We start from the raw sequence: 223215 nt of genomic DNA, 5'->3' as shown, positions 1-223215 counted from the left end.
TAATATCTATCTATCTATCTATCTCATATCTTTCTATCTATCTTTCTCATATCTATCTCATATCAATCTTCTATCTATCTCATATCTATCTTCTATCTATCTATCTATCTCATATCAATCTTTTATCTATCTCATATCTATCTAATATCTATGTATCTCATATCTATCTCATATCAATCTTCTATCTATATCATATCTATCTATCTATCTAATATCTATCTTCTAACTATCTTCTATCGATCTAGCTCATATCTATCTATCTAATATCTATCTATCTCATATCTTTCTGTCTATACCATATCTATCTATCTATCTATCTATCTATCTATCTATCTATCTATCTCATCAATCTCCTATCTCATGTCTATCTTCTATCTATCTGTCTAGCTCATATCTATCTAATATCTATCTATATCATATATTTCTGTCTATACCATATCTATCTATCTATCTATCTCATATCTAGCTTCTATCTATTTGTCTAGCTCATATCTATCACCTATCTTCTATCTGTCTTATATCTATCCATCATATATATCTATCTCATATGTATCTAATATCTTTCTATCTCATATCTATCTATTTATCTATCTAATGTCTATCTATCTATCTATCTCATAATCTATCTAGCTATCTCATATCTGTGTCACATCTTTCTATCTCATATCTATGTCATATCTATATATCTATCAAACTATTTTCTAATCATCTTAATATTGTATAACTATTGATCCAATGTTGTTGTTTTTTTTTTCAGGCTAGAACTTTTTAAATTCAGATGGGGCTATATTATAGTCTTCGGTCATCCTGTGTTGTTAACAACTTCAGAACATTGAATGGAAGTGTTTAAGCCTATTTATTTTGGAGTTTTCGCTTTGGGATAAAGATATTAAACTATATTTCAGATATATGATTAATGTGAAATCTAACTTATTTGTCATGTAACATTTAGGATAAAATAAGCTTACCTTACACTGTGAGATGTGCTGCCAGCAGAAATACCTGACAACAGAATGTTCTAGCCCAAGTTGAGTGACATCACAATGTCTTTTTGTGATGTAAGCGAGTCACATGACCAGCTCCGCCAGCTGCTGTTTCATCTTAGCCTTCCACATAAGTGGTTTCAACTGACTTAAGGGGCACATATCTGCCTTGTATCAGAGCAATTCCCCATACTGACAAAGCCAGGGGATCCGAGAAATCCAACATGTTGGGCAATCCTGATTGGGATGTAGTTAGAATCCTGATGCACGGGAAGCCGTCTGACGGAATCCCGGCGTCGAAATCCGGGCTTAGTACGAATGATAGGCATCTAAATACCGACGCCTATCTTCAGCTCGACGATGAAATCCCAACAGACGGCTTCCCGAACGAAGGTAAGTGAGAAGGGTTAGCTGTTAGCCGTGGCGGTGGTGGGGAGGGTTAGGTTCAGGCATCCCCTGGGGACTTAGGGTTTGGCTAGGGAAAGGGGGAGGTTAGGGTTAGGAACCCTGATGAGACTTAGGATTAGGCACCACCCCGAGAGTTTTAGGATTGGGCACCCCATAAGGTAGGGTTAGGGGCGGAGAAGGGTAGGGTTAGCATACTTACCTGCCCAGTCGGGATTCTGCTGTTTCAGGCTTCAGGAGTCTAAATTTCACCCGGCAGCTATTCTGCCGCCAAGATTTAATACCCAACCCATCTTGATTCCCTAATTCCAATCCAAAAGTGGTCAGAATTGTCGAGTCAGGGATTTTTGTGTTGTATTTACTCGATTCCCTGATGGATCGCTGATAATCGATGTTTGCCGATCAACGTTTTTAAATGTAGATGATCAGATTAGCAGCGGCAGAAGGGGAAATCGGCCTTTAGATGTTTGGCCCGCATTACTGAGCGAGCTCAGAGACCATTGACAGCGCACAAACTATACACCAGGGTGCGGTGACATCGGAATGAATATAACATATACCACATATTGTATTAAACACTAACCTTGTATTTGTACAGTGATATTAATCTACTTTACACATTAAGATTGCAATCACACATAATCATCAAAAAAGGAGCGTCATGGTAGACTTCACACAAATAAATAGACCAGTAGGCGCTGATTACTCACAGGAGAGTCAACTTAATTCATTAAGATCGGTCCAGCAGCTGTTCAAAAGGAACTCTGCAGTTCCACAACAAACCAATATACAAAAATTAAAATAACTGCGCTATCCCAATCATAATAAAAAATACAATTTATTAAAACATACAACTTTAGCAGCTGGACGTCTGGTGGCCCTGGCCTGCTTGGTCCTGTTCTTGGAGGCCTTTGTCGATGCCGACTGCCGAGGAAAGGACTGACCTTTAGCTTTTCCCTGGGGACGAAAGGACCTAAGGATGACATTCAAGGCCCCGGTGTAGATGCTGAGGGCAGAAAAGCCGACTTAGAAGCCGCTAAGTTAGCAACAACCTTGTCCAACTCTAGGCCAAACAGGATTTCCCCAGTGATTCAAAGGCCTTCTTAGAGTCCGTGTCGACCTTCCGTGAACAAAGCCAAATGATACGGCGGGCTACCACCGAAGTAGCAGATGCCTTGGAATCCAGGAGACCAGTATCCAAAGCTGCTTCTCCCAAACAGGAGGCTGCATCCCTGATGTGCGAGATGTAGGACAGCTGTTCACAGCAGGCATCAGAGGGAAATTAGTTCTCTAGAGCATCTGCCCAGCTCTCAATGGGTTTAGCCACCCAGGCAGTAGCCATTGCTGGACGAGTAATAGCTCCTGTAAGAGAATACACAGATTTGAGGCAAGCTTCAATCTTCCTATCCGTCGTGTCCTTTAGGGAGAATGTTGTAGAGATAGGTAAAGTAGAGCTTTTAACTAGACGGATCACATGATAATCTACCGTTGGGGGAACTTCCCATTTAGCGCAAACAGCTGCTGGAATAGGATAAAAAGAAACCAGGTGTTTTGGGGGCTGAAACCTTTTATTTGGCGTATTCCATGCCTCGCTCATGAGCTCAGAAAGCTGATTAGAGTGAGGAAATTCTGCTACAACCACTCTGCCTCTTAAAAAGTAGCCAGTTTGTTTTAGGAGTGGGCTCAGCATCTTCTAGCTGAAGAATTGATTTGACAGCCCGCACTAGTGCAGGTATATTCACTTTAGACTGAGGGCCTGATTCATACCCGCTCGTAGCAAGCGATGTTTTTCAATATGCGCATGCGTACGCTTCGTATTGCACGTGCGCAAACTAGAACAAGAGATGGGGAAACGCTCACTCGCCAAGCATAGACAGCCCAGCTGAATGAGTGACAGGTCAAGCCGTTTGTGGGTGGTAACAGAGGCAGGCCACTGAAAACAGGGGAGCGGAGGTGGGAACACAGGTGTGCCTGAGATTTTAAATGCCATTTCAGAGGCGTGGATAATTACCAGGTATGACTGCGCTAGATGTGGATTCCCGCGAGCAGGAACCCGCCTTACCTGTCCTCGCTGCAGTCTGGGGTCTCCTGTGGAGCCACACTAGCCAGCTCCTGCCGGGCACCAAGACAAACTGATTGCCTCAAGCTGTGGGTGGGGTATAGTGAGAGGGGGGAGGGGGGGGGGCGGAGTACCGTAGCATCCTGGGATAGCAAAAGCTTAACTGTTGTGTCCCATTCTCTCCCTGTGACGCCATATGGACTGATGAAGAAATTAACTATTAAACAAGAAACATCTAAAAAAATGTAAAAATTAAATAAAACAACCCAATGTCCCCAGAAGGTTGCACAGGATAAGGGTGTTATTGGGAGGTGCAGCTACACAGTGACATGATACATGTGAGGAAGGGACCTGTGTGTTATTCCTCATGAACTATCAGCAGAAACAGTCCATCTGTAAAACGCAGAATAAGGATCATTTACTAAGGGCAAAAGATATTTATTGGTGTCATTTTTTTTTTATCAAGCTCCAGCTTGTGTATTTAATAAAAAAAAAAAAAATGGGGGTTGCAAATAGCTTTAGCTTAGACCAGCTAGTGTAAACCATGCGGCCCATGTTACCCATTAGCGCTGACTATGACACCTTAGCGTGATCTGCAGCAACTAATAAGCCGCCTTCTGATTTGTGACCTGGCTGATCCGTCCCTCCCCTGCTCAGCTCCCAGCCACCAGAGGTGCATACACCATGTGATCGGAGAGAGGTGCTGCATAATGCCAGATGGGCACCTCAGTGGTGTAACTGGGGCTCTACATGTACCACACCCCCTGGCACTCACACTGTCTGTGTGTGCCATTGTCATCCAATCCATGCTCAACACACAATGCTCCAATACCATGAGAGAGGAAGGTAACAGAGGAGGAGACGATGGAAATACAGAAAGATCCAGGAAGGCAAAGAGCTAGAATAGAGCAGGATAACAAGAGATATGGTAAGAACTTACCTTTGTTATCTCTGTTTCTACGAAGTCCATAGGGTCCACAGGGTTGACCTTGGGGTATAGCTGGATCTGGATCCACGGGCACCACGCAGTTAAAGCTTTGCTGCTCCCAGGATGCACTTGGGTCCGTCCTCCTCTATACCCCGCCCCGGCCACAGGCACCTCAGTTGGTAAGCAGCTAAGGCCGGAGGAGGAGACTAAACAGAGAGAAGGAAGACTGGAACACACAAGAAACCATACTCACAGAAATGGGAGACGGAAAACCGGTGACCAGCCACACAGCCCATTTGAAGCCAGGTGCGTCAGGGCGGGCGCCCTGTGGACCCTATGGACTTCGTAGAAACAGAGATAACAAAGGTAAGTTCTTACCATATCTCTTGTTTTCTACTTCAGGGTCCATAGGGGGTCCACAGGGTTGACCTTGGGGATGTCCCAAAGCAGTTCAACTAAGGGCGGGGACGCTCCTGTGCTGAAAGGAGTACCCGGCGCCCAAAGGATGCATCCTGAGAGGCGAAGGTGTCAAACGCATAAAACCTCAAAAACGTCTGAATTGAAGACCAAGTAGCCGCCTTACACAGCTGAACAGCGGAGGCGCCACGTCTAGCAGCCCAAGAGGGACCCACAGAACGAGTGGAATGAGCCTTAACAGAGGCTGGCACAGGTAAACCCTCCTGCGCATAAGCCTCACAAATAACTGAACGAAGCCAACGGGCTAACGTTTGCTTGTTAGCAGGCCAACCCCTCTTGTGAAAACCGAAGAGGACAAACAAAGAATCCGACTTCCTAACCGAAGCAGTCCGGTCCACATAGATTCTAAGTGCCCGCAAGTGACCACATCCAAGGAAGCCTCACCAGCAGAAAGATCAGGTGACTGAAAAGCTGGCACAACAAGTTCCTGATTAATGTGGAACTTTGAAACCACTTTGGGCAAAAACTCAGGACGCGTGCGGAGCACTGCCGTCCTGGTGAAAAATCAGAAAAGGAGGGCGACAGGAAAGCGCCCCCAATTCTGAAACCCTCCTGGCCGAAGCAATTGCCAGGAGAAAAATGGTCTTAAACGTCAGCCACTTGAGCTCCACCGACTCAAGCGGCTCAAAAGGAGGACCCTGCAAGACCCTCAGTACCACCGTCAAGTCCCACGGAGCCACCGGAGGCACGAAGGGAGGCTGGATCCTGAGAACACCTTGGAAAAAGGTGTAAACATCTGGCAGTGTAGCAATCCGTCGCTGAAACCACACGGACAAAGCAGACACATGAACCTTCAGAGAGGCCAGGCGTAAGCCGAGGTCCAAACCCGATTGAAGAAATTCCAAGATTCTGGAAACCCGGAACACCTGCGGATCATAGTTTCTGGATTCACACCACTGAAAATAAGTGCGCCACACCCTGTGGTAAATCCGCGCGGAGGCAGGCTTGCGTGCCCTAAGCATGGTACCAATCACTGAACTGGAGAAACCCCTAGACCTCAAGACGGCTGTCTCAAGAGCCACGCCGTCAAAGACAGCCGACCCAGATCCGGGTAAAGGCAGGGCCCCTGAGACAACAGGTCCCGACGCTGAGGAAGAAGGTACGGAGCGTCGATGGAGAGGCACCTCAGATCGGAGTACCAAGGACGTCTGGGCCACGCCGGAGCCACCAGCACGAGCGTGCCGCCGTCCTGCTTGAATTTCCGCAGAACCCGAGGAAGTAAGGATATCGGAGGAAACAGATACGCCATGTGAAACGTCCATTTCACCGACAGAGCGTCTACCAGACAGGCGCCTGCGTCTCTTGTCCTTGACCCGTAAACGGGCAACTTGTGATTGTGACGGGAGGCCATCAAGTCCAGCTCCGGCAGCCCCCACCTGTCCACGAGTAGCTGAAACACCTCTGGGTGAAGCGACCATTCCCCGGGATGCACATCGTGACGGCTGAGGAAGTCCGCCTCCCAATTGAGGACTCCGGGAATGAAGACTGCCGAGATCGCTGGAACGTGACACTCCGCCCAAGCAAGAATGCGAGACACCTCCGACATTGCTGCCCGACTGCGAGTTCCCCCTTGGTGGTTGATGTACGCCACCGTGGTGGCGTTGTCGGACTGCACCTGAACCGCCCTTCCGTGAAGAGCAGGGCCGGACGACTGCAGGGCCCTGTACACAGCCCGCAGTTCCAGGATGTTGATGGGGAGAAGTGCTTCTTCCGCAGACCAACGACCCTGAAGCGATAATGAGCCGGTCACTGCCCCCCAACCCCGAAGACTGGCATCCGTCGTGAGCAGGACCCAGTCCGGGATCCAAAAGGGGCGCCCCTCGACCAGATGCACCGTCTGAAGCCACCAAGCCAAAGACTGCCGAACCTCCGCGGACAACACCAGCATCTGAGAGCGGATCCGGTGAGGTAACCCGTTCCATTCCGATAGAATCAGCCCCTGCAGGGGCCGGGAATGGAACTGTGCAAATTCCACCATGTCGAATGTCGACACCATGGACCCCAGAACTCTCATAGCTGAATGGACCGACAGGCGGCAACTGCTCAGGCAACTGTGTATCCGCAGCTGCAGGGAGGAGACCTTCTCTGGAGTCAGGAAAATCCGCTGCTGACGAGAATCCAGCAGGGCTCCCAAATGAACCATCCGCTGTGATGGAATCAGGGAGGACTTCTTCCAGTTTATCAACCACCCGTGTGCTTGAAGACAAGCAATGGTCAGGTGGAGATGTCGAAGAAGCACCTCCGGGGAGCTCGCCAGCAGCAGATCGTCCAGGTACGGCAACAGACGTAGACCCTGACCCCGAAGGTGGGCAGCCATAACCGCCATCACCTTGGTGAACACCCTCGGAGCCGTGGAAAGGCCAAAAGGCAACGCCCGAAATTGGTAGTGATGGTTCAGGATAGCAAACCTCAGATACCGCTGATGTGCCGGTGCTATGGGCACATGGAGATAGGCGTCCTGGATATCGAGGGAGACCATATAATCCCCGGGTTCCATCGCCAGAATGATGGAACGTAACGTTTCCATCCTGAACCTGGGAACTCTGAGGTATCTGTTCAGAGACTTCAAATTCAGGATAGGGCGATGAGAACCATTGGGTTTCTGTACCAGAAACAGAGTAGAATAGTACCCTGTCCCGCGCTGAGACTGCGGAACGGGAACAATGACCCCTGCTTGTAGCAAGGATTCTATAGCTACCTGAATCTGACCAGCTTTGGTCTTGTCCAGAGAAGGACTCGTACAGAAAAACTGGTGGGGCGGCCTGAACCGAAAAGACAGGGCGTACCCCTGAGAGACTACTTCTCGAACCCAGGCATCCGTGGTGGTATTGTGCCAACACTGGGCGAATTGGAGAAGTCGGCCTCCCACTCTGGGGTCCCCCAGAGAGAGGCCCGTCCCATCAGGCAGCAGGCTTATCCTCCTGCTTGGAAGAAGGGCGCCGAGCACTCCATGCCTGCTTCTTGGGCTTGGGTGCGGCCTTGGTCGCCGAATGTCTCGGGAAGGACTGGCCCTGGGCCTTACCCTGAACCCGAAAGGACCGAAAGGCAGAGCTCCTCACTTTAGCCGGCGCAGAGGCCGAAGGGAGAAAAGCCGACTTGGACTTAGCCAAAGTATCCACTATTCTGTCCAAATCCGGACCAAATAGTAAATCACCATTAAAAGGCAAGGTCTCCAGACCCTTTTTTGAATCTGCATCAGCCCTCCAGGACCTCAGCCACAGGGAGCGCCGAGCAGATACCGCTGCAGCCGACACCCTAGAAGTGAGCAGGCTGGCATCCAAAGACGCTTCCCCAATATAGGAAGCTGCATCCCGCATCTGTCCCACTAACGCTCTCTGGATATCCGGAGCCTCATCAGGAAAGGTATCCTCCAAGGCATTGGCCCATGCCTCAATGGCTTTAGCCACCCAGGAGATAGCCATGGACGGGCGAGCCACCGCCCCGGAAAGAGAATAAATGGACTTTAAACAAGTCTCCACCTTCCTGTCCGTGGGATCCTTCAAAGAGGAGATAGACGGCAATGGCAACGTCGCGCTTTTGATCAAGCGGGTAACGTGGGAATCCACCGCCGGCGGAGTTTCCCATTTCCTGCAATGAGCTTCAGGAAAAGGATAGTTCGCCGCCAACCTCTTCTGTGGATGGAACCTCTTACTAGGTAACTGCCAGGCCGCCGCCATATGATCCGATAATTGATCAGACAGGGGGAACACAGTTGAGGTCACCTTGGCCTTTTTAAAATTAGGAAACTTCGACCTAGGAGCCGGCGACATCATCCTCAACATGTAGGATAGCCCGCACCGCCCTAACTAAGGCTGGAACATTAATGGAAGACTTAGCTTCCACATCCTGCCCCATGACATCAGAGTCAGAGTCCTCATGGATTTCTCCATCATCTGAGGACACTTCCGAGTCCGACAACTGCACAGCTAGTGAACTCACAACCGGACGTTTAGACACCCTTGGTGGCACATCACCTTGCAGCATGGACTGAAACGCCGAGGATGAAGCCGCCAGACTCTGTACGGAGCTGGATAGAACATCCACCCAAGGCGGAGGAGCCGTCGGAGCAAAACTCTGCAAAGGCACTACAGACTGACGCGTCCCTGGGGAAGACTGCACATACACAGGCAGTCCCGAGTAAAGACCCACAGTCTGGGCCCCGGGGGAAGACCGCAACATTTGTGGAACCCTCGGGGAATGGGGGATGGTGGGCTGCGGTAACGCCCTAGAAGGGACCGCTGATGGGACCGATAACCGGTCCGCAATAGACGCCAGCACCTGTGAAAACATCGCCCAAGGAGGGTCCTGTGATACAGGGGGGTTGGAGGGGTCCGGTACCAGCTGGCACCGCCCGCACAGACCATCCTGAGATAAGTCCTCCCCATCAACTCCAGCAGCACAACGTCTGCAGGAAAATAGCACAGGAGCCACAGAGCGCTCAGTCTCCTCATCAGACATGATACCGTAAATCACAAGAAATAGGTATCACCAGAGGAATTACGGTTTTAACACCCGCGCACTCACCAGTATGCGACACAACAGCCCAGATATGGTACTGTGTAGCACACAACAGTATGTGACTGACCCCACAAATACGTGTTTTATATAAGTGAGGGTCTCAGAAAAACGCCCTTCCCCCACACACCTGCCGGGCCGTAGGAGAAGGAAAGGGATAGTTATAAGCTGACAGTAAGGAGAATAAGTCACAGACAGGCAGCACTAGCAATAGTCACATACAATGCAGAAAAGTTATACTCACTGCACCTTCCGCTACAATCAACCGCCCAGATTCAGTGTCTGGGAGGGCTATAGCGCTGTGTACACTGTCCTTTAGCAGGGGAGAGGTACACAGGGGGACCGGTCCACTTGATACCGCCTGGGAGTCTGCGATGTGCCAGTAAAGATGGCCGCCGGAGACCTCAGAGGAGGAGTGGCCGAGAGATAAGAGCAGCTCAGCGACGCCAGACTCCTAGTTGAAAGGCGCGCTGAGCTGAGGGGAGGAGCCGCTAGACAGGGAAGGCTGCCTCCCCTGGCTAGCAATTAACCCCCGGGTTGCCGGTCCCGCTACCAGCCTGATACCCTGGTGGTCTAGCGGACACGCGGGGTATTCCTCAATTGAGGGGGAGCCCGCCGCCGCCGCTAGCGCCTCCGGTCTGTCCCCAGAGACCGGAGGCTCCTGACTGCATTGAAGTATCCGCGGGCCGCCGCACGCGGCGACCCGCGGCTTACCTGATCCCCGTCGCGTCCGGCAGCAGTCAAGGGAGTCCCCAGAGCCCGGCTAGTACAGGCTCTGGGGTCCCGCCGCGATCCCCAGAGCTGTACTGGCGTCGCGGCGCCAGCGGGGAGGAGCGGCAGCGTGGACGTCCTAAAGGACAGTCTGATGCTGCCGCTCTAAAGTGTAAAAAAAAGTAGAAAAAAATAAAAAATTTCTCTTAAAATAAAGCTTAGGGGCTGCTCCTGCAGCCCCACTGCGACAGGGTGACCCGACTCCGGCCGGGCACCAACTAAAACTGAGGTGCCTGTGGCCGGGGCGGGGTATAGAGGAGGACGGACCCAAGTGCATCCTGGGAGCAGCAAAGCTTTAACTGCGTGGTGCCCGTGGATCCAGATCCAGCTATACCCCAAGGTCAACCCTGTGGACCCCCTATGGACCCTGAAGTAGAAAGAGAAGTATGAAGTGTGGGGAAGGATGGAGCAAGGACTTAACTTTACCCCCAGCTTTCAGTACCCACCCATCAAATGGGACAGGTGGTGACATGTGGTTAAAGCAAAGAGAGTAGTCTCTGCTTCAAACCTCAGCAGGTAAGTAGCTGTGTGGAAATATAACTAGAATGCTCTCTGTATTGTATGTCAGTCTGTATAATGCTTGCTGTATTGCAGGGTTGTATATAGGTCTGTATGATGATCTCTGTATTGTATGGCTCTATCTAGGATAAACTCTGTATTGTACAGCAGTCACTGGGATACCCTCTAGGAGACCCCTATATTTTCCCAGGGAGTGGAGTTGGACAAAGGCTGATTTACACTATAGAACACCCAGCAATGGAGATTTTCAGACGTTCATAACACCAGTGATGTTCAGACAATACACAAGTGAGGCCTATTCCTGAGAACAGATCTGAATTAATCTCCGTTCCTGTTCTTAGAACGCAAATGGAGCCTGGTGTGATCCAGTCTCAATGACAAATACTGCAACATTGTCCATTAAATCATCTTTCACCAATCATAAACAAGCAGCAGCATCATCATCATCATCCAGGCCCACCTCAAAACCTTCACACTACATCAGGGCCTGGCAATTTCTAACCAGTCTGTAGAAACTGTAGCCTGTAAGGTCTGTGCTGTGGCCCTTAATGCTCTGGAACACCTTAAGCCAGAGGCTCCCAAACACCGCCATTACAGTCCAGCTTTTATGGATATACCTGCTAAAGCCAAGATGGATAGATCATTGACTGAGGTGCTAATAAGTCACCTGTGCTCAAGCATGGATAGCTTTAAAACCTTGACTGTAATGGTGGAGCTTGGGCACCTCTGCCTTAAACCTCAAGCAATCCAGGTGCAGCAAGTCAGATACAGACGTGAGCTGGGACTTGTAGTCATCCAACAGCAGGAGAGCTATAAATGTGCCTGTCATACAAACTAGAGGTTGCTCAGATCAGCTTAATCGATTTTCACAGGCGCTTGCAAAGGGAGGGAAGGGGGAGCTTAAGGCTCAAACACTTAACAATAATGCTCATGTGGCATCTTAAGCGTTTCCCCCGCATTGCTGTGCTCAATGTCATTAACAATATCATTCAGTGTGTATGCTCAATATCGTTAATATTGTTCAGTGACGGCACCCTCCCTCACCCCCGTACTTGCAGAACCTGCCAATATAGTCAGGTTGCCCTGCAAGTACGGGCGATGGAAGACAATTAACGAGCCGCGGGAGCGATCATGTACTATTCAGATCTTTTTGCTGTTTTTTTTCCTAGTGTGTTGGAGGGAGCAATTTTTTTTCTTGCCTGTGCCATAAGAGGTAAATTGAAGTCATATTTTAGAAGGAAAACGTGGCCTGGGCGACGACCCTAACATACCGACAATGACAATATTAAAATGTAATGCAACTACAATATATTCGACCATGAACATCCAATTTTATAGAAAATATTTTTTATTAAATAGAAAAACGGATATTAATCCACACAATGGAGCAATACGCAGCCAGCTAGTGACTACCTTCACCGGCTTACTCTGCTGGGTAGTTGTGGATTAAAACTCACTTTTGGAGACCTGTGAGACTGTATATGTAGCTGGTACAGATTTCCTATAATGTTCAGGTTACCAGTTACTTGAATGGAGCCATGCTCAGGAACCTAGCATAAACCTGGCCCATACAGACAACCATAAACGATCACATTAGGCAATGACGCCCTGGTGTAACGTGCTATATGGCCACAATTCCAGACAGGGACCACTTCAGAAACAGATGGCACAATGATTGGACAGTGTGCACTGTCCTATACAGTAACTCGCAGATGTGCTTCATTTGCTCTTGTACATGTTGCAATAGAATATTAGAGCCAAAATCAGTCCATATATTACAAGAGCATTTGAGAGACACCGATGACTCCCACAGGGAGCTTTAGTAAAGTCCTCTTCATGTTTCCAGATCAATTCCATTTTCACCTATACATTTATACCATACACCCGGGTATAAAGAGAATATAACAGTACTGCCAATGAGCAAAGGAGAACTATATTTTATTCACTTTACAAAGGTGGCGATATTAACTTGCCATTAACAGATTTATAGACAAATATACTGTACATTATACTGGAGGTTATTTAAAGCACTGCAGCCTGCGCTCAAAGTTCAAATTCAGCCTTGAAATATGAAAAAAAAAATTATAGCAGAATTTCACCATTAAAAAAAACAAACAAAAAAATTTGTCCGGGGGAAAAATATATATATATAATTCACTTTTTCTTGAAGTGTTTTTTTTTTTTTTTTTTATACAGAGACCGGATCCAAACTCTACAGACTCAAATAGAAAGAGCGTAAAGTTGAAGTCTGTTCACAGACCGGATGTTAAAAATATAAAATAAAAAAATTAAGTTGTGTAAATATCAGCGTTAGACGACAAATTAAATTGTTCCGCAGTGGGATAGAATTGACTATATAGTCACTGACGTCTGACCCCCCTACATATACACTGGGAGGCAGCGTATCCGCACAGGATGGGGAAAATGCGGAGCGGGACTCACGGATTAACATTGATCAGCTCGCTTGTGTCAATCGGGTCAGAGCGGCCGCAGCGGACATGAAATGTTTGGAAAACTGTTCTTCATTTTCAGATGATTTGCGTTAATTTGCCGACTGCATAGTGGTAAGTACAAATCTCACGTCATACGTTTCTCCTGCTAATCAACTTTGTAAAAACCAGAGGGGGGGGGGGGGGGGAAGTAAAAAAAAAATAAAACTTAAATGACCACACAACGGCCGGTGGCAATATATTCCAGATTATAACAAACGTCCTTAGACGTTTCCGACTAGTTGTTGAGAAGACCTGGAGAACAGGGAGCGCGATCGGGGTTCTCACAAAAGGCAGGCACGGTTATTCACACATTCTGTTTGGTTGGACGATGGCCCCATCCGAATGAAGCCGCCATCTTTCAGACTGGCAAGGTTGGGCACCTTGGAGCCATCTTGCACTATACAGGAAAAAAGTTCTTATTCTTCTTCACTCTCATTCCCAAGATCCGCATCAGAATCCCCATTTACTTTATCTACATTCATGTCTCCCTCCGATTCCTCAGAGTCCTCCTCACTCTCTGCCTCCTCTTCACCTTCTTCCCAGTTCTCCTGAAAGATGGAAAGTTCAGTCGGTTATAAATCATGGAGAGGTTGCACCCTAGTATCTGCCGATACCACAGAGCAGAACAGCGCCGCCCGGTGGGCCAATTAGGCACAACATTTGAGTATTTTTAAACAGAGTCCCCACTAAATTCATTAAATTCTATTTTTATTTCTGTAAATATTCTGCATAATAGTTATCTCTCTAGGATACAGACACTGCATGGGGTAAACTCACACACAAGGTGCTGGGGATGTGGTCACCACCTGCAATATGTTGACAAGTGTAACGCTAACATTTTGCAAAACATTATGTTTAGGCCGGGATAGGGACAAATACCTGTGACTAAAGCTGCAAACACCAGAACATTTGCTGCAGCCTCCAGGTTAGGCTTTAGGGTATTTACCGCATTGCCGATTGTAGACACTTAGAGCAGTATTCAATTTGAGCGGACCCGCGATACTTTTCCGCCTCCCAAACTTTTGACCTACATCACGTGTTTTGTAGGCGGAATCCAAATTGAAAAGTAGGCGAAAACGGGACCTGGCGAAACTTAAACAAGTGGAAAGTACTGTCAGATTTGGGGAAATCAGCCTGACACCCCCCAAAAGATGCTCTGACATGGGGGTTCCCTATGGTACCCCCCCGATTTGGCTTGCTGAAGGTATTTGGTGTTTTTAAACGGGCTCAATAGCTGCTAAATAGCGTTTTTCTATACGTGGTGCAGAATAGTATTCAGGAGAATTTTTTGCAGAAAGTAGCTTATCCCAGCAAATTTGGGGTACATGAAAATGGGGGTCAGCATATTTTAAAGTTGCTAAAGTGAAGTTGAAAAAATTGTGAAAAATCCACCTGCCGCAAGCCTATGCAATGAAAAAAAACACTTGGGCCATACTTGGGGACCCCCCCTAGAGTGTAGTTAGCTAGTTTTTAACTTTGTCCCCCAACATTTTTTTTTCCACCCCCAAATACAAAGTGATTTTTAGGGGTAAGTGTTTTCTTTTTTTTTTTTTTTTAATTTGACGCAGTTTACCTTTGGGGGGCTGTCTGAAGGCTGCACGGGGGTTCCCGCAACGTTGTACCCCAAAACCCCAATTCTGCACTTTTTTCCGCCTCCCATTCATAGGCGAAACTTTTCCGCCTATTACATTGCATTGACTTTCCGCCCGGGCGGAATGTCTTTCAAATTGAATACGGCGATACTTTTCTGCCTGGCAAATTACGTCATCGGCGAAACTTTTTTGCCAATTCCAGCTTGTCGCCTCAAATTGAATACGATTCTTAGTATGTCGACATTTCATCAGTGTTGACATATGTTCATATCTATATGATGAACGGTGACAAATATAATAAACCCGTGGTTTTGTTGGAATGTAATGGATCATACACAAGGTCAGATCTGAACTAACAATTTAAAAAATCATTCATATCTGAAAGAAAATCTGACATGTGACTGCAACAATGATCGATGCGCGTTCCCGCTCGTCAGATAACGATATCTGACATCTGATGTGTTTGCAGTCAGATTTGGTTGATTTGATTAATTTTAATACTGTCTGAAATCGTTCATCTGACAGATCTGACCGTGTGTATGCACCATAATACACTGCATCTGTCGTTCGCAAAGGGACATCGATGGAAGTAAAACAGGACGGCTGACAGCCGGCTACAAATGGGCTAGGCGCTGCCTTATCAGAAACCACTGCGGCGCAGAAGTTGGTCCTTAAAGAAAGAATCCGCCCCCCTTCAAATGGAAAAATCTTGTTTCTGGAGCTCACTGGTGTAGCCTGTATCCTGGCCTGCCCAAATACTTCATTTCCCAAACAAGAAGGCGACACTTGTGCACAACAACCTACCACTTGTATGAGGAATAGTAAAAGATAACTCACATCAGAGTCTGTGTTCTGCTCCTCCTCCCCGGACTCCTCCTCGGAAGACTCTGTAAGACAAAGATGTACAATGGCTTTATTTCATTATCAGAAAGACCCATTCCCCATCCTAACAAACGATGGCGGAGAATAAATCTAGAAAGACACTTAGGGGGGGGTATTCAAATAGAACGTCCGATTTCGCCAACGACGGCGAAAAATTCCCATTTTTCGCCTAAAACTGGAGAAAACTTTTCTTCAGCCTAGGGCAGGCGAAAAAAATTACCAAAATCTCTATTTTTGGGTAAAAATGTGGGGATTTCTTACAGAACACTTTGGACAGCCCCCCTAATGATACTTTAGCGGAAAAAAAAAATCGTAAGTTGCGCACTTTGGCGAAAAACCACTGCTGAAATTTGTCAAATTTTATTTTTTCTACGAAAATGTTTACCATATTGGGGCTGGTATTTTAGAGGACCATAAGGATGCGCCAATTGTTTTAAACATCGTACTGGGCTGGCGCAGGCGTTTTTTTAATAACCACTAAAAACGCCTGCGCCAGCCCCGTGCAATGTTTAGAACACTTGACGCATCCTTATGGCGCTCCAAAATACCAGCCCCAATACGTTAAACTGATTTTTCACAGAAGATAAAAAAAAAATGTACAGAAATTTCAGCGGTCGTTTTTCGCCAAAGTGCGCAAGTTACAATTTTTTTTTCCATTAAAGTATTATTAGGGGGGTGTCGAAAGGGTTCTGAAAGAAATCCCCACATTTTTACCCAAAAATAGGAATTTAGCATTTTTTTTCGCCTTATCTGGAATGGAGAATACTTTTCTCCAATTGCGGTTTCGCCTGTTATTTGGCGAAAATATCGCCGTTTGGCAAAAGCGTCCGTTTTCGCCGCTAATTGAATACGGCCTTAAGTAGGCTCTCAGGCTAAACAAACATTACATTCCATTGGGTAGTCCATAGTGACGCACAGTACTGGCCGTCTGCATAACTAAGTGTAACGTCCCGCTGGTGTACTGATCTGGATGACTCTGCGTTTAGATTCAAGTTTCAAAACCTAAGCAATACCTGCAGCCCCACACTGTTATATAGACCCTGAGAATGCCCTGATCCATCATTGGTCCAGACACGAAAATATATTGTGGACTAAATAGATGCATCCTAAACTTTAAGGGTTTTGGTCAAGTTTTATCTGCTGGTGGCAAAGGGACACTGGAATAAAAATCTCAATAAAACGGGCTCCACATTTTTACCTTCTTCATAGACGAGTTTGGCCTCCTGATTGCCTTGTACCCTCTGTGCGATCTCAGATGCTGCCACCTAGTGGAGAACAAGAAATAGAGAAATGGAACTGCGGCTTTGTAGACACAGTGTGCCTATCCAATTACACTAGTCCCAGGTGAAAACTCATTTAGCCTCCAAGGTATGAAGGAAACAGATAGGCTAAGTCACCCGCACTATACTTGAAAAGTCAGACAGACCATAAGAAGCTGTACCCCACTTCCACTGTTCCCCAATACTCACTTGGGTGATGACCAGATAAAGCTTTCCGTTTAGGCGTGACATCTTCTGCAGGGTCTTTACTCGGCTCTCCATGAGCTGATAGAGAGACCCCAGCTGGGGAACCAAGTCTGGTAACTGCAAGAAAACAACCCGGGGTAAGGACGGACCCAGTTACACATAGGGGAGTGAGGCTCCCAGGGGAAAACGCAGCAATCTGCTCTTATTCAACAATAGAACATTACTTACAGTGGAGAGGTACGAGGCATGATTAACGAGGACCGCCTTTATCCAACGCACCATCAATATCGCACTGGAGAAGACACAATAAGGGATTAGAGGAGAATTTGTGCAAGTCACCAGTTAATTAGGTCACCTACATGTGCATAAATGCAGTGTTCTTCAAATCCCGTCCTACAGTGTCACTAACAGTGCATGTTTTCCACATCTCTTTGCAGTAACCTGGTGCAGTCATTACTGACTGAGATTTAAAGATTCACAGGTGGTACCAATTATATTGCTGGCGATTCTGTAAGGAGACCTGGAAACCATGCACTGTAAGGGTGGTCTGGGCACAACACTGACAAATTAAAATGAAATCATTCTAGACCAAGCGGCCTGTGAGCAGTTCCCTTTAATCCAGGGATGGGGAACCTCAGGCCCGGGGGCCGTATAAGGCCCTCGGAATCATTTGGTCTGGCCCTAGAACCTTTTTTCTGCTAGCCTCATCTGGCTAGCAGGGTGCCTAGAATGGCACCCTGCAGCCAGAATCTATGCAGCAGTGCCGCCTGGAGATTCCTTAGGATGCTTCAGACGGTCACACCACTGCCCTTACAGCTCCCCGGAGCATCCTCAGGATGCTCCAGGCATTGCTGTAATCACTGGCGATCGTGGTGACATCACACAGAGGGGGCGTGGCCTGCACTGTACCCGCGAATAATATTATCTGTATCAACATGACCCTCGGCAGAAAAAAAAAGTTTCCCCACCCCTGCTTTAATTTAATGGTTTATCTCAGCATGCAATAATTCAATTTTATGAAGATTCCGTGTGTGTCTAGATTCCACCACTGAACACCCGACTTCTGCGATGTTGGGCACCCAAATGTAATCCATCCGATGGCCCCATCTCGCAAGAGACTGCACTATGACAGAGGTTCCCAAACGCCACCATTACAGTCCAGGTTTTAGGGATATACATGCTTGAGCAGAGGTGACTAAATTGGCGTCTCAGGCAATTTGATTTAACTATATAGGCTCAAGCATGGATATCCTTAAAACCTGGACTGTAATGGCAGAGTTTGGGAACCTCTGCATCATGATCTTGCTTCTGAATGCCGACCTACAAAGCTCCAGCTAGGACTGAGACTCAACGCTATTCAAGTCATGGCCATAGCCGGCCCAGGTAGCACGATACCCAAAAGGCGTCCAATGTCCTGCTCAGACAGCCAAGAGAAGTGTCTTCACAAAGTGTCTGACACAAGCGAAACCAGACTGAAGTCATCACAGCAGGAACTGGGGGATCAACCAGGAGACGGCGGCACCAAAAACACACCTGCCGCTACTGGCGTTAGGGCTCTGAATGACTGGTGCTTCGGGGTTACACAGGAGGCGATGCAAATACACTTAAACCTGGATCCTTATTTCATAAGGGAGCGCACAAAGTAATGAAAAATGGGGTAAGGGGCGTGGGTAACTGACAAGCAAAATAAGGTAATGAAAGCACAAGTGGATTTAGTTATTGTCAATATAATCTCACCTGGAGGGATGTCCTTGTAACCTTTTCGTTAACTAGAAAAAAAAACAAAAACAAACCATGATCGGAAGAGAGTTACTGGATTATTTCATGTTCACATTCAAATACATAGCAAACATTCTAGAAGTAAAAGTTTTTCAGCTTTACTAAAGTAACCTGTAAGCAGCGCTACACTGCCCCTTTATGGTGAATGATGGTGCAGCCTTTAAAAAAAAGAAAATAGGCGAGTCGACATTTTCTTTATTATCAGGAACCTTTAAAACTACTTTTACAGCAGCCTCCACCCCCTCTGATCTGCTGGAAGTTTGTCCCATCATCTTTATTTCTGACAATACCTGGCCGCAATCCATCCTGGTACCTGCAGCCATACTGATCAGATCCCTAGCCCTGTCGTACATTAACGTATAATTAATCAGCTCACCTCATGCACCAGCGGTATGACCGAATACACCGGTATCCTCGCCACGGTCTTCTTGATTAAAGAGTCGTTTTTGGTCTGGAATACTTTCTGTGAAGACAGTAACGATCGGGCGTTAGAGGCAGTAAAGAGTTACACCACCCGGTACAGGACAAGGCGGTAAGAGGACGGCCCGTCTCCAACACCACACTTACGTTTAAGATACTCGCATCGTTACTTTCCAAACCCTGCACGAGGAGCACCGAGAAGTTGTCGGTCTGCGGCAGGGAACCTTTAGTCGGCACTTTCGGGAGGTCAATGTCCATAGCACCGAGTCTTTCCTCAATGCTGACCTGGAACAGCGAAGGTGGATTACTACAAAGCCCCATTGCACAAGCTAAACCCTTCTAAATATAAACAGCAGCATAACATGGGATCCAAGCAGGCAGGGTGCATATAATGCAGCAACCCCTCACACACATGGATGGAATGACATCAGAAGATTTTGCCCCATCTTCCTTCTTACACGTTTAATTAAGTGAACGGGAGGAACTGTAGCCTAGACTAGGGTGGCCAATCCCGGGTCGTGGGTTTGGAATAAAAACGACTCAATCCCAGGTTAGGTTGGTAAAAAAAAAGCAAAAAAACGAAAACCCTGTGCCCAGCCCTGCCGCCCTCTCGTCGTAGGCAGCAGGGCTCTTACTGCGGGCAGTAGAAGAGGGGGGCAGCCCAGCTGGCGGAGCGGCTAGCATCGGGCTTCACAGCGTTGACATCCGTCATCACGGCACGCTGCGCAGTGCGTTCAGCCGGGGCCAGGGGGAGCTGTACAGCATCTGAGCACTCTGAAGGTGCTGAACACTGCCCGTCATTTAAAAAAAAAAAAGCATTTATGGGCAATCTCGAAATCCCTTGATTGGAAGCTTCTCCCAGGAATCAATCCTGGCCAATTTTGGGCCAAAATCCCAGGATCGGCCATCCCGGCTGCAAAGTCTAATAGCTTAGGCCGCAAGGTGACTTAAAATAATGAGGTTTTAGTGGCAAACACTAGCTCGGATTCCCGCTCAGACAGCCAAGAGAAGTGTCTTCACAAAGTATCTGACACAAGCGAAACCAGACTGAAGTCATCACAGCAGGAGCTAAAGGTTACGACGATCAGGAACGACACATATCCCAGGATTATCCAAATGACAGCCGGCACGAGCTTCATCAGGAATTAAGGGGAAAAAAAAACGTAATTGTTCTCAGAAGCAGAGACAGGATAACTAACATGTAAGGAGTGTACGTAGGGAAGACAGGACGATCAACTCCCGGCACCAATGTATTCTGAAGTAACAAATAAAAATGAACTTACCTCTTGGCCTCCAGGTTTCCGCTTCCCGTCCTGCTTCCGTGATCTGGAAGAACCCGCTGCGACTGCGGCGCTGTGACCTGGGATTCCTGGGACTAGGACCTTGGCGTCTGCCTTCACGACTGGCGTTTTTACCTATTGGGAATAAAGAAGTCTCTCTGCATTACTGACTTTCGCCATAGTAATTGTAAATACTGTGGTGAGGGAGGTCAGAGGGGGGAGAGGCATGACACCACCGCACCGTGTACGAGTGTAAGCTCAGACAGCCAAGAGAGATCATCACTGGATTTCAGGAATATGCAAAACCGTTCTCTTGATATCATCACAGCCCTCTCTGCAATTCCCTGTTTGTAGGGGTCCCCTGTGCTGCACCTCCCCCACTGTAGTATCCATACTATAATATCTATACACAATTTACTAACCAAGCTCCAGATCAGCACAAGCTTAAATAGCAATTCTGGACCAGACAATGGGGATACTTATAGGATCTATTATCTTCTGCATAGGACACATCCAGGTCCTGCGGAAGTCACTCACCTTCGTTACCGCAACCTCTCTCCTGAGGGTCACTGTCTTCTGGATGTCTCGCACTAAACATATGTGAGGTTCTTCTGTCTTCAGCACCTGCACAATGAAAAACCAAAGACAGGCGGTTATCTAGAGGCCTCTGTCCCACCCCTAGAGATCAGCATATTGCTAAGTGCTGCCCAGTACAGCGATTGTTTCCCCCACATTCGGAGATATTAGGATGGCCAATAGGTGGCGCTCTGCTCAGATACAGTCAAGGAAAGGGGTCTTCATTTCTGAAGCTTTGGGGCATTAAACCACAACAAACAGTCATCAATGCAGAGCTGAGAAGGGACAAGTGTCGTATAACAGCCTTAAGGTGAGACCAGTAACAACGTAAAGAGAACCTGTAAGTGTATTTTATATCTCGGGAAGGGAGAAAGGTCCTTTATTATGGGAGATGCTCTAGTTATTCTAAAGGCTCCTCACTGTGTGGTCCTGCTTATATTCAAGTACCCACCATGGCCAATTCATTGGACCCATATGACAAACGCTCATTGTCGCCTGAATGCATGACAGCTGTTCATCAAAAAGATCAATGAACCCTACAAAAGTCTTTTTCTGTATACAGGGGGTTTAACAGTCCTGAAAATCAGATCAACATTTGTAGATACTTAGCCGGGCTTGTCTTCTAACACAGTATGGCAACAGCATGTAGAACAGTCCCAATATCATACACTGCTGTTCCCAATCTATACAAATCACAGAAACGGTCAGATGGCGATTACTAGCTCGCTACCAATATAAATCAAATTCTAGGAAAGCTCCCAGATCACGGTAATGTGACCACGGGAAAGTGTAAATTACTGTCGTCAGCTGGAAACGTGAGATATAGATTAGCACAAACAAAAAGGTCCTGATAACAGTTTGTAAAAAAGGGAGCAGTGTGTGTAAGAAATTGTAATACAGCTGTGCTACAACGAAATGCAAGTCATTAAATCGCCTTAGGCCATGCAACGTTAGTGTCAGTAAACACAAGTAGGTCCTATCATGTTGAGTCCTTCAAAGACTTCGCTCATGCAGAAAGCATATTCATTCTTCCCTTTGGTAATAATTCCATGCAACCAGCATTACAATACATCAGTGACAACGCAGTGCTGTTACAATCACTATTACCGCTGCATATTGGTGAATGCGATAAAAAGCAGTTTAGCCGATGGAACATGTGGAGGACATACCACTTTCTCGATGGCAGGGAATGTGGTGCTGCCATAGCAGAGTACAACAGTCTGTCGGTCCGGGCACAATCCGGCAGAGAGGATGGGAATAGGCTTTGGTGTGGAGCTTTCGTCATTGCCAGACGTTGCCATCTGTACGGTACAAGTGGGCGCAAGAGGCTTCTTATAGTTCCTAGAGAAACAGATGAATGTTACGTTGCACAGAATCACTACTTTGGGTTGAAATAAAATGCTTTGATATTTATATATCGTCACTATATTACACAGCACTGTATTGTACAGATAACAGTCATTTAAAGTGAACGCCTGCATCAGTGGAGCTTATGGTATAAAATATCCCAACATACATGGCTAGGGACCATTTAGTAAGAAGCTGCCATCTACCAGCGCTAACTAGGCTACACTGACAGGAACTATGCTCCTCCTACTCAGGCCCAGGACTAACTATGCTCCTCCTACTCAGGCCCAGGACTAACTATGCTCCTCCTACTCAGGCCCAGGACTGACTAGGCTACACGGACAGGAACTATGCTTCTACTCAGGCCCAGCGCTGACTAGGCTACACTGACAGGAACTATGCTTCTCCTACTCAGGCCCAGGACTGACTAGGCTACACTGACAGGAACTATGCTCCTCCTACTCAGGCCCAGGACTGACTAGGCTACACTGACAGGAACTATGCTCCTCCTACTCAGGCCCAACGCTGACTAGGCTACACTGACAGGAACTATGCTCCTCCTACTCAGGCCCAGGACTAACTATGCTCCTCCTACTCAGGCCCAGGACTAACTATGCTCCTCCTACTCAGGCCCAGGACTAACTAGGCTACACGGACAGGAACTATGCTCCTACTCAGGCCCAGCGCTGACTAGGCTACACTGACAGGAACTATGCTCCTCCTACTCAGGCCCAGGACTGACTAGGCTACACTGACAGGAACTATGCTCCTCCTACTCAGGCCCAGGACTGACTAGGCTACACTGACAGGAACTATGCTCCTCCTACTCAGGCCCAACGCTGACTAGGCTACACTGACAGGAACTATGCTCCTCCTACTCAGGCCCAGGACTAACTATGCTCCTCCTACTCAGGCCCAGGACTAACTATGACCCTCCTACTCAGGCCCAGGACTGACTAGGCTACACTGACAGGAACTATGCACCACCTCCTCAGCTACAGCTCTTCAATTGACGACTCCCTGTCAGTGCCTAGTGAGGGAGCTGATTGAAGTCACCCCTCATCTGAACCCATTCTCCAGCATTGGATGCTGCTTGCAAACCCAAGTGACTGGCAGAGACTGTTGCTCATGACTTTCAGTGTGGGCAGAGGAGGAGGACAGATTAATGTGTCGCCTCTGGATTAGAGCCTTTTGCAGAAAGGCCGTCGCCTTCATGGGGACGATGTCGAGACAGAAGGGGTGAATGGGGCCGGCAGTATGAGTTGCAATGTAAGGGGATTTTACGCAGCTTTATTTGTACGCTGCAATTTAGATTTGGGTTTGGACCCGCTCCTCAAATCTAAAGCTCTGCACATTTCACATCTGTCCCCCTTGCAGTGCAACATGGTTGTGCCAACGTGCATGTCATTCCTTTTTTATTTTGGCTTTGCTCCAAACCCAGAACCAGCCCACGTGTGCCCAGATAGCAGACAACAATATGCATCAGTTGCACGGAAAAATCAAATGAAGACAAAATAATAATTTGAATGCTGCCATAGGCACCACAATACAGATAAACACCCTGCTCCTATGGGCAGTTAGAAAAGCCTGGGGCTTCCCTGCTGTGGGGCTAGAGAGGGGTAGGAGCTCGGATTTAATACAGTTTTTTTTTTTTTTTTTTGTAGATGTGCACCTCTATTTATCACTGTTACAGTATCCTCCAATGTACGCATGAAATACTAATACTGCGCCTCATTTAAATCATTTTCTTAAGTAAAACACTTAAATGTTCCGCCAGTTACCTCCAAAACACGTAGACATGGAGTTCTGCAACGCCATGAAAAGACAGGTGGTGCAATGGACAGGCCAGTTACGGTACGGACTACCGGTGTAAGACTGTGAGCTCAGACAGCCAAGAGATGACATCACCGGAATTCAGGAATATGCGAAACCATTCTCTTGATATCATCACAGCCCACATCTCTGTACTCCAAGTATGATGCTATAATGATTTTACGTACAAGCACATTAACAAGAACCAGTATAACACAAAGCAGCTGCTTGGGAACACAGGGGTGAGGGACCGGTCATGCCAATTCACAGATCAGTGAGAGTTTACTCTATGGGTGGAACCAGCCTCGTTCCAGGGGCGGGCACTTCTAATACCGACTGATGGTGTAACTCAACTTACCCATTCAAAACATGTTCAAATAAGTGCAACTGCCCATCCCGACACACAACGGCCATTTTCAGGGGCTGTAACAGAGAGTAACAAGATCAGCATACACTGTACTACACACCAGTCTGGGGAAAGGATAAATATGCTATGTGCTGAGGCCTATATAGTTTTAGGAGACACCTGTATAAAACCCACACTCAGACAAAACATGCAACATAAGACGCTAAGGGCTGGGGGTGGGCTTTCCAAAACAATTCATTGGCATCGACATGGCATTCTGGCATCACAGTTTTCTCCTGACCTCACAGACGCAATGTCGGCGCTACCGCCGAGTGGCCGATTAGTGCACTGCCGGACATCGCCGCGGCACAGCCTGGAATTAACTCCCCCCTCACTGGGGTCCCAGCACTACTATAAATGAAAATAAGCCAAAATTATATTTAATGTAGGAGTCGGGGAAACTGTCCAAATATGTGTGAAAATAAGAGCACTGTGCCCACAACATATGCAGGGTACAGAAAGCTGGAGGGGTAAAGGGAGACTAGGGCAGCTACAGGGAGTGATCCACTGTCAATCCACACTATGCACATTCTAGAGGCCGTCACACTGACACATGGCCAAATATACACTACAAATATTAAAAAGGTTTAAATCACGTGTAAAAGAAACAGGTTTCGGAAAAAAAATAAACAAAACTCCCCAGCCCAGTGCAAGCATGGCAGTGGGATATATATATATATATATATATATATTTTTAATACTGGCATAACCTTGCCAATACATGCCATCTCAGTGGGGCAATACCAAGTAATCTAGCCATAAAAGGAACAGGCTGCATGGCCTGGAGCAGCTCGAGTAAGGCCGAAAGCAGAGGACACTAAAGCTGGCCACACACATGGCGATGTGCACACGATCAGCCGATGTGTACGATTTCCCTTTAAACTCTCCCCGGCAGCTCTGCACACAATCTGGTGTCCAATCTTCATACGATCTCTCCTGCAATCAGACTGTCACAGTGCATCGTGTCCTAGATTGTCAGATCTGCCCTACTGCACGGAAGATATGACGATGCGATGTGCAACCAGCGGGGACGCGCATCACATAGTGATCGTGAGTGGGGACTCACGATTCACTCAGGATTTGCCCATATTTTACTCAATCTGTCGTTCCAATGTGTCGGAATCGGCCAGATCGGGTAAAATATCGCAATGTGTGTGGCCAGCATTACTCAGTGGTATTTAGGGTGAGACAGCCATTAACCCTGTAGTTACCTCATCTTTACTGTCAGATGGTGCCAGGTCCACAGAGACGGGAGCGTCGGAGAGAGTAAAGGACAGGAGGGCGCTCTTCTCTCTCTTCTCAGACCGGACCTGCCTAAAAACACACACGCGCACATTTTATTCACAGGCACTACACGACCATGCAAGAGATTTTCATATGCAACTGTGACATGCGAACAGAGATCCATAATAAAGGACAGAGTCCTGGACACACAAGTGGGTCACTGGGAGAGCTCAGACACAGCCAAGGAAATGTCGTCTTCACAGAACTCAGTGAGTTGAAACCACATCTTTTGGTATCATCACAGCAGTCACCATGTATAAGCCCACTGTGTCCTTCTAACTGAACAGGGGTGCAAGATATCTTCCCAAGAGGAATCAAGAACCCTGTACTGAAGTGTTTCATATATATGAGGCTTTTAAAGTAAAACATATGGTTGCAGATGTTAAGTTTGTGTCACAGCCCCCCCCCCCCCCCCCCCCCACCCCGAACGCGCAAATGGCAATAGTTAAGCAGGTCAGTAATTCTGGTTGGGGTATCACTGGACAAGCCTCATTCTGTCCAGTTATACTCTAGGGACAGCTGTGGCGTGGGTGGAACACACCAGGTTATTACTTTGGGATCAGCAGTAAAGCTATCTAGCAGAACCCCTTGGCAACAATTACTATGGAGGAAGAAAATATCCCTTCGGTAAGTCCCCAGCCAGCACTTACCACACACTGATAAACCGTTCGTTTACCGCGGCAGACAAGAAATATAAGCCTGTCGGGTCATCTGATGTCGGAGAATCCCCTGATGGCCGACCTGTGATGAACACGAGGGACGTGACAGCTGACGAATGGCCTGTGAATTGCTAAAATGACAAAATACCATATTAGACATAACTAGAGGAGCACTCCATAACCGATCAACACAGCACTCAATGCATGGTCCGGTAAAAAAAAGACAATTTTTATTATAAATATATATATATAAAAATATAAAATCCTACAACGTCTCCTGGTACGGTCAGCAGTATTTAGCATCTAGACCAATGCAGAAATTATGGGTGGGTTCTCAGAGAGTAACTAAGATCAGTTTTGGTTAGAATATCCCAAGTGAGACCCTGTCACTGAACGTTATTTACCTGGGGTTCGGCATACATGCTCCCATGGACTTGCCTGGAGGAGAGCACCAATTTCCCAATGCACCAAGCCTCCAAGTATTTCACAGTATATTATGTGTTCATATCTCAATACGTCTAGATGATACGGCTGTCAATGGCCCTCCGATACATGCTGCACTGTGACCTGAAGAAAATACATACCCTGGTGACTACTTTGGTGTCCAGGTTCCACAGTTTGATCGTCCGCCCCGCAGACAGCAACATTTTCCCATCTGGACTTATACATAAACTGCTGACGCTGCTCTGGTCTCCTTTCCATCTGCTGTGAGGATAAAAGGTAAAGTCAGAGAACAGTCTGTATAGGAGAGGACCACACACACCCACAGGCTGGGGAACACTCGCTCATGCAGCCAAGAGAGGACCACACACCCCCAGGCTGGGGAACACTCGCTCAGATAGCCAAGAGAGGACCACACACACCCCCACAGGCTGTGGAACACTCGCTCAGATAGCCAAGAGAGGACCACACACCCCCAGGCTGGGGAACACTCGCTCAGATAGCCAAGAGAGGACCACACACACCCCCACAGGCTGGGGAACACTCGCTCAGATAGCCAAGAGAGGACCACACACACCCACAGGCTGGGGAACACTCGCTCAGACAGCCAAGAGATGACCACACACACCCACAGGCTGGGGAACACTCGCTCAGACAGCCAAGAGAGGACCACACACACCCACAGGCTGGGGAACACTCGCTCAGCCAAGAGAGGATGACATCACATGCACTCAGACATAAGCCAAACCAAGTCATGTATCGTCACAGCAAGCTCTGACCCACCACGGGTACACATGCACTAACTTACATCAGGTCAATAAAGCATTTAAATAAATGGACAAAAATGACTGAAGTTCTACCGATCTGTCAGTTAGACACAAGGTATATTTTTAATGTTACATTACCCCAGCAGCGCTTAGTAAGCATGCGTGATCCAGTCTAACATCGTGGGGTTACAGACTGCTTTCCGCAGTCATACATGGGAGGGGTTGGTTACGGGACGCTGGCGCTCGTGTCCCCGGCAGACAGAATCTCGACGCCGGCATCCTGACAGGGTTAGGATAACGACACCTGTCAGTCAGTATCCTCCCCAGCCCCCTCTCTCCCCCCACTTCCTAAACCTAACATCCCCCCCATCTGCACCCTAAACCAAACCCTTCCCCTTGTGCCTACCCCTCCCCCTAGTACTTACCGTCGGTAATCTGCCAGGCTTCTGGCGCCGGAATCCCGACTGTCGGTATTATGACCACATCCCGATGGGAGACAGACTAACCTGTGAGGCACTCACCATTTTACTTTGTATGTCTGTGTGTTCCATTCCACAATATATTTGTCTTCTGCACAACTGTACAAACAACCGTTGTCCTGATGCCACCGGATGCAGTTTACTCTGTTGTCATGGCCGCCAACCTATCAATATATTGAGCAACGAATTAATCCTTACACATACTATGAAATTATTGTGCAGCTCAGACAGGACTTTTCAATCAAAGGATAAGTATAAACTGCGTTAGCATTAGACGCATTCCTCCACCCTGCCAGCTGTGCCAAAAGCGAGGCCTCAGAAGCTGGCATGTGATTAGGTTTAAGCCACTCCCAAACAGACGGCAGCTTCGGCAGGACCATACCCTCCTCTTTTCACCTCTGCATGGGGAGAGAAAAGGGTTTTTGGTATAAGAGTTCGACATTCAGCATGTCGACATGGTCAGAATGTCGACACCATCTTTAAGGTAAGTATCTCTAACGTCAGCATTTTGGCAATGCCGACATTTCATAGGTCAACATTTTCAAGGTGCCAACAACCTCACCACCGCAGACCAAGAAAAGCTCTAAGCCTCTTTCAAAATGTCTAAAACTTTGCCCATCAGATACCAGGCTGTTGAATGTTATAAAACAGGGCTTTCCAAACACTGTCCTTAAGGCATTTTAACAGTACAGATTTTAAGGATATCCATGCTTAAGCAGAGTTGGTTAAAAAACAAGAGATATGGTAAGAACTTACCTTTGTTATCTCTGTTTCTACGAAGTCCATAGGGTCCACAGGGTTGACCTTTGGGTATAGCTGGATCTGGATCCATGGGCACCACGCAGTTAAAGCTCTGCTGCTCCCAGGATGCACTTGGGTCCGTCCTCCTCTATACCCCGCCCCGGCCACAGGCACCTCAGTTGGTAAGCAGCTAAGGCCGGAGGAGGAGACTAAACAGAGAGAAGGAAGACTGGAACACACAAGAAACCATACTCACAGAAATGGGAGACGGAAAACCGGTGACCAGCCACACAGCCCATTTGAAGCCAGGTGCGTCAGGGCGGGCGCCCTGTGGACCCTATGGACTTCGTAGAAACAGAGATAACAAAGGTAAGTTCTTACCATATCTCTTGTTTTCTACTTCAGGGTCCATAGGGGGTCCACAGGGTTGACCTTGGGGATGTCCCAAAGCAGTTCAACTAAGGGCGGGGACGCTCCTGTGCTGAAAGGAGTACCCGGCGCCCGAAGGATGCATCCTGAGAGGCGAAGGTGTCAAACGCATAGAACCTCAAAAACGTTTGAATTGAAGACCAAGTAGCCGCCTTACACAGCTGAACAGCGGAGGCGCCACGTCTAGCAGCCCAAGAGGGACCCACAGAACGAGTGGAATGAGCCTTAACAGAGGCTGGCACAGGTAAACCCTCCTGTGCATAAGCCTCACAAATAACGGAACGACGCCAAACGGGCTAACGTTTGCTTGTTGGCAGGCCAACCCCTCTTGTGAAAACCGAAGAGGACAAACAAAGAATCCGACTTCCTAACCGAAGCAGTCCGATCCACATAGATTCTAAGTGCCCGGACTACATCTAAGGAAGCCTCACCAGCTGAAAGATCAGGCGACTGAAAAGCTGGCACAACAAGTTCCTGATTAATGTGGAACTTCGAGACCACTTTGGGCAAAAATTCAGGACGAGTGCGGAGCACCGCTCTGTCCTGATGAAAAATCAGAAAAGGAGGGCGACAGGAAAGCGCCCCCAACTCTAACACCCTCCTGGCAGAAGCAATTGCTAGGAGAAAAACGGTCTTGAACGTCAGCCACTTGAGGTCCACCACCTCAAGAGGCTCAAAAGGATGACCCTGCAAGACCCGTAGCACCACCGCCAAGTCCCAAGGAGCCACAGGAGGCACGAAGGGAGGCTGTATCCTGAGAACACCCTGGAAAAAGGTGTGAACATCCGGTAGTGTAGCAATCCGTCGCTGAAACCACACGGACAATGCAGACACATGAACCTTCAGAGAGGCCAGGCGTAAGCCGAGGTCCAAACCTGATTGAAGGAACTCCAAGATTCTGGAAACCCGGAACACCTGAGGATCATAGTTTCTGGATTCACACCACTGAAAGTAAGTGCGCCACACCCTGTGATAAATCCGTGCGGAGGCAGGCTTGCGTGCCCTGAGCATGGTACCAATAACCGAACTGGAGAAACCCCTAGACCTCAAGACGGCTGTCTCAAGAGCCACGCCGTCAAAGACAGCCAACCCAGATCCGGGTAAAGGCAGGGCCCTTGAGACAACAGGTCCCGACGCTGAGGAAGAAGTTACGGAGCGTCGATGGAGAGACACCTCAGATCGGAGTACCAAGGACGTCTGGGCCACGCCGGAGCAACCAGCACGAGCGTGCCGCCGTCCTGCTTGAATTTCCGCAGAACCCGAGGAAGTAAGGATATCGGAGGAAACAGATTCGCCAGGTGAAACGTCCATTTCACCGACAGCGCGTCTACCAGACTGGCGCCTGCGTCTCTTGTCCTTGACCCGTAAACGGGCAACTTGTGATTGTGACCTGTCCACGAGTAGCTGAAACACCTCTGGGTGAAGCGACCATTCCCCGGGATGCACGTCGTGACGGCTGAGGAAGTCCGCCTCCCAATTGAGGACTCCGGGAATGAAGACTGCCGAGATCGCTGGAATGTGACACTCCGCCCAAGCAAGGATGCGAGACACCTCCGACATTGCTGCCCGACTTCGAGTTCCTCCTTGGTGGTTGATATACGCCACCGTGGTGGCGTTGTCGGACTGCACCTGAACCGCCCATCCGTAAAGAGCGGGACCGAACGACTGCAGGGCCCGATAAACCGCCCGCAGTTCCAGAATGTTGATGGGAAGAAGAGCTTCTTCCGCAGACCAACGACCCTGAAGTGACAACGAGCCGGTCACTGCCCCCCAACCCCGAAGACTGGCATCCGTCGTGAGCAGGACCCAGTCCGGGATCCAAAAGGGACGCCCCTCGACCAGATGAGCTGTCTGAAGCCACCAAGCCAAAGACTGCCGAACCTCCGGGGACAACACCAGCAACTGAGAGCGGATCCGGTGAGGTAACCCGTTCCATTCCGATAGGATCAGCCCCTGCAGAGGCCGGGAAAGGAACTGGGCAAATTCCACCATGTCGAATGTTGACACCATGGAGCCCAAAACCCTCATAGCCGAATGGACCGACAGGCGGCAACTGCTCAGGCAACTGTGTATCCTCAGCTGCAGGGAGGAGACCTTCTCCGGGGTCAGGAAGATCCTTTGCTGCCGAGAATCCAGCAGGGCTCCCAAATGAACCATCCGCTGAGATGGAATCAGGGAGGACTTTTTCCAATTTATCAGCCACCCGTGCGCTTGCAGGCAAGCGACCGTCAAGTGGAGATGATGAAGCAGTACCTCCGGGGAACTCGCCAGCAACAGGAGGTCGTCCAGATACGGTAGTAGCCGTACATTCTGGTTCCGAAGATGTGCGGCCATGACCGCCATAATCTTCGTGAACACCCTCGGTGCCGTGGAGAGACCAAAGGGTAGCGCCCGGAACTGGTAATGGTGTTGAAGGATAGCGAACCTCAGATACCGCTGGTGCGAAGGTGCTATCGGAACATGGAGGTAGACGTCCTGGATATCCAGGGACACCATGTAATCCCCCGGTGCCATCTCCAGAATGATGGAACGTAACGTTTCCATCCTGAACTTGGGAACTCTGAGGAATTTGTTCAGAGACTTCAAGTTGAGGATAGGGCGATGAGAACCATTGGGTTTCCGCACCAGAAACAGAGAAGAATAGAACCCCGTCCCTCGTTGTAATTGAGGAACGGGAACAATGACCCCTGCTGTCAGCAAGGATTCTATAGCTTCCTGAATCTGTAAAGACTTGGTCGTATCCTGAGAAGGACTCGTGCAGAAAAACTGGTGGGGCGGTCTGTGCCGAAAAGACAGGGCGTACCCCTGGGAGACCACTTCTCGAACCCAGGCATCCGTGGTAGTATTGTGCCAGCACTGGGCAAATAGACGAAGTCGGCCTCCCACTCTGGGGTCCCCCAGAGGGAGGCCCGTCCCATCAGGCAGAAGGTTTATCTTCCTGCTTGGAAGAAGGGCGCCTGGCACTCCAGGGTTGCTTCTTGGGCTTAGAAGCGGCCTTGGTCGTCGACTGCCTCGGGAAGGACTGACCTTTTGCCTTGCCCTGTACCCGAAAGGACCGAAAAGCAGAGCTCCGTACCTTGGTAGGAGCAGAAGCCGAAGGGAGGAAGGCTGATTTAGACTTAGCCAGAGTGTCCACAATTTTGTCCAAGTCTGGACCAAAAAGCAACTCCCCATTAAAAAGTAAGGCCTCCAGTCCCTTTTTAGAGTCAGCGTCAGCTCTCCAAGACCTCAGCCACAAGGACCGACGCGCCGACACAGCTGCAGCCGACACCCGAGAGGTTAGCAGGCTTGCGTCTAACGATGCTTCCCCAATGTAGGAAGCCGCATCCCTCATATGACCTATCAACGCTCTCTGGATCTCCGGAGCATCTTCCGGAAAGGTATCCTCCAAAGCATTGGCCCAGCTCTCGATGGCCTTAGCCACCCAAGAGATGGCCATGGACGGACGGGCCACCGCCCCCGAGAGAGAGTAGATAGACTTCAAACAAGTCTCCACCTTCCTGTCCGTGGGATCCTTCAGGGAGGAGATCGACGGCAAAGGCAGCGTAGCGCTTTTAATTAAGCGGGTAACGTGGGAATCCACCGCTGGAGGAGTTTCCCACTTCCTGCAATGAGCCTCCGGAAACGGATAGTTCGAAGCCAACCGCTTCTGCGGTTGGAACCTCTTGCTGGGCAACTGCCAGGCCCCTGCCATATGATCCGTCAATTGATCGGACAGGGGAAAAACAGTCGAAGCTACCTTGGCCTTTTTAAAATTTGGGTATTTTGACCTGGGGGCGGGCACATCCTCCTCAATGTGAAGGATGGCCCGCACCGCCCTAACCAATGCCGGCACATTAATGGAAGACTTAGCCTCCATCTCCTGGGCCCCGGCATCCGAGTCAGAGTCTTCATGGATCTCCCCGTCATCCGAAGACACGTCCGTGTCCGTGAACTGAGCCGCCAGTGAAGCCGGAACGGAACGCTTGGACGCCCGTGGGGGCAAATCACTGTGCAACATATGTTGAAAAGCCGATGACGAAGCCGCCAGACTCTGAACAGAGCTGGAGAGGACGTCCACCCAAGGCGGGGGTACTGCCTGAGGATACCCCTGAAAAGGTACCATCGACTGCTGCGGCACCGTGGGGGTTTGCACGTAAACCGGCAAACCCGAATGAGGACCCACAGTCTGAGACCCGGGAGGAGACTGCACCAGACGAGTCACACCCGGGGAACGGGGCATGGTAGGCTGGGGCAACGCCCTAGAAGGGGCCGCAGTCGGGACCGCAAGTCGGTCCGCGATTGACGCCAGCACTTACGTAAACATTGCCCACGGAGGATCCTGCACCACCGGGGGTTTAGAGGGTCCAGGTACCAACTGGCACCGCCCGCACAGACCGTCCTGAGACAAATCTGCCCCATCAACCCCTGCCGAACAGCGTCGGCAGGAAAACAGCACAGGAGCCTCGGAGCGCTCATTCCTCTCATCAGACATGACACAAACTTTTTTGCAAAAAAAGTGTCTCACCGAAACGAGGTAAGGCGTATAACACCCACGCACTCCCAAGTATGCAACCCAAACAGCTCACAATATGGTACTGAGGAGCACACCGCAGTATGTGACGGACCTCACAAATACGTAGATTTATATAAGTGCGGTACACAGAAAGAACACCCCTCCCCCACGCACCTGCGGGCCGTAGGAGAAGGAAAGGGATAGGTAAAAAGCTGACAGTAAGTAGAAAATAAGCACAGACAGCAGCACTAGCAAAAAGTCACATACCATGCAGAGAAGTTATACTCACTGCACCTTTCGCTACAATCAACCTCCCAGATTCAGTGTCTGGGAGGGCTATAGCGCTGCGAACACTGTCCTGATCAGGGGAGAGGTACGCAGGGGGACTGGTCCACTGGAAGCCTGCCTGGGAGCTCTGCGATGCTGCCTGAGGAAGATGGCCGCCGGAGAGCTCTGAGGAGGAGTGGCCGAGTGAGAACAGCCCAGCGACGCCAGCACACATGAGAGAAGGCGCGCTGGGTTGAGGGGAGGAGCGCTGAAGCAGGGAAGGCTGCCTCCCCTGCTAGTACTAAACCCCCGGGGAAGCCGGTTCCCCGCCGGTACTTACACCCCGGGGGCCAGCGGACAGAGGGGGAGCCCGCCGCCGCTACTAGCGCCGCCGGTCTGTCCCCAGAGACCGGCGGCGTGAAGACTGCATTTTCCCCGCATGCAGCGCTGACAGCGCTGCACGCGGCTTACCTGGCCCCTTCAGTCCGGCAGCAGTCCTTAGGAGGTCCCGGAGCCACGCTAGTACTGATGTTGGAGCGGCAGCGTAGACGTCCAGATGGACAGTCTGATGCTGCCGCTCTGAAGACAGTAAAAATAAAATAAAATCTTTTTTTTTTTTTTTTTTTTTAAAGAATAAAGCTTAGGGGCTGCTTATGCAGCCCCACTGCGCAGGGTGACCCGACTCCGGCCGGGCACCAACTAAAACTGAGGTGCCTGTGGCCGGGGCGGGGTATAGAGGAGGACGGACCCAAGTGCATGCTGGGAGCAGCAAAGCTTTAACTGCGTGGTGCCCATGGATCCAGATTCAGCTATACCCCAAGTTCAACCCTGTGGACCCCCTATGGACCCTGAAGTAGAAAGTGACAGGTACTAATTAAGTCACCTATGCTTAAGCAGTATAACCATAAACCCTGGACTGTTCGGGTGCCTTGAGGACAGAGTTTGGGAGATGCTGTTATAGAACATTCTATTTTCTTGGCATAACATTTCCTAAAACCACATCTCCATATAAAATAGCTCAAATGTCTCTATTGTTGCAAATCTTGTAAAGGGAAATTGTTAATTGGGGAAAAGGAAAAAAAAAACACAAAAAAACCCCTAGTTTTTAGTCAAAGTGAATGAATTGCCGATTTCTAAACATCATTCAATGAAGGTCATCCTGGAAGGGGCAATATACCAAGTGCCCATAAATCACACTAATGGTGCATACACACGGTCAGATTTAAACGATATAGTTTAAATTTTCCTTTTTTTTTTTCCCATCAAACAACCAAACTATGCGCGGGAACGGATAGTCATATTGATATCGACCATTGCCCTCGCATGCAGGCCAACCTGGTCGATATCGACCAGGTTAGCCTGGCTACTATAGGGACCCTCAATCATTGATCGAGGGTCGTTATAGTAGTTTGGGGAATGGTGCATGTGCAGGATGTTCAATAACGATCATCCAGCACATGTAGGACGATCAGACAACAATTATCTGACCGTGTGTACGGTCCATAATACAGACCTCAAGCATGTACACAGCCATAGTTCCTAGTACAGCCGGGGTCCGATATACACGCGACTGATCCTTAACAAGGCAGGCCTGACTCACCAGTTTACTCTGTAATTCCCCTTTGACGATACTGTACAACAATATGGTGCCGGTCGCTGTGCCGATTGTGAGTAGGTCGTATTGTTCATCTCTATTTATAGCCTCAGATTTCCTCCTCTTTTTCTGATGAGATTCCTGAAAAGGATGAGAGGTGGTCAGATACCTGCAGTCACTGCCTAAGTCACATTCATTGTAATATGCCTAACTTAAAAGGGTTTTCCACTCTATAACTCAGTCTTGTGCAGCGGTCCTAGAATCTGGTACAAAGCTCGTCTATACCTACACTCCTAGCCAATAAAGAGAGTAGGCCAATGCCCCCTCCCAGGGCAACCAAAATACACACGTGTTGCCTTAGGGAGCAGGGCAACCAAAATACACACGTGTTGCCTTAGGGAGCAGGGCAACCAAAATACACACGTGTTGCCTTAGGGAGCAGGGCAACCAAACCACACACGTGTTGCCTTAGGGAGCAGGGCAACCAAACCACACACGTGTTGCCTTAGGGAGCAGGGCAACCAAACCACACACGTGTTGCCTTAGGGAGCAGGGCAACCAAACCACACACGTGTTGCCTTAGGGAGCAGGGCAACCAAACCATATATGTCGACATCATCATCCCTGGTGACCCAGCATGACTCGTCTTGCTCTCGATGCTCGCAGCGAGTCAAGCAGGGCTTCCGGCTGTCACGCGACTGACTAGGTCAGAACTGTGATCCTCCAGTGTTCCGGCGAGTATTTCCCCTAACCAACCCCCCCCCCCCCCCACCCTCCCAGGCTAACCCCAACTTGCCCACCCGTAAGCCTAATGTTCACATTCTGACAATGTTGACATTTCTCCAGTCGACATTCTGAGAACGTAAACATGTGCTGTCGACTTTACTTTGATTATGAAGAAGCTGCAGACAACTGGGCCTCTAAAGCTGGGTACTCACTATACAATATATCGTTCCGACACACATCGTATAATGGGTACGCCCGATCCATCGTTACATGTCAGTCACTGGGTCGCACCATCGTTGTGTGTACCCAGCTTTAGAAGAAATATATATAAAAATGTGAATCTTGAGTTTAAATCAACTTCAGGTCAGGATTTCAATATTTCATTATTGCGAAGGCCCCCGGCAAACTGCTTTTTGATGCCATCTAGCTGCTAAAAATGTAAGAATTACACGTGTACCCTCAATTAGATAACGTTTTTATGCCATATAGTGCGAGACACTTGCCGCAACTTAGACACCAACATGAGTAGCGATCCCTGTACTGTACTGAGCTTTATTTGCATTGTACAAATTAGCTCATGATGTCCTAGGTATTGGGATTAGTATTTTTTATACAATTTGTATAAAGTCACAAATAAATAAACGTGGACGAGGCACGGCGTGGGTCGCTTGTATCGGACATCAACTTTCTGCCTTTTTGTCCAGATTAGCAACTCAGTCACACACATGAAATGGCAGCGTCTGTATCCAGGGCACCCATCCATTGTACTTTAGTTGCATTAATGACGCGAATAATACGTACATTTCGTGAAAAAAAGCCCATGGCGAGACGCTTCTGCGGGACTAGGTTGCAAAATTTGAGCAGCAAAGTGTGCATGTAATAGATGGCGCATGTAATAGATGGCGCATGTAATAGATGGCGCATGTAATAGATGGCGCTAGGTCCTGAAGATATTCTTATATAAATTCAACATCTTTACAAGCGATAAAAACCATTCAATCAATGGTAAAATATTGTACACTTAGAGCCGTATTCAATTTGAGGCGAAAAGTCCGGTTCCGCGATACTTTTTCGCCAATGACGTCATTTTCACCTGTTTTGCTTTTACCCCATATTCAATTTGAAAGACTTTCCGCCTAGGCGTTAAGTCAATGCAATGTACTAGGTGGTAAAGTTTTGCCTATGAATGGGAGGCGGAAAAAAGTGCAGAATTGGGGTTTTGGGGTGCAACATTGCGGGAACCCCCATGCAGCCTTCAGACAGTCCCCCAAAAGTAAACTGTCAAAAAAAAAAAAAAAAAACCCACTTAAGGACACCCCAAAAGATAACTTTGAAAAAGGGGGCGAAAAAAAAAGTTGGGGTACAAAGTTAAAAACTAGCGAACTTAACTCTGGGGGGGTCCCCAAGTATGCCCCAAGTGTTTTTTTCATTGCAGGTGCTTGCGGCAGGTGGATTTTTCACGATTTTTTCAACTTCACTTTAGCAACTTTTAAATATGCTGACCCCCATTTTCAAGTACCCCAAATTTGATGGGATAAGTTATTTTCTGCAAAAAATACTCCTGAATACTATTCTGCATCACTTATAGAAAAAACGCTATTTAGCAGCTATTGAGCCCGTTTAAAAACACCAAATCCCTTCAGCAAGCCAAATCGGGGGGTAAAATAGCTAACCCCCATGTCAGAGCATCTTTGGGGGGTGTCAGGCTGATTTCCCCAAATCTGTGTACTTTCCGCCTGTTCAAGTTTCGCCGGGTCGCGTTTTCGCCTACTTTCAAATTGAATACGGGGTAAAGAGTGCACGCGCATGATACTTTTCCTCCTACAAAACAGGTGAAGTAGGCGGAAGCCCTGGCCGTGAAAAAGTATCGCGGCTCACCTCAAATTGAATACGGGCCTTAGTGTGAATAAAATAAGAATGTTGAAAGCTTATTCACACTTAGGGCTGAATTCAATTAGCCTCGAAAATGGCCCTCTGGCAAAAAGCGGAATGAATTTGCCTCATTCGTCTGTTTTGACGCAATGTTTTCACCATGCGCGTCCCTGCTTTTCGCCCTGTTCAATTGTAAAACAGGCGAAAACGCGGAGAGGCGAATGTCTTACAAGGCGAAACTAGCGAAAGGACCTCTTTTTTTGAGGAAATCAGTCTGTACCCCATAAAAAGGGTCACTGACCCAGGTAATCAATATAGAATAGAAGGAGTAGCCCTAATAAAAGTATTTAGTGAACTTATTTTGAGGCAAATTTCTGTTATATGTATATGTGTGGAAAAATGATAGAAAGCAATGTTTTTTCAGAGAAATAACGTAGTTAAATTTGGGGTACCTGAAAATGGGTACTAGTATATACTGAGGTCTCTAAATTGAAAATTAAAAAAAAAAAAAAAGTACCAGGCGCCCCCCCCCCCCCCACTCTTTATTCATTTTCCATCACTTTTTACGTGTTTTTAACTTTTTCTGACTGATTAGTCGTTAGGTGGGAGGGGGGTGTCCAAAGGGTTCTGGATCAAATCCCCACATTTGCAGCCCAAAATAGCGATTTTGCACTTCCATATTCGCCTGTCTATATGTGGAGAAACTTTTTTGCCTATTTTTCCATGTAAAGTTTGCGCGTAGGCGAAAACGATGAGGAACTGAATATGGAGAAAAGTAGAAAACCGGCAAAAAGTGCAAATCGGCAAAAATTTCTCTCCGAACGGCACTTTTTCGCAGCTAATTGAATTCGGCCCTAAGTGTAAAATATTTTTCCATATCACATACACACTTTTTTGCACTTATCTCTGATTTGGGAAGTAAGTGTGGATTCCAAGGGTATGTAAAAGGATGCTATTTTGTATACTGCGCAAATTGTGGTGTCACTACGTTACTTAAAGATTGTGCAGCACCAAACTTGGCTATTTGGCTTAATTTCAGGATAGGTGTATGGGCACACATCCGTGTCTACCTGGTTCATTGGAGTTGTCCAGCCCTGCTACAATGTATATATAGATCCTGATCTTACAGCTCCAGTTCTCAAATACCTCCCAACAGGTCATGTTTTCAGAATTTCCATAATCATGGTACTGGTAAATGTCCCTTCGAACAGGGTCAGTACATAACCCAAGGAAGAAAATCAAATCATCATCAGTTAAAAGGTACTGAAGGACACAAGTGTTTACACGTAGGCAAGGGATAGGCAACATTTTTGTCTTCAGGTGCCAGAAGTTCAACATTACAAGCCAAAAAAAGTTCCCCAAGTGTCACCACCATTACAGCATACACAGCAAGGAAGCAAGGAATAGAAGGGGTTCGGTATGAATGACAAAAATACCGACGCCGGAAGACAGTCAGTAGTGAAGATCCCGATAAGTAAACTAACTGTACCTAACACTCCACCCCCCCCCCCCCTCCATTAGGGGTGCCTAACCTCCCACCCTAGTGCCCAACCCTAAACCTCACCCTCTGGGGAGGAGTGCCTAACCCTGACCTCCCCCCCCCCCCCTTACCATAGCCTAACTCCACGCCCGCCGCCCGGCTCCGGGCGTGGGGATGATAGGCGTGGGGATTTTGACGCCTATCATTGTCGGGTTTGAAACAGTCGGGAAGCTTCCTGACTGCATACCAATAGAAGGGCCTTAAAATATTACGTGCTTCCCTGTTTTTCAAGTTAGTTTGATCATTTGTAGTTTGGAGACGAATACATGTGCCAGAATTTTGGCACAAGTGTTATGCGAGACCAACATCGGTCCAGCAATTCCGCAATGCCGATGATTGCCAATTTTCCAGGGGATTGGCAAACTACAGCATTTTAACAGCCGATTCGGATAATTTTTGGGTCAAAATCAATTTTGCCGATGATCCGACCCAGGCATCGAAAGAACAGGGAACTGCCCAGTTAGAAGCCTGATGTATGGGCCCCCATTAAATAGCTACATCTTCCAAGGTGCACTGAAAGGAGCAGCCGAAACGCACAGGCTGTTTTTTACACTGGTTGGGGGTGCAGTCTGCACTCACTTGGGGCAATTAAATTGTTTGCGCCCACGGCTGATGGTGCCCAACTGGCTGCTCCTTTGAGTGCAGATGTTGTACCCAACAGCGAGTGCGTTGACCCGACAATGCCGGCATTTCCGACGCAGCTGTAAACTACTTAGGGCATTTTAACCGTGAGGGTATAATAATTTTAAACATGCCACCAAGGTTTACGCCCGAGGTGGGCTCTAGCACAGCCTGGTAACTACTCGCAGCTAGAATTCCTGACCATAAATGCATTGATATTAAAGCTGAACGAATGCAGGAAGAACAAGGGGGGGGTGATTCAACTCAGCAGGAATTGAATACCGCTGGAAGGGAGCACCCAGAGCTATTCAATTCACTGCCATGTTTACTTTGTTGGGAAGCAGTCAAGTCTGAGAATGCTGGTTCTCACAATCTAACCTGGGCGTTTAATCTCGAGAACCGCCATTCTCCTACTAAAGTGCCGGCCACGAGGCTGTTAGGGCCGCTCTATGCCGGACAAAGGCTGTGGGGCCTGCGCTTTAGTCTAATATCTCCACGCTCTCTCAGGAGGGTGAGAGAAGAAATCCTTTAGTCGGACTAAACAGCGCGCTGAATTGAATCGCCCTAAAGAGCAGTTCTAGTATCATGCTGTGTGATAGCATCACCAGGCAGGTACACACCGGAGAAACCTTAACAGCTACATAGCAGTTTACAAAGATCAACTCGCAGAGCTCACACTCTATATTCCGCACCACATAGAGTAATATTAACAGAACAGTTTTCTAGATAACTACAGCATGCAGGCAAGTGGAGAACATCTAAACACTACACAGAGCTCCCTGGTCAGAACAGCCCCAGCATGTTGAGGCAGTAATGCCAACCACTGTGCCACCCTATCTGTTATCTAGAAGGCTGCATTAAATTTATATACCAGAAACTGTCTGGACGAGTAGCCCAGCATGGCTTCTCCACTACAATATATATAGGCCAACCTGTACATGTGTGTAGGTAGTACAGGCATGTTTCATCCCACATGTAAGGACTGCTGCCCTGGTCTAGTTGCTGATGCCATATTCTGGGGGCACTAATGGATATTACATACATTCAGTGTCACCCCCTTGCAGAGTCACAAGGGCTGGAGACACAGGAGGAATAGCTCTGCTGGGGGGGGGGGCTGGGGGTCAGTTACTGGAGCCACATTAATGGCACATGGGGAAAAAGTGTGAACGACTAATCATTGTTACTACAGACCTGTACCCCACACACGTAACTGTCAGCACTACCCCTACCATGCCACTTTCACTTCCTTTCTGCAACCCCCACAACATACAGTGTAACATCTCACCTAGCTGCCTACAAAAGCATGTCCTCTCCGCGACATAAATCCTACCCAGCAGCGTCATACCAGGGCACCGCACAAAACACGTAGTAGTGTCATGTATGCCTGATCCTCAGGACCGAGCACCGAGTCACCAATTGCAACATCCCATCATCCATAACAGTGCCCAGTACACCAAGCTCCTAACATGCAGTCCTGACACCTCACATGTGACATACATGATCAGAACCACACTCCCACATATTACATGACAAGCTGCTTATACCACACACATCTCACATGTAACATATCATTAGAAACACACACACATGTATTACATGTTGCTTATAGCGCACACATCTCACATGTAACATCATTAGAACCACACACAAGTATTAAATGACATGTTGCTTATACCTCACATGTAACAATCAAACCACTTACTACAGGTCACATGCTACTCACATACATGACCTGACCACATGTATTATGTGACATGCTTCTGCTTATACCACACATGTAACAGAACAGAACACACTTACTGCATGTCACATGCACCTTCTCACCTCATACACATGACCAGAAGGCCCATGTGTGGACTATGCATGATCACAACCACACAGAATGCTATGTGACATGCTGCAGCTACACGCATGTTACATGTGACAATGTGTTAGGTGCATCTCATGTCACCAACATGATCAGAGACATACATGTCACATACTGCTCTCCCACAGCATGCACACACCTCGTGTTACACACGTAAGTACAACTCATACGCATGTCACATACGTGACACTTAAGTTGCCCGCACACGTGCTACGGTACATGTCAAACACATAAAGAGAGAGAGACAGACACACACACGTATATCACAGTCGTGCTGCATGCCGGCTACTGCCCTCCCCGGTGCCCGCTCACCTGGATCCCCCGGCTCGGCGCCCAGGCCAGGCATGTACATGTCGCGTTGAGGTGTGCGGAGGGCACGTACTCTCGGGTCAGGCCTCCGATCCGGGTGTCCCACACCTGTATCCGCCCGTCCAAGCCGGAGAGGGCGAGCAGGTCCCGGGCGCGGGGGGAGAGGGCGTTGGGAGGGGGGAGCGGCTCGCACACGCCGCCCGCTGCCGCCATTACTCGCTAGGACCTCAGCCACGTGTTTCAGGACGGAGCATGCGCAGTGAGAGCAGGGGAGGAGCTCCGAGGAGGGACACGCCCTCTCCAGCCAGACGTCACCTCTACACGCCAGCAGCTGCTGGGTTCCATAGAGGCCGGAGTCTACCACTATGTTTGGTCTCCCACTCGTGGTGGCCGCCATCTTTCCGTGGCCCAACACACATGGCCTCTATCTAGTACTGTAGCCTCTGAAAACTGGGGCCACTGCGCCCATGAGTCACAGGTGTGAATGCTAATGCAACTATGCGTACGTCTTAATGCGTACACATTGCACAATCCCTCTTTTATCGTACACCAGGGCAGCCGTCATCATGACTTTTGGCACTTACGCAGACCCCCCAACATGATCTCTTCCATCGGGTACAATATGCTGTGCTCATGGACTGCCCCTCTTAAGTTATGATTGTCTCATAATGTGAATAACTCACAGATGCGGAGTTTCCGATATAAAAGCCAAACAATTTGCAGAATGTGTTCGGCTTATATGAATACAATGTATGTATTATACAAAACCTTATACACATAAACCAGAAAAAAATACACATAAAAGATATACCATAACAAATATTGAAAAGACATACATAACAATATACTCAAATAATATGTGCAAAATGTGTTGAAAATTAATGTGTTAAAATTAAAAGAAAATATTCAACGGATTATGCTCGTTTAAACCCCTCGGTACTACCCTGTCTAATTCATGTATACAATAGCTCTCCTGCTTCTTTAAGAACAAAAGTCTATCTCTGCCCTGTCTCGGAGGAATCCAATCTATCAATTTGCACCTTAGAATGCAGCTTGGTGGGCTTTTTCAAGAAAATGTCTGACCACTGGTTTGTCACTCTCGCCAGTCTGCATAGCCGCCCGAATAGAGGCTCTGTGATTGTCTATTCTGTCTCTAAATCTTTTGGCCGTGAGACCTACGTAATAGAGCCCACATGGGCAGTTTAAGATGTATATCAGGTGGTCGATCGCACAGTGTAGCCTATACTTGATTTTAATCTATCGACCTGAATGTGGGTGTGGAAACTTGGGTCCAACAATCATCGAGGTGCAGGTGATACAGCTGCCGCAAGTATAATTGCCTGGTCTTTTCAACATTAACCCAGATACATCACTCTCCTTGCCAGGGTAGATGGTAGGTCTCATTAATATCTGCTTCAGATTGGGTCCCCTCCTATAGGCCATCATAGGAGGTGCCATATTCTGAACCGGTAATGTTCGGTCAGTTTTGATGATCGACCAAAATCTTTTGAGAGCTTTCTGTGTTGTCTTTGCATTACTATCAAATGTTGTAGTATACACTAAACGTGATTCTTTTGTTGTATTCACACTGACACTGTCAGATTCAATTGAAAAGATGTGTTTCGCTTTCTTTAAACACCTTGATAAGGTCCAGGAACCTCGTGGCCATCTTGTTCAACTGAATTTCTCTAATATCCACTTCAGAATTGATCCTCATGACACGTAAATATTGTGACAGTGGAAGGTTCTCCTTCAGCGCCGTAGGATGATGACTCGTAGGTAACAGTGCCAGATTCCTATCCGTGGGTTTCCTGAATAGAGTAGTGGATAGTTTCCCATCAATGTAACTGATGGTAACATCCAAAAAATTAATCGTTCTGCCATCCATCTCATATGTAAACCTAATGGGGTTGTCAAGTGTGTTCAACTTGGTTACCATCTGCACAATAGATTCGATGATGCCCTGCCAGATAAAAAAATATAATCTATGAAGCGACGATAAAACTTAATCTTATCACCATAGATGGATAGAATGTACTCCCTCTCATATTTTTCCATATACAGATTGGCATACGACGGGGCTAAATTTGAGCCCATAGCCGTTCCGGATAGCTGCAGATAGTATCTATCTTTATATGGAAAATGATTTTTGTATAATACCAAAGTCGCCAGCTCTACTAAAAATTCTGTCAGAATGTGTTTGGAAGATCTTGTCATCAAAGCTTCCCTCAACGTCTCTATAACTTCCTCATGGGGAATCACAGTATAGAGCGAATTCACATCCATGGTGGCTAAAATTACATTCTCTAAGACTCCAATGTCTCTAATTGGCTGCAAAAACTGTTCAGTGTCGCAGAGATGAGTGGAATTACCACACACCAATGGTTGTAGTTCACTCTCTACAAAGATAGCTAAAGGCTGTAACACCGATCCCTGAGCAGAAATGATCGGTCTGCCTGGTGGTTTCACCAATGATTTATGAACCTTTGGCAGTGTATATATAATTGGACATTGTGGTTTATCCACCTTTAGAAACTTAAATTCATTGTAGTCGATCCACCTCTGCGTGGGCATGACTCAGGACAACATCCACTTGGGCTTTGATTTCATCAACTGGTCTGGTAGCTAAATTCATATATACATTTTCGTCACTATATATGCGCGCAGGTGGTTCAATAAGTAAGGTAACAAGACCTGTGTGTAATCTTCTCTATTTCTAATTTCCCACCAGGCCAGAGCAGGTAGACCACTGCTTCCCCTGCGCTTCATATCAGTCATACTGTCCCAACATCAGCTGTAAGATGGCTAAAAAATGGTCAGACATTGAGGTGCCTAAGTGTGATCAGATTTCTGCGTCTAAATGGCACATCAGCAGCTGAATTTCATAGACAACTTGTCGAGGTGTCTGGTGATTACGTCATGTCACGGAAACAGGTTTGGTGCGCTGCCTTTGACAACAGTAGGACAGACATTCAAGATGAGCAGGGATCTGGCCAACCAAGCACGTTCACCACAGATGACCATTTGTGCCGCATTGAGATTCAGGAGGACAAACGTATTCAGGTTATTGATATCGCTGATGAACTGAATATCTCAGTGGGTACTGTGCACAACATAGTTCATGAGCAACTGCGGTTCAGCAAGCCGTCATGTCCTGGCTTTAGGCACTTCAAACTGATTTATCCTATGCTGGGATGGATGCCTTGGTGCCTCATTGGAGCAAATGCTTAGACAAGTATGAGGACTACGGGGGTGATTCAGCATCGACCGGAATTGCAAAGCTGCACGCAGACAGCTTTGCAATTCCGTCCACGCTAATATGCAAATGCAGCAGGTGTATGACACCCCCTGCTGCAGTTGTGATTCCAGCACTGCGCAGGCTGGTATACCCATCGCGATCATCTGTGGTTGCGATGGTGGACGGTGCCGGAACGCCAGCCAGCTGAGTAAATAGCTTACTCAAGCTGGCCGGCTTTCGAGGCCAGGACACTGCATCGGTCGACGCAGTCCCTGGCCTTGCCACTCCCAGAAAATGGGGGCGGATAAGCCAGTTTCCAGAAACGGTGGCCGACCCCGCCCCTTTAAATGCCTCTGCCTGTCAATCAGGCAGAGGCACAGAAGTGGCTGCATGTGACTACGCAGGACCCATTCTGCACATGCGCAGAGGGCCTGATTCAGAGCCGGACGCTCTGACCAGAGCGCTCGCTCTGAATCAGGGCCCTCCACCATTAAAATGGTGCGTCCTCCTGGACGCTCGTATAGCTGTGGGTGACCACCCACAGCATATACGAGCGTCCAAAAAGATGGTCGCGATGGTCTTGACCATCACGACCATCGGACTTGCGACGGAAACCCTGCGGTAGGGTTTCCCAGCCACAAGCCCTGGAGTGATTCGTAGGCGTTCCCATGGGAACGCCTCCGTCTGGCAGGCACGCCCACCAAAGGGGGCGTGCTGTCAATCAACATCGACAGCACGCCCCCTTTGGTGCGAGACCCGGAGCGACAGCTTGGCTGTCGCAGTCCGGGTCTCGCGCATGCGCACGACGGAGCTCCCTCCGTCGTGCGCATGCGCAGTGGGGAACATCGACCCACTTGCGAGCGTACTGCCGCTTGCGAGTGGGTCTGAATGACTCCCAGAATCCCGATAAACGGGAATCAGCCCCTATGTGGAAAACTAATCTGTACCAAGGCCATACTACTTATTCATTTATTTACTACCAGTTAATTATACAGTGCACACATAGGCCCTGATTCAGAGCCGGACGCTCTGACAGAGCGCTCGCTCTGAATCAGGGCCGGCCTTCTGGTTTTGTAGAACGGCCTCCTGGCCGCTCGCATAGCTGTGGGCGAGCGGCCAGGAAGATGGTCGCGATGGTCAAGACCATCGGGCTTGCGACGACACCCTTGTGCTAGGGTCTCGTTGCCGCAAGCCCCAGAGAGATTTCGGCTCTAACAGAGCCAAAATCTCTCCCACTGACATCACTCGTGATGTCAGTGGGGCCGCCCCCAAACGGAGGTGTTCACATGGGAATGCCTCCGTTTGGGCAGCCACTCCCCCGGCCCGCCCACCAAAGGGGGCGAGCCGTCACTCAACATTGACAGCTCGCCCCCTTTGTTGCGAGACCCGGAGCGACGGAGTGCCCGTCGCTATCCGGATCTCACGCATGCGCACAACGGAGCCGGCTCCGTCGTGCGCATGCGCACTGGCCCACCATCGACCCGGTTGCGAGCGCACAGTGCTCGCGACCGGGCCTGAATCAGGCCCATATTCCGCAGTGCTTTACAGAGAATGTTTGTCCATTCACGTCAGTCCCGGCCTCAGGGTTATACTTATATGTACGAGTTGAATGAAATTGCGCAATTAGAGGTCTTGTTACCTTGGGGCCCATTTGTCATTGATCACTTTTGCAATGCGATCAGTGCATGCCAGTAACTCCCCTCATCGCATTGCAAAAAGCGATCTCTTCGGCCCAGATGTATCATCTGGGACATGGCCTCCGAAAGGAGCCCGTCCCTGCAATGTCTCCAGAGAGCTGCTGGCCACTACAGGGGGTGGTGTGCATGTGCAGTCTCGTGGACTGCACATGCACATACGCCATAGCCAGGGGACGGGGAGGGTTTCGGCGGATCCCTCCGCCGGCTAATAGTGCGGTGTGTAGTCCATAGGCTACAGCGGCTAATGCCATGTTCAGATGGCGTTAGCTGCCGAGGCCAATATCTGGAATGCATCGCATTCCGGATATTAGTAAATTTGGCAGCATCGCTTCCCCCATAGAGACCTATGGGGGAGGCGGCTACCAGCGGTAATGGAGGGATCACAGCAGGTATCGGAGATACCTGCTGTGGTCCCTCCTTAATACATCCGGGGGATACTTAGAGCCGTATTCAATTTGAGCAGACCCTCAATACTTTTCTGCCTCTCAGGACTTTTCGCCTACTTCGCCTGTTTTGCAGGCGGAAAAGTATCGCGCGCGTGCCCGCGTATCACCGTATTCAATTTGAAAGTAGGTGAAAACGGGATCTGGCGAAACTTTAACAAGCGGAAAGTACTGTCAGATTTGGGGAAATCAGCCTGACACCCCCCAAAAGATGCTCTGACATGGGGGTTGGCTATGGTACCCCCGATTTGGCTTGCTGAAGGGATTTGGTGTTTTTAAACGGGCTCAATAGCTGCTAAATAGCGTTTTTGTATAAGTGCTGAAGAATAGTATTCTGGAGGGTATTTTGCAGAAAATAACTTATCCCAGAAAATTTGGGGTACTTGAAAATGGGGGCCAGCATATTTTAAAGTTGCTAAAGTTAAGTTTAAAAAAATCGTGAAAAATCCACCTGCCGCAAGCCCCTGCAATGAAAAAAAACACATGGGGCATACTTGGGGACCCCCCCCCGAGTCAAGTTCGCTAGTTTATAACTTTGTCCCCCAACATTTTTTTTTCGCCCTCAAATTCAAAGTGATTTTTTGGGGTGTTCTTAAGTCTTTTTTTTTAAATTGACACAGATTACCTTTGGGGGACTGTCTGAAGGCTGCATGGGGTTCCGGCAACGTTGCACCCCAAAACCCCAATTCTGCACTTTTTTCCGCCTGCTATTCATAGGCGAAACTTTTCCGCCTATTACATTGCATTGACTTTCCGCCTAGGCAGAAAGTCTTCCAAATTGAATACGGAGTAAAATCAAAACATTTGAAAATGATGTCATCAACGAAAAGTTTCCGCCAAAGACACGCGAAAACGGCTTTTCGCCTCAAATTGAATACGGGCCTTAGTATTTGAGGTGAACCCCCGAAAACGGGTGTTTTCATGGATTTTACCTCAAATACATTTTGTAAATGGGCCCCCTTATCTATTGAACCACCCTCGTATATAACCAGCTGGGATCCAGGTTACAGACACTAAATGCATTATAGTTTTATATTTACTTTGCATTTGTTTGGTATTATTAATATATGATGGAAAACAGTATGTCACCGCTCAGACCATTACGAGACACCGCTACCCTGCTATGAGCAGTGCGGTGAGTGAGACTGTGATGACGAGAGCTCTGATGCTGCCGCAACTGAGCCGTAGTACTCTCTCAGTGTGCGTGAGCCGGGCGGTCACTGGCAGGTGCTGGAAGCACGTGTGTGCGGGTCTCGCTTCCTGCTTGTCGCTGAGTGATGACGTAGTGCAGTGCTGCTGATACCTCTGCCAGCAGAAGCTCTGCTGATAGCTCCAGATTCTTTATCAACCCCCAGGATGTCCCCGGCCCTGTGTGCAGGCAAAATGATGCTCTGGCTGTCTCGTAAGCTGCCCCCTGCTGGCTGTACAGGGAGCCTCCTCTTCGACAGAGGACACCGGGTCCATGTGCAGTGCTGTGCCCATTGCTCAGACTCCCAGGAAGGTCATGGGCAGGGGGGAGAGCAGCCTGCAACCCCCATGCCCACCAGACCTGCACGCCCCCTGCGCTCTCTGTCACCCCTGCACAGGGTCAGCCACATGATCTCCCCTGAGTTCATCTCACAGGAGATCAGTGTTCTCCTAACAACAGATCCAGAGATGCCTGATCCCCAGAGGAAAGAGCAGCTCAGCCCACCTCCAGCACCAGATGAGGGTGCCCTCTCGCCTCTACAGGGCACACCATTCATGCCAGGGGATCTGGTGGTTGCTGAGTACAAGAGAAGACACTATTCCATGTTCAAGAAGATGTTCGCCCTAAAAAGATCTGGCAAACTCGTGAGCAACTGGGGGGCCATCAGCCACCTGGACATCGTGGGCAAACTGCCCGGGCAGAGACTCTTTACCTCCACTGGGTTCCAGTTCCTTCTGAAAAGACCCTCTTTAGAAGAATATGTCACTTACATGAAGAGAGGGCCCACAATCTCCTACCCTAAGGTTTGCTCATGAAAACTGGCTTAAATGGGTTGATCGTGGTTTGACATCGTAACTCTACATGGGTTGGCATCGTGATTGTGCAGTTTACAGGTCACTGAACTTCATGATGAAGCTTTGCATCTGCCAAATCTTCTCTCCTTCCCATAAAACAAGTACCAGGCAGACCTCCACCCGCTGGACAGATGCTTAAGTCAAGCATCAACACCATTCTCTCCAGCTCCAAAGTAAGTAGTTCAGTGGCCAGTGGGGTGGAGGGGTATTTAATCGGGAAGAGATGGAGCATGGCAAAAAGAAGGGAGGATTGTGGGGTTTAGGCCTGTGACCTGCACAATACCACTGATGCCAACTTTGCAATGTTAAACTCAGTGATTACCCCAAAGGGCCATCGCTTTTGTAGGTTTTTGCCATATGTAGGTCAACAAATAATTTTAAAGCCTATCAGAAAGCGGTGGAATAATAGTGTCAGAGATGAAACGTATAGAAGCTAATGCAGAGTCGGTAGTAAATCGGCTGTTGCGTTTCTGAAAAGAGTGCACAAGAAAAATATGTATATTCGCCCATATGCAGAGCTGTACGTAACGTGAGAAGCCATCGCATCAGCGCTCATACCTGCTTTACTACTAAACGTTGTCACGTGCACCTGCACCACACTAGGTGAAAATCGGGGAGAATAAATGCACCACAATCAGGCATATAACTTTGCGTAGCCAACATTTGCGTGAACATGCGATTCTTGATCTCTACCTACGTGAGAAGGCAAAGATACGCCCAGTTACTTCTCTTCGGTCATAAGTGTAGATGCCATCTAAATATATGGTGTGGTGGTTAGGCTGCTGGGAGGCAGGGTTAAGGTTAGGATTAGGGTTAGTGTTAAGATACTAACCACCTGGTAGTCATAAAGTCATAATTCCGGCGTCAGGATTTTGAGCGCTGGAATCTTGAGCGCTGGCAACCAGTACCCAACCCGCCAGCACCTAATGGTATTTATTATAGGACTAAGCATATTCCATTGTGCTTTGCAATGTAATAAAACAGTGCTGGTGTGTACACGACGGGGGCTAATTCTGGTCACACGGAGCGGCGTCTGCGTGTTTTGCCGGTCGCACGCCTGGGACATTATGCAGATGCTGATGCACATTCACATCCAGGGAATGGCTCATAGGAACTGAGACGCCCACTTTGATCGTCTTTAGATGCTCAAAAAACGCTTAGTGCGTCTTTAGATGCAACCATCGGTCGCACCATAGAACCTCGCACCAGCCCCAGGCTGGGTGCAGATTCTCCGCCTGTGAATGAATGTGCATCTGAGTTCGCAACGACTACAGCGACACACGCCGTAACACTCCCATAAGACGAAACATCTCCGTGCGTCAGCTTAGCCACCTCCCTGTCACCACCCAAGACATTCCTGAAACTGCTACAATGCGTCCGACATCGTCAGTGCGTTCAACTCAGAAGTGGTAAGAGGGCCCTGCTCACTAGCTTACAATCTATAGGGAAATATGGTATCTGATTTCTGAGCAGAACTATTGACGGTGAGATGTGCATTTGATAAGCATGAATGCCTATACTTTTGTAAATTAAAGTGGTTGCTGTCCCGTAAAAAAATCTAAAAACAGATAAAGGAGATAGAGATGAGGATGATTGGGGGGTATGCAGTTAGGAAGCCGACGTTCGAAATGCCGACCGCTGGCTTCCCCAGTGGAGGTTCAAACGCAGGCGTGTCTGAGCATCTCAACGGCGTTTTAGAGGTGTGCATAATTAAGAGACCGCATCATAGTACTCGTCACCTGGCTTGTTTTTACACTGTAAAAACACGGAAGGGTATGGTCAACCTCAAGCGCTGCGATAGCATCCGATGTTACCCGATATACCGATGGTTGCGTACACTTCCTGGACATGACATGCACAAGTAGGCGTCTTAAAACAGGCTGGTGGGTGTCTGCATACACTATGTGATCGCTCTCTAAGAAATACTGGGCGTGCTAATGTATTGCTGTGCAATAGCACTGCCTACGCAATTTGCATACACATCATGCAAGCGATCGCATCTAGCGAGTGGCTCCGAATCAGCCCCAGAGTCCTCAAGACACCTTAACAATCCAGCTGTTACGAATAACCATGCTTGGGCACAGGTGACTTAATTAGTACCTCAGTCAGTATATCACGGATATCCTTAGAACCTGGACAGTAAAGGTGTGTACACACTGGGCGATCACTTTATCGTCCACTTTTTTACCTAAATTTTGAACGATAACGACGAACGATGCGCGTTCCCGCAGGTCGTTCGTCTTTATCGTTCATCGGGCAAACATGCAGGCGATATTGTCAGGTTGCTGCATGTTGGGGAATGGGGGCGAGAGACGGCGCTGAACGATATTGTTAATGAGTTGTTCAGCAGGTGTGCTCAATGTCATGAACGACATTGAGAACACCCTGCCAGGGACACACTAGACGATATCGCTCAGGGAGGGTGTATGCTCCTTTAGGGTGCCTTGAGGATCGACTTTGGCAACCACTACATTTATGGTACTTTGTGTTGCTATGCGTAACATAATTCTTATGTCTGTAGATGACCATTTATGTTTGTCTTATTGCTGGTCCATACACAGTGTACTCTTGTGCCATGCGTTGCTGTTAAACCCACCGGTAATCCTGTCATCTCCCACATTAGGATGTTGCAGCGATGATGATGATGATGGATCTCAGCCCTGGGGATGTTGTATTAGAGGCCGGATCAGGGTCTGGAGCATTGAGTCTGTTTTTATCACGTGCCGGTAAGTGCGTCATCAATTGTATCTAGGAGCTGAGGGTGTCTAAGGGGAAGCCCCTTCCTAAAACAACCATACCAGTTTAAGATGTTTGTTTCTACCAGAAATAAAACTTTGTTCCTACTTTCCTATATCAATGCAGACTGAAATGTTACAAATGCCTGTGTGATAGTTTAACATTGAGTGAAATGTTGCTGATTTCTGCAGTGTAACAGTGTAACCTTCTCCTTTGCAGTGGGGTCGGAGGGCTGTGTACATAGCATTGAAGTCCGTTCTGATCACCACGCCATAGCAAAAAATAATTTCCTGAGATGGAGGGATGGCTGGCAGTTGCGGTGCGGACGGCCTTGGCCGGATAATGTGCGTTTCATCAACAGAAATATACAGGATGTTTTGTCTGACTACAAGTCTGTAGCGTTTGACGCCGTAAGTATAACTTGGGTCACTGCCATTGTGAGGTGCATTTAAATAGGATCATATATTATAATTGTGCCTCTTTGTAGACTGAATAATAAAAGGGGATGGGGCGGGGCGTATTTCCACGACATTCAGTGGTAATAGGACAAAGGTTTTTTCCTAGGAGGTAAGGAAATAACTTTCCTGAATTAGGGTAATAATTCTGACGTGCTTCTGCTAATCGGCGATGAGCATGATTACTATTAATATAAAATCAGGTATAATCACTCGCTACTGAAATAGGACGATTTGTAGACCTCTCCAAATTGTCTCCCATTCCCCTTTTGTTTGTGTTCTAGGCTGCTTTGGACATGCTGAACCCACAAGTCATATTGCCAGCAATAATAAGAAACCTAAAGCAGGGGGCTGCCTGTGTCGTATACATCCCAAAGTAAGTGTGCAGGGTCCATCTGCTAATGTTTTTTTCCTCGTGAAATTCCTTGCCTGGAAAGAAGTTATATTTATACTAGTACTAGCTGAAGTACCCGACATTGCCCTAGTTTAAATTTTCAAGTTATTCAATTAAACATCCCAGACCAATTGCCACCCCTCTGTGAATTTTTCGGCCAAAGGCATCCAGCGAAAGGCTTAGGACAGGCTCCCCTGGTCAAAGTTCTGCCCAGCGTACACCAATGGGAGGTCCGACTGGGACCTCAACCCCTAGTATGTCTTCTGAGATCCAATATTACCACTTTGTGAAGTTTTCGTCCAAATCCATCCAGTGGAAGGCTAAGAACTGGCTTCCCGGCCAGGTCCAACTGGAACCCTAACCCCCCTAAAACCTGGCTAGGATCTGGACCACCTCGCTTTGGTGGTATCCCAATCGGTGCAGGGGTGTCCGAATGCATAAACGGACAAACAGGCCGACCATTGAATTTTCTATATAAGATTTTTTTCCCATCATTTGCCAGATCACTACCTAATGTGACTTACTTACAGCCACATCCCATGTCTCACCAGCCCAATGCCTCAAACCTACCTCTCTAGCCTCATGCCCCAATGTGTATCTGCCCCCGCACTCACACACAATCTGTCTGGCATCATGCCTCGTCCCCTGTGTCTGGATGGCCTCATGCACTGCCCTCGGTGACCAGTACATGTGTCCATAATGCTGTTTGGATGGCTGCTGTGCTGTCACTGAATTCATTGATCATTATATTGATGTGAAGATTACCTCTGCTGTCCAGGCGATTCACTCTTCCCCACCAAAGCACCTATTGAAACTTTTAATATAGATTGCCTGGGCAGAACATATGCAGCTACGGGGTGATGTTGCAGAACAGAAATGGTCTCCAGGGTTCGATCCCTGCCGTTTTGATGGCTATGCACAGAGGGTGAATATTAAAGAATGTTGCACAGGAGCTAGGAGCAAAGTATTTGTCTGTGTTCTACATATGGAGACTTTAGTGCGGTAGCTGTAGACAACTGATAGAACTGTTCCGTGCTTTGTGTTCTACATTTTCAGCATTACCCAGGTAATTGATCTCCTTGAGGGCATCCGATGTTGTGAGCTTGCCCTACTATGTGAGAGGGTCGTGGAAATTGCAGTAAAGGACTGGATAGTTGCACCATCGTTACAAAAAGACGGCAACATTTCTAAGAGGGTTGGACCCAAGTTAACGTTACCACCTGAATCCCTTGAAGAAACCGATAGTGAGGAGGATGAGGACCATGAAAGCCAAACCGATGGTAAGAATGTTACAGGTTTGACCTTTTCCCGAGAGGTACAAACACTTCTTTTCATGCTGCTTAGTTCTATTTAATTTTACACAAAAAAAAAATAAAAAAAATATATATATAATATATATATGATCCTAGTTGTCCTTGTTTCTTCCTATAGAGGACCTTCAACTTCCAATGAAAACTTGTGTGTTTGGGCAGATGCCTTATATTGCACGGCCTATGCCATGGCAAACAGGACATACAGGTAAATACAATTTATGCACCGTAAGATTTCTGCCGAATGCAAAACAATATGAGAAAGGAGACACAAAGGGGTAAATTTACTAAAGTGAGAGTTTTTAGAAGTGAGTTTTAAAAGTGATGTTGCCCATAGCAACCAATCAGATTCTACTTAACTAGCACCTTCTAGAAGATCATAGCTAGAATCTGATTGGTTGCTATGGGCAACATCACTTTTAAAACTCACTTTCTAAAAACTCTCACTTTAGTAAATTTACCCCAAAGACTCTTGGCTACAGGTGGGGGGTGGGGGGACTTTTGAATGCAAAATGAGAATAGGGACAAATTATTTAAATGTGATGTACGGACTAGATGTTAGTGGGGTGCAGGATGTTACTGATATAATTGTGGCTGCAGATCCATGTTCTATATACAAAACGACATGACATGTAATTGTTCTTGGAGGTGGCAGTGCCAGTATTTTCCATGGGGCGCATTTGACAACTTCCAGCCACACTTTATTTGGGCACAATCACAATCTCGTACCACATTCCTGCAATTGGTCACACCAAGCATCTACTTGCAGGCGTTTCTCAATGCAGAACGTGGCCATCTTTGCATGTACATAGCACAAACATTATATGTTCAGTGTCTGTATTTCTTCCATTTCAAAAATGACTTTTGTTGGCTGTAAGGTTTTAGCAAACAAGTTCTTATCGCTTCCCAAGAAAACGGTGAAATAAGAACAATATCACAATGAATCCACTTTATTGCTGTGTGAGTATTGCAGGCCCCTATATGTGCTTGGAATTCTTTATATCTTTATGGCAGAAATTAAATGACCATGAGAGCTGCCAGGATTATGTACTGTTGTCTGAGTGTCACCAGTACAATAACATAACCTGTTCTCCCCTCCACCTGTGTCTGCCCTCCACCTGTGCCTGCCCTCCACCTGTGCCTGCCCTCCACCTGTGCCTGCCCTCCACCTGTGCCTGCCGTAAACACATGAACAGATGCACAGACACTTGGACCTCTTACACCACCTGGCTACACTCATAAAGGTTATATTTAGACCTCTGTCTGAACAATCACAGTTACAGGGATAGGACATGTCTGACAACATTTTAGCATTATTGTTTTTATTTTATTTTATTTTTTTAAGTGCCCAGAAGAATGAAAAAAATTCAGAAAAAATATTGCACACTGAAAAGCAATGTTCGAAATAAAATAAATTTAAAAAACAAAAATCCCTTTGTAAGCATTTGAGATGATTTATTAGCGATTTATAAGGGCAGAAGCAAGAAAACAGGACACATCTGTACAGCTGTACATTCATCTTACATGACAGCAAGAAAGCAAAACATTTAATATCCAAATAAGGAACAAAAGTTTATATTTTGTATCGCTGGCATTTTAATTTGTACTATTTGCTGTTGCCTACAATATTATAACAGAAGACAGTAAATACTAGATTGAATCAAATTAATTGAAATTCACCAAAAGTGTTTGGTTTTTTTTGTTTTTTTTAGCTTTTCTTGTGCAGCTGAGGAAATTCAAACCAGCACCAAAACTTACAGAAACTGGGGCCCAAAGCTGATGCCAAGGACTCAATATATGTACATAGCTCAGTTTTTACAATATTCAATACAGTGACCTAAATTATGTCAAATAAATGGTTTATTAGAACTTTCAACTCACTGTTGTGTAATTCTATAAATATGTGCTGTTTACTGCCACACATTGTAGTGACTATTCCTATTCCTCATTGCTTGTAAACCACTCCATGGACTTGTCTGGGCGCCGGACACACCGTCCTGTCTCGCTGTTCTCTTGGTTATCTGAATGGGGAAGAGGTAGAAGACAAACATTTTACCTTGTCATTAGCTGTCAGTGTGCAGGATGTAGGGGGTGTTACAGATAACTACACAGCTGATAGATAGTACACTCCTTGCTTTCCCCACATTGCAGCTGCTTTAGCCAGTAAGAAGTGAGAGGAGCAGACAGTAACATGAGGGGGGTGTTCTGGCAGAAAACATAATACTTTTGGGGTGAAAAAAAGAGGTTGGTGTATTAGGTTATCCTCAACAAATGAGTCTGTTTAACCAGGGCCTGGAGGATTAGAAAGCAGTAGGGGGGGACTGGTCTGTGCCCCACAATATGTTTAGGAAGTATGGATGTCCTGAGTCCAGGTGGGAGATAACACGGTGCCACCAATCGCAGCAGGAAAGGTATGTTAGTCATATTTAATACCAGTCACCTGGAAGACTTTCCTTCACTAAGCAACGGAAGCTATCACACGTAAGGGGAGATCTATCAAACCTTCGAGAGAGATCAAGTGGAGGTGTTTATCATAGCAGCCAATCATCTTCCAGCTATCATTTATCTAGCACAGTCTCTAAAATGACAGCTATAAGCTGATTGGTTGCCATGGACAATTTCTCCCACTTAAACTCTCGCTAAGGTTTGATACATCTCCCCTTATGTGTGATAGCATCTGTTGCTTATTGCAGGAAAGTCCCAGTTGACTGGTCTTAAATATGGGTTAAATAAAGCTGGGTCTACAATATACGATTTGTATACCCAGCGACGGCACAATATATCAGACGGTCCGTACACACTGCATGATCTGGTGCGTGACCGCCCGATATATCGTTCCCCAGAAGCATAGTGTCAGCCGCCATATCTTATGATCTGCCATGCATGCACAGCAGATCAGAAGATAAGATGAATAACGCACGGGAGTGTGTGATAGTGCGTACACACTGGATGAGTTGTCGTTCTGATTCGCCTCAAACAAATCCTCCAATATATTGTCTAGTGACAGAGGTTCCCAAACATGGTTCTCAAGGCTCCCCAACAGTTCAGGTTTTAGAGATATCCATGGTTGAGCAGAGGTGGTTAAATCAAATTGACTGAGGTTCTAATTAAGTCACCTGTGCTCAGCCATGGATATCTCTAAACACCTGAACTGTTGGAGAGCCTTGAGGATAGTGATTGGGAACCTCTGGTCTAGTGTATACCCAGCTTAAGGCTGGCCACACACTGGACCAACTTACATCCAACCAGCCAACTTGTTGATTGGTTGGAATGAAAACCTGGTAACGTATGGGAGTAACTGATGATCAGCAATTTGCTCCTAAATGGCAGAAAACAGATGAAAATGGTCGTCAGACAAGTTTGTTAAATGTTTGATCTAAACCAGTGGTTCTCAAACTCGGTCCTCAGGACCCCACACAGTTCACTTTTTCCAGGTCACCCAGAAGGTGCACAGGTGTATTCATTACTCACTGACATGTTTTAAAAGATCAACAGGTGCAGCTAATTATTTCACTAGTAATTATGTGAGGAGACCTGCAAAACATGCACTGTTTGGGGTCCTGAGGACCGAGTTTGAGAACCTGTGATCTAAACTATTTGTTCAAACAACAGTTTTGGTCCATTTTCCAACGTTTGGGAGCAAATTGCTGATTGTCATTTGCTTTCATCCCTTACCAGGTTTTCATTTCAACCAATCAGCTAGTTGGCTGGTTGGACAGATAATCTTTAGATGTGTGGCCAGGCTTAATACCTCTCCCTCATAGCCACAGACTTCTCATGCTTCCTTGGTCCTGTATGAGCTCGGAGACAGAGGCTCACCTGCTGCGCAATAAGCATTACAAAGCATAATCTTACCCGGGTTTTCCATGTATAAAAATAAAGGAAACTATTTTTTGTTTTAAAACTGAAATGTGATCCATTATTATCCTAAATCCCAGATATGTGTACCTGTTACTATAGAAGTAATGAGGTGGGACTATGCAGAGCCCTCCCCATATGCTGTGATTATGGTTTGTTCACTGTAGCTGTAACACTGACATTTCTTCTTCAGGGTCCATAGGCTCCACAGGGAGATCTTGGGTGTAGGTGATGGGAACCAATCCAGGCACCACGCAGTTAAAGCTTTCAGCTCCCAGGATGCATTGGGTCCACTCTCCCTATACCCCTGCCCCTGAGCCAGAGGCACCTCAGTGTTGTTGGAGCCCGGTCGGAGTCGGGTCACCATTTTGCAGGGGGGGCTGTTCAACAGCCCCTAAAGCTTATTTTCTTTATTTAACTTTTACAAAGACTACAGCGCGCAGCAGCAGACTTGTCCGTTGGACGTCTGCGCTGCCGCTCTGTCACCGCGACGCAAGTACGGACTTCTGTTAAGGCTCATTCTAATCGTGGGCAGCTCGCCGTGGTGCCTCGGCTGTTCAGCTTTGTAAGGTGGCCACGTGGTCTTCTGTCCAGACCTTTCTAAGGTTCTATGCATTTGATACCTTCGCCTCTCAGGATGCTTCCTTTGGGCGCCGGATTCTCCTCTCAGTGCAGGAGCGTCCAAACCCTTAAAAGGACTGCTTTCGGACATCCCCAAGGTCTCCCTGTGGAGCCTATGGACCCTGAAGAAGAAAACAAGAGATATGGTAAGAACTTACCTTTGTTATCTCTGTTTCTACGAAGTCCATAGGGTCCACAGGGTTGACCTTGGGGTATAGCTGGATCTGGATCCATGGGCACCACGCAGTTAAAGCTTTAGCTGCTCCCAGGATGCACTTGGGTCCGTCCTCCTCTATACCCCGGCCACAGCACCTCAGTTGGTAAGCAGCCAAGGCCGGAGGAGGAGACTAAACAGAGAGAAGGAAGACTGGAACACACAAGAAACCATACTCACAGAAATGGGAGACGGAAAACCGGTGACCAGCCACACAGCCCATTTGAAGCCAGGTGCGTCAGGGCGGGCGCCCTGTGGACCCTATGGACTTCGTAGAAACAGAGATAACAAAGGTAAGTTCTTATCATATCTCTTGTTTTCTACTTCAGGGTCCATAGGGGGTCCACAGGGTTGACCTTGGGGATGTCCCAAAGCAGTACAACTAAGGGCGGGGACGCTCCTGTGCTGAAAGGAGTACACGGCGCCCAAAGGATGCATCCTGAGAGGCAAAGGTGTCAAACGCATAGAACCTCAAAAACGTTTGAATTGAAGACCAAGTGGTCGCCTTACACAGCTGAACAGCAGAAGCGCCACGTCTAGCAGCCCAAGAGGGACCCACAGAACGAGTGGAATGAGCCTTAACAGAGGCTGGCACAGGTAAGCCCTCCTGTGCATAAGCCTCACAAATAACGGAACGAAGCCAACGGGCTAACGTTTGTTTGTTGGCAGGCCAACCCCTCTTGTGAAAACCAAAGAGGATAAACAAGGAATCAGACTTCCTAACCGAAGCCGTCCGGTCTACATAAATTCTAAGCGCCCGGACCACATCTAAGGAAGTCTCACCAGCTGAAAGATCAGGGGACTGAAAAGCTGGCACAACAAGTTCCTGATTAATATGGAACTTCGAGACCACTTTGGGCAAAAACTCAGGACGAGTGCGGAGCACCGCTCTGTCCTGGTGAAAAATCAGGAATGGAGGGCGACAGGAAAGCGCCCCCAATTCAGACACCCTCCTGGCCGAAGCAATTGCCAGGAGAAAAACCGTCTTAAATGTCAGCCACTTGAGCTCCACCGCCTCAAGAGGCTCAAACGGAGGACCCTGCAGGACCCGTAGCACCACCGCCAAGTCCCAAGGAGCCACAGGAGGCACAAAGGGAGGCTGGATCCTGAGAACACCTTGGAAAAAGGTGTGAACGTCTGGTAGTATTGCAATCCGCCGTTGAAACCACACGGACAAGGCGGACACATGAACCTTCAGAGATGCAAGGCGTAAGCCGAGATCCAATCCTGACTGAAGAAATTCCAAGATCCTAGAAACTCGGAACACCTGAGGATCATAATGTCTGGACTCACACCACTGAAAGTAAGTGTGCCACACTGTGATAAATCCGTGCTGAAGCAGGTTTGCGTGCCCTGAGCATGGTACCAATAACCGAACTGGAGAAGCCCCGAGACCTCAAGACGGCTGTCTCAAGAGCCACGCCGTCAAAGACAGCCGACCCAGATCCGGGTAAAGGCAGGGCCCCTGAGACAACAGGTCCCGACGCTGAGGAAGAAGGTACGGAGCGTCGATGGAGAGGCTCCTGAGATCGGAGTACCAAGGACGTCTGGGCCACGCCGGAGCTACCAGCACGAGCATGCCGCCGTCCTGCTTGAATTTCCGCAGAACCCAAGGAAGCAGGGATATCGGAGGAAACAGATACGCCAGGTGAAACGTCCATTTCACCGACAGCGCGTCCACCAGACTTGCACCTGCGTCTCTTGTCCTTGACCCGTAAACGGGCAACTTGTGATTGTGACGGGAGGCCATCAAGTCCAGCTCCGGCAGTCCCCGAGTAGCTGAAAACACCTCTGGGTGAAGCGACCATTCCCCGGGATGCACGTCGTGACGGCTGAGGAAGTCCGCCTCCCAATTGAGGACTCCGGGGATGAAGACCGCCGAGATCGCTGGAATGTGACCCTCCGCCCAAGTCAGGATACGAGACACCTCCGACATCGCTGCCTGACTGCGAGTTCCGCCTTGGTGATTGATATACGCCACCGTGGTGGCGTTGTCGGACTGCACCTGTACCGCCCTTCCGTGAAGAGCGGGGCCGGATGACTGCAGGGCCCTGTATACTGCCCGCAGTTCCAGGATGTTGATGGGGAGAAGTGCTTCTTCCGCTGACCAACGACCCTGAAGCGACAAAGAGCCGGTCACTGCCCCCCAACCCCGGAGACTGGCATCCGTCGTGAGCAGGACCCAGTCCGGGATCCAAAATGGGCGCCCCTCGACCAGATGAGCTGTCTGAAGCCACCAAGCCAAAGATAGCCGAACGTCCGGAGACAACACCAGCACCTGAGAGCGGATCCGGTGAGGTAACCCGTTCCATTCTGATAGAATCAGCCCCTGCAGGGGCCGGGAATGGAACTGGGCAAATTCCACCATGTCGAATGTCGACACCATGGACCCCAGAACTCTCATAGCCGAATGGACCGACAGGCGGCAACGGCTCAGGCAACTGCGTATCCGCAGCTGTAGGGAGGCGACCTTCTCCGGAGTCAGGAAGATCCTTTGCTGACGCGAATCCAGCAGGGCTCCCAAATGAACCATCCGCTGTGATGGAATCAGGGAGGACTTTTTCCAATTTATCAACCACCCGTGTGCTTGCAGGCAAGCGATCGTCAGGTGGAGATGTTGAAGCAGTACCTCCGGGGAGCTCGCCAGCAACAGGAGGTCGTCCAGGTACGGCAGCAGCCGTACATTCTGGTTCCGAAGATGTGCGGCCATGACCGCCATAATCTTCGTGAACACCCTCGGTGCCGTGGAGAGACCAAAGGGTAGCGCCCGGAACTGATAGTGGTGTTGAAGGATAGCGAACCTCAGATACCGCTGGTGTGAAGATGCTATCGGAACATGGAGGTAGGCGTCCTGGATGTCCAGGGACACCATGTAATCCCCCGGTTCCATCGCCAGAATGATGGAACGTAACGTTTCCATCCTGAACTTGGGAACTCTGAGGAATTTGTTCAGAGACTTCAAGTTGAGGATAGGGCGATGAGAACCATTGGGTTTCTGCACCAGAAACAGAGACGAATAATACCCCGTCCCTCGTTGTGATAGAGGAACGGGAACAATGACCCCTGCTTTCAGCAAGGACTCTATAGCCTCCTGAACCTGTAACGCCTTGGTCTTGTCCTGAGAAGGACTTGTGCAGAAAAACTGGTGGGGTGGTCTGTGCCGAAAAGACAGGGCGTACCCCTGGGAGACCACTTCTCGAACCCAGGCATCCGTGGTGGTATTGTGCCAGCACTGGGCAAATAGAAGAAGTCGGCCTCCCACTCTGAGGTCCCCCAGAGGGAGGCCAGTCCCATCAGGCCGCAGGTTTATCTTCCTGCTTGGAAGAAGGGCGCCGAGCACTCCAGGCTTGCTTCTTGGGTTTAGAGGCCGTCTTACTCGCAGACTGTCTCGGGAAGGACTGACCTTTCGCCTTACCCTGAACCCGAAAAGGAACGAAAAGCCGAACTCCGAACCTTAGCAGGCAGTGCCGCCGAAGGGAGGAAGGCCGACTTGGATTTAGCCAGGGTGTCCACTATTTTGTCCAAGTCCAGACCAAATAGTAATTCCCCATTGAAAGGTAAGGCCTCCAGACCTTTCTTTGAATCAGAGTCCGCTCTCCAGGACCGCAACCATAAGGATCGGCGGGCAGACACCGCTGCAGCCGATACCCGCGAGGTCAGCAGACTAGCATCTAAAGAAGCTTCTCCAATGTAAGAAGCAGCGTCCCTTATTTGTCCCAACAACGCCCGCTGGACATCCGGAGCGTCGTCCGGGAAGGTATCTTCCAATGCATTGGCCCACCCCTCAATGGCCTTGGCCACCCAGGAGATGGCCATGGACGGTCGGGCCACCGCCCCGGAGAGGGAGTAAATAGACATTAAGCAAGTCTCAACTTTCCTGTCCGTGGGATCCTTCAGCGAGGATATCGACGGTAATGGTAAGGTGGCGCCCCGAGTTAAACGGGTGACATGGGAATCCACCGCCGGTGGAGTTTCCCATTTTTTACAATGTGCCTCAGGGAAGGGGTAATTAGAAGCCAACCGCTTCTGAGTAAGGAATCTCTTACTGGGCGCCTGCCAAGCTACCGCCATATGATCCGTCAACTGATCCGACAGGGGAAACACCGCAGAAGCCACCTTAGTTTTTTTGAAACTAGGAAACTTCGACTTAGGAACCGGTGCCTCATCCTCTATAAGAAGAATAGCTCGCACCGCCCTAACTAGTGCTCGCACATTAATGGACGACTTGGTATCCATTTCCTGGACCGAGGCGTCCGAGTCAGTGTCATCAGGGACCTCCCCATCATCTGAGGAACCCTCTGAGTCCGATACCTGAGCAGCCCGTGTCATGAGTGGGCGTTTTGAAATCCTAGAAGGCATGTCAGTCTGCAACATTGACTGAAAAGCCGAGGAAGCGGCCGCCAAATTTTGCACGGAGTTGGAGAGCACATCCACCCAGGGTGGAGGAGTCACCATAGGGGCCTGAAAAGGTACCACAGGCTGCTGCGGCACAGGGGAAGCCTGTATATACATAGGCAACCCCGCATAGGGACCCACCGACTGAGACCCAGGAGGACTCCGCAATAACTGCGGGACACCCGGGGAATGGGGGATGGTCGGCTGGGACAACGACCTAGTAGGGAGAGCAGTCGGGACCGACAGACGGTCCACAATAGACACCAGCACTTGAGAAAACATCGCCCACGGTGGTTCCTGCGCCAGAGAAGGTCTGGATGGGCCAGGAGCCACCTGGCATCGACTACACAGGCCATCCTGTGACAAATCCTCCCTATCTACTCCTGCAGAACAGCGTCCGCAGGAGGCCAACACCGGAGCCACTGAGCGCTCAACCTCCTCGTCTGACATGACAGAATATATTATATATCTGGCACCAGGGTAGAAGTAAAACGCACTCACCGGTGTGCTGAACAACAGCCCACAATATGGCACTGAGTAGCACACAACTGTATGTGACGGACCTCACAAATACGTGATCTATATAAGTGAGGTCAGTAGAAACGCCCCTCCCCCACACACCTGTAGGGCTTGTAGGAGAAGTAAAGGGATAGGTATAAGCTGACAGTAAGTAGAAAATAAGCACAGACAGGCAGCACTAGCAAAAGTCACATACCATGCAGGAAGATATACTCACTGCACCTTTCCACTACAATCAACCTGCCCAGATTCAGTGTCTGCGAGGGCTATAGTGCTGTGTACGCTGTCCTTAATCAGGGGAGAGGTACACAGGGGGACCGGTCCGCGTGCTCCCTGAAGATCTGCGCTGCCACTGTGAGAAAATGGCCGCTGGAGACCTCAGAGGAGGAGTGGCCGAGTAGCTGCAGCTCAGCGACGCCAGACTCCGTGCTGAAAGGCGCGATGAGCTGAGGGGAGGAGCCGCTGACAGGGAAGGCTTCCTCCCCTGGCTAGCATATTAACCCCAGGGCTTGCCGGCATCCCGCTTGCCATATATCCCTGGTGGTCTAGTGGTCCCACGGGTTATTCCTCCTCAGAGGGGGAGCCCGCCGCCACCGCTAGCGGCCCCCGGTCTGTCCCCTAGGACCGGGGGCAAAGGACTGCATCTGCAGGCAAAACCCGCGAGCCGCCGCTAATCGGCGACTCACGGCTTACCTTGTACCCGGCGACTCCGGCAGCAGTCCAGGGAGGGACCCAGAGTCCGGCTAGTACGGACTCTGGCCTCCCGCCGCGATCCCCAGTGCAGTACTGGCGTCGCGGCGCCAGCGGGGAAGGAGAGCGGCAGCGTGGGCGTCTGCATAGACAGCCCGTCGCTGCCACACTAGAGCCTCTGTTTTAAAATAAAAATCTAACAGGCTCTTTTTTTTATTTTTTTTAAATAAAAATAGAAAGCTTTTGGGGGCTGCTCCTGCAGCCCCCCTGCGCAGGTGACCCGACTCCGGCCGGGCACCAACTCAAACTGAGGTGCTGTGGCCGGGGGCGGGGTATAGAGGAGGACGGACCCAAGTGCATCCTGGGAGCAGCTAAAGCTTTAACTGCGTGGTGCCCATGGATCCAGATCCAGCTATACCCCAAGGTCAACCCTGTGGACCCCCTATGGACCCTGAAGTAGAAAATGAGAGTTATGGTAAGAACTTACCTTTTGTTAACTCTCTTTCTTCGAAGTCCATAGGGTCCACAGGGCACCCGCCCTGACGCACCTCGCTTCCTATGGGCTATCGTACTGGTCACCGGCTTCCAGTCCCCTTCTCTGTGAATGTGATTCTTGAGTGTTCCAGACTTCCTTCTCTCTTATCCTTCTCCGGCCTTTGGCTTTTTACGAACTGAGGTGCCTCTGGCTCGGGGGCGGGGTACAGGGAGAGTGGACCCAATGTATTCTGGGAGCTGAAAGCTTTAACTGCGTGGTGCCCGGATTGGTTCCCATCACCTACACCCCAAGGTCTCCCTGTGGACCCTATGGACTTCGAAGAAAGAGTTAATAAGGGTAAGTTTTTACCATAACTCTCATTTTTTTGACAAAGTCCTCCAAGTTGTTTTTATTTATTATTTACTTAAGCCACTATTCCATTCACTTAAATGTGATTAAAGTGTGCCTTTTGTATCGTAAAAACAAAACCCTCCCCCTGGACATACCTTAAATTGGGCGGTGCAGTCATCTGCCAACTGCACTAATTTGCATCATGTGATCCAGCTGCTCAACCTTGGTGCCACACGGCTGGATCTGTCAAGTTTGTTCAACAACATGTAATGCCAGTTTGGAAACAACAGTGCATATGCTATTTGGCAGAATGGGGCAATGTGTGGACGGCATTATGCGGGGGTGAGAAAGATATGCAGGAGCAGTAACAGTAAGGTAAGTGCATTGAGCAGATATATATATTAGAGCAAACTTATCTGCATGTAGTCCAGCTATAGCTCTGTCAGGGAGGATCATATAATACATAACATAAACTGTGTTCTGTTACTGTCTTGCCGAGCTGTAAATGGCAGTGCTTATATAGTTATATAGCTATCATTTTAACTCCCTGCTACATGCTCCTTCCTCCCCATCTGTGTCAAACCTGTTTGTCTTCCCCTCCCTTTTAGAATGTAAGCTCTTACGAGCAGGGCCCTCTACCCTCTTGTGCTTCTCCCTACTTTACTTTCATCTACTTCTTACTCCCCACTAGGGCACCTAACACTGGGTTGCTTATGCTCTGTTGCTTATCTGGGTGTTATGATTGCTAATGTAGCAATATATATTATCCATGTCCTGGTCCTGTATTGTATTGTTCTGTAAGTCGCTTGTCTACAATTTGTTTATGTACTTTGTAAGGCGCTGCGGAACACTTGTGGCGCCATATAAATAAGTGATAATAATAATAATATAGTACGGATGATTGTAATACCTGATCCATAAATGCAATGGCTTAGGAAATAAATAATACCTCATTTATGATATCAGATTAATTGCTGACACAGTCCCTCCTGTCCTGTCCATACACTGCGCATAAGATGCAGGACAAAGATGCAGAATGACTGAATCGCACATAAAGAGACATACAGTGAGGGGGAGTCAGGAACTTTCCCCTCTGACCACCTTTAGAGCTGACCTAATGGATATGAAGTTGAATTCTCACCCAAAAAGATCAAGATGTTAAAATGTAAACATAACACACTGAGCGTTAGGCCGGAGCATAACCCGCAGTAGATGACACTTAAAGTAAAACTGAGTGTTAAGGAAGCTTTAAGGGGGATATAAAGGCAAGGACGGGAAGCGAAGCTGGGACTTATTTGCATGCAACAGAAATACTAAATGTAGCAGAAACTTCTAATATTTCTATGGGCTAATATCCTAGACATGATATAAACAAGCAGTAAAGCAACCTCTAGCAGGAAATCTGTTATTGTGTCCAATAATGTTACATTTAGCCACATGGTATTATGCCTAGACTGTTAGACAGGATAAGCCAGCTCCTATTCATTATTACCATTATAGGACAAACAGTGCTAGGGCAATACTCCCAGAGAGTGGTACATTTATAGTATTAATGAAATGAGAGAAGCAGACAGCAAAACAATATCTAGATCATAATTATAGAGACTGATATGCTAGTACTGAGATTATAGATATATATATATATTTCAGACGCAAGATATTCAGGCAGTGAGAAAAATCTATACACACAGATATTACATCCCGAGTAAGGTGACTGATTCCTATATAGTGCTCCTATACCTGTTCTTATACCTGTCTCTAAATGAAGAACATTAGCAATGTCCCACATATGATATGGATATATAATTGTAGTAGAAAATAATGAGCTGTACAGGCAGGGGCATAACTAGGTATTTGAAGGCCCCGTAGCAAAAGTTTGTAAGGGCCCCTATGTACCATCCAATGGTGATAAGTGTATATAACACATGTATCTTTGACAGGTAACATGGGCCCCCTTCAGCCCTGGGCCCCATAGCAGCTGCACCCATTGCACCTATGGTAGTTACACCCATGTTTACAGAATATCAAGATCAGATAATTAATCACTGGCTGAGGGGGGCTCTGCTAACAGCCGTGTAGGGAATGGTGTCCTGACCCCTCTAATGTCACTGAGAAGGAAAAATCCGAGTCCAGCATGACAGATATTTGTATAAATTCATCTCACACGTTTCTTCACCTTTGGTCATTTAAATTTTCTTAGATGTGTATATTACATTGTGCATGTTTCAGGGTATTTATATCCCTTTTAGCCAATCATTTACTTAAATTAATCAGCAGCTGTGCACATATAAAAAAGCAACTACAATCTTTACATAAAATATCAATCTCATTTGATGCAGAAGCTACACACGCAGCCATAATTTCTTCTTCAGGGTGCATAGGGCTCCACAGGGGAGACAATGGGGTATAGGTGATGGTTAGGAGGACTGGACAGTTAAAGCTTTTCTGCCCAGGATGCTCCGGTCCTTCCCCCTTATACCCCGCCCACAGCCTGAAGCAATTCAGTTTGTCGTTGGTGATCGACAGGAGCTGGATCACCGTTTACACAGTGGGGCTGCTTTTAAGCAGCCCAAGCTTTATTTTATGTTTTCTTTTATTTGTTTTTTTCTGAAGAGCAGGCAGCGTTGCTGCTTCATCACCCCACCGCAACTCCAGCCCCAGGCTTGGTACTTACAGCGGGGCACCAGGGGGCCTGGCTAGCGTGGCTCCACGGGAGGACTGCAGCCAGGACACAGGGGGACAGGTAGGGTGGGTTCCCGCATCTATGCGCAGTCTGACCTCCGGTCTCAGGAGACAGACCGGAGGTGCTGATGTAGACACCGGTTCATCCGGGACTCCACTAGACCACCAGGGCATAAAATTATACTGGTGCAGGGTATAAACCGAGACCAAGGACCCGGTGGTTGATGTCAGCATAGGGGAGGTTAGCCCATTCCCTGCGCGGCCCCTCCCCCAGCTCAGGGTGCCATTCCACTGTGGTCTTACTGCCCCTGAGATGCTCCTCCTTCACCCTCCGTCCCCTCAGAGACTCACGGCGCCCATTTTCTTCAAAGCAGCCACAGGTCTACGGGAACGCTGGGTCCAGTTTCCCTGTATACCTCTCCTAGGAGCCAGGTTATACAGCGCTATTTCCTACCAGCCACTGCGGTCTGTGTAGTTGAATCTAGTGCCCATTGCAGTTATTATACTCTGTAATTATATGCAGAGTAATTATACTCTGCATTGTATCTGACTGCTGTTTGTTTTTTTTCTCTTCTGTCAGCTTATACCTTTCCTTTCTTTCACAATAAACCTAGGATACTGGTGTATAGGGGGTTCACTGTCCTTCACATCTACCTGTATTTGTGAAGGCTGTCACATACTGCGTGTGTTGCAAGCTGCTCAGTGCCATATTGTGTGTTATACTGTCCTTGCAGCTATGTCTAGCAAAGGCAAGGGTAACAAGCAGGCTGCTACTCCTATACTGGTCTCTTGCTGGTCCTCTTCAGCAGGATTGACCCAGGAGGATTTAATTCAAGATGGTCTATGGTATGTGCATCTTGTTATACTGCCCCAGGCCAGTCAGCCCCTCCAGCCACTGCTCAGGAAACCCCCTGGGATTCCTTTACACAGTTGTTGGCAAAAATTGTGGACCGCCTAGCAGTCCTTATGGGATTGCCACAACAGGTACACCCACCGATACCAGTAACTCCTATGCCTCTTCCATGGGTAGACATGTTCTCTACCTCAGTGCAGAGTCTAGCGGCTACTTCTACAGCTTTTCAACAAATGTTGCAAAGTGAGAGGACCTTACTCAGTAAAACTACTAAACGTGCTGTATTATCTTCACAGTCCACACAGTTCTCAGATTCTGAGATATCATCTGCGGAGGCAGAGGACGCAGATCTCTCTCTCACGGAGTCCCCCTGTCACGATCCAGTGCAAGAATTCCTCTGTGGAGGACGGTGAGCCGAGGGGTTCGGGTGACAAGGGGAGTGACTAGACTAGGTCTCCTAGTTGCGGCCAAACCCAGGTTTGGCTAGACCTGCCCAGAGGCGCGGAGTGTAACCCACTTGGTGGTTTTCTCCAGTGACCCCTCCAATTGGGATTTGGTTTTCAGCTGCACCAAGTGAGCAGGTCGCGGCCCTCTGGACAGGTACCTGGGAATGGCAGAAGACCGGAAACTATAATGAATGCAATATGATGAATGCAATAGCACTGGAGGTGAATGGAATGAATGAACTCTGGAAATGGAACAGAATGCTATAACACAGGCATGGACTGGAAACAGTTAAATATGCAGAAAAACACAGACATATACAGGGGATTGCAAAGGCAAGAGCAGAGCGGACTCAGGGAATATATGGGAATGCTAGAAATGATTGGAGCTGATTACCAGAGACAAGACACTGGGCAAAGAACACAGACATATACTGGAGATTGCACAGACAAGAGCAGAGTGGACTCAGGGAATATATGGGAATGCTGGAAATGATTGGAGCTGATTACCAGAGACAAGACACTGAGCAAAGAACACAGACATATACTGGAGATTGCACAGACAAGAGCAGAGAGAAGTCAGGCATACACTAGGAGAGTGCTAAATGCAAGTGCAGATTTGCACTGACAAGATACAGGGCAGATTGACACAGACATGTGCTGGGAGGTCCAGCTGTGAGCTAATTAATACCAGCAGGTAATCTGACACCTCAGTGACACAAGGAAGCTGCAATACTAGCAGCACATATACAAAGACACACAGACATAGAAAACAAAACAGTCTGGATTCTGGGAGAGAACTACTCTCAGACTAAGAATAGCTTGGAAGCTAATACTGGAAACTGGAGAACTGTGAACAGGCTGAAGTAACTCTCTGAAAGATTAGCACAGGGCAACGCTGGTGTCACTGGAACAGAGAAGAAGTTGAACAGCAACTTCCTGGAGTTCTGGAGGCGGATTTATACCCAGGGGTAGCAGATTACTGGAGCACAGCATCAGCTGACTGAAATCATGCTACCATAGGTTAGGAGTACTGTCACATGAGAGGAACTGTCATGGCGGCGCCCATGATGGGAACTCCGATCCCTAGAACACACAGCCGACCATGGAAGCTCGCAAATAGCACCTAAGGCAGAATACTCAGCCCCACATCCATCACTGCACCAGACGTCTGACCGCAAGGAAGTCAGGGGAAGCCGGCAAGGAGGTGAGAGAGGCCGATCCTAGGCTGAACCCTGACAGTACCCCCTCCTTTTAGGGTGGGCACCGAACACCCATAAAGGCTCAACTGGAACTCCTCAAAAAGACACAAAAAATATATTTGAAAAACACAGGAAACTCGGAAATCTTGATTGAAGACACAATAAGAACTGGGTTCCAGCAGACTAGAAAAAATAACTTTTCAGATATCCTCCCAACTTTCGTATCCGTTTTTAGAGACTGGAAGTACTGGAATACTACATAAGGAGGCTTGTTCAAGAAGTAACTGTTTGCTGAAATAAATGTCCACCAATTCAAAAAATGTATCCTCATTAATGACTTTGACCCCCAAATCTTTTGCTTTTGCTCGCCTGGATCTCCCACCATCACGGCCCAAAATAAGATAATTGATTTTACTGCTGAGTTTCTCAAAAACTTTGCCTCCATAACTTTCTATTAAAGATTTGGCTTCATTATTCTCAACAGATTCTAAGACTCCCGAGATCACAAAAGACAAGTCCTTCAGGCAATTATCTGTTCCCAAAAAATTTTGCTCAGAGATAAGGTCTTTAGTTGAAGAACTGGTTTTATCCACAGAGGAAGGTAGGAGAACTGGTTGTGAGCATGAAATTTCTTTGGTCTTTGATTTAGGGCTTTTCCCTTTTGGAATTGAAGATACCTCACACACTTTAGTTGAGCATACTGGAATGGACAAAACACAGTTAGGAGTGGACATGGAATTATACTGGAGATCCATCGATTGATAAACAGGAGATGTAATTGGCATTAATTGATGTTCTTTATCTGCACCAGAATTAAAAAATTTGTTATTCTCAGGGATTATATGGTCAGTACCTATTACGTCATTGGATGAAGAATACATTAATTCAAACAATTGGTCCTCGTTGATGACCTTGATACCAAAATTTTCTGCCACTTTCCGTTTAGATTTATCACCGTTGGGGCTCATGATGAGGTAATTGGTTTCTTTACTAAGATTTTCCACAACTCTACCTCCAACGACCTCAACTAGAGACTTGAGTCCTTTTTTTCCCAGAAGCCCAGGGACCTCTGAGATCACAAAAGTCACATTTTTCAAGTGGTTATCAATCTCCTGGGCTAGTCTGTTCAAAAACGCTAGACTCCGATTCAAAAGAGTGTGAGGCTTGTGAAGATCCCCTGAACACAGGAACAGAAGAATTTATAACTGGGATGGACAAATTAGCGGAAGTTGTTCTTTGAAGTATACTACTCGAAATCCCCTCCTGGGGAGTGACACTGGGAACCCCATCCTGGAGTGAGACACTTGAAGTCCCCACCTGGGGAAGGACACTAGGAACCCTCTCTCTGGGTAAGAGGCTTGAAACACCCTCCTGGGGTGAAGAACTTGAAACGAGGATTTCCTCTTGGGGTGTAACACTTGAAATCCCCTCCTGGGGTATAACACTAGAAACCCTATCCTGGGGTGAAAAACTTGAAACAAGAACTTTCTCTTGAAACGTAACACTGGAAATCCCCTCCTGGGGTATTACACTGGGAACCCCATCCCGGGGTGAGACACTTGAAGTCCCCTCCAGGGGAATAACACCACGAACCCCATCTTGGGGTATTACACTGGGAACCCCATCTTGGGATGAGGCACTTGAAATCCCCTCCTGGGGTATAACACTGGGAATCCCATCTTGAGGTACAACACTTGGAACCCCATCCTGGGGTGAGACACTTGAGATCCCTTCTTGGAGAATAACACTTGAAATTCCCCCTTGGGGCACAACACTGGGAACCCCATCCTGGTGTGAGACACTTGAAATCCCCTCCTGGGGTATGACACTGGAAACCCCATCCTGGGTGGAATACTTGAAATCCCTTTCTGGGGAAGAATATATAAGGCTCCCTCTTGGGGCATAACACTAGGTACCCCCTCTTGGAGTATAGCATTAGAGGCCCCTCCTTGGGGTACGACACTTGAAACGCTCTCCTGGGGTATAGAGTCAGGAAACCCCTGTTGAGGTACTTGACTTGAGGCCCCTTCCTGGGAAACAAGATTTGAAACCTTCTTTTGGGGTGAGAGACTCAAGGCCCCCTCCGGGAGTACAGAATTTGACACTTCCTGTTGGAGTATGGGACCTAAAACCCCCTTCTGGGGAAGCTGACTTGGTTTTTCCTTTCGGGGTACGCAATATGAAACCCCCTTTTGGGATGCAAGAACACAGACTTCCTCCTGGGGTGAGTGGCTCAGAACCCCCTCTTGAGGTATGGAACTTGAGACCCTTTCTTGGGGAGTAACACTTGAAATTACGTCCCGCTCCTGGGGCATAACACTCGAAACGAAGGCCTCCCCTTGAGGCATGAAACTCGAAACGAAGGACCTCTCCTGGGGCGTGAAACTCGAAATGATGGTCTCCTCTTGAGGTGTGTAACTCGAAACGAAGGCCCCCTCCTGGGGCATGAAACTCAAAATGAAGTCCCCTCCCTGGGGCGTGAAACTTGAAATGAAAGCCCCCTCCTGGGGTACAACACTTGTAACCCCCTTCTGGGGTGAGAGATTTGAAACCCCCTCCTTGGGGTTTCAAAACTTGAAACGAAGGCCCCCTTCTGGGGCGTGGAACTTGAGACCCCTTCTTGGGGTGCGAGACTAGGGACCCCCACCTGGGGTGTGAGACTTGGGACCCCCTCCTGGGGTGCGAGACTTGGGACCCCCTCCTGGGGTGCGAGACTTGGGACCTCCACTCGGGGTAAGGAAGTTGAGACCCCTCCTGGGGCTACTGACTGGAGTCCCGTATTGGGAAAAACAGAATCCGGACTGGGATCGATGGAAATGGAATCCGGGCCGTGACCAGTAGAAATGGAATGAGTAGTGTCCCTGACTTTAGAAGGTTGAAATATTCTCCCAATATTTCTTAGACGAGGGTTGAAGCATCTTGTAGCAGGGCCCCAATCGAAAACTTGAACTTTCTTTTGCTCAGTGGACATCACCTCCTTATCTGTAACTGAAATAACGGGAATCACTGATGGATGATGGGGAGAACTGAAAACGCAGATATTGGGAGTCACACACTTGTCACCACTTCTCAGTGGGCGCAGAGTACAGTCCTTAAGAAAGTGATCGTCATAACACACTATAAACAGAGATGCAGTTCCCGGCGTCGCTGACGTTCAACCTCAGTAAGTTTAGGGTGCAGGAAACTTTGATGCTTTACTTTAGTTTGTTTGGAAAAGCTGTTAGTCAAGTCAGGAGTAGCACTAGAAAGCTTGGGAATAACTTGAAAAATTTTAGGACGGAGATTTTGTAGTTGTTCTAGAAGCCAGTAGAAATTCTTGAAAGGTTCAGGGTCAAGCATATCAGAAAATTGGGGAACCAGAAGACACTTGAGAGGTTCACTAGCTTGCACAGAAAATTTTTCATCTGTAGGTATAATTGAAACTTCAGAACAAAACTGTGGAGAATTCACTGGCGGAACTTGTGGTGTGTCTGGGGACAAAGCAGCTAGAACTGAATGAATAACCATCATTTGACTAGAGAGTTCTTGCAGCTGCTGTCTGACGGATTGCAAAGCTGTCTCCTGTGCAGTCACACGAAAGAGTAAATCCTGAAACCCTGCATCACCCTGAACCCGGCAGCTTGCATATTGGGCTGTTCAAACGGTCACGATCCAGTGCAAGAATTCCTCTGTGGAGGACGGTGAGCCGAGGGGTTCGGGTGACAAGGGGAGTGACTAGACTAGGTCTCCTAGTTGCGGCCAAACCCAGGTTTGGCTAGACCTGCCCAGAGGCGCGGAGTGTAACCCACTTGGTGGTTTTCTCCAGTGACCCCTCCAATTGGGATTTGGTTTTCAGCTGCACCAAGTGAGCAGGTCGCGGCCCTCTGGACAGGTACCTGGGAATGGCAGAAGACCGGAAACTATAATGAATGCAATATGATGAATGCAATAGCACTGGAGGTGAATGGAATGAATGAACTCTGGAAATGGAACAGAATGCTATAACACAGGCATGGACTGGAAACAGTTAAATATGCAGAAAAACACAGACATATACAGGGGATTGCAAAGGCAAGAGCAGAGCGGACTCAGGGAATATATGGGAATGCTAGAAATGATTGGAGCTGATTACCAGAGACAAGACACTGGGCAAAGAACACAGACATATACTGGAGATTGCACAGACAAGAGCAGAGTGGACTCAGGGAATATATGGGAATGCTGGAAATGATTGGAGCTGATTACCAGAGACAAGACACTGAGCAAAGAACACAGACATATACTGGAGATTGCACAGACAAGAGCAGAGAGAAGTCAGGCATACACTAGGAGAGTGCTAAATGCAAGTGCAGATTTGCACTGACAAGATACAGGGCAGATTGACACAGACATGTGCTGGGAGGTCCAGCTGTGAGCTAATTAATACCAGCAGGTAATCTGACACCTCAGTGACACAAGGAAGCTGCAATACTAGCAGCACATATACAAAGACACACAGACATAGAAAACAAAACAGTCTGGATTCTGGGAGAGAACTACTCTCAGACTAAGAATAGCTTGGAAGCTAATACTGGAAACTGGAGAACTGTGAACAGGCTGAAGTAACTCTCTGAAAGATTAGCACAGGGCAACGCTGGTGTCACTGGAACAGAGAAGAAGTTGAACAGCAACTTCCTGGAGTTCTGGAGGCGGATTTATACCCAGGGGTAGCAGATTACTGGAGCACAGCATCAGCTGACTGAAATCATGCTACCATAGGTTAGGAGTACTGTCACATGAGAGGAACTGTCATGGCGGCGCCCATGATGGGAACTCCGATCCCTAGAACACACAGCCGACCATGGAAGCTCGCAAATAGCACCTAAGGCAGAATACTCAGCCCCACATCCATCACTGCACCAGACGTCTGACCGCAAGGAAGTCAGGGGAAGCCGGCAAGGAGGTGAGAGAGGCCGATCCTAGGCTGAACCCTGACAGTACCCCCTCCTTTTAGGGTGGGCACCGAACACCCATAAAGGCTCAACTGGAACTCCTCAAAAAGACACAAAAAATATATTTGAAAAACACAGGAAACTCGGAAATCTTGATTGAAGACACAATAAGAACTGGGTTCCAGCAGACTAGAAAAAATAACTTTTCAGATATCCTCCCAACTTTCGTATCCGTTTTTAGAGACTGGAAGTACTGGAATACTACATAAGGAGGCTTGTTCAAGAAGTAACTGTTTGCTGAAATAAATGTCCACCAATTCAAAAAATGTATCCTCATTAATGACTTTGACCCCCAAATCTTTTGCTTTTGCTCGCCTGGATCTCCCACCATCACGGCCCAAAATAAGATAATTGATTTTACTGCTGAGTTTCTCAAAAACTTTGCCTCCATAACTTTCTATTAAAGATTTGGCTTCATTATTCTCAACAGATTCTAAGACTCCCGAGATCACAAAAGACAAGTCCTTCAGGCAATTATCTGTTCCCAAAAAATTTTGCTCAGAGATAAGGTCTTTAGTTGAAGAACTGGTTTTATCCACAGAGGAAGGTAGGAGAACTGGTTGTGAGCATGAAATTTCTTTGGTCTTTGATTTAGGGCTTTTCCCTTTTGGAATTGAAGATACCTCACACACTTTAGTTGAGCATACTGGAATGGACAAAACACAGTTAGGAGTGGACATGGAATTATACTGGAGATCCATCGATTGATAAACAGGAGATGTAATTGGCATTAATTGATGTTCTTTATCTGCACCAGAATTAAAAAATTTGTTATTCTCAGGGATTATATGGTCAGTACCTATTACGTCATTGGATGAAGAATACATTAATTCAAACAATTGGTCCTCGTTGATGACCTTGATACCAAAATTTTCTGCCACTTTCCGTTTAGATTTATCACCGTTGGGGCTCATGATGAGGTAATTGGTTTCTTTACTAAGATTTTCCACAACTCTACCTCCAACGACCTCAACTAGAGACTTGAGTCCTTTTTTTCCCAGAAGCCCAGGGACCTCTGAGATCACAAAAGTCACATTTTTCAAGTGGTTATCAATCTCCTGGGCTAGTCTGTTCAAAAACGCTAGACTCCGATTCAAAAGAGTGTGAGGCTTGTGAAGATCCCCTGAACACAGGAACAGAAGAATTTATAACTGGGATGGACAAATTAGCGGAAGTTGTTCTTTGAAGTATACTACTCGAAATCCCCTCCTGGGGAGTGACACTGGGAACCCCATCCTGGAGTGAGACACTTGAAGTCCCCACCTGGGGAAGGACACTAGGAACCCTCTCTCTGGGTAAGAGGCTTGAAACACCCTCCTGGGGTGAAGAACTTGAAACGAGGATTTCCTCTTGGGGTGTAACACTTGAAATCCCCTCCTGGGGTATAACACTAGAAACCCTATCCTGGGGTGAAAAACTTGAAACAAGAACTTTCTCTTGAAACGTAACACTGGAAATCCCCTCCTGGGGTATTACACTGGGAACCCCATCCCGGGGTGAGACACTTGAAGTCCCCTCCAGGGGAATAACACCACGAACCCCATCTTGGGGTATTACACTGGGAACCCCATCTTGGGATGAGGCACTTGAAATCCCCTCCTGGGGTATAACACTGGGAATCCCATCTTGAGGTACAACACTTGGAACCCCATCCTGGGGTGAGACACTTGAGATCCCTTCTTGGAGAATAACACTTGAAATTCCCCCTTGGGGCACAACACTGGGAACCCCATCCTGGTGTGAGACACTTGAAATCCCCTCCTGGGGTATGACACTGGAAACCCCATCCTGGGTGGAATACTTGAAATCCCTTTCTGGGGAAGAATATATAAGGCTCCCTCTTGGGGCATAACACTAGGTACCCCCTCTTGGAGTATAGCATTAGAGGCCCCTCCTTGGGGTACGACACTTGAAACGCTCTCCTGGGGTATAGAGTCAGGAAACCCCTGTTGAGGTACTTGACTTGAGGCCCCTTCCTGGGAAACAAGATTTGAAACCTTCTTTTGGGGTGAGAGACTCAAGGCCCCCTCCGGGAGTACAGAATTTGACACTTCCTGTTGGAGTATGGGACCTAAAACCCCCTTCTGGGGAAGCTGACTTGGTTTTTCCTTTCGGGGTACGCAATATGAAACCCCCTTTTGGGATGCAAGAACACAGACTTCCTCCTGGGGTGAGTGGCTCAGAACCCCCTCTTGAGGTATGGAACTTGAGACCCTTTCTTGGGGAGTAACACTTGAAATTACGTCCCGCTCCTGGGGCATAACACTCGAAACGAAGGCCTCCCCTTGAGGCATGAAACTCGAAACGAAGGACCTCTCCTGGGGCGTGAAACTCGAAATGATGGTCTCCTCTTGAGGTGTGTAACTCGAAACGAAGGCCCCCTCCTGGGGCATGAAACTCAAAATGAAGTCCCCTCCCTGGGGCGTGAAACTTGAAATGAAAGCCCCCTCCTGGGGTACAACACTTGTAACCCCCTTCTGGGGTGAGAGATTTGAAACCCCCTCCTTGGGGTTTCAAAACTTGAAACGAAGGCCCCCTTCTGGGGCGTGGAACTTGAGACCCCTTCTTGGGGTGCGAGACTAGGGACCCCCACCTGGGGTGTGAGACTTGGGACCCCCTCCTGGGGTGCGAGACTTGGGACCCCCTCCTGGGGTGCGAGACTTGGGACCTCCACTCGGGGTAAGGAAGTTGAGACCCCTCCTGGGGCTACTGACTGGAGTCCCGTATTGGGAAAAACAGAATCCGGACTGGGATCGATGGAAATGGAATCCGGGCCGTGACCAGTAGAAATGGAATGAGTAGTGTCCCTGACTTTAGAAGGTTGAAATATTCTCCCAATATTTCTTAGACGAGGGTTGAAGCATCTTGTAGCAGGGCCCCAATCGAAAACTTGAACTTTCTTTTGCTCAGTGGACATCACCTCCTTATCTGTAACTGAAATAACGGGAATCACTGATGGATGATGGGGAGAACTGAAAACGCAGATATTGGGAGTCACACACTTGTCACCACTTCTCAGTGGGCGCAGAGTACAGTCCTTAAGAAAGTGATCGTCATAACACACTATAAACAGAGATGCAGTTCCCGGCGTCGCTGACGTTCAACCTCAGTAAGTTTAGGGTGCAGGAAACTTTGATGCTTTACTTTAGTTTGTTTGGAAAAGCTGTTAGTCAAGTCAGGAGTAGCACTAGAAAGCTTGGGAATAACTTGAAAAATTTTAGGACGGAGATTTTGTAGTTGTTCTAGAAGCCAGTAGAAATTCTTGAAAGGTTCAGGGTCACGCATATCAGAAAATTGGGGAACCAGAAGACACTTGAGAGGTTCACTAGCTTGCACAGAAAATTTTTCATCTGTAGGTATAATTGAAACTTCAGAACAAAACTGTGGAGAATTCACTGGCGGAACTTGTGGTGTGTCTGGGGACAAAGCAGCTAGAACTGAATGAATAACCATCATTTGACTAGAGAGTTCTTGCAGCTGCTGTCTGATGGATTGCAAAGCTGTCTCCTGTGCAGTCACACGAAAGAGTAAATCCTGAAACCCTGCATCACCCTGAACCCGGCAGCTTGCATATTGGGCTGTTCAAACGGTCACGATCCAGTGCAAGAATTCCTCTGTGGAGGACGGTGAGCCGAGGGGTTCGGGTGACAAGGGGAGTGACTAGACTAGGTCTCCTAGTTGCGGCCAAACCCAGGTTTGGCTAGACCTGCCCAGAGGCGCGGAGTGTAACCCACTTGGTGGTTTTCTCCAGTGACCCCTCCAATTGGGATTTGGTTTTCAGCTGCACCAAGTGAGCAGGTCGCGGCCCTCTGGACAGGTACCTGGGAATGGCAGAAGACCGGAAACTATAATGAATGCAATATGATGAATGCAATAGCACTGGAGGTGAATGGAATGAATGAACTCTGGAAATGGAACAGAATGCTATAACACAGGCATGGACTGGAAACAGTTAAATATGCAGAAAAACAGACATATACTGGGGATTGCAAAGGCAAGAGCAGAGTGGACTCAGGGAATATATGGGAATGCTAGAAATGATTGGAGCTGATTACCAGAGACAAGACACTGGGCAAAGAACACAGACATATAATGGAGATTGCACAGACAAGAGCAGAGTGGACTCAGGGAATATATGGGAATGCTGGAAATGATTGGAGCTGATTACCAGAGACAAGACACTGGGCAAAGAACACAGACATATACTGGAGATTGCACAGACAAGAGCAGAGAGAAGTCAGGCATACACTAGGAGAGTGCTAAATGCAAGTGCAGATTTGCACTGACAAGACACAGGGCAGATTGACACAGACATGTGCTGGGAGGTCCAGCTGTGAGCTAATTAATACCAGCAGGTAATCTGACACCTCAGTGACACAAGGAAGCTGCAATACTAGCAGCACATATACAAAGACACACAGACATAGAAAACAAAACAGTCTGGATACTGGGAGAGAACTACTCTCAGATTAAGAATAGCTTGGAAGCTGTCACTGGAACAGAGAAGAAGTTGAACAGCAACTTCCTGGAGTTCTGGAGGCGGATTTATACCCAGGGGTAGCAGATTACTGGAGCACAGCATCAGCTGACTGAAATCATGCTACCATAGGTTAGGAGTACTGTCACATGAGAGGAACTGTCATGGCGGCGCCCATGATGGGAACTCCAATCCCCAGCACACACAGCCGACCACGGAAGCTCACAAAAAGCACCTAAGGCAGAATACTCAGCCCCACATCCATCACTGCACCAGACGTCTGACCGCAAGGAAGTCAGGGGAAGCCAGCAAGGAGGTGAGAGAGGCCGATCCTAGGCTGAACCCTGACACCCCCTTGCGGGTGGAGCAGCTTCAGTCTAAATTGAATATACCTGCACTAGTGAGGGCTGTCAAATCAATTCTTCAAATAGAAGATGCAGAGCCCATTCCTAAAACAAAAGAGCCACTCTTTAAGCAACAGAAAGTGGTTTTGGTGGAATTTCCTTACTCTGATTAGCTTTCTGAGCTCATGAGCGAGGCATGGAATACGCCAAGTAAAAAGTTCCAGCTGCCAAAACTCCTGGTTTCTTTTTATCCTATGCCAGCAGCTGATTGTGCTAAATGGGAAGTTCCCCCAATGGTGGATTCCCACGTGATATGTCTTACAAGAGCTATTGCTCGTCCAGCCATGGCTACTGCTTAGGTGGCCAAAGTCATTGAGAGCTGGGCAGATGCTCTAGAGAACTAATTTCCCTCTGATGCTTTTCGGGAACAGCTGTCCTACATCTCGCACATCAGGGATGCAGCCTCCTATTTAGGAAAAGCGGCTTTGGATACTGGTCTCCTAGCTTCCAATGCATCTGCTACTTTGGTGGTAGCCCGCCGTATCATTTGGCTTCGTTCATGGAAGGCTGAGACGGACTCTAAGAATGCCTTTGAATCACTGCCTTACACTGGGGAGATCCTGTTTGGCCCAGAGTTGGGCAAGATTGTGGCTACCTTAGCGGCTTCTAAGACGGCTTTTCTACCCTCAGCATCGACACCGGGGCCTCGGATGTTATACTTTAGGTCCTTTTGTCCCCAGGGAAAAGATAAAGGTCAGTCCTTTCCACGGCAGTCGGCTTCCACAAAGGCCTCCAAGCCCAGGACCAAGCAAGCCTGGGCTACTAGACATCCAGCTGCCAAATCCAAGGACAAGCCTTCTGCCTGATGGGGCCAGACTCCTCCTGGGAGATCCCAGGGTGGGAGGCCGACTTCTTCAGTTCACCCGGTTCTGACGTCAGACCACCACAGACGTCTGGGTACAAGAAGTGGTCTCTCACGCATATGCCCTCTCATTCCTGAGATAGCCCTCCCCAGCAGTTCTTTTACACAGGCCCTCCATTAGACCCGAGCAAAGCCCTGCTCCTCCAGATGGCCATTCAGTCAAGCACTGCCTTTTGGGCTTTCTACAGCTCCCCGGGTCTTCACCAAGATCATGGAGATTATGGCGGCCCACCTTCGTCGTCAGGGGGTCAGACTACTCCCATACTTGGACGACCTCTTGCTGTTAGCACACTCTCCAGAAGTCCTTCACCACCCACTTCAAATGAACATGGCCTTTCTAAAAAAAAAAACAGCTGGTTGATCAAATGGAAAAAGTCTTCCCTGACCCCTTCTCAAAGAATTGTATATCTGGGAGCCCTTCTGGATTCTCAAGTTCAGAAAATCTTCCTGACAGCAGACAAAATCTCTGCATTGCAGCAACGAGTGCGCAGGTAGCTCCACAGTCGCAGAGTGTCAATTCACTCAGCAATGCGGACCTTGGGGTCCATGGTCTCCACCTTCGACATGGTGGAGTATGCTCAGTTCCACTCCAGGCCCCTACAACACCTAATCCTCTCCAGGTGGAATGGGCTGCCCCATCTGATCAGATCCCAGACGATAGTCCTCTCTCGGAAGTTCGTCTATCCCTCTCCTGGTGGTTACAGATGTCCCACCTAAACAAGGGTCGCCCCTTCTGCATCCTGGATTGGGTGCTCCTTACCACGGATGCAAGCCTCTGTGTGTGGGGCGCTGTGACCGGTCAGCACTCCTTCCAGGGTCGTTGGACTCCCACTGAGGGGTTCCTACCAATCAATGTCCTGGAGCTCCGAGCCATCACTCTGGCTCAGGACATTCTTCAGGGCAGACCAGTACAAGTACAGTCTGACAATGCCACAGCGGTGGCCTACCTCAATCACCAGGGAGGCACTCGCAGTTGGACGGCAATGGCAGAAGCGGCACGCATTCTCACGTGGGACGAACGTCATTTCCCAGCTATCTCTGCAGTGTTCATCCCGGGGATTCTCAATTGGGAAGCAGTTTTTTTCATGACGTGCATGCCGGGGAGTGGTCTCTACATCCAGAGGTCTTTCAGCTCCTGGAGGACAAATGGGGTCTACCGGACGTGGACCTCATGGCGTCCCGACACAACCACAAGTTTCCAGTGTATGGATCCAGGACAAGGGACCCCGAAGCAGCCTTCATGGACGCCTTGTCAGTGAAGTGGACCTTCCAGTTGGCGTACCTCTTCCCTCCAGTCTCCCTTCTTCCTCGGGTCCTTCCAAAATTCAAGCAAGAATGGGGCAGGGTTCTGTTGGTAGCTCCGGCTTGGACCAGATACCATTGGTACTCCGATCTTCAAAGTATCTGCATAGATGCTCCTCTCCAACTTCCTCAATGTCGGGACCTGTTGTCTCAGGGTTCCTGTCTACATCTGGACCTGGCCCGTCTGTCTTTGACTGCGTGGCTCTTGAGACATCCCTCCTAAGGTTCAAAGGGTTTTCTCACTCTCACTCTGTGGTCCAGACCATACTCAAAGCGCGCAAGCCGGCCTCTGACCGGATCTATCACTGGGTGTGGCATAAATATTTCCTGTGGTGTGCTACCAGAAGCTATGACCCTCAGGTTTCTCGGATCCTTGCCTTCCTTCAAGCTGAATTGGATCTCGGACTCCGCCTGGCCTCTCCACGTCTCTGCTCTGTCTATCTAGGTTACAGCGTAGAATTGGTCCACTGCCAGATGTTCGCACCGTCCTCCATATACAACCTCCCTTTGTCCCTCCTGTGGCTCCATGGGATTTTTCACTGGTTCTCCATACACTTTAGGGACCACCTTTTAAATCCCTGGACTCAGTATATGTCAAACACTGCAAAGACTCTTTTTCTTCTGACTATCACGTCTGCCCGTAGGGTGTCAGATTTTGGGGCGTTCTCCATTTCTGATCTTTCATTAGGACAGGGCTGTTCTTCAAACTTGCCCTGGCATCCTCCCCAAGGTGGTCTCTCATTTCCACATTAATGAGGAAATTGTAGTTCCGACCTTCCAATCACCAGACCTCTCGGCAGGTGAGGCCTCCTAAGTTGTGGTCCGTGCTCTGAATATCTATGTGGGCCATACTGGTTTCATCAGGAAAACAGATTCCCTCTTTGTCCTATATGGATTCCACAAGAAAGGCTGGCCAGCTAACAGACTCTGGCCAGATGGCTTCGCATGACTATTTCACAGGCTTACACGCAGGCTGGCCTTCCTGTGCCGGATACCGTATCTGCTCATTCTACTGTTCTGTGGGTCCCTCATGGGCAGCCTGCCGTGGTGCGTCTGCCAAACAACTATGCAAGGCGGCCATATGGTTTCTGTCCACACCTTTCTTAGGTTCGATGCCTTTGATACATTTGCCTCTCAGGATGCTCCCTTTGGACGCCGGATTCTCCTCTCAGCTCAGGAGCATCCCTGCCCTTGAACAACTGCTTTGGGACATCCCCATTGTCTCCCCTGTGGAGCCCTATGGACCCTGAAGAAGAAAAGGAGAGTTATGGTAAACTTACCTTTGTTAACTCTCTTTCTTCGAAGTCGATAGGGTCCACAGGGTGCCTGCCGTGACGCATCTGGCTTCTAAGGGTTTCTTCTTTTGGCTACTGGTTTCCTTTTCTATTGTGTGAGAGTGCGACTCTTAAGTGTACCAGTCTTCCTTCTCTCCTATCTTGCCTTGGGCTTGTTGACAAAACTGATTTGCCTCAGGCTGTGGGCGGGGTATAGGCTGGAAGGACCGGAGCATCCTGGGACAGAAAACCTTTAACTGTTGGTGTCCAGTTCTCCTAACCACCACCTATACCCCATTGTCTCCCCTGTGGACTCTGCGTCCTTGTCTTAGGTGTTCAGTCGCCGTCGTGGAGGTGAGTGGTGATCTGAGTATTCTCCCCGGGGTCTGCTAGGGCTTCCATGCATGTGTCCTGGTTCCCGCAGTGGCGTTCATGGGCGCAGCCATATTAGTCTGTATCACCTGACTAGTCTCTCCCAATGGTAGTCCTGCGGTCACTCAGATGATCTTTTGATCCAATGACCAACTACCTAAGGGTATTTAGTCTGACTACAGGAACAGGAAGCTGCTGTTCAACTTTGCTTTTCCAGTGACTGTGATTTTGTTACATCGCTCCAGGCTTTATGCTATTTATTTCCAGTGACTTCTTCCAGTGCTAATTTGCGTCTGGGTCCCTATGACTTTTCCAATGATTTCTTCAGTACTTGTCTGTGTGCTAAACTCCAGGTAAGACTTCAGCACTAATCAGTGTTTAACTTCTCCAGTGATTACTTCAGCACCTGTCTGTGTGCTGAAACTCCAGTTAATCAACTTCAGCACTAAACAGCATCTGTGTACTGACTCCTAATGCCATCTCCTGTGTCTATCCTGTATCTGGATCACCAGCGTGTGTACTCAGTACAGCATTTGTATACTGACTCCTAGTGCTATTCTCCTATGTTAATCCTACGTCCAGCGTACCAGCCCTCCTCTTAATTCAATACTTTTCCAACCCTCCACCATTTATCTTTCCCAGCTCACCCTACAAATGTTCTTCCTTTCCCGTTAGTATGTACAGTAAGCTCTTACAGGCAGGGCCCTCCTTCCTCTTGTTCCTCATACCAAACTCCATGTCACCACTGCTCCGCCCCTTTGTGGCCTCCCCTCTTCTCCGACTCCCCCAGGATCACCTAGTTCATTGCTTCCCACCTGTAACTCCTGCTAGCTTCAGTGAGTTGTCCAACCCATGCCCCAGTTACCTGTCCTACCCAGTCTCCAGTGATACAAATATTTGGTATTCATGCTATGGCATTCTGCTGTGTATTCTATGTAACATAAAATCCCCTGTATATGTGAAATGTTTTGTATGCTTACTCTGTACAGCGCTGTGTACAATTTGTGGCGCCATATAAAATAAAGATAATAATGATATATCTTTCTCAGTCATGTTATTAGAATAATGTTTCCCAGTTTTTGACACTTCCTTTCCCAAGGAGGGATAAATGGACCTTTGCTGACCAATGAAAAGTTTGTGTCACCTTGGTTGGCAACATTAATGAACAAAGGGCCTGATTCAGCAGAGGACGCATTCGCCATGGCAGTTGCTAACATGGTAGCAGCTGCGATAGCGCTAATATGGTAACGCAGCAGGAGGAGTCATGCCACCTGCATGCATAACTGATTCGAGTTTAGTTCTAGAACACAACATCGGATCATCTGCTATGCCATCAGCTGCATGGGGTCACGCAAGACGGCCACCGCAGCTGCACAAAAGAAGACGGAATCACCATCGGCTGACTGAGATCCTGGCCACGTCACTCTATCTCAACAACAGGCGACCCACCTCCGTGACCTCCGTGACAGGCGTTCATTCGGGAACACCTCCGTTTGTCCAGCCACCCCCCATCCCCGCCTACAAAACGGGGTGAGCTGTCGATCAACATCGACAGCCGCCCCGTTTTGTAGCGAGCCCTGGAGCGAGTGAAGTTCTCACTGGCTCCGGGGCTCGCGCACGCGCATTGTGCACGCCATGCGTGCGCTCTGGTTGACCATTGACCCGCTTGCGAGCGCTATGCGCTCGCGAGCGGGTCTGAATCAGGCCCTATATACTATATACAGTATATTGCACTATATACCTTATGGACAGTCCAGTAATATTCTGTTATATTATGTAAAGTATTAAGGCTTCAGCAGACAACGGTAACACTGATGCAAAGCAAACGTCCGTAGGGGCGTCTGTTTCTGACGGATCTCTCGCACCTAGCATCGGGCTAATGATGGCGGCCAGCGTGAGATGGGCAGCGCGGCTTCCCGGTTGCAGACTCACAAACTGCCGCATTAGCTTAATGGAATCTCGCATGACTATAATGTAGTAAATCTGGCTCCTGCCGCTGCCCACAAATACAGTCACTTTGCATGCGACACAGAGTCATCCCCAGTGTGGCTGCAGCTCTTTCAGCTGACATTATGTTCTAGCTGCCGTCGCAGGCACCAAATTGACTAAGCCCTGTCCCTGGCACCAAAGTAAGTGGGAATTCATTTTTTTTATATATAAAATAGCCACATTTAAAGCAAATACAATATAATAATCCATATAAAATATAATAAAATAAAGAAATATGTCACAGAGAGGAGCAAACCTTGGAAGTAGCGGCAGAACTGTGGAGAGTCGATCAGCATCTTGTCCTCTGGGGAATTCGGAGTGTGGTGTGGCGCTGTCTGCTCTCTGATGTGCAATGTGGTCTCGGATGAAGACGATGAAGAACTGGATAAGCCCAGACCTATGAGCCGCCCTTTCTTACCGCACAGGGCACAGTCTAGTGGTGTGGCGGAGGGGCCACGGGGGAGAATGGACTCATCCTTACTGTAATTTCTCACGGCACCGCTGTGGTGTTCAGAGCGCTCACGCCGCCAGATGTAGTGCGCAGGTGCAATAGCCATGACCTGCGAGAATAACATAATAAAGGTGCACTCTTAGGGGTCCTGAGGACCGAGTTTGGGAAGCACAGGACTAGATGAAAGAATACAACAAGTTTCCTCAGCTCAGGTGTGCAGGAAAGGTTTCTTAGTACAGACCGTTCGGTGTAAGGTGTCTGGGCGCCCTAGGCAGCATTTCACCCACAGACCCTGCTCCCTCATATACATACTATGCCACACATTGGTGGTGCCAATTTATAATATGCCACACAGCGGAGCCCCAAAATCTTACTGTGCCTCATAACACTGCCCTCAATTCAAGATATGTCATACATCTGTTCCACAAATTCATTATATACCACACAACTGTATCCCCAATTCATAATTATGCTACACATCAATGCCTCCAATACATAATATTCCACACGTTTGTGCCCCCAATACAGTATATGCCACACATTTGTGCCATGATACATAATGCCACACATTTGTGTCCCCAACACATATGCCACACAGCTGTGCAACAAGTTTGTTGTATGTCACATAGCCATGAATTATGCCAAACAATGCCCCTAGTACATATGCCACACATGTGCCCCAAATTCTTTATATGCCATACAGCTGTGTCCCCAATACATTATGCCACTCATCCATGCCCCAATATATTTATGCCACACATTTGTGCTCCAATATATGTCAGTACCCACACACTAATCCTGCAGCACCCAATAAAACCACCCCACACACACTAATGGAGCATACACACGGTCAGATTTGTCAGATGAACGATTTGACCAAAGTTTTGAACGATTGAACGATTTTTGACTGCATTAAAATGAATGGAATCGTCCAAGTCTGACTGCAAACCCATCAGATGTCAGATATCGTTATCTGACAAACGGGAATGCGCATCGTTCATCGTCCATCGTTCAGGCATGTCAGATATGTCAGATTTTCCTTCAGATATGAACGACTCAACGATTTTTAAATCGTTATCGTTCAGATCTGAAGGAAAAATCTGACCGTGTGTATGCACCATATGCCTGTCTGGAACTAAAAGAGACATCCTTTTTTTTGTGGACTCAGTGGCGCCCTCCAATGGCCGTTGCCCTTAGGCAGCCTCCAAAAGCTGCCTAATGGTAGCTGGCCCTGAGAACAGAGTAGTCATGCAGAGCACTTTTCTAGGCTAGGGTTCTAACTTTACATAGCTACCTTTAGAGAAGGAAATGAGAAGAATACCTGCATTGCTTTTATACAACAATGCCTGCAAACAGAATGTTAATTCAACTACATGCATGCTCGGACTCGCACGCATCTATGTGAACGCACTGCTCCAGTCTTCCGTTCGTAAGAGCAGCCGTCTTCATCAGCATCGGACCTTACACCTACCCCATTCGAGGTGCAGAAGATGCGACTGCAACCACAATGCATAGAGATGACTCAGAATAACTCTGGCCCAGGAAACCGTTCTTTTGCATGTGTTTGCATTGTTGCCGCATACTAGTTACCCAAAAATGCTCCTTTAGCGGCCACAGAGAAACGGCTGAGATGAGTGCGACCGAATAGTGAGTACGTTCGCAAAAATGCATATGCAGCCCACGACGTAAGTACAGTATGTGAAAAATTGTTAGATATGGCCACATTCTTGAGTGCGACTCAGAATCGGGCCCAATATGGTTTAGTTAAATATTTAGACTAACTTAACATAACTCAGCTGTGAGCTGCACAGATTAGCGAACATGTTATAGAGGCACAATCACAAAAACGTTTTGTGTGCTATGCTTTCTGATACAGGAGTTAATGGTCTTCTGTATTCTACTCTGTCACTCAGCTTTGAGCCAAATCAGACAAGTATAGCTGCCAGTCACCCTTACAGACTCCAGCATGTCATGTGAGGCAGGGGATGGGGAAAGAGTTGGAGGATTGTACAGTGCAGACAGAGATCAGAGGGGAATTCCAAAGCATCTCTGCTCACTACATCCTGTGCCATGTGACTGTGGTTGCCATAGCAGTCACATGACAATGTGGAAACTGCTAACTTATAAATCAGTAGAAGCCGAAGTGATAATTACCAACATTCTCATAGGTGGCCACAGTGATTTATGTTAAAATAAATTGTTTATGGAATTGCTATGGTACATTTATATCTCTGTTCCCCAAAATGATACTATTATTAATATAAAAATTGAAAATTCCAGCTTGAATAGAAAAGTATGCTAAATTATTTTCATTAACTTTAACAAATATAAATCTATTATTTGGATGATATCGGATGTTGGTAGTCAGATCTTTTCCAGTGTGAGTTTAGAAGAGGCCAATAGAGGTCATCTGCCAAACCATTTATACTGAATTATTATCAGAAATTGAGGTAATTTACACACGCTGTAGTATCCGCCCAAATGCCCAGTACGGCTGCAGATATATCAGCATGTGGCCAGCATAGGAACTACTTCTCTCTCAGCAATGGGAATACCTTACTGCTACTCTGCTGTAAGGTCTCCAGCAGGGCATTATATGATGCTATGAGGATATAGTACCTCTTAATACAAGTTTATATAAGTGTGCTTCGAGCATATTCCACTGTGTAATATGTACAGCATTAATGGCTAATGTCTTATACATGTCTCTTTACAGTAGTAACTGACCTCCTCACAGCAGCGTCTGCTCACAGCTGCTCTATAGTCTATTCTAGACCACAACTTGTCCCTTGATTTCAGAAAAGTTGGGAATAGCTTCCTCCAGTTCCTTCCTAAAGCCCACGGGAAGATTTCATACTTGTCCTCTTCATAATCCTCCTCCACTGTATTTGCTAAATATCTATAAAAAGAAAGACAGTCTAGCTCTAGCAGGTCCCTGTTTGACAACGAAGAACATTACTTAGAATATGGGAGTATAAACTTCCCTGACCGTTCTGAGAACATGTTGTTACTTTATTAAAAACAAAATGCATAAAATAAATTGCTGATTGATGTCTAGAATATTATTTATTTTGAAAACAAAGGTTTTTTTTCCGCTTTTGGTGTAGAATCCAATTGCTGTATTTGAAGATATCAATCCACTAGAAATGTAAAGAGAGGGCGGGTTCTGTTTAGGGAAAGGGTGGCATGTGATACTAGAGCCGTAATTAGCCAAATGGTGCGTCGCCTTTCCAACAAACTGGTATACTCTTTTTTAAATTTCCTGTCTAGAAAATAAACCCTTTAAGCTTAAAAGTGTACTGGGACTACTGTATACATATAAACATCCTGACAATCTCTATGCAGGTTACAAATACACAGAGGGTTTGAATAAATCACTTTTGATGATCCTCAATCCATATCAACACAAGCAACTACTTGGATATGAGAAGGGAAATGCAGATAGTACAAGGCAGGGAAAGGCAAGGTGCGACACTCCAGCTGCTTTGAAACTACACATCCCAGCATGCCCTGTAACAGTTTTGCTGTTAGGGTATGCTAAAACTGTAGCAATGCATGCTTGAATTTATAGTTCCCAACCAGCTGAAGTGCCAAACAATTCCTACCCCTGGTAGAGGGAAAGGTCTTACTGCTTGTGATTCATTGAGCTGAACTTAACTGGTCCTTGTGTGTGACACCAAGGGCGGGAATTGTCTGCCCTTCCCTGTAATAAATATGAATACATTACAATCACATTTTATATATGAATTAGACATTGATCTTTGCCTGTACTAATGTTGGCCATACACTGCAAGACTTTGCAGATCATCCAACTAAATGGTAACGAGACAATTAATGAATATAGGCAAGTAATGAATATAAACATGCCTACATACAGTGAATGATGTATGGGTGTGATGTACAGTTCACTGAACAAACTGCCATATTACCAGCTTGTACTGCAGCTATTTTTTTTATTATTACCTGATTACATAACACAAATAAAAAAGACTAGGCATACAGTATACAGCTCAATTCAGAACCGGTCGCTAGATGCGTTCGCTCATTCCCTGCGTAAGCAAATTCGGTTAAGTGACGGCATGGCAGGCGAACGCACGGCAAGGAATAAGCCCGCCCACTATCTCTTGCCGTGCGATCGCTTTGTGTATGCAGACGCCCACCAGCCCGTCTTAAGACGCCCACTAGCGCACGCCATCTCCAGGAAGTGTATGCAACCATCGTTACATCGGATACCATCGGAAGCGTACACAGTGCTTGAGGTAGACTATACCCTACCTCAAGCACTGCGATCGCTTCAGTGTGAAATACAACCAGGTGACGTGTACTATGACGCTGCCTGTTAATTATACAAGCCTCTAAAACGGCGTTATTTCAGTCAGGCACGCCTGCGCTCGCACCTCCACTCCCTCGTTTCTAGTGGCCAGCCCGTTACCACCCAGAAACGGCTTCTCCTGTCACTCACTCTGGTGGGCTATCTAGGCTCGGCGAGCGAATGCTTCCCTCCCCGCGGTGACTCTAGGGATGGCCATCGACCATCGATAATTCATAATCATTGATGGTTTATGGCTTATGTCAAATGTTTTACCATCAAGAGGCGCATATACACCTATCAAAGCTGTGTCGATTGCAGGTGCCTAAAAGCAGGTGGAACTACATGGTGATGACTGGGATAGTTGGCAACCTGAGCTAAATGCCTCTGCGGATTCACCACTGAAGTTGATAGGGTAACTTTGCATTGCTTGTGTCTGTATTAAATGGTTTTGTGAGTGTAGAATATTTTTTTTCATATTATTCACAAGAAGAATGCCTATAGGGCTATTTCACACCTGCCGGTTTTCACCGGCCGGCAAAAATCTGGGCGTTTTTTTGCCGGGTGTGAAATTTAGTGGTAGATGGAAGCGGGTGGGTCCTTTCACACAGCGCAGGCACGGCACGATCGCCGTGTTACAGCTGGGAATATCCGCTGAGAAGGGCAGCTGCCGCGCTGTGCCTGTGCCGTCCCTGCAGGCCAGTGATGTATAGGAAATAATGTTTCCTTTCACATACACCAGCCGGCTGGTACAGCAGCTGCTGCACATGCCCAGAATATGTAGTAAAAAAAAACCCCAAAACAGTAAAAACGGCTCAAAGCCGCAGCATATGAAAGGCACTGAGTGCCTGAAAAAAACGTCCAACTTCTGCCTGATTTTTTGCCGGCCAGGAAAAACCGGCAAGTGTGAAATAGGTCATATTCTGTGTGCAACATCGGGTGTACCTGCACGCGATATACTACATTACAGTGTCAGCGGCTGTGTCTATATTCTGTGTGTGACTCTGGGTGTATCTGCACGCGATATACTACATTATAGTGTCAGTGGCTGTGTCTATATTCTGTGTGCGACTCTGGGTGTATCTGCACGCGATATACTACATTATAGTGTCAGTGGCTGTGCCTATATTTTGTGTGTGACTCTGGGTGTATCTGCACGCGATATACTACATTATAGTGTCAGTGGCTGTGCCTATATTCTGTGTGCGACTCTGGGTGTATCTGCACGCGATATACTACATTATAGTGTCAGTGGCTGTGCCTATATTCTGTGTGCGACTCTGGGTGTATCTGCACGCGATATACTACATTATAGTGTCAGTGGCTGTGTCTATATTCTGTATGCGACTCTGGGTGTATCTGCACGCGATATACTACATTATAGTGTCAGTGGCTGTGTCTATATTCTGTGTGCGACTCTGGGTGTATCTGCACGCGATATACTACATTATAGTGTCAGTGGCTGTGTCTATATTCTGTGTGTGAGTGTATGTGCATGCGATATACTACATTATAGTGTCAGCGGCTGTGTCTATATTCTGTGTGCGACTCTGGGTGTACCTGCACGCGATATACTACATTACAGTGTCAGCGGCTGTGTCTATATTCTGTGTGCGACTCTGGGTGTACCTGCACGCGATATACTACATTACAGTGTCAGCGGCTGTGTCTATATTCTGTGTGTGAGTGTATGTGCACGCGATATACTACATTATAGTGTCAGCGGCTGTGTCTATATTCTGTGTGTGAGTGTATGTGCACATGATATACTACATTACAGTATCAGTGGCTGTGTCTATATTTTGTGTGTGAGTGTATGTGCACATGATATACTACATTATAGTGTCAGCAGCTGTGCCTATATTCTGTGTGTTACTCTGGGTGTACCTGCACGCGATATACTACATTACAGTGTCAGCGGCTGTGTCTATATTCTGTGTGTGAGTGTATGTGCACATGATATACTACATTATAGTGTCAGCAGCTGTGCCTATATTCTGTGTGCGACTCTGGGTGTACCTGCACGCGATATACTACATTACAGTGTCAGCGGCTGTGTCTATATTCTGTGTGTGAGTGTATGTGCACATGATATACTACATTACAGTATCAGTGGCTGTGTCTATATTCTGTGTGTGAGTGTATGTGCACATGATATACTACATTATAGTGTCAGCAGCTGTGCCTATATTCTGTGTGTTACTCTGGGTGTATCTGCACGTGATATACTACATTACAGTGTCTGTGTGTGACTCTGGGTGTATCTGCATGCGATATACTACATTACAGTGTCAGCGGCTGTGTCTATATTCTGTGTGCGACTCTGGGTGTATCTGCATGCGATATACTACATTACAGTGTCAGCGGCTGTGTCTATATTCTGTGTGTGAGTGTATACACACAAGATATACTACATTATAGTGTCAGTGGCTGTGCCTATATTCTGTGTGTTACTCTGGATGTATCTGCACGTGATATACTACATTACAGTGTCAGCAGCTGTGTCTATATTCTGCGTGCGACTCTGGGTGTATCTGCATGCAAAATACTACATTACAGTGTCAGTGGCTGTGTCTATATTCTGTGTGTGAGTGTATGTGCACGTGATATACTACATTATAGTGTCAGTGGCTGTGTCTATATTCTGTGTGTGACTCTGGGTGTATCTGCACGCGATATACTACATTACAGTGTCAGCGGCTGTGTCTATATTCTGTGTGCGACTCTGGGTGTATCTGCAGCGAAATACTACATTACAGTGTTAGTGGCTGTGTCTATATTCTGTGTGTGAGTGTATGTGCACGCGATAACAAGAGATATGGTAAGAACTTACCTTTGTTATCTCTGTTTCTACGAAGTCCATAGGGTCCACAGGGTTGACCTTGGGGTATAGGTTGGGAACCAAATCCGGGCACCACGCAGTTAAAGCTTTTAGCTCCCAGGATGCACTTGGGTCCACTCTCCATATAACCCCCCCCAAGCCAGAGGCACCTTAGTTTGTAAGTAGCCAAAGGCCGGAGGAGAAGAGAAAAAGAGAGAGAAAACTGGAGCACTCAATAACCATACTCACAGAAATGGGAGACGGAAAACCGGTGACCAGCCACACAGCCCATATGAAGCCAGGTGCATCAGGGCAGGCGCCCTGTGGACCCTATGGACTTCGTAGAAATAGAGATAACAAAGGTAAGTTCTTACCATCTCTCTTGTTTTCTACTTCACGGTCCATACGGGGCCCACAGGGTTGACCTTGGGGATGTCCCAAAGCAGTTCAACCAAGGGTGGGGACGCTCCTGTGCTGAGAGGAGAATCCGTCGCCAAAAAGGAAGCATCCTGAGAGGCCAAGGAAACCAATGCCTAGAACCTTAAAAAGGTGTGGACAGAAGACCACGTGGTCACCTAGTAAGGCAAAACAGCCGAGGCGCCACAGCGAGCCGCCCACGAGGGTTACATGGCCCGAGAAAAAACAAGCCTCAACGACAGAAAGGCCTACCCATGGGTAGGCCCCTGAGGAAGACATACGAGGCCATCCAGCTGACATTTGATTATAGGCCGGCCATCCCTTCCTGTGAAAATCAGAAACCGCAGACCACCAATAAGGAGTAAGGAACTTGAACGGATCACATAAATCCAAAGAGGCCGGACCACAGTCAATGAGGCCACACCAACCGAGTGGACTGGGGACTGAATGGCCATACCATAAGTTCCAGAAGAATATGGAACCTAAAAACCACTTTAAGAAGAAACACAGGGCGAGAGCAACTCACACCCTGACATGATGCCCTCCAGAAGAGGGAGCCACATGAGAACGCTCCCAATTCAGACACTCTCCTGGTTGATAGAACCACCCTGAAAGAGAGAGCCTAAACAATAGACCATGTAATGGCTATCACAACCAGCGGTTCCATTGACTGTCCCCGGAGGTAATGAAAAACCACTACTAACTCCCAAGGAGTCCCTAGGGAGGACAAATGGAGGCATAATCCAGAAAACACTCCAAAGGATGAACTGGATACCAGAGTGGAGCAATTCCATATTTTAACCATACTGACAGTGTAGAGATCCGCACTGTCAGGAAGGCCAGGCCGAGGGAGAAACCCAAGCCAGCCAGAAGGAATGCCAGAATATCTGGAGATCCTGGACACCGGAGGATCGTATCAACAGGTACAATACCATAAGAATTATGGCTGCCACAGCCATAATAACAGTTTGTGGTAGGTCCCAGCAAAAGCTGATCTATATGCTCTAATCATTCCATCGATGACAAAGCCAGGGAAGCCATAAGACCACTGTAGGGACGCAGTCAAAGACAAACGACCCAGGTCCAAGGCAAAACCAAGGACCCTGAGACAACAGGTCCGGGCAGTGAAGCATCAGGAATGGAGTATCGATGGAGAGACTCTGAAAATCCAAGTACCCATGACATCTGGGGCAATCAGGAGCCACCAGCAGGAAAGCATCTCCATCTCGATTGAAACACTTCCCTCGAGGAAGAAGGGAGACCGGAGAACACAGGTACGCAAAGTGGAAGGACCAGTTCACCGACAAAGAGTCACTGAAAGTTGCTTCAGAATCCCGAGAGCTGGACTGTAACACCATAGTGTGATAAAGTTAGAAAGACATGAGGGTCACCTCAGGGGCCCCCCCCTGCTCACCAGGTGATGAAACCTCTCTTGGGAAAGAGACTAGTCCCCGGGATGCACATCGTGACGGCTGAGGACTACCGCTTCCCAATGGAGAGCTCCTGAAATGAACGCTGCCGAGATGGTCGGGAGGAGACCCTCGGACTATGTCCGAATGTGTGACATACCTGTCATTGCCACCCAACGAACAGTGTTGCTAAAAAGGAAGCCACTGTCCTGACCCTGTCGGACTGAATCTTTTCAGGTTCACCGGGAAACAAGAGTTATGCCAGAGTGAAGGCCCAAGACAGGCTAAAGTTCCAACAAGTTAATTGACAGGGTGGAATCGACAGACGTCCAACTGCACTGAAATGGATGCGAACCAGACACTGTCCATAGCAAAGAATACCCTGGACGAGATGGCCATAGCCACCCGGAAAGGGACCGACTTACCTCCGGAGAGAGCACATCGTTGGAACAGTGATCCGACAGAAAAAAACTTGTTCCATCTGGAGATAAGCCAATTATGGAAAGGCCTGGAATGGAACTGAGCCCATTCCACCCCTCCAAAGGCAGACACTGAATATTTGACCATGCATCCCAGAGTGTAAAGACATATGTCGACTGCGTAGACATCCATGTACTCCTAATGGAAGAGTGGAGACTCCGTCTTACGCCAGAAGAATTCTCAGATTCTGAGAATCCAGCAGGGCTCCTAGATGAAGAATACCCAGAGAGGGATGCAGGGAGGACTTATTCCCCGTTGATTAAACATCTGCACCCTGAAGAAGCCACGGTCATCCTGACCTGGCTGTAAAGTACCCCGGTGATCCTGCTAAGAGCAGGAGGCCGTCCAGGTACAGGAGCATTGGGATATACGGAACAGGAGAACTGTCAGAAAATCCAAAACGCTGGTAAACCCCTGTGGGGCTGAGGACAGTCCCAACAGACAGAGCCCGAAAAATTGTAAGTGTTGCTGTGATACAGCAAACCTCAGTCCATGCTGAGGAAAGGTCTCTGTAAGTACCCGTAGGCATGCGTCCTGTATATCCAGTGATACCATAAAGTCCCCAGGTTCCAAACATAGTATGATGGAGCATAGGGATGGCCTCCTGAGCCCAGGTAGCTTTAGGAACTGGTTCAGGGAATTGAGACAGAGAATAGGCCAAAGAGGACCATTCAGCCACAGCACCAGAAAGAAAGCAGAACAACCAGTCCCTTGCTGAGAAAGTGGGGATGGCCTAATTAGCTCCGCTTACCGCAACAACTGTATAGCTTTCTGGATTTGTAAGGCCCTGTTCGGGTCTGAATAAGGGCCCGCGTACCATCACATGTAAAGAGGCCGTCTGAGCAAAGAGAGGGCGTACCCTCCTACCCACGTAGCCGCAGCAACTTGACACTAGTACCAGTCTAACTGAGAAAATCGCTATCTCCCAGTGGGAGGCCTGTCTCATCAGGCTGAAGATATATCTGTAGGTTCCGAAGCAGGATCGGCTGGCAGTCCAGGCCTGCTCGTTACTGGACATGTCGGCCCTTGTAGAGGCCGAAGGTCTATGAAGAAACAGACCTTTAGGCTGACCCAGAGGACAAAAAGACTTAACAGACTTAGTCTGAGGCCTTGTAGTGGGCATAGCTGAAGGCGGTAAACTTGTCGTTAGTAATTCTGCCAATGTAACTACAATCTTGTCAAGGTCAGGACCAAACAAGATCTATCCTATAGATGATATTTGCACCTCTGCATTCCCAGAGCGCAGCCATAGGGTATGACTGAGGATACAGTCGCAGCCGGAACTCTGAAAGTTAGGAGACTGGTATCCAATATAGGCATTTCCACCTATGACAACTGCATATATTACGTGAGCGACCAAATACATTTGAACCCCAGACGTGTTGGAGAGGAAAAAACATTACAAATGCATCAGCTCAGTATGCAATAGTATTAACCAATCATGCTATAACCATGGTAGGATGGGTAACAACCCCTGAAAGCGAGTATACTGATTTCAGGCAGAGTTACCACCTACGGATCCGAAGAATCCGACCAGGAATGGGAGGCGTAGTAACGTCTGTAACACGCCCATCCACCCCAGGAGGGGCTCGTGATGACCCTCAGGGAATTGGGACAGGAGGCCAAACACTGTTGTAATACCTCGTATCTGGCAACAGCCAGAGTCCCGCCACGCGATCCACCCGAGGGTGTATGATACAGGTGCAGGTCAACATCCACTCTAACCAGAATGGACCTGCTACCAGCCCTAAAGCAGGGATAATAAAACCTGAAATAGGCTTCCCCCCGTGTAAGAGGGAAAGCGCCCAAAACAGTATCCAGTACACGACAGAGCCAACTGGGAAGTAACCACAGGGCGTCAACCACGCCAATTTGCGTTTCGTAGAAAAACGACATCCACCCAGGGTGGCTGTGGTAATCCCTGCAAGGGGAATGAAAGACTATTGTGGCACCAGGGGGAATTCATATACTGCCCGCAGAGTCCGGCTAGTACAGACTCTGGGGTCCCGCTGAGATCCCCAGATCTGTACTGGCGTCTCAGCGCCAGCGGGGTGACGGAGCGGCAGCTTAGACGTCCTATGGACAGTCCGACGCTGCCGCTCTGAAGAGTCCAAAGTAAAAATAAAATCTTTGTCCATAGAAAAAAATAAAGCTTAGGGGCTGTTAATCAGCTCCCCACTGCACTAACGGTGACCCGACTCCGGCCGGGCACCAACTTAAAACTAAGGTGCCTCTGGCTTGGGGGTGGGGTTATAGGGAGAGTGGACCCAAATGCATCCTGGGAGCTAAAAGCTTTAACTGCGTGGTGCCCGGATTTGGTTCCCAACCTATACCCCAAGGTCAACCCTGTGGACCCCTATGGACCCTGAAGTAGAAATACTACATTACAGTGTCAGCGGCTGTGTCTATATTCTGTGTGCGAATCTGGGTGTATCTGCAAGCGATATACTACCTTATAGTGTCAGTGGCTGTGTCTATATTCTGTGTGCGACTCTGGGTGTATCTGCACGCGATATACTACATTACAGTGTCAGTAGCTGTGTCTATATTCTGTGTGCGACTCTGGGTGTATCTGCACGCAATATACTACATTACAGTATCAGCGGCTGTGTCTATGTTCTGTGTGTGAGTATATGTGCTCGCGATATACTACATTATAGTGTCAGCGGCTGTGTCTATATTCTGTGTGCGACTCCGGGTGTATGTGCATGTGATATACTACATTACAGTGTCAGCGGCTGTGTCTATAATCTGTGTGTGAGTGTATGTGCATGCGATATACTACATTATAGTGTCAGCAGCTGTGTCTATATTCTGTGTGCGACTCTGGGTGTATCTGCATGCGATATACTACATTACAGTGTCAGCGGCTGTGTCTATATTCTGTGTGTGAGTGTATGTACACATGATATACTACATTATAGTGTCAGCAGCTGTGCCTATATTCTGTGTGTTACTCTGGGTGTACCTGCACGCGAAATACTACATTACAGTGTCAGCGGCTGTGTCTATATTCTGTGTGTGAGTGTATCTGCACGCGATATACTACATTATAGTGTCAGCAGCTGTGTCTATATTCTGTGTGTGACTCTGGGTGTATCTGTATTCGAAATACTACATTACAGTATCAGCGGCTGTGCCTATATTCTGTGTGTTACTCTGGGTGTACCTACACGCGAAATACTACATTACAGTGTCAGCGGCTGTGTCTATATTCTGTGTGTGAGTGTATCTGCACGCGATATACTACATTATAGTGTCAGCAGCTGTGTCTATATTCTGTGTGCGACTCTGGGTGTATCTGTATGCGAAATACTACATTACAGTGTCAGCGGCTGTGCCTAGATTCTGTGTGCGACTCTGGGTGTATCTGCAAGCGAAATACTACATTACAGTGTCAGCAGCTGTGCCTATATTCTGTGTGCGGCTCTGGGTGTATCTGCATGCGAAATACTACATTACAGTGTCAGCAGCTGTGTCTATATTCTGTGTGCGACTCTGGGTGTATCTGTATGCGAAATACTACATTACAGTGTCAGCGGCTGTGCCTAAATTCTGTGTGCGACTCTCGGTGTATCTGCAAGCGAAATACTACATTACAGTGTCTGCAAGCGAAATACTACATTACAGTGTCAGCAGCTGTGCCTATATTCTGTGTGTGAGTGTATGTACACATGATATACTACATTACAGTGTCAGCAGCTGTGCCTATATTCTGTGTGCGGCTCTGGGTGTATCTGCATGCAAAATACTACATTACAGTATCAGCGGCTGTGTCTATATTCTGTGTGCGACTCTGGGTGTATCTGCATGCGAAATACTACATTACAGTGTCAGCGGTTGTGACACTGTAACGTAGCATTTTGCATGCAGATACAGCCGCAGTCGCACGCAGAATATAGGAATGCCGCATATCATTTTAATCAGCAGAAGCAGCTTGTGTGTCATATTTGAATCACTTTGTGAAAAAGGTGCATTTGAAGGTAAAAGGTCACACGAAAAGATGCTCGGTGGTACCGAGTCGCGCCACAGTATGGTGTGACTAGAAGGGCTGTTTAATGCGCAAGGAGGCTAGATGTATGTGAACACATCTGTATGAAACTGGTGTAGACCTACACATATCTTGCCATTCTTGTAACTTTGCATGTGCATGCGGCAATAGATTTTATATCGTACTTTGTAAGGCGCTGCGGAACACTTGTGGCGCCATATAAATAAACAATAATAATAATATCTGTGATCCTGACCCAAATTCAGCATCAGCTCCTATGTCTTCAGTCTCCTTGTACAATACCATACCTCCAACTTTGACACCTATTTAGAGCTTGCAAATCCCGTCACAACTGCAAATCCGTACACAGCGTCTCTGCCAAAATATTCTAATGACTCAGCCGCCATCTTGTGCGCAGAGAAGCCCGTCTACGGCATCTCGTATCCTGCTGCTTACATACGAAGGACTAAATATTGGTCGCACATGGAGCATCTGAGCAACCCTTTGCGGTCTCAGAATCTCACCTTAGACGCTGGGATTTCTGCAGCTGCGTACGAATTCGCGGAGGCTTATTAGGGCACGCCCAGAATATGGTCCTCACATGCCTGCATTTTTGTAGACAATACGCTGACTACCTGTCCCTCACTTTGCAAATAAAATCCTCATTGCGAACGCCATCTCAAACCCATCACCGCATATGCGCAGTGTGGCTCTGTCACATGCACAGTGGGCCTGATTCAGACCTGCTCACGAGCGCTGAGCGCTCGCAAGCAGGTCGATGTTGGCCCAGTGCGCATGCGCACGACAGAGGCGGCTCCGTTGTGCGCATGCGCGAGACCCTGATAGCGATGGGCAACCCGTCACTCTGGGTCTCGCAACAAAGGGGGCGTGCTGTCGATGTTGAGCCAAAAGCACTCCAGGGCTTGCGGCAACGAGACCCTACCACAAGGGTCTCGTCGCAAGCCCGATGGTCGCGATGGTCTTGACCATCGCGACCATCTTCCTGGCCGCTCGCTATAGCTGTGGGTGGTCACCCACAGCTATGCGAGCAGCCAGGAGGCCGCTCTAAAAATACAATAGGCGGGCACTGATTCAGAGCGTGCGCTCTGAAAGAGCGTCCGGTTTGAATCAGGCCCAGTATCCACAATTCGCTCCTGTGTGTCCGACATCCATATTGTGTGCACCTAAGAATCAGGCCCTAGTGTCACTGTAGATTCCTGACTTTATAGACACAAGGGGGGGGAAATACATGTATTATGTTTGCTTGAAAGGTAAACGCTGGCTGCTTTTCATGTAGCCCACAAATACTGGGAATTTTTATGTGACACTTCAATTTAGAATTGAGTTTGGACACGTCCCTCCCATATCTAAATCTCTCATTACATATCTCCCCACCTGCCAAGGTGCAAAGTTACTTCACATTAGATCTACAATAAAAATAATTGTAACACTTTCATTAATAAGTAATACTCACAAAGCAAAAAAGAAATTAGCTCTGGTGTACTCATTCATACTGAATCCTGCTCTCTTGAAATAAACGAAGGTCATCGCTAATAGATACTGTACAAAATAAAAATGTATTCATTAAAACTTAATCTGATAAAGTATAATACTTCATTGCTTAGATGTAATAAAGAAGATCAAAGCAGATATGCATTCCTCTTTACCTGGATAAAATGCAGTAATTACAGAAAATATATATTGTATATTCTGTAATTAGATAGAACTTCTGCGTAAAATAACTTTTCAAAATATACCTACACTTACTTTTACAACATTTCAGGAAGGGATTTGAACACCAAACCTCCTATACCATATTCATACACTTTACTTGTGAGCAATCAGTAATAGCATAATTTGTGTGCACCTTATGAATAAAAACTTTTTGTTAAATCCCCCTCTAATTAAAACACATATTCCTCAGCATACCACACAGGGGACTTGAACACCCAAACCTCATACACCACAATCAGACACTTAACACATGAACTATTTGCTCCTACGTAGGAAGCCTTGTAATTCTAACTACTGTATATGAAACTAGTTGTAAGTGTCAGTTTAAACAATTACAGTAGATCTATATAGTGAGCAGCCGCACATCCAATCCCCTGCAGCCAGACACTACATAGTTCTGCTTAGCTACTTAAATTTGTTTAAATTAACAATTAGATTTAGCTTCTTAAAGCTAGAATTACCAGGCTATCTATGCAGGAGAAAATAGCTCAATGTGTTAGGTGTCTGACTGTGGTATATGAGGTTGAGAGTTTGAGTCCTGGGTATGGTATGTTGAGCAATATTAATTACAGGGGGGGTTAATTTAAGATGCACATATCTCCTGTATGTACGGGAGCCAATCAAACAAGCCTGTCTGCATCCACCCCCCCCCCAACTTGCGATGACCGTCAGACAGTGTTTCTGGGTTTACCCCTACATGACCCATCTCACATCTTATCTAATTGTGTTTTACATATCAAGACATAATTCCTCATCATCTAGTCCTTGCCAAATCCTACAATTAATAAGTAAAATCTCATGCGATAAATAACACCTAACAAATTGTATTTATCATTATTTATTCAACGAAAATAAAACAACATGAAGAAGCCATATGTGAAAAAGTAACTACAACCTATGATTTAATAGTTGGTACAAATGTCTTTAGTATCAATAACAAAAATGTTTTCTCTTCTATCATATTCTAGGAGTTTTATCCCACTCCACCTTACGACACTGTTTTAGTTCATTGTTGTTTTAGGGAATTTACTAATGGACAGCTCTCCTAAGATTCACAAACTCATTGGGGTTGAGGTCTGGATTTTGACTTTCCAAAACCTTTATTATTGTCTTACTCAGACATTCAGTTGTGTATCTTCTGGTGTGCTTACAATAATTGTCTTGTAGAATAATCCGATTTCAGACCAGCTTCAATTGTTGAACATATGGGGCAAAATGTACTAAGCGGCGGGTTCTAAACCCCAGCAGTTTGGTGGCAGTTTGACGGCGGGTTCTATTCTGTTCTAAACCCCAGGGGTTTGGTGGCGGTTTTGCAGCAGTTTCTAAATGACAGCCCTGTTCTATTCTATTCTATTATAAAATGTGTTTTGACTGCAGTTTTGCAGCGGTTTTGGCCTTAGTAAAACTGCAGATAGCAAAAACAAAACACATTTTAGAATAGAGTAGAACACGGATGTCATTTAGAAACAGCTGCAAAGGCGCCACCAAACCCCCGGGGTTTAGAACAGAATAGAACCCGCCACCAAACCGCCGGGGTTAGAACCCGCCGCTTAGTAAATTTTGCCCATGGCATGTTTTCCTATACAGTATTCTGGTGTGGAGAGGAATACATGGTGAATTCTCAGACTGAGTCCCAAATCATGTCCCCTCCACCTGTATAATAGGGTGATAGAGCCAAAATCACTCCAGGGCTTGTGGTTGAGAAACCCGACCACAGGGTTTCACTCGCAAGTCCGATGGTCACGATGGTCAAGACCATCGCGACCATCTTGTTGGACGCTCGTATATGCTGTGGGTGGTGACCCACAGCTATACGAGCGTCCAGGAGGACGCTCCATTTTAATGGAGGAGGGCCCTGATTCAGAGCGAGCGCTCTGGTCACAGCGGTGTGAATATTTAGCACAAGCAGCTTCTGTTGATTAAAAAGATATGCCGCATGCCTGTGTTCTGTGTAACGTAGCATTCGCATGCAGATACAGCCGCAGTCGCTCACAGAGTATAGGCATGCTGCATATCATTTTAATCAGCAGAAGATGCGTGTGCTACCAATATGCATCGAATAAGACACATTTGAAGGAAAAAAGTTGCATGAAAAGACGCTTGGCGTTACTGAGTCCCACCATGGAATGGCGGGACTAGAAGGGCTGTTTAACGCGCTACATGTATGAGGACACGCGTACTGTGTTTGGTTTTCGGTATGCCTGGCTTTAGATCAAACAACCGCAATTTGAGGTCATCTGTCCAGAGGACATAGGGCCTGATTCAGACCCGCTAGCAAGCGGGTCGATGGTGGCCCAGTGCGCAAGTGCAGCGTGCGCGAGCCCCGCAGCGAGTGAGACCTTCACTCACTCCGGAGTTCACAGCAAAACGGGGCGGCTGTCGAAGTTGATTGGCAGCTCGCTACTGTTTTGTAGGCGGGTAGGGGGGTGGCTGAACAAACGGAGGCGTTCAAGAAGGAACGCCTGCCGTTTGTGGGCGTCCCTACTGACATCACTCGTGATGTCAGTAGTGGACTTCCGGCTTTATAAGAGCTGGAAGTCCACTCGGCATTGCGAGTGCTGAGACCCTACCTTAGGGTTTCCGCGCAATGCCGATGGTCGCCATGATCGCGACCATCTCCTGCCCGCTCACACTAGCTGTGGGTGGGCACCCACAGCTTAGCGAGTGGACAGGAAAATAAATAAATAAATACTCCCTGCCCTGATTCAGAGCGTGCGCTCGCAAATAGCGAGCGGCTCTGAATCAGGCCCATAGTTTGAGAGATCTTGTGTTTCCGTCAGATGCAATTTTGCAAACACAAGCTTTTCATTAACAGTCTTTTTGGAGTAAAATGGTTACCCTTCCATGAAAGCCGACCATTGCCAGTCTTTTTCTGATAGTAGAATCATCAAGGTTGACAGGTAGTCAGCTGGGAGAGGCCTTACAGAGAGGCACACCTTGTGGCACTTTATAGATGGCACTTAACTGTGTGACTGACTACAACCTATTAACGGGCTTCTAGATCTCAGAAATATGTGCTGGAAAACCCTTGCTGCCCATGGGGCCCACACAAAGCGGAAAGCAGCTGTGCCATTGGGGGAGACGGGAACAAGAATATCTCCCACCATTAGTAACACATTGTTACCTGTAGGGCATGAAGAGGCTTGTTCCCACATTTCTAAGTGTGCCCCATACTCCAGAAGGAGATGCATGCACCTCTCAGACAATTCTACTGTCTCTAGTTATGCCACCAAGAATAGGAGGGAGAGAAGCCCCTCTCCACAAATACTGTGACAAAAGAAAACTATAGAGAACATACAGACTCTGAAGCCTACCGTATGTTCACCTACTGAGGAATCTAAGCTAAAACTGATTAGTAGTTATGTTCACATTATGTCCAGACTCCTGGTGACAATACCCTTTAGTAGCTGGGCGCTACTGGTATACACTGGTGAAGACAGGTTAGTAAAAATCGTATTCTTTTAACGGGATGTAGTCAAAATATTGACATTTACAAAGTCAACTTTCATAATGTCGACGTCACAATGTCAACATTGTTAAAATGTTGATAATGTTACTGATACAGTGGCAGAGGGAGCATTTCCCTAGCCTGAAGTGTTCCCTTTTACAAGCATGACTGGGGAGTCAGAGAATGACGAGAGCGGCAGTGTAACGCGGAATGATGTACCCACTACTGAAGTAGGAAATGTTGTTGAACAAGTTGACGCATCTGTAAGTGAGAAAAGCGATCTTTGCCTCACAACAGTTTAAAGACCCAACTCTGGTAAAGGCCGGAGAAAATGTAAAAGTGGTTGTTGGAAAGCCAGTACAGCCTGATAGTAGGTTGTCATACCGTCACAGGGCAGTACGTCAAGATTTGTTGTACAAAGGGCTCGATTCAATTCAGCGTGCTGTTTAGTCCGTTAGTTGCCAGTTACGTCGGAGAATGCAGTTTTTTGCGACAACCTTGGTGTTTAGTCACGAGTGCCGACATTCTCAAACTAAAGTGCCGGCCGTGAGGCTGTTAGCGCCGTGCTAAGTCGGAAAACAGCCTCGCGAGAAGGTGTGTTAAGAAATCCTTTAGTCGGACCAAACAGCGCACTGAATGAAATAGCTCCAGGAGTTCCCTCCCGGAGCTATTCAGCATCGCGCTGAATTGGATTGAGCCCTAAGTGTCGTAGAAAGTAGACGATATTGTGGAACAATTGATAGTTCATAAGACATATAGAACAGTGATAGACCTGGCTCATGGTCACATAACTGCAGGACATCTAGGGGTAGGAAAAACTTTAGAGAGAATTTTACAGTGTTTTTTACTGGCTAGGGGTCCATAGAGATGTATCTGACTACTGTGCACCCTGCCCTGAGTGTCAGTACCATGCTCCAAGGCCACATTTTTGAAGTCTGCTTGTCCCATTACCCATTACTGAGGTGACAGTATAGCTATGGATTTATTTGGACATCTAATAACGTCTGCCCGGGGCCTTCAATATATTTTAGTAGTAATGGACTACGCTACCAAATACCCATAAGCCATACAATTGCGCAATACGTCCACAAAGACAGTTGCTAGGGAACTAGTGCATGTCTTTAGCAGAGTGGGAATACCTAAGGAAATCCTAACTGATGAGGGTACCCCATTTATGTCAAGAATCATGAAAGAGTTGTGTCACCTGTTTAAGGTTACTCATCTAAGGACCTCCATATATCACCCTCAGACTGATGGTTTAGTGCAGAGGTTTTACAAAACTCTAAAGATTATGCTAAATAAAGTGGTGGATAAAGATTGGGTCTATTTATTACCATATTTATTGCTGGCCATTAAAGAAGATCCAAAATCTTGCACGGGGTTCTCGCCTTTTTATTTGCTTTATGGGAAACACTCAAGGGAATTATTGGACATTGCAAAAGAGACATGGGAGGGACAACCCAGGCCTTATAAGACCGTTATTGAGCATGTTTTTTCAGATGCAGGAAAGAATAGCTGCAGTGGTGCTGATAGTGAGAGAGCACTTGGAACAGGCACAACAGAGGGTGTGGAAAGGGGGAAGGGGCTTGGACTACACACCCTAATTTTAGACTTAATAAGAGGTGCTGCCATGCTGAGACTTGTAGTACAATGCAAGGGACATAGAATGCAGGCGCACACTTCTAGGTAGAAAAAGAAATAGTGGAGTGCTAAATTCAAACAGAGATCATCAGTGAATCGCTGGCAGCTGACACAAGGGGATTCCTGCCTAAATACCCCAAAAAGAAAATATAAATATGTGTCTGCGCCTGAAATCACTGGAACATATATAACAGTCCAACAGTATTAGCTAGAAATTGATTTATTATCACAATAGCAACAGTGAATCTTACTAGTAGAACTGCAGTTCTTAAAATCAACATAAACCATTACATATCAGAAACAGTGTAACACTCTGCACAGATGCACCAATAACTAGTGTCTCTCTCCTTATTAGAGGAATGACCGTGAATCCCCAGTGATGTTGTGGTCACTCACCACTCAAATAGAATCAGTCCTGGGTATAGATCAAAGTCGCAGGAGGTAGGTTAAACTAAGCCGTCTGTCCTGAACGATGTTAGCAGACAGCTAGGAGTAGGCTGCTAGGTGGATGTCAGCCGAAGTAAATGCCGCGGCTGCTAGCCCTGCGTGAAGCCACAGCAATGTGATGCAGATGGTTACAGGGGGCGTGCAGCCCAGATGCCGAGCCTCAGCTGTTTGAAAGTGGCTGTAGCAAGAGGACACAGACGGCAATGAGATCTGTGCACCGTGCTCCCACACTCCAGTTTGTTCCGTATCCTGGAAAAGAGGCCCCCAGCAGCAACAGCAGAAGGTAGACTAGTGGTAAGCTGGTAATCCAGAGAAGGTAGGCAGTTCAATAGGGAAACCTGTGAACCTTGACGCGTTTCTCCTCAATAACAGAGGTTTTTTTTAAAAAAAAAACTGTGGGTGCGCAGAGCACGGTGCACGAATCTCATTTCCGTCTGGGGCCTCTTGCTACAGCCACTTTCAAACAGCTGAGGCTCGGCGGCTGGGCAACCATCTGCATCACATTGCTGTGGCTTCACGCAGGACTAGCGGCAGCGGCATTTACTTCGGCTGACATCCACCTGGCAGCCTACTCCTAGCTGTAACATCGTTCAGGACAGACGGCTTAGTTTCACCTACCTCCCGGGACTTTGATATATACCCAGGACTGATTCTATTTGAGCGGTCGCAACATCACTGGGGATTCACGGTCATTCCTCTAATAAGGAGAGATACACTTGTGTTTTTAAACTTAGCAAACAAGCATTTACTGTCTATATTTTTCTAAGGGATTCTTTCTATGTTGAATCATCAACTCCTGAATTATTACAGTCAATCTATCCATTTTTTCTCATAGGGAACAGCGCAAGATTTTTACTATTGGTGCATCTATGCAGAGTGTTACACTGTTTCTGATATGTAATGTTTTCTGTTTATTTTAAGCACACTTCTAGGTACTAAAAACAATGATAGTCAAAATAATTCTGATAAACTCTACAATTAACATGGAGTATAAGTGAGGTTCTTGGTACACATGTTCTTAGTACATACAGTGCATCCGGAAAGTATTCACAACGCTTCACTTTTTCCACATTTTGTTATGTTCCAGCCTTATTCCAAAATGGAATAAATTATTGTCCTAAAAATTCTACACACATTGGGGTAGATGTACGAAGCCCGGAAGCGGTATCAGCGCACGTTATGTGCGCTGATACCGCTTCTCCCCGATGTATGATCGGGGGTCTGGGCGGTAAATGACAGGGGCGATATGCGACCCTGTCATTATCAGCGCTGCTATCTACAAGATAGCAGCGCCGAGCGACAGGGCCATGTATGAACGGTCATACCGCATGACCATTCGGCCAGCTGTAGCTGTCGTTATCGACAGCTACAGCCTGGCGCTAGCCTATCCCCACAGCAGGGACAGCGATGTCCCTGCTAGGGGCTGCTGGCGGCTCCAGGGCTCCACGCAGGGATCTCACGATACTTGCGATATCCCGCGCATGCTCAATGGAGTCGGCCGGGACAGACACAGTGCCTCAGCATTAGGCTGATGCGCTGCTGTCGCTAGCGGGTAGCGCCGGAGGGGGGAGTTAACGCTCCCCCTCTCCGGCCGATGAGTTGTTCTTACATCTCATCGGTAGTGCTTCCTGCTTTGCCTCGGTAAAGAGGCGAAGCGGGAAGTGTTATAGCGGGACGTTAAGTGCCGCTATCATACATCTACCCCAATACCCCATAATGACAACGTTTAAAATGGTGTTTTTTTTTTAGATTTTTGCAAATTTTATTAAAAAAACCACTAAGAAATCACATGTACATAAGTATTCACGGCCTTTGCCCTGAAGCTCAAAATTGAGCTCAGGTGCATCCTGTTTCCACTAATCATCCTTGAGATGTTCCTACAGCTTAATTGGAGTCCACCTGTGGTAAATTCAGTTGATTGGACATGATTTTGAAAGGCATACACCTGTCTATATAAGGTCCCACACTTGACAGTGCATGTCAGAGCACAAACCAAGCATGAAGTCCAAGGAATTGTCTGTAGACCTCCGAGACAGGATTGTCTCAAGGCACAAATCTTGGGAACGGTACAGAAAAAAAATCTGCTGCTTTGAAGGTCCCAATGAGCACAGTGGCCTCCATCAGAAGTTCGGAACCACCAGGCCCTCTAAACTGAACGAAGGGCCCTAGTCAGGGAGGTGACCAAGAACCCTATGGGCACTCTGTCAGAGCTACATCATTCCTCTGTGGAGAGAGGAGAACCTTCCAGAAGGACAACCATCTCTGCAGCAATCCACCAATCAAGCCTGTATGGTAGAGTGGCCAGACGGAAGCCACTCCTTAGTAAAACGCACATGGCAGCCCGCATGGAGTTTGCCAAAATGCACCTCAAGGACTCTCAGACCATGACAGACAAAGATTGAACTCTTTGGCGTGAATGCCAGGCATTATGTATGGAGGAAACCAAGCACTGCTCATCACCAGGCCAATACCATCCCTACAGTGAAGCATGGTGGTGGCAGCATCATTCTGTGGGGATGTTTTTCAGCGGCAGGAACTGGGAGACTAGTTAGGATAGAGGGAAAGATGAATGCAGCAATGCACAGAGACATCCTGGATGAAAACCTGCTCCAGAGCGCTCTTGACCTCAGACTGGGGCGACAGTTCATCTTTCAGCAGGACAACGACCCTAAGCACACAGCCAAGCTATCAAAGGAGTGGCTTCAGGACAACTCTGTGAATATCCTTGAATAGCCAGCCAGAGCCCAGACTTGAATCCGATTGAACATCTCTGGAGAGATCTGAAAATGGCTGTGCACCGACGCTTCCCATCCAACCTGATGGAGCTTGAGAGGTGCTGCAAAGAGGAATGGGTGAAACTGCCCATAGATAGGTGTGCCAAGCTTGTGGCATTATATTCAAAAAGACTTCAGGCTGTAATTGCTGCCAAAGGTGCATCAACAAAGTATTGAGCAAAGGTTGTGAACACTTATGTACATGTGATTTCTTAGTTTTTTTTTATTTTTATTACATTTGCAAAAATCTCTTTTTACACATTGTCATTATGGGGTATTGTGTGTAGAATTTTAGGATGAATTTATTCCATTTTGGAATAAGGCTGTAACATAACAAAATGTGGAAAAAGTGAAACGTTGTGAATACTTTCCGGATGCACTGTACATAGCATCCGGTGTCAGCTGTGGCGGGTCCTCGCAGGGTCCGATGACACCATCTGTGAGCCCCCTCCTCAGGGTCACCGGACATAGGCTGCAATAGCCGTGACCGTGCCCTTCCTGGCGGCTCCCCCGTAGCAGGCAGAATGCCACAGCAAGCAGTCTGCTTGTCCTCAATGCTTGTTTAAAAAAAATATATGAAAAGGCTGGAGACAGCCTAATGTGCTATCGGCTCTCACGGGCACATTTCTAAAACTGGGGCTGATGGGGCATAGAGGGAGAGGAGCCAGTCACACTTCTAAATTATCTAAAGTGCCAGGATCTAATCTACCACCGTCTGTACCCCATTGTCTATGCTCCAGTGTCCCCTAGTGGATGAAGGAGAAAATGTATTTGTGGTGCTAACAGGCATCAGATGTAGGAATAGGTGCTGTTCTGTCTCAGAACAAAGAGGTTGAACAACATCCACTTATCTATTTAAGTAGAAAACTGAACATACATGATAGAAACCACGATTGAAAAAGAAGCGTTGGCAAATTAGTGGGCAGTAGAAACACTCAGATACTACCTTTAGGGAAGAAAATTCAGGTTGGTATAATATACAGATCATGAAATCTGTATATCTGTGAATAAAGAGAGCAATGCGAGAATAACAAGATGGTTCTTTGCATTGCAGAATTTTAAATTCTCAGTAGAACAAAGGCCCGAAAGCCAACTGGGCAATGCGGATGCTTTGTCCCGTGTTTCTTATTTGGGGGCTACAAGAATTCTGCCCTACAGGTCGAAACAGGTGGGGGGATGTGTGACAAAACCACTGGAAAGGTTGTCAAGGGGAGATATATATATGTCCCAGGTTTTTGGTTTTGTTTGATGTGTACTCATAAATAAAACTGGATTCAGTATGATTGACTACAAATCCCAACAGCGGCATCCCGGCAGCAGTGAAAATCCTGATCATCCCAAGGTAAGTATTTCCTACCCTATTCTACCCCCTAACCCTCCCTTAGGGGTGCCTAACCCTTACCTCCCCTCCAAGTGCCTAACCCTAACCTCCCCTCCAAGTGCCTAACCCTAATCTCCCCTCTAAGTGCCTAAACCCAACCCCCCCTTCCCCGCCGCCTAAACCTAAGTCCCCCGGGGGGGGGGGGGGGGATGCCTAACCCTAACCACCCTCCGGGGGTGCCTAACCCTAACTTTCCCTAGCCTAATCCTAAACTCCCGGGGGGGGGAGGGTGCCTAACCCTAAGTCCCCCCCCGGGAACCCTAAACCTAAGCGGGGCTGTCCACGCTCGGCGCCGGGCTTACTTTCAATCGGTAAGCCGGGTGTCGGGCTCCCGGCGTAGGTAAAATGACAGGCGTCGGGATTTCGACGCCTGTCATTTAACCCCTTGCCGGGATTAGACAGTCAGGAAGCCGACGGTCGGGATTCCGTCCGTCAGCTTCCCGACTGCTTCCCAATAAAACTATCTGCGGATATTGGTATCAAGCCCTGGATTGGTGTGCTTCTGAATAGATGCTGTATACAAGGTGCCACCGTCTACCCCTTAACTAAATCTTGCGACAGTATTCTAATTAATGCACAAACTTTTGTCCAGTGTTTTCTGTCTACCTCATGGTATACACTGCAATTCATAGATAATGATCTTCCTGTACCTTTATTGGGGGCCCCATATTCTTCACAGCACCGGCATTTCCTTTTCATTTTACTTCCTAAGTATTGTCACCTATTTTATAAACTTTATTTGTTGAATTATCAGTGTTTTGTTTACCATAATTTTGATATTTGTACAGTATCTGCTACTTTTTGTAACATTTTCACACTAGATTTCTACTTGTAATATATACTTCTTGGCATTGTACAATGGGCTCGATTCAGCAAGGATCGCAGCTGAGATTATGCACTCAGTCGGGCGATTATTGCGTTCTGTGCATGCATCGCAATGCGCATGTGCGAAGGTCTCACTGTGATTGGACTGCGATCGCAGTGACTACGCAGACCTATCGTAGAGTGATTGACAGGAAGTGTCCGTTTGGGGGTGGTGGTCGGGAAAACGTAGGTGTCAGTGCGTTTGAATGCTGTTGTATGGGCGTGCATAAATTAGCCATTACAATGGCATACGCTGAGTGCAAGTAAGGTCAGAGACTGCTGTAATTCTGCGTGAAGGACCGATGGTACTCGATGTTACCGATGGTTTCGCTATTTTGCCAAGTATTACGTTTGTGTGTAAGGGGATGCGGGTGTCCTTATGTTAGGCTGTGACGCCATTGCGATTGCAAACATTAGCATATTTTCACAGTGGATCTGTGTGCGATTACGAAGTGGCAATCACAATAGCGATCTGTAAAGAATCAGGCCCAATGTTTGTTTTATTACTTTGCTTTGCTTCAGATTCAATAAAAATATATCGAAGGAATCTTAGTAATATGATTTTACCTTATCCGCTGTTTTACAACAACAATCCATCCACAAGAAATCTTGAATTAAATCATCATCTGCAACAGAATAAACATTTGACTACATTTTTTCAATACAACATCAAGATTAAATTAAATGTTTAGTATATTTGATGCAGAACTAAAATACTACCTATCATTAGTGAAAAGCCGAATCATACATTTAAAGAACATAGGGGGAGACTTAATAAAGCTTGGCGAGAGATCAAATTGGAGATAAATAGCACCAACCAATTAGCTCCTACCCGTTAATTTACAGGCTGTGCTTGATAGGCGCTGATTGGTTGGTGCTATTGATCTCCAATTTTATCTCCCTCCAAGCATTATTAAATCTCCCCTATAGAGCCTGATTCAGCAGAAGACGCAGTTAAACAGTCCCATGCAGATTCCTGATTATTGAAAATCTGTGCATGTGCAGAACGGGTCTGCGTTCCCACACGCAGTTTGGCAGCAGACTGTCAGTGATTGACAGACTGATGCTATTTTTGAGAGGTGAGGGCGACAGCCTTTGTTTTCCAAAACAGGTGTGTCGCCGTCTCGGTAAAAAGGCGATGCGTGCCTCTATAATACATCTCACTCAAAAAGCAAGAACACAAAGATGCAGGGGAGAGATAGCCAGGGAATGTAGTTGAATCAGAGGTAGGGGGCTGAGAGCAAGGGCTGGTCATCATACCAGAGTTCTCAAAGCACCGCCCACTTACCGAATAAAGTGAGCAGTCCAGGCAGCCGATTTGCATTGAATCATGTCATCGCAGTCTCGCCCCCAGCTTTACAATGCTGGTAATGACAGCAATGTATAGCAGAGAGGCAGGGCTACGATGACACCCAGTCTCGCTGCCCACCCCACACCGCCCCTATTCCACTCCCCTTGCGCACTCCCCGAATAGCCCCCTTAGCCACGCCATGACCCTTGCTGAGCCAACTTGGCTGCCCCCTCTGCAAGTATGACTAAAGGGGACTATACATCAGCAATCTCAAAACAAGTTGTGGCAGTGGGTGTTTACGCATGTATAACGGGCCTGTACAGCTTAATGAACAGACCCCTTAGTATATAGACAGCTGTCTGGCATGAAACAACTAAAAAGTAGCACATTTCCATGCCTGCAGAGGTATGAAAGCTTCAAACAAGTCTACACCATTGTGCGATAAGGTACCAAAACCATAGTCTCAGCAGGAACGCAGTTTAGGGTACAAAAATTCTACAACCTGGTGTACCAATTACATGTGTAATGTTCCCTAGACCTACTTCCAACTTCAAACACTTTTTCAAGTAGGCCAAGTGGAGGAAAAAAAGGAGAGTTATGGTTAACTCTCTTTCTTCGAAGTCCATAGGGTCCAGAGGGAGACAATGGGTATAGGTGGGCCCTGGAGGACCAGACACCAACAGCAAAGCTTTTCAATCCCAGGATGCTCCGGTCCTTTCCACTATACCCCACTCACAGCCTGAGGGCACTTCAGTTTTGTTAACAAGCCCAAGGCAGGAGAAGGATAGTAGCGAAGGAAGACTGGTACACTGAGAAATCACACTCTCACAGAGAGAAGGAAACAAATGACCAGGAGAAGAAAACCATCGAAGCTAGGAGCATCAAGGCATGTGCCCTGTGGATCCTATGGACTTCGAAGAAAGAGAGTTAACCAAGGTAAGTTTTACCATAACTCTCCTTTTCTTCTTCAGGGTCCATAGGGCTCCATAGGGAGACATTGGGGATGTCGCAAAGCAGTTGTTCCAGGGTGGGAACGCTCCTGAGCTGATAGGAGAAACCTACTCCCGAAGGAAGCATCCTGAGAGGCAAATGTATCAAAGGCCTAAAGCCTAACAAAGGTGTGGACAGAAGACAAGGTGGCCGCCTTGCATAGCTGTTCAGCTGAGGCGACGCGCCGGGCTGCCCACGAGGGACTCACAGAGCGAGTAGAATGAGCAGATACTGAAGCTGGTCTGCGTATAAGCCTGTGATATAGTCATGCGAATCCATCTGGCCAGAGTCTGTTTGTTAGCTGGCCATCACTTCTTGTGGAATCCATATAGGACAAAGAGGGAGTCCAATTTCCTGATGAAAGTAGTGCGGTCCAGGTAGATCTTCAGAACATGGACCACATCCAATGATATCCTCACCTGTCGAGAGGTCTGGTGAATTAAATACCGGAACCACAATTTCCTCATTCAGGTGGAAGCGAGAAACCACCTTGGGAGGCAACCTGGGCATGTACGAAGAACAGCCCTGTCCTGATGAAATATTAAAAAGGGGGAGCGACAGGAAAGCGCCCCTAAATCCAATACCCTACGGGCAGATGCTATAGCCAGAAGAAACAGAGTCTTCGCAGTGAGCCATTTGACATCCACTGATTCCAGGGGTTCGAATGGAGGTTAATGAAGTACTTGGAGAACCCCTGACAAATTCCATGGAGCTACAGGATGGGCAAAGGGAGGTTGTATATGTAGAACACCTTGCATGAAGGTGTGAACAATCGGTATAGTAGCAATTCTGCGCTGAAACCAGATAGACCTGCACTTTCAGAAATGCTAGACGGAGGCCTAGATTCAGTCCAGCCTGAAGAAAGGCAAGAATTCGAGAAACGTTAAAGACTTGCAGGTCATAGTTTTTTGGAGCACACCATTGCAAATATGTATGCTATATTCTGTGGTAAATACTGTTTGAGGTCGGTTTACGTGCTCTGAGTATGGTCTGGACCACAGAGATGGAGAAACCCTTAGCCGTTAGGAGTGATGTCTCAAGAGCCAAGCCGTTAAAGACAGATGGGCTAAGTCCGGATGTAGACATGGACCCTGAGACAACAGGCCTTTGGAGATCGGAGTAATAATGATGTTTGTCTGAATTCTCAAAGCACTCGAGGAATATTGGAGGGAAGAGATATGCCAAATGGAAGTTCCATTTCACCGACAATGCGTCTATGAAAGTCACGTCGGGGTCCTGTGCTCTGGCTCCTTAAATGGGAAGAGGCCATAAGATCCACTTTCGGAAAACCCAATTTGTCCACAAGAAGCTGAAAGACTTCTGGATGTAGAGACCATTCTCCTGAATGCACATCGTGACGGCTGAGGAAACCCCAATTGAGAATCCAGGGATGAACACTGCGGAGATGGCTGGGAGATTGCGTTCGGCCCATGCGAGAATGCGGGACACGTCTGCCATTGCTGACTGACTTTGAGTGCCCCCTTAGTGATTGAGGTAGGCCACAGCCATGGCGTTGTCGGACTGTACTTGTACTGGCCTGTTTTTCAGAATATTCTGAGCCAGAGTGAGAGCTCTGTAGATGGCTCGAAGTTCCAGGATGTTGATTGGTAACACTGCCTCGACTGGGGACCATCGGCCCTGGAAGGAGTGCTGGCCGATTACTGCGCCCCACCCTCGGAGGCTTGCATCCGTGGTGAGGAGAGCCCAGTCCGGGATCCAAAAGGGATGACCCTTATTCAAATGGGAAGTCTGTAGCCACCACACTAGGGACAGGCGAACCTCTGGGGGGAGGCTCATCATCTGGGATTTGAGCAGATGAGATAGCCCATTCCACCTGGGGAGGGACCATGTCGAAGGTGGACTCCATTGATCCCAAGGCCTGCATCGCAGAGTGAATTGACACTCAGCGATTCTGGAGCAGTCTGCATAGTCTTTGCTGGATTACTGAAATCTTGTCCGCCGTTAGGAAGATTCTCTGAATACGAAGGTCCAGGAGGGCTCCCAAATGTACCATACTTTGAGAGCGTGTTAGGGAAGATTTTTTTCCAGTTGATCAGCCAACCGTGCATTTGAAGAAAAGCAATGGTTACCTGTAGATGGTGGTGAAGAGTCTGTGGGGAGCTGGCCAACAGCAAGAGATCATCCAAGTATGGGATCAGTCTGATCCCTTGACGATGAAGAGAGGCCGCCATAACTACCATGATCTTGGTAAAGACCCGGGGGGGCGTTGAAAGGCCGAACGGCAGAGCCTGCATTTGGTAATGTTGCTATAGTATAGCAAACTGGAGATATTGTTGATGAGAAGGTGCTATAGGTACATGTAGGTAAGCGTCCTGAATGTCTAGAGATACCATAAAATCCACAGGCTCCATAACTAGGATAATGGAATGGAGGGTTTTCATACGAAACCTGGGCACCCTGATAAACTTGTTCAGAGATTTGAGGTTAAGGATAGGCCGATGAGACCCATTGGGTTTCTGAACTAAGGAAAGGGTAGAATAATAGTCCTTGCCCTGATGTCAGTAAAGACTGAATGGCTTTTTGGAGCAGCAGGGCCTTGGTTGGGTCCGGTGGAGGTCCTGTGCAAAAGAACTGCTGGGGGGGTCACCTCAGGAATGAGAGGGCGTATCCGTGGGAGACCACTTCCCTTACCCAGGCATCTGATGTGGTTTGAGGCCAAACCTGGTCGAATTGAAGAAGTCGGCCTCCCACCCTGAGAGGCCCGCCCCGTCAGGCTGTAGGCTTGTCCTCAGACTTGGCAGGTGCAAGATTAAGCCATGCACGTGTAAGTACGCACAGCCGGGACAGTGGAACTGCGAATGGCTCATTAAATCAGTAAAATCAGCAGACATCAGCCAAGGCTTGGAGGCCTTGGCTGATGTCTGCTGTCGTGGAAAGGACTGACCCTTGGCTTTTCCTTGAGGGTGAAAGGACCTTTAGGATGACGTCTTTGAGTCTGAATCTGCTTCCCAGGAATGTAGCCAAACAATACAGCAGGCCACTACCGAAGTGGCAGATATCCTGGAGGCCAGGAGAGCCGTATTCATAGCTGCTTCACCTAAGTAGGAGGCTGCATCTCTAATGTGAGATATGTAGTACAGCTGTTCCCTCGAAGCATCAGGCATCAGGGGGAAATGTCTGTTCTAGGGCCTCTGCCCAACTCTCAATGGCTTTTGCCACCCAGACGTAGCCCTAGCAGGATGAGTAATAGCTCCTGTAAGAAAGTATATGGATGTATGAGAAGCTTCTATACGTCTATCTGCAGTCTCCTTCAAAGAGTTTGCAGTATGAATGGGTAAGGCGGCATTTTTAACCAGATGTGTTACATGAGAATCCACTGCTGAGCGTACTTCCCATTTAGTACAATCAGTAGCTGGAAGAGGGTAAAAGGAATTGAACCATTTTGGAATCTGAAACCTTTTACTGGGCATATTCCAAGCTTCACTTATGTGATCAGATAGCTGGACAGAGTGAGGAAACTCTGGTAAAACTACCTTTTGTCGTTTAAAAAGTGCATGTTTTTTTTCTTAGGAACGGGTTCATCTTCTATTTGTAGAATAGTTTTAACAGCTCTCACAAGAGCAGGTGTATTAAGTTTAGAGGGTGGCTTCTCTTCTCCTGAGACAGTCAGAGTGAGAGAGGTCTGCGTCTTCTGCCTCCCCAGATGACATATCAGAATGAGATAACTGGGTGGACTGGGTAGATAACACAGCCCGTTTAGTAGGTAAAGGATTTTCCATTTGCAGCATTTTCTGAAAAACTGTGTACTGAGGTAGATACTACGTCTACCCATGGGGGAGGCAAAGGTTTTGTAAGGAGGACCTGCTGTGGTCATCCTACAGGGGGAGCTACCACGGGGACTGCTATGTGGTCCGCAAGTTTTGCCAGCATCTGTTAAATGGCAGCCCAGGGTGGGTTCTGAGGGGCCTGGGGCTGTGTACAATGACCCTACTGAATGAGGTCCTCTGTGGCTAAGCCCGCTGAGCAGGACTTACAAGACACCAGAGGAGGAGCAGCAGCATCAGGCTGCTTGTTATTCTTTCCTCTGCCAGACATAGCCACAAGAATAATAAAATACACAGTATGATAGAGTGCAGTGAACACCCTGCAGTATGTATAATATGGCACAGTGTAGTATGCAACCGCGCTGTATAGTATGTGATAGCCCTCAAAATTATATAGGAGATGTGAAGTACAATGAACCCCCTGTACCTTAGTATGTCAGGGTATAGTAGAATAAAGGGAAACGTATAAGCTGACAGTATAGAAAGTAGAGATTAGCGCTAGCACAAGCTACGTACAAACGCAGAAAAACAAGACATGTCTGCAATGGGCACTAGAATCAACAACACAGGCCACAGTGGCTGGTAGGATATAGCGCTGTATGACCTGGCCCGTGAGAGAGGTATACAGGGAGACTGGACACAGCGTTCCCGGAGACTTTCTTGCATAAAATTGCTGCCGTGCATCTCTGAGGGGGCGAAGGGTGATGAGGAGCAGCCCGGGGAACACCAGGACCACAGTGGAATGGTGCCCTAGACTGGGAGAGGGGCTGCAGGGAGAGCGCCTTCTCCCCTTGCTGACGTTAACCACCAGGTCCCCTGGTCTCTACATTTGCCCTGCGCCAGTGTATTATATGCCCTGGTGGTCTAGTGAAGTCGTGGGCGCACCAGTGTCCACATCAGCGTCTCCGGTCTGTCTCCTGAGACCGGAGGTAAGACTGCGCAAAAATGCGGGTCCCCGCGGACGGGGTTCCTCCTTACCTGTCCCCTGAACACAGGCGGAGGGGTGATGGGGCGGCAGCATAGACGTCCGGAGGACAGTCTGGTGCTGCTCGCCCGTTATAGTAAAAATAGAAAATAAATTAAATCATAAAATAAAAGCTTGGGCTGCTTAATGCAGCCCCCTGTTATAATGGTGATCCAGCTCCTGCCACACCAACGAAACTGAAGTGCCCTCAGGCTGTGGGCGGAGTTTAGGGGGAAGGATCGAAGCATCCTGGGATTGAAAAGCTTTGCTGTTGGTGTATGGTCCTCCAGGTCCCACCTACACCCAATATCTCCCTGTGGAGCCCTATGGACCCTGAAGAAAAAATAAACCAGGTGGTTTAACTTATGTACATAGCTTGGCAACGGGTAAAGCTAAGTGTGTACTCGCATCCCGTGTCACTCAGTGCTACCAATACTGGAAAGCAGGCCATCTTTTCTTCTTCCAAAGTAGGCGCTCATGGTTATCTGGAAAAAATCTGCATGGTTTCCTATATAGTACAGTTCTCACTGTACACATAAATGATAAACGTTACAGAGGAATTAAAATAAAGGCTGACCTCAGTTACCAATTAGTCCTAATAATAGGGAAGATAAGCTTAACAGAGAAGAAAAACAGATAGGAGTTTGTTACAGAAACCATCCTGTCAATCATAGCTAGCTCCAGCCAAGGTGTATACAGCTATAGTGGAGCACTACTCCAGGAACAGGGTAACCTTATACATAGAGAGGGCTTTATTTTATACTTCACAAACTAATTATACTGACACAGAGTCACCTACCAAACAAGTTAAAGAAGGCTGTCATCTCCTGCCGCTGGATGATCAGGCATGTCCCTTTCAGCCGTTTAGGTGCATCGTTGTTATGCAAGTTTCTTACATAAGTGTCTTGATTTTCTTTAAGAAGTGGGCGCTTTAGAATAAGTTTCTTTTGCTTCTGTGATCTGGATCCAGATTTCACTGTGCTGGGTGTCTGACGGCAGCTCTGATTATGTCTCATCCTGTAACAAACATATATCAGCAGAAATCATGTTACTTATACTCACAAGACTAAGGGGTCTATGTACTAATAATTGCAGAACTGACGCGATTATTAGGAATCCATATCGCAGGGGACATTTCCATCTTTAATGAAAATATCCCTGCTATGTACAAAAAGGGAACTCACAGCGACAGTGGTTGCGGTAACCGCTGTCCCTGCAAGTTATATCCCCAGCATTTAGATGAAGTATTTCACATTTGTGAAAGACTTCTCCAGGGGAAGCTGACACTGCGCATGCGCACAGCGTCAGCTTCCACCGCTGGTCCGAGGCAGCGGAACAGATATCGAAGATCTCTCTCCTGCTACTAAGCCTCCATAGGCTTTAAGCAGTTACACCATGTGAAGATTGTGTAAACGTAAGCTACCGGGGCCAAACGTTGAAAAGCTTTGCTTTTTGGACTTCGGTACATAGGGGTCAGATTGATAATAATGGGCACTGCGACCTGCTGTTCTAATTAACACTCTGCCTGAGATTTCTTTTAACTCTCTTGCATTTTGCTTTTAGTACATAGCTCTATTTCATAAAAGTATGCAGAAACTGCAGTTTCTACATAATTTAATTAAAAAAAACAGCTTGATACATACGCCCTTAAATTACTTATTTTATATTCTAAATATATCAAAATAATTGTGTTTTCAATTATAAGCATGCTGCAGTTCACTAACGTCTAGTCAGGTATCAACTTTTATAAATGTATCCTAATGTATACTTTGGGGCATATTCAATTAGCAGCAAAAAGTCGGCCGCTTTTCGCATGCTGGACTTTTCGCCGTCATCACTGGTTTCACCTGCGGCAAAGTTTCGCACGCGTCCCCGCTTTTCGCCCTATTCAATTCCAAAGGACGCAAAAACGGGACCCGGCGAAACGCAAACAGGCGAAATGTGCTGTCAGATTTGGGGAAATCAGCCTGACACCCCCCAAAAGATCCATTAACAGTGGTGATCAATGTAGATGCCCCCGAATAGACATGCTGAAGGTATTTGAATGAATTGGTACAGTCAACATAAGTCCTTAGAGCACGTACCACATCCAAGGAGGCCTCACCAGCTGAGATGTCTGGAGAATTAAAGGCCGGCACTATAATTTCCTCATTTATGCGGAAACTAGATACCACCTTAGGTAGAAAATCAAGGCGAGTCCGAAGCACCGTCCTGTCCTAGCGTTCCCGCTAGGCTGTTTTAGCGGGGCGCGGCGCCCTGTCCTCCTTGTGGAGGGCAAAAAGCACCCTGCCCTCCAGAAGGAGGGCAAAAAGCGCCCTGCCCTCACAGCCTGCGGGTGCCGTCTTCACCCGCGGGACGCAGTGTCCCGCGGGTGGAGAAATGTGCGGTGACCCAGTCACCGCTGGAGAATAGACGCCGGGCACATGCGCCCGGCATCTATTCTCCCTCTCTGCAGCGCTTGGGGGCTGCCCGTTGTGTCCGTAAGTGCCGGGCACGCCCCCAAGTATGACGAAAAGGGGACGCATCTTATAGACACGCCCCCTTTTCATGACCACACCCCCTTTTTCACGCGCGAGCACCGTAGGCGCACGCACAAGGTTGCCCTCTCTAGCTCCGGCGCCCTGCCTGCCGCCGGAGCAAGAGTGAACACTATGTCCGTATGAAAAATCAGAAAGGGAGGGCTACAAGAAAGAGCCCCCGACTCTAACAGCCTTCTGGCCGAAGCTATGGGCAGGAGAAAAACAGTCTTAGCTGTAAACCATTTTAACTCCACTGAGCCCAGTGGTTCAAATGGCGGTCCTTGGAGAGCCCTAAGGACCACAGCCAAATCCCAGGGAGCCATAGGTGGGACAAAAGGAGGCTGGATGCGAAGCACACCCTGCATAAAGGTGTGTACATCAGGAAGAGTAGCAATCCTATGTTGAAACAGTACTTACAGGGCAGAGACCTGCACCTTCAGAGAGCAAGGCGAAGTAGTAAAGCCAAAACCCTGGATATTCCAAATACCTGAGGATTGTAACCTCTGGGACGACACCATTCATAGAAGGTGTGCCACACTCTGTTATAAATTCTCACAGAAGCAGGCTTTCGAGCTCTGAGCATAGTGTTAACCACCGAGTTGGAAAACCCCCTGGACCTCAAGAGGGCAGTCTCAAGAGCCATGCCGTCAAAGACAGACGACTCAGGTCCAGGTAGAGGCAAGGACCTTGGGACAACAGGTCCGGACGTAGAGGCAACAGCATCGGAGTGTCTATGAAGAGACTCCAAAGATCTGTGTACCAGTGATGTCTGGGCCACGCTGGAGCCACCAGCAGCAGCATGCCTCCTTCTTGCTTGAACTTTCGAATCACCCGAGGAAGAAGGGAGAATGGAGGGAACAGGTACGCAAACTGGAAGGTCCATCTGACCGACAGAGCGTCTACCAGCAGAGCCCCCACATCTCTTGTCCTTGAGCCGTAAACTGGCAACTTGTGGTTGTGCCGAGATGCCATTAGATCTATTTCAGGAAGGCCCCACTTGTCCACTAGGAGCTGAAATATTTCCTGGTGAAGGGACGAATGGTGTACGTCGTGACGGGTTAGGAAGTCCGCTTCCCAATTGAGCACTCCCGGAGTGAACACCACCGAGATGGCTGGGAGATTGCCCTCCGTCCAAGTCAGGATGCTGGACATTTCCATTAGTGCCGCCTGACTTCTAGTGCCTCCTTGGCGGTTTATGTAGGCCACTGTAGTGGCGTTATCTGACTGGACTTGCACAGGTTTTCCATGAAGCATGAGCCTTGCTTGCTGAAGAGCCCTTAGAACCACCCTGAGTTTTAATGTTTATTAGAAGAACGGACTCCTCTATTGTCCACCTTCCCTGGAAGAGGTTTGAAACTGTCACTGCACCCCAGCCCCGGGGACAGGCGTCCGTTGTCAGGAGGACCCACTCCGGGATCCAAAAGGGGCGGCCCTTGGTAAGGTGACTTGTGTGAAGCCACCAAGTCAGAGACAGACGTACCTCCGGAGACAGTACCAATGTCTGAGTTCGTATCCGGCGTGGAGATCCGTCCCATCTGGAAAGGATCAGTCTTTAGAGGCCCGGAATTAAACTGGCCATACTCCACCATGTCGAAGGTCGACACCATGGAGCCCAGTAACTGCATTGCCGAGCGAATCGACACCCGGCTGTCACATGCCGCTCTGGAGACCCCAGAATCAGACCCCGCCGCTTACCTTTGCGGGCGCTGACCCACGCTGTCTTCCGGCTCCCGCACCGTACTCCTCTCTCAGGGCGGTCTTCTCTGTTGTCCTCTGGAGGGTCCCGCTACTATGCTGCTTCCTCGCTGGCTCCTGCTGATTGCTGGTCCCCGCTGGTTTCTTCCCAGAAGCGCTGTCCTCCGGTCCATGGGCGTGGCCATCTTGGATTGCCCATGTGACTCCACTACCACCAATGAGGAATCTTCTCCTTCTCTCTCAGCCTGTCAGCTCTCAATGCTGACACAAGTTGCCAGTGCAACTACTTTCTTAGTTCTACTAAGTGAGCCTTCCCACTGTGCTCCGAAGGTGTTTCCTGCTAGTACTCACCTCCCAGCTACCAATGTCTCCACACGGCTATCCAGCCGCTCCACGTAGCCACTCGGCTACCAATGCCTACCCACGGCTATCCAGCCGCTCCACGTAGCCACCCAGCTACCAACATCTCCACACGGCTATCCAGCCGCTCCACGTAGCCACCCAGCTACCAACGTCTCCACACGGCTATCCAGCCGCTCCATGTAGCCACCCAGCTACCAACGTCTCCACACGGCTATCCAGCCGCTCCACGTAGCCACTCGGCTACCAACGCCTACCCATGGCTATCCAGCCGCTCCACGTAGCCACCCAGCTACCAACGTCTCCACACGGCTATCCAGCCGCTCCACGTAGCCACTCAGCTACCAACGTCTACCCACGGCTATCCAGCCGCTCCACGTAGCCACTCAGCTACCAACGCCTACCCACGGCTATCCAGCCGCTCCACATAGCCACCCAGCTACCAACGTCTCCACTCGGCTATCCAGCCGCTTCACGTAGCCACTCGGCTACCAACGCCTACCCACGGCTATCCAGCCGTTCCACGTAGCCACCCAGCTACCAACGTCTCCACACGGCTAGCCAGCCGCTCCACGTAGCCACTCAGCTACCAACGCCTACCCACGGCTATCCAGCCGCTCCACGTAGCCACCCAGCTACCAACGTCTCCACACGGCTATCCAGCCGCTCCACGTAGCCACTCAGCTACCAACGTCTACCCACGGCTATCCAGCCGCTCCACGTAGCCACTCAGCTACCAACGCCTACCCACGGCTATCCAGCCGCTCCACATAGCCACCCAGCTACCAACGTCTCCACTCGGCTATCCAGCCGCTTCACGTAGCCACTCGGCTACCAACGCCTACCCACGGCTATCCAGCCATTCCACGTAGCCACCCAGCTACCAACGTCTCCACACGGCTAGCCAGCCGCTCCACGTAGCCACTCAGCTACCAACGCCTACCCACGGCTATCCAGCCGCTCCACGTAGCCACCCAGCTACCAACGTCTCCACTCGGCTATCCAGCCGCTTCACGTAGCCACTCGGCTACCAACGCCTACCCATGGCTATCCAGCCGCTCCTCGTAGCCACCCAGCTACCAACGTCTACCCACGGCTATCCAGCCGCTCCACGTAGCCACCCAGCTACCAACGTCTCCACTCGGCTATCCAGCCGCTCCATGTAGCCACTCAGCTACCAACGTCTACCCATGGCTATCCAGCCGCTCCTCGTAGCCACCCAGCTACCAACGTCTACCCACGGCTATCCAGCCGCTCCACATAGCCACTCAGCTACCAACGTCTACCCACGGCTATCCAGCCGCTCCACGTAGCCGCTCAGCTACCAATGCCTACCCACGGCTATTCAGCCGCTCCATGTAGCCACCCAGCTACCAACGTCTCCACACGGCTATCCAGCCGCTCCACGTAGCTTCCAAGCTACCACGCTACTTCTACATTCCTCAAACTCCTATCAGTTCGCTGCACCCTCTCATGCGGAGAAACTTTATTAAGCCAAGTCTCCTCCAGCGAGCGTCTGCACCAAGTAATACAGGTCCAAGGCCCAGTCCGGGAACACAGCTTCCAAATCCCACGATTGTGACACCGGCGACTGTGCAGGCAGCTGCAAACCCGCTGCTGCAGTGTGGAAATTTTGTCCCTGGTTAAGAAAATCCTCTGTTGTTGAGAATCCAACAATGCCCCAAGATGCAGCATCCTCTGTGAGGGTGTCAGAGAGGACTTCTTCCAGTTGATCAACCAGCCGTTGCTTTGTAATACTGTGATTGTCAGCTGTAGATGCTGAAGAAGCAATTCCATAGACCTGGCTAACAATAGCAGGTTGTCCAGGTAAGGCAACAGACAGACCCCCTGCAGCCGCAGTTGGGCCGCCATCACTGCCATAAATTTGGTGAACACCTTGGGTGCCGTGGACAGTCCAAACGGCAGGGCTTGAAACTGGAAGTGGTGTTTTAACACTGCGAACCTGAGGTACTTCTAGTGAGCTGAAGCTATCGGGACATGCAGGTATGCATCCTGAATGTCCAGAGGCACCATAAAATCCCCAGGTTCCATAGCCAGTATAATAGACCACATTTTAAACTGAGGCACTCAGAGAAACTTGTTCAGGGACTTGAGGATCAGGATAGGCTTGTATGCACCATTCGGTTTTGGAACCAAAAAGAGGGTGGAATAATACCCCATTCCCCTCTGGGAAGTAGGTACCGGAACTATAACACCCTCCAGGAGCATAGAGCGTGTAACTTTCTGAAGTTCCAATGCCTTTTCCTGATCCATCTGAAGTCCCGTATGGAAGAATTGATGATGTCTGTAGCAGAAGCAGAGGGCGTACCCTTGAGAGACCACTTCCCTTACCCACGTGTCTGTTGTGGTGTGACATCAACACTGGGTGAACTGAAGAAGTTGGCCTCCCACCCTGGGGTCCCCCAAGGAGAGGCCCGCCCAGTCATCCCGAGGGTTTAACGTAGGGCATGGCAGCTGAACGCCTGGTACTCCAAGCCTGCTTCTTGGGCTTTGTGACCTTCTTAGCTCCTGACGGTCTGGGAAAGGACTGAACTTTGGACTTACCCTGAGGACGGAAGGTCCAAAAGGACGGAGTTCCAGATCCCGACGGCATTGGGGCAGAGGGTAAACAGGCAGACTTGGCAGCCGCCAACATGTCTACAATTTTGTCCAAATCTGGCCCAAACAAGACCTGGCCATTAAAGGGTAAACTCTCCAACCCGTTCTTGGACTCAGCATCCGCTCTCCAAGATCGCAACCAAAAGAGATCACCTGGCTGACACCGCAGCCGATGAAATGTGAGATGTTAAGAGACTAATGTCTAAAGCTGCATCATTCACATATGTAGCCGAGTCTCTGAGGTAACCTACCAGTTCAATTTGTTCACTGGTAGCTTCCAAAGGCAAGGACACTTCCAAGGCATTTGCCCAATGTTCCATGGCCCTGGCCATAGCTGGCCTAGCAACCCCCCCAGAGAGGGAATAAATGGACTTTAAGCACACCTCCACTTTTCTGTCTGTAACATCCTTTAACGATGACATGGACGGCATAGGAAGGGTCGCGCGTAAGATGAGAATCCACTTGAGGATGAGCTTCCCATATAGAGAAATACTTCTCGAACGTATAAGTGGCCTCCAACCGTTTCTGCGGTTGAAATCTCCTGCTTAGAGTCTTATAGGCTTCTTCCAAATGTTCAACTAACTGATCCGACAAAGGAAAAGCCGTTGCTGAACTTTTAACTTCCTTAAAGAAAGCATGTTTGGATTTGGCTGCCGAGGTATCCTCATCTCCAATATCCATGGCCACAGTGACCGCACGAATGAGGCCGTGCACATAAAATTTGGACTTAGGCTCCACCTGTTTTTTGAGGAAGCTCTGACACAGATAACTCCTGAATTTCCCCATCATCAGTCGACACATCATCTTGATAGTAAGTGGACTGAGAAGACAGCACCTCCTTCCTAGCAGGAAAGACTCGCCCTGTAAAATCTCCGTCAGGTTTTGCACCGTTTTGGAGAGTGTATTAACCCAAACAGGTTCAGGTGACACCTGGTAGGGGGTAGGTTGTAAAGGCATATTATGAGCCACAACCAGCTGTCGGGGAGTCTCCTGTGAAGTAGATGGCATAGCAACCTGCAGAGCGTACCCCATTTGTGGCGCCACTGGAGGTGCAGCAAGCCGACCGATCAGGGTAGTTAATGATTGTGCAAAACAAGCCCAGGGCAGCTCTTGAGAAGAGCTGGGCCCAGCAGGTAATCCTGCATTCCTGACACACAGGGTACACAATCTTCTGACAATAATCTCCCCATCCTTTGGTCCTGCAAAACACCTAGTGCAGGACTGTGTGAGGGGGATATCGGCCTGTCCAGAATCACTTCCAGACATAATGGATGTATGTGTCACACTCCGCAGATCAATAAACACCTGAGCTGTTAAGTAAACTAACACCCTGTCAGTATCTGTCACTGCTGGGGCTAGTGAGAATAGAAAGTACAGGGATAGTAAAATGGCTGATAGAGTGAGAGAAAATCAGGCAGACAGCGCTAGCATCAGACACATACAATGCAAGAATAACACCTGCACTACTTTGCACTTTAATCAACTACCAGACCTACAGTCTAGTAGGAACAGTGCTACATACACCGACCTACTGGAGGAGAAGTATGTAGAGGGACACAGGCTCTGCAGCTCCCGGTGAGACTAGCGTCTATAACCCATAAAATGGCCGCCGGAGGACTCATAGGGGGCGTGCCTGAGGGAGGAGGGCTGCCTGCAACCGCCAGACCGCTGTGGAAAGGAGCACAGTGCAGCCGACCCCTGCCGCGATGCCAGCGTCTCGGTGCCAGCAGGGTGTCAGCATGGGCTTCCGCTGACTACTCTTGCAGGCAATACTATTTTCTGCGGCTGACACACAGCCCCTCTTGAAGTGGCCCGACTCCGGCCGAGCACCTACGAAACTGAGGTGCATTGGCCAGGGGGCGGGGTATAGGAGAGGGGCCCGATGCATCCTGGGAGCACAAAATTAACTGTTGAGGTCATCAACCTATACCCCAAGGTCTCCTGTGGAGCCCTATGGACCCTGCGTAGAAAAAGTGAACGGAGATAAAGTACCAACCAACCAGCTCCTGTTATTTTTCAAACATGCCTGTGGCATGGCAGTTAGGAGTAGTGATGGACATCGATTGTCGATGTTTGCCGACCATCAATATTTTTCTTGTGATGTGTTTTTACCATTCGATGGCGGCATTCCACCATAATTTAGGTTGTTGTGATGGTTACTTTAATGCTGAGAGCTGCGCCGTCCCTGCCTGCAGCTCTCAGCATCGGGCATCTTGCCCGCCCCCATCACACCCCATCCCGCCCCCAGTGCCGTCCCCTGCCACCAGTGAAGAGTCTTTTTCGCATGCGAATATCAAATTAATATTTATTTTAATCTAATGCTTTTGATGCGATGGTTACTTATCATCACATTAAAAGTTTTGATGGTGGAAGTCCAGCCATCATTTGATGGTGGGCTTCAGATGTCTAGCCCTAGTTAGGAGCTGATTGGCTGGAAATTTATCTCCATCCAAGGCTTAATAGACCCCTAAAGCGGAAGAACAAAATGCTTCTTGAATCTACAGCAATATACACAAACTAATGCGCTTATACCCAGTGCTATATCAGCGACAGAGTGCGGGCATACACGATGGCACCTTGCGTCGCGACGGAGGATCCAACATATCGGGTGGTCCCCACACGCAGTGCGATCGCAGTGGCCAACTGCCCGATATGCCGGCTGCCCCTTCCCTCACCCGCCTAGCGCTGCATGTGCATGTAATCGCACATCGCATCCCCTGATCGACTGATCCTGCAGTAAGATCAGGGGGTGCGATGTACGACCCCACGAGTGCGCGCTCGGTCTGACATCAGGCCCATACATGGTGCGACATAGCAGCCAAATCGCACCAATCAGTAGGATTGGCTGCTTTATCGCACCGTGTATGGGCAGCTTAAGGGACCCAGGATGGGGTTATTCAGAACTTTTACCATAAATCTGGCAAATTAATAGTCTTAGAGATCCCAGGCTTGGCCATAATGTTCTGCTCCTGTTTTCCTTGTGTACTTTCCAATAGCAATATAACTGAGGTGAACTAGCGGGTGCTAAGGAAAATAAAGTAAAAAATAAATACTATAGTTTGCCAATTATTTGAAAAGGTTGTAACAAACTGGAAAAGTAGGAGAAGCAGAAGCCAGGTATCTGACTGGGATACGTGCCAATGCCTGCATATGGCTGTATGACACCTGGCATATCATATGTACAGTACTATACAGGTCCAGGAATGGAGGTGATTAATGGGTTCACCTCTGACAGGGCACAGTGGCCATGTTATGCGCGTTTTACGTACTCTCCTATCTGACTCCAAGTATTCCAAGTAGGACTAGGAGCCCCCTCAGAATCAGAATGGCGGCCACGCAGACGGAACAGCGCTGCTGGGGGTGAATGAATTCCACCAATCGCAATTAAACCGGGGAAGAACAACGAATCGGCCACGGCTGTGAGCCGACTGCTGACCAATCAGAGAAGAGAGGGGCTCCGAGATCCCGCCTAGTGGCGCGCAGGAGCTGCGGCTGGAGCGAGGTGTGAGTGTGAAAGGCGGGATAAGGGCCTGGTCAGTCACTGCAGTGCCATGTGGTCTCTGTGCACGTGACTTTCATTCGGCGTCTTATATACGGGTCCTGTGACAATAATTATAATGAGACACAAATATGTTCAACACAGTGAAAAGATAGAGAAATGGGGGAGTTTATTGTTTAGCAGCAAAAAAAAATAAAAACATATATATATATAGATATATATCTAGATATATATAGATATATAAGTAAAAAAACACAAATATATGTAATGCCTAGTGAGAGTCTGTAAATCTGCCATTGCCAGTACTTTACAATAACTTGCACTGCTGTCTTTTCTATTTTCTTTATTTTTAAGTCATCTAGTACATGAATCCATCATCCTCCATTATTAATCCCTCCATCATAAACCCTCCATCATGCATTAATAACCCCTCATCCTCCATCATTAACCCCTGATCTTTCATCGAAAACCCTCCATCATGCATAATTAACCCTTTACCCTCCATCATTATCCCCTCATCCTTCAATCACCTTATCCATCATAATTAACACACCATTATTCCCTCATTCTCAATAATTAACCCTCCTTAATTCATCTTTAATCCCGCATCCTTCGTCATCAACCCTCCATAATTCATAAATAACTCCTTAACCATTCGTCGAAGCACCACCATACACTTTGGGGTCTATTTACTAAGCAGTGATAGGAGACAGAGTGAAAAGTGATAAGAAAGTGATAAGGTACCAGCCAATCAGCTCCCAACTGTCATTTTTCAAACAAAGCCTGTGAGATGACAGTTGGGAGCTGATTGGCTGGCACCTTATCACTTTCCTATCACTTTTCACTCAGGGGTCTAGTTACTAAGCAGTGTTATGAGACAGAGAGTGAGAGGAGGACCAGGGCAAGTATGGAAGCTGGAGGGTCGGGGGTGGGACGAAGCGAGGGGGGCTATGGGACTGAGTGACAGGGAGTCGAGATGGCTCTTGGTCCGATCTCTCTTTACGGGAAATGAGTGTTTCATGGCAGCGACAATGTGATCGCACGGAACTGTTCTGTCTTCTAAGAGTATCATGCGCGTGTAGCTGGAGTCCCGTGCTATTCTGAGTCGTGTGTACGGGGAAGTGACACGAGATTCAGACGGATCTCTTGCACATAGCATGGGCCTGATGCATGTGCCGCATACTAATGGTGGACACCAGTGGGCAGAGTCGCCGCCTGCTTGTAGCCGCATGGATCCTGACATCCCTATGGAAACCAGCATTCGCATAAAGTAGTAAGTGTGGCTTCCGCGGGAACACGCACTGACAGCTACTTTATGTCCAACGCAGAAACAGCCCCTGTGTGTTCATGTATCACTTTTATATTAACATATAAAACTTCAAAAGAAGAATAAAATGTTTTAACTAATTCCCAGCAAACAGTCTGCAGTTGTTACACAGCTGTTTGGCCAGTGATCTATTGGTGATTATTACTTGTCATTTATATAGCACACACATATTCCGCTTACAAAGTCTATATTCCCTACCCCATGTACATACAAACACACTAAACTAGAGTTCTTTTTTTGTTGGGGGCAAATTAACCTGCTAGTATATTTTTGGAGAAACCAGAGGAAACCCACGCAGGCACAGGGAGAAAATCCAAACTCCACACAGTTAGGGCACCGTGGTGGGAATCGAACCCACAAGCTCAGTAACGTAACCATTACACCATCTGTGCTGCCTTAACTTGACAGGGTGCTCAATATATATGAGTTAATTAGTAGAAATATGCAGAGAATATTTGTGCTTGCACAGATCAACTTATGCTCCTCCATTATATTTGCTCATAAATAAACTTAATAACTACTTGTTTTCTTGTGCCAGTTTAACTATTCATTCTAAGGTATTCTTAGGGGGTTGGCCATCTTCACTACAGCCAGCAGGTGGCGCCAGCATCCCACCACTATTGTATTATGCTGAATAACATGGCTCCCAGCTGAAGCTCCATAGTTCTATAACAAGTGAAACCACATCTGTGGGTATATCTGTATTTCTACCCTGAAGAACTCGCAATCTATTCTTTCTAACTACCTAGTAAAACATGATCCAATTATGAATAGGCTTCTTTTTAATTAACCTATTGTGAACACATTGAAATGGTTTGCACTGTTCAAACAATCCTTTTGTCTGTGTGGATCTCACGCAAATTGCACATACCGGATAGATTGGGGCCTTTGTGCCAGGGCTCCAGTGCATTCGGGTTGGCAGATGACTGCATGCATGCTAACGCAGATATTCAGGTCTGTCCCGTCCAATTTACAAGGCCAGTCATATATTAGTTGTGACACTTTCAGCAGTGCTGCAAAAACATTCAGGGAGCATTAGCAGAACTTGTGCACAGCCAATGGAACTAAGTGACCCTACTTGGCTACATTGTTATCTTATACTATATGTTTTCCCATCTCCAGCCTCAAAATATCTATATTGGTTATTAGGGGTGCCCCGTAAGATCTTTTATTGCACTCATCTGCGTGCGTTGCTGGTTTCCTGGCATTATTATTATTCGGAATTGTACACAGTTATATAATTATAAGGTAAATTCCATAAAATTCGCCATTCAGTTCCAGAGGAAGGCATTCCCAGTGAGACTAATATACCAATAAAACCCACCACCACCATGGGTTGGGTATTATATCTCGGCTTTCGGGATGCCGCTAGTCAGAATCCCGACAGCGGCATCCCGACAGCCAAAATCCCGACACGCATTGAAGTGAATAGTATTTTTTTAACCCCTACCCTAACCCTCCCCCCCTAGTGCCTAAACCTAACCCCCCCAGTGCTTAAACCTAACCTCCCCCTCCCCGCACCCTAATCCTCCCTCCCCAGTGCCTAACCCTCCCCCTAGTGCATAACCCCGCTGTGTAACACTACTCTCCCCGTGCACCTCGATACTTACCTTCGGGATGCCGACGGTACGGGATACTGGTGTCGAGATTTTGGCGCCGGTATTAGGACCATCGAATTCTCACATGCCGGTATGCCGATTACATCCCCACCTCCACCTACCATATACATAATAATCGGATTACTTCTCTGAATCAATCCCTTATTCCATATTCCCAGCACACACACTGATACACATAACGCACACACATATAAATGTATATATACTTATATACACGGACGCTCATATGTGTATGCACACACTTACACGTGGACGTTCATTTGTATATATTCACATGCATACCGACACATCCTTGCTATTTCAACACACAGACACACATATGTGGACACATATGTGCAAGATGGTTCCCATTCACAATAATTACTAACCAGAGTTATTAAAGGTATTTTGTGCTAATAATTATCATGTAATATGCGCTTAAATGAGATCTAAGGTTTAGAGCATAGTGGACATATCATGTTTGGTATCATACTAACTCCCTGGTTATTTGCAGACTCCCGTTCCTATTGGCAAAGGAGTCGCATTTTGCGTCCGTGCATCCGCTAGTTATGGATGATAGGGAGTTATTGCATTGAATGTTACTGCAGTGTTGTAGCTAGTATTAACCAGTTGTTCGGCGGGAAACTACACAAAGAGACCGTTGGAGAACTGAGACATGCCCCTGATGACACCGTATGAATCAACCGATGACCAGATTATCCAGAAGCAAGAACCAGTGGAAACCTGTCAACTAGTTCCTTTGTTAACGTAGAACTCTGTAAGGTATATAAGCTGTGAGCCGACTCCAGTGTACAGACATCCTCTTTGATGATCACAGGCTTCTGGATTGATGTACTGTGACCAGTGCACATGCGTATGTATCGGCTTGTACTATTATTGATTGCTTTTTACTCTAGTTGTTAAATATTTCACTGTGTTACTTTTTCATTACATAAATAACTTTTTGTGTTTTGCAACCACACGATTGTACTGGAAAGCAATTCTTTCTTAAGCGACTTGCAACGCTAAATAGCGACTAGCGACTATTAGGAATCAGTAGATGGGGGCTTGGCCTTGAGGTCACACTACCGGAAATTACTCAAAGCGACAACCGGATTTCAATTCCGCAACAAAGGGTGGACGCGTCACATACGGGTAAGACCGCAATGTGTTTTAAACCTGTTTTGTACTCAGTGTTGTGAAATCGAATATCTGTTCTTTGGGTGATCTAAGGAGCGCTGATTAGAATCCAGGGACAAATCCAGGGAAAAATCAGTTTCTTTTATTGTCACTTTGCGCTGCAATAGACGATTTGCAAATAGCGTATGCGTCTTCCCTGCAATACTGCCTCATGTTTAAGCAATCGTTTTGATAGATAGTCTTGTAGCGCTTGTTAAAACCTCTGAATAGATATTGCCACTAGGGAATGCATTTTTTTTCTGGCCAGAAAACAAACGTATATGAATGTGAATGTATGCTTGTGATGTGATAAGGGAAAAGAAAAACGGAAAAAGTTTTTCTTCACTGTCGGAGTGAGACAGGAGAAACCCGGTAGGTGTCTGTCAAGGCACAACTACTACTGAGTAGGTACACACAGCAGGTATACTGAGCGGGAAACCAGAGGTTGTTTCTCGGTCAACTTCCAATTGTAATCGCATAGTCCATTGATAGGGTAGCGTCTCTGGGCAATGCGATCGGACCGATTGGTTGCGTAAAGAACCGTGATTGTGAAATTGGTTGTGGTGGAGGATACCCTTGGCAAGGGTAAGTGTTAATGGAATACTTAAATTCTACCAGGGGAGAGTCAAAGTAGGGAGCAGCAGGCGAAGCTTGTTATAATTTTGTTTCCTCATTGTGTACAACTGATAAAATACGCTTAGCGGTCGTTTGTACACAGTGGGCGGAAGTGAGTGGATGCAACTTGTTGTAATTCGTCCACCAAATCTCTAGCAAAAGTAGCAAAGCGTTGTCCCAGATGGGTGAAAAGCAGTAGCTAGGGATGGTCGTGGCAGAGCTGCTTATGAATGGGCCGATTGGATCGGCAAGGTATATAATGAATGAGAAGTATGGGCGAGTATTCAACTGCGTACTACAACATATGGGTCAAGATGACCAAAGAATGTATGAAACCCTTTCCCAAAGTTGGCAGTTTCGATTCAGAGGTACTGAGTAATGTTAGAGATAACATATGTTTAGTCAAATCTTTGAAGAAAAGAGTAAAGCATAATGACTGTTTAAAGCTGTGGCTGCACGAGGGGAACACGTGGCAAAATTGAGCGCCACAAAATAGCGTACACACGTGGCATAGTAGCACGCCGCAAAACAGCGTACTCATGTGCAAAGTAGCATTATCGCGAATAAAGGAGATAGCGCAAGCGCACCTCGGGCGCCATATGCAACCACAGGTGAAAGTACAGCCGATACCAAAAATAAAAAGAAAATCGTATTAAGTAATCTATACCGTTTTAAGTCGCCTCAAGGAAAATGTTTTTGTAGAAGATGATGAACCTATTGTAATTTCAGCCATTACACATGCTGTTAATATACTAGATGTTCCACGGAGTGAGAAGTTAATGGCAGTGAGCATTCAGGCTCTACAGGAAGCCTTTACACGGGCACAAATTTACCATACACGTAAATCACGATGGTGTTATAATTGCAACGAGGAAGGACACATCAGAAGGAACTGTAAATCGAGAATCACCTAAGAAGGGAACACATAGATACACTCAGACAGGGCACTCACAAGATTCAGGTAATTTCCAAAAGTTACCCTCTCACACAGTGACAGAAAACGCTCTGCTGGAGGATGATAGTCAATGCTAGTGGTCAAGTACTCATTTTACTGTCATTTATTTATGTTCTGCTTTCTTCTCTGTTTCTCTTCACCCTGACTGTCAATATCTGTTTCATTTTCCTACAGAGGGGCACAATATACATGGACACGATTGCCCAGGGTTTTATAGATAGCCCCAGTAGTTTCTCTCAGGCCTTACACGACTGTTTGCAATCTTTTCAACCAAGCAATGGGTCTGTCCTCATTCAATATGTAGATGATTTGTTGTTGTGCTCTGATTCATTTATGTCATGTTTAAATTATACTAAACTGTTGCTTCATCTCTCACAAACAGTGCACAAGGTTGCAAAGGACAAATTACAGTCATGCCAGACTAAGGTTAAATACCTGGGACACTGTCTAACCCAGGGCCTACGACACTGAACAACTGACAGAATACAGGCCATACAGACCATGACACTGCCGCAAAACTAAAAGCAAATCTGTACCTTCTTGGGCATGTGTGGATACTGCAGGAAGTGGATCCAAGGTTTTTCTATTTTGGCATTACCATTGCAGGAATTAGTTTCATCTTCAAAACCTGACCATGTCATACATATTGAGGAGACAGAGCAGGCTTTCCTTAACCTTAAGGATAGTCTGACAAGAGCACCTGCCCTGGGAATGCCAGATTATGAAAAACCCTTTCAGTTATTTTGTACGGAAGCTGATGGCTGCACAGCAGGTGTCCTCACACAGAAACATGGTGATGCTAGCAGACCTGTAGCATACTACACCTCACAAGTGGACACTGTAGCAAGATCACTCCCAACGTGTTTAAGAAGTGTAGCTGCAACAGCTCTTCTGGTAAATAAGAGCGAGGATGTAGTATTAGGGCATGATACAACTGTCTATACACCGCATGCAGTATCTGCTTTGTTGAATTCTGCCCAAACCAGACATGACTCTTCAGCAAGGTAAATCCAGCAACGTACTTACCATATGTGCCTCGAGATGCACAAAGGGTGGAGGAAGGTGAGTCTCTGATTGAAGGTGAGTTTTGCAGGTATACTGACACACATGATTGTATGGAGTATTTGAAAGGGACTTTTACTGCAAGACCAGACATACATGGATGGGAGTTGTCACAGGCAGAAGGACACAGGAGAATTATGCTGTTGTAAATGACGAGGAACACTCTCTTTATACCGTCATAGCTGCATTACCATGAGACCCCACCAACACACGCACATACATGCACAAATAATTATTTTCTCTGATAGATTGCTCTCCACAATTTATCTCTAGACCATTAGTCGGGCCAGAAGTGCAGGTGAATAATTAACATTCCCTTAAAATAGACTTACAGTATATCATATATTCCTCCCCACACACATACATTCATGCACACTCACATCACATAAAAGGATTTCTGACAGCAATTCAGCTACCAAAGGCAGTAGCTGTCATCAAATGCAAAGCCCACTCATGCAATGTCAATGGGAAATAACAGAGCAGATGAAGCTGCCAAATGGGCAGCAGGGTTACGCATAAATATAACAACTGATAAAGTGATGGGCTTCCAGAAAATAAACATGCAGAAATTAATTGAGATGCAAAATTTGTGTTCCCTACAGGAAAAGGCAGTCTAGAGATCGAAGGGATGTGTTCAGGAGAGAATCGGTATAAATTACCACCGGATGCAAGTACTGCGGTTCAAATCCCGACAGCGGCTGGCCAACATGGGTGAAAATCCCGATTGTCCCAAGGTAAATATTAACTAACCTAACCTTCCCCCCAGTGCCTAACCCTAATCCCCCCTCTAAGTGCCTAAACCTAAGTCCCCTGGGGTGGTGCCTAACCCTCCCTTCCCCTAGCTTAACCCTAACCTCCCGGGGGGTGCCTAATCCTAAATCCCCCACGGAAGCCCTAAACCTAACCCTCCCCCTCCCCGCGGCTGTCTGCAGCGGCGCCCGGCATCACTTCGATCGGGATGCCGGGCGTCGGTAAAATGACAGGCATCTAGATTTAGACGCCTGTCATTTAACCCTCGCCGGCATAAAGCAGTCGGGAACTGGCTGTCAGGATTAGGTCCATCGGCTTCCCGACTGCATACCGTTCTGGAGTCCTCCGGACTCTGGAGAGATGGACAAGGTAGGCCTGTTACTCCCAAGGCATATTACCCAAGCTTGGCTGAGGCAGCACATGGTCTGACTCACCTAGGAAAAGAAGGTATGTGCAATTTGGTCTGAGCATATTGGTGTGCACTAGGCTTTTCTTCTCAAGCTGGAAAGATAGCAATGTCCTGTCTGACTTGTTTGAGGAAAATTGTTGGGAAGGCAATCCCCACCGAGCCATCCCACATCCCTCCAACAGACGGTCCTTTTCAGGTAATACAAATTGACTTCATTCAATTATCACCTTGCAGGAATCTCAAGTATGTATTAGTTTGTACTGATGTATTTTCTAACTGGGTAGAGGCATATCCAGCTGCCACTAATACTGCTGTTTTTACAGCTAAAAAATTGTTCAGGAATTTGTATGCAAATTTGGCATCCCTAGAATCATAGAAAGTGATAGGGGTACTCATTTCACTGGTGATGTTTTTCAGAACATGCGTAAGCTTATGGGTATTAATAGTAGACTTCACACCCCCTACCGACCGCAAGCCAGTGCGAAGGTGGAGAGAGTGAAAGGTACTATTAAGAATAAACTGAGTAAGATCATGGCTGAAACTGGATTAGGATGGCCAGAAGCCTTACCGCTAGTCATACATAATAACTCCACAGGATGATTTGAAGTGTTGAGATATCTTATAAAAATGAGTAGACAGTTGAAACAACAGCAACAGAAATTGAAAATGTTGTCACCTGATATGCCAGAAACAAACTGTCATGATGTTGAACCTGGAGAATATGTTATGATCCAAAATTTCTTATGCTCAGGTTGTTTGACAGACCGGTGGGAAGGTCCGTATCAGGTGTTGATGACAAGTACCACATCGTTGAAGGTAGCAGAAAGGGATGCCTGGGTCCATTCCACTCACTGCAAAAAGGTCAACCACCCGAAGGAGATACAAGGCGGAATCGAGACAGATAACGTGGACCTATCAATTGCGAGCCTGTTTCGGGAGAGCTAGGTGACTGCAGTGAAATACCTGAGCTAGAGGCATGTGCAGACCACTATTCCAGCAATGGAGTGGCAGGCTGTTTTTTGTGTTTTTGTTTCCTTCCAGGGTTCTCCTCATCCTTATTTGTTTCGGGATTTCCTGCTTCTGTGACGGAGGACAGATGACGAAGAGGGAGGCCGATAGTGATGTCGATGGAGTGGGGTCGGGAGAGAGAGCGATAAAACAATCAGGGCGGTATATGGTCGAACTCAGTACAGGAATGGTTAAGAGATCTGTTAGTCATGAAACTCGAAGACGGTGTGAGGGGTTATTGTCTGATGAATATTATATTTGCGAGTACTGTGGGTCCCTAGTTGATGATAAATGCATCCAACGATGCCAGTCCAAGAGTAATCTGTATTTGGGCGAGCATCCTGTAGAGGTTTACCATTCCTTAGTGGGTAAGGTCTTAAACCAGACTGAATGTTGGGTGTGTTCACTAGTACCCATTAAAGTTAGCAGAGGTACTTCAATTACATGGGGGAAGAATGGTGGACAAGAAATTTAATATATCCAAACCCCCTAGTCTTAGGCTCCACCAGTACCAGGTAGATAGATCCCTGGTATGCTTTAATATCACAAATTTCAATAAACCAGGAAATTGGGAGGTGACCTGGAACAATCAGACAATGACTTATTCTCACCGAGCAGATAATGTGCCTATCGATTCTGAACTTATACGTGGAATTGTTGCATCTTGGAGATACTTCCGGTATAGATACACACATAGATACGAGACAGCAATGGTTGGCAAAGTATCACTAGGGTACTGTGCAAATGTTATACAGCCAGAAACATGTACCAGTCAAATGGCGGAACTGGGAGCAGGATTCTTTGTAAGAATAATGTGTTTGATGATAATGATGCATTCTATGCCTTACATTCTCCCAGATGATGTGTAGTTTATATGTGGAAGGAAGTAGCTCTCTCCGAGCTCTGAAGGTTTATGTTATCTTGGAACGGTATTACCAGAAATCATGATCCTTACATACGATGAAATGATTGGTATCCATAAAACCGCACCACCCCCGTACATACACACACAGTATGAACAACGTAACAAAAGAAATATGATCCCTGGTGAAGAACATATAGCCACACAGTTGATTAGTGAAACAACTGGCTTCCAAATTTTGGTAGCATTAGATCCCACCAGGATCACTCGGGGAACTTAAAATTTTAGATACATCCAAGACCTGGCTAAATTAATAGACAACATCACCGAGATGTATGATGACACTTTCAAGTATGCGGGTAGGGAGCTACAGGCTTATAAAAAGGAATTGGTACAACATAGGTTATTGTTGAATTACCGGACAGCTGTTACTGGTGGATATTGTGTGACTTTGGCCACCCAATTTGGTGTCAAATGTTGCACCTACATCACCAATAATACTAATGACCCAAAAGAGGTGATAGACCGGAAAATGGATGAAATCCTACAACTGAAGTGGGAATTTCGAAGGACCATAATACTTCCTTGTATGAGACTGAGGTAAAGGTAGAGAAAAATGGTTCTTGTGGTTAAACCCTGTCAAATGGTTCGCTGGTCTGGGAGAGTGGGTACAGGAAATGGTAGCTAGTATAGGTAAGCTCCTTATTCTTATACTTGTCATCATCTTAGTAATTGGCTTGTGTGTCAGATGTGTTCTTACTGTGGTAAAATGTAGAATATGTAACACCAAGGTAAATCGTGAAAATGAGACCATGATGGTGGTGAGTGGTGGTGGTATAGGTACTAAGGTCAATGAAGAACTGCACTACAATCCTGAAATTGAATGTGCCATCAGATAAATAACATGTGAATAGGCTTGGTCATGTATGATAAAATATTGTAAAATGTTCCGTTAAACATCCTAGATAATGTAGTCTCAGTTCCCCCAAACTTCCTTTATAGGTTCGATGAGGTCCCACATCTTACCAATGGTCCCCTATAGATCTGCTGAGTTTTACACTTTCTTGAAATGCATTATTGACGGTTCAGTGACCAAATTGTGTCACCCCATCTAGAACACTAAATAATAATTTATTATGCATGACTAAGTAGGTTAAGAATAGAAGGTGATAGTTTATGTTGCTATCAAAGGATGGACTGTCAAAGTCAAATAATTGGTTATGATTGCTGTGTAATTATTATCTGACGATCTGATTGTCTATGGTCTGACGATGTGTTTCCACAACGCTACTTTGCTAATATGTGTGTTGTGAATACAGTTTAGCGTATTGGATTGCGCAACATGCATACCGACACATCTTTGCTATTTCAACACACAGACGCACAATAGTTACTAACCAGAGTTATTAAAGGTATTTTGTGCTAATAATTATGATGTAATATGTACTTAAATGAGATCTAAGGTTTAGAGCATATGCCATGTTTGGTATCATACTAAATCTGTTTATTTGGAGACTCCCGTTCCTATCGGCAAAGGAGTCGCATCTTGCGTCCGCTAGAGATGGTAGGGAGTTATTGCATTATATGTTAGTATCTATATGTAGTGTTGTAGCTAGTATTAACCAGTTGTTCGGCGGGAAAACTACACAAAGAGACCGTTGGAGAACTGAGACATGCCCCTGATGACACCGTATGAATCAACTGATGACCAGATTATCCAGAAGCAAGAACCAGTGGAAACCTGTCAACTAGTTCCTTTGTTAACGTAGAACTCTGTAAGGTATATAAGCTGTGACCCGACTCCAGTGTACAGACATCCTCTTTGATGATCACAGGCTTCTGGATTGATGACTGTATACTGGGACCAGTGCACATGCATATGTATCGGCTTGTACTATTACTGATTGCTTCTTACTCTAATTGTTAAATATTTCACCGTGTTACTTTTTCATTACATAACTTTTTGTGCTTTGGAACCACACGATTGGACTGGAAAGCAATTCTTTCTTTAGCGACTTGCAACGCTAAATAGTGACTTGCGACTATTAGGAATCAATACGGATTATGGCTGAAGGATCCATTTCTTTTAAGAAGGCGTCTAATCCGATTTAAATTCCATCAATTAATCTCCTATAACATCTCTGTTAGGAAGGATTGCCATAGTCTCCCTTGCAAGCCCCATGCATTACAGTAGGACCCTGAAAACAGGCAGGTAAATACAGTAAATTGGGTACGGGATCCCAACAGTGAGAATACAGTCAGCAGCATCCAGATAGTCAGAATCCTAACAGATTTAGGTATTAACCCTAACCCACCCGTAGCCTAACTCTAACCTACCCCTCCAGCAGCCTAACCCTAAACCCACCCCTCCAGCAGCCTAACCCTAAACCCACCCCTCCTGCAGCCTAACACTAACCTTCCCCTCCCACAGCCTAACCCTAAACCCACCGCTCCTGTAGCCTAACCCTAACCTTCCTCTCCCACAGCCTAACCCTAACCTAGCCCTTCCGCAGCCTAACCACCCCTCCCACAGCCTAACCGTAACCTTCTTCTACCGCTGCCTAACCCTAACCCACCCCTCTCACTGCCTAAACCTCCTCTACCACAGCCTAACCCTAACCTACCCCTCCTGCAGCCTAACCACCCCTCCCACAGCCTAACCGTAACCTTCTTCTACCGCTGCCTAACCCTAACCCACCCCTCTCACTGCCTAAACCTCCTCTACCACAGCCTAACCCTAACCTACCCCTCCTGCAGCCTAACCCTAACCTACCCCTCCTGCAGCCTAACCCTCACCCACCCCTCCCGCAGCCTAACCCATCCCTCCCGCAGCCTAACCCTCCTTTCCCACAGCCTAACCTTAACCCTAATACTTGCCTCTGTAATCTGTTGGTATTCTGACAGTCAGGATGCCACTGTCGGTATTGTGCCAATCAGCATCCTAACTGTCGGGATGCTGACTACATCCCAATACAGGGACACAATCACTGGCGTTTCCTGCATGAAGGTGATTATCTTGGTAAGGGGCATAATTTTCAATTATCGTTTTTCAGACCCAATAATTGCAATTTGTTACCGCCGCAATAAGGAATGAAACTGCCCAAATGTATTAAAAGGCACATTCAGGGACAGGGGCTCCAAAAGGAGCCTTTTCCTGCGATATATTCAGAGTGCAGTGACCACATCAGTGGGGACTCCTGCGCATGTGTGGTGGCCAATGTGGGGAAGGTTCTGGAGGAATCCTCCCCCGGTAATTTTTACGAAGTGGAGCCCATAGACTACCATGCTTCTTCAGAAGACAATAGCCGTGGGGAACAGAGTTTGGATTGCAAAGCATCCAGGAGCTTGGTAAATCTGACAGTTTTGCAGTCCCCATAGAAACATATGGGTGCTATGACTGACGTCAGGAATGGAGGGGCTGTGGCAGATAGGGAAATATCTGTTGTGGTCCCTCTATGGATAGTTAATATTTGCAGGTATCCCCCCCCCAGAAAACTGGAGTTTCCAGGGAATATTCTGCAAATATTTTTTGATATATACAGTAGGGCAGTTAGTGACATGCAGATCATTTTTGACACAGCGCCCCCTAATGTCAGAACTTGTGACTTATGGCATCAGCCCATTAAATTCTGTTACCGCATATGTTTTACCCTGTCCTAGTTGATTCCAAATAATAAAGGTTCTAAAAAACAGGGTTTTCCCTGTAATTCTTAGAATATAACACAGCTTAATTTCAAATATTGTTTATAGCACATATATCGACACCTGAACATTTGATTCATTACAAATTAGCCTAGTGACTTCAGCAAATACGTACACCTTACATTCTAGGCCAGGCACGTCAAACATGCGGCCCGAATAAACATTTTATGCCACCCGACAGTGTGGGCCCAAATATATATAGGTTCTCACGCTCACTTACAAAGCCCTCAGCCATTCCTCTCCCATTTACATCTCGGACGTCATCTCCCTTCACTCTCCTGTCCGCCCTCCTCGTTCAACAAAAGCACGCCGCCTCTCATGCCAACTGATTACTTTCTCCCACTCCTGCCTCCAAGATTTTGCCCGCACTACTCCCCACCTTTGGAACTCTCTCCCTCTCCCATCAGACTCTCCACCTCTCTTCAATCAGGCTCTCAAGACCCACTATTTCATCAAAGCCTTCCAGCTCTCATACTAACTTGCTGCTACATACTGTACTCCTTCCTCCCTGCCTATCCCAGCGGTGTCACCCGTTTGTATGTCCCTCCCCCTTAGAATGTAAGCTCCTATGAGCAGGACCCTCTACCCTCTTGTGCTTCTCCTTACTCTACCTTCATCTACTTCTTACTCTCTACCAGGGCACCTAACACTTGATTGCTTTGCATTGTTGCTTATCTGGGTGTTATGGTCGCGAATGTAGCAATGTATATTATCCATGTCCTGTAATGTATTGTATTGTACTGTACTGTAAATCAATCTATTTGTTTATATACCTTGTAAGGCGCTGCGGAACACTTGTGGCGCCCTATGAAGAACGATAATATATATGCGGCTTACACCCCTGCCACGAGCGGAGCTCAGCTCCGATCGGGCAGTGTTTATTCATTTAAAGTTGGCAACGCTGGTCTCTAAAGCGATGAGAAGCCTCTGATCACTTCAGAGGTCAGCGTTCCCAGTGATGCAGCGTGCGGGTGACGTCACCTGCGATGAGCCTGCCGCTCTGGATCTAATTAGATTCAGGCAGCGGCTACAGGGGACGGTGGGAGTGAAGACGGCGTGGACTGGAGCGGTGCCCAGCGGCCATGGTGAAGAAAGGTAAGTAAATGGGGCAGACTAGATGGGCCAAGTGGTTCTTATCTGCCGTCAAATTCTATGATACTGCACAGGTGAGTAGGCCTGCTCTGTAATGGGAGGTGGCACAGCCCACTTTTGACTCAAAAAACACCTAAGGGGGCAGTATTACCACTTTTAAGGGGTTCTGCATAAGGGGAATTACTGGAGGCACAGCATAAATGGCACTACTAGGAACATTATTGGGGGCTCTGCATAAGGGGCATTGCGTAAGGGGCACAAATTCAGGGGGCATTGCATTGGTTTTTATTAATAATAAACCTTTCAAGATTGCATATAAGACTTTTTTTTTTTGTTGTGGCCCACACACTCTTAATGGAGCGTACACACGGTCAGATTTGTCAGACTTGTCAGATGAACGATTTTACCAAAGTTTTGAACGATTTGAACGATTTTTGACTGCATTAAAATGAATGGAATCGTCCAAGTCTGACTGCAAACACATCAGATATCAGAAATCGTTATCTGATCATCGGGAACGCGCATCGTTGATCGTCCATCGTTCAGGCATGTCAGATATGAACGATTTTCCTTCAGATATGAACGACTGAACGATTTTTAAATCGTTATCGTTCATATCTGAAGGAAAAATCTGATCGTGTGTATGCACCATAAGACCTTGAATAATCAGCCCGGTTGGTATTTTGTGTATGACATGCCTGGTCTAGGCCATCTACAAGCCCAGAAATAAACATATTACCAATGAGCCCAGCACTGTAATACACCACTAATAACGTTACACCCAGTCTGAATATCTTCAGGTACTGTACAACAGGGTTCCATACAAAAGATTGACATGGAAATCTGTGACATACTGTATGCTCATGTTCTTTTTATGTTTAGGGCTAGGCACTTACTGGAGGGTTAGCCACTAGGAGAGACGGTTAGGGTTAATGTTAGGGTTAGAAAAGCAAAAATGGCAATCTTTTGTTCCTGTCGACCTTCTGAACGGTTTCACTTTTCTGAAGTAGACCTTTTGGTGTCGACCAAGTGTTGACCTTTTGTATCCACACTCAAACATCCCTAAGTCCATACAACTATTCAGCCAATTCAGGTGCATCGATGTGGCAGCACCACCCTCGGCCTTCAAGCCACGAGAGCAGCCACCATTGCGAATAGCAACGCACCTGCCCCATGCTAGCTGCAGAAGATGCATCTGAAAATGGCGAGCGCTCAACTCAGAATAACTCGCAACTCTGATTACACACCCACCATCTCTTACGTGCGAAGGTCTCGCTGCCACCCAGCAACGCCCAATTCAGCTGTTGTCCAGAAGCGACCAAGCTGCGTCCATCTTCTAATCGCTCGCATGTTAGCTGGGGCACATGTGCAGTTTGCGAAACGTTATGAGTTGCGGCTGCATTCAGGCTTACGTGCAGCTCAGAATCAGGCCTTTGGCTCATACACATCACCCGGTTCTCTCTCAGTGTACACACGTTTCCCCCAGACCTGGTACCACACTTATGTGTAGCTGCAAAAAATAAAAAACCCCTCTGCAAAAACCGTATATTTAACTGCGCACCCAGGATCCAGTATAAATGACCTCATCACAATTAATCTGATTATTGCCGCTTATTGGTAAATCTTCATGGTGATACGCAGCGCTGCTCATTGGGGAAACAGGAGAAATAAGGATGATCCTTGTCCTAGGAGCTCACAATCTTTAGATCTGGTAAATCCACCCTTTCCTAAAACCACTGGTGACTCTAATGTAGGGGTGGGCAATAAGTGTGTCCTCCCCCCCCCCCCCCCCCCAGCTGTTGTAGAACTACACATCCCAGCATGCCCTGACAGTTTTGCTATTTGGCTATTCTAAAAATGTTGCAAGTCATGCTGTGATTTGTAGTTCAACAACAGCTGGAGGGCCGCTTATTGCCCACCCCTGCTCTAATCCATTACATTCCCGAAATTAGCACTTCTTGAAATGACCACATTTTTTTTTTTTTTAAAGATTTCATGATAAAATATAACCTAAGCTATAAAGAGCCAAACCTGAAATCTTCACACAGTTTTGTTATAAGCAGCTTAGAAATTGTATGTAATGCTCGGCATACACTATACAATTATCTGTCCGATATCTGTCCAATCTGGCTGGTTGAAATTAAAATCTGGTAACGTATGGGTGCAAATGACAATCGACCGTTTGCTCACAAACACTGGAAAACAGACAAAAATGGTTAATCGTTAAAAAAAACACGTATTTTACCAATTTGTACAATTGTTTTTTTGTCCGTTTTCCAGTGTTTAAAACCATATGATCGACTGCCATTTGCTCCCATACATTACCAGGTTTTCGTTCCAACCAGCCAGATTGGACAGATAATTGTATAGTGTATGCCCAGCATTGCACGTATGTAGGGGGGGGGCAGACATGTAACAAGTAACCGCATTGGCCAGTGCAATGATAGGACATGAGGGCTTCTACGCTGACTGATCAGCTGCTCCGGCAGATTCCACAGTCTCAGAACATTTTTCGCATAGCTACATATATTTAGTTTGGCTCGTTCCCCCTTCATACCAGTCTCAACAGAGGTCTTTATGAACATAAGTCATTGTAATTTCACCATGACAGCAACACATTCAGCATCATGACAACAAGCCAAGAACGTACATAGAACATTAGGCAACTTCTGGCTCTCCAGCGGTGGGGGAAATACATATATATCAATCAATCTATAAATCCTAAAAAAAAAAAAAAAGACAAATTAGTGCCATGTTGCTATAAGCAGGGCATGCTAGGATGTGTAGTTCCACAGCAACTGGAGGGCCAAATGTTGAATACCCATTATAGAATATTTATCTTAAGCTGGGTACACACTTACCAATGTCCAGCAATCCAGCAATGCAATGCCCGGCATATCAGGCAGTCGGTACACATTAGACGATCCGGTGGCCGACCGCCCGATATGTCAGGCATCGGCAGCTGGGTCGTTCTATTGGCATGACCCCGATGGACGACCTGCAGGAGCACGCTTGGTTGTCCATAGCGAGTACACATTTGCCGATGTGGATGATAGGTCGGCCCGATCAATGTGTAGCCACTGACCCCTATAGCTTGCAGGGTAAGGATACTGTACCACAGTTGTGCCAATTAGATAAGACAATATTTGGTACCAAAAAAATAGATTGTGAATAGGGAGACGCACAGAGGAGACGGGAAGTTCATCCAACGCTTAAAAGATGGCAGTCGTGGTTTTATCAGTGGACAAGTGAAGTAGCCTAGAATAGGGAGGGAGCCATAGAAAATTCCCATACATGGTGTCCTCCAGCACAACCCAAAGACTTGGCCAAGGTGGCGACAGCTTTCTTGCTAAATCAGAGATTGGCTGTTTGGCACAGCTCCTGATGTGGGAATGCCAATCCTACCTCCAATTTAGACAACCGTATGTATTTTCTGGCTAGCCTGGCTCTTGTTTTTACACATGTAAGTATCAATAACAACTGCATAAAATATCTATAACCCAGAAATCAGGCGTATCCAGGAGATAGATTTGTATAGTAATTTGTGGAGAATCATCATTTCAGTCAGCAAACCACCCATCCACAAGACCTCATCGATCACCCAATGCCTAGCAGAGAAAGATTGTTGCAGTATATTAAATGTTCCTCTCCAGAAGAGATAAAATTTACCTAACGTTGCTCAGACATCTGTTGGAAAGGCATATTTACGTGTAGAATGGTAAAAAATTTAACCAAGTGGTAGGGATGTAGCCAAAATATTTGAATTAGAAGACATTAAGGTAACTTCACGAGGACCAGAATTGAGCAGAGGATTTGAGGACGACCAGCTGAGTGAGCTAGCTCACTACATACATGTCTATTGGTTGCTGGCTGGTGATAAGGATCCAAATGATGGATTTATTAAACAGTGGTGAAATTTGGTTGGGATAGGAAAGGGAGGACGCATCCCTTTGACAGCAGGTATTGGCTAGTTAATGGGATACTTGAAGCTAGTGAGAGGCGGTCTTCCCTGCTAGCCAGGGCTTGGATGATGGGATGTCCAGGCCCATTGGGAGCTGTTAATGCAACCAGGTTGAGAGAGGTACTCTCAGGTCTTTCATATTCTCCTCACTGCATAGGCCAAAAGGGCGCTGTAACACAGAGGACCCACGGCCTATGACCAGAGTGCAAGGCCAGCTTTGTACAAAGCTGCCCTTCAGCTTCTTCTGTGACACAGCAGGGCCAGGAAGAGAGCCACGGTCGATGGAGACAGCCCAGAACCTCCCTACAGAGGTAAGGCAAACAGTTATTGAAGTAAATTTGGGCTTATGGAGAGAATCTAGTTTAAAGCTAAGAGAGTCACTGAGCCAAAGTGTTGGCTCAGCTGGTACGCCATGCCCAGCCTCTTGTCTGAACTGAGTATTTTATTTATTCACCTCACTTCTCTTCATACACAGTATTTAATTACCCCTGACCACTTTAAATGGACACTAGATTTCCCCGTCTGTACTCTGGGTGAGTGCAACGGAGATTGACTCCTGAAGCAGCAATAAGGGATCACATGTACACAACGAGGGGATACGCAGGCTGAACTACAGTTAGGTTTCCAAGGAATTGTGTTGCCATAGCACACTGGAGAGCGGGGACCACATGGTCTTCTAGAAAATGGTGCCAGAAATACCCTAATGCCAATCCCCTCTGCTAGGCTAGAAATGACTGCTGTGTGCAGGACTTTGGATTTTATGTATAAAAAAAAAAAAAAGTGGCATTCTGCCCAGCAGATTGTGAGACTACCTCAGTTTAGATGCCAAAGTCTCAAAAGGAATGTCTAATTTGGTTCACATGAAGCAACGCAGCAATTAAATCTGAAGACAGGAGCAAAATGAAAATCTAGAGCGTCTTCCCGAAATAGCAACATAGCGTACTACAGCAGAACTGCTCATTACTTTAGAGACCGCATTCTGCAAAGCCACGCAGCACAGCATTCACCGTCTCAGGGCTCTGCCGTGCATGAAGTGGGGAAGCAAACTTAATTAGAAACAATTATGGGCAAAACAATAAGTCAATTAGACAACTTTTATTTACAAGGGAAAGACTTGTAGTGAGAATTTTTTTTGCATCTCATCCAATGCCTATAAAATGATTCTGCCATTTAACAGACTAGGCGGCTGTGTCTTCTATATCTGTAGTTTCATTTGTCTGTGATTTACAAATTTTATGTTTATTCTCAGAAATGTTATAAAACTTTGGGGTCAACTCCAGCACCCAACGCTGGCGATGCTCGAGTTTTGTGCTACATATATGGTACCCTTGTTACCGTGGAAAAAAAAAATCAAATATTTGTGTGCACCTCTATTAGGGCGAACCAAAATCTGTGATCTCCTAATGCTGAATTAGAACCCAACTGAACTGACCCCAATGTCTAGAGGGGAGCACCTGGAAAGGGCCTAGGAAAGAAAAACACACACACACACGGGTCAATATTTCCCACCACAACAGTGTCCAGCTGAAGAATTAACGGTGAAGCCCACCATCAGTTTAAACATGGTCTTGATTGCTTCCTTCTGTGTTTTTGTACCCAGGGTTTAAAGACCAAGCAGAAATTTGTCCATTTGCAGACTCTGCTATGCACCAAGATTGAGACACAACTGTAACCAGAAAAATCAGCTCTGCGGCTTTATCCAAGGCGCAAGGAACAAAAAACATACATTAAAGCAGTATACTTAGTAAAAGTTGCAGGATGGCACATACAAGTTAATGGGGTCAATTCAATTAGGAGTGGCTTATTGCGCTAGTAAGCGTGGCTATATGCTGCACGTATGGCACAGCAGGACTTGCAGATTTCTGTTTGCAGCCCCTCAGCTGCACAGAAAAATCCACAAAGCCAGGGCGACATCAGGCCATAAGTTTCCAGGCCGCTAGCTACGTTTCCACACTGTTAAGGTGCATACACACAAGACGATATCTTTGAACTATAACGTTCAACAATATATCGTTCCGTGTGTATGCAATGAATGACCAACGATACGCAGGGACACACTAAACGATAATCGCTCATGGAGCGAATAGTTTAGTGGATACGCATTACAATGACAACTCGCGCCCCTTGCGCCTAATTGAATTCACTCCAATAAATTGAATACCAACTGAAGGCGAAGTACGGGGTGTTTCATTCGCTAAGGGCCGTGAAAATATCTCATCAAACTTTTAAAGTTAATGATGTAATTTAGTGAAATTTGTAACAGACATACTGTACCCATGGTCTGAGAAAGTCATAGCAAGCGTTGAAAGTGTTCGCCATTAGCACCCAGGCCAGCTGTTTACACATGCGTGAAATGAAGGCCAGCTGTTCCCCACCCTAGTCATCAGCACAGTCCAAAATTCAAATAGGGGAGCCACACCAACTGCCAGCGAGGATGCCAGTGAGGGTGGCAGTTGGTGTGGTTCCCTTATTTAAATTCTGGACTGCACAGCCCCCCGCCACCCCCCCAGGGGCCTCCGCTACTCAGCAGGATTTCCTGCTTATGACAGTGGTGTTCTGTACTGTGGCCTCCTCATTCATGTTATAAGAAATTTTTAGGCCGATAGCGAGTGAAACACTCTGTACCGAACTAAAGTGTTAAAAGGCTGTAAGTGGGATGCAATCTGCACACTTGAAACATCTACAGAGGAATAAACGACTAGGTTGGTTTTCTTTATGACATTTTATTGAAATAACAAAAAGAAAACAAAAAAAAAAGAAAACAAAAAAAGATATTTAAAGCAGTTAGTAGATGGCTGGGACAGACTACAATTCATTGTTAATCATATGACTGTTGCTTGCAAATGAATTAAAGTCTACATATAACCTACACAGCGGAGGCGGATAGGGCTGAACCAGTTTTGCTAGTTAATTGCACTCGCCGAGAACCAGTGACCTTACTAGTGGCTCCTAGTGAATGGACCCTTTCCTCTCCGGAAATCTCTGCATCCGCTGTGTAGGCGATGTATAGTCTTTAATCCTGAAAACAGGGTAAGGGGAGACTAGCAGCACGTACAGTTTGCAAATTGTCGCTTCTAACCTTTACATCCAGAGCGAAACGGCTCCAGAATGGATCTAGAAGTGAAAAATGCAAAAAAAATGTGCCATTGGAACGTAGAGGCGTTTCATGTGCAAACAGTTATTGTATACATGCTGTATTATATCGGAACTGAAAAGGGGTAACAGGATAGACATGGTGGGAGCAGAGGGAGACAGTGGACAATAGAGATGTCTCAGGACACAGGACGTCAGTATCAAAAAGGAAACATCTAGTGAAGCTGAATGTGTGGGAACATTACAGGATAGATACGTTGCAGCTATCAGTTCATTCTCCTTACAACAGGCTGTACATGTCATAGAGCAAGCTGTACACCGGCCGTATGTACCAAGAAGAGTAATCTTTAATGTCAAAGCAGTTTAGAACCCGGAAAAGTGGTCGTTTGTCAACAGAGACAGGAAGGAAAAAAAAAAAAGAAATAAAAGAGAAATAAAACTAACAAAGAAAACCTGAAAGCGTGGAATAGCAAAATACCACAGAGCACACAATGGGTGATTATTATGTTTGTTTGTTTTTTTTGAGACAGAAATTACAACGCACGCTCTTATAAAACAGACAAATCAAATGTGGTGAAGTTTTGGAGACAACGGTAAATTGTAACCCCTTCAATGCTGGGAGGAGTGATGGGTAGGGAACCTGCAACCCTGGGTGTGGATGTTGAATTGGAAAATATTTTATCTTTGCAGAGTTAAGTCATGCAGTTCCAGCCAGCACTGAAAGGGTTAACGAGGCAACTGCTGACAGCCGATGTTGCCGGCATTGCTGGGGGGGGGGGGGGGGGTCTGGGCTGTCTTATTACTAAGAACATGGACTCAGCAATGCCGTTGGTGACAAAGATGTGCATACTATTACTGGTACTTCGGGAGTTGAGCATATTTAAAAATATTACACTCCTTTCTGGAATCTTTTACCTGTCTCGTGAAAGGTATAAACGTGCGTGACATTTTAAAAAGGGTCAAAATATAACTGGGTGATGTTTAACAGTGCACACTTATTATAAGGTGGAGTTTGTCTTGATGGAGACCTGGAGCAGTCATCGGGAGGATATGCTCTTCACCTCTTCTTAGGAGGGTTGGCTGTCCGAGGAGGCGTCACGGGCCGCCCAGAGTTCAATCCCCCATACTGGTACTTCGCTTTCTTTTCTGATGGTTTAAGAATCTAAAATGAAGGAAAATAAAAATACAAAAAAAAAATAAATCACAATGCAGAATAAATCCTAACGCAAATGAATAGAAGTGCCGGGGTTGTGTGTCCCTGGATCTCTGGTTATTCTCAGGTCTGATCCGGCTCGGCTCCGGTGTGAAAGACAACCTGGGTTACGGTAATAGGGTCTCCATTGGCGGTTGAGGAGCGGACAACCACTTTTCATGACTCATCTATGTGAGCATGTAACAGAATATTAACTTCTAGTGACTCGCACACGTGGCAGATACAGGTCCATTGTGAAAAGGGTTCACCCGGGAAAACCCGGCTCCAAGGTGCAGTGTGAAAGGGATGTGAACAGCTGTAACAGTGATTAAAAACCCAGGGCAGACCCGGGACAACAGAGACCTGGGAGAGCTGTATCAAGCCTTCTAAAGAGTGAAGAAGCTGCCCATTAACTTAATGGTATTTACCAATTGCATTCCATAAAATGATTGGTAGAAGCTGATTGGCTAATATAGGCAACCTCACCACTCTTTTAAAGTCTTGACGCATCTCCCCCTTGATTACATTATATTATAAACCGATTACTATTATGTGCTCATAAGCAACAGAGACTTATTGTACTGTAGACAGATCTGCCACGCTGGAGGAAGCAACGTCTGACACTACGGCAGTTTGCTGCTGGGGAGGAATACGAACCCCTTTCATAACCTGCACTGATATTCTGGGGCTCCACCTTCTGTCCTGAACTGTTCGTTATCCATCCTCTGCACAATGCTCATCGAAGTGTCCGGCTGTTCTGCAATGGCCTTACCTGGAAGGAGCACATCAACGTTTCGTCCACGCTCATCATGCCGCCAGCGTTATCAAACTCCCCGCAGTAGTTGGGAGCAGAGAACAGGGTGACCAGCTGCCGCTTGGCAAAGAACTCGTAGCCGTCTTCTACCACCTGTGCAGGGGGACAGGACAAGGTCATCACTTCATAGCGTACGTCAAATCCGCCGTCTTAAAATATACCTCCATTACCACAACTAGAAGAGCAAAACGAGAGGACTATAACAGCCAAACACCAAAAAACTTTCTGGATGATGCATTGTAACTAAAACCTGTTTCTAGAAATCCAGAAACTGCTTTATATATAAAAATGGACTAGTCTCTGATCAGCTAGAACAAAGTCATAATAATTACCAAGTTATGTTCAGTGCAGTTATTGATACTACTACATTATAAATTGTGTTTTGCTCTTTTCCAAATGTCATTAGTCAGTGTGGTATTTTGTATTGTATAATTATACCCGCATGAGTCCATCTGACCAATGAAATGCTGTGTGTAGAATCATGTGATTGTTAAATGAAAACAATGATTAAAAGGGCAGTTGCTGCGTGAAACGAGTTAGTGGTGTCAGGACTTGTATGTATGGACTTGATGACTTATGGCTAGCACTGACCCCCGGAATGCCCACAGAGATCCCCAGGTCAGTACTGGCGTTACGGCTCCGGAGGGGTGACGGAGCGGCAGCGCAGACGTCCCACGGACAGTCTGCTGCTGCGCGCTCTAGTAAAATCAAACAAACGAAATCATAAAAATAACGAGCTTAAAGGCTGCCTCAGTAGCCCCTGCGTAATGGTGACCCGACTCAGGCCGGGCACCAACGAAACTGAAGTTCCTCTGGCTCGGGGTATAGGGAGAATGGACCCAGTGCATCCGGGGAGCTGAAAGCTATAACTGTGTGGTGCCCGAAATCAGTTCCATCCCATACACCCCAAGGTCTCCCTGTGGAGCCTATGGACCCTGAAGAAGAAACTATAATTAAGGGCAGTTGCTGCGTGAAACGCGTTAGAGGTGACAGGACTCACATGTATGGACTTGATGACTGAGAAAGTCTGAGCTAGCGCAGTAATTACTTTCATTCACAAGACAGTATAGTATGCTAATGAGCTATATAGTCTTACAGCCAAGAAAAAAAACTTGACAACCACTGGTAGAGTCTCAAGCGCCCAAATACACACTTCAAGTCCGGAAACTTGCAGGAGCCCTATCCTGTCTTTTAAATATAAACACAATTACAGCTCATTTCACCTGCCCTGTGCAATAAAAGATGGTCTATATAGGAAGTTGTGTTACTTACCTGTCCCCGGCTTCTTCGCGTGTGTGACCTGGGATCACGCGTGTGCAAAACCGCCAGGGAGTCAGTGAAGAGGCGGCAGAGGGTTCCGCTCGGCTCCCTCTACTCATCCCCGGAACTCCTTCCCATAGGAAGGAGCGGGGCTACGAGAATAAGCGCATTTATGCTCGCAGACAATCTTTGAAAACTTTTCAGAGTTTGTAGAATATCATGTGGTGCTATCGGACCCCTGATGAATGGCCAGTTAACGTAAACATTCGTAAACTAGCGTTTCCACATGGTTGCCGGGCCATTTTAGGTATGATGAATAGACCCCTAAGCAACAATAACCAATAATAATATTTCTTGTGCTTAAAAATTTGTGCAATCCCAGATGTAAGCAAAGTGCTCACAGATCTGAATGTTCGGCAACTGGGTTTACTATACGTGTGACAAGTCTTCCCCTTTCCACCAAGACGACTGGTTTCATCCATTGACAGAGTTGCGAGTGGCTGGGCACCGTAAGGAAAACCTCAGAGCAAGCCGCAGTTGGACAATTTTGCCTTGGAGAGAAGGCTGGAACTTATATTCCTACAACAACGAGAGCGCCACAGACTACACAATGTATTGGAAACTCACCTGATGAGCTCGACAAATCAGATCCAAGTCATGTCGATTCAAGAATTTGCTAACAACGTCTGCCCCAAAGGTGAAGGAAACCCCACGGTCGTTCTCACCCCATCCTTGGACATCTTTATCAGGATCTGACCACAACAAGTCGCAGAGCAAACCTGGAAGAGAGAACAGAGTCACGTGACCAGAGAACCCAACGGGGAGTGGGGCTTCACTAGACCAGACACACTGTTCACCCATACCCTCAACACCGAACAACGAACATCTAGGAGAAGCAAACATCGATAACAGCATGAAATACACACTGATTCTGCGGTACTCAAACCATTTGACCTATGCACCCTAATAAAATAATCTAGCACACTGATGCACATAGTAAACATTGTGATAAAGCCATCAGGTTTCTTAAGAGGAGGAAACCCCACCTCATAGGTCATTCAGTGGCCAACAGGGTCAGATACACGGCGTACAGTCATGTGCGTGTACCATTTACCCAGGAGACGTGAGCTCTTGCGCCGATGTACTGCAGTGATAGAAGCGCAACCTAGAAACCAAGAATTAATCTACTACTTGGAGTCAGAGGATAAAACTTTGCTCGTAGCTACGAGATGGAAACGCTCTGAGCTACAGGCGCAGACAGTGACATGGCTATATTCTAACACTGAGGAGATTACACAATGGCTGTTATCCGCTATGTACACAGTGGTGTCGCAGTTCTACATTCAACAGTTAGGATAAGTACATGTCAGATCTAATGAGCAGGGGGCTCAATGCACCAAAAGAGATTGTACATGTTGCACGTGTAAAACTTGCGTCAGTCATGATATTAATTGCGGCGTATGTACATTGTAACACACCGAACAGCTAAATTCTGAGCTGAAAGAAAACGTGGCTGTGTATGTATGCCAATGTCGCTACAAAGCCTTTCCCAGTGTACAGCAATGCGTCCAAATGTGCAAGAACGGATGCCCGCCACCAGCGTCTGTACACGCTGAAAAATACCCATCGGTGCCTCTTCAGACGACACCATCGGTCGCAGCATTGAAAGCTGAACCTGCCATGGGGGCAGTTTATCCGTCAGTAGGAATTTGAGAGGCTCACCATTGTATGCAATCGCTTTCAGCGACGAGTCGGCAACACTCCCGTAAGACGCAACATCTCCGTGTATCTTATAGCAACGCCCTGTTACCTCCCTGTCCAGGAACGCCCCCTTACATTTCTGATATCTACATTTAACCTGCGACTCTGTATGAACATATATGGGGCTCCGGGAACGGTGAGATTCCAATGCACGCGCAGCAGAAAACAATATAGTCACATCGCGCTACACTGAATCCGGCCCTGAGATGGGTTAAAAAAATAAAAAAAAACAACCTCCCAGTATAACCTCAGAGATGCAGAGATGTTTGCAGAGTACTTTGTTACATGCAGAATACACAAATACCAGAGAACGGATGGACAGACGCGTAACGTGACCTGTCTCACAGTAAGTGCGCAGAGCCTGCAGAATGCCTTCTAGTGCGCCTTGTTGTCTATAACGACTGCAGCATTTAATTTCCCCCACCTTATACAGAGATAGGGGACAGATGAGGGGGATAAAAGCAAACTAGACATTTACTGCAAGACACTTATGCCACCTTTTTATTTTATCCAGCTGCTGTTGATGGCCAGCAGCAGGTTCACCTGCTCTTAAATGAAGCCCCAATAATATATATTCATTTTTATTATATAAAACAAATGCAGAGCTGAACAGAGGATGTGTTTAATTGTCCTCTATATTTCACTCTTAAGCTGCCCATCCACTAGGCAATTATACCTAGCGATGGAGCGATAACGACTTATCGCTCCATCGCTCGGGAATCGCCCGTAAATGGGGCAGTAAAAGGTTAAAAACGACTAGCGATGCGTGCGCCCGCTGGTCGTTTTTAACATCAATCATCGCCCGAACATGACGGTCAACTTGACGACCGCCGTCAGGTTGCCGTGTTCGCGGAGCATTGATCTGCATACACTGAACGTTCAGTGTATGCACTTCACCCCGTGGGAGACTACGGCGTCGTAATCGTGCCGTCGTCCCCGCATCGTGTAATGGATGGGCAGCTTTACTAGAAGAAGTCGGTAAGCTCTATAATATGATATTTCCATATTACTACAAAGCTGAAAACAAGCCCGGCTCACTTAGCCAGTCTATTCATCACCCCTACCCCAATATATTATATTTATATACACACAGAAATCCTGTGTATTAAGCATATACAGGACTCGGGTCCATCACAACATGCCACCAATGTCCCGCAGCGCAATCCCCACCTGTCTATAGATCTGGCCGCACACTCAGAATACAGCCAGGGACAATCAGCTTTCAGCCTCAATTACTAATCTGCCCAAACACATTGTGTGATCACAGGTTGCAAGATTCCAGGGCTGAGGAACAAAGCGCATAATGGGAGCTTTCATTGTACAAATCCACGGTCTGTTATCTAAGCAAATGATTGCTCAACACCCAGCACTACTCACACAATGCTCTTGCCAAGGAAACCTGCCCTGTTTCAGCGACGGCATCATATGGATTATGGGATGCTTACCCCAGGGCGCACACCGACGGCCCGATATGGAATTCCCCCACGTTCAGGGAGCAGTGTATAGACCAGTGATGGGCAACGTCTGGCACGCCAGCTGCTGTGGAACTACACATCCCAGAATGCCCTTCCACAGTTTTGCTGTTAAGGTATGCTAAAACGGTGGGAGGGAATACCTAGATGTGTTGCATAGACAATATGGCCCACAATCATCCATATACATACTAACAGGGGAGGGCGAATACTAGATAGTACAAGAGTCTGAGCTTGATGCTGGGACAGGCTGTAACGGAGACGGTAATAGAAAGGGGCTGTGATGGATAAAAACAACTGTGAAAGCAGCAAATATGTCCCCAAATTCCAGGCATACAGCACAACATGTTCACTACACTCGGCAGATGTGATTACTGGCTCCTGGCCGCAGCCCATGGAAGATCAGACTAGCAGCGACATGCAGACACACAGGGGGACTCGCGCTGAAAAGCCTATGCATCGCGCTTGCATTCATTAGCCAGAGATCAGACATCATCTAGACACTTTCAGCTCGTTAAGGCTTAATATCAGCTACTGTATTTTCGCCGATGCAAGTGACCCGGGGGGCAGCATCTCAGCCACACACAAACCACGTCACTGTGCCCTAAGTGAAAACCGCCACACGGGCCCTGACTGAGGTTGGCTGCACAGCTGTCTGGATCTCTGGCACGCAGCAATGTTATTTGGCTGGAGCTGTAATCAAGCTGCCTGTCAGCACATTTCTCCAGTTTACATTTCAGAAACAAGACTTCATTACAAAGACCAACCCGCTCGTTACGAAGCCTCCTGTCCCCCTTCGCAGCAAATGGGGAAAGCCTGTTACTTAAAGTCATGACGCAGCCTGAGCTTTGCTGCAGAGTACCAAAGTCCAACCAGCTCTACTAAAGAGAACTGAACGGTGCTATACGGGGGCGGGGGTGCGCATGGGTCATCTATAGTAACAACTGACAACCCCTGACCTGCCACCGCATGGGTCTAGGTCAGCTGATTAATATCTCCATTATGTAACGCTGATCCTTTGTCTGAAACTAGCACAGATATTACATCCGAAACATTCTCTGGTCCTCAGGCGAGAGGCTTTTCTGTACATACAATGCTAATACAGGGAGCCGCACGGAGGCTTATATAGCAGGTCACCCCAGACAATCCGAGTCCTAACCTCGACACTAGGTATGAGAACTTTCACACAATCCCTTTCATGTATAAAGATCATGTACGAGGATAATTTGTAAATTTTTTTTTTTTTTTCTTAAAACACAGAGTACATTCGTCTATTGCTCCACCTAATCACCTCCTTCATTAAGCATTTATCGCATCTGTCCAGAAGTTTTAGAACCCCCTTCTTGTACTCGGCTGCCTCCAGTCCATTGAACCAGTTGCTGACTGCGAAGCTTCAACTCGTCATCACTTCCAAAGCGTTTTCCATCCAGGAACTCTGAGCTTAGCGAGAAGGTGAGGATCGCTTGGAGCAGGTCCGGACTAGAGGGTGGATGATCGACAACCGCCCACCCAAAACTGTGACAAGTGATGGGCATCCCGGCCGATCTTAAGCTGGGTACACACGTGCCAATGTATACTCAGACGATATGCCGGCCCTTGTGACCAACATGTCGGACCACAGGTACACATTGAGCGATGTAATGAACCACAGAACGATCCCTCCTTCATTACCTGCAAAAGTGCTGAATGAGATCGCATGCGACCACAGGAGCGAGCAGATAGTCCGTGCAATCCGCACGCTCTATCATACCGATCCGCGTCGGAACTATAGATTGCTCAATGGATGGCATAGTGTGTATACCCAGCTTTAGTCATGCACATTTGCTCATCCATTACTGAACATGTCACACCACTTTCTCACGTCACCATACACCGGCGTTAATTGACGATTCTGCGCATTCACGAAACGGATAACACTCCTCACGTCAGTGTTGGAGGGATTTTGTAATATAGGGCTCATTTAAAACAACGTACACCACCAAAGACAGCCGTAACAGCACGCCAACCACAGAGCGCTTAGAAAACAGGTTAGGGAGACCACCCGACCATGAATTGGGGAGGATGAATGACCTGCGCGGAAGGAACACGCACGTGGACTTTACTTTCTGGATTACCTTCGTACTTTGCGTATCTGCATTTCCTGATTTGCAATTAAGTGGGTGTAATAAGAGAAATACAGCAATTAGTAGCAATTAATGTCAAACCCTGTATAAAAAGATAAAGATTCAGATGCTAATGAACCAGGGGCGAGCCAAGATTTTGAAACGTCAGAAAACGCCACCATTATTCTGAAATAGTCACAGGTATATAGAACTGGACTGAAATGGGATACAGACTGTGCTATAAATCACTCTCCAGAACAGGCTCCTTGAATTTCTGTGACGTTCATCCTCTTCTCTATTTATACCCGATGCTCGGATGGCTCGCCGCTCATCTGCGTAATGTTTTCCCATCTCTCCACCCAGTTTACAGACTGCACGGTCACAGATATTACAGCACAGTCACAGCGTCTAGTACGTCCCGGGGGTCCGCTGCTTGGTGTAAACACAAAGGGGTCTATTACAGGGCTTCAAGGGCTGGACAAAGCATTGAGCTGTGAAAATCTGCATCCAAAATTGAAAAATAAAACTAAAAACTATAGAGAACAGGCATAATATTCTATATGTATGTACAGCTAAAGGCACAATATACAATAATGGTCAGTACTAAGCCCTAAGGGATCATATCAAAGGCTGTAAACCTCATCTTTCAAACCTTTTACAGTAATAACAAGTCTGATAAGTATCAATAACTAGTCAGCAAAGATGATCAATAGGGAGAAAGGATACACTGGCTGATGCCAGCTGCCACTAGCACATAGTCTATGAGATCTATGGCAGGTTTTCATTACCAAGCGTCTAACATTTTCCTAACATTCACTCCCAACACGGCCAGACTATCTGGGTTAGGAGACTAGCTGCAGTAAGTAATGTATAGAGCCCGAACACATTGTATACCCAATGGGTTATGTAGTTGTTGCAGTGTAAGGGGTGTAATAATTGGTAACGTCTCGTTAAATATTTTGTTGTTCTGATTTTATAGCGCTGCACTGTGGTGCAATTAATGGGATTTGTTGCAAAAACAAAATTATTTGTACAGAGCATTATGCAGCTAATCCAATCACACTCGTCTCAGCGGCCAGCATAAACCTGGCTCATTAACCAGGAATTCTCCACGTGCCGCAGTCTGAGAAACACAAGGGGATAGATGCAGACCGTGCGATCGGGGCTCAAATTAGGAGAATGGAGATAGGGCGATGTTCATCGTAAGGTCGCCAGGTCCATCAAGATCAACCTTTCCTGAAACTAACAGTGCGAACTCGGAGGAAGCAAAATAAAACATCACAATTAGGGGCAATTACAAATATTGTAGTTCTAGGCATGTACCTATATGTGTAAGAGGGACCCCAATCTATTTTTACATGTAGTCATGTCATAAGGAATTACAGTAAAGACCCTTCACGCACCTCCATTCACATCAGATGACCCCCATATGTTCTCTGGTACTATCTACCAAACATTAATTTAACAACCATTCGGGGTCAACTCAATTAGAAGCAAGTAGGATCCTGTGGGCAGTTTTCACGGCCCAGTGAATTCCATTCGCATTCAGCTCACATTGCATATTCCCAGCAAATTCAGGTTGTTTGGCGCATCCCATGAGCAGGGGAAAAGGCAGGAAAATGTATTTTAGAGTAAAATTATGGGACATAGTACAGAACCTCTGGTGCACCCCTCCCAATGAATAATCATACACTTAGTGGTAAATTTACTAAAGCGAGAGTTTTTAGAAGTGAGTTTTAAAAGAGATGTTGCCCATAGCAACCAGGTTCTAGCTATTGTCTTCTAGAAGGTGCTAGTTAAATGTTAAGTAGAATCTGATTGGTTGCGATGGGCAACATCACTTTTAAAACACTCACTTTAGTAAATTTACCCCTTACAGTATCATTTGGCTAATAAAGACATGTCAGTTTTCAGGTCAATTACTAAAAAAAAATCTCAATAATGGATTAAATTATGGGGGACAGGTATGGGGAGGTGTAAATGATGGGGGACAGGTATGGGGAGGTGTAAATGATGGGGGACAGGTATGGGGAGGTGTAAATGATGGGGGACAGGTATGGGGAGGTGTAAATGATGGGGGACAGGTATGGGGAGGTGTAAATGATGGGGGACAGGTATGGGGAGGTGTAAATGATGGGGGACAGGTATGGGGAGGTGTAAATGATGGGGGACAGGTATGGGGAGGTGTAAATGATGGGGGACAGGTATGGGGAGGTGTAAATGATGGGGGACAGGTATGGGGAGGTGTAAGTGATGTGGGACAGGTATGGGGAGGTGTAATTGATATGGGACAGGTATGGGGAGGTGTAAATGATATGGGACAGGTATAGGGAGGTGTAAATGATATGGGACAGGTATGTGGAGGTGTAATGATGTAGGACAGGTATGGGGAGGTGAAATTGATGGGGGACAGGCATGTAGAGGTGTAAATGATGTGGGACAGGCATGTAGAGGTGTAAATGATGTGAGACAGGTAGGTAGAGGTGTAAATGATGTATGTAGAGCTGTTGCATTTATGGGAAAGGAGGGGTTTTAAAATTGCAAATGGGAACTAAAAGTGTTTATTCAAACTAAACCTTTTATAAAAACTCTGAAAAATCACATTTAAAACATATTTTTCTGTACAGGTACCCCATAATATTGTAAAGACTTAAATTGACTGAAAAACGCTTTTTGCCTATTATTTTCCCTCATTAATTTAAAAAAAAAAAAAAGAAGCAAAAAACAACTATTTTACTCCTTGTAAGAACCTCCAGTACTTTTCTTAAAGTCACCTAATAGCCTTCTTTATGGTCCAGCTGTCTTAGCTGCCACATTTAGGGGTCCAGGGTGATTTGCCCACTTTTTCATGCACTTCTGACAGGTCACCTTTGGTAGAAAAGTTGCGAGTCCCACAAACTACCATTTCTAATTAATCTCGCATTATGCGAGTGTGCGCACTGCCTAGTTTCGTGATGCAAAATTTGCTTTTTCAAACTCGCCTCTACTTGAATTGATCACTGCGCTGCAACATTTAATGTGTTTGCCCAAGTCAGAAACCTTTTACGTTTTAGGTCCTATGAGATGGTGAAAACTCCACACAATTGCTTCATTATCAGGAGTGACTTATATACAAGGTAATAGTGTATTTAAGTCACGTGGTTTTATGCCATGCTAAAGTCACCCAGGGATTTTATTCATCTCTGCAGTCACTGTCTGACCCTAGGTTTCTACTCCGCTGATAATCATTATAACCCCAGTAATCATCCTACTCTCCTCCTATGCACCACACGCCTGATAGCCAGCATATAGCATTATATACTGCCTGCTATTTTAGCATTGGATGTTAGTCTTTGATCCAGGAGATGTATCATTTTATTGGCTTGTATGAATAATACGTTTGTGTTTTATATTATACGGATTCAGCTTATATTGTGCTGGTTATTCAGCCCTACTTTTTTTTAGTGTTTGTTCAAGTTAAACAGCATCAAAATAAAACTTTTAGCAAAATCCGGATACAGTAATCCAACGGTATTAATTAAGATGTTCGGTCAGCACTTTTTCCATATATGTTTTATGTTCTGCCACACAGCGGTTTTGCACTTACAATTCTATATTAAGCTCAGACTGGACCCGCTACTATTGTAGGCCTGGAGCAGGATTTTGTTTAAATGTGAAGCCAGCTGCGAGACATGGTATAGGAAGCAGCCTGAGAAACCGTGTATGGCATGAGAGCATGGCAGTGACTACTGGCAGTACCAAGAAGAGCAGGTGAACAGGATGTACTTAGAGGAAATGTGGAAAGACAGCACTGCATTACTGCATTTTCATCCCGTTTCCGGGACCTTGGGAACAAATTAATTTGGATGTCTAATAATGGTTATGGAAAATCAATATTCAATTAGAACTGCACTGGTATATCAACTGAAGGATGCAGTCTATAGACTAAATACTCAGGGCCTCATTTATCAATGAGTCTTATTCACAAATGATAAAAACACATTGTGTATGATAATGGTGCTCCAGCCAATCAGCTTCCAACTGTTAGCTGTTTAAAAATGACAGTTGGGAGCTGATTGGCTAAAGCACCATGATCATACACAATGAATTTTACCACTTGTTGTGAATGATAAAACTCGTTGATAAATGAGGCCGCCTGATTGGTTCACACTTAACGTTAAAATCCATTTTCCAGTTTGTCATTGCAGACTCTTTTTATTCCATTTGTATTTACAGTATAAATCAGAGGTTCCCAAACTCCGCCATTACAGTCCACATTTTAGGGATATCCATGCTTGAGCACGGGTGACTTCTGGGCTCAAGCATGGATATCCTTAAAACCTGACCGGACTGTATTGGCAGAGTTTGGGAAACTCCGATTTATACCATCAATTAATGTCCAAGTACCTCCTCGTTACCGCATTTTCCTTCTAAGCCCTGTTGCCCATATAGGTGGTCTTATGAGCTACATCCACCCGGCCGAGTTCCCAGCGGAAGATCTCCTCTGCTCCGTATTGATGTTAATGGTCCTTGTTTACCCCGATGCCCAACAATGTAGGTCTTAAGCAGCGACAAGTACCGCGCCCGCTAGGTCCACCCCTGCACCTCCCAACTCTGGCGCTGAGCAGCTCGAGAACTTCCTGTACAGCGCTATTCGCCCTTCAACGCCAGTCCAAAGCTGTATACATAACAAAAAATAAGGCTGGGCGGCACTACCAGCCTCAGGGCACATGCAGAGTACAGATTATTACTTAGGATAATGAATGAAATCTTTTATTCTTTACGGAATTTAGCAGAAGTTCTAGAAAGAAAAAACTAACCCTTTAAAAAGATAAAGCCTTTCAATTGTGCACATTTGCATATAAAACGGTGCAGCCAGTCACCAGGGAAATAAAACAATTCTTAAGGGGGAGATTCATCAAACCTTATAGAAAATGGAGAGCGATAATGTACCAACCAATCAGCTCCTAAATGTCATTTTACAGGCTGATTGGATGCTATCAGCAAATGTTCCACTTTACGTTTCTCCATGATTTGATAAATCTACCCCTTTTGCTGATTGAAGCTGCAGTCTCCGTTAGAAGCCAACCCAACAGCGTTTTGGCATTTTAAACGTTTTCTGCTTTGCCATCTGTTTAACATAAGCTTGGCAAAAGAAAGTGTCAGCTCAGTGGTTTCAATACAGAGGAGCTTGCAGTCTGATCAGTCCCCGGACAGGCAATCACTAGAAATGTCTCACTTGGTCGCTCAAACATTGCTGTCACATCACAGTCTCTAGTTACTCCCAGTCGCTCATCTAGAAGACTGTGCTCACTGTACCTGTGTCAGGAACATCTGTGGGCCTCATAATTCTGCGGATCTGTTCCATGGACTGGAGATCTGGAGACAGGCCTAGAGGTAGGAAAATAGTCATTACATATATGATATAAAACATGTTCAGGGAAACCTCTATTATAGCATTTGTGACAGGTGATGTTCCCAAGGACAAATAATGACCCCAACAGGGTCTCTGCCATAAGGGGAGGAGGTGTCAGGTCCCCTGGGACAAGGGAAGGCTACAAATAGTGCAGCCACTAATGCCAGGTACTGGATACGGCATTAGTCAGACTGCTAGAAGCAGAAGGTGGTGATAAGGAGTAATACTCAGTGATAATGACAGTGCAATGAACACATACATGGGGATATAAATAAAAACAGCTTATCCAACTGTATTGAATAGTGGCTGCCCTAGACAGGAGCCAGGTATGAACCATGCATACAAAGGGGTGACAATATACCGGACACACATGTCCGCACTGTAAATCACCAGTGAATTTCCGGTACAACCAGGGAAAAAAAAAATAAAATAAAAAAATCAGACCTACTATGACAGGTCAACCCCATAATTAACACGTACCTATCTGGTGAGATGTTGCAGGTTTAGGACAACCTCACCCCCTCGATTTACACTGCACATCCTTCTGTAAGACACCTGTTAGCTGAGGCCTAGCTCATCGCTGCAACGGTGACAAAAGCTCCACCCATTAACGGGTAACAGCTGCGCTTATCCATGCGCAGTACCGTAAACATAGGTACAAAATCTATAGGGATGTCAGAGCATGTGCCCACTATTTGCACCACTCTATACTGGTCACTTGGGATATCAAAGACAAATATCATTAAGTAAACTGGCATTTTACCGTTTGTACCGCATGTACCAAGTTTTCTAATTTTTGTTGTTACAGGTTGAACATCCCATTTCCAAAAAATTGGAAGATGGGGGGGGGGTTTGAATAGCGCTGGGAAGTCGGTCCCGGAGCTATTCAATTCAGTGCGCTGTTTAGTCCGGTTTTCACAACTTAACCTGGGTGTTTTAGGTGCGAGGGCCAGCCTTCTCCGACTCAAGTGCTGGCTACGAGGCTATTAGCGCCTCGCTAAGCCGGAAATCAGCCTCATGGCCTGCACTTTAGTCGGGAGGGTGCGAGAATAATTTAGTCACCCTAACAGTGCACTGAATTGGATTGGCCCCTTTAAGAGCAATTGAAATAGTAACACCTTTGCTTTTTGATTGCACAAAATGATTTAAAATATTGTATAAAATGACCTATAGGTTGTTGGTAAAAGGTGTACATGAAACAAATCCATTCTGTGTTTAGACTTGAGTGACATCTCCAAGATCGCTCAGTATGATATGCACATATTCCAAAATACAGAAAAATCCCATATCCAAAACACCTGCGGTCCCAATGGGACACTCAACCTGAAGCATTCGCCAATCACACAGATTTCACCTTTTATAGAACAATCTCATCTGATACAGGTCTGTGTGAGAACTACCAGAGGTAAGGGGATAATCCGAGGGGGAAGCTTCCCACACTGTATAGAAGGAGCCTCCCACACTGCATAACACAATGACAGGAGCCCGTTATATGGGAGGAGTACACATATATACAGTCATTCTCTACACAGCTTCCATTTATGCATTGGCGAGTCATAAGTTCTTATTGATAGATGATAATTTATATAAGCTGTATAACTGATGACAGACTGGATACAAGCCCCTAGGACAGGGGTCTTCAACCTTGGCCCTCCAGCTGCTGTGGACCTAAACATCCCAGCATGCACTGCCACCTTTTTGATATAACAGCGTGCTAAAACTATGGCAGTGCATGCTGGGATGTGTAGTTCCACAGCAGCTGGGAGGGCCAAAGTTGAAGACCCCTGCCCTAGGATGTGGTCCCTGCACAGACCCAGTTGTACGGCTTATATGACGGCAGGTGGGCAGACTGCTGACTCTAAAACACAGCAGGGCCCCGCAGTTTACGCGTATCACTTGCAATAATCTCCCAGCAGTTCTACGGTACACCCCAGCATTAATACGCTGCTTAAAAAAAATCTGGTTCCACAGGGGACACACGAACTACGACACTGGGGTACAGACGTGGGTTGAGAAAAGCCTGGCACTTAAAAAAAATAAAATTATGAAGATGTGACTGGCTCCTCAGCCTCTATGCCCCAGTTATACAACTGTTCCCAAGAGGAGACTGAGAAAGCACATAACCAAAGGAGAAACTATCCATCTCGCTAAAGTTTGTTGTGATTGCGGCCAACCCCGCTTGGTCGCATCATAAAGGGCAAAAAGAGCATCCGATTTATGGATCGCCTCAGTGCGAGATACATATATGTATATACGGAGAACATGCACCACATCCAGAGGGTGAGAAGCTACTAAGGAATCCTTCAATGCCTGAAACACGGTAGGTTGATTTATGTGGAAGGCCAACACCGCCTTAGGCAAGAATGAAGGGCAGGTGCGCAGAACCACTCTATCGTGAAATACCCAACATGGAGACCTGCAGGAAAGGGCGCCTAATTCCAAAAAAAAATTTTGCCGGAGGCCAGCGCCAGCAACAGGATCAGCTTCCAGGTAAGAAATTGCAAATCAATTTGTCCACCGGGTCAAAAACGTGGACTGAAGGAAAGAACGAACCAGGTTAAGATGCCGTGGTGATGTAAGAGGAATAAAAGGAGGTTGCACACGAAGAACCCCTTGAAGAAAAGTCTGAATCTCACTAATCAGCACCAGACGACACCGAAAGAAAACCGACAAAGCGGAGACATGCACTTTAAAAGAACCCAAACCAAGAAAAAGGCGGCGGTGGAGAGGTAAATGGAAAGAGGAAGTGGAGAAACCACGCAACTCTCACCAGGACATAAGATTTCCAAATTCTATGGTAATGGGCCGAAGTGACCAACTTACGAGCCCGAAGCATGGTAGGGAATCAACTTCCTCGGGTATGCCCCTACTTCTTAAAAACGGTGGTTTCAACAGCCACGCCGTCAAATGAAGACGACTTAAGTCGGGTTGTTCGAAAGGGCCCTGCTGCAGAAGATCTGATCAATGCGGAAGAGGCCAAGGGTTGTCCGCGAAGAGGGAGAGAAGAACAAAAGTACCAAGCTCGGCGAGGACAATCCGGTACCACGATGGCAGTGACCGATTCGCGCTTGAGCACCCGTGGAATCAGAGGGAACGGTGGAAACAGGTACACCAGATCGTACTGCCAGGGCAGAGATGATGCTTCCACTCCTACCACTTTGGGATCCCTCGTCCTGGAGCAATAGAGCGGTAATTGGTGATTGTTCCTGGAGGCCATGAGATCTACCTGTGGTACTCCCCAGCGGACCAGACACCGGAAGACGTCGGGATGAAGGGCCCATTCTCCCGGATGAAGATCCTGCCGGCTGATATAGTCCACTTCCCAGTTGTCCACTCCCAAAATGAAGATTACCGAGACGTTAATTTCAGTACAATTTAAAAGGAGTCTTGCCTCTTGCATGGCCATGCAGCTGCGAGTTCCCCCTTGACGATTGATGTATGCCACAGCTAAGGCGTTGTCCGACTGGACACGGACCGGTGTCCCCCGTAATAGAGGAGCCACAGCAAGCGGAGCGTAATAGACAAAGATTGGCAAGAGACTCCTGGCGCGTCCAGCATACCTGGAATTGGTTGTTCAAGGTCACAGCTCCCCAACCGCGGAGACTTGCATCCGTGGTCAGTAGAATCCAGTCCCAAATGTCAAATAGACGTCGCGCCAGCAGGTGATCCGTCCGGAGCCACCAAAGCAGGGAAATCAGATATTGCGGAGACAGTGTCACCAGACGATGCATCTGCAGATGAGATCCGGACCATTGGGACAGAAAGTCCAACTGGAACGTCCTGGAGTGAAACCTGCCAAACTGTATAACCTCGAAGGACGCCATCATCTTTCCTAGAAGCCTGATGCAAAAGGTGGACCGGAACCCATTTGGGCTTGAGGACTAAACGTACCAATTCCTGAACAGCCCTTGCCTTGTCCAGAGAAAGGAAGGTTCGCAGTAACAGTGGCCAGAATCATCCCCAGAGACTGAAGCCGTTGAGATGAATCAATTGGGACTTCTGGAAATTGATGAGCCAGCCGTGTTAAATGAGGAACTGGTGTGTCAAAGCTACCTGTTCCAATAGACTGTTGACGATGCTTTGATTAGAAGGTCGTCCAAGTATGGAACAATGTTCACTACCTGTGAGCGGATATTGCCAATCATCTCTGCCATTACCTTGGCGAAAACCCTGGGAGCTGAGGACAGGCCAAACAGCAGGGCCTGAACATGGTAATGGGAATCCAGAATCGCAAAGCGAAGAAATGCTTGATCCGGTTTCCAAATAGGGATGTGAAGATACGCATCCTTGATGTCCAGAGACCAGATAATCCGCCTCTTCCAATCCCGCTATCACAGAATGGAGGGATTCCATCTTGAATCTGTGATATGACAGATAAAGATTTAAAGATTTGAGGTTCAAGATGGGTCGGACTGAACCATCTGGCTTGGGAGCTACTAAAAGATTTGGGGAGGAGTTGGAACCAGGACTTCTGAAGCCAAAAGTCTGTCAATTGCCTGCTGAAGGACCGACAGGAAGCCCCGTGGTGAAAAACCCGAAGTGAAGGAGAATAGGCAAAGTCGATCTTGTAGCTCTGCCCGATCAAACTGCGAACCCAGGAATCCGAACAGGTCTTGGTCCAGATCTCCACAAACCGCAGAAGACGAGCATCCACCTTGGGGTTCCCCAGGTGGGGCAGGAGCCCATCATGCGGCCAGCTTGTCGGCAGGCATTGAATAGGGAAGACGGGAGCTGGCAGCCTGGCATCCTCTAGCACGACCTCCTCTTGTAGCAGATGAAGCACCCCTGGGTCTGCCTTGGAAGACCGAAAGGAACGAAAAGAAGGCCCTTTAAAAGACAGGCGTGAAGAGGGGGCTGAGGAAGGCAAATAGGTGCTTTTTTCCCCCCTCGTGTCTAGAGAGATCCATTTGTCTAGTTCTGGACCGAATAGAATATCACCTGTGAATGTAAGTCTTTCAACCGCACACTTGGATTCTGCATCTGCTTGCCAAGAGCGCAACCACAGGGGTCAACGAGCGGGAAACGCGGATGTCGAAATCCTAGAGCCTACCTGGCTATGTAACGCAAAGCTTCTCCCAGGTATGCAGCAGATTCCTGGATTTTTCCACTAGGGTGATGAGCTCTGACCTAGGAGTATTAGATCGTAGACCCTCAACTAGTTGCTGAGCCCATTTTTCTACCGGTCGGTCTAAGTAGAGCTCCTGCGGCCACGTAGATGGTCTTAAGAGTGACCTCTATTTTGCAATTTGATCCTTCTTTCAATGCCGTAGCGTCAGGAACCAGAAGGGTAGTCTTTTTAGAGAGACGAGAGACCGAAGAGTCCGCCTGCGGAGGAGTTTCCCATCTACTCCGATTATCTAGAGGAAAGGGGTACAGAGACCGAAAACAACACAGAAGTTGAGACTTCCAATCTGGATGTTTCCAGGCAGCAGCCATCTGTTCATCTAATTTAAGAACTGGAAAGGTAACCGTGGATTTAGGTTTCTTACCGAACAGGTCTGCATCCACTGATTCCTGAACGTCTGTATCGGACACCTGAGGACCTCACGAACCACGAGGATTAAAGCCTCCACCCCATGCGACGGAGGGTCTGGATCATGACAGAAAACTTCAGTCTCCGATTCCTCCAACGTCTCGCCTTACTCTTGAGAAGAATCATTTCCATCAGATTCTTCCTCAGACTGGTGAACCGCAGGGAGGGTCAGTTTTCTAGACTGTCAGCTGATGCCGACATTCAGCAGTCTGGAAGAGGAACTCATCATCTGTACAAAGTGTCTACTAAACGGGAAAAGGGAGGTGGGGTAAGTATTTGGACCTTCCCGAGCAGCTTCCCTTTCCCTTCTGGAGACGGCAAACTCAGAAGTTAAACTTGCCATAGCACCAGTAAAGGATTGCATCCAGAATGGAAGCTTATTCACACTCTGCGGAGCAATAGAGGGTTCTGTATCACACACACATCACATACAGTACCTTCTGAGTGTGCATGTGTAAATGTTTTCTTGCATTTAGAGCAAGCAAATATTTTTTGTGAAGTTTTCTCTGCTGCTTTAGCTGCCATTCTTGACACACACACACACACACACACACACACACACACACACAAAACACCTGCCTAAACACAGGACAGATAGGGGGGAGACAGGAATAGAAGGAGAGGAGCAGGTCACAACAAGCTCCCACCTTATGGGGGCTTACAACCCCTACTTTTGGACTGGCTCTGCGGCAACACAGCAGAGCCTCCAGCACCAGCATCCTCCTATACAGCAAAAAGCGCCGCTCTGTGCACAGAAAAGGGAGAAAGGCGGTGCCATGTAATTCCGCCCTCCTAAGCTCCGCCCTCTGTGCTGAGCAGTATGTGTGGGGCTATCGGCGCTAACACTCTCACCACCGGCAACTGTATCTGACCGTGGGGAGCAGCAGAGAGATGAGGCAGACACAGAGAATCGTTCTGTAAAAGGACGCCCGCTCTGCTGCTCCTGCTAGCAGGAGGAGAGCTGTCGCTTCCTATCAGTGCGGGCATGAAGCTGCACTGACAACCCAGACTTAACACCGCGCTCCTGCTAATCAGGAGCGGCGTGTATACACAGTACTCACGGAGTCTGCTGCGGCTGGGGTGCTGGGCTGAAGAAGAGTGAGGACCGGCACCAGCTCAAAACTTCTACCGTGGCGGGCTCACAGAGACTGAGGTCTCAGTTAATTACTTAACAGGGCACCGGACACTGGCAGCTGTAGCCGTGGTGGTGCCCTCCCCAGTGGCTCCCTAGTAGCTGGCAGGCTGTTGCAGAAAACAGCCTGCCCTCAACAAAAGAGGTTTAAAACAAATAAAATAGTGTAATTTAAATCCAATAGGGCTGGAGACAGCCCACAGGGCTCCGGCTTATCATCTGAGGCACATTTCAAAAACTGGTGCTGATGGGGCATAGAGGGGGAGGAGCCAGTCGCATCTTCAGGATTTTTTAAAGTGCCAGGCTTTTCTCGACACACGTCTATACCTCAGTGTTGTAGCTCCAGTGTCCACTAGTGGATGACAGAGAGAATCAATTGTTCACCATGAATCATGCCATGCGGGCTAATGTATAACTGCGTGGCCATTTAATGGCTGAAATGTGTACATTTACAGCTGGAAGCCGGCTATACAGTATTGTTTCTCTGGGCAGTCTTTGGCTTCAGTATAGCTGGAAGATCACTGCTTACACAAAACGCCAGCACTTGTCATACTTCGGCTCATTGACACCCAGGTGACGGACAGTCCTGTAGGATGCAGGCAATGGATGCTGCAAGGGAAATATATACAGTAGAAAGTGTGCACGCTACAAAGTAGTGTATGCAGCCATGAGACATGCTGGTCTGTAAACTAACCCTTTTCCCCAGTGTACGGGGGAAGAGGCAGGCGGTGGTGGCTTATTACCATTTTGTACCACAAGTGTCTTCCGGTGGCAATTTAATAAATGCCTAAAGTACAATAGGAGAGAGAGACAGACGCTATGCACCATTCTCTCATTTGCAATTTAGCCTCACTCATACTGTCCTATTAAGCGTTAGACATTTTCAGCTGTGTGACATTTATACAACCTGTCCGCCCGCCCCTTGTGAGTTCACATGTGTGAACAGAGTGAAGTCAGGACAAGGCATATCGTGAAATCACCAAGATTGTACTTTGGGAACCGGTCTGGCGAGTCCTCGCTCACACTATGTCTTAGTAATGAGAACTGTGGCTCAGCAACTAGGATTTATGAGACAAACATAACACTTAGAACAAAGACTATTTACACAAAGGGAAACAGAAAAAAACCCCAGAGCCCTAAACATCTCTGGAATTCACAGTACCATTCCTTGCACTTGAACGTCTGGAGGGAAATTGCGGTCACATAGAATGACTCCAGTGCTCATGCTCACCCCAGTTCTGTGATAAAAGCCACAAAAAATACCTACCATTTCAAGCAATCTGTTGACCTCCAGGGCTGTAAAGAATCTGATTTTACATACAGAGTTAAGCTGGGTACACACGTAAAGATTTTCTGTACAACCATCCAACTAGCTGATTGGTTGGAATGAAAATCTGGTAAGGTATGAAAGCAAATGACAATCAGCAATTTGCTCCCAAACGCCGGAAAATGGACAAAAACTGTTTGAACAAATTGTTTAGCTCAAACATTTAACAAACTTGTCCGACGACCATTTTAACTGTTTTCTGGCATTTAGGAGCAAATTGCTGATCAGTTACTCCCATACGTTACCAGATTTTCATTCCAACCAATCAACTAGTTGGATGGTTGGACAGAAAATCTTTAGGTGTGTATGCACCATTAGTGATATATTGGAACAGGCAGATCTTGTCAGATAGTCGTCTGAATGGCTTTATCCAAACAATTGGCTTTCACCTGCACAGTACATGTAGGACATCGCTCACTAAAATGACAACGTCTATCTTCATTGTATGTGCATAACCCAGTGTGTCCAATACAGAAGTAGCACACAAAAACATAGAAACAAAAAGTTAAGGGAGATCCATGTAAACAACCCAGGGTCACTAAAGCCGCATTACCCCGCAAAGTCCTGACGGCCTAGTAGGACAGCTTTCTACCACAACCCCTACCTCCATGGCAACAGAAGATCTTCTCGTCTACGATGGCTGCAATCGGCAGGCAGTTGAAGCAGTCAGTGAAAGTCTTCCACAGCTTTATGTTAAACCTCCGCTTGCCTAAGGAACACAGGAGAGGGGATTTAAAGTCCGAGGCATTGAGGACACCAATATCTCCAGTGCTAGACTTCAAACATTTAAGTAGTTACATGGATGTAGCAAGCAGACGAAGGGCCAAATGTAATAGGGTGCGGGTTTCTGAAACAGCCAAGATTTCAGCGAGTTAGCAAATTTAAAGTTCATTGAGGGAGAATTCAATTGAATGATGTTGAATAGCGACAGGAATGAGTACCCGCCAAAATGCCGGAAAATGCCATTTGGTCGGAAAATGCCATTTACAGTGAGTAAACCCCTTGCATTAAACTGCATCTCACGGGCACTAATTGCTGGCGCTATTAATTCCCCCCATTAAGGCGAAGCCAAGTTGGTTTTGCCTTGATAAACGTTGCAGATATAAATTTAGCTGCCATCTCGACGAAGTCTCGGCAAGCTCAGAATCCTGTCCTCTGTTACATTTGTCTCTAAGGACTACAATTGATTTCAATGTTGATTTGCTACAGCCGCGATTCAACACCAAACAAACCTGATTTAGCAGAGATTCCTGTTGCAGTTTTAAATCTATCGGCGACTTTGATAAGCCGATGTTTAGTAAAGCTACCCCTAAATCTAGGATATGAGCTAAAATGCAGCTTTAAAATTAGTTATATCTTTCGTTGTCAGATGTAAGGGGCACTACAGATTAAATAAAAGTATAATTACATGGGATAGCATGACAATACAGATTTGAAGGCACGTCAGCTGTTATTATACCCGCATTCAGTGTAAGGAAATAAATGCGGATATCCAGCCATATGCAGACTAGGACGCATCTGTGCGAGAGTCCCGTCCCTACCCAGTCCCATGGTTTCATATACATCCTTATCAGTGCACCTGCCGGTTCCTAGCGAGAAGCTCCGTTAGCAAAGAGACGCATCAACGCGTAAGCACCACTCTGCCTCACCATGACTAAGCGGCCCTCATCACCCAATTCCACCCCTTCAGCCACAAGTGGAGTTGCAGCAGTGTTGCATATAATTCGGCATAGCCCGCAGTTGCGTGTGCTGGGCTCCAGAGCACGCGCATTGTGAAACCGTGCAAGCCATGCCCGTAAAACTGACTTGCATTCAGAGCCAACGCTGAATCAGCTCCAGAGTATGTCAATATTTTAAAGAACTGATGGACTATATTTTAATAATTTAAGTTTATACCCCAGGTGGCCAAAGAAAGCACCGAGAGCCTCTAGCGGCCGATAACAGCTCCACGTATCGCCGCGGAGGAAAAACGTCACATTAAAGTGAACCAGTCGCCATTGCATTAGGCTGGCAATAATGCCATCTACCAATTCAGTAGGAGCCAGCGGCATTGCCAAGGCACGAATTGCGGCTCTGGCCCATAAAAAGTGCCCTTACACAGTATGCGGGTGACAGATGCATTATATTCCCAGTGTATCTTATCGAAGAATTTTTACATTTCAAAAACTTCTATTGCTCTATATGAAAGGTCCAGCCAGGCGACAAGAGTGCAAGCTCCGGCAGCCATTTAGGAGTGTACACACTGGGGTGGGGGACTCACACTCGTCATAGAAGCCGTAGATACGGTTGATGCTGGCACACTCGTGGTTCCCTCTGAGCAGAAAGAAGTTCTCTGGGTATTTGATCTTGTACGCCAGCAGCAGGCAGATCGTTTCCAATGACTGTTTCCCTCTGTCCACATAATCCCCCAGGAAGAGGTAATTGGCTTCTGGAGGAAAGCCCCCGTATTCAAACAACCGGAGTAAATCCGTGTACTGCCCGTGGATGTCACCTGTGAGAACAAAGTTTAGAGATCTGAACACGCTACAGGTTTATAAAGCACATCTCATCTGCTTTTCACACTTATTAGATATGCATCACTTCAAATCGAACAGTGCCGGCTTCCACTTGTTCTTTTCAACCTTGCTGCATATGGAGGGTGCCTAGTGCGCCTCTATATTACATTAATATCATACTATTGGACATAACCATAGCACAGGCCTAGTTTGAGCGCTGGATACCTGGAGAGTTTATACTTCACTTTATATGTCCATCATGCTGTGCTCCACCCTTTACAGCAGGCAGCCAAGTTATGAGGGTGGAGCTTCCATAACTGAGCAGCCAGAGAGTGACTGACGGTTTTGTAGACATGCAGGGCATGGATTGGTGGATTCATACACAGGGGCAGGACCAATGGTATCACAGCAGCTTTAGGACCTGCATCACACCCCATCAGGACACTTTCCTAAAGGTGCAGGAGAGGCTGTAGCTGTCTGTAAAAGGAGTGTGTGGTTGGGGTGGGGTGGGGGGGTTAATACTTTATTACGTAACAGAGCTGCAGTGGAATAAGAGGATAGCACCAATATTCCATATTGTCCAAATATGAAAATCTCAATTTGGGGGTATAATAGTCATTTAAGTTCATACATCTAACTTGTTTATACTTGAAAGGGATTGTACTCTTCTGTAACAGGGGTTGACGAAGGAATGAAAGCCCAAGAAGACATTCAGTGCCATAGACTTTCAAAAACAGGGACCAGCGCTAACAGAAGGGAGGGGGTACAGCACATTTAACCTAATTTATCACTATTCCCAAAACATTTAAGAATTGTTACATCCCAGCAGAACAATGAGTGACCTGTGACCCCGGACAATCTGCTATTGGAACCTACAATGTAACAGCAGGCAGCAACTCTGGACAGGAGACTTTTGGTCACCCATTCGCTATTAGTCGTGCTCCCCATTTCTGGAATATATCAATGTAATCACTTTAGACCTGACCCATGCTACAGCTGTCTGCACCATCGTACACCTCACTGGAGATGTGTTCTTCTGCATGCAGCGAGACTGGACCCTATTACTGTATCTTACTATGAGGGCACTTTCCTGAAGCATCGATAGACTGCTGGTTTCTGCCATAGCCCTGATGCATGTGTTCTCCTACATGCAGAGAGACTGGATCCTATTACTGAATCTTACTATGAGGGCACTTTCCTGAAGCATCGATAGACTGCTGGTTTCTGCCATAGCCCTGATGCATGTGTTCTCCTGCATGCAGAGAGACTGGACCCTATTACTGTATCTTACTATGAGGGCACTTTCCTGAAGCATCGATAGACTGCTGGTTTCTGCCATAGCCCTGATGCATGTGTTCTCCTGCATGCAGAGAGACTGGACCCTATTACTGTATCTTACTATGAGGGCACTTTCCTGAAGCATCGATAGACTGCTGGTTTCTGCCATAGTCCTGATGCATGTGTTCTCCTGCATGCAGAGAGACTGGACCCTATTACTGTATCTTACTATGAGGGCACTTTCCTGAAGCATCGATACTGCTGGTTTCTGCCATAGTCCTGATGCATGTGTTCTCCTGCATGCAGCGAGACTGGACCCTATTACTGTATCTTACTATGAGGGCACTTTCCTGAAGCATTGATAGACTGCTGGTTTCTGCCATAGTCCTGATGCATGTTGGTTGTAGGTTGCTGAGGTGTCAGAATGGAGCTTCTGAGAGTTGGTGGACACAGGGTCCTGTTAGAAGTTCTGTTTATTGAGATATCTGCACATTATTCACAGAGATGACCAAATGCAATCAAATAACTCTAATCTGTCAATGAGAGGTCTGCGTACGATGCACCAGGATTTCACACCATGGCCTGGACTATATATTGCCAGTTCTGGTCAGATCCCTACTCAGGTCAGTCCCAAGTAGCTCCCCAGCATGTACAGCTCATATAGTTCCTTGCTAGAGGTACTGCAATGCTGTTTCTGCTGTAACGTGTTCTATGTCCCTACGCTAACACTATGGGCTGACGTCAGCCTGGTACAAGCAAAGTATTTCTAAATGTCTCCTTGTATAGCCAGCAATTGCAGAAAACATAAAACAAATTACCACAAATCTTTAGTGGGGCTTCCAATTCCAACAGTATGGGCTGGCTGAGGAAGATCTCCCGGGATTTTATGCAGAGCCCCCGGACCTCTGCCTCCGTCATCTGCACAATCTTCCCCGGGCGGCATCCTCGCACTGCAAACAGAAGATTGGGACAGTGACATGGCTGTACAAGGGAAAGGAAGCAAGGTCTGTGTGTGTGCATGGAGAGATGTGGACATTGCGTCACAGGTCACTGCTTACAGCTTGGAACAGACAAATGTCACTGTAGCCTTGAGCCAGACATGGAGTAAGACACCACATGCGCATTGGAGAGAACTTATACACAAAACATGAGCCTGCAACATTGCTAGTGGTGTATGTATTCGTTCATATATTAATAGGCCATAATCTACACTTCAGTCTGAACGTCATCCTCATATAAATAAGGTAACACTGAGTGAGAGGGTACATTGCAAAACACCTTCTAAAAAATGGGGTAGTTCTCCCCCCCCCCCCCTCAGCTAATGAATGATGGCAGATCATTAGCCTCTCCTGGGCTAAATCCCCACTCCGCACGCACAGCTCTCAGCACAGCCGGCCGAGGGGACTATTTTTAGAGATTGGGAAGATCTGCCAGACACCCAGCTGCCCATGACTCTCTCCATCAGAATGGAAGGAAGGTTACGCGGATGACGTCACGTGCCCAATACCCCGGGAACGGCGTCGGAGACTGATGTCCCATGAGGACAGCTTACACTTGTGTTTGCTGGCAGTCTGGAGGATTAAATCAGTCCTGTGACAGGGACAAAGGCAGAGGACACAGGGGATCTAACGGCTCAAGACAGGTTGTTCAGCAGAATGAAAAACAGCTTAACGGGATGTACACAGCACTGTAACCCGACTCACAGGGGCTTTAATACACGCTGCACGTAAGCGAAACATGTGCAGCAGTCACCGCGGTCAATCAGAAATTCACACTTAGGGGATCTATTTACTAAGCAGTGTTAGGAGACAGAGTGAAAAGTGATAATGTGCCAGCCAATCAGCTCCCAACTGTCATCTCACAGGCTGTGTTTGAAAAATGACAGTTGGGAGCTGATTGGCTGGCACCTTATCACTTTCTTATCACTTTTCACTATGTCTCCTAACACTGCTTAGTAAATAGACCCCTTAATTTCCCTCTTGCAAAGAATGAAAGTGATTGGCTACTGTGGCTAAGTGTAAATATTTCATAAAAAGGAAGTTTTAGCAAAACAGCGCAGGTGTCTCAGTGGTTTCCCTGTGTGTTTAGACTAGAGTGTGTAAGCCGACTCACATCTGTCCAATACGTTCAAATGGCGCACATCACATTGATCAGTGCAAGCCAGCAATGTAGTTTTAGTGCAAATTGGTTTTTATTATACTTATAATAGATAAACTTATAAATCTCAAATCACCAATTACATACAAATAAAATATAAAACAAAGAAAGCAAAACAAAGAACACAAGACACAAAAAACAAGGAAAATAATAAAATTATTTTTTTTTTATGAAATACAGCTCCGGGTTCAATAAAAGCCAACAGAGAAGCAACTACACACTATTAAATCTAAGGGCCAGTCGAATTATAGACCCCGAGGGCATCACAAACCATCAAGAGGCTTAGGAATTACATGCAGCAATAATATTTTTAAAGGTGCTCGAATCTTTGAAATCCAGCCAACGAAACCATGTATCCCTAAAAGCTGTGCCGTTGTCTTCTGTAGAAGACAGACTATCTTCCATTTCCATGTAGAGGTCAATCCTATCGAAGCAGTCTCTAACCGTTGGAGGAGATGAGGAGCGCCACTTTACCGGGATAACCGACTTAGCCGTATTATTTAAATGGCACAACGGGGACTTCGAGATGGGGACGGGGGATAGGTGAAACAGCCAGAACAACTGATCAGAAGGAACCGGTTCCCCAATTATAATTGCAGAGAGTTTAAGGCAGCAATGTAGTTTTGTTGCTCCTGGTTATTTTGTAAATGATAAAGAGTCACGCATTGAGTGAGAAAGGCGCACAGGACCTGGCAGGCAGGTGTTCTTTGGTGCGACTGAAGCAACAGTAAGAGAGGACACATCCTTTGCGATGTGGCCATATCACTCGTGCTGCCATCACACATTGACCCTCGCATCTCTGTGGGAAAACTTCCGGTACCAGTGATCGCAATGTGCCATCCCGTAATAGCACATGGCTTCCATGTCAAGGCATTGAATCCCCCCTACTCCCGTCTCCAGGAGGAACACTATTTAGCAATATGAGTACTTGTGTGGAAAGAACATATAAACAACCCAGGCACTGTAGCAGATGAAAATCATTGGTGATTTATTTAATAGAACGGGTGATAAACAGTTTCAGTAATTCAATCCAATAGGTCCACATGGATAGTTCCCGCAAGGAACCCCTAGTGGAGACTAACCCCTTAGCCTAGGGGGGTTAATGACTCAGCAAGGCAGTGGCCTAGCTTCACCTTCACTGGCAAGGGCACAGAATTACAAGACCTGGGGTAACTTATCCAAAGGAAGAGAACAAGGGTCCTCGCAGCCCTTCTCCCCCTGTCATAGGCAGCAGCCATTACTCCCTACATCAGCCTCAGCTGTGTTCTCCCTTGAACACTGAACTGCTCCTCCTTATACCCCCCAGAGCAGCATCAGGCTGTAGGGGTGTGTTCGGCTTACTTCGGTGTTCTTATGCTGGGTACACACTGTATATCAATATATCTGCTGCCCGCCGGCCAGTATGTACAGACGATATGTCTGTGAACCGGATCATTCAGACATATCGCATTGGCTGCGCTGCATAGCTGATGGACAGATGTGTCTGCAGACCCCTCGGCAAGTGTGCACGGGCGGTCTGCAGACCTCCCGTATACACAGTGGCAACTGCGGGGAGAGGGGGCGGCCAGACCAGCCTCGTTGCCAGCGGGTACCAGATAGGTAATGGCCGTTCAGCGTGTATCACTCGATCTGCACATTAGGATTCTAAGGCATAGGAATACAATATACATTTCCTAATTAAGGTGATTAATTCAGGCAAACAGAGTTACCCTTGTTTGGCTAGATGTGAAACAGAGGGGGGGGGGGCACTACAACTAGTGAGATCTCCTGTGGTTTAGGTAAACAAAGATATCTTCTGGTCACACAATAGTCTGGTATACATGACTTGATAATCTAATTATTGGTGTATACGGTTTCTACAGATCTAGAACACACAGACTTATAGATATATTGCGGCCACATCGGCGGGCTGTGTACCAACGTTATTTTAATTTATTTATTTTATTTATTACCAGTTATTTATATAGCGCACACATATTCCACAGCGCTTTACAGAGAATATTTGGCCATTCACATCAGTCCCTGCCCCAGTGGAGCTTACAATCTATGGTCCCTATCACATGCACACACACATACACACTAGGATTAATTTTAGTTGGGAGCCAATTAACCTACCAGTATAATTTTGGAGTGTGGGAGGAAACCGGAGTACCCGGGGGAAACCCACGCAAGCACAGGGAGAATATACAAACTCCGCACAGATAGGGCCAAGGTGGGAACCGAACCCATGACCTCAGTGCTGTGAGGCAGTAATGCTAACCACTACACTATCTGTGCTGCCTGCCTGTTATGTCTGAACAACGGCGCTCACAGACACATCGCATCGGCTGTGCGGCACAGATATCTGCTGGTGTGTACAGACTACTTGCCAATCACCCGTACACATGCTACAGGTACCTGGCAGGGAGTGACCGCTCAACTGGGCAAACAAATTTAAATGTCTGCCCAGTTTTGACGTCAGGGGCAGACGATTGGCAAGTGTATATGCACTTATCAGTCCTCAGATAGGTCAGCAGGTCCGACAACCTAGTGCAGCGATTCCCAACCTCGGTCCTCAATGCACACCAACAGTCCTGGTTTTAGTGATATCCATGCTTAAGCACAGATGGTTAAATCAAAATAACTGAGGTACTAATTAAGTCACCTGTGCTCAAGTATGGCTAGCCTTAAAACCTGGACTGTTAGTGTGCCTTGAGGACCGTGGTTGGGAACCCCTGACCTAGTGTGTTCCCAGGATTATTCCTTTGGCATAAGTAAATCATGGGAATCGCTGGGGCTACATGAACATAAGAGAACATGAGAATCTCATATTAGCAATACTAAGGTCACACACAGTATGGGGATGAGCAGAGACATGTTATGGGGGACGATAGAACTCACATACTGAATGTGGATAGTTATAATGAGTGCTAGGCAGGCACTCTAGGGGGACATGGGGATAAAAAGTACATATGAAATTGGTTTTGTCCCAGCAACCTTTAGCTAGCATTCATCCAGTGCATTCTATAAAATAATAGGTAGAAGCTGACTAGTTGCTATGGGCACCTTCTGCACTCTTTAGAAAGCTTGATACATTCCCCAAACCCCTCCCCCCACCATGCACATACATCCCATTAAAATGCTGCACACATATATTCGCATCCATGCACCTTGTAAAGACAAATCCCCCCCCCCCCCACTACAATACAGCATCAGGGATGTAGCAGGTATATGTGGCCATTTATGCATCATCCTATCCTTACTCAGAAACTGGATAGAAAAATAAATAAATGCACATTCAAACCTCTCTCTTACCATTTACATACATAACACATTTCTAATTAACAAGCTTCTGTCATTAACTGGGAATTAATGGAAGTAATTCCGGCTACAAAAGGTAATAAATAAAATGCGGTATTGGCACGCTAGGAGAAAGGACAAAACCAAAAACATTAGTACATCCTGTAAGTAACATTTTATACACAAAAAAAAAAAACATACAAAAAGTTTCATGAATCCAAGTAAAACAAGCGCCTGATAATTTGCCTCAGATTATACGCTGCTATAACAGCTGGAGGTACACACCACACACCCATTCACTAATAATCTAGTACTGGCAAACCGGGCACCAGCCTCCAGATTAACGTGCATGTTAGGGAGCACACATTAATGGCTAACATATGTCGTCTTCTAGTGCAGCACGCCAGACACCCGGTCACAGAGTTACACGCGGCGGAGGCACCGCACTCTACGCTGGCAGAGACATGTTCTGACATATGAGGAGAATAATGTCCCAGACTCTGCCAAGATCAATATCCTTCCAGCCTAATAACGTAACATTTTACTTGCTGGAAAACCGGCTCAGTGAGGGGAGTCTGTTTCCCGTCTGTGCACCAATGGCGGGAGGTTGAAGCCAGCACGTCTGCCGCCGGTGGCCAGGGCGGCGTCACCAGCTTTATAGAAGGCACGCAGAAAGTCACTAGTAATCTATTACCCTTAGCAATACCTGTATTAGGAGAATATAACAATTTCCTCACTTAAGTCTCTAGGACACCAATCTTCAAAGTACAGATTAACAGTGCCAACAAATACACAACGTTGTGGATGATATTCAGAGATGTGAGGCCCAGTGTTGCTTCCCATCTTGTTAGAGCACAGCAACGTTTTCCTAGTTTATGTTCCGGGTAACCCTCCAAGGTGCACGATTCTACTCTATGCGATGTGAATAGAGCCGGTAGATCGCTCCTGGAGCTATTCAATTGTGCGCGGTGTTTAGTCGGAGAATGCCCGTTCTCGCGACTAAACACCCTGTTTAAAGGCGCAATAACGGGCATGCCCAGACCTAACTTCCCGGCGCGATGCTGTTTTCCCGGCGCTAAGGGCAGAAAACAGCCTCGCGCCGGGACTTTTGTTGGATTTCTGCTCGCATCCCCGGAGGGATGCAAGAAGAAATCCTAGTCGGCCTTGGCAGCGCGGTGCATTGAATAGCTCCGGGAGCTCACTCCCGGCGCTGTTCACATTGCATAGAATAGAATCGTGCCCAATGTACTGTAGGCCCTCCGCCCTAGGCTCCGGACTATCCCTTATCCTGTTAGTGTAGACTCTGTGCAAAGACATTTTGAAACAGACACATAGTAGAAGCAGTGTGGTGGCCCAGGCTCTGCCTGCTCAGGGACAAAGGTCCATCCATCATCTCAAGTCACTGACTTCAGAACTCCCAGCCCAGGCCAGAGATTTTACGGCATCCCCATTCCCCTCTGAACACCTGCCACCAAATGCTTTTAGCTCCCAGCGTCACTCACCCGGACAACATAACGTGGAAATACTGGAAATCAGTAAACACGAGAATCTTAATTATCCACTTGAGGTTTCAATTTAAAGAAAAACACAACGTTTTTTTTTATAAAATATATTATACATATCATCCCTTATTTATATAGCAGCAATAAATTCTACGGTGCAGTGCAGCCAGAAAGTTTATTCAGGCCCATTACTGCACAAGTGGAGCTTACAATCTACCTCTCCTACCACAGTCACACAAATACTTACACAACAGACAAAAGTCATGGTAGGAGGAGCACCAATTTGGGACTACAGCAGCCTAGTCAGACACTCATGGACTGGACTAATCACCTAGAACAGGGGTGGGGAACCTTTTTTCTGCCGAGGGCCATTTTGATAAATATAAAACATTCTTCGCATGCTCGGTACAGGCCACTCCCCTCTGTGTGATGTCACATGGGGGCAGGGCCACAATTGCTGGTGATTACAGCAATGCCCGAAGCATCCTCAGGATGTTCCGGGGAACTGTTAGGGCAGCAGTGTGACCATCTGAAGCATCCTAAGGATGCTCCAGGCGGAACTGCTGCATAGATTCTGGCTGCAGGGTTCCAAAAAAGCTCAGACGGCCAGACCAGGGATGGGGTACCCGGGCCTGAGGTACCCCATCCCTGACCTAGAACCATATATACAATCAGAGTGATGGGAACAATATCCAGGATGCCAGTGAGGAATCTTACAAACACTACTGCCACATGAATCACAGCATTTATAATGGGCGAATCAATCCAGCACCATGGCAGATACATTGCGTTCCGGACCCTAACCTGGTACCCACCAAAACTGCAAGATTTGCCTAGCAACCCACAGGAAACCCTGTGACGTACAGCCTTCCGTATATGGCTGATATGTGCGCAGCTGAGCAATGCAGCGAGTCTTGCCGGTACTTTGCATAGGCAGGTCTTCAATTAGCGGCGGGGTTCACCCCGTGACTTATTGGCGACCAAAATCCCACAGCGCGGGGAAAAGCTATTCAATAAATTAGCATTTTCCCAAGGCGAAAAATCGGGACTCGCGCACGGAGACTCACTGACTCTGCGCAATCGATGCTTTTTGTTTGTTTGTTTTCTCTCCCCCCCGCGCGCGAGCCCGATTTGGTGGTTTTTACCTCGCACCTCCATGGGCTGCAAGGTAAAGTCCGACTTGCGCAGGAGGAATACCCGCTAATTGAATAGGTTCGGCGTGGCTAATTGAATATGCCTCATATAGTTGCTGGTTTCCAGAGCCAGCGCCAGAGTGGTAACACTGGAAACGTCCCTTTTGTTTAATATCGACCAACTGTACACAGGACCATTCCTCCACATCGTGCAACCTGCACAGCATTCTTGCCTTTTTCATGCTATTGTTAGCTTACTAAGCAAGGAATCATTTATGTGAATTGTAGTTTCCACAGTTTTCCCTCAACTTATCACGTTGGACCAGATGAAATTCCCGTCCAGGGACAAAATGGCTGGGGAAATGTAATTTGAACGGCACAAATAAACACAAAAATAAAAAGCGCAAACTTTAGACTCAATTGCAAAACAGACAATTGTCCGTGGCCTGTGAAACGTGAGCACTGCCTACTGCAGAGCGGGGAATGGTTACAAGGGTCATTTTGTCTGGACTTCGGTCTGCATTTACTCTGTATGAAATAACAGAGACCAGCACTTTGTGTCACCAGAGCCTGCAGCGTTTCTTCCACACTAGTCATTACGGCAGCCGGAGGAGTGTTCTGGCTACAGAGGAAAACTTCCTGCTGTATTATTTTCTCCATGGGTGACAGTCAGCCCTTAGCCTCTGACCAGCAAAGGAATCTATGGGACAGCAATAGCCAACGTGTGGAAATGAGTCATCCGAGAGCCGTACAGGATATTCACAACTTTACACTGAAACACAGCTCTGATGTATTCAGTGCGAGAAGCCAAAACTTGGCATTCCTTTATATAGGCAATAGGAGGAGAGAGTACACAGAACGCACACATCAAAGGGGAAGCGATTAGCTCTTTGAAGATGTTTTATTACTACAACCTAGCCTAAGCCCAGCAGCTGGATCTGAGGACAGATTGAACCTGTCTTTGTTGTCCTGCACTCCAGCCAGATGGTCGGTGCAAGGTGACTAGTCGGACAAGGACCTCAAACCCGGAGCTTAGTGCCTACAGTGTGACTGCATCTTCCAACCAGTTCCCATCATCAGATATCAACTGGTATCTGCAGTCTGTGGGGAATTCAATGCTCTTCGCGGGGATGTAGCTCTCAGATTAAATGCCCAGAGATATTCAATAGACTGCATTGCGTCAGGCACTTATGCCGGGAGATGAACCTTACCACGACTAATACCCGATGCTTAGTCGCAGTAAACTGCATCTCTTGGCTTAAGTGCTGGGCGCGATGCTGTTAACACCGCAACTAGCCCTAAGGCCCTAGTTTTGGCAACTGAATAGCTCCGGCCACTTAGCCCAGGAGATACTTCCCCGCAAAGAGAATTAAGTTCCCTCCCTTGAAATGACAAGTGCTACAATTTGTGGACAATCAGGCCTAAGATGACCTAAGCAAATAGATAGAGAACCATTACAAACTTCCATTTGTTTGCTTCAGTCATATACAGGGTAATGCTTTCCAGATTTGGCCGTAAAAATAATTAGTTTTCACCAAATATTCCAGCATTTCCCCCCTTGAGATGCACAAAGTCCCTGCTGTGGGGAACATTTAGATGTCAATGGACACTATTGGGAACATCCCCAAAATACAAAAAAGTGTCATACGAGGTGTCAAAACAATAAACAAATACTCAGACAGGAATACTGGTGACTGATATATAGTATGGGAGGGGGGGGGGGGATAAGGATGGAAGTACATGTAATAAGTGTGCAGCATTGCTACGAGCCAGTGCTCGCTCCTCCTCCTCCTCCTCCTCCTCCTCCTCTAGTGGGTGTTGCATATTGATGACATTCGGAACGCTGGTTTGGTCGTTAAGTCGACAATCACAAAATGAAACAAAGTCGACAATGGGATTTTCAATGCAAATCTAAGCTTGACCTTAATAGCAGCCTAACCCTAATATCCGGTGTGACAATTCTGACTTTCAACATTTGGAATGTTTATATGACAACTGCATATCCCACCGACTACCTCCAAGATGAAATATTCTCTAACATAGGTGTAAGCACCAGGTACACCTAATGCAGATAAAGATGTAGCGGCTGTTTGTTTGCTAGACAGTTGCCTGAAGGTACCTGTAGCTGCCGGCTTATAACAGGATAGAATTGGGCAGCAACATTGTGTACAATCGATAGTGTAGCGCCCTGTTAAGGTGCCTACTTACTAGGCGATTTTTTTTTACATTATCTGCCCTAATCCGACGCGTCGGAACGACAGATAGTGTAAAATGTCCTAATCATGAGTGTCCACTCACGATCACTATGCACGTACCCGCTGGTCGTACATCGCATCTCCAGATCTTGCCTGCTGAAGGCAAGATCTGGAAATCTCAGGCACAATGCATTGGAATAGTTAGGATGCACAATAGATTGTGGGTCAATTTGGATAGTTTTTACACCAAATCGTGACAACGACTGCAGGGGGAGAAATCGGACACGATATTGCATCGTCACCAGAGCGCCTAGTGTGTAGGCACCTTACAGTTTTGCTGTCGTACAGCTATTGGTTTCTGTTACATGAGAGATGCAATATCCTGCACAGGATCTTAACCGTAATGTAACAGAAGCGTATATGTAACCAGCAATCTAGTACGATTTATTAGATATAAAAATTATTTAACATTATATATTGCGCTGGGAGGTGCTCCCTGGAATCGAATATCTAGTACGGCTAATTAACAATAATTGGTTCCACCAATTTTCAGCAAGAGATTCCTTTGTGGGGCACGCTTTTGTATGTAAGTGGATAATGAATTCATATTAAAATATAACATTGTTCTTCCTTTAAAATAATGGGGTTACATTGGCTCTGATGTAGAGTGTATTGACAGAGCCACCTTATATAATCCTATTCAAAATCATGTAACATAAATATGAACATAATGGTGACTATGGCCCTGATTCAGAGCCGGATGCTCTGAATCAGGGCCCACCTCCATTAAAATGGAGCGTCCTTTTGGACGCTCGTATAGCTGTGGGTCACCACCCACAGCATATACGAGCGTCCAACAAGATCGTCGTGATGGTCTTGACCATCGCGACCATCGGACTTGCGAGTGAAACCCTGTGGTCGGGTTTCTCAACCGCAAGGCCAGGAGTGATTTTGGCTCTATCAGAGCCAAAATCACTCCCACTGACATCACTAGTGATGTCAGTGGGGCCGGCTTCAGACGGTAGGCGTTCCCATAGGAACGCCTCCGTCTGGCAGGCACGCCCCCGGAACGCCCACCAAAGGGGGCGTGCTGTCTATCAACATCGACAGCACACCCCCCTTGGTGCGAGACCTGGAGCGATGGAAAGTCCTTCGCTCGCCGGGTCTCGCGCATGCGCACGACGGAGCTCCCTCCGTCGTGCGCATGCGCAGTGGGGACCATCGACCCACTTGCAAGAGGGTCTGAATGACCCCCTATGACTGAATCAATACGTCTCTTAATGAGTATAATTAGCAGGTTTGGCACATTTGGTCATCTAATGCAGTAAATATATGTTAATAGATATGATATCAATGAGATAAATAGCCCTATGTGCAAAATTCCCTGTACATCAAATAGGTTTCTAAAGTTCATACACCTCAATAGCTCTTCACACACACTATTGTGTAATTGGTCACACATTAGATATTCCGGGATTAATTATATAGGTAACCTGCAGCTGACATCCTCCCCCTCGCAGTCCTAGCAACAGAAATATGATGGATGTAAAAGGGTTAAGGTGCGTATCCACTACACAACCTCACTGAGCAATTGCACCATTACGACATCGTAATCGTACAATCGCTTAGTAATCGGCCGCAAGGCGGGCACTTAAATGTCAAAAACGACCAGCGATGCGCGCGCCCGCTGGTCGTTTCTGATCTATCATCACCCGTACATGCTGGTGTCGAAGCTGGATTATTGACTGAGACAAGATCAGTTTAAAATTGGATTGCAACGACGCCATCTTGGAAATGAGATCGCAAGACGCCATTTTGAAAAGGCCGCCTAAGCACCATTTTAGATAAACTCACACTTTAGTACATGCGGCGATAGTACTATTAGCATCATGCGATTGCACCTTTCACCATTTCTCATACACACATTAATACGCACAGTTGCGCTGTTAACTAGTCGCATATTAGCGAATGCATAAGATCCTGTATGAAAACGCTGAATATTAGCTTCATGCACACGCATCTGCCCCAAGTTAACTAGCGTCTTTACATCAAACCCCACATAACTCACACATTACATATTCACATACAAGGTTCCATAAGCTTTAAGGTATAAGATTCAAGTATGCACATTTATTATCATTGCTAGGAAATAAAGGTTATTGTGTAACTAAGGTTTTATACGTGATAAGTAAGCCATGTCTGGTTTTGTACTGATACGTACTCTCTCAACAGTATTCCGGTAATATCGATGGAGAGATCGCATCATGCATTCTCAACTTATGGACCGCAGAGACTTCAAGCAACAAAATGTACATTATATGAACAACTGTTAGGATTTGCCTGAGGCGGGAAACCAGAGACCACCAGTTGTTAGAGGCTGGACTGTGTCTATTTGAACCAACCTGTTAAATGCCTTGTAACATATGCCCTCTCCTTTAGGACCAATGGTATTAGCAACAAACTTCTCTGTTGTGTTTATTTCTGGGGGGGTATAAATATGTGTACTCTGACCCTGGGTTCCTAGTCTTTGTGCTGAATGCTGATTGACGGGGGTTTCTTGCTGATGCCTAACATCTGGACCAGAGAGCGCTGCGTATGTATAATTGTACTTGGGTCTGTATAATTTCTTTGCACTAAGATTATATGAGGATCATAGCATGTAACTGCTGTACTTTTACTTGAATAATTCTTTGTGCTTTGGAACCACATGTTCTAGGTCTGGAGTCCTTATTTACTGTATGACTGCGTACGCAAAATAGCGTCATCCTTAGAGGTTTATAGGCAGGATATTAGAAGGTATAGGCAGGGGTATATAGAGGTTCAAAGGCAGTATCGTTACTGGTCAACCTGATGATCACGCCAAGTTCAGCATGTACGGGGATGATGGATGTGCCTACACTGAACGAGCGAACGTTCAGTGTAGGCACATCACAGGGGGAGAAACGACAGCACGATTACAATGTCATAATCATGCTCTCGTTTCTCCGTCTATTAGTGGATACGCACCTTAACACAGAAATACAATGTTGTAGTCCTCTTGGGGTAGTGTAAATATTAACCAGAATCTAAATACAATGTTGCAAAATTCTCCAAGGCTGCACTTCCATGCAATCACATTGAAGATATCCCGATACCCTCTATGCTTCTAAGCAAAAAATATGAACATAATCCATAAATGTCATATACTCAGTGACCATGTAAGTGAGGCATGTACAGCATACATAGATTGCTTATTGTTCTAGGAGATCTTGGGGGTGATAACATATAGCGATAAACATCTAAGCTCATATTAGAAGCATTATGGGATATCAGGATATTTACAATGCGATTGAATTTAAGTGCAACATTGTATTTTGGAATTACCCTTTTACATCCATCATATATTTGTTGCTAGGACTGCGAGGGGAGGGGGGTGAGGTAGAGCTGCAGGTTACCTATATAATTAATCCCGGAATATCTAATGTGTGACCAATTACACAATAGAGTATGTGTCAAGTGCTATTGAGGTGTATGAACTATAGAAACCTATTTGATGTACAGGGAATTTTGCAGATAAGATATCAATGATATATATATAGCCCTATCTATGAACATATATTTACTGCATTAGATGACCAAATGTGATTTAACCATTTCTTGTTCCAATACTCTACATCAGAGCCTACGTAACCCCATTATTTTAGGAAAAACAGGAAAAATTTATATTTTAATATGAATTAATTATCCACTTATTATATATATTATACAAAAGTGTCCCACAAAAAGGAATCGCTTGCTGATAAATGGTGGAACCAATTACTGTTAATTAGGAGAACTTTCCAGAACTGCAGATAAAAGCCTGCGATCCAGACGCCGGCTACTGTTCAGCATAAATATTTTTTTTTTATGAATTAGAATTTAATATAAAATATATTTAAAACTATTCTGGCATCTTGATCTTATATGGTTCTGCCATATTTGGTTATAGTATTGAATAGCATTATTATATAATTTTTACATATATCAAATTAGCGCAAAACCCATTAATTTGCTAGAAAATATATACATAAAAACGCAATACAATAGCTACATAATTGGATGCATTTAATACATAAATATGTCCAGTATTTAGGCCTTTCCTGCAGACTCTCCCCGCTGTAATGATCCCAGCATATGAGACAGGGAGAGAATGGGTGTTGTAGTGGGAGAAATACTTCAGACATCAGTGAGTAAGTCAAATCCCCACCCTTCTGTCCATGCTCCCTCTAACCCAATCCTCAGCATCACAGCCCACTCAATCCTCGTCTCCACCCCACTGATCCCCCCCCCTCTAATCCACTTACCATGTCCCATTCATCCCAACCTCTTCCCTCCATCATAATTAATCCTCCTCCACCCATTATTAACCCCCTCATCCTCATTTACCCCTAATTCCTGCATCAACTACTGATTTGTGCACCATCCTTTACCCTACCCCAACCACCTGTCATCTTATTACCCCCGTGCTGTGCCTCCGCATGTACAGAGAGGGGAAGTGATCACATACCAGCTCCCCCCACTACATCCATGCAGGAGAACACCAACCTGTCATCTTATTACCCCCGTGCTGTGCCTCCACATGTACAGAGAGGGGAACTGATCACATACCAGATCACCCCCCACTACATCCATGCAGGAGACCATCAACCTGTCATTATTACCCCCGTGCTGTGCCTCCACATGTACAGAGAGGGGAACTGATCACATAGCAGCTCCCCCCACTACATCCATGCAGGAGACCACCAACCTGTCATTATTACCCCCGTGCTGTGCCTCCACATGTACAGAGAGGGGAACTGATCACATACCAGCTCCCCTCACTACATCCATGCAGGAGACCACCAACCTGTCATTATTACCCCCGTGCTGCACCTCCACATGTACAGAGAGGGGAACTGATCACATACCAGATCCCCCCACTACATCCATACAGGAGACCACCAACCTGTCATTATTACCCCCGTGCTGTGCCTCCACATGTACAGAGAGGGGAACTGATCACATACCAGATCCCCCCCCACTACATCCATGCAGGAGACCATCAACCTGTCATTATTACCCCCATGCTGTGCCTCCACATGTACAGAGAGGGGAACTGATCACATACCAGCTCCCCCCACTACATCCATGCAGGAGACCACCAACCTGTCATTATTACCCCCGTGCTGTGCCTCCACATGTACAGAGAGGGGAACCGATCACATACCAGCTCCCCCCCCACTATATCCATGCAGGAGAACATTAACCTGTCATCTTATTACCCCCATGGGTGCACTCTATAAGTTATATCATTCTGATTCACAGTGGAACGATAGATCAAACAGATCGTGCAGTGCGTACACCAGAATGCGTATGCACAGTGGTCATTTATCGCACTGTCCCATCTGCTGTGCTGCAGCATGTAATACCACATCGCACCATCGTATGTGTTGATACATCGCATCGTCACTAGGTACACACATCGTATAACGTGGTACTCAAGGATGCCAGCCCATGTACAGGCAATTCTGGAGTCCATCAGATGCCAGTGCTTACTACAGCGCTCTCTGCCGCCATCACCTGATCACGTCATTCAAGGGCCAATATCCCGCTTTACTCCATGTGTCCGGAGAATATTCAGAGTCGTACTTTTAAAGGGTAATAAAACAGGAGCACAATAGACATTTTGACACCTGGGGGGCAATTCAATCGTTTGTAGCTCTGGTAAATCCAGCCCAAACTGTACAGAAGGTATTCCATTGTTTGGGTGACAGACCCTGACTATATGCACTCACCGTGGATTTATGCTCACACTCCCCTGCGGTGCAAAGCAGAAATCCATGTAACGTAGCGCATCAAGGCTGGTCGCACCATAACTGCAGCGCGCCCGCAACGTAGCACAGGAGAAGGTGCTTCACGCGGCTAATCCTGCGCAGCCACGGGAATTCATTGAATATCCAACAATCTAACCAACCCTCACCCTAAAGCAAGTTTGGCTTAAAAACAATGAAAACCCGATATCCAAAATTTGGTGTGGAGACATTAATCAGTTTCATTTGTTCAGGGCAGGACGAAACCCAGGGGAAAAGATATTGTCGTTGGAGCTCAATTTCATCATCTGTAGTCATCCTAAATTGAGGTTCTCTTTCTGCTTATTAGATGTCATTTAAATAACTTCTGATTGGCTCTGCTAGGTCAGTGTGCATGCTGGGAAATTGCATGGTAATTTACACAAGCTACAGTGGGAAATTGTCATTGATCTCTAATGCAGTATATAGTAATGTGGGTGGGTTATTTCTGAACATTAATTCTTCCCGCTGAGATAACTTGCTGCCTGCCGCCAAATCCATCTGTGGGGAAACGTCCTGCTTAAAAGCCATTCTGTTTGTGCTGTAATAGCAGCAGCTTAAGCAACGCACGAGAAAAAACTAAAATTCCCCTAAATGGCAGGATAGGCACGGTGCGTTGCAGGACTGAACATACAATGAGCTATTCACAGTCACTTCAATAGAAACTACAGTTACATAGCAACACTAACAGCATATTTCCCTGTAGTGAGCCACCTTTTACGGAGCATGTAATATTACGTAAGTTATAAAAAGATAAAAACACAACAAATCCAACATTCCGCCAACAGATCATCCCACCGCCGACCTGCGTGATGTGTCTAGTAGCGTAAGTAACACATCACCTCATCACTGAGCACCTTTTATATGGCTCAGCTGGCACTCTATTCTAGATCATACATTGGGGTACGATTTCAGCTTCACTTTCTAAATAGGACTCAAGAACCCCCCCCCAAAACCACCCCCCCTGCCTACATTAGCAAAACTGCAGGGATCTCACGTCCAGCAGAAACCCGGACGCATCAGCTGCTGCGGGCAATTCTCCTGGGCTGGAGAATAATTGTACAAACATAAACAGGTGTTTACAGGGGGGTTCAATAATAGATCACAAAAGGCACAAATCCCACACTGGGCTCATGTAGCTGTGTACAAAACAGTTCAATCTGGCAACGCCGGAGATTAATGGAGCATACACACGGTCAGATTTGTCAGATGAACGATTAAACGATTTGAACGATTTTACCAAAGTTTTGAACGATTTTTGACTGCATTAAAATGAATGGAATCGTCCAAGTCTGACTGCAAACACATCAGATGTCAGATATCGTTATCTGACCATCGGGAACGCGCATCGTTGATCGTCCAGGCATGTCAGATATGAACGATTTTCCTTCAGATATGAACGACTGAACGATTTTTAAATCGTTATCGTTCATATCTGAAGGAAAAATCTGACCGTGTGTATGCACCATTACTTGTTCAATATCAGAAGCATTTCCACATCTTTAACGGCACCTCATTGTCTACAATGCAATGAAATCACAATGCGTTATCGCGCATCAGACACACTGGAACGGAATAGGCAGCGTTCAAACTAAACGCACCACAGCATAAAACGCAAACATAAGTCACATAACCTGGTTCAACGATCTTAGCGTCCACAACCTCTGCCATGCGATATTAACGCCAGTCAGTACAAACTCTCATACTTGAATAAATGCTCTATATACGCCTCGCACGGTTGGGAAATATTCAAACGCTTATGGGTGTCAGTCACGGTAGAGTGACTATAAGCAGGTGTCCTCTATATGGGAACACAGTGCAATTAGCTAGAAAGTAACAATCATGTTTCCATGCATCCAATTCAGACAATGGAACAATTTATATTTGCAACAATTCCAAATCGTGAAATCCAACCATGAAGGAAAACAGCGCCATCATCAGCCGGTAAGACAAGTAGGCGCCTCCATAGGACTGCTCGGTATTATAATTTATAGACATGCCAAGATCGGTCTACATTATATTGTTTCACTGTTGAGAGGAGCTTGGAAACCATGCAGGGAATGAAGCTGTTTTTGCGCACCCAATTGCGCCTTAACTTAATAAACCCCATCCGGCTCGCAATACAGCCGCGGGCGAAGAGAACAGCTGAATCCCCCCCTATATGACTTCAATGAATGATGCCTCAGCCTCTAGACACACTTTGATCATGTCTCAGACATGCCTAATAGCCATTATTATATTTTACATGCTTGGGGCTTGACGGTAGCGCCTCGCAACTATCCTCCATCTGCTTTACAATGGCCACAATTCAATTCAAAGCGATAACGAATAGCCCCAGGAGGGAGCTCCCGGAGCCATTCAAGTCAGCAGGATGGTAAGCCAGAGAATGCTGGTTCTCGCGACTTAACCTGTGTGTTTAGTCGCGAGAACTGGCATTATTCGACTAAAGTGGCGGCCGCACGGCTGTTAACGCTGCGCTAAGCAGGAAAATAGCCGCCTAGGCATCACTTTAGTCGGTTTTCTCCACACAGCCCGATTAGGGTGCGAGCAGAAACCCTTCAGGTCGGACCAAACATTGCGCTGAATTGAATAGCTCCAGGAGCTCCCTCTCAGGGCTATTCAGCATCCCTTTGGACTCGATCCAATTGACCGCAAATTAAATAGCGCCGGGAGGGAGCTCCCGGAGCTAGTCAATCACCATGAAAGGAATAGAGCCATTTGAATTGAGTCTTGGCCAATGGCAGTTAGAGGACATCCTTAATTGCCCCATTAGCGAAAAGGCCATACATCACATGTCATAAAACAGTTTGGGCAGCACTATACTAACAGACTGATAAAGCAGTGCTGCACAGCATGATGGGGCCCATATAAAGGATTCATACACAGAGTGCTCCAGTGATGCAGAGACGGTGTAATGGTTAGCATTACTGCCTCACAGAACTGAGGTCGTGGGTTCCATTCCCACTATGTGGAGTTTGTATATTCTCACTGTGCTTGCGTGAGTTTCCTCCAACAATCCAAAAAATATGAGATATGGTAAGAACTTACCCTTGTTATCTCTATTTCTACGAAGTCCATAGGGTTCCACAGGACACCTTGGGTATAGGTGTGACGTCAGTCGCAGGGCACCAAAGAGTTAAGCTTTCAGCCTCCCAGGATGCACTAGGTCCCCCTCCTATACCCCGCCCCCGGGCCAAGGCACCTCAGTTAGTTACCAAGCCATAGGCCGGAGGAGGAGAAGGAAGAGAGAGAACAAAGATCTGGACACATACAAGAATCACATTCTCACCAGAGGGAGACGGAAAACCGGTGACCAGAGCAAAGCCCATCTGCAGCACAGGTGCGACAGGGCGGGAGTCCTGTGGAACCCTATGGACTTCGTAGAAATAGAGATAACAAGGGTAAGTTCTTACCATATCTCATATTTTCTACTTCAGGGTCCATAGGGTATCCACAGGATACCTTGGGGATGTCCCAAAGCAGTATCCTTTAAGGGTGGGGACGCTCCTGTGCAGAAAGGAGAATCCGCCGCCCGAAGGAAGCATCCTGAGAGGCGAAGGTGTCAAACCTGTAATACCTCACGAAGGTATGGACAGAAGACCACGTAGCAGCCTTGCAGATCTGAACTGCCGAGGCACCACGTCGAACTGCCCACGAAGGACCCACAGACCTAGTGGAATGAGCCTTCAGAGAAGGAGGGACCGGTAGGCCTTCATGAAGATAAGCTTCAGAAATAGCCATACGGATCCAGGCTGCCAAAGTTTGCTTTGAAGCAGGCCAACCCTTTTTACGGAAGCCAAAGAGGACAAACAAAGCGTCCGACTTCCTAAACGAAGAAGTGCGGTCAACATAAGTCCTTAAGGCCCGCACAACATCCAATGAGGCCTCACCCACGGAAAGACCCGGTGAGTTAAAGGCCGGAACAACTATTTCCTCGTTAATATGAAACTGGGAAATAACTTTGGGAAGAAACTCGGGCCGAGTGCGGAGCACTGCCCTGTTCCCATAAAAAAACAAGAAAGGGGGTCTACAAGAAAGAGCCCCTAACTCAGAAACACGTCTGGCCGAAGCAATAGCCAGAAGGAAAAACAGTCTTAGCTGTTAGCCATTTAAGATCCACTGAGCCCAGTGGTTCAAACGGCGGTCCTTGGAGAGCCCTCAGGACCACAGCCAAATCCCAAGGCGCCACAGGTGGAACAAAGGGCGGCTGAATGCGGAGAACACCCTGCATAAAGGTGCGCACATCCGGGATTGTAGCAATCCTACGGTGAAACCAGACAGATAGGGCCGAAACCTGTACCTTCAAAGAAGCAAGGCGAAGCCCATGATCTAGTCCCGCTTGCAGGAAGGCGAGAATCCGAGACAGACGAAACTCCCGCGGTGCATAACCTCTCGGTCGACACCACTGGAAGAACGTATGCCACACGCGATGGTATATCCTCGCGGAAGACGGTTTCCGAGCTCGTAACATGGTACGCACCACAGAGCTGGAAAACCCCCGGGACCTCAGCATGGCCGTCTCAACAGCCACGCCGTCAAAGACAGCCGAGTCAGGTCCGGGTGAAGGCAAGGACCCTGAGACAGAAGGTCCGGTCGTAGCGGCAACCGCAGAGGAATGTCCACGGACAGACCCTGAAGGTCTGAGAACCAGTGCCGTCTGGGCCACGCGGGAGCTATCAACAGGAGCGTCCCTCCTTCCTGTTTGAATTTCCGGATTACCCGTGGAAGAAGGGAGACCGGAGGGAACAGGTATGCGAACCGGAACGTCCACCGGACGGACAGAGCATCCACCAGAGACGCCCCTTTGTCTCTTGTGCGAGACCCGTACACCGGCAACTTGTTGTTGTGCCGGGACGCCATGAGGTCGATTTCTGGAAGACCCCACCTGTCCACCAGTAGTTGAAAAACGTCCGGGTGCAGGGACCATTCCCCCGGATGAACGTCCTGGCGACTTAGAAAGTCCGCCTCCCAATTGAGCACTCCCGGGATGAAGACCGCTGATATGGCCGGAAGATTGCGCTCCGCCCAAACCAGGATCCGAGAGACCTCTACGAGAGCCGCCCGACTGCGAGTTCCTCCTTGCCTGTTTATGTAGGCCACGGTGGTAGCGTTGTCCGACTGGACCTGCACCGGGCGACCCTGGAGAAACCGCTGTGCCTGCTGGAGAGCATTGAAGACCGCACGGAGTTCCAAGATATTTATTGGAAGCTCCGCTTCTGTCGGCGTCCACCTGCCCTGGAACAAGTGTGGACCCGAAACTGCTCCCCAGCCCCGAAGACTGGCGTCCGTTGTCAACAGGACCCAATTTGGAACCCAGAACGGACGTCCCTTGTTGAGGTGGGTCGTCTGTAACCACCACGTAAGGGACAGGCGAACCTCCTGGGTGAGCACAATCGTCTGGGACTTCAGAGACTGAGTCAGCCCGTTCCACTTGGACAGGATCAGGTGCTGCAGAGGTCTGGAGTGAAACTGGGCGTATTCCACCATGTCGAACACCGACACCATGGAGCCCAGTAACCTCATCGCCGAGTGTAAGGACACCCGGCGGCTGTGCAGACAACTGCGCACCCTTGACTGTAAAGCAGAGATCTTGTCCTCCGTCACGAAGATCCTTTGCTGTCCCGAGTCCAATAAGGCTCCAAGATGCAGAATCCTCCGAGACGGGATTAGAGTGGACTTCTGCCAGTTGATTAGCCAGCCGTGCCGTTGCAGCAGTGCAATGGTCAGGTCCAAGTGGCGTAACAGGAGCTCTGGAGATCCTGCCACCAATAACAGGTCGTCCAAATACGGCAACATGCGGACTCCCTGCAGCCGCAGAGAAGCCGCCATGACCGCCATCACCTTGGTGAAAACACGTGGTGCTGTTGCCAGGCCAAAAGGTAACGCCCGAAACTGGAAGTGGTCGCTGCTGATTGCAAACCTGAGGAACTGTTGATGGCGCCAAAGAATAGGGACATGCAGGTAAGCGTCCTGTATGTCCAATGACACCAAGTAGTCCCCAGGTTCCAGCGCCAGAATGATGGACCGTAGGGTCTCCATCCGAAACTTCGGGACCCGCAAAGACTTGTTGAGTGCTTTGAGGTTGAGTATCGGACGATATGACCCATTGGGTTTCTGTACCAAAAATAGATTTGAATAGAAACCCTGGCCCCTCTGGGAGAATGGAACCGCCACTATAACTCCAGCCTGGAGCATAGTGTGCAATACCTTCCGCAGCTCCGTAGCCTTGTTCCGGTCTGATGGGAGACCCGTGGTGAAGAAGCGAGCCGGGGGTCTGTGCCGGAAGGAGAGGGCGTATCCGTGGGAAACCACCTCCAGAACCCAAGTGTCTGTCGTAGTGGTCGACCAACACTGGGCGAACTGTAGCAGGCGGCCTCCCACCCTGGGATCCCCCAAAGGGAGGCCCGGACCGTCAGGCCGCAGGCTTGTCATCTGGCTTGGGGGCCGGACGTCTGGTACTCCATGCCTGCTTCCGGGGCTTGACCGATTTCTTAGGGCCAGCCTGTCGAGGAAACGACTGTGGTTTGGGCCTGCCCTGGGCCCTAGATGACCGAAAGGACGATGGTCCCGAACCAGAAGGAGCAGCGGCCGACGGGAGACAGGCAGATTTGGCTGCCGCCAGCGTGGCCACAATCTTATCCAGATCCGGACCGAAGAGAACTTCTCCGGTAAACGGCAACGCTTCCAGACCTTTCTTGGAATCTGCGTCCGCCTTCCAGGATCGCAGCCACAAGGTGCGACGAGCAGCTACCGCTGCTGAAGAAATTCTAGACACCAGAGTACTAATGTCTAGAGCCGCCTCGTTGATGTAGGTGGCCGAATCACGGAGATTGCCAATCAACTCCGCCTGATCGGCCGGACAGTCGGATTCAAAAGAAGCCTCTAATGAATCCGCCCAGCGCTCCATCGCTCTGGCAACCCAGCAAATGGCCATAGCCGGCCGTGCTGCCCCCCCTGCAAGGGAATAAGCGGACTTCAGGCAGATTTCTACCTTGCGGTCCGTAGCATCCTTAAGGGAGGACATGGATGGCATCGGCAATGTGGCACTACGGACAAGACGGGTCACGTGAGAATCCACCTGTGGAGGGGATTCCCACTTAGCAAAATAATTATCCGCGAACGGATAAGCCACCGCCAGGCGTCTCTGCGGCTGGTATCTTTTGCCAGGTTGTTTCCACGCCTCCTCTAAATGGTCCACCAACTGACCCGAAAGAGGAAAGACTGTGGCATCGCCCTTCACATCTTTGAAAAAGGCATACTTAGATTTAGCCGCTGGGGGAACTTCGTCCTCAATCACCAAGGCTGTGCGGACCGCCCGAATAAGTCCAGGAATATATACTTTGGACTTAGCATCAGCGTCCTTAGTATGGAGAGGTTCCTGATCGTAAGGATCTAGAATCTCCCCATCATCAGACGTCCCTTCGTCATCCTCATAAGGAGCGGACAGAGACGCCACCGGCCTTTTATGAGACCGCATCACAGACTCCCCTTGCAACACATCCGACAAGTGCTGTACAGAACTTGTCAGGGAGTTAACCCACGCTGGCTCCTGAGAACCCGGGAGCGGGGAAATAGGGAGACTGTGGGGTACCACCAATTGTCGTGGGAACCCCTGCATGGGTGACGACACCACAGACTGCTGGGACAAACCCATCGGAGTAAACGCGGGCTGCGGAGCTAACTGGCCCACTAAAGCTGTTAACGCCTGAGCGAAACAAGCCCAGGGCGGCTCCTGTACCGGTGCTGTAACCGTAATAGGCCGCGCCATGGACAAACACTGCCGGCAAAGGCCCTCCGCGCTACCCTCCCCCTCCGCTAACGGTACTTTGCACGTGGTACACTGTAGCCGGAGGGGAAAATCACTTTCAGACATGATGGCACCACGTATGTGACCTCTCTCACCAATTAAGTATTAAATAGGCGAGAGACCACCCTGCAGCACCGCACCGCAAGGGCTTTAGCAGAAAGAACAGGGACAGTAATAAAGCTGACAGTTTAGAGAAGAAAAGATTACAGGCAGCAGCGCTAGCACAGTCACATACAATGCAGAAAAATAACAATTCCTGCACTAACAGCGCTGATCACTCAACTACACAGACACAGGGCCTGGTAGGACACAGCGCTGCATACACAGACCTGACCACAGCGGAGGAGAGGTATGCGGGGGGACCCAGACCACGATGCTTCCGTCCAGCGCTTCCAGCAGCGTTCACCATGCGTTCTGGAGAAGATGGCCGCCGAGGAGCAGAGAGGAGGCTGGCCTGGGGGAGGAGCGCTGCCACAGGACCAGTCGGCAGCATGCAGAGAGGGCTGTGTGCAGCGGGGGAGGCGCCGGCTGTGAGACAGGGAAGGCGCGCTCCCCTGGCATGCATTTAACCCCTGGGACGCCGCAGCGCTACCGCTCTGCTGCGGTCTGCTGTCCCAGGGGGTAGTGGAAGCGCAGGTTGGTCGCCTGGCTCCACGCTGCAGCCAGTCCCCAGGGAGCCCCCTGCCTGGGGACTTAGGACCATGTGATCAGCGGGGACCCACCGCGGGACCCCGCTGCTTACCTCTGTCCCCCTTGAATCCGGCCATGGTCCGGAGCATCTGGGGTCACCGCTAGCTGTGACCCCAGACGCCCACCAGCATCCCCGGATCAGTACCGGCGTTCTGGTACCGGCGGGGTGTAGGGAAGACAGCATGGACGTCAGGACTGACTGTCCATGCTGTTCATCCAGATGTGCAGCCACAGCTGCATGAAGAATAAGCTTCAGGGGCTCTTCTAGCCCCCACTCCAACAGGTGCACCCGACTCCGGCCGGGCACCAAACTAAACTGAGGTGCCTTGGCCCGGGGGCGGGGTATAGGAGGGGGACCTAGTGCATCCTGGGAGGCTGAAAGCTTAACTCTTTGGTGCCCTGCGACTGACGTCACACCTATACCCAAGGTATCCTGTGGATACCCTATGGACCCTGAAGTAGAAATATACTGGTAGGTTAATTGGATCCCAACAAAAATGATCCCTAGCGTGTATGTGAATGCGATAGTGAATATTGGGCCTGATTCAGAGCCGTTCGCTATTTGTGGTCGTTCGTTCAAAAACAAGGGGTGGCTATTCAAATGATCCGTTCGCACATTGCAGTCTGTTCACACCTCTAAGTCTGAACGAGCGAGCAAAACATACGCTCGTTTTTTTGATAAAAACGCCCCCTGGCCGCACGCACCATACGTCATGTCCGCTATTTATTAGATTAATCGAGTACATCGTACAGCGTATGAACTGCTCGCTATTCTTGTGGTTGGTTTTTTCAACCGCTATTTTGCGAGCAGTTCTGAGTTAAAAAAAACCAAGTGACGTGGTCAATGACGCTGCTGTATTAATTATGCACTCCCTTAAAACGCCCGTTTTGACCTTTAAGCATGCCTGCGTTCGAATTCCACTCCCCCGTTTTCAAGCACCTTCCCCTGTTACCACCCACATATGCCTCATTCTGTCACTCAAAATAGCAGGCCCTCGCTATATTGCGTACCAACGATTTTCGGCCGCACTGACTGGTTCGCGCATGCGTACTAAAAACCGTACGCATGCGCAGATGTGCGAACATCGCTCGGAACGAGCGTACTGCCGCTAGCGAGTGGCTCTGAATGAGGGCCATAGACTAAGCTCCACTGTGACAGGGACTGATGGGAATGGCCAAATATGCCCTCTAAAGTGCTGCAGAACATGTGCGCTATATAAATAACTGGTAATAAATAATTAAATAGTTTATCATTTATATATAGCGCAGACATATTCTGCAGCAATTTACAGAGAAAATTTCAGTCTCTCCCCCAGTGAAGCAATTCAAATGTTTTATGAGCACCCAAACTGAATGGGCGCCTGATGGAGCAATTCAACAGTTGCTCCATTCGAGGGCCCGTGCAGTGTGTGCACACCCAAAATCACAGGGGTCCAGCTACATATAGCAGCTTACCCCGGTCTAAAGTCCTGCTTTGGCTGCCCAAACAGCTGACTTCTGTGAGCAGAAACGTGTGCAGCCCCTGCTATTCATGCACGAACCCAAAAGAAATACCCACGGCTATAACAATTGAACTGCTCATTGACACACTAGGGTTAGTTTTTGTCAAAAGTCAATCAACCTATCCACAAAGATTGGTCATGACCAGGAACAGAACTCCTGACCTCAGTTCTGTGTGGCAGCAATGCTATCCACTACGCCAACTGTGCTATCACACTCCTGGCGTTTATGAGCCACTAATTGGCTGCTTCCACCATTTTCAGGAAATACGTAAGCTATTAGCCATAAATTGTGATCTCTGATGCCAGGCACTAATAAGAGAACAGTAAACTAACAGCTGCAAGGATGTGCCAAAAAGACATTCCAGCTAATCAACCAGGATCATTAACCCTTTCTGGCTCGCCAGACGTCCCACAGAGCGAAACGCCAGACCTCTGCAGTGAGACGAGCCATATTCCGGGCTGTCCGGCAGCCAGGGACGATCACTGGAAAATCACTGGCTCGCACAGCGGAACTTTACTGGGCTGGGGCCATGCTGCATTCATGAACCAGGATCCCTCTAATAGGAATGCATGTGACCACAGAGAGGAAACAAAGCTCAGAGCGTTTAAGTCTGACCAACTGAGCATTAACATGAACCACAGCGGGACTAATAAATGTTACAGAGAAGAGGAGTCCTGGAGACAGGAGAATGGAACGAGAGCACTACATGATCATTTCTGCATAGGAGAGGACACAAGGGAGCATAAGATTAAAATCACCCATAGGAATGATAGAAGCATTAGGTCCAGCATAGAGACAATTAAAAGAGATAGATAAAAAAAAAAAACTGTGCATAATGTGCAGGGAGACTAATAAATGGCAGCTCATTTATAGGACATAAATATACCACGAGTCGCAGTAGGGAGCATCTACAGACTTTAGTGCCTGGTGTGATGCCGTTGATTTGAATAGCTCCGAGCACTTTACCCGGAGCTACATCTCCATGAAGAGAATTGAATCCCGCCCCCCCCAATATTCACTACAGATAACAGACACTTTCAGTATAGACAGTAAGAGGGATACACAGTAGCTAGCTAGGTCAAACAACTATGGGTAAAGCAGCTAAATCAGTTTAAAGTCCTTGTTAGTGTCTACAAACCACGGACATTTCCGATCATCACATCAGGAGGCTGAGAGCAGAAGTGTGTGCAACCGTGGCACTCGCGCCTGATCTGAGCAACAATTGAATAAGTGGAGCACCCATTAAAGCCGCGATAAAAAAATAAACTTTACCCCGATAATGGAAAAAAAAAATAAGTTATATATACACATACATACAGTATACCCACACATATATACAGTATACCCACACATATATACAGTATACCCACACATATATACAGTACATAAACACATTCAGTCAGTTCCATTCATACGATTTCCCCAATACAGGAACTGCGCGGCCACACTTGTTTTTCCAGTAATCATGTACGGTCTCATTATTACAACAATGCTGGTACACTGACAAGAGTCAAGGTTTTAACTCTTCACTTTCCTCTAGAGAATCCAATTATATTATTATTACCCAACTATTTACCTGTCCGTTCAGACGCACAGGATACGCAGGTCTGACAGATTATTCTGCAGCTCCATAGACCGGCCTCTTAGGAGCAGTGTAAAAGGGGTACATATAGGACCTTATTATTGGGCTACACAGTCACACTCATTTATATGTGATTGGTTGTGTACGCTACAAAACAAGAAGCGTTCTTGTGTGGAAACCCTGGTATAAGCCTAATCAGCACCATAGAAATAACAGCGCCATTCATTAAGGGTCAGCTAAAAGAGAAAGTGCTCACCAGAAAGACTTAGTAAAAATAACCATCTACTGCCCTAGACAGACCCCATCACCCACACACATCATAAGGCAAGGGTACCCAACATGCAGCCCTCTAGCTATTGTGGAACTACACATGGCCCAATCGGCTGAGTATTGGCACGCTTTACACATGGCCCAATTGGCTGAGTCTTGGCACGCTTTACACATGGCCCGATCGGCTGAGTCTTGGCACGCTTTACACATGGCCCGATCGGCTGAGTCTTGGCACGCTTTACACATGGCCCGATCGGCTGAGTCTTGGCACGCTTTACACATGGCCCGATCGGCTGAGTCTTGGCACGCTTTACACATGGCCCGATCGGCTGAGTCTTGGCACGCTTTACACATGGCCCGATCGGCTGAGTCTTGGCACGCTTTACACATGGCCCGATCGGCTGAGTCTTGGCACGCTTTACACATGGCCCGATCGGCTGAGTCTTGGCACGCTTTACACATGGCCCGATCGGCTGAGTCTTGGCACGCTTTACACATGGCCCGATCGGCTGAGTCTTGGCACGCTTTACACATGGCCCGATCGGCTGAGTCTTGGCACGCTTTACACATGGCCCGATCGGCTGAGTCTTGGCACGCTTTACACATGGCCCGATCGGCTGAGTCTTGGCACGCTTTACACATGGCCCGATCGGCTGAGTATTGGCACGCTTTACACATGGCCCGATCGGCTGAGTATTGGCACGCTTTACACATGGCCCGATCGGCTGAGTATTGGCACGCTTTACACATGGCCCGATCGGCTGAGTATTGGCACGCTTTACACATGGCCCGATCGGCTGAGCATTGGCACGCTTTACACATGGCCCGATCGGCTGAGCATTGGCACGCTTTACACATGGCCCGATTGGCTGAGTCTTGGCACGCTTTACGCATGGATTGATTTTTAACCAGCTCACACCAACAGTAGTTACAGTTCAATAAGAGATGGCAATACATCGTGTAATCAGGATACTGAGGGGAATAACGTGCTCAGAAAGTGATCACCACAAGATGTGAAGTGATTCTTCATCACTATTTAAACCCCATCTGTGCACACATCCACACGCCTTGAGAAAGACCTCCACAAGTCGAAACACATTGGCGCTGGATGTCTACACAGATTAGAGACCAGGAGCCAAGACACCCTCGTGTAAGCATTGGGACCATATGATTGACCCCTTAAGTTAGGAGATTCTAGATACATCCGAAGACCGGTTACCTAGGGGTCCCAGTGCTCTGTTCTGCCGTACATTTCATCCATACCACATGTGCACCCTGATCATTTATTTATCCCAGGGTGAATACATGTGCAATTGATATACATGCGATCCTCATTTATTGTATTTATACTGTGGGATTAGAACCACACATGCGTTTTACTTATTTTCCCCTATTATCAGAGTTCGCATATACGCGCTATAGCACGCATTTTACCCTGTAATAAGGATACAGGGTAAAAAGAGTCCCGGGGACGCGCTGTGCCGCTGCCAATCCCTGTCTGGCTGTCATGGATTGGCCGCGGCACAGCGCATCTCCTATGACATGGCCCAGCCGCCCTGCACGCATCGCTAAAAGTACCGCTGTCAAATAGGCGCCGGTCGTGAGCAAATTGGAGCTCGCGGACCGGCAGCCAATCAGCAGCAGGGCCAGGCACAGAAAGGTGAGGTCTGCTAGAGGGACACATTAGGTAAGAGGCTGCTGGGGAGGGGGGGATGCATAATGTATAAGGGGTATTACTGCGTGGCATAATGTGTAAAGACTGGGCACTGCTGCAGTGATTGCGGTGAGTGACAAAATGTGGGTCCCAGGGACCCTCCACTTAAAAAAAAAATTGGGTCCTACCTGACAATTTATGGGTCCCACTGTAATGGTTCCCCTTATGCAGTGCCCACTGTAAAGGTGCCTTACGCAGTGCCCCCAGTAATAATAATGCCCCCTGGTAATAAAGCCCCCCAATAGTATGGGCCCCTGTAGTGCTCCCAGTAGTAATGCCACTTGAAGCACCGCCAGTAGTAAGGTCCCTGTAGTGCCCCATATGATGCCCACAGTCGCAAGGCCCCTGCAATGCCCACAGTCGCAAGGCCCCTGCAATGCCCACAGTCGCAAGGCCCCTGCAATGCCCACAGTCGCAAGGCCCCTGCAATGCCCACAGTCGCAAGGCCCCTGCAATGCCCACAGTCGCAAGGCCCCTGCAATGCCCACAGTCGCAAGGCCCCTGCAATGCCCACAGTCGCAAGGCCCCTGCAATGCCCACAGTCGCAAGGCCCCTGCAATGCCCACAGTCGCAAGGCCCCTGCAATGCCCACAGTCGCAAGGCCCCTGCAATGCCCACAGTCGCAAGGCCCCTGCAATGCCCACAGTCGCAAGGCCCCTGCAATGCCCACAGTCGCAAGGCCCCTGCAATGCCCACAGTCGCAAGGCCCCTGCAATGCCCACAGTCGCAAGGCCCCTGCAATGCCCACAGTCGCAAGGCCCCTGCAATGCCCACAGTCGCAAGGCCCCTGCAATGCCCACAGTCGCAAGGCCCCTGCAATGCCCACAGTCGCAAGGCCCCTGCAATGCCCACAGTCGCAAGGCCCCTGCAATGCCCACAGTCGCAAGGCCCCTGCAATGCCCACAGTCGCAAGGCCCCTGCAATGCCCACAGTCGTAAGGCCCCTGCAATGCCCACAGTCGTAAGGCCCCTGCAATGCCCACAGTCGTAAGGCCCCTGCAATGCCCACAGTTGTAAGGCCCCTGCAATGCCTCCACATGATGCCCCCAGTTGTAAGGCCCCTGTAGTGCCCCCCAGTAGTAAGCCCACCCCACGTGCACACATACCAAAAAAAACACAATACTTACCTTAAACCCCCGCTCCAGTGCCTGCTGCCACCAGCTCCTAGGAACTATGGGAGTGATGTCATGACGTCACTCCCATAGTGTACTGCAGGACCCGGAAGCCAGAGCTCAGGATTGAGCTCAGTCCTCCGGCTGCCACTGGCGCCGGGGAAGGGAGGAGAGAAGGAGCTGGGCGCCCGCGGGTAACACATTCTCAGCAGGCGCCCAGCAAATGGAGGGGCAGGGGGTGTGATCGCTGGGCGGGCGGGCCCCATAGCAACCGCACCCCCTGCACCCTCCATAGTTACGCCTATTACAGCCGCCTTCATTCAAAGCTTGTGGCTGCCGCGATCCAATCTGATCTCGTGGACCGGCAGGCGCTGCTGATTGGCTCACGACCGGTGCTTATTTGAATGACAGCGGCAGCTGTGCCGTGTCTCCGGGGATGCGCTGTGCTATGGCCAATCGCTGACAGCCTGTCAGGGATTGTCCACAGCACAGCGCGTCCCCGGGGATCCAGACACTTTCTATAAGGGAGTCCTTGGGCTGCAATACCGGGTAAAATAAGCGCTATACGCGTATTTGCGAACACTGCTGCTGTGTGGCGTAATGTGTAAAGGGCATTAATGTGCGGCATAATGTGTAAAGACCGGACATGGCTGTGTGGCATCATTTGTAAGGGGTAGTACTGCATTGCATAATCTGTAAAGACCGGGCATTAATGTGTGGCATAATGTGTAAAGGCCAGGCATGGCTGTGTGGCACAATGTGTAAAGACCGGGCATTACTGTGTAGCAAAGCGTGAAGGGCATTACTGTGTGGCATGAATGTGTAAAAGACATTACTGCGGGGCACTATTGTGTGACGTAACGTGAATAAGGCCTACTATACAGTGAAAAGCTAAAACAGCCATCCCCACCCGTGGGCCACAGTGACTGGCACGGCATGGGAAGTATTGACAATGCAGGGAGAGCTTGCCTTGAGGGCAGCCAAGCATCTCCTTGAGTGTTGGGCATGCCCCCTACAGTGATGAAAAGGGGAAGCATCTCTAGGACACATCCCCTTTTCTAAATGGCCACACCACTTTTACGGGCGCGCACAGAAGCGCGCGGAGTGTCCCTTTCTGAAAGGCGCCCCCTGCCTGCCCTAACAAGACGACTAGGGCACTGCAGCAGATATCTGGAATATGTGCTGTGGTCTCCTGTACATACATCCCGGTAGTTTTTTAATATTTATATACAACCTCAGAAAATGGTTTCCTTCTTGGATAGACCACATATATCCTTTGATAAATATGCCTCTTATTACCTAAAGAGATATTCATAGGCTAACCATACTATCGCTTTAAAACGGGAACCTCATGCATTAATTACACAGATTCTGTGACTGGCTGACTTCAAGCCTGCATTTCACCTGGTTTTAATGAGCCACTGAACCTGTGTAATCCATGAGTGTCCCAGTTTAAAGGGATGATATGGTAAGCCTATGTATACTTATATATAAAGGGATGATATGGTAAGCCTATGTATACTTATATATAAAGGGATGATATGGTAAGCCTATGTATACTTATATATAAAGGGATGATATGGTAAGCCTATGTATACTTATATATAAAGGGATGATATGGTAAGCCTATGTATACTTATATAAAGGGATGATATGGTAAGCCTATGTATATTTATATATAAAGGGATGATATGGTAAGCCTACAGTATGTATATTTATATATAAAGGGATGATATGGTAAGCCTATGTATACTTATATATAAAGGGATGATATGGTAAGCCTACAGTATGTATATTTATATATAAAGGGATGATATGGTAAGCCTATGTATACTTATATATAAAGGGATGATATGGTAAGCCTATGTATATTTATATATAAAGGGATGATATGGTAAGCCTATGTATATTTATATATAAAGGGATGATATGGTAAGCCTATGTATACTTATATATAAAGGGATGATATGGTAAGCCTATGTATACTTATATATAAAGGGATGATATGGTAAGGCTACTTATTCACTATGGGTTTTGTGAACAGACAAGACATATTACCCTGTAAGATCATGGAGGCAGTAAAACATGCATTTAAGGGGCATGTTGAGATATCTGATGCTGTTGGGGGTATCAGATGGGCATTTTAGGGGCATGTGGAGAGGTCTGAGAGGCATATGGGGAGCTTTAAAGCATAAATTGTGATGGGACCCAGAAATGGTCAGGTAGGACGCCATATTTGGAGAGTCCCTGGGACCCACATTTTGTCACTCACCGCGATCACTGATAGGGGTTTTTATATGTCACATTACTACTTCATATTAAATACGTATTGGTTTTAATTATTTAATCTCCGGTTCCTATTTATCATACAGCACTTTATATTTATATTATTTTTTATATACTCAGCGCTTTGGTGGAATTTATTATTGATCCAGTGGTGGTGATAATAGGACGCTAACTTATTCCCTAACAACTGCAGAGTTGTGCGCCAGGAGTGTCACAGTCCTTTTCCATTTCCCCCAGGAAATAGGTTTTGTAGTTCCAGGACTTTGAGGCAACTTTCCACACTACAGCTGCCGGCACCTCTAGGTGCGATGCCAAATCGCTGTACTCGCGGAGGAAGCCGCAGGGTAAGCTAAGGCCCAATGGACTCTGTGAAGTGTGGGGCGTCTGGGAAAGGCTGCCATTTAGTTTTCCTTGTTTTAGGTGGAGAACTCTTCACTGCGCAGCAGAGAGACAGGTGGTGATATGAGGGGTGGCCCCAACACAGGCTGATGCTACAGCCGAATGATGGGAAGAGGGAATGGAGTAACCCACCTCTCTATGTATTATGAAGGGGTAGCAGGAAGGGAACCCTAAGGAAAGTTATACATTTTAGGAAAGTGTAACCCCAATGCTAATTCCATTGCTTCATCCAGCATGGGGGAGAGGATGGGGAATCATTAAATTGTTTTTGGTGCCCGCAGCAGTATTGCGTGCTCGTCGGCAACTATTCAATTGTTCCTGCCGACGGGCATAATAGCCTGATTTTTGCTCGCAAAAACTATTTTTTTTCCACCACATGTCAACATTTTCCAGGTGTCGACAAGTATGTCAACATAGTGACAATTTGGGGGTGAACATTTTTTATTTTAGGCGCACATTAATCACTCATGTCGCGCTAAGACTGGTTTAGCTGTGTAAAACAGCAGTTTGGGCACCCAGAACCAGGACTGATCGCACATTTCTGCTCGCCGCCACAGAAAGCGACAATTTAATTGTTTTTTCAGGCGGCCGCAACTCCCAACTGATTTGCACCCTATGGGCAGTATTTAATTGTTGTCGCCCCTTTGCGCCTGCCAGAACTATTCAATTGTTGCTCCTGTCGGGCACGAACACAGCTGCTGGCACCAGCATTTCAGCTCGCACAAACCCGGGACTGGCGAGCTAAAATGCTCAAAAAGTGACCAGTTTGGCCGCTCCACCTGCCCTTGTTCGCACCCAGCACTTTGGTTGGGTTTTGCAGTTTTACGCAACTAAACCCGACCTTTTTGGGTGCGATCGGTGAGATAATCGGAATCAATATTGCCTCACAATCTCCCATTACTTTAGATGGGAGATCAGGCATGATAAAACAATTGAATACCGCCCATAGACTGCACACCAAACTCCAGATATAAACCAGGCAGACGTCATGCAGACGGTTTACTTTAAATTCATATTAAGTTTGTGCGCAAGTTTTTTAGTCTGCTAGTTTGAGACAATGTAAAGAACAGGAAATGTGGACAGCGTTAAATCATGGACGCGCTGCCTGTAAAGTACAGAGGGCTCATTCATATACCTGCTTGCAAAAACGGGTAGAAACTAGAACACATGGGCTCGATTCAATTGAACGCAAATTAAATAGCGCTGGGAGGGAGCTCCCTGAGCTATTCAATTCTGCGCGCTGTTAGGTTGGGGAATGCCTGCTCTCCTGCCCCTCGCGCCTGAAACAGGGTGTTTTTAGTCGTGAAGACGGGCATTCTCCGACTAAACTTTCCGACGCGATGCTGTTTCCGCCGCACTAAGGGCAGAAAACAGCATCGTGCCTGTACTTGTGTCGGATTACTGCTCGCACCCCTGGAGGGGTGCGAGAGGAAATCCTTAACAGCGTCCAGAACTGAATAGCACCGGGAGCTCCCTCCCGGCGCTATTTAATTTGCGTTCAATTGAAATCGAGCCCATTGTAGTGATGAACCTTACATGTGTTTTCACTTTACCAAGGTTATCTACTGCATTTTATACAGTAATAAAATGAAATGAATCAGTGCATGGATTATATTAGACCTGGACATGATTTATAAGTTATAGCAAAATATGCTTTTTTTTTTGGTCTCGATATCAACTCTCAGATCACTTGATGCTGGTCTTACAGATGTCGCAGGACCAGCGATTCCATCAGAGCTTTGTGGCCATGGCACGAGTATGGAACCAAAATGGACTGTAATGGGAAGTACGATTGGGGAAAAACTAGAAGGAGATCAGTGCCTCTATCTCCAGAAGAATACAGCATTTGTGCGGGGGGCACCGCAGGGCAGTTTCCATCCACTAACATTTTAAACAAAGTAGTTAAACATCCAAACTAGTTTTACTGCTGGCTGGAGTGAGCTACTAGCAAGTTATTTAAACTATGGTCCATGTCAGCCACAGAATGCGGTCCTGAGCCAGCACAACCGCTGGACCGCTATAAGTACCGGCTGACACGGGTCACACAGTGCGGATATAATTACCAACATAAAGGGCACACAACACCACAAAGCTTAACGCAGCACAGCGACCATCAGGAAGCCATTCACTCCCAGCAACTGACTCCTAGAAATTGTTATTTACAGTGCACGAATATATGCAACTAGCTTCCATGTTCAAGCAACAGACTATACTTTGACATGTTTCCGTGCACAGAATTATCTACAGATCTGCGAATCCATGGAGCATAATCGCAGCACTCACTTTAGACAACAATCCTGAGCAGAAATGTTATGGGAGAAGTAACAGAAGTTAGAAACTTATAACTAGCCACCTGCCCCACCCGAAGCAATTCTGAATTGACAGCAATAGTTTTTTTTTTAACAGAGGTCTTACAAGATCGCCTTTTTCCTCCCGACGTCAATACTAAAATATTTTGTTTTGACGTGACGCGCAAAAGAGCCACGTAAAGTTGTCCATGGCAGAACAGTCTCCACTTAGGTCAGCTCCAACCACGTTACGTGTCTGTCCCTGTGCTTTATTTATTGGTCATTCCAAAGCAGAGTCTTAAGGGGCCTATCCATTAGGCGACCTGAAATACTGAACTTCTAGCGTTCAGTCCTTCGGGTCGCCGGGTGCGGTGCCCGCACTGAACGGCGTTCACTGAACGTCTTTCAGTGCAGGATCCCGACCTCCTATCTCGGGAACATGGGGAACCTGATGATCGTCGTCAGGTTGACCAGCATGTTCCGTAGATAGTCGGGGCCAGCAAGGACCCAGCGGTTCCTCCTGGTTTTGGTCGGATCGTTCCAAGAGTCATGTAATGGATAGGCCCCTTTAACGGGAATTGGACTAGTTTGAAATTAAAAAATCTTTTTTTTTATCACATAAATGGAATGTTAACAAAAAAGGGAAAAACTGAAATTCTGTATCAGTAAACAGGGCTTACATCAACTTTTCTGGAGAAACCGGATAATACGCATCAGTCTCTACATGGTATAAAATACAGTCCATTGTTGTGATATTTCCATCGGTTTAGGCAGCGTACTACAAGAATGCGCTCAGACGTCCGTTTTACCATTGACCTCCGTCACTAAAATCGTCACTGCTCAGCTCCCCATTGTCATACATTAATGGGCGGAATTCAATGGTTTCCAGCCCCCATCCCACCCGACGGAGCTATTCAATTCTAGCTCCTGTCGGGCGCGATCAGCTGCCAGCGCTCCAGCCCCAGCGGGGTGCGAGCAGAAATCGGCGAAAAGCGACCTGTTTGGGCGCCCAAACTGCACTTTTCGCGATCGCTCCCAGCACTTTGGTCGGGGTTAGCTGATTTACGCAGCTAAACCCGACCACTTTTGGCGCGGTCAGCGCGAAAAGCTGGCACAATTGAATAGCGGCCCGTGACTTTAGACGGGAGATCCGGGCCGCAAAAACAATTGAATTCCGCCCAATGTGTCATACACCTAAACCTTCCTCCACAAATGCTCTATAGAACAGTGACAACTGCATCAAAATCCATCCAGCGGTCTTCGAGATTCGCACAGACAGACGCCTACCAGGGACTTTATTTTATACTATGCATAGATGTGCCGCGATATTCGCAGTGCCGTAATATTCACTGTGCATATACGGCAGCAGCAACTCCGCCAGTTTCCTGCGCACCTTCTATTAGAAATATAGAATTTGACGGCAGATAAGAACCCCTTGGCCCAACTAGTCTGCCCCTATTTTACCTTCTGGTAACCTCAACCCTATATGATCCTCAGTTCTTTGTATTGGCTCAGGCACGGTTATTACACATATTAACCGTATTGTCTACTATAAAGAAAGCTAAGTGCCCTCTAAGTTACAGAGACATGCGCAGTGGCCCATCAGTGCGAAACTGCAGTCACGAAGAATGGCGAATTATCAGACGTCTCTTCTGAAGTGTGAAAGCAGCGATACCATATGAAGGACATCATTCAGGTGTCAGCACTAATGGGATTACACAGGCTGTATACAGGAGACCATGGAGTGCAGTCACTGTTCCTCCAGCAACGCTGAGACTGCTGATCTCTGCACGTTTTATAGGAAATCCCAACTCCCTGTAAACAATGGCCAAATATAGTATAAGCGCCTCTCTGGAACATTCAGCATATCCCTCGCTGTACAGTCACTCGCAGGCAGCAGTCATTGCAGCACCAGGCCGATTCCTAGGGGCGGCCCTGGTCTACAATGCACAGCTCCGGCCGGCTACAATCTGCACAATGCCTCACTCCTAATAGAGGGAAGTTGCAAAACTAAAATAAATAAATAAAAAAAAAAAATTTAAAAACTCTAAGGGGTCAATTCAACGCAACAGAAGTGCACAGGAACACTTGGGATAGCAGGGGGTACCCATCACCATCGGGAGGGCAAGAGCAGAAATCCTGTAGTCCGACTTAATAGCGCGGTAAAGTAAATAGCTCCGGCTACTCCTTTCCAGGGCTATTCAGCATCGCACCAAATTGTATTGCCCTCCAAAATGGTGGATACATGCAAAAATATATTTTTTTCCCTCATATGAATTATTAAATACAAAACACCTTCTCCATTAACTACTTTGTGATCTAATGGGAACCTTATATCCAGCGGTCTAAAAGTGCCCATAGAAGGTGCGATATAGCAGCCGATCCGATGGATCGGTACGATATCGCTGCTACATCGTACAGTGTGTGGGCATGATATCGGCCAGTGCGCTCTCCCTGTGGGGTCGTACATCGCACCTCCAGATCTAACTGCATGTTCAGTTGATCTTGGTGCGATGTACGATCCCATGCAGTGCTATGCAGGGGGGGGGCCCCGACATATCGGGCGGTCGGACAGCGGATCGCTCCGGGTCGCAAGGTGCATATTGCACAGAGTATGGGCGGCTTAAAACTCTTGCAGAAATTAATCTCAGCTACACAGAAGTTTTTTTTTTTTATATATACTTATCACACAGAGCTTTATTGTCACAAAGCAAAGAAACACACCCTAGAAACTAATGAACACAGGCCCTCATTCAGAGCCACTCGTTATTTGCGGTCGTTCGTTCTAAAACAAGGGGTGGCTATTCAAATGAACCGTTCGTTGTTTGTGGTCTGTTCACGCCTCTATGTCTGAACGAGCGAACAAAACTTGCGTTCGTTTTTTAAAAATACGCCCCCTGGCCGCTCGCATCCTACGTCATGTCCGCTATTTATTAGATTAATCGAGTACATCGACCAGGGTATGAACTGCTCGCTATTCTTGTGGTTGGTTTTTGCTACCACAATTTTGCGAGCAGTTTCTGGCTATAAAAGAACCCAGTGACGTGGTCAATGACGCTGCTGTTTTAATTATGCACACCCATAAAACGCCCGTTTTGACCTTTAAGCGCGCCTGCGATCGGATCTCACTCCCCGTTTTCAAGCACCTTCCCCTGTTACCACCCACATACGCCTCATTCTGTCACTCAAATTAGCAGGCATTCGCTATTTTGCGAGCACATGAATTTCGTCCGCACTGACTGGTTCGCGCATGCGTATAACGATCCGTACGCATGCGCAGTTGGGCAAACATCGCTCGGAGCGAACGAGCAGCCCACTTGCGTCCGGCTCTGAATCAGGGCCACTACACCTTAAACAGATCACAATTTGCTTTCATGCATACACGGCTAATTATATTATAATCTGCTAGGAAAACCGTCTGATCACCAGAAGCTGCATAGCTGACACTACATAAAAGCTGGGCACCAGGCTTAACTCAGGAGGTAAGCAGAAAACTAATTTAGAATTGAAAATACAACAATATATAAATCCAGTGTGTGATCCCCATATGCAAAGATCAAGGTGCCACGATACAAAACAATAGATGAGGAGTAAGCAACATCCGGCACCCCAGCTGCTGTGCAACTATATATCCCAGCAACGGTTTTAGCACCCCCTAGCACAGTGTTGGCTAACCTTGACACTCCAGCTGTTATGGAACTACATAACCCAGCATGCACTGCTACAGTTTTGCTATTAGGGCATGCTAAAACTGTGGCAGGGCATGCTGGGATATATAGTGCCACAACAGCTGGAGTGTCAAGGTTAGCCAACACTGCCCTAGCAGAAAAACTATTGCAGGGCATGCTGGGATGTGTAGTTCCACAGCAGCTGGAGTGCTGCAGTTTGCCTACCACTGCTATAGACCATATTCAAACTAAACGCAACACTAATTCACCGTGATCATATATGGGACATGCCTGCAAGTAATCAGAGGAAGCAGGGCAGGACATCAGGTAACCTTTCATATGTGCACGAAGGTCAATCAATCGTAGCTCCTACAGTATTGAGTCCAATATCCGCAATTGTAGGATCCGTGATTGCCATACGAATAGGTTAGCACCAACATTTACAGCAACCTCCAGCCGAGACTCGAGCAAATTACAGTACATTTCATGCTTAAACCAGTCACACAGACGTCAGCGCACAAATACGACATTGTATCGCACAATACAGAGAGAAATGGACACCCACCTGGATCATTTGTGAAAGCACATTTTAAAGTGTTTATCAGCTATACAGAATGGAGGCAGCTATATGTGAACTGAACTTAAGCTGGGTACACATTAGGACGACATCCTATTTGGTAAGTGCATACATTACCACCAATCATCGGCCTGATGCGTCGTGCCCGTCACAATTGGACGGGTATTTACATGTGCCCGCCCAGATGTGACGTCAGTCACTGACGGCCTGCGCTGCAAGTGTGCAGTCGGTCGTCTGTACACACTGGCCAATGCACACAAAATATATCATCGGTTGTGTACCGATTCTAGCGAGTTAGCCCATATTTATAAAGTGTCAATCATTTAAAAGGCAAAACCAACATGGTGTCGCCTTTTAAATAAATACTGCTTTAAAAAAAATTATACAAAGTAAAAGGGCTCACACATCTGTCTGCCGATCCGACCGGAAATATTGATCGGTGACCACTGATGTTCACCGATCCGTCAAGGATTAATCGGTTAAATTCTTCATGTTAAAAATCGCCAATTTGCTGATCATGGTCATATTTTGGTTGGGATTGTTGAATTTCAACCGATACCCCAACTCAGCATCTGAGGATTGAGAATTGCGACAATCTGTCGCTAAAGTTTGGAGGCCTTAACTCTCAGAAATCGTGACACGTACCTACATCTCACAGGTTATTACATAGGAGCAATTATGTCTGCTTTAGAGCAATTCAGATCTTTCCTACATCAGCACACGTTATCACTTTATACATTAATTTATAGGACGGACATAGAACAATAACTTTCAAATACACGTCTTATGATTTTATATTCAACTTTTAAACCAGGTTACATATGAATTTGTTGTAAGCACACCGCAAATGACGACAATAGAAATGCAGATAATAATGACACGTTTATTTAGGCATCTATTCTTCGCCACAATGGAACAACATGAATACAAGTCTATTGAAATAGGCTAAACGTAGAACAACTGATACTATTTATCAGCATTAATATTACAGTAGGAGGCACACCCCTCCTCAGCACTCACACACTATAGGTAGCTGCTGTAATGATAACAGCCTACGACTGTAATATAGAGAACACACAGCTCCTTACATAGAGTTCTCCAATTCTCCCTACACCACCTAGTACAGTACAAGCTCGGGATTTGCACAGAGTCCCCTCCCTACATTGCATCTCTCTCTTCCCCTCCGTATACATGGCACTGCAGGAGGAGAGTTACCCCACAAACCAGAGCATTATAGGCGCCAGGGTGCTCTCACAAAGCATTCAGCACCAACAAGGCACAGCTGCAAGTGTCTGCACAGATCCGTCCTGCCAGCACCCTCATGTCTGCATATATCACCAATCATCCTACCCCTCTCTGTCCACATGCCACTTACCCCCAAGTCACTGCAATATTCACTGCTAGTGGTCTTTAGTGTACAAAAAAGTCCCCCCCCTCCCCCCACATCCATCAACTCTTCTGCATATATGTTACACACATGCGCACCCCCCCACCCCAGCTGTTTTGTACACAGCTTCCAGCACTTACCTACCCAGAACCCCCTTCTTACACCACAGTTTGTATTTATCACACAGTGACATTACTAATGCGAGTGTTCCCCTTCCAGCATCAGTACCCGGCCTCTGCATACATGATCTGGTGACATCTCACTTTCCATACATGATCTGGTTACAATGTCTGTGCTGCCTCTAGTCACATACACTGCCCCACCTATCTCTGCAAGAGTCCCATCATTATCTGTCAGTGCTATATGTATACTGTATTTCTATACAAACACATAGATTTACCCATACAGAAGTCTACAATCACAACCACAGCCTATACTGAGCCCCGTACACATCCTCTGCATCCTCACCACCTAATATGAGGCCCCCACATTCCCCTGCACCCCCAATACTGCTCACCACCTAATATGAGGCCCCCCACATTCCTCCCTGTCGCATTCCTCTGCATCCCCAATACTGCTCAGCACCTAATATGAGACCCCCACATTCCTCCCCGTCACATTCCCCTGCATCCCCAATACTGCTCACCACCTAATATGAGGCCCCCACATTCCTCCCCATCACATTCCCCTGCATCCCCCAACACTACTCACCACCTAATATGAGGCCCCCACATTCCTCCCCGTCACATTTCCCCTGCATCTCCAATTACTGCTCAGCACCTAATATGAGGCCCCCACATTCCTCCCTGTCGCATTCCTCTGCATCCCCAATACTGCCTCAGCACCTAATATGAGGCCCCCACATTCCTCCCCCGTCACATTCCCCTGCATCCCCAATACTGCTCACCACCTAATATGAGGCCCCCCACATTCCTCCCCGTCACATTCCCCTGCATCCCCAATACTGCTCACATCCTAATATGAGGCCCCCACATTCCCCTGCATCCCCAATACTGCTCACATCCTAATATGAGGCCCCCACATTCCTCTCCGTCACATTCCCCTGCATCCCCAACACTACTCACCACCTAATATGAGGCCCCCACATTCCTCCCCCGTCACATTCCCCTGCACCCCCATACTGCTCACCACCTAATATGAGGCCCCCACATTCCTCCCCATCACATTCCCCTGCATCCCCAACACTACTCACCACCTAATATGAGGCCCCCACATTCCTCCCCGTCACATTCCCCTGCATCTCCAATACTGCTCACATCCTAATATGAGGCCCCCACATTCCTCCCTGTCGCATTCCTCTGCATCCCCAATACTGCTCAGCACCTAATATGAGGCCCCCACATTCCTCCTCGTCACATTCCCCTGCACCCCCAATACTGCTCACCACCTAATATGAGGCCCCCACATTCCCCTGCACCCCCCAATACTGCTCACCACCTAATATGAGGCCCCCACATTCCTCCTCGTCACATTCCCCTGCACCCCCAATACTGCTCACCACCTAATATGAGGCCCCCACATTCCTCCCCTTTCTCATGGCCACCCAGTCTTTATGCAGACGCAAGCCCTCTATGCAAAACCTGCACCTAAACGGTAATTGACAACCACTGCACACCCTCATTTACGCTCTCACACGACCCAGTACTTATTTATGTCCCTCATCTCCGATCACCCCACAAGCTCGGGACCCTCATACAGACTGTGTTCTCCATCGCTCCCGTTTGTGCTCCTTGCACACCCTCAGTACTCAGTGTGACACCCATGACAGTTTGTGGATCTAACACACCCCCAACTGTGTCTCCCCTCATGCTGAGAGAGTACCTTTACTCACTAATAGTCCCCTACAGCCCCCAAGTTTCCTGCCATCATACCCTCTGAACTGTGTCCCCATCACATCCCAGTCTGTGGTCCTCACACCCCTTCCTGCATTCAGTGGGGACCCCATCACCGCCAGCCTGTGGCCCTCACACCCACCCCCCCCCCCCCTGCACCCAGTTTGGCCACCACCACCCCCAGTCTGGACAACATCACCCCCAGTCTGTGGTCCTCACACCGCCCTCCCCCTCTACAACCAGCCTGTTGCCCTCACACCCCCTGTACCCAGTTTGGCCACCATCACCCCTAGCCTGTGGCCCTCACACACCCCCCTGCCCCCTGTGTGACCCCCCCCCATCACCCCCAGCCTGTGGCCCTCACACACCCCTTGCCCCCTGTGTGGCCCCCCCCCATCACCCCCAGCCTGTGGCTCTCACACACCCCTTGCCCGCTGTGTGCCCCCCCCCCCCTGCCAGCATCGCTTCCCGCTTGTGGTCCTCACACACCCCCCAGCTGCGGCCTGGACAGAGGGGATCTGAGCTCGTTGTCATTACTCCTCCCCAGCACTCGGGCCTCGGTCCCAGCTGGGCCCGTCTCCCGCTCCCCGCCCTCACAGTCGACAGCCAGCTGTCACATTGCTCCGCTCCCTCCGGTCACACTCCGACCCGCTTTCCGGACGCCCACGGGACACTCACCCTCCAGCAGGCGGCTGATCAGGCTGTCCACGTTCAGCTCTCCGTCCGCCATTTTGCGCTTCCCAATCCCCTCACCTCACCAGAGCCAAGCAGTACAAGCCGGGCGGAGCTGCGTCACAACACGGCAGGGGCCACGCCCAGCAGGGCGGCTCCGGGAGACGGCAGCAGCCAGTCACCGGGGAGTGCAGGCGCTAGCGCAACAGGGCACGCCCACTGAGGGAGACAATGGCACATTGTAAGAGGAGGCGGAGAGAACAAAGGCCGGGGACCGCCCAGAAAGGCGGGATCAGGACGTTGACACTTTGACAGACCAATCACTTGGCTGTATGCAGGTCAGAGTGCGAAACCACGCCCACAGGGCGGGAGTGCAATAGCCTCACCCCCAAAATCCCCCCCGCTGCCCGCGTCCTTGCTCTGACTGTTGTGTTTTAACCAGATGCAGAATGGCGCGCGGTGACGTGGCCCCCGCCCCGCAACCCGCCTGTTGTCATGGAGACTGCAAGAGGATGAGCTGTGAAGGGTTGGGCCGATCTTCTTCGGGTGTCATAGCAACAGTGACGTCACTGTGACAGAACTGCTGTGTGTGTGTGTGTGTGTGTGTGTGTGTGTGTGTGTGTGTGTGTGTGTGTGTGTGTGTGTGTGTGTGTGTGTGTGTGTGTGTGTGTGTGTGTGTGTGTGTGTGTGTGTGTGTGTGTGTGTGTGTGTGTGTGTGTGTGTGTGTGTGTGTGTGTGTGTGTGTGTGTCAGAGCTGGGATGTGCGGGGCTAGTAGTAGGGATGACCATCGGTCTGGTTACTATCGATGGCATTTTTACAAGTAACCATCGATGGTGGCCAACTGTTCAATGGATGACCATCAATGGGTTCATCACCAACCGATGGTCATCCCTGTCTTTTGACTGACTAGCACGTGGGCCAATTAGACCATGGGGACAGGGCTTCGCGGGTGTCGGAGCTATG

The 223215-nt window shown here is 47.4% G+C and overlaps 4 protein-coding genes and 6 non-coding genes across 12 annotated transcripts; 1 reads left to right on the top strand and 9 right to left on the bottom strand.

Moving 5' to 3' along the window:
- Positions 1-12574: 12574 nt before the first annotated feature.
- On the bottom strand, positions 12575-43096 carry WDR43 (WD repeat domain 43). Its single transcript, XM_088467950.1, has 18 exons — positions 42804-43096; positions 35872-36006; positions 28382-28503; positions 27237-27357; positions 26644-26783; positions 25921-26023; positions 24662-24726; positions 22314-22485; positions 21106-21192; positions 20572-20703; positions 19436-19573; positions 19245-19331; positions 18827-18858; positions 17318-17381; positions 17093-17206; positions 16822-16888; positions 15579-15628; positions 12575-13697 (listed from the first exon to the last, which is right to left on the bottom strand). Exons 1-18 carry the CDS (start codon positions 43011-43013, stop codon positions 13566-13568), a joined length of 1971 nt encoding a protein of 656 aa, XP_088324076.1. The 5' UTR covers positions 43014-43096; the 3' UTR covers positions 12575-13565.
- Positions 18504-18579, bottom strand: LOC148532325 (small nucleolar RNA SNORD53/SNORD92). The gene has a single exon (XR_015877742.1). It is a non-coding gene; the product is annotated as a small nucleolar RNA SNORD53/SNORD92 (small nucleolar RNA).
- LOC148532324 (small nucleolar RNA SNORD53/SNORD92) lies at positions 20278-20353 on the bottom strand. Its single transcript, XR_015877743.1, has one exon. It is a non-coding gene; the product is annotated as a small nucleolar RNA SNORD53/SNORD92 (small nucleolar RNA).
- Positions 20823-20899, bottom strand: LOC148532323 (small nucleolar RNA SNORD53/SNORD92). Its single transcript, XR_015877739.1, has one exon. It is a non-coding gene; the product is annotated as a small nucleolar RNA SNORD53/SNORD92 (small nucleolar RNA).
- Positions 24371-24447, bottom strand: LOC148532322 (small nucleolar RNA SNORD53/SNORD92). The gene has a single exon (XR_015877738.1). It is a non-coding gene; the product is annotated as a small nucleolar RNA SNORD53/SNORD92 (small nucleolar RNA).
- Positions 26160-26240, bottom strand: LOC148532321 (small nucleolar RNA SNORD53/SNORD92). The gene has a single exon (XR_015877740.1). It is a non-coding gene; the product is annotated as a small nucleolar RNA SNORD53/SNORD92 (small nucleolar RNA).
- On the bottom strand, positions 27791-27864 carry LOC148532320 (small nucleolar RNA SNORD53/SNORD92). The gene has a single exon (XR_015877741.1). It is a non-coding gene; the product is annotated as a small nucleolar RNA SNORD53/SNORD92 (small nucleolar RNA).
- A 6252-nt stretch (positions 43097-49348) lies between the features above and the next one.
- On the top strand, positions 49349-56992 carry TRMT61B (tRNA methyltransferase 61B). Its single transcript, XM_088467959.1, has 7 exons — positions 49349-50170; positions 52845-52947; positions 53177-53367; positions 53697-53788; positions 54863-55086; positions 55238-55324; positions 56829-56992. Exons 1-7 carry the CDS (start codon positions 49535-49537, stop codon positions 56894-56896), a joined length of 1401 nt encoding a protein of 466 aa, XP_088324085.1. The 5' UTR covers positions 49349-49534; the 3' UTR covers positions 56897-56992.
- Positions 56583-130824, bottom strand: SPDYA (speedy/RINGO cell cycle regulator family member A). 3 transcript variants are annotated; one of them, XR_015877734.1, is made up of 8 exons: positions 130686-130728; positions 121066-121283; positions 113804-113862; positions 102422-102507; positions 90248-90419; positions 87326-87629; positions 66395-66482; positions 57064-57137 (listed from the first exon to the last, which is right to left on the bottom strand). XR_015877734.1 is itself a non-coding variant. In XM_088467961.1 (7 exons), the coding sequence occupies exons 2-7, from the start codon at positions 121280-121282 to the stop codon at positions 57055-57057; spliced, it is 921 nt and encodes a 306-aa protein (XP_088324087.1). In that variant the 5' UTR covers position 121283; positions 130729-130824; the 3' UTR covers positions 56583-57054. The 3 variants fall into 3 exon arrangements, 2 of the variants coding, with proteins under 2 accessions (XP_088324087.1, XP_088324086.1); XM_088467961.1 differs by lacking the exons at positions 66395-66482; positions 130686-130728 and adding an exon at positions 130729-130824 and having other exon boundaries at positions 56583-57137; XM_088467960.1 differs by lacking the exon at positions 66395-66482 and having other exon boundaries at positions 56583-57137.
- Positions 130825-152896: 22072 nt separating this feature from the next.
- On the bottom strand, positions 152897-222397 carry PPP1CB (protein phosphatase 1 catalytic subunit beta). Its single transcript, XM_088467949.1, has 8 exons — positions 222258-222397; positions 179151-179282; positions 176820-177050; positions 175164-175268; positions 166471-166542; positions 156465-156616; positions 154536-154670; positions 152897-153733 (listed from the first exon to the last, which is right to left on the bottom strand). Exons 1-8 carry the CDS (start codon positions 222307-222309, stop codon positions 153629-153631), a joined length of 984 nt encoding a protein of 327 aa, XP_088324075.1. The 5' UTR covers positions 222310-222397; the 3' UTR covers positions 152897-153628.
- Between the last annotated feature and the right edge of the window lie 818 nt (positions 222398-223215).

Source organism: Taudactylus pleione, unplaced genomic scaffold, assembly GCF_031769625.1.
Source record: "Taudactylus pleione unplaced genomic scaffold, aTauple2 ptg000079l, whole genome shotgun sequence".
Taxonomy (NCBI): Eukaryota; Metazoa; Chordata; class Amphibia; order Anura; family Myobatrachidae; genus Taudactylus; species Taudactylus pleione.
This window is presented reverse-complemented; position numbering and strand designations above follow the sequence as displayed.

What these genes read in the sequence shown, in the direction of transcription:
- WDR43 (XM_088467950.1), bottom strand. Translation starts at nt 43,013, where the DNA reads ATGGCGGCAGCGGGCGGCGTGTGCGAGCCGCTCCCCCCTCCCAACGCC. An exon ending in GGAAACCTGGAGGCCAAGAG is followed by an intron (nt 19,574 to 20,571) that starts GTAAGTTCATTT and finishes TCGCTGTTCCAG; the next exon opens with GTCAGCATTGAGGAAAGACT. An exon ending in TTACAAGGACATCCCTCCAG is followed by an intron (nt 17,382 to 18,826) that starts GTGAGATTATAT and finishes TGTCTTCTCCAG; the next exon opens with TGCGATATTGATGGTGCGTT.
- TRMT61B (XM_088467959.1), top strand. Translation starts at nt 49,535, where the DNA reads ATGTCCCCGGCCCTGTGTGCAGGCAAAATGATGCTCTGGCTGTCTCGT. An exon ending in CCATGAAAGCCAAACCGATG is followed by an intron (nt 55,087 to 55,237) that starts GTAAGAATGTTA and finishes TTCTTCCTATAG; the next exon opens with AGGACCTTCAACTTCCAATG. An exon ending in ATGGCAAACAGGACATACAG is followed by an intron (nt 55,325 to 56,828) that starts GTAAATACAATT and finishes TGTTTTTTTTAG; the next exon opens with CTTTTCTTGTGCAGCTGAGG.
- SPDYA (XM_088467960.1), bottom strand. Translation starts at nt 130,708, where the DNA reads ATGGCCACTGTGCCCTGTCAGAG. An exon ending in GCTAATTTCTTTTTTGCTTT is followed by an intron (nt 90,420 to 102,421) that starts GTGAGTATTACT and finishes TTCTTTTTATAG; the next exon opens with ATATTTAGCAAATACAGTGG. An exon ending in GTTCTGCCGCTACTTCCAAG is followed by an intron (nt 57,138 to 87,325) that starts GTTTGCTCCTCT and finishes TTCCCCATTCAG; the next exon opens with ATAACCAAGAGAACAGCGAG.
- PPP1CB (XM_088467949.1), bottom strand. Translation starts at nt 222,309, where the DNA reads ATGGCGGACGGAGAGCTGAACGTGGACAGCCTGATCAGCCGCCTGCTG. An exon ending in AGCCCCACTAAAGATTTGTG is followed by an intron (nt 177,051 to 179,150) that starts GTAATTTGTTTT and finishes TTGTTCTCACAG; the next exon opens with GTGACATCCACGGGCAGTAC. An exon ending in CTACGGCTTCTATGACGAGT is followed by an intron (nt 175,269 to 176,819) that starts GTGAGTCCCCCA and finishes TGTGTTCCTTAG; the next exon opens with GCAAGCGGAGGTTTAACATA.